The sequence below is a fragment of the Anser anser genome, assembly GCF_964211835.1.
Source record: "Anser anser genome assembly, chromosome: 2".
NCBI lineage: Eukaryota > Metazoa > Chordata > Aves > Anseriformes > Anatidae > Anser > Anser anser.
In genome coordinates, this window is record NC_139721.1 from 162,827,059 (window position 1) to 163,030,992 (window position 203,934).

Consider the following 203,934-nt stretch of genomic DNA (forward strand, 5'->3'; position numbering starts at 1 on the left):
CTCCCCGGCACTGGAAGGAAGCAGGGTGGCGGGCTCGTTGTCACACGGCGGACGATGTGCTTGCTGATGCCGCAGCCTTTGGGGACGGAGGCAGCACCTGCAGGGGAGCGAGCGGCACAGGAGCCGCGGTGGGCAAGCGCCCACCCATGTCCGTGGCTTCCCCAGGTGCAGCCACCTCGCGTGGGACAGCTCCTGCCCTCCCGGGGGCCACGCGGTGCCGGTGGGGGCTGCTGGAGGCTCACAGCGCCCGGGGACAGGGCAGGGAGCAGTCAGACCGAGCCGTGGGATGCCGAGGCTGCTGCCGGCCGTTAATGGCTGCGGCTTCCGAGGAGAGCTGCGGCCGATGCAAGGAGCAGAGCCGAGCAGTTAGCAGCCTCGTCGGTTTACAAGCGTTGCGGGGGGCGTGCAATCGCAGCGGCCGGTGGGGAAGCTGCTGAGGGCGGGAGGAGCGCCTCGGTCTGCGGCACGAGAGGGGCACCCGGGACAGGAGACCCCATGTGCTACACGCGTGGGACGGCGGCGCCGCTCGGTCTAAGGGCGAAACCCGGGGGGGATGTGACTCCCCGGCAGGGCTGGGGGCTCTCGGCCCGGCCCCACCGTGCTGCACCACCGTGGGAACCTCGGCTGCTGCTGGGCCACCTCCCGTGCCCGAGCAGCGCCCCGGGTGCCGCACGGTGGGGCTGGGGACGCGGCCGGTGGTCTGTTCTTCTCCTCTGGTAAAACCTGTTTCCAATTGCTCGTCAAGAATTTAACATTTTGCTTCGCAGGAACAATTTCCTGTGCCTCGCCTGAGAGCTCACCTGGTGGGAGCAGCCTTTTCAAACAACCCCGTCTTCATTTTTGAAGGAAGTGCGGATTTAACACCATTCGCTTCAGTAAGAAAATTGACTCAGTGCCGTGGGACTTTTTGACTTGAAAACTTAGCACTGTACAGTGCTAATAACGAACTACTAATTGACTCCAAAAGCTAACTTATGAATTCAAAATGCGTTTGTCAACAGGTTTTATTTTTTTTTTTCCTGAAAGCCTTCCTGAAAGACCTCTGCAGTGCTGGTGGCATTTAGCAGCTCCCTTGGTGGTCTTAGAGCCAGCACAAAACCACAGGTGCTGAAGATTTGTGGGAGACAGGGTTAAAGTCACAGACTGGGGGCACAGATGGGCAAGGAATCCCCATGCGCATGTGCAAGGCAGTGGTGTGGGGGAGCCCCCCACGGGTGTGCAAGGCGGCGGTTTTGGTGATGGGGCAGCAGCTGTGGGGCTGTGTTGCTGCATTCAGCAGAGGTGAGAGCAGCGCTGGAAAATGGCACCAGAACTGTGCATTTTAAGCGGTTATTAAAATACCTGACAGGATTCAGGAAAGAAACATGAAAGTTATCTGAGGTTTGGAGAAAATGCCGTACTTTGATCCTCCTAAGTCTTACAATCGCGTCAGAGCCGGGGCTGAGCGGTGATTTGTGACGGTGCCCAAATACCCTGCTAGGGAGAAAATGTGGCTCAGGTACACGCAGCGTGAGGGAGGTGCAAAGCCGGCCGATCACCTGCCCAATGTAACCCACCAGCTGCTGCCCGGCGAGGGGCGGCGAGGCTCCCGGTGAGGCTCGGGGGACGTTCCGGCCCCGTGGCATCCCGCTGGCGACGCCTGCGGCACCAACAGGCGAGGGGTGCGCAGGCACAGGGCAAGGAGCGGCGCGGGGTCGGGGGCAGCAGCTGCAGCGAAGGTCCGGATTGGCAGCAGGGGGGCACAGATACACGCAGTTAATTATGCCGTTTGTGCAAACAGAACAAACCTCAATGTAGGGATGTATGCTCAGGAGATTTATTAGCATCAGCTTACATTCACTTGGCCATCCGTGCTCGCTGGCTGGCGTGCCGAGGTCGTTTCCAGGGGGAATGGCTCCGGTCCTGCGGGCACGCAGCAGCAGGCAGGGTGGGCAGGGAGCGCGGGCAGCTGCCGGGCCGGTGGCGGGGCGGTGGGGACGAGGGGACGCTGGCTCGCCCCCGCTGTCCTCAGCACAATAAAGATGCAGCCCGGCCGCGGGGTGCACAAGCAGAGCGCACCTTTTGGCAGCGGGGTGGAGGTCGGTCCTCTGCCCGCGGGTGCCTGTAGGTCTCAGCCAACCTCTGTGCAATTCATCTGAGCCAAACGTTGGGCTGCGGGCAGAAGAACCTCCGTGGTCCCACGAGGGGTCAGTGGGCGAGATCCAGCAGCCGGGGTCCCGGCCGAGCCCCTGCAATGCTCCTCCCGGTGCTCGAGTCCGCGTGTCCTGCGGCTCGGGAAGCTGAGGCTGGTCGTGTGGGGGAAAAGGCACAGCAGGCTGACACGGTGCTTGGAAAGAGCCTGTGGTGTTATCAGTTGGGGAAATGATGGAGCAAATCTGGAAGAAAATAAATACACTTTGACACCGTGTCTCAACAGGAGCCATGCTGCTGACCTCAAGGACCCAGTTACCGCAGAGCAGCCCAAATCTCCCCAGTGATCGGCACAGGGAAACGCTGCCTGAAAGCAGCGCGTCGCTCCAGACAGCCCAAAATTAGACGTGTGACGCCAGCCCTTTCAAGGCGGATTTTCAAATCTGTCCCTTTTTCTTGGTCATCTAAGAAATTCTGCTTGGGGTTTGCATTTAAATTCATGTTTTCCAGTCTAATCTTTCCTTTTCAGTGATTTTTCTTGACCTTCCTCTGTTCAAGGAAACTAAGCCTTCTGAACATAAACATGTTACTGGCCAGGATTATCATTTATTTGTCCAGATTGATGCAGACCCTTTATGAACACTAGTTGTAGGACAACTGCTCACGGATTATACCTCACACCACCATCCATCCCTTACAGAGCACTGAATGGCAGGTCTCACTCAGGACCCAGACCTGGGAGTCAAACACCGACGGAAGGGCAGTGCTGAGATCCACAGCCGCGTATCGATCCGTGCTCTGACCCAGATCCGAAGCCAACAGTTTCAGGCTAAGAGGCTCCCTGCGGGCTTGCCAAGGTGCCTGTTCCTTAAGCAGACCCGTGGGTTTCTGTGGGCTGCGGGATGAGCGTGGGTGCTTAGGTTCATCCTTTAATGCTTTTCATCCAGCTGTGGTAGGGTTCATTGTCAGTGCTCTTCCAGTGCATAAATATAAGGAGAAAAGAAGAAAGTAATGATTTTTTTTCTCTTTTTCTCTTGTCCCTTCTCCAGGAAAGAAAAGGAAAACACTGAAACAGATGCATGTGTGCATACATACCCATATGTATTTATAAACAAAGGCCGAACCTGCTGCCTCGGCCCCACTGGCCTCATGGAAGCACCAAAATCTCCGCATGGACCTCCAGGAGCTCCCCAGGCTGCAATGGCTCTGCCGAAGAGATGGCAAAGTTGCTGCTCGCCCCGGAGCCTCGCAGTGCGGGACCGCGCACGCGGCTCAGCAGCGCCCGGGAGCCGCAGCCTGCTGCTGGCGCTGCCGCGGGAGGTGGGGTGCCTGGGGACGGTCCCCGGAGAGCGGCTTTGGCCATTGTCGTCCCTCTTGTTTGGAGGTGATGAAATGAAGGTTCCTAACTGCGGAGGAACTGGGAGGTGCCCACAGGGCAACCCTGCCTGGTTGGTCTTTTCTTAGGCACACGTACTGTGGAAGCCTCAGCACGTGGTACCAGAGCTTTATGGAGGAACATAAGCCACGATGGTGATACTGGGCAGAAGGCCATTTCATACGGTCAGTGCTCCCAGGGACCTGCAGAAAATCGTGTCGCTGTGTGGGGCTGGTGGGGGCCGTGGCACCCTGCAGCCCTCCGGAGACACTCAGACGTGGGAGGCAGCTGCTCGGTGCCTCTGCAGCCGGGCATTTGCGTTACCTGCTGTGAACAGGAATAGGAAGACACAAATAATAAAAATAAAAATAAAAAAAAATAAAAATAAAAACAAAACCAAAACAAAAATAAAAATAAAAATAATAAAAATATATCTTCAAAAGGGCTCTGGGCACGGCCTGGGAACTGCAAACCACTATGGCTAACTTCTGTACCAAATAATTCAATAGCAAATATAACAAAGAATAGGAGTAGATGTGGTTAAATATGACAAATTAGGGAAGAGTCAGCCTGGCTTTTGTAAAGAGAGCTGGTGACTCAGATCCACGAAGAGGTCTTTGGAAGCGTAAACAAGCGTCCAGGTGAGGCTGATCCAATCAGTACAACGAACGTGGATTTTCTGAAAGCTTTCAACAAGACGCTCATAAAAGGGCTTTGTGTTTTGTTTTTTTTTAAATAACTGCTCATGGTGGTGGTTGTGGGGGTGGAAAGGATGCACTCCTGTCCCGTGTGGGTCCGGAGCCTTGGGCCAGGCTGTGCAGAGAGGAGCCGGGGGCTCCATCCCAGGAGGAGCCTGGACATGGACCTGCTCCGGGTGCTGCTGGAGCAGGGCTGGGACCGGGGGCCCGGAGGTGCCTCCAGCCCCAGCCAGTGCCCGGTTCCGTGGGCGAGCTCCGGAGGAACCCTTACAGGCCAAAAGAGGGAGACAGAGAGGGCAGGGAGGTGGCTGTCCCGCAGACACTCACCCAGCACCCAGCTACTCGCATCCCGCAAGATTTCCTGAGCCCGGGGAAGTTTTTCTAGTCACTGACGCTGCCATGGCCATCGTCCTCCTCCTCCTCTGTGTCCGGGCTTCCTGCAGACCACGACGGCCGGGTGCCCCCGCAGCCCTCCCAGCCACCTCCCACCGTCCACGGGCCCCCCGTTTCTCTGCTCTGAGCGCCCCAGGAGCACCATCCGAGTGCCCGGCTCGTTTGGCTTTGCCATCCCTTCCTCCCCAGCCCACGACTGGGTGCCACCCACCCCACCCTGCCCCTCTGCCCCGTAATGGGCTCAGGGATGCACCAACCTGCCTGGGGCTGCACCGGTGACCCCCCCATGGCTGCGCCCATGCCTGTGCCCAGCCTGCCCCCGGTCCCCAGAGCCCCCCTGAGCCCCCTGCCTGTCCTCTGTGCCCCAGCCCCTGCCCCGATACCCCCGGGTGGGCTCCGGGCGGCCCCTGGGGGCTGCGGCTCCTGATGCGATGGGAGAAGGAACCGCTCTGGGCTGGGTTCTCTCGGACAGTCCTTCCTTGGCGCTTTGCCTCCCGAATCGCACTTCACCAGCCAGGGCTTATGATCCCAGTTTCTTTGTTTCTCAACGTTTTGAGAGGTGCTCTCACTCTGCTGAGCCCCACTCGGCCGGGGTGTGCTGTGCTCCCCCCGCCCCATCTCCAGGCCCTGGGTCGGCACACCCCGTGTGTGCCTTCACTGGGGGGACCCAGTGGTGCCCACCCCCACCTGCCAGTGCCCCCGCCACGGCTTCGCGCTGGTGGCACCTCAGCCCCGGCACGCAACACTCTCACCCTCTACCCAAAAAAAAGGAAGGGGAGAAACTATGATGAAAAAGGGCTCAGGGGCTGAGATAATGAGATAAGGACAGAGAGATCACTCCACAATTGCCATCACAGGCAAAACAGACTCACCCGAGCTGAGCCTGCGGGGGCTGCCCACAGGCAGCAGCTCCTCAAGACCTGCTCCCACACGGCTCCGTCCCACGGGGTCCATCCCCCAGGAGCAAACTGCTCCAGCACGGGTCCCCCACGGGCGGCAGCTCCCCCCAGACCCCCTGCTCCTGCGTGGGCTCCTCTCCACGGGCTGCAGCTCCGGCCCGGGGCCTGCTCCTGCGGGGGCTCTCCGTGGGCCGCAGCCTCCTCCAGGCCACATCCACCTGCTCCACCGGGGGCTCCTCCACGGGCTGCAGCGTGGAGATCTGCTCCGTGTGGGACCCGTGGGCTGCAGGGGGACAGCCTGCTCCACCAGGGGCCTCTCCACAGGCCGCAGGGGAATTGTGCTGCGTGCCTGGAGCACCTCCTGCCCTCCTGCTGCGCTCCCCTGGGGGCTGCAGGGTCTCTCCCGTTTCTCTCTCCTCTCTCCCAGCTGCTGTGGTGCAGCAATTTTTTTTTCCCCCCCTTCCCTAACTCTGCTCCCCCAGCAGCACAGCCGGCAGCACTCGCGGCCCAGCCGTGGCCCTTTGGGGCAGCCGGAGCCGGCTCTGCTCTGACACCGGGCAGCGGCTGGGCCCGGCCCACAGCAGCCCCCAGCCCGGGACCAGGCTCCTGCCCTGTGAGCCCCACACCCCCGTGCCGGTGCCGCGGGGTCGGGAACGGACCGGAGAGTGGCACCGAGTGGCACCGAGCGGCACCCGCGAGGGACCCGCGGCCACCGGGGCACCGCCGGGGACTGCCGGGCACCGACCCCCCGGTACCGCGAGGGGTGACCTTGGCGAGGCGAGGCGTGGCGACGACCCCCCGAACGAAGCGGGGAGGCGAAGCGGGGCTCGGGGAGCGTGCGGAGCGATCCCGGTCCGGGCCCCGGGGGCCGAGACCGGCGCGGGTGGAAGCGGGGGGGGCGCGGGGCGGGGGGGGCGGCACCGAGCGGGGACCGGACACCGCCCGGCGGGGGGCCGCGGGGGCTGCGCGGGGGGGGCCCGGCGGGGGGCGGCGGGGGCGGAGCGGGCCCCGCAGCACCGCACCCCCCCCTCTCCCGGCGCCCCCCCCCCCCCCCCGCCCCGTCCCGCCCCGGGGCCGGCCGGGCGCGCGGTGACGCGGGGCGGGGGCGGGGCGTGACGCGGCCGGCGGCGGCGGGGAGCGGCGGGCGCGGAGCGCAGCGAGCGGCGGGGGCGGCCGAGCCGCAGCGCCGGCACCGCCCGCCCAGCGCGGCCATGCAGCGGCTCCCGGCGGCCCCGCGCCGCTGACCGCCGGCCCCCCCCCGCCGCCGCCGCCGCCGCCGCCGCCATGAACTTCCAGGGCGGGCCCGGGCAGAGCCCGCAGCAGCAGAGCCTGGCGGCGCCGGGCGGGCCGGTGCCGGTGCCGGTGCCCGGCCCCTCGGGCCCGCAGCCCGGCGGGCCGCCGCCGCCGCAGTTCGGGCTGTCCAACTCGGCGGCGATCCGCGCGGAGATCGGGCGCTTCGAGTCGGTGCACCCCAACATCTACGCCATCTACGACCTCATCGAGCGCGTGGAGGACCTGGCGCTGCAGAGCCAGATCCGCGAGCACGTCATCTCCATCGAGGGTGAGCGGCGGCGCCGGGCCGAACCGGGCCGAACCGAACCGGGCCGAACCGAACCGCCCCGCGCCGCCCTTTGTCCCCGCCGCCCGCTGCACCTGCTCCCGGTGCCCGCCGGGGGCGGCGGCCTCGCCCGCTGCCCGCCCCCGTGCCGCTGGAGCCGTGCCCGCCGCCCGCCGGGCCGGGCCGGGCCGCCCCGGGGCCCCGCCGCAGCGGCAGAGGCAGCGGCAGCGGCGGCCGCCCCCGGCACTGCGGGCCCGCGGGGGCGGCGGAGCGGCGGGGCCGCGGCCTGCGGCGGAGGCGGGCGCGGGGCCTGCGGGGCGCGGAGGGGCCTCGCCGCCCGTCCCCGCCCCGGGGCCGCGGCCTCCGCCGGGGGGCGGCGGGGAGCGGGGCGGGGGCGGCCCCGGGGCCCAGCTCCGGGCGGGGGGGAGCCCCCGGCTGCCGGCACCGGGCGGCGATCGCGGCCGGCCGGGCCCGAGCCCGGGGCCGTTAAAAACGCAGGGAGCCGCGGGCCGGGCCCGGGGTCTGCGGCGGCGGGACCGAGGCGGGGCGGGGGGCGAGGGGACGGAGGGGAGCTCGCGGCCGCGTCCTGGGGGCCCGGGGCCGGCCGCAGGCTGGGGGTCGCGGCCCGACCCGAAGGGGCCCTGCGGTGACCCGAAACCTCCCGGCTCTGCAGCAGGGCTTCGCCCCGGGCAGAATCAGGGCAGCGCCGGTGCTGCGTGCGCCGCTGGGTCCCCGCGAGGAGCCGTGGCTGGTTTCCCAGCTGGCACCGCTGGCTCCCCGCTGCGCTTCTCCTTGTCTGTGCTCGGGCCCCCTGCCCCCGGCCCACCCCGAAACGTGGCTGCGGGAGGCACGCGGGGACGGACGGTCCCGGAGAGCCGCGGCCCCCGGGGTCGGTCCGGGCAGGGAGCCGCCGCGGGGCCTGGGCCGCGCTCAGCCAGGCCGCCGCGTCCTGCGTCAGGCCTCGGGCGGCCGCTTCGGGAGGAAGAAAGGCGAGAGGGACTGCGGCAGAGGCCTGAAGGATCGAGCGGTCGGGGGAACGTAAATCTGAGAAATTGCCTCGTCTGTCTTGCGGTGCAAGAACAAAGGGCGTTCCACGAGATCGGAACGGAGGAAATGTAAAACCAATAAAAAGGAGGGGGCTTCTTCACTTCTGAGACTGCTCCGTGAGATTTCCTGCCACAGAAAGTCATTGAATTAATGGAATTCAATGAGATGAAGAGGGATGGGATTAGCTCCGGGGCCCAGGGGGAGGGTGCGGGGCTGCAGCCGCCCCCAGCTGGGGGGGCCGGGATGGCCCTGCCTGGGGGCCGTCGCCCCGGGGCCGTCATGCCACCTTCCTGCTGCCTTCCTGCAGGCTCTCAGCCGCCCCCAGCGCCTGTGGGTGCAGTGGCCGTGATTACGGTGCCTGATGCTGCTTGCGCTCACCATGCCGTGGGACAGCACCGACCCACGCTAAAGGTGGCTCCGTGAAAACCGGCCGCTGCTCGGGCGTTGCGCAGAGGCCCCGGGGGCTCCTCGTGTCCCCCCGCCCGGCCTCTCTGTGCTGCAGCACCTCGCCGCTTCCCTCGCAGCTTTCTGTTCTTACCTGCTGCTGCCTACCTGAGCCGTGTCCTTCAGGATGTAAACAGTTGTAGGCTGGCGATGAGCACACTGCCGTTTAGGTGCGTCTCTAGGCAACTTCACTCATTTTGCATGCGTTCTGCTGCTGCTGGCAGGGAGGTGTGAAAACAGAATCCTTTCACGTGCAGCTGTGAAGGGCCGGTGCTTCCCGAGGCGGATGGTGGTGGGCTCGTTTAACCCCACAGCAAGGGGCAAGGGGCTGCAGGGGGGAGCCGGGCTTCTCCTGGCGCTGTGCCTGCCCCGCGCCTGGAACCACCCCGTGCCTCCTGGTCCCCCCCGGCCCCATCGCTCCTTTCTTTCCAGCTTCTGTTTTGGCAGAGCAGGAATCCCGCAGGCCGTTTCCTTATCCGTGCTGCATCTGTGTTTTCCTGTTAGGCACCGGATTATAGAGCGGTCCCGGTGAAAACACGCTGCGATTGGGCAGTTAAATGCGATACATTACTGAATGTGAGAGACCGAGGTGACGGTGGGGGTAATGAGGCACTGGAAGGGTTTTGCTACAGATAAGTTATCGTTTCTCGAAGCATCTTGGCAGCCTGGGACGAGATATCGTTCTAAACTGTGTGCTCTGGGCTTGACACAGACACGGCTGCAGGAGGGGTCTGTTTGTTTGTTTTTCTTGTTCAGATTCTGTGGTCATTGCTGCTGTTGTCCTTGTGCTATTTAAGTTGCACGTGAAATCTGAAATCCGACTTCCCGTGTCGAGTGCTGGACGCAGCAAAGCTTGTCCGTATTCTCTTAACAGATCCTTTCCCGTAGGCAGTTCCTTCATTTTTAAAAATGAAAGGGACGTAGGCCAGTTCCCGCTCGGCAGCTGCGGCAGCGTGCCCGTGCGTTTCGCCCTGCGCTGCAGCCCGGCTGGCTGGGCAGGCGTCGGTGCAGCTTCTGCTCTTCCGAACAATGCCGGCTGGCAGGAGGGGGAAGCGCGTTAGCAGGAGATGTCGTGCACAACCACTGTGGCTTTGCGGCTCCTTCTGCAGGCAGCGCTGCCGAAGGGAGGTAACAGGAGCGTGTCGGTAGGCGGCCGTGGAGCCGGGAGTGCTGGTAGCCCTGCTGGTCGGGGGGGAGCGAAGCTTTTCCCGGGGAGGAACGAGGGGAGGTTGGAGCTGGTGACAGTGGCGAAAATTGAGCGCGGGAGGAGCTGGTGGCTGCTTGCCGGTGCAGCGTCTCCTGGGACGAAAACTGAGATGTTGTTAAGACTGTCGCTGTGGGAGGAAGGGGGAATCGGGCTTTATTTTGGTCTCCTCTTCGTTGCTCGAGCTTCGGCGCAGAGGCTGCGGTGCGAGCGGAGGCTGGTGGGTGCGCGGGGCTGGGGAGCGCGGCGGGCTCTGGCACGTTCCCAACGCCGGCTGAATCACAGGCGAGACCCGGCGGTGCTCGGTGCTTTCCAACCGCCAAGTTTGGACAGATTTTCAGGGGGCTAGCAAAAAGCATCTCCCTCCCTCATCCCAGGCTTCTTTGCCAAATTCTGGAGACTTCTGCAAGCTGTGGAGCTCTATAAAAGATTTCTGTGTATGCTTAAAGCAAAATGATGTGCAACGTTGGTAGGGAGGTTGGTACAAGCCCTGCTTGCAGTCAATGTGACCTCTAGCTGTGCTGCTCTGAACAGAATACAGCCAGGCCTGTAGCGAGAGAGCTGGCAGCAGGAGGCAGAGGGGTCCGGCCGGGGCAGGACGGTGGGAGGAGGCGGCGAGGATCGGGGAGCAAGGAGGTCGGTGGTGGGGCGCCAGGAGGACGGCTGCGCAGTGGTGGTCGGCGTGCGTGAAGTTACGGAGCTGAGGAGGGAGGAGACAGGAGATAGAGGAGAAGTAGCTGAGGTGCTTGGAGAGAGCTTCTGTCAAACCATGAGGACTTTCTTTCCCAGCGTTAGCTTCCATGTGTATGTCTTGCAGCCCTCTGGAGGCTCAGCTCTTCAGGAAAAGCTTGGGGGAGGTTGTCAGCCGTGGTGAGAGGGCTTGGGGGCCAGGAGGCGGGGGCAAGAAGCTCTCCGTCTCCAGCATCAATTGAGGGAATAATTTGGAAAGCTCTCTGCTACGTTTTCCTGCTGTTACCCCTCTGGAAGAGTTACACGATGAAAAAAGCCCTTGGGCTGGTAGCAGAGTGGCTGGGTTAGCTGTGCTCCGCGTTTGGCTTTGGCTGGGCAGAAGGCACTTTTGGGGTTGGCCTTGCGCTGCTCCAGTTCCCGGCTGGTTCACCGCGCCGAAAGCCAGCACGGACTGCGGGGCGCTTCGTGCCGACCCCCTCGTACCCAGGGCTCAGCTTTTTCCCAGTCAGATAAACGTAGGGCACCTGGTTAAGGTGCGCCTTTGGGATAGGTTACAGCGTAAGGGCCTGTACCTGTAGGGTTTTTTCTGCTTTATTAGCCACCTTGCTGTGAATAATTAGCAGCTACTGTTCAATGGGCATCTCCGAGACCCTGGGTTTCTGTGTGTTTTTCTAAGAGGAAGTAGTCCTTTTGTACTATTTTTGTGTGTGTGTGTGTGCTGAAAGCCACTGGTACCAGCTGACGAAGACGCTTTCCTGTCCCTTTTTTCCTGATGAATTCAACTGTCTGAACTTTGTCGTTTTGGTCAGTCCTGCAGAAGTTTTACAGCCCTGTTCGGAATCCTTCTCCAACGTCTTTCGGAGCGGCTTCCTGATGCGCCGATGTGCAGCGCGCAGGACGGAGGCGGGAGCTGCCTCGTGGAGCTGGCCGGAGCCCTGCCGGGCCACGCACCGGCGTGGCCGCGCGCCGCTGAATCAGCCTGGAGTAAATTACACCCCTGGGGAAGGAGAGCGTTCTGCTGAGCCGGCTCTTTCCTGCCAATTCCATGACCTCTGCAGAATTGTCCTGTTTGTGTGTGCCTGTGAATTCCCAAAGCTTTGGAAACCACGAGGAATGGTGGCGGTGGAAGGACGGGGCTTGCTCAGGTCCTGCTGGGGCAGCGGGTGCAGGGCAGGAGCTGGGAGCTCAGAGCAGGTCCGAGTCCCGGCAGACCGGGCCAGGGCTCTTCGGCCACCCTGGCCTTGTGCTCTGGGGGGCATTTGGAGCAGAGGTAGCCGAAGGAATGCAAGGAGGAGAGACCGGGCAACCGCTGCGATGGCACGTCGTGTTGGGTGCGTGGCCGGGGCGTGTGGGAGCTTCAGAGGGACCGCACGCAGCGCGCGCCCTCGCCCAGCAGAGCTGGTGGTGGCCTGGCCCCGGAGCCGGGGGCAGGAGAGCCCTGGGAGCTGGGGAGGGCACGGGGCACAGCTCTGGCACGCGTGGGCAGAGGCGCCCGCCCGCTGAGTGGGGCTTCGTGCCCTGGCCACAGCCATCCGCGAGGGCGCCTGGCAGGTGCTGTGCGCGGATGGGCAGTGCGACGGCTCCGAAACAGGGACGGGCGGGAGAGGCGGGAGAACAGAAGAACTTGCCTGATGCTGAGGGAGAGGAGGGAGCAGCAGCAGGACGAGCGGGTGGTCTCAGTAGCTGAAGTCTGAGCAGGATGGAGTTGCAGATGTCACAGGGAAGGAAGAGAAGGTCTCTGGTGCCGAGGGGCCGGGAGCTCTGGTGCTGTGGCTGGATGAAATGATGCGGATGTGGAGGTGTGCCGCAGGCAAAGAGCCAGGTTTGGATGTGGGAGCATCAGAGCAGACCTCTGTGGCTGCAGTTTCACAATTCCTTCAATCCAACAGCGTGTGGCGGTTGCTGTAAGGGGCGATGTGGCTCCTCTTACCCGGCCTCGCCTCCCTTCCTTCTGCTGGCACTCGCGTCCACGCTGCGGGGTCAGGGAGCTGCCCTGCTGGAAACCACGCTCTCGTTTTGCTTTGGCTGGGTCAGGTTTCCGTTCCTCCTGGGCTCACGGTGTGCCTGCGGGAGCACCGGCGTGGGCACGGATGAGGAGGTGGCAAAGCGTAGTCGGGGCTGGGTAGGAAAGCAAAATGGACCTGACTTTGCTGAGTTGTGCTGATTTTTGAGCTGGTGAGAGACAGGCGGCTTGCAGCGAAGGTCTGTTGATGAAATGTACTGATCGTGACGGCAGCACAAATCAAATACGCAGTGAAGAGCGTAAGAACCAGTGCCTGCCTGCAGGAGGCTTTGTCTTCGTGTTTTGACAGACCTCACCGGGTCTTCCTGAGCTAGGTAGGGTTTCTGTGCGGTTCTTAGTCCTGGAAGGGTCCCTCTTCCCCTGGCTCATTCAGCTGTCCTTGAACCAATATAAACTCAGCTCTCCTTTCTGCCAGCAAGGGCCGTCTCCATTTGGTTACACCCAGTATTTTCCCTGTTCAGAGGCGGTTCTGCACCCCAGCCGGGGCTGCTCTCGGGGTGCGATGGCTGTGCCGGTCCCATCCCAAGAGCTGCCTTCGTGTCTGTGCCTGAGCAGGGCTCATTTTCTGTCCGTGATTGCTGCTTCTGCGTTTCTCCTGTGCTCGGCTGGGGCGGCCGGGCTCTGCCTGGTGAGGCCCCAGCAGCAGAAATTCAGGTGGGGTTAGCTCTCGCAGAGTGGCTGCGAGCAGCCGCCTCGCAGCCCTTCCCAGGAGGGTGATGGGGCTCCTGGCAGCGCTTGGCCGGAGACCTGCGAGCCTTGGGCAGTGCCCGGGCTCTCAGCGCCTCTGGGGTGAGGAGTGAAGGCGTTGGTGAGCCCCAGCTGCTGGCAGCACCGCCGGCCTCTCTGGGCAGCCAAACCAGATTGCCGTGGTGCCTAACGGGGACTGATCTGCCTAACCGTGGTTAGCGGTGGGCGAAGGAGGCTGTGGGCAGCGGCCGTGAGATCCAAAGGAAGAAGCGTTCCCCTGAAAGGCCGACACGAGCCTAGCTACTGGAAATGGAGCGGTGCAGGAGCTGCACTAGCAGCTTGCCCACGGATGGAGCTTTTAGCCTTGGCTAGCACCATCATGCGTCCTGTCGCACCCCTTGCTGGGAAGAATTCCTTTTCCTTTTCACGATCCCACCCTCCTACTTGGCATCCGATTTTTTTTTAAATCAACCTCCAGGACTTTGTGGGTCAGAGCCTCCCATGTGGCAGCTGCGTGGAGGGGACAAACCACACCTGTCTTACTTCTGCCCACAGTGCCCTGCAAGAAAATGTAAAGTGTCTTTTTCCTTCCTTCTTCTCTTCATCCTCTTGCGATGCTCTGGGTGTTGGCGAGCAGCCTGGGGGTGTGTATCCAGGTGGATTTCTGAGTGTGGTGGAGGAGCACTCAGCAAGGAGCCTTCCAAGGCGGGAAGGCCAAAAAATCACCAGAATTTTAACCTGCTTTCCTGCTAGGAGGAGGTTGGTATGATTAAGCCCGGTTCTGTGTCTGTTTGCTCCTCCTGCCCCAGTGCCTTTCAGACCCGTTGTCCAGTTCTGACCAAAGCTGACCCTGCTGTTTCCAGGCTCCTACCAACAGGCAGACCCCAGGACAGAGCAGGGCGAGCAGCTGATGCCGCACGGAGGGAAGGGCCGTGGCATCACGCAGGCTGAACGCGGGACGCGTTAGTCCCGGAGCTCACCAGATTGCCCGCAGAATGAAAACCTGATGTTTCCAGAAGCCGAGGCTTTGGTTTCCTGCTCACCACAGCAGGCTCCCGTTCTGCTGCGTGACGCTGGGAGGTGGGAGGTGGGCGGCGGGGGCTGCCTGGCTCCCCGTGTTGGACACCCCAGGCAGGGTGTGACGGGCGGGCCAGGAAGGAGAAGAGAATGGGGGTCCGGGGGGGCCTCGCCGGGACGCTCACCCCCATCCTTGGAGGCGTGCTGCCGTGGGGCTGCATCGCAGCGCCGCAGCCTCTGGCGGGCGTGAGCCGCTCTGGAAGCTCTTGCCCGAGGCTCCGTGTGATACCTCGCTCTTCCCGTGTCATCTGCGTGGTGATGAAATCCGCTCGGTCGGCAGGAGCACCGCGGCTCCGTTGCTCGCTAGCTGGATGCAGGCTGCTGTGTCCAGAGCCCTGGCCTAACGCCGGTGCTGTGGCCCTGGAGGGCTGGGAGCCGCCGGCTGCAGGTGTTTCAGCCGGTGTCTCGCCCTGCCGCGGAGGGCACAGGCCGTCAGCTCCTGAAACGTGAGCCCTGCAGCGTGGTTACTGCTCGCCTGCAGCCTGCTGCGGTTTTGCAGACCACTTGGACAGTTAGCCCAGCGGTGCCTCCTGTCCTTAATTAAGGGGTTTTTAACTGCTCAGATGAGCCTCTAGCGCGTGCTTGCCTCTTCCTCGGCCCCCAGGTGCTGCTGGCCGGTTGCGGTGCTGCCCTCGCACGGCGGCGTGCTGCGGGGCTGGGGGCACCGTGCCACTTCTGTTTGGCAGCGATCAGGTGGGATTCTGCTTTTGCTGCTTCGTTTTCCCCCGTTACAATCACACCTTGGAGCCTAATCGAATGGGTTCCTCCTGGGGTAGATGCAGTGAAGACGCAGAACAAAGAGAGCCCTGCGCGGAGCTCCGGAGGTTTCAGAGGTGGGAGACGGGCGCCGCTGAGCGAGGGGGGCCTGCGGACAGCGGGACGGCTGCGGGCCGCGGCGCGGCGGGGCTGGACGAGGCGGGTGGCTAAGCTGGGCTGGTTTTGATGATTCTGGAGGGTACGGAGGCACAGGAGAGCTTTAAGGAGCAATTTGAAAGAGGATAATAAAGCAGATTTCAGCTTGTTTACAGAGAGCTCTTTTCAAACATGAAGTACAAATGGGAGGAAATAGGGAGGTGTTTGCCTGAAGTTTAGCAGCCGGGAAATGGAGATTGCTGGCCTGGTCTGGCGGGCAGCGGAGGCAGCTCTGCAGCAGCGAAGGAAGGAGCTGCAGCGTGCGAGTAGCTGGGGAGTGAAGGCGAGCAGCTCGCGTCTGATGCGACAGAAGAGGAGGGCCCGGAGGAGGGGTTCGGAGCGAGGCTCGGCCTGCTGGCGAGAGGGGTGAGGAGAGCTCAGCAGCAGCTTGCGACTGAGCGCGGCTGAGCGACAAATCTGTTATGAACAGTTCTGGGGGGACGGGTGCCATTGCAGTTGGTGCAGCATGGAAGCCTGGCGTCTTTGGCTGCAAGGCCAGGTCGCAGGGGCTGCGTCTCGAGCCTGCGTAGCCCAGAAGGGTTTTAGGGACAAGGACACGGGAGAGCAGGAGCTGGGTCCACGGCCTCTGCTCCCCGTCACAGTGTCTGAGTTGTGCCCTTCCCTGGCAGGCAGGGTTGGGGCGATGCCCACGCTCATCGAGCCCGAGGGCTTGGGGGAAGAGGGAGCAAAGCTGGGGTTCGTTAGGGCTCTCTTTAATCACGTTGAACTTCACCTTGGGGGTGCACTCTTGAAATGCTGGAGGGGGGAATAAGCTGAGGCTTCATTTTGGACAGGAGATGGTCCAGGAATAGAAAGGCAGAACTATGAATCATCGACACAGAGCTGAGAGATACTAAATGAGCACACAAAGCTGCCCAGAAGTGCAGAGGGAGAAGGGAAGGTGCTAAGGGCAGATCTGTGCGAGGCACCGGAGGAACAGCAAAACTGAGGGTGAGGACCATGTTCTGAGGCTGTTAAGAAGCAGCAGAGAGCTCGCAGCAGCACCAAGAGCGTGAAAGTCTTGGACCGGAGAGGACACGACGTTGAGGCCGGCTGTGCTCCAGGCGGGGCCGGCAGGGTCCGGAGGAGCCCGGCGCCTGCCCGCGGGTGGGGAGCGGCCTCCTTCGGTCACAGGGAAAGGTATGTCCTTCCTGACGAAGGTTTGTCTAACTGGCCGTGAAAAGGTCGTCAGTGGCAGTGTACCTAAAGCCTTCCCTGGGAATCTCTCCCAGTGTTTGTCGGTTTCCGTAGCACGTTCGAAGTGAACCTTTTCCGTTTGCCGAGCACAAGAGGAGCAGGCCGTCCCCGTCCTCTTTGCAGCAGCATCTTCTGTACCTGAAAACCGCAGCGGAGCCTTCTTCTCTGGGCTCGATAACTTCGGGACCTCGCGCGTGGCCGTTCCCGGTCCCCTGTTCGTCTCCGTGCCCCCCGGGCTCTCCCCGCAGGACCCCGTCCCCTCGGGGGCGCCCGGGGCTGGAGGCAGCGCTGGGACAGCGCGAGGCAGGGCGCCCGGCGGCTGCCCTCAGGGACACGTGCGGCTGTGCTGGCTCCTGCTGAGCTGCGACCAAGTGTGGCCCCAGATCCCTTTCGGAAGGCTGCTGCCGGCAGCTCCCTCCTGTTCTTGGTCAATCCTGCGTAAGTGTAGGCCCTTGCAAGCATCCCTTTGGGGTTTAATCCTATATAGACAATTTCTTCAATTTGACAAAGCCAGTTAGGATTCCAGCCCTTGCAGTCCCTCTTAGTTTCATGTCACCTGCAGTTTTAATAGGCATGCTTTCTTCGTGATCCTGTTTGTTAATAAGAGCATTGAAAAGAGCTGAGCTTAGGAGAAACCTCACCAGTCCAGGTTGATGCTCGTTTCAATTTGTATGGTTATCCCTGATAAATATTCTCAGTGTGGTTATCTAATCAGTATTGTTCTCAGCCTACAATAGGTTTATCCTTCCTTAAATTAATTTTGAAAGTACCATGTGAAACAGTCAGAAACATCACAATGTACGGTACCGAACATCTGCTTCTCTGCTGTGCTGGGGGTCTGCTACCCTGCTGCAGAAGGAACTGCCACTGGGTAGACACAATTTGTTCCTAATAAATCCACGTGCACTATTGCTTGCCTTGTCTTCTAGGGACTTACAGATTGTTATTTTTTATTTTTTTGTGAGATCTTGGCTTCTCGATTTGCTCATTTTTATAGGCGGGCGCTGCTACTTACCGTTTTCAGCGTAGCTGCTTTCCCATTAGCTTTGAGCTCTCAGCTTGAGCAGATCTGAGGTTGCTTCAGACAATTAAGCATGTCAGGGTCAAGTTAATCAAAATCTGACATTGCTTTTTTTTTTTTTTTTGAAAGCTTAGTCATTACTTTGGCTGCTCGTTGCTGGACACTGCTTTGCTGTTTATAGTGAAGATTCACACGAAGAGGCATAAAACGCTCTGTTCTCAGTGCCAGTGACATCTCTGTTGTTTTTTCTGTCTACCAAGAAGCCAGTCAATCTTTTTCACACTTCTACGGTTTTTTACTAACGTACCTAAGAATTGAACCTTGTCTTTCCTGTTTGTTTCTGGTTGTCTCTTTGCATAGCTATTTTGAGTTCAGTCCATGGTGCTGATGCCACTCTTTTCTGCTTTATCCTTATTAATCTGACCTAATTTCCACTTTCCCCATGCACGCTTCCCTGTGTCTGAGACCAATAAGGAGCTCGTGTGAGCTAGCCAAATTGGTCTCTTACCACACTTACATTCCTTTGCACTGGGATGATTTCTGTTTGTTCCATTAGCGTCATTGCTTTGAGGACCTGCCAGCTTTCTGTAATCTTTTTTTTTTTTTCCTTGAAGATTTGCTTCCATCAAGATCTTGCCTGTGGAGTTCAGTAACATCTGCGTCGGTGGAGTCCAGTTTGTTTGCTGTCCTCCCTCCAGCACGCCATAAGAACTTGCTGGGCAGTTTTTTCAGTCTTTTTTCTGCGCCGCCTCCTCCTGACAGGTCTCTTTGGAGGATTTGGTGAAGGATGTTTCGGTAGCCTGCAAGACGTGGAAATGAAGTCTAGGGTAAAATTAGAGCACAAAAATGGCACGTGGCCCGGTGCACACCAGAAACGGTGTGGAAGAACTTGTCCAACCCCCTTCTGCTCAGTAGTCCTTGCTTCGAGGTGGGCTCTCGGGGAGAGGATTGTGCAGAGCGGCGTGGCGGTGGGACGGTGGGCGAGCGGGATTGAAGGGCACGAGGAAGTCGTGGTTGTGAGAGGCTAGGGGGGGAGGCCGAAGAGTGTTTTTCTTGTGAGGAGAAAATACCTAAAAGTGGAGCTCAGTCGGGGGTTTGTTTGTTTGTTTTTTGAACACGGACTTTGAGACTGGTGCGTCTGTCCTGTGGAAATTACTGAGCAGTGAGAACTAGGAGCGTTTGCGCTGTTCCCCTGCTGCTTAGCTGCAGTGGTTTGGGTGAAGCGTTCCCCAGGCACGCACGCAGCTCGGCCTCAGAAACACGTAGAGGTGGAGAACCACAGAGCCTCTGGTGCTGGGAGCGACCTTGGGAGGTCTCTGGTGCAACATCTGAGCAAAGCTGGGTCAGCGTTGCCGTCGGAGCAGCCTGATGAGAGCTTTGTCCAGTTGGTCTTGAAAAACCTCCAAGTAGTTCCGCATCCTGGCGCTGCAACGCCACCCAATCCACTGTGTCCGTGGGCTGGTTGTTCCAGCTGTTAGATCCCCTAGCATTAGTTAGCTAGCATTTAATTTCTGATTTGCCTTTGTCTGGTGTAAAGTTCCATTTACTATTTCTTTCTTTAGGTGGGACTAAGTAAAACTTTGTTACCTGAAAATACTTCCCTGAAAAGTTTACTTTTACATCGTAATCAATTCTCTCTGTGTTCTTTTTGGGAAGTTGATCACATAATGCTCTTTAAATGTCTCTTGGTGAGTTCATTTATTGTGGCCTTTGGATAATTTTTATGGCTTTTCCCTTACCCAGTGTCCTTGAAGTACAAAAATGAGACTGTAGGCAATACACAGTTATTTGACTCAACTGCGGTTACACTTACTGTAAATCCAGGTCTTTTCTCTGTTGGCTGTCCTATCCGAGGATCCTTCAGCTCTTTAGCTTTAGCGCTGCGTTGAGGACTAATGGTGAGCTGCTCATCTGCTCTGGCCTTTGAACCTCTCCTCGGATTTAAGCAGCCCTCCCAGAGGGACGGGATGGCTGGTTCTCCCTGGTCACAACACCTTGCGCTGGCTGTACAGAGAGGTGCTTTAGCTGAGTGGGCTCTGCTTGCAGAGCAACTCGGGTCACTCACCCACATCCCAGTCCTCCGCATTTACGGTTCTCTGAGTTACAGCATCCACCAGGTGTGTTTCAACCATGGTCTTACTTGCAGTTACTGCATCGCAGAGGGAAAGGCTTGAGTATTGGGTCTGGTTTCAGTTCGTTCCCAGTATCAGAGACGTGTTGCTGCAACTCCCTCAAAGCCGAGCTATGCCCAGGCTGCCCGTGGCTGCATCTGGAGGACGTTGCAGGAGGGAAATTACCTGCAGCACGTCTCTGGCAGGTGCTGCTCCCGCAGCGGTGAGGTTTTGTTTTCCAATACCTTGTCTCTACGGTCCAAAGCTGTGGCGTGGGGCTCTTGTTCCTTGTCACGCTGTCTGCTCTTGCTGCGAAGGTTTGACTGCATCCTTCCGATGATCCTTCAGGTGGCTGAGGGCAGCTGTTAGGTCGGCCCTTTGCTGGGCTGCGGGAGCCACTCTCCTCGCTGGCCTTGTGGAACCGCTGGTGGCCATCCGTGGGACCCTCGCCAGTATTTCGGCATCCCCCTTGCACTGGGGAGTCCCACGCTGGTGCAGCCTCACTGGTGTTGAGTGGAGAGGTGTTACGCTCCCCCTGCCCAGCGGCCGTGCCCCCAACGCGGCCTCGGGCGCAGCCTGCCTGTTAGCAGCGCGTGCTGCTCGCGTTCGGCCGTCCCGGCCCCCTGAGGGAGGAGGCTCGGGGCCGGCGGCTTCCCGGCCCGCGCGGGGGTCGCTCTGCCCCAAACGCGGACCCGGGAGCGCCTCCGCGTTGAGCTCGATCAGGTTCGGCGTTGCCAGGCCCGGCGTTGCTCCAGGTGCTGGCGTTAGAGCCCCTTGCACCCTCCGGCGTGAGCGCGGCCCGCAGGTCTGGGGGGCTCCCTGTCAGCGCGCGGGTGGCCGGTGGAGGTGTGGGAGGGTGCCCGCCCGGTACTGAGCGCGGGCTGGGTGCTGAGCGCCGAGCGCTCCCCGCAGCTGGCTGTCCCGCCCGCGGCTCCTCAGCGCAGCCCCTGCACGAGGCGGTCGTGCTGACCGTGGGCGGTTCGCCTCTGGCAAACCCCCGCGGGCTGCTCCCGATTTCCCGTTTGGTCCCTGTGTCCTTGGGGGTGGCTTCCGAGAGGATGCGCTCCGGTGTCCCCGCGGGGACCCCTGACGCAGGCTGTCCTGACGCTTCTTCCCTTTGCCAGCTCGTGCACCCTGGAGATGGCCATGGCGTTGGTTTTTCCCAGTTGTCTGGAGCTTCCCCCGGTCGCTGGGGTTCCTCCAGAGCCCCCTGAGATATCCTCTTGCCCGTTAGCGGGAAGGCTCTGGATGGGCGCGTTCTGGGCTTGGTCAGTTAGCCAGTTCTTGCTGCGTTTAACATGAATGACTTTCAGTGTTGATGTATAACAGGAATGTCGTATGGCTGTAAGTCACGCCTTCCTGACAATTTAGACAGAGTTGCCTTATCAGCTACATTCAACACCTTTGAGAATGAAATCATATCTGTAACCTGAATTTTTGTTTAAAAGTGTCAGTTCCGTGTAATCCTCCCCCTTGCTTTATAGGAGGTCGATTTCAAGCCAAATAGCGTATAGTTACTTGGGGAAGTCTGGGCGTTCTTTTCTGTATACTAAGGTAACTTCATTCTGTTTCAGCCAGTCCTGAATATCTTCAGTATTTCCAAATTTATTAAAATTTATTTTATATATTTCCAAATTCATTACATTTTCCAAATTTATTAAAAATCAGCACGAGCAGGAAAGAGTTCTCTTCTGTGAACTCTCTCTTCTAAAACCATTACAAGTTGTTCATGTCTTTTAAAGTTCTGTTGTTTAAACGTTGTTCTTTATATATATACGTGTGTATATTTTGCTAATGGCTTTGAACTTTTGCATTTGTCTTTGTATGTTATGAATATGTCATTCTGCTTTTTAATGATACCAGTGCAAGTACTTGCGGACCAGATCTGCTCTCTGGTATCTGCTGCAGTTATTTTTTGCTGTATCCGTCCTGTAGGATCTGCGCAGTGGTACTATAGCTTGCAAAGCTGCTTCCTGTTGTACTTAGCATTGTCAAAGACTTTTTTTCACCAAAGTTTTCAGCTTCCTATACCAATTTTTATACTTCCTGTACTCAAGATCATATTGACATCTGTTTCCTCCTCTTTTCTCCTTTCTTACCTTTTTTTTTTGTATTTGTGTGTTGCTAGCCTCTAAGCTAGGTTAGGTCTTCAGCCAAATTGTTTTCTTTATTTTTTTCTGTAGACTACTGGTCTTTACCATGATTCATTATCAAGACAATTAAAAACAAGCAAACAAACAAGCACACCACCCCCAAACCCAGAATGAAAAACCCTATTTTCTTCATGTAAGTTGTTTTTTTTTTTTCCCCTCACACAAGCATTTTCATTTTCCAGCGATGAACAGGGAGGCATGTGAGCTTGCATGCTGCAGTAGGTGCACATGTCGCTGCTGAGCTGTTATTGATTGAGGCTGCAGCAGCGTGAGCACGGATCTGTAAGCACCCACTGATTTTCAGTCCAGTGGCCTTTTCGTCTTCACCCATCAGAGTGCCCTCCACACGGGTGTTGCCGTACCTCAGGCTAGCAGGCAGTCGGTTGATGTTTGTTCTGTGTCCGGTCAAGTGTGTTCCCCAGGGCAGGGAGCCTGCGGAGCCGTGCAGCAGCTCCTGCTCCTCCTGTTTGGCCGCATGCTTTGAAGGGAGCCCAGCTGGGTTTGCTGGGACTTGGCAGCGCAGGCAAAGATCCACGTGGGTTCGGAGTTTGCTGCTGTGAATTACCATTCGAGCTGCAGAATCCCAGCCCAGCTGGGGCTGGAGGCCCCTCCGGTCCCTCTGGTCCCAGGCGTGCTCCAGCAGCCCCCGGAGCCGGCGCCCAGCCCCACGGGCAGGCGCTGCTGGAGCTGTGCAGGGAGCAGCCCCCAGCCCCTCTCGGGGCAGCCTGGGCCAGGGCTCCGGCACCCGCCCGGCACGGACGTGCTGCTGGGGGGCAGGGGGAGCCTCCTTCCTGCCAGCTGGAACTCCTGCTTGGGGTCTGGTTTTGGTGTCTGTGTCTGTTCTGAGTTACAACCTGAGAACTGGGAAGCGCCAACCAGGCGTTAGGCAGCTGTCACGCAAGTTGCCTTCTTCTGGTCTCTTGGTGCTGGGTTAAACGGGAGCGGACCCGCTGTGCTGTCTGCAGCCGTGTTGAGGTGAGGAACGGGCTGTGAGCACCCTGCTTTCTCCTTTGTGTTTTGGTGGAGACTGCAGTAACGGGCCGCGTCAATGGCTGAAGTCCTTCCCACCGCTGCCATCTCTTCCCTTACAAAACCACGGGCCCGTTTCGCTCCTCTCCCAGTTGTCCCGGGTGCCCTGTGCCCGGCGCGTCCCAGGGGCCCGGCTGGAGCACCGGCCCCGCAGTGCTCGCCGCAGCCCCGTGTCCCCCTCTTCTCCTTGAGCTCATTCTGCCAGTCCCAAACCCCAGTGGAGGGTGCCGGATTTAGGCGGCACACTAAAATAAACGTGTGGTTAATGAGATTTCGGTTTATTTTAATTCTTAGGTAGGAGGCGCCTGGCGCGGAGGCCGGCCTGGCGCCTGCCGTTGGCCGTCCCCAAAGCGCCGCCGGTGGTGTGGGGACCTCCTGCCACGTCCCCGCTGGGTCAGCTCGGCTGCCCGGGTCCCCGGGGAGCCGCCAGCAGCGGGGCTGCTCTGGCAGCACCGTCCATCCCCGGGGGCTCCGTTGCCTGCTGTGACTCACCGCCGGGCTCGGTGACTCAGCCCGCAGCCTCCCACAGCCTCGCGGCCTGAGCCTGACTCACGGCTGCCGGGAGGAACCACGGCAGCTCCCGCTGCCGGCCCTGCGAGCGGGGCAGCCCCGGCCGGGCTGCGCGACAGCCCCGTGGCGCCGGGAGGGCGTGAGGAGTCCGTGGGGTGGGGGAGGCAGCGTGGGCATGGAGGGAACCCGTGGGGTGGGTCTGGTCCGGGTGAGTGCCCCGGTGGCGTGTCTGCCCCGCATCGGTGTCACAGCTCCGCGAAGCAGGGCCGGCCTGCTGCACAGCACGAGGAGCGCGCCCGGCCGCAGCGTTCGGGGTGCTCGAGGCGCGGTGTGCGGAGCAGCAGGCACAGGCCTGGCGTCTGAAGGGCTCTCCCCTGCCCGTACCCGTCTCCGCGGGTAGCCTCGCGCCGAAGGCGTGCGTGGCTGTGCCCTGGGGAGGTGCCTGCAGAATGCTGAAGGAGGGTCTGGCCGCAGGCACGCCCGGCTTTTGGGGCAGATCAGCTGTAAATGCTGTTTTTTAGCCACGGCGCTTTCTCAGCATGAGGGCAGAGGTGGCTCCACGCGGGCTCTCGCCGGCTGCGCGGCGTCCCACAGGCGCTGCTGTAGAAAACGCCTTCTGTGTTCTCCGGTTCCGTACTCTGTCGCACGGCAGGGTGAGAAGCCGCTCTGCTCGAGGTCGGGGTGTTGCTGTCCTGGCCCAGCAGGAAGGGCTTAAGGAATGTGGTTATAACGGCAGGAGTCTGGCTCCTAGCCAGATTCCCTGTGCCTTCCAGGCATGGGCAGGGCAGCCGATAGCATGCTAAATTTAGTCGTAGTGGCAAATGGTGCTCACCATTAGCATTTGTTACCCACTGTCTGCCTGCTCTTTGTGGTGACATGTAATCAGAGCTCGGCTGACTGCAATTTCGGCCCTGGGGCTAGGGCGTAGCGGCCGAGGGGAGGGAAAGTGCCGCAGTGCAAGCCTTCTGCCACCTCCCTGCGCCTGCGAGCATGTCCCCGTGCTGGCCAGCGCAGTGCCAAGGCATCGGAGCACCAAGGGGGGCTTTCTGTGCAGTGACCCCTCTCCGTGGGCCCCTGGCTGGGCAGGAGGCAGAGGCACAGCTCTTCTGCTCTGTCGTGGGAGATGCCTGAGCCAAGCGCTGTGTTATGAGTGCTTCCAGGGGACAGGCAGCTCTTCTGAGAGCGCCCTAGTCCAGCACAGCACCCTCTGCGATGCTGCCAGCCCCACAGCTTACGTTGCAGGTGTTTTGCAAACCCAAGGTATTTGCCTTAGAAGGCTTGTGTTACTGCCTGGGTTGTTCTCAGCTTTGTTTTCAAGAAGGACATGCGGCTGCAAGATGGAGTGACGACAATAGGGTTGGACAGGGTAACCCCCTGGTAGCGATAGTAATTAGTGCCTTGGCTCCAAACCACTCGTTGTTCTTTCTGTTGACCATAACAATCGCAGCGCTTTGCTGTGTCAGGTGAAAGACATTAGCCTCTTGTGCCGGCTGATATTTATATTAGCGCCTGAAGCCATCCGGTAACTCGCTGAGTGACTCACAAGTACAGGAGGCCTTTTCCTACAGCCGAAGCGGCAGCGAAGCCTTGCTCAGCACAATTTCTATAAATCATCCAAGGTTGGCTACTGGTTTACAAGCAAACACCGGATTCAGCCACCGTCAGTCAGGAACTTCCATCTTCGCGTACGAAGGAGCAGGGTCAGCTCCTGGCGGGCGGACTGGCGTGGCTGAGCGCGGGCTGTCCGCGCTGTCCAGGCCTGCGGCACCGCGGCGCTGCTGCCCTCCGGCCCCGCGCTGCGGGCGGGAGCGCTGTCAGGTTTAGCAGTTACGCGCCCGACGTCGGTAATTGTCATTAAACCGAAGTCTCTAATTCTGCCGTTTCCATGGAAATGGAACGATCTCGTGATTAAGACGTGAGCCTGGGGATGGGAGCGCTTCATTCAGTCCTCTGGAACCGCAGGCCCCCGCCTGCACCTCGTTTCCGCAACTGCTTCTCTGGGGTGCAGCGCGTCCTGCTTGCTTGGGCCGCGAGGGGAGGCACAGGCCGGCCCTTAGGCCGCAGGACGGGTGCCTCGGGTGGGAAGGGCGGTCGGGGAGCCCCGCCGCATCCAGAAGGACTCCGCCAGGCGCCCGGAGCGGTGTGGAGCTCGCGCCCCGTGGGCAGAGCGGGGTCGGGGTGGCGCTGGGGGTGGCACTGCCGAGCTGCTTCCCCAGGCTGCTTCCCCAGGCTGCCTCCGCACTCAGCCTCGGCCTGAAGTAGGAGGGCAGAGTAGGCTGGATGTGTGCTAAAAGCGCTTACTCGTCCCCATCGGCTGCAGCAGAGCAGAGGGTGACTAGATCAGCCATAGATACCTAAACGCAGATGGCTTTGAGTTCAGCTGGAGAGGAGGAGGAGGAGAGGTGTGGTGGGACCCGCTTGGCGCACGACCGCCCGCGAGCAGGGCGCTGCTGCGGGCTGGTGGCTCTGAGCAGCGCCGCTCCCCGCGAGGCTGCCCCCCGAGGCTGGCAGCCCCAGGGCGATGCGCTCTCGGGGGGCTCGCGGGGCTGGCACCTTCGGCCTCGGGCCTCGACGCTTCTCCTCCGGTGTCTCGGGTAATGCCTTGGGCTGGCGTGGAGGAGATCTCGCAGCTGGTTTGCTCTCCCAAAGGTGAAGTTGGATTCGGCCCCGTGAAACGCAGGTCGCAGGGAGGCTGCTGGGCCCTTGGCTCTCTGGAGAGAGCTCCGCTGCCGGGGCTGCAGCCGAAGCCAGAGCGCCCTGCTGACGTTGGAAAACCACGACATGGTGGGAGGTCAGGGCGAGGGGTCCCTTCCCGGGGCTTGCTCCTTTCGGGCACCGAGACATCACGCAGGGATGTAAGAAGTGCAGCTTCTGTGTAAACTCTCAGTGCCCTAAGTAGTTTGTGCATATTTGTACCTTTACTGGCTTTCTTGTAGGCCGCAGCATTTTTAAAGCTGCAGAATGTTATATGCATCACGCGATGTAAGAAAGCTGCTAAAGGAATACTTCTAGCTTCCAGCTCATCCTAGGCATTGCATAAAATGATAGATCGCTTATAGTCAAACGGCAGCTGCATTTGAGTTGGGCCGTGCGTGGATTGTGCAAGATCCCAGTCGTTGGTCCGGGAGAAACCCTGTGGGACCCTGCTAAACAGGCTTTTAAATGAGCTGGAGCTTATCGCACAAGTGGGGAAGGGAGAGTAAACTGCTTTTATGGGTTTGACAAGACCATCACCAGGTACTCTGTGTAGTTTTAATGTCTGTAATTATTTTGACGTTATTTAAAAATGTGAACAATTACAAAAAGAACCACAGAAAAATTTAAAGCCTGGGGAAATCAGTAGTAATACAGCACGAATCTTATCTAAACAAATCCGTTGAATTTAGAAGCTGAAGGCAGAGTGTGACCTTGTGGGCAGAGCTCATAGCTACGTGGATTCCGCTTTAAAATTGTATTTTTCTCAGGGAGAGTATCTAACCATTGGAGCAACTTTGCTAGAGAGGTAGCAAATACTTGCAGGGCCTCAAACCAAAGCCTGGTGTTTCTTTGCAGAAAAAATACCTGCTCTAGCTCTGTTACAAGAGATAATTTTGATACTGAATTTATCGACTGGGTTTTTCTAACCTGTGCTGTGCAGGAAGTGCAATTAAATGGCAGAGAGATGATTTCTGCTGTCTTTGTAATCTGCTGTCAGTGACAATGCACAGCGTTCAATAGAAGTCCTCGATTTCAGCTGAAAAGCTTTACTGCGTACGTGGCAACTGATTGCATTAAAATAAACTTAGGCAGCAGCGATAAAATTATAAATCGGGCACTCAAAAATCGAGAAGTGCTAAGATCAGAAGTGCCTTTGTATTTCTGTTTAATTATTTTTTTAAAGCTGTCAGCGAGGCAGCCATTCGGCAGATGGAGATTGAAGCTGCTCCGTAGCCTGTGTCTCGGCGCCCCCAGCCCGAGGCTGGGCCGGCCGTGCTGCTCCGGCCGGAGCTGTGAGCGCGGGAGGGCTGAGCGCTGCCTCGCCTCCGCAGTGTGACGGGGGAGCAGGGGGCTTCTCTGCATGCCGGCAGCGGGACCGAGAAGTGTGAGCAGCACCCCGCAGAGGGGCCGCGTCCCCTCCAGCTCTGGGTGCGCACGCGGACAGCAGACGTCGTCTCTGAACCGGGGATGACCCCGCGCCAACCGCTGGGTTCCAGCTCTACGCTGCAGAGGTCGATTTGCTCGTCAAATTACTGAGTAAAAGATGGAAAAATGTACAGCTTTGGCAAAGCTACCTGATTCTTTCCTAACCTCATTTTTGGAAACGTCTGAACTGCTTTTGCTGAAACTTCTAAAAATACCGGCCTAGTGCAGAGAGCAAGCATGGAAAAATTCAGCTTGAATAGTTAGTTTGGCGAAGTTCTGAGGCCCTGCTGGTCGGCGGCTGCGAGGAGGCTGACAGCCCAACACGCGGGTCCTGCCAGCGGCTCCGTGCAGGGCGAGGCGCGCCGCGTCCCGCTGCCGCCGCTCTCCGCCGGGCGCTCCAAGAGGCGGACGTGAAGCCCCGGGGCTGTGGGCACCCGGGGGGAGCCGTCGGCTAGGCTCGGCCCTCCTGGCCCGAAGCAGCTCCTCAGGATTTCGGAGGCCTTGAACCGGGCTCCCTGCCTTGTATCGGCCTCCTCGGCTTTGAACGCGTGTCGGCTGCGTGTCGGCTCGTCCCTCGCCAAGCCGTTTCGCAGTTCAGCGATGCCTTATGCAAAGAGATCCCGTTCTGTTTGGAAGCTGCCTGCTGATGGATTTGATGTCCCCTAGATTGTGTTTGGAAGAAACAGTGAACAAATTGTTCCCTTTTGGCCTTCTGCTTTCTTCTCCCGGCATCATAGACTTCGTTCGCCCCCCCCGTCATCTTCTTGTTCAGGCTCCTTGCACAGAAGCTGTGCCATCCTTTTGATCATCTCCTGCCCTTCTCGGTACCTTTTCTAGTTCTCTCATATCTTTTTTTGAGATCTGGGTCAAAACAGACAGGGAAGGTGAGGGCTGACACGAGGCTGGTACACAGTACTCAAGCTGCAGGCACGCCCTGGATCTGTATGAGAGCTTCACGATGTTCCCTGTTTTGTTCTCCATTCTTTTCTTAGTAATTGCTAATACTCTGTTTGCTTTTTGATCGCTGCTGAACAGCAAACTGAGGCTTTCATAGTTATTTAGGATAACCTCAAGATTTCATTCCTAAGTGCTAACAAGAGGTTGGAGCTTGTTCTTGTGTATGTGAAGTGAGAATTATTTTTCTCCAGGTACGCCACTTTGCACTGATCTTTGCCGGATTTCTCCTACTGTTCTGTCACCTGGCTGCTCAGCGTTTTAAGGTCCTTTCACAATGCTCTGTCTTTGTTTTCCCTATCCTGACTAATGCTTTGGAGCCGCTCTGATTTTTTATTTTTTTTTTCCTTCTTTTAGTGCTCGCCTGCCTGCCCGGTGCTTGTTCTAGTGCTTTCCTCTCCCCGAGCTGCGGGTAGCGTGCTCTGGTGCTGCCGCAGAGCCAGGGTGTGCTGCTCTGCCCCCCCAGCCGGGCAGCGGCTGCTCTGTGCGCCGCCGTCCTTTATCTGAGCCCGATTTAATGCACTCTGCATCCGAAGCTTTCAGCCAGCTGGTTGTTCCCTGCGGCTCCGGGGCCGGTGTTTCCTGTTTGCTGCTCTTCGCTGCGCTGCGGCGTGCCGCGGGACGTGCGGCCGCTCCTGCTGCGGGCCGGGGCACAGCCGGGGAGGTGCTGCCGTGGCTCCTTTCCGAGGGCTGGGATTTTCCCCTTGTGAAGAGCTGCGCGGCTGCCTCCTTTTCCCCAGGAGGGCAGCCGGGCCCCGTACAGCTGCCTGAGCTGGCACGCTGTGCCCCGCTGTGCCCCGCTGTGCCCCGCTGTGCCCCGCTGTGCCCGCTGTGCCCCGCTGTGCCCGCTGTGCCCGCTGTGCCCCGCTGTGCCCGCTGTGCCCCGCTGTGCCCTGCTGTGCCCGCTGTGCCCGCTGCGCAGCCGCTGCCCGGCGCCTGGCGGCACGAAGCGCACGGGGGCTGAGCGGGGCTGGCACGCGGCGCCTGCACAAACCGCTCCCTGCTGTAGGCGTTGCCCTGCCAGCACCAGGGCCCGCAGTGCAGCTCGCTGGCTCAGCGAGGATTTGTGGTTTGGCCAGGGAGATCTTGGACGTAAAAGACATCTAAAGATGGAGCAAATGCTGTAATTGCGCGTGCTTGCTCTGACTACTTCGGTACAGGGGAAGGGAGGTTACGAGCCTGAGCATCCAGTCTTACCTTTCCTGAGTGCTTCAGCACCAGTTTAGGTAGCTCCTGAGTTCTGTAGGAAGCTTTCCAGGCAGCACAGGGCCAGTGTGCACGCTTGCGTTGTGTGTAGTGCTGGGAAGCTGCGGGGTGGCCACGGGCAGATGCAGGGAGTGGAGGGGATGCAGCCCTCGAAGCACTGCTCGCTGTGGCCGTCGGGCAGCCCCCTGTGGTTTGGTGTGGTGCCCGTCCAGCTGCCTGCTCAGAGCAGGGCTGGTTGCGAGGCCAGACGTGGTTGCTCGGGGCTCCATCCACCCTGATGACCCACGGCGGGTGCTGGGGGCTGCGTTCAGCTCCCCAGAGCCCAGCTCTCGTGTGGGCTGAGCCCTGTTCCCTCAGCCTCTCCTCCAGGGCGAGCGCCCCTGCCCTGAGCATCCTTGTGCCCTCCGAGACCTGCCCCGTGCCGGTGGAGGTGTTTTGCTCGTGGGGCTGTGGTTGCGCTCGCTCCCCGGTATCTCCATCCTCAGTGACTCAGTGCTGCTCGTTCCCACCTCGTCCCCAGCACAGAAAGGAAACAAGCTGCACCAGAAGACATACGAAGAGATCGGGTGGAAGCGTGAACCATCACTGTATCTGCCCGGTGCTCGTGAGAGATGGCATCCTGATGCTCTGACCGTACTGTGACGTATCCTTGAGCAATGTCAGGCAGCGAACGCCCAAGTTAGGATATCCTCAAAATTGGAGAGACCTGTATTTGATGGATGGGGCACTCGGTGGGTAAGGAATTGGCTGGGTTGTCACACTCAAAGAGTTGTGGTCAGTGCCTCAACGTCCAGGTGGAGATCAGTGACCAGTGGTGTTCTCGGGGGTTGGTACTGGGACTATTTAACATCTTTGTTGGCGACACGGACAGTGAAACTGAGGCACCCTCAGCAAGTTTGCCGACGACACCGACTGGGTGGTGCAGCTGACACCCCGGAGGGACGGGATGCCACCCAGAGGGACCCGGGCAGGCTGAGAGGTGGGCCTGTGCCAGCCTCGTGGGGCTCAGCAAGGCCAAGGGCAAGGTCCTGCAGCTGGGCTGGGGCAATCCCAAGGCCAGATCCCGGCTGGGTGGGGAACGGATGGAGAGCAGCTCTGAGGAGAAGGACCTGGGGTGCTGGTGGACGAGAAGCTGGACACGAGGCAGCGCTGGGTGCTTGCAGCCCAGAAACCAGCCGTGCCCTGGGCTGCACCAAAAAGCAGCACGGCCAGCAGGGCGAGGGAGGGGATCGTCCCCCTGTGCTCCGCTCTCGTGAGACCCCACCTGGGCACCGCCTTCGTGGTGGGGCCCCCAGCACCGGGACGCGGAGCTGCTGGAGCGAGCCCAGGGGAGGCCACGAGGATGCTCGGAGGCTGGAGCAGCTCTGCCGTGAGGAGAGGCCGAGGGAGTTGGGGTTGTTCAGCCCGGAGAAGAGAAGGCTGCGGGGAGACCTCACAGCGGCCGTCAGTGCCTGCAGGGGCTGCAGGAGGGCTGGGGAGGGACTCTCGGGCAGGGGGTGATGGTTTTAAGGTAAATGAGGGCGGGTTTGGGTTAGATACGAGGAAGAAATTCTTTACTATGAGGGCGGTGAGGCCTGGCGCAGGCTGCCCCCAGGAGCTGTGGGTGCCCCATCCCTGGCAGTGCCCAAGGCCAGGCTGGATGGGGCTGGGGGCAGCCTGGGCTGGGGGCAGGGGGCCCTGGGCACGGCAGGGGGGTTGGAACCAGCTGGGCTTTGGGGTCCCTTCCCACCCAAACCATTTTGTGGTTCTATGAGGGCTGGCACCGTGGTGTTGCTGGTGGCACTGGTCCAGCACCCAGCTGTGTGATTGCTGCTCCGGGCTCCCGGGGGACCCTGGGGGCTCCCAGCAGTGCTTCTTGCACCAGAGCGTTCCCTCGGGACCCGTCGCAGCCCCTGCCTCAGTACCAGATTGCCCGAGGGTCGGAGAGGGGCAGGACGCTCCCGTGCCCTGGCAGCCCCCCGCAGCCCCCAGCCTTGTTCTCCCAGAGAGGCTGAGCGATGACGTGCTGCTTTTTCTGGTGACAGTATTTGTGTGATGCTCAGCCCTCGCTGTTTGTTTTAGTGGGGTTGTTGTCACAAAGTTGAATGGGCCAAAGTATTTAGGAGAAAAAATATAAATAGAAAATGGAAGCGATAATTACACGTTTCTAAAGAAAGTCTTGTTTGTGCCCAAGACTCCCAAACCCCACGATTAATGAAGAAGGATGCACTGTTTCAAAATTCAGCCTGGCATACAAAAGAGGGGGCACAACAGAACAAGAAGATTTGTTATATATAATTAATCACTAATGGAGAAAAAGCTGATATTACTGAATGTAAGCCAAGACTAAAAATGAGCTAGCTGAAGGAGGAAGGTACAGAAGTAGCAGTCTGCGTCCAGCTTGGTTAATGGCAACAAGGAGTTATTGGCTCTATTGGGAGCACGGACGTGTTTCAGCTACGGGGCCGCTCCACGGCTGGATAGCAGTGAAAGGGCCATCAGCGGCGATGCGGCAGAAGCATTTCCGCACTGTGCCTGGGGAGACGCAATACTGTCCCTCAAATGGGCGGTCAGGGTCACGCAGCAGCTGCCAAAATCGGGTACCTTAAAATTGCCAGCTTCAGATAACTTGCACCCGCGAGTCTTGGCAGAGTTTCTGGGGAGCAGCGCGACCGCTCGCCTTCTGGTGGCTCCCGAGCGAGAGCTGAGGCTGGGGCAGGCCAGCGCTGTGCCGGCCCCCGAAGGGATACACGGGCTGACCCAGGCGTCGGTAACACAGTTAGCCTGGTATCGATCCCTGGGAGCGGCGGAGGGGCTGACGTGGATCGGAATTAATGAGGAATTAAAGGAGGGAAATGAGTGCCAAGTAACGTGCTTTGATGGGATCTGTTTTCCATAACGCTGATAACAACTCTCGAGCAGAGTGATTAGGTACAGGTGCTAATGTTTAAATAACATGTTTATACTTCTTTACGATGTTTGAGTTAGGACGGAGTGGCCTTCTGATAAAGAGATTAGAACGAGTTAAGGTCAATATGAAATGCGTAAGATGGAGTAAGAATTAGGACCTCAATATATAGTTGTAAATAAAAATTAGAAATACAAAGCAGCTAGGTTTCCACTGGATTTTGCAGGGATCTGTTGTTCACCCTGAGCATTGGTGTCAATTGCTGGGTGAAAAAAAAAAAAGAAGAATCGCGATGGAATTAATAAAGAGTACGTAAAGTGCCAAGGACTGGGGGAACCTGAGCAGCGAGGCAGGCGGGTCGCGGCTGGTGGTGCTCGCGCAGTAGGGCGCTTTGTCCCGAGTGCCAGGCACCGAGAAGACTGGAGGAGCTGAGCTTTTTGTCAGAGGAAAATGAATTTCCAGTGCAATGCCGAGGACAGAAGGGCAGCGCGGGCTCTGTGTGATTTATACAGGGGCCGTGGAGGAGAGAAAAGAGGTTTGGCACCCGGATGATCGCTGCTGGGTACCGTGCCTGGTTCTGGTGTCTGTACCGAAAGGAAACCGGAGGGGCTTCAGAAAGGCTTGTCAGAGAGTCACCAGAGAGCAGAACGCACCCGCAGGGCGGGCCTTGCGTACCCCTGCCTCCCGGGTTACCAACGAGAGCGTTAAGGGGCTGCTTGGTCGGGCTCACTGACTGCTGTCACGGAGCAGAATTTAGTTCGAGGTCCTTCCTTGTGCAGACCGAGGGGTGGATCCGAGGCTGAAGCTGAGAAGCGGCGTCTGTACGTGCAGCCCGGGCCGTGAAAGGCGTTCGGGAGCCGGGGGGACGCGCGGGGACGCTGGAGCAGGGCAGCGGGAGGAGGACGTGGCTCTGGACATGGCTCTGGCCCCTCACGGAACGGGTGCTGGGGGCCCGCGGGGGTCTGGCTGTGCACCGGCAGCTCCCAGCGCGCGAGGGGGGTCCCAGAGGGGGCTTTCTGTACGAGCCAGCAGGATTGGGCTGGGGGCCCCTGGTCTCAGGGCTGGCACCTGTCCGGGGGAGCGGGCTCGGCACCAAGGTGTCTCAGGAGGTGCGGGTGTCGCTGGGAGCCTGAGAGCCTGCGGCTGGGGAAGGCGTAGCTGAGCGCTCCGAGCGTGGTGCGCGGGATGGCAGCCCGTGACTCAGCCGCCCCTGTCACTCCTCCGCTGCGACGTCGCGCGGCTCCGCGCCGTGCTCGGCCCGGCCGAAGGAGAGGGAGCTGCTGGCGGCGGGGAGCGGAGGAGCGGGGAGCGTCTGGCGCAGCCGGGACTGCTCGTGGGGGCCCAGCGCTCCCCGGGCAGCTCAGCGCCGCGCTGCTGGGGGGGAAGCGGCCGCCTGCTGCCTGCTCCCCGCTCCGGGTGCCTGGGGTGCCAGGGGGCTGGCCGTGCCATCCCTGTCCCCGTCCCCCAGCTGCGCTGCAGGCAGGGCCTTCGCCGTGCCCGGGTGCCAGGTTTGCACCAGGCGTTTCTGCGAGCTCTCTCAACTGGAGGCTGGGCGAGGAGGAGGGGAGAAGCCCTCTTCTTGCCCCCCTGCCTGTCCCGACCCCGTTCTGGGCCCGCAGGAAGCAGGCCCTGGACTGTGCATGCAGGAGGGGCGGGCGTCCCTCTGTCCTGAGGCAGCACGTGGCCCGCCAGCCACGAGCTGCAGCGGATGAAGGAAACGTCCCATACATCCCGTCTCTCCTCTGGGGGACAGGCTGGGGTCAGCTGCTTTTATTCGAGGGCAGTTTGGTGTGGCTGTGCTCCCCATCGTCCCTCTGCAGGCCGGCTCTGACAGCATCTGCTTTGTCGTAGCAGGAGAGCAGCAGGTTTCGGAGCAGCGAGGGTTTCTCTGGTGCCGAAGCCGTCACCTCCTGCCCCAACCGCACAGGAAGCTCTCGTCGGTGCTCGCGGTCGCACGCTTCCGCCGCGCTTCCCTGCGGCCGGGCGGCGGGGGCAGGCAGCGGGGGCACCGCCGCCCCCACGGGGACCTCGCTCGGCAGCGGAGGCGCTGAGGCCAGGCAGGGGGCCTGCGGCGGAGCTGTGGGGCACGGCGCGGGGGACGGCAGGGGGCGATGGGGCGAGGTGGGGGGCAGCACCGCGCGCTGCCCTGCGGGAGGGTGAGCGACGCGCGGGCTCTGAGGTGTCTGCGGTTGCAGCAGGAGCCTCTGGGGGACTGTGAGAACGCAGACGGGAAGCCAGCGCTTTTATTTATTTCTTTGTTTTGTTGAAGTCTGCGGTCGATGGTTTTGTCTTCGTGCAGAGGCCTTGGGAAGAAACCTGAAGAGGCTGTGTGGTTGACAGAGCTCTTCTCACCTGGGCGCCTGCGTGCAAAGGGGCGCTGACGGACCGCGCCGTCAGGCTGCTCGAGGAACCTGCCACGTCCTGCGCTGCAGAGCTGCTCTGGTCCGGCAGTGCTTCGTGCCGTGCCGTGCCACGCTGTGCCGTGCCACGCTGTGCCGTGCCATGCTACACCGCACCGCGGCGCCACGCAGCAGGGGTGCAGGCTGTGCAATAGCAGGGTTCAGGCAGGATTCATCCCCAACAGCCTCGCACCCTGAGGTGGTGCAGAGGAGTAAAGCAAGAGCATGCTCAGGTAGGGGTGCATGCAAAACCACGTTCCGGGGTTATCTGCAGTATGGAGATGGGCTGTAGGGTGCTGCGGTGCTGAGCGTTATCAGGGACTGAAGCACCATACTGTCTGCATTTTATTCATCCTCCTGCTGTACTGAGTCTCCTGAGTGACAGCTGCTGCCTGAGCTGGCAAGGAAGCGGCGGAGGAGCTGTGAGCTGGCGCGCTGTGCCCCGTGGAGACATCGCCCCTCTTCTTCCTGGGCTCCTGTGCTGACCGATCGCCCTGTGGGTGTGTGCTGTCCTGGCCTCCTCCCTCTGGAACCAGCAAAAGGCAGAAATCCCGTGTCAAGATGAGGGCAGCAGCAAGTTTCTCTTGACCCAAGTCCTATCGGTGCGTAAGCTCGCACCGAGGTGCAGCAGCCTCGTCGCCAGCAGCAGCTCTGTGAGGCGCTAACTGCAGCCGCGTGCGTGGGCACAGCGCTGTGCGCCTGGTGCGGGAGCGGGGAAGGGAGGAACCCGCGCAGCGGGCGGCAGCGCCGAGCCCAGCGCCAGCAACACGGCCCCGTCCGCTGGGCAGCCCGGGCATGGTGCTGGCCGTGCCGCAGCACCGTGGGTTCGTGGTTCGAGCTCTCTTGATTATGCGGCACGGGTTGGTTCAGTTATACCTAACCTTATTATGTTTTTATTTTTTACGTGAAAAGTCGTGAATTTGCTCACAAGAAAGTAGTGCTAAAAAAACAAACAAACAAACATGATTTTAGTTCCAAAAGCCAACCTCCTGAAAATCAATTTACATTCTCCTTTACATCCTAATGTGAGCTATTTTGCGTACAGTGTTTGATGCAGCCTTTAATTACATGCTCACATATTTTCCACAGAGCTTTGCCTTACTCAGAATGCAAAACACATGCACGCAGGCCCGAAGTAACGTTGTGTGGGCAACTGCAGATCTGGTACTCCTTGCTTTTGAGTGCCTGCCGTTGGATGTGAATCATCTTCCGATGCGCTGGTTTGAAACTTGTAGGGATGAGCTGCTGCAAAGGGATATTCCCTTGGTGGAGTGGAGGGGCCTTCGGCACCCTGGTGGCCTTTGGGGAAGGAGGTGGATCAGGGCACTTCTCCTCACCTCTTTTGACTCTCGCAGGCAGCAGCAGAGGATTTGGTGCTCGGCCTGTTCTCGTAAGCCCCTTCTCCCGAGGGCTGCATTGCAGAGAGCTCCTCATTAGTGTGCTGGCGGTGGCGTTAGGCTCCCGAGCTCCTATGTCAGCATAACGATACCGAGCTCTTCTCTGATGCTGCTGTGTAACAGCCCAGCTGTGCTGAGGGACTGCCGCAGGAATCCTTGCACGGCCCCGCTCGGAGCACCGGGGGTGCTGTCTGCAGGGCCCCCTCCTGCCCGGCCCCGCGGGGCCGGTCCTGGCGCGGGCGGTCAGCGGTGGCTGGTGCTGTGCTGTGCCCGGGGAGGGGCAGGGCTCTGCGCTGCGCCCCTTCCCTCACCCCCCGGCTGCCTGTTCGGGGTTGTCAGACCTCTCCTCTGGGAGCTGGACGCGGCGCGCTTTGGCAGCCCCTCTCCGAGCATCTGGGAAGCGGTGTCAAGGATCCAGAACAGTTTGAGGCGTTACTGGTCATTCCGAAGACTTCGGGAACTGATTTGCAAAGTAATTGTTAGCTCTTGACTGCTGTCAGTGTCTGCTCACAAGCTGACATTACAAACATTTTAATTAAAAACACTGATCATGATTACATAAAAGCGGAATTAAAAATAAAGCACAGTTAAATGCTTGTCCCTGTGCTTATCACCACAGCTAAATGCTTCTCCCTGCGCTTACCGCCTCCTCCCTCTGCCAGCCGCCGGCCAGTGGCGGGGTGCAGGGCGGTCGCTTTGAAGGGCACCGCGGGGTTTGTTCAGAGGCAGGCAGGGCGCTGCTCTTGGGGTCCTGGAGTCTTTTTGGATGGGTGCCGCCGGCCTGGTGTCTGCAGGAGAGCAGCACCTTGCTGCGGGGCCGCGCCGTGGCCTTTCTGCCCTCCCAGCCCCGGCTTTGGGCAGCTCGGCCTCTGCCCCGGGCAGGCGGGGCCCCCGGCAGCCACCCCTCGCCTCGGGGTGCCGCTGGGGTCCGGGTCTCCCTGATTTCCACGTCCCAGGGGTACTGGTGCATGGAGCTGGGATTTGGGGGCAGGTGGAGCGGTGTCAGCGTGGCTCCAGGCCCCGTGCGCTGGGGGTCCTCGTGCTGGGCGGCCGTGCCAGCCGGGCCTGGGGACGCTGGTGTGGCTGGGCGGGGGTGGCATGCGGCCGGCCTGCATCTCCCTGGCACGGTCACCTCTCTGCTCCGTCCCTGCTGGATCCCTGGGGCAGGCTGGTCCCGCAGGTGGCCGATCGGAGCGGCTTGGTATCTGCGAGCCGCTGGGCCTGAGGTTCCCAGCTCGCAGGGAACGCACGCTTACAGCCGCCAGCTAATAAATTGCAGTGGGAGTTCGGGCTGCTCCAGTATTATTTTCCCTTGAAGTCGTGCCGCACTGTGTGCTGTCGGGTCACAGGCCGGCACGGTTTGTGCCATCGTCTGTCGGAGCGATGGACTTTCAGGGCGGTGCATTTCCAGGGACACGTGTGTGCGGGGGCCAGCAGGGCCCTGCGGGGCGCGCTCCCCTGGGGCTGCGCAGTAGCGGAGACGCGCGAGGCATTGCCAGGGCCACGTCCTGGAGGCTTTGCCGCGAGTGCCTCTGAGGGGAGCAGGAGCAGAAATGGATTGGGAGGGTGGGCAAAGGGTCAAGGGGTCTGTTTGAGGAAGGCTGTGGCAATTTGGAGCAGTTCCGTTTAGCTCTTCGGAAAAGATCTGAAAGCAAATGCCTCGGGACTGGGTGAAGCCAGGAGGAGCACGTGTTGGTGCTTCCCGGCTTGCACAGCGCCTGGTGGCGTGCGGCCGAGGGACTCCTGCGCAGCGCTGGCATCTCTGCATGCGGCGGTGCTGGCTAGATTTTACTCTGATCTCGTTTCATTGCTTTTGAACTGGGGTGACCTTGAGGATCGAGAACTTGCTGGGGCGAGGAACCCCCAGCAGGGCAGCGTGTGCTGTCAGGAAGTGCCTCCCTCTGTCCTGAAACGCACCGGTTTCGTGTCTTACTCCGGTTCCTCTGCTGGGACATGAAGAGCATGGTGTTATCGCTCACCTGTGCCGTGCTCCGGAGGTCAGAGCAGACTCTCAGCTCGGCCCCCGTGGCTGCCTCTTTCTCAGAGTGACAATTCCTTCTCTGTCCCTGGCCGTTCCCCGTGCAAAAGCTGTCTGTGCCTCTCGTGAGTCTGGGGCCAGAACACGGTACTGGAGGTACTGGGGGTAAAAACGGGAAGTTCACAGCGTTGGCAGGCCCGTGCCCTGAAAGTGCTTGGGCTATTTAATGCGTCAACTAACCCAACTCACCGTTGTTGCACTGATTTCCACTTTCTCATCTTAGCATTTTTTCTCTTTTCACCGTACAAAACGTGTTGTTGAAGTTCAGGTTCCAAAAACGCGGTCACCAGCCCTCTGAGGCTAGTGGCCTGAGGCTTTGCAGGTGTTTGGATTGCCACTTGAAGTTACCTTGGCTAATAAGCAGCTGGTAAATGAAAGTAAAACCAAACTCAGCAGCTGGCGCAGACGGATCCTGAAAGGCAGCCTGCCCGTGCCTCCCCAGCGCCAGGGGGTGCGGGTGGGCCGGTGACGGCGCGGGGCAGAGCTGCCCGGGCAGGAGCTCCCCCGCTGGCACCGCTCCCTCGGGGCTCGCGCGGTGGGAGAGCCGGCAGTGCCTCGCTGCAGCCCGGCCGGCCCACCTGCACCAGGCGCCTCCGCGTGCGCGGTGCCCCTCGGCCGCTTCCCTGGGCTGTCTGCGGGCACCAAGCTCAGATACCGCGTCCTGGGACCGTTTGGTCTGGGCAGCAGCAAGAGCGGGAGGCGGCGTTTGCCGTGTGCAGCCGGGAGCGGGGGGGCTCTGGCTCAGGGACCGGCCGCGGGACGGCGCCGCGTTACAGGCGGGGGGCTGCTTCGGGCCTCCTGAAGGTCTGTCCGTGTTCGGTGCGATGCCTGTTCTCACCAACGCCATTCTGGTGTGATGTTAGTTTCGTATGCTCTATGGCAGGTAGGTTACTTAGCATCCTCAGAGCTGTATTTCCTTTTCTAAAGCGATTGCTAATGAGAGCTGAAGATAACGTGGGGTCTGCGGTCCGTTTTGCAGGAAGGAAGCAGGTTTGGCACTTCTAGAAAACTGGGTTGCTGGGTGCAGTGCTGTAATTACTCAGCACCAGAGGTGATGCAGAAGGGTTTAGTAATGCTGCTCTCACTCCTAACTGGTGTTGTGTGTGGCAAAACAATCTCTGCCTTTGTGTGCCCGTGGTGTTCGTCACTGAGCTGTTCCTCGGGAGGATGACTAGATGGAGGCATTGAGTTGATATTTGAAGGCAGTTGTTGGGGTGTTTAGTTTAATTTCATCATCCCGTGTTGTTATCTAGTCTCCATGGCTTTTTAGCTTGTGTTTTCTTGAAATACTTCCTTCACCTCCTCTCATTTTCTTTTTCTTAAGCAGGGACCTGGAGGGACCAGGGAAGGCCCCGTGCCTGTAGGGACATGCTTTCTTACAGTGTCGTTGTTTTGCCTGTGTCCTGGGGAAGACTGGTCTCGCACAGCTTGGGAGAGCTCTGTTGGGAAGATCCCGCTTGGGGTTCTGCGCTCCCCTCTGCGCAGCTGAATACCCTTCCAGTCGTACCTTCTGCTGGTGGCTGCTCTTCCTGCGCTTTCTGCGCGTTTCTTCGGTATCTGTGTGACCCCACGTACAGCGGGACAAGAGGGACCTTCAAGGAAGGGGGCTCAGCCGTGGGGATCCGTGCCCCACTCTGCTGGGGCGGGGAGTGCCGTCCGTCACGGTGTCCCTTGCCGTGTCAGCGCGTAGAGGACGCCTCAGCTGGGAGAAGTGTGCGTTACTGCGCAGCGGCCCCGTCTACACGTGGCCTCAGCATCTCAGCCCAGGTCGGCACGTGGTGGGACGGGCACTGCCCTGCACCGTGGGCACGCGACAAGGGTGCTGTGGTGGTGTAAGCGCACACACAGACGTCTTAGGGGCTTCTTTCAGCACCGGTTTTAAGTGCAGCTGTTTTCTCCCGATGGCAGCTCAGAATGGCTTTGGATTTGAGGGTTCTCTATACCTGCTGACAGTTTTGCTTCCTTTCCTCTGTGAATGCTTTTTTCCTCCCTGCTGCACGGAGCGCCTGGTGTCGGCATCCTTGCTCGCCAGCCCAGCCAGCAAGGCTAGGGACAGCGCCGTAGGTGGGCCGCCGCGATGGTGAAGGGGTGAGGGGGGCTGCTCCCCCTTGCAGTGCCCTCCTTGGCAGGCTTCCTGGTGTCGCTCCTCTGAATAAGCTCACTGCCCGCCTGCGAGGAGCAGGAGGTCGTGCCTGGTCTGGGGCCGGAGGAGCTCTGGACCTCCCCTCTGCCCTCCTGATGCTCCGCAGGCCGTCCTTCGTGGGCTGCTGCAGGATCTCCGTGTTTCCCAAGCTATTTTTGAGCCTCCTGGCTCAAAAAATTATATTTTATATATTAAAATATTATTTTTACTTATATAAGTATACTTATATACTTTTACTTTATATTATATTCCTTATATTTTGAGCCTCCTGGATGGAGGCTCAAAATTGTCTCAGTTGTCTCCTTGTGACCACCAGCTTTTTTTTTACCTGTCCTCTGGTTTATTTCTGCACTGTCTCTTAGGTTTGCCCCTTTAATGTTTTCATTTCTCATTTTCTGTTGCTTCTGGATTGATCTAGAGGATTTTTGCTGCTATTAGTGGTGATTATGGGAGGGGTTTTACCGCCGTGGCAAGGACTGGGCTCTAGACCCGGAGAGGTCTCCTTCGGTCCTGTTACAGATCGTCACATCGGCTCCTCTCTTTGGATTTCAAAACGCCGAGGAGATTTCACAACGTCTGGCCTCATCGCATCGCGCCTGCTCTTGCCTGCAGCCATCGCTGGAGCATCTCCTGCGGGGCGGGCGAGGAGCGTGTCGGGCTGTGCACGCCTGGGGAGCTGCCCGGCGTGCGGCCCTCGGCGTGGTGCCGTCTGCCCCCCGCCTGGTGCCGGCCGGCCGCGCACTGCCGCTACCGGCCCGCGCCAGCAGGGCCGGGCAGGGCATCGAGGAGCAGAAGCGATGGCGGCTCGCTCCCCCGCCGTGCCCGGGGGTGCCATCCCCAGGTGAGCTCGGCCAGGCCGCCCCGGGAAGCTCGGCCTCGGCATCCCCCGCGTGGCGGCGGCACCGGGGCTCAGTGCTGCTGAGTGGGCAGGGGCTGCGTGGGGCTGGGGGTTTCTCTCCGAGGGCGGCGGGTGACGCCGGCGCGGCCTCGCGGCATGCGGACGGAGGTGGCTCGCCTCAGCACCGCACGTCCCTGGGGGAGAGAGCGGCAATTTCCTCGTCAGCCGCGGAGGTTTGCAGCAGGACGGCCGCGGGCGTGCGGGCGGGCGCGTGTGGGAGGAGGCAGGGAGCTGCAGTCGGCTCCAGCTCCGTGCTCTGCTTCCTTCCTGGCTGCTGCTAACCGCTCGGTGGCCGGGGTGCAGCGCTTCTCTCCTCCCTCCCGCCCCACGGAGGCTGTGGCCCAGAGGCTGGTCTGAGCGCCGCTCCCTCGGAGGGGCTGTCAGCAGCCAGCCAGCGGGGTCAGACCGGCGGTGTGGGGCTGTGGCGGTGCGGCGCGGGTGGTCGGGGCGAGGGGCGCTCCCCTGCGCTTGTGCCGCAGCCAGCAGCGAGGGCAGCAAGCGGGGGCTTTGTGACACAGAGCGGGAGCTCAGGCTTGGAGGAATGAGCGGTTTCTCCAGGTCTGAGACCCCGGGAGCCTGCAGGGTGGGTGTTCTGCAGATGGAGGAGGGTTGTCTGTGGATAGGCGGCGGTGGCCGGGCAGGGCTGGCCAGGCTGGTGGGATCTGCTGTCTCTGGCTGTGCCGGGTGCACGAGCCGGTCCCCCAGAGCCCCCGCTGCGGCCGGGTCGGAGCTGTGGGTGTCCCCAGGCTTTGGGGAGAAACGTGACAGCCGCTTTCTGCTCCCCACCCCTGGGGCAGAGGACGGATCTGCCCCAGCCCTGCGGGGTGAGCAGGCGGGGCCCGGCCCCCCCAGCCCCGTGTGCCGGCTGCTGTGACGTGCGTGGGGCTGCGTGCGGCCGGGCGGGCTGTGCCGCGGGGCTGCGGGGGCCGTGGTGCCGCACGCCCCAGCAGCCGGCCCACGGGGGCTGCCCGCCCCCGGGCGCTGCGATGCGGGCTCAGCCTCATCAGTATTCCCAATGCGTAGCTGCAGAGCCCGGCAGCTCCTGGCACGGCGCCGGGTGCTCCCGCAGCGCGGGCGGGCTCGGCCGCCGTCCCGCAGCGCTGCCCCCAGCCCTCTGCTCCGCAGCCTTGGCCTGGGACGGGCTGGAGACCGCGTGCTGCAGTTCCTGGGCACCCTGCAGCCTGTCGCGTGCGCGGCTTTGTCACCGTGCCCTGGCTTGGTGCCCGTGTCCCGGCAGCGCTGTGTGGGTGCCTGCCCAGGGTCCCACCGCTGGCGTGGGCTGCCTGGGGGCTGCCGGCCTCAGGCACTTGCTGCAGCCCCGCGGGCACGTCCCCCTGGGCTTGGCGGGGTCTGGCCTGCCCTGATCTGCTGCCAGCATCTGCCGGGGGCCGGCGCCTTACGGCTCTGTCAGTGCTGGGAACCTCGCCCCTCTGTCCCCAGCTGCTGGGGCGTTCTCGCTGCTCTTCCAGCCCCAGGTCTGTGCTTAACGCAGGGCTTGCTGCAAGGGTGCCTCCAGACTCGGGCCCCTCTGCAGAGCAGCAGCACCTTGAATTGAGCGGTGCCAGCAGCTGTCCCAGGTGAATTGTCCGCTTGGAACAAAACCTCTGCATCTGCACGCAGCCGGAGCAGAAATACCGGTGCTGGTTAGTCCTGGGGGGGCGAAGCGGAACAGCTGAGCAGTCACGGTTCAGACTTTTTTCCAGGGGCCCCACCCTGGACTTCATCCTGGGGAGCAGCCAGCAGTGGAAAGTTCCCTCGTTTTCAGACTGACTTCCAGTGCAGCTGTTGTTTAGCCTCTCATGTCTTTTGTTAATTTAAGCCAGATGTTCATTGCCATAATATTTGTAACAAGGGCGCGACTCATAAAAGTCCTGCTAAGAGACTGACTTGCTTCTGTCCCCAGGCACCTGCCCCGGGTCAGGACTACAAAGGCGCGATGTCCCTGCTACATCCCGCGTGCCAGAGCTCCTCTGGAGACTCGCATGGCACAGGGGACTGGAGGAGCAGCCGCCTTCCCGGGAGGGTGCTGATCCCTGCTGGTGAGCTCGGATAGCGTCACCTTCCCCACGCAGCAGGGACGCACACGGTGACAGTCAGAGCGGTGTAATCAGCCGAGCAGGCTGCCTGAGAAGAGACTCGCAGACGAGGAGTGGTGCATCGGGCATGTGTCAGCGATGGCCGTCTCGAAGCACCGGTGGCTTCTTTACTGTCCCGTTCCCTATCGGCCTCTGTTGCAGCCGAGCTAGCCGGAGCTGTGCGCTGCCGTGTGCTGACACCCTCGTGCCAGCCCCTGGGTGCCGGTGCCTGGCTGCAGCCCTCTGCCTCCAGAGGTTGTGTCTCAGGCTCAGTTTTATTCTGGTTTATTTTTAGATGTCTCTTGTTCTTTCTGCAGAAATAGTGTCGAGGGGTTTTGTATCAGTGCTGTAGCATGTAGAACCTTTGCCTCGTAACAGGCTAATTAGGTAAAAATATCTTTATGATGTTACTGTTGTAAAGGCAAATACCTTCTTGGGATATAGCAGCGCAAATGTATGTGAGAAGCACGCTCGTTTTTTATGTCTTCCCAGTGCTGCAGGAGGCCTCAAGTGAATATTGTGCCAAGGTTCTGGCACTGCAGCTAAAAAAAAAAAAAAAAAAGAGGTGGTAGACAAACTAGAGAATCGAAAGGAGGGCATTTAAAACATAAGTAGCTGTAAAAATATGATCTAAGTGGAATAGTGAAGGAGACGGTGTCAGGTTATGGGGAACTTGCCGTTTCTGAGCGCGTTTGTAGCTGTAGAGGAGAACGCAACCTGCTGCTCTTCGTGTCTGGCATGGCTGTGGCAGGAGAAGTCGGCTTTACGTGCGGGAGGGGGGCCTGGGGCAGGCACCGGGAGGAGGAGGAGGGTGCGGGGTGATGAAGGCAGCAGCGGGCTCGGGGAGGCTCTTCGAGGCGGGTCAGGCTCCGTGCCCTGAAGCCCTTCCCAGTGCGCAGTTTTGCGGCTCAGTGATACCTCCGTGCCCAGAACTTACCAGAATTTTTTAAAGCGATCAGAGTTATGCAGAAGGTGCACCATCTGGCGTCGTTAGAGTAAAAGTTAAACAAGCCCAAGATTTGGGGAGGGGATGAATGGAGATGGCCTGCTCGTTCCATGAGCAGCTCCCGACGGCGGGGAGTGGGGCTGTGCAGGCGGCTGTTGGCAAGGGCCTCGAGAGGTTATTAGTCTCGTTTCCTGCCCAAAGGCTGATTACCTGGGTCTGAATTATTCCTGACAGATGTCTGTCCGATCGATTCTGACCTCTCCGTTGACGGAGACGCCGTGATCTCCCCAGACAGCCTCGTCTGGCGCTCAGCTCCTGTCAGAAGACATTCCCGCGTAATTGCTGCCTGCAGGACTCCCTGCTCCCGGCTGCAGCGCGGCCGAGCCCCGTGCTCCTGCAGGCAGGGCACCAGATGATGGGGGCGAGGGTCGGATCCAGCCCGGCAGCCTGTGTGCTCCTGTGACCTTGGCACAGACGGCAGAGCCGTGTCTGGCGGGTCACCAGGCGCCTTCTGCTCAGCTCCAGGCACCGGTGCCCGCTGGCTGGGCAGAAGGGGAGCTGGACGCGTCCCGTCCTGAGCGCTGGCACGCTGCGGGGATGGGCGTCTGCTCGATGATCCTCGATCTAGAGAGCTGCTCCCCCCGGCAGCACGGAGCAGCGGGGAGAATACACCGCAGAAGGGGAGATGTTAGTGTCTGAAAGACGCAGAGAAGTAAGGGGAGAAAAGAAGCAAAGGGAAGAAAAGGCCCTGGGACTAATGGAGGGGGCTGCCGGGTGCAGTTGTGCTTCTGCCCTGCGGTGATGGTGGCCTCGCTCCTGGGGGGCTGGGAGAACCTGTGGAATCACAGAACCGTCTAGGTGGGAAGAGACCTCCAAGACCACCCCCTCCAACCTCTGACCTAACACTAACAAGTCCCCCACTAAACCATGTCACTAAGCTCTACATCTAAACGTCTCTTAAAGACCCCCAGGGATGGTGACTCGACCACTTCCCTGGGCAGCCCATTCCGATGCCCAACAACCCTTTCGGTAAAGAAGTTCTTCCTAACATCCAACCTAAACCTCCCCTGGCGCAACTTTAGCCTGTTCCCCCTCGTCCTGTCACCAGACACGTGGGAGAACAGACCAACCCCCACCTCTTTACAGCCTCCTTTAAGGTACCTGTAGAGAGCGATGAGGTCGCCCCTGAGCCTCCTCTTCTCCAGGCTGAACAAGCCCAGCTCCCTCAGCCGCTCCCCGTAAGACTTGTTCTCCAGACCCCTCACCAGCTTGGTCGCCTTTCCCTGGACTCGCTCGAGCACCTCCGTGTCCTTCTTGTAGCGAGGGGCCCAAAACTGAACACAGCACTCGAGGTGTGGCCTCACCAGAGCTGAGTACAGGGGCACAATCACTTCCCTCGACCTGCTGGCCACGCTGCTTCTTATGCAGGCCAGGATGCTGTTGGCCTTCTTGGCCACCTGAGCACACTGCTGGCTCATATTCAGCCGACTATCAACCAGTACTCCCAGGTCCTTCTTGGCCAGGCAGCTTTCCAGCCACTCACCTCCCAGCCTGGAGCGCTGCTTGGGGTTGTCGTGCCCCAGTGAAGCAGGTTGTTGGCCAACGCGAAGCAGCGGCTGTGCTGTGGGGATGGGGGGGCTGAAGCTGGCAGTGGTCAGGGAATGTTGCCTGTACTGAGAGGGAGGAAAGCCAAGGGGAGGAAAAAAGGAGGAGGAGGTCCTGGGGCCGTGCTAGAGACAGGGTGGGGAGCGTTGGAGAGGTAAAAGAGCCACTTTGCTGGGGGGCTGCGGAGGAGATGGACTGGGGAGAGGGACGGGGCTGAACGGCGCTGCGCTCGATCCAGGAGAAACGCCTTGCCCAGGCAGGAGATGGGAGCGGGGCTCTGGCTGGGGGCTGGCACTTGCTCCTCCGCAGCAGTCACTGCACCGGGCCCCTCCGGCGGGCGCAGCGGGGTCGGGAGGGCTTTAGGGGTAGTGCCGAGGCGCTGTTTGTCTGTTTGGTGCTGCCGGCGGCTAACTGCCCTCAGAAGGAGCCGCGCAGCCCCCCCTGCTCCTGGGTGCTGCTGAGACAGGGGAAGGGGCGCGGGGGGCGGCGGTGCTGCACCCGGGGGAGCGCCGGGGGGGTCGGGGGGCAGCCACGGCCGGCCCGCACAGGGAAGGCGACGGCGGTACGGGAACGGCCGTGGGCCCGAGCCCCCGCACAGGCTCCGGCTCCTCCGCCGCGGGTGGCCGGCACGGAGCTGCCCCGGCACGGAGCTGCCCCGGCACGGAGCTGCCCCGGCACGGAGCTGCCCCGGCCGGCCGCGGCCCGGCCCCGCAGCTCGCCCCCGGGCGCCGCCCGCAGCGGGGGCTCGGCCGCGGTGCCCGGTGTCGGGGCCCGGGTGGCGCCGCCGGGGCCGCGGCGGGGAGGGCGCTGCCGCCCCCTGCCGGCCCCGCGCTGCCACCGGCGGGGGCTCCCGGCGGGGCTCCGGGGGGGGCGGGCAGCGCCGCCGTGCCCGCGGCCCGAGCAGCGGGGGCGGCCGGGCGGGGGGCTCCGGCCCTGCGGCGCTCCGGGGGGCCGCGGGGCTCCCGGGGCCGCACCGCTCTCGGGGCCGGGCGGGCGGCGGGGCCGGCCCGGGAGGGCTCCGCGGGCGCGGGGCCGGGGCCGGGCCGCGGGGCAGCGCCCGCCCGGTGCCCGCTGCCCGCTGCCCGGCGGCCGGGGGAGGGCGCGGCCGCGCGGGGCGGCCCCGGCCCCGTTCCCGGCCCCGTTCCCGGCCCCGGCTGCTGTTCCGGGGCGGGCCCAGCCCCGCCGCCCGCGGCGCTCGGGAGCGCGGCCCGGGCATGCCGGCGCGGCGTGGGAGCCGGCGGGCGGCGGGCGGCGCGGGGGGGGGGCCCGCTGCGCCGCGTCCCCGGGGCCGGGCGGCCGAGAGCGGCGGGCGGCCCGGGGCCATGGGGCAGCCCCGCAGGTGACGATGGCGGAGGGCTGGCGCTGGAGCGAGGCGGGCCGGGGCCCCCCGCGGCCGAGCCCCCGCCGCGCCGTCAGCGTCTGCGAGTCGCTGGACCTGCAGGGCGTCCCCGCCGTCCAGGCCGCCCTCAAGGCCGCCCAGCAGCAGCGGCGCCGGCCCAAGAGCTTCTGCGCGGCGGGGAACGGGCTGGCGGCCGGCGCCCTGCCGCCCCCCGCGCCCCCCGGCGGGGCCCGCGGCAGCTTGCTGGACTTCTTCAGGCTGCGCCCGCCCCGCAGGCGGGAGGCGGACGGCGGCGGGGGCGCGGGGGCGCCGCTCGCCTCGGGGGCCGGCCCCGGGGCCGGGGGGGCGCCGCGCCCGCGGCCCAGCAGCATGACCTTCCTGCCGTCGGCCCGGCCGCAGCACCCCGCGGAGAGCCCCGGCTTCCTCCGGGGCGGCTCCCTGTGGGGCAGCCGCCGCTGGAACCTCTTCGGGGGCGGCGGCCGGAGCAGCCCGAGCCCCAGGAAGAACTTCAGCGCCCTGCGCAAGAGCTTCAGCTTCCGCCTGCGGCGGGGCCACGAGCTGCGGCGCTCGGAGTCGGGGGGCCTCCTGCGCCCCGCGCGCCTCCGCACCAAGAGCGAGGGGGACGCCGGCTCCCTGCACACCTGCCCCAGCAAGCGGGACCTGCTGTACCCGGAGCTGGCCAGGGTCGGGGGCAGGCTGCACGCGGACCCCGGGCAGCCGGGGGGACTCTGGAGACTCCTCACGAGCCGCTTCCGAAGGCGAGAGCGCGGCAGCACCGGCGGCGCCTCCCCCAAGGAGCCCCACGGCGGCGCCGACCCCGTCCTGCTGGGCAGCGGCCCGCTGCGAGCGCTGGGTAAGTGAGCGCAGGAGCGGCGCTGGCCCGGAGAGAGCGGAGCCCCCGGTGCCGGCGGGGCGGGCGGCAGTGGCCCGGCCCTGCTGGGGTCCCTGGGCTGCCACGGGCACCTGGCCGTGTCTCGGTGCTGCGCGGGGTGCGCGCTCGGGAAAGCTCGGCTGCAGCAGGGAAGCGTGGGCGTCTGTGGGGCCGTCTGGTGCCCCAGCGTGCTGGTGCCACCGTCACGAGCGCTGAAGGAGCAGCAGCGTGGCCGGCTTGGAGGAGATGCTGTGAGGGGTTCCTTCCCTTGCCTAGCCTCGTGGGTCCCACGTCCTCCTTGCCGTGTTGGTGTCCCAGCGAGGGCAGGGATAGCTGAGCCTTGTGCAGTGGGGTCAGGGCAGGCGGGGGAACTGAGACTCATGTCCTGCCTGCATGAGGGAGAGAGGGGTCCTGTTCCTGGGCAGGGGCTGAGTGATTTGGGAGGCCACCAGAGCAGAGGCAGGGAGCAGCATGAGGAGCTAGGGAGCACAGAAAGGTGCTGTTCCCGTCCTGTAAGCACTTCCCTGGTGCCGGAGTCTGTCTGGGTGCTGACTGCAGGGGTCTTGCCTTGGGGTGAGCGGGAACAGGGGGCGCTTGCGGGGCGCAGGGCAGCCTGCGAAATGCTGCGGTGGCTCCCGAGCGACATGGCAGGGGGACAGAGAGCAGGACCCCTGCGGGGACTGTGCCTGCGATGGACTGGTAGCTGAAGCTGCCGTTGCTCGCTTGGCTAACCAACCGCTGGGCCGTGCTGCGGTGGGTTGTGCTCCCGGTGCTGGGGCTGCGGGGCTGGCAGAGGCTCCGTGGGGGCTGCGCTGCCTGCGCCTCCCCGCCCGGTCCTGTTCCCCGTTCCCTGGCACGAGCACGCGGGGCGAGCGGAGCTGTGCAGGGGCCGGGAGGTGCGCAGCTCCCGCAGGCTTTTTAAGGCATTGAGCGCAGGGTGAACACAGCGGGGGGGCTGGGCTCGGGCCCTGCCGCTCTCCAGGCAGGCAGGGCAGCGCTTCCTGGCGCCCGCGAGCTGCTCTGGGTTTCCATCGCAGGGTTCCCGAGTCCTGGCCTCGTGGAAGCAACTCCCCGGCTTGGCTTGTGTGCCAGAGGGGTGGATTTGAGCTGGGGGGGCTCCCTGAGGAGCTGCGGGCACCCAGGGCAGCGCCGTGCCCAGGCGCTCCCCAGCAGGGCCGGCCCTGGGGGCTGAGCGCAGGAGCAGCTCTGCTGCAGCCTGAGCTTCGCTGCGGCACGGGTGCTGGCTGGGGAGCTCAAGGAGCTTGTTCCTGCCGGTCCCTTTGTCCTCGGGGCTCACTGTGCCTTCCAGGTGAAGGTCCGGTGTGTAGGCTCCGGCCGAGTGGCCGGGACTGCCTTTGCGTGCCGTAGGGTGCCTGGCTGTGCTCCCCTGCGGAGCCCTCCTCCTGCAGGGCCCCTGCTGGCTGGCAGGGGTGCCCGGGGCCGGGCGCGGTGCTCGGGCTGGGTGGCGGGAGGTTCCCAGGCAAGGGGAGGCTGCGCTCATGGCTGGGGAATGTGGGTGTATCCGGGCAGGGAGGGCCAGGCCCTGCCCGTGCGGCAGGGGGCCTGTTCCTGCTTGCCGGCGGCTTCCAGCAGGAGCTGTGCCAGCACCCGCCAGCCCTTCTGCTGCATTCCCAGGGGAGCAGCTGAGGTTGCTTGCTTGTGCCGGTGTCCTCGCGCCTCACCTGGCTACTGGGCTGGGACAGGTGGGGGCTCCCTTTGGGTCCATCTGCTGGAGAGCCTGGTGGTGCTTTACCAGGGGCACTGGAGAGGGCCTGGAGCCCTTGCTGGCGGCGATCAGCTGGCTGATGAGAGACCACTGCTGGCCAGGGCTGAGCATTTCCCCCTGTGGCCTGTGCTGGAGCCTGGGGATAACCTTTCCAGGCTGGCTGAAGGGCTGCCACTCACTGTGGCAGAGCAAGCACCACTTGCCGGAGCTGCAGAGTTGACGCTTTGGTTTGCTCCTCGCTCAGAACACCAGTTTTGTTGTTAGCTGCCTGGTTTTAACTTGGTCAAGATACGCTGTTCTGTGTCAATGAGATGTGAAGAAGCAGCCATGACGTCTGCAGGCTAAAGCTGCTGTTTGTCCTGTTTTATATGTCCCGTCTCTCCATGAAGCGTGCTGGTCTGTGGGCTCTGGCTCAGGGGGAGCTGTGAGCCTCCGAGCCGGGAAGCTGTAGGTTGGACACGGACAGTCTCAGTACTGCTCCAGCGTGGCCGTACTGGAGATCTCTGCCCTGCTCCTGTTTCAGACTTGTAGGCCAATAGTGTTTGTAACACATGCTCAGCACTTCAAAAACTTAGATGCTTTACGCTAGCGCTGCCTACCTTAGCCCTAGGAAAGTTGCTACCGTAGTCCCAACATGCCCTCCCAGGGGGGTGCAGCTGCAGTTGCGGTTATCAGCTCGTTGGAAAAGTTGGGTATATTAGTCCAGGCAGGGATCCAAGCCAACTTTGCTACCCTGTTCCCAGTACTGGGAGGATTTTGTTTATAGCAAGCTCAGATACCGGCCCAGCGCAGCGCTCTGCTGTGTAGGCATTCCCAAAGGCCCGTCGGACTCCGGAGGACGGTCCCAGTGCTCTTCTGCAAGCCTTGCTGAGACCTCCTCTGGGCTCCGTGCGCAGCGTTGGCTCCCTGCTGATGCAGGGGTCCAGCCTGGACCAAGCACAGGGAGGGACGATCAGGGCAAGGCAGAATTTGTTGCCTGAAAGAGTTGAAGAGCTTTTCTTGGTGTATCAGAATGAAGGCTGGCAGGGGATGTGATTTTCTGTAAATACAGCAAGGAAGGACGAGAGCCCTTGGAGCTGGAACAAAGTCAGCACAAAGTCCAGCCACTTTGGAGTGACCACAAATAACAGCGGTCGGCGGTTCAGAGGAACGTTTCCAGGTCTCAGCTGGCGCGGTTCTGAAGGAGTGCTCTGACACAGGCTTGGGAAGGCTGCGCAGGCTTGGGGTTGAAGTTTTCCCTGCTCATGGAGGGATCGCATAAAGGGTACAGCAGCTCTGGCAGCGGCATCTGGACTCCGCAGCTCAGGAAGTGTTCCTTGCAACCATATTCCCATCTTTCGGAAAGATGGTCTGCTTTTTTAAGGTGCCTTAAGGTTTTGAGGTAACTCCCTCTGCTCCTCTGTTCGGTGTTTGACCATGCAGAGGACTAACGTGTAGGCCGTTGTGTGAGAGAAGATTACCAGGAGAAGGGGAAGGTGTTTTTATATTAATAAGGTGAAGTTTGCATAGCGAGTTGAGTAGATAATGATATGTATCATCTCTTGTTAGTACCTGCCTGAGCTTAGCGGGGAGAGTTTGGTGAGGAGCAAAGATGGCATGATGAGTTTGGAGACTGTGCGTCGGACGCTGAGCCCAGCCTGGTGTCCACGCTTCAGAAAAACTTGGAAATCCGGAAGGTACTGAGGAAGGAGTTGTGGGGACACAGAAACGCCTAATTCTCAGGGCAGGGTCGCAGGAGATGTGTGCAGTAGGTGCAGAGGTGTTTGATTGCAGTCTTCAGATATCCATAGGAAGGGGGAACTTCAAAAAACAGTGCCTTTTTAATCGTAACCTGCCTTGGCTTGTGGGTTTAAACAGCTAGAGCTGAAGTCAGACATATTTGGAGCAGGTTTTTACTGGCGAAGTGAGTCCCCGGCACAGCGCTGGCGTTGGGAAGGCGGTGGGTTGTCTGTGACTGCAGGTCACTGGCGGGGAGGGCCGTCTCCTCCAGCAGGCTCCGGCTGTCAGGGCCCACAGGGTTCGGTGACGTTCCTTGGTCTGCGAGCGTTTGGACGTGGACTGGCAGGTAGTAGGCTCCGGGAGGCCTGGGACAAACCCTCCACAGCACGTGCGCTGCCCAGTACACGTTGGGTGACGGCAGGGCAGGTGCCCGAGCTGCTGCTGCCCGCAGTATCGCTAAGAAACGAGGGTGGAAGTTGATAATGGCACGCTTCTTTTCCAGAGGTACACAAGATTCTCTCCCTTCACTGCTGCTGAATATTTAAAGCTCTGGTGAGATAATCCTTGTGAAGAACGCATCCCACACACGGTCTCTGCACCAGCTGAGCTCCCTGACAGGAACACCAGCCTTGCGTGTGGAGGCCCTTGACCTGGAGAAATCTCTCTCCCTGCCAGCATTGCCAGGTTGAGGCTTTATCAAGCCCGGCCTGGGAGAGGTGGCTCTGCCCAGGCTTGTAGCGCTCTGCTGCCCTTTTATCTGCTTGTGTGGGCGGGTGGGTACTTTGGAACTTGGTTTGTGTGGGCACCTCGGTGTTTGTTCGGCCTCTGACCTGCTTTCGAAGCTGGTTTTAATGTCCAGGGTTTCAGTGTCCGAGTTAGTTCCACAGTGGCTTGGATAATGAGGTGGTTAATTATTAGTTGCTGTGTGCGGAGGCCAGATGTGCCTGGCACTCACTCTCCTGAAGCACAAGGTAGGTGAACCTGCTGCGCTTCATCCTACGAAGAGATCCGTCTGCAAGGGGGCAGGGCCCGTTCTCCTCCCAGCTTTGCAGCAGCAATGGGTGCAAGCAGCAGAGGGCCGGCACTGCCATGGTTGCGTTCGCGCTGGGTGTTCTGTGAAGGCGGGTGGAGCTGTTGGGAGCACCCTCTGTGCTGGAGGGTTCGGCTCTTCCCTTCCTAGCGTGTGACGCGGTTGGGGCCCCCAGCCGTGGTCCGTCTGCCGGCCACTGATGGTGCCCGGCCTAACTGACAGAGAGGCGGCGGCTGCCAGAGTGCCTGCCTCACGTCTGCTCCTGCTCGCGGCGGGGGCCTTGCGTGTACCCGTCCTTCGGTATGCGTGTCGCCTTCTGGCGCGTAGAGCTGTGCCGGGAGACCTCGCCGAGAGGAGGCGGTGGGCCTGAATCTCCTTTTCCAGGGAGAGGTCAGGTCGGTCGCCCCTCTGGCGTGGCTGTGCCTTGTGCCTCAGACCAAGGCCACCATGTGGCTGTGCAACGGCACTCGGCATCCAAGTGGTGCCGTGAGTCCCCTGCTTCTGCTTTGGAGGTCAGATGCGCCTGGGGAAGGTGTTCAGCCACAGGGCTGACAGTCTGGTCTCTTCTGTATTATTAAATAACAAAGAAGAGGGAGGAAGAGTGACTGGGTGTGTTTTAATGTGAAATACTAAACAATACAGGTAGTCCAGCAGTGCAGCTAATGGAGTGAATCACTACTCCCCTGTGTCTACACGAGCCCCAGCGATGAGGGGGAGGATGGTTCACGAGGGTGTTAGCCCAGCTGGAGACAATCTGTGCTGAACCAGCTCGTGCCAAGGCGCTGGCACTGCAGGGAAGGTGCTAACGCGGAACTGCCCGCCTGGGTTTTGGGTAGTGGGTGTTCATGCGTTGGGCAGATCAGCTCACGTTGTCTGCTGGCTTCGTGTGTGCTTCCACGTGGTCGCTGCCTCTCCCCTGGAGAAGGCTGCGGTCGCTTCTTCCAGCAGGGACGGTGCCCGAGTGGCCGGCATCGCACCCTGCCCCGCTCAGTGCGGGACGCGGGCGGGAGGGGAATAGTGTCACCAGCAGGGAGACCCCCACACCCCGAAGGATCTCCTTGCGTTAATTTGAACGCGTAACTGACGGGGACGGAGCATGCGGTGGCACAGAGCTCAGGCAGGTGAGAGGCAGGGAGCCTCCATGGGCTGCGGTTTAGTAGTGAACGAGGAACGCTGGGGGTGGACGGAGCTGACATCAGCGAGCTGTGTCAGCTTCTTTCGACAGTCAGGTTACTTGGCCTATGGCTGTTTTGGGTGGTTGAGAAACCGCTCTTGAGGTGCCTTTCTGACAGCTTCACGGATTTCATCCGCCCCTCCCGCACACGGCGGCTGCTTTCACTTGCTGTGAGGAGGAGCGGGTGGATGGGGAAAGCAGCGCAGGGAAACGGAGCGAGCAGGGCAGCTCCCCACAGCCGGGCACGGGGGCTGCCTGTCCGGGGGGGCCGCGGGGCGCGGGGTGGTGCAGGGCGACGTGGCTGCAGCGCCTGCATGGGGCAGGACTGCAGGGCGGGCCGTGCGGATGTCGGCACGTCGTGCCGGGCTGCGTGTGTCCGTGCACTGGGAGAGGCGACGGGTGCGTGCGGGGAGCAGAACGGTGGGGCGTAAGGGTGGCTGGGCGGCCGGCTGCGGTGGCGGGTTTGTAAGGCTCAGCTGGGGCGCGCACCGCGGCTGGCAGCGTGGAATTGGGTCGTGCTCCAGGTCCTCGGGCTTCTGGGCGAGCGGGTGGTCTTGAGGACCTTGTCTCGGGCGGTAGGTGGGAACGGTGTAGAAAGGGCGATTCTTCAGGTGCTGCAGGAAGTGCCGCATCTTGCTCGGGGCAGGAGGAGGCGTAGTGCTATGGGCTGCTGGTCGATGCAGACAAAGGCATTTTTTTCCTCTTTTTGAGGGCCAGAGCCAAGCTTCTCCCTGTGGTCTGTAAGGAGTACTAGAAGTGTATGTGTGAGAATGTTGCTCTGTTAACTAAGTAATTTGGGGAGCCTGACACTAATGCCTCCTGGTTATGAGAAGTTTCAGCTTTCAGGGCGTGGTTTAAGAAAGCCCCCAAACTCTGCTTGAAGGCCGCGTGAAGCCAAAACTGAAGAACAACCGGTCAGTGGCAGTAGTTCAGAGTGAAGGTGAAACTCGGTTGGAATGCTCTTCCAGCATAGCCTCCTTTCTTCTGCACAAGACCGACTCACTTGGCACTGCTGTGTTGGGCAGAGGTGTGTTGGAGGGCTTGCTGCAGGACACCGTGATGCTGGTTCCGCACTCCCGCCTCTGGCAGGAGCTGGAAAGTTTCCCAGGCATGCCATGAGGTGAAGGCAGAGGACAGTGCCAAAGACATCTGGTCCCAGACGGGCAAACCCAAGTGTGCCAGGACGCCCAGCCTCCTCGCATCACTTCGCTGCTGTGTCCAGGCACTGCCATGCTTCGTCACCAGTCCTGGTGGCAGAAGACCCCTCCGGCACTGCATCCTTCAGCTGATCAGGAAGGTCAGAGGGTGAGTGGGTCAGTGCAGGTGGCCATGAGGGAAGCCCACCGGGGCCACTCCGCGAGGCAGGAGGTGCCCGGCCGGCTCCGGGAGCACCACAGATTCCCACTGAGCAGGAAGAGCTATCTGCTGTGCCCTGGTGGCTCCTCCATTGTAGGCAGTTGGAAATGAGGATAGGACGTCTTCCTGAAGGAAGGGAATTTTAGTGGAAAGGTTCATGTGTACATGTACAGCTTGTGATGGCAGATGGACACAAGGGCCTTCTGTTCCTGACATCTGAGCCTCTGGCTTTGGAGGTGAAGCACAGCTGGAATTGGCCCCTCTAAGATTTGTGTCTCAGAAACATTTCCAGCTGATTTTGAAGTGATGCTGTGCCTGTCTTCAGTTCAAGGCCACTTCCACTCTAGTCTTTGTTCCTTCTGCCATGTAGTCAGTAAGCACTTGCTGTTACCTTTCTGGGCATTGGAATACGAGTGGGGTCAGCTGTACTGTCGTGAGCACATGCCGCGGAGGTATCCAGCCCGCAGTGTGCCGGCAGCGTGCCGTGCTGCTCCAGCCGGCTGATCGGTAGGGGAGCGGCGGGGTGGTGTGGGCAGGGCTGGTCGCACAGTGAGCCTTCCCAGAACAGCCGTCTGTTCTCCTGCTGCGGGTGCGATGCTGAGGTGCTCAGCACGGGCAGTGGGCTCGTCTGCTTCGTCTGAACGAGGTGTGCCGGAGCAGGGGGGAAGCGGAGGACAGCGGAGGGCGGGCAGGCTGGGAGCCTGCCACGCAGAAAAGAGGAGTCAGCGGTGAAACCGGGGGCGGTGGTGATCAGGGTGGCTGGAGAAGCTAGTTTGCTGTCTGGTACAAGGGCAGGGCAGATCGGTGAAGTCAAGCCCAAAACAAACAAGAAATTGGGTTTTCAAGGAATGTGTATTTACACTCCTGAAACTCCTTGTTAAAGAGCAATACGGAAGTGAAATTTGATGTGGTTTTAAAAGGGGACGGAACAAGCGTACTAAACAGCCGCACCAGACGAGGCTCAGGAGATGCCTGAGCCGCAGAGATCAGGGCTGCAGACAGCGGGGGGTGGTACCGTGCGCCCTTACTGCCTGCGACCAGCGGGCCGGCGCGGGAAGGGCCTTGCCCTGCGTGGCTCGGCATCGACCTGCGCTGCGGGGTGCAGGCGGTGAGGTGCCGGCACCCAGGGAGCGGGGCTGGGCAGAGCCGGCGTGCCGGGACCACGGCTGGCATCACCGCGCACACACGTCTGCCCCGGGCTGCGGTGCAGGCGCTGCCCATGCTGGCAGCCGGTGGCAAGCAGGGAGCACGGGTCGAACGTCGGCGCCTTGGGTTAGGCACGCTAATAGTGTTTGTTAATTGAGTGTGTTACATGGCTCGATATAGCTAAATTGGCACTGCGTCACAGTTTATTTGTGTTGGGATTTACTCAGAGGCCTCCACAGCAAGTTAAAAATCTGTTGTCAATGAACTCCTGAACCTTGCTTAAAAAAAGACATGTTAGAATAGTTAGCAAGGAGGCAGCTAGCAAAAATTCACCTGTTTTCTCTCTCCTGAGCATCCAAGAACAGGAAGAGGCAAGAGAACAGCCTGCCCTCTCCGGGTCTCTCTCTCTGCCTCTCTCTGTTTTAAAGCCAAGTCAACAAGTGGGTTTTACTTATGCTCCGTTCAAAATCTCTGGAAAATTATGCCTGATTTTTGCCAGTTTTTCGCAGTTCAAGGAAATATTATGCGTAGTCAAACAGTGCAAGTGTGCTGCCTTTGTCTGGTCTGGAGGGAGGGGATGCCAGTAAAGCAGAAAGTAGTAATGCTGCAATGCTGCTTTAACCACCGTGGTTAACCAACAAAGGAACTAAGCAGAGCAAAAGTTACGGGAGGAGGTGATACCTTTTTTTAGACTACGTAATGTGTTTGGAAACCCAGGTGTGTTGTCTCTCGCCTTTTTGAAAGGGCTCCAGAACTTGTCATTTTCCTCTTTCTCTTTAATAGTTACTTTTATAAAGGTTTTACTCCTGCCTTAAAACTTTTCCTGTAACAGAAAGAAAGAACAGGTGGGCAAGAGAGACCCCAAAGAAACAACTCCTCTTACAAACCGTCACGATGGCGATGAGCACCCTTGTGTTCCTGCATCAGACGTGCGTTTCATTTGTCTGTAGTTTCTGAAACGTTAGTGCTGATAAATGAGTGTACGGATGGTAACTTCTAGGTACGAGCACCGCGTTCTTCCCGTTTTTGACACGATGGGAAAAGTGCTGCGGCCCGCAGTGCCGGTGGCTGCGTGAGCGCTGTGCCGGAGGCGCCGTGGCGCTTGGCGCTTCTCTGCGGCACACGGCGTGCGGGCACTGCGGGCAGGGCCCCGCGGCCATGGAGAAGCTGTGGGCTGCGCGTCCCCGCTGTCCTGGGCTGGCCGGAGCAGGCTGTCTGAGATGGATTAGCCTGGAGAGGAGAAGGGGCTGTGGCTGTCGGAGTCGTGTGCTCAGCTCCCCCCAGGAGCTGTGAGGGCAAGGGATGGCCGTCGGCTGGCTCCTGGCGGGGCTGGAGAGCCCGGCCTGCTCCTCGATCCTGCCAGCGCCACGGCTGGTTTCAGCGTGCGGTGCCCTGCGGTGGCCGGGGGCGAAGCCCAGAAGCCATCGCTCCGACGGCGTGCGGTGCAGGGAGCGGGGGACGGGCAGCGGGGCAGGCCCAGGGCCGCCCCTCGTGGTGGCAGCCCCGGGTGACCCGCAGGGCTGCACCGCGCTGGCACCGCCCTGGCACCGCGCTGGCGTGTTCAACAGCTCGCGGACTCGCCTCTTCCCTTTTGGGCCTGCCTGAGAGTTTCATTTCCGTGACGGTCTGACTACACCACGTTCGTTACGTGTTCCTAGAGAAGCAGTGCACAGGTTTCTGCTCTCTAAAAACCCCTGTCACTTTTATGCTGTTAACAGACAGCAAGTGCTGCTCTTCTGTTTAACCCCCCACCCTGCAGCCGTCCCAGCCTGGGGTGTAGGATGCCTCTCCTAAGGCAAACGCAGTACACCAAGTCTGCTAGGAGTGGCTGCTAGCAACTGCTGATACTTGAGGTGTTCTCCAGTCTCCTGCTCCTCCTCCGGTGTGTCTGGTTTTATTTGGGAAGTCTGTTGTTCGGCCAGCTCCTAGGGATGGTTTAGATGTAAATGAAGGGTTTGTGATTTCTGTGGCAGGAGGAGGGTGCTCCCTGTGCCACTCAGAGCTGTTCCTGGTTGTTACAACCTTCGTAAGCCTATTGCGCTGTTCTGCAAATTACATAACGTGCACGTAATTAATTGTGTTCACTTTCAGTCGAGAACATGTATTATGACATGCCTCAGCTCCTTATCCGCACTGCATACAGCCCGCTGGTACTGCAGCGCGAGCGCAGTGCTCGGGGCACCCCGCTGGGCGCCTTCGGTGCAGGGGCGCGTGTCCCATGTCCCCACAGGGGGCTGCTCCCTGGAGCTCCCCGCACCCCGTGTGCCTCGGGGAGGGGTGCTGTAAGGCTTTCTGCACTGCTGCGGGGGAGGAGGGAGCTGCCCCATGCGCCGTGAGCTCCGCGCTGCCTCCTGCCCTGGGCTGGCCGCTCCTTCTGTCCTGAGCTGCGGCTCCAGGGCCGCCAGGCACAGGCGGTGTCGGGCCTCGCATGGCTCTGCCGGCGCTGGAGCGGCTGGGGGGGCTGAGCCACAGGTCTCCTGGCTCTCGTGAGCAGGGTGGGCATGGCGGAGGGAGGAGGCTCCGGAGGGATCCCGAGGGACACTGGTGACCCGTTGTGATGATTTCTCCTCTCTGTTCTGCAGATTCGTTTGTGAACAGCCAGGAATGGACCCTGAGTCGCTCGGTGCCTGAGCTGAAGGTGGTGAGTACCCACGACTCGTGCCTCAGATACCCCTGGTTCTCTGATGCTTCTCCAAACCCCCAAGGAAAGCCCACGTTTTCCTGTGGCTGAGTGAATTTGCATAGGGGTTTCGGCCTCAGAGGGAGGAGCTGGGGCTTCCGCTGTGCTGGGGGAAGGTGAGGGTTTCTCAGTGGGTCACACTTGTGCAGGAGGGGTTGGTGGTCTGGGAGAGCACTCGGGTGCAGAGGCCCAAAGGCAGTATTTGAGCGCCTCACCCTTCCTGCTGGCCACAACGGAGCCATAATTCCCAGCCGTCCCAGAGCCCCAAGATATCCCTGCCGCAGAGGGATACCGATGGGATGAAGCCATCACCTCTGGTGCTTTGTTCTGCTCGACAGAAGGCACCAAGCTCTGCGGTTTGTCAGCGTGGGGTGGGTTTCCTGCAGCACTCTGTTACCAGGCGTCCTTGCCTGCTTGTCGGGTGAACACCAGAGGGGGGGGACACGGTGTCTGCTGCCTCCGTGCCCATCTCGCCCCCCGCACAGCCCTGATCGCGTGGGCCTCCTGCGACGGGGACCTGGCCTCAGGGCGCAGCGCCTCTGAGACCGGAGGCATTTCCACCACTGGTCGCTGCTGGTGGCGCATGCCTGCTCGCTGGGGCTGTCCGAGCTGGCGTGGGCCAGGGGTGCTGGAGGATGTGGGTGGTGTCTGCTCAAGCCGAGCTGGCTGGTGGGCACGAGAGCCAGCAGCCATGCGTGGGGCCAGGGGGGGAAGCAGGACCTCCCTTCTGGTGGCAGTGAGCTTCAGACTGGTGAGCGGTGCTCTGCCAAGGAGTGAGCCCAGGGGACAGTGGTGCAGGGGATGGCTGGGTGGGCAGGACACCAAGCATTTCCACGTGTGCCTGGCTGTTCTTAGGCACCTCGGCAGTCTGCTCCAGCGCTTCGCTCTTCTTGCGCTCTCTGCAGCAGCCTGTAACTCCTTTTGAAGCCTGTTGGGCATGTCTCCCTTGAGCCCTTTCAAGATTAATTTTTTCAATCTTAATCTCAAGAACAAGAAGCGTTTTTGCAAAACATACAAGCAGCATGCTGCCACAGTTGTTCTCACCTGCAGTTAAGTATAAATTGAAACAAACTTTGAATATTCAGTTGTTAGTTTGGCTTGTGAAGTGAGTGTCTGTTCAAAAATATTCTTGCAGCTATTCTGTGTATTGCTTTCTGACACGTTAACAGTGTGCAGGCCGCAAAGCAGTGCTGCAAGCTAAACAAACCTAAAGCCTTCAGCTCGTTCTGAACCTACAGAAACCTTTTCCTGTGTTTTCCGTGACCTCTGGGAATCTCTGCTTCTCTGGAGTTTCATCCGGCTGATGCGGTTCTTCTAAGAGCTGAAGCCGCTCGGAGGGCTGGTTCCCGGCGGTGCGGGGCTGTGCCCCTCTCTGCTGTGTCCCCGGGGCTCTGCTGCGGCAGCTGGCTGCAGGGGGCCGGTCGTCTCCAGGATTCCTGGGTCTGCCCAAGGGAAGAAGGCGTCTAACGACAGAGCTGCTCCTGCTGCCGTCTGGGCATGGCAGTCGGTGTGGGGCGTCCTTGGACAGCACACAGGGACAAGGAAGGCTTGGCAAGGTCCAGAGCTCCTGGGTGGGTGCCAAAGGGACGAGCTCAGCGCCATGCTGCTGTGGCGTGGCTGCTTCGTGGTATGTCAGCACTGCTGTGCCTCTTCCTCAGCTCTCTGGGCTTTTGCTTCTGTCTCATCCACCCCAGCGGTGCAGCTGTCCTCATCGGTCACAGGTCCAGCTCCTCTCTTCAGGTCTCTCCAGGCAGATGGGTCTTTGAGTGAGCGCACTGAGCTGTTGCAAACTTGCATGACTGTGCTCCACATGTCGCCATCCTGGAGTCCATACAGGCTGCCTCCTTTCTGCCTCCTGGCTCCCGAGCAGCTCTCCCTCCCCTCAGCCCCCCTGGCAGCGGTGCGCTCGGTGCAGGCAGGCGTGCGCGGGGAGTGGGGCCTTGTGGCAGCGCCACGGGGATGGCTCCTGCAGCACAGCACCCGCTCCCCGGTCCTGTGAGCGAGACTGCACCGAGTGCACCGCGAGCCCCATGGAAACGTCTGAAACCAAGACACCCCAGCACAGGGCCAGCGCGGAGCCTTCTGATGAGCAGCAGAGCACACCGCAGGGGGTGGGAGAAGCTTGCACAAAGCACCTGCTCTGTCTCTGATCTGCCAGTCCTTATCCTCAACGGAGACCTGGGCCTGTGAGCCAAGGTTCACAGTTCTGTGAGTGGAAAGCCACAGTCTCGTCGGGGCTTCCCTTTTACAGCACACGATGCATCTGCTGCAGCCTACGTCCCTCTCCATCCACAGGCACAAACCGGCTCCTTCACCTCTCCCACAGGAGTTGTCTTGTCATTGGTCCTGTTCCCGTTTGCACCACAAGTGGTCACTGTACTTTATCCGAAGGTTTTTAAGAGCTCGATGTACTTAAGCTAGGCCCCGCAGTTCTACCTGCAGCTCCCGGCCCGCTGAGCGGCGCGGTGCAGGCGAGAGCCGCGGCCCCGCGGGCAGGGCGCAGACCGACGCCTGCTGGCAGGGCTCCCGAGCGGCGCCGGCCGTTCGCTGGCTGCTGCCGTCCGGGTGCGTTCCCTGATTCCTCCGGCATGCCTTGATACAGAGATCTGCACGGTTCCTGAACACCACGTTTTACTTTGGCTCGCTGCCTCTGACAGCTTGTTCCTCACCTGTAACACCAGGTGGGCCCGAGGAGGAGACAAAGCAGAAGGTCATTTCGGCAAGACAGGTCAGGAGTTCGCATCATACTTTGTTGCCTTAAAACCACTCTCCGTACAAGTTTTAGAGAACTAAATACTGTTTGAGTGTGTAATTTCTGATGGTGTGTGGCACCTGGCTGTCAGGGAGCCTTGGGGGACCCTCTGTTTTCCAAAGGTTTCCCCCAGGGCTGAAGCAGCGGCCGGCCTGGGCCGGGCTGAGCCCCGCGAGCCAGCGGCGCCGCGCTCTTCTCCTGTCTGTGCCCCCTGCCCCCGGCGGCTGCTGCCACCGAAGGGCGTGCGGGTGGGGAGGGCTCCGCTGGAAGAGGGCCGTGGCCTCTGTTGGCAGCAGCGTTCGTGGGCTTCCAGGGGCCGTTTGGCTCCAGGAGCGTGCAGGTTACCTGCGGTTAGTTCCGCACACGCCTCGTCTGTCTGTCTGATCTTCAGCTGCTGTCGCGGGTGACGGCACCGGCAGCACCGTGGTCGGCCCAGGCACGCCCCTGGGAGCGTTCCTCTGCCTGCGGGCCCCGTGTGGCCAGCGGGCCGGGGGCCGGCCCCGAGCACCCCCTGCGCCGGGCGCTCCGCTGGGCCCGGCCGTCACAGCAGGAGCCGCGGTGCGGCGGGCAGCTCCCGCCTGTCGGGCTGCCCGGTGCAAAGCTGGAAAACCTGCCTGGCGGTGACTCACGCCTCCAGCTCGTCTGCTTGCCTGTAAGAGGCACGCCGTGCACCTCTCAGGGTGGCAAGGCAGCTTTCGTGTTCCCAGCCACTCCTCTCTCCTCGCCCTCCCGCTTCTGGTGCTGGCGCGGCTGTGTGTGGTGCTGGACTCAGGCCGCTCCGGGAGCTTTGAGCACAGCGCTGGGCACGGCGTCGGGCTGCACCGCCTGCTCCCGGTCACACCGACAGCTCCCGAGGGGCAGCACCGGGGGAGCGGGTGAGGCTGGGGGCTGTGGAGCCCCATGCCGCCGCGGGCGGCTGGCTGCCTCTGCGGGTGCTGCAGCTGGGCTCCGGCGGGGGCTGTGCCAGGAGGGGAGCTGGGCTTCACCTTGGCAATCCGGGAGCAGGCGCAGCCTGACCGCAGCAGCTCTCCAACCCGAAGCTGTGGGGCTCGGGTCCCCTTGTCCCCTCGTGGCACAACGTGACGTGGTGCCATGTCCTCTGCTGGGCTGGTGTGAGGTTTCCGTGGAAATTTGGGTGTCCTGGGCTGTCAGCGCGCTGTGTGCTGGCAGCACGGAGCCTGCAGCCGGGTCCGTCCTGCTCCAGGAGCCACGGGGCTGCTCCCCAAGGCAGGCGGGCGCACTGCAGCCCTCAGGGCTCTTCGGGGAGGCTCAGGGAGAGCTTTGGCACTGCCGTGCCTTCTGCCCGTTTTTGATACCCAGGCAACACTTGCAGCCAAGTGACAGGATTTAGGATTTTGATTTTGTGTCCCATGCATATGGGTGCTTGCTGCTTTCGTGAAGACTGTTAGCTTTTCAGTGCTGTGTGCCTGCTTAAAATATTCATAGAATGGTGGAATGGTTTGGGTTGGAAGGGACCTACAAGATCACCTAACTCCAACCCCCTGCCATGGGCAGGGACACCTCCCACTAGGTCAGGCTGCTCGAAGCCTCATCCAGCCTGGCACTTCTAGGAATGGGGCGTCCACAGCTTCTCTGGGTAAGCTGTTCCAGTGCCTCAGCACCCTCACAGTAAAGAATTTATTCATCGTAAAGGTTCTGTATGTCCACCTGGGCCTTCCTGCGACCAGAGACCCTTGTATTTCCAGCAAATGTTGATACCTTCCGTGTGCTCAGGGAATCTCATGGTCTGGTCCGATTGCAGGTGTGAGAAGGGCGAAAGGTCAGTTGTGCGCTGCATAGGCCTGGGGGGCAGCATCCCAAATGCTTTAGCATCACTGTGTGTTTGCTGTGAGGCAGCTCTGGATGTGTAGGGGATGTTAGGTTTTCTGGAAACACAGCATCCCTATTGGGGCATCTTCATGGGGACGTCTGTGGTGGCTTCCTCCTGGTACATCCACGACAGATCTTAGTCCTGGTGAAACAGCAAGTCCTCACAATCCCTTGTAACTGATTTTGGGGGTGGGGAAGGAGGATGCCTGCAAAGCATTTGGATGGATAGTGTGGTGAATAACACAAAAAGTCTGTTGGAGTCACATATTCGGCAGAGCCAAGAGGAAGCCTTCAGTAACGGAGGAGCTCCCAGGCTCTCGGTTGTGCTGGGCAGCGCGGGTCGGTGCTCAGATGGCAGAGTTGGTGTTTTGGACACGCACCCCAGGGGTGTCTTTGTGGGAGAACTGGGAGCGTGGCACTGACACAGGGAGGTGCAGTGCCTGCAGCAGGGGCTGTTTGTGCGCGAGCAGCCCCATGGTGAAGTCAGGCTGCCAAAGCCAAAGGTAAGTTGGATGCTTTGGGGACGCTGTGTGGAAGAGGAGCAGGAGCCTCCTTTGCCCAGGTAGGGTGAGCCATGGCCCTGGCTTCCCGGACGGCTGCACAATAAGCGTTTTGCAGGTGCCTGCCTGCCTTCTTCACCTGCAAGGGTTTTGATGCGCAGGCCCACTTAAGGAACGAGCTAGGAGCAGCTTGTCCAGCTCCTGGCCAACAGCCTCTCCACGGGCCTGGGGCGCTGGCAGCAGGCAGAGAGGAGCGTGCTGCGTGTGGCTCTGCATCTCCCCGGCATTCCCGCTCCAGCGGCATCAGAGCAGCGCTGCCGCTGAGGCGAGAGGGGTGCGAGGTGGGATGCTCCGTGCCGCAGGAGCCACTCCACGAGCTGCGCTGTGCCCTTGCCTGCATTGCGCTCTGGGATGTAAACTGAGCAGCCTGAGCTGCATTGCTTGCGGGGGTGGCAGCAGATGCCTCCTTACCCCACGACTGCTGTCCCATCAGCAGGCAAGTCCACTTGCAAACCCTGAAGCGCTGGAAGTTTTTCAAACCACTGGGAAAATGCTGATGTTAGGAAGAAAACCGGGTGTCTGGCTGGCCCATCCTGGGACGGCTGTGTTCCTTTTGAAGCAAATCTGCGGGGTGATCCAGACTTAGACCCTTAGCCTAGTGTGTTTCAACCCAGTAAAAAGTCGGTGCCAGGTATCTTTATTTGCCAGCTCAATGATAAATGAGTGCTGGGTGTCTTTCTTCGCAGGCAGTGCAGCCAGCTCCACTGGGAAACGCACGCTGCTGCAGCACTGTCACTGCCGCAGCGAGGAGCCAGCGCCGCGCCTTGCTGCCGGTATCGGGGGCAGCGGCTGTGCCCAGCCACACGGCCAGGCTCGCCCCTCGTTCTGTGTCGGGCCTCGTCAGGAGCTGGAATGCTTGAAAGCGTGGGATGCGCGGGCTGGGAGGAAAGCTCTGCTCCCTTGTGAGCTGACTGCCGCTCGGGGGACAGAGGAGCAGGGGGCTGCAGGCAGGGGGTCTGGGGCTGTGCCTGCTCCGGGCGGGACCGGCGGCCTTGCCACCCTCGGTCTGCGCAGGCGTGGGTGGCGCTGATGCTGTCACCTCGCGGGGAATGGCCGGGCTGCCCCGGGGTCACGCCTGCCTTTCTTTCAGGGCATCGTGGGGAACCTGTCCAGCGGCAAGTCCGCCCTCGTGCACCGCTACCTGACCGGCACCTACGTGCAGGAGGAGTCTCCAGAGGGTAAGGTCTGGTTTCGGGGGTGGGTGGCTGGGGTCCTCGCTCCCCTCCTGGCTTCAGCAGCGACCCCCATCTCGCACATCTTCTGCCCCTGCCGCTGGGCTCCGCAGCCCCCCCGGCTCCCACCGCGGGTCTCGCTGCGTGCGCTCCCCCTCTCACTCGAGCTGCCGCTTTGCTCTCTTCTCAAGGTGGCCGATTTAAGAAGGAGATCGTAGTGGATGGTCAGAGTTACTTGCTGCTGATTCGAGATGAAGGGGGCCCCCCTGAGCTGCAGGTAGGAGATCTGTGCCTCCCTCTGTCCCTTCCCACTCTGGTGCGCTAGAAGGATTAGCAGGTCTCTGGGGAAGACCCAGCCCGGCTGCCGCCCCGGGGAGCCCATTCGTGGGAGAACGTACGGACTGCGAGGCCCGAGCGGAGGCCGCCTGTATGGTGACTGCCGGCCCCAGGCCTCCCCATGGTGCCGGGGAGCGTGGGGCCTGGGCTGTGTGTGTCCGAGCCCAGGCTCAGCGTCCCGTACCTGCTGGGTGCTGCCAGCCCTGAGCACGGGGCGCGGGGCTGGATGCTAACGGGCGCTGTGTCTCCTGCCCTCAGTTTGCCGCCTGGGTCGATGCCGTGGTGTTCGTCTTCAGCCTGGAGGACGAGATCAGCTTCCAGACGGTGTACAACTACTACCTGCGGCTGTGCAGCTACCGGAACACAGCGGAGGTGCCGATGGTGCTGGTGGGCACGCAGGGTGAGCGCGGGACGGCTGGGCGTCCTCCCCACAGCTCCCTACCCCTGCGGTGTGTAAATGTGCCAAAGGAGCAGGGGTGTGGGCCTTGCGAGGGCCCGGGGAGTCCTGGTCTCACTGCCTGGTGCTGATAAACTGCACTGGGACAGGGTCGCTGAGAGGCCCCTGGTTCAGGGCCCTGGAGGAGCTGGCTCGTGCCTTCTCAGAACATCCCAGCTTTCCTGCAGAGAGCTGCTTCGCTTCACCACTGAGCCCCTTCCTCTTGGAAATGCTTGCACCTCCCGGCTCTGCCCGCCTCCCTTGGCTCCTGTCTGCAGTGGCTGAGCCGAGGGCAGGAGTCGGGGCCTGGCAGTTGAAGGATTTCGTGCTGATGCACTGCTCTTCATCCCTCTGGGGTGAGCTGCAGCAGGAAGGGTTTGGGGGATGACGGCCTGCCTTCAGCTCCCAAAGAGAGGCCTGAGCGGTTGAGCGCCATCTCCCCTGCGGTGCTGCCAGCCCACGTGTGGACGTGGAGAGCAGCAGCAGCCCAGAGCCGCCTTCCTCCTCCTCCCCTGCGCTGGGCGGGGGTCAGGCAGCGCGGGAGCTGCCGTGCCGTGGCGGCGTGGGGCTGGAGGCAGCTTTGGGCAGTAGCGAGGGGGTGGGGAAGGCGCAGGCGCCTGGAGCCCCCGGCACGCAGCAGGCTCCTGGGCAGGGGAGCTGCTGGGAGAGAAGCAGCCCTTGAGCTGGATCCCCGCATCCTGCAGCGTGTGCTGGGGCAGCCCGGCATCTGAAAGCCGAACTGCAGTGCCCAGGAGGCATGGATCATCGCTGCCGGCCTCTGAGCTCCATGCCTACGAACTGGGTGTCTTTCTTGTCTGTAGATGTAAAGCACAGGCAGGAGGGAGCCTGCACAAGTTCTCTGGATGCAATGGTGACAACAGAGAGAGAGGGAGCAGGGGACGGAGGACACAGGAAAAAAGTCTTGGCAGGACCCAGTTCCTGAGCAATGCAACCAGTTCCTTGCAAAGAACCTCTTAGGCTGGGAGCAGGCAGTGCCACCAGGAAAGGAGTCTCAGGGAGCCTACTCTGAACCCCAAATTAAGTGTAGAAAAAACTTGTTAAACTTCAGGTATTCCAAGATTGTGTAATTAGTTTAGGACCAAGGGATCCTGTTTTGGGACCGGGCTGGGGGTGCAGGCACATGCTGGGAGTGGAGGCTCAGGATAAGGCGGAGGGGGCCGTGATGGTGGTTGTCCCAGGTTCAGAGCCAGCCTGAGTTCACAGCCTTGGTGCGGTCGCACAGAGCAGCCCGCTAGGCAGCTCGGAGAGGACTTCTGTATAATGCAAGTCCCAGTATTTCCTCAGCTCCTCTTGAGGGTTCATTTTCAGCTCTGGCTTGTCTTTGGCATGACTCCAAGGAATTCAGATCAGATTCCTCCTGGGAAGGCAGGTTTTCCAAAACGTGTGAGCAAGGAGTAGCTAACTGGGATAGAAATTAAGCTTATGTTTTAGTGTTGTCCACGAAGACCCTACCCGTGAGTGCATCCTAGCAGAGCCATCCTTCCCGATTAGCTGAAGATGATTTCTCCCTTTTGGTTCTTTAATCTGTAGAGTATGGCCATACGAGCTAAAATGATCAAGACTGACAAATTCCTTTTACTCTGCAAATGAGGCAGACTTGCAGATGAGCACACTTGGTGGTTACAGCTGCCTTGGCCAGGGGCACACTGACAGACGCGGTGTTAGTCACTTCTGAGGCATGTCAGCACCATGCAGCCGTGTGCAGACGAGGCCCTGAGGTCACACTGCTTACATCTTTGCCCCAAGCTCTTTGTCTGGTGTCTCTGGGTGTCCTTCAGTTGTCTTCAACAGCCACGCTGTTCCCAATGTGTGAATTCTTGGTCGTGTGTCCTGTTCCCGACATCCAGGCTGCCTTGTCTGGCCAGCCACATCTCCTGCTCGTTTCTGCCATTGTCTTCAAAGGTGTCAGTGACTGGGTGGGTAAAGAGTTGAAAGAGGTTCATTTAAAAAAAACGTTAACCAATCCGTATTTCTACAAATGTGGGACTTTGTTATCTTACGCATTTGTATGGCGTGGGGTGTACTTTGGAGGTGGGCATCAGTGTGAGGAGTGGAGGGAGGCCAGGGGTGTGCCCTGGGACGCGGGTAGGGACGCAGGTGTGTGCTTTCAGCCTCCTCTCCCTTGGTTTCCAGATGCCATCAGCGCCACAAATCCCCGGGTCATCGATGACTCTCGGGCACGGAAGCTTTCCAACGATTTGAAGCGCTGCACGTACTACGAGACCTGTGCCACCTACGGACTGAACGTGGAGAGAGTCTTCCAGGATGGTAACCGCAGCGGGCGGAGGGTGTCTGGGCCAGGCGGGCAGCAGCGCTGCCCCAACACGTAGGCTTACAGTGTCCATACCCAGGCTCCCAGTTAAAGGGGAGTGCTGCAGTGAAGCAGAACAAGTTAGGCACACACTCATACGCAGTGCAGATGCTTTACTCGCACAGACCATGTCCTAGGAGGGCAACTTGCAGCGTGTGTGTAGGACTCCTGTGTGCGTGGCACAAGGGACCGTATAGCAGGGCTGGTGGCCCTTTTCTCCTCCCTTTCTTGCAGGGGTTGTCCCCTGGGGACCTGCTTCTTGCATGAGCAGAGCTGCAGGGGATGCTGCGTCCCCGTGGTGGGCTGTGCCGCTCGGCAGTCTGTACGAGCCAGAGGACTTGTGTGGCTGCAGAAAGGGGGTTGATGGCATTTTGTGGAGGAGAGGGGGAGGCGCTGCTGGACCCCTGAGTGCTGGGGGTAGGGGAGCAGCAAAGAGCATCCAGATAGAGCAACTTTTCCTTGTGGGAACAGTGTGTGGAAAGGCATTTCTGCTTAGACTTGGGTCTACATGACAGGGATGTTGTAGGTGGAACAGGGATCCTATACAACGTCCTAGGATTTTGCAATCTGCTCAGATAAACCTAGACCCTGACCTGTAATGGGACCGCGTATTCTCCTCTTCCCTTTCTCTACGTTGTCTTCTGGAGTGCAGCCGGGAAGCTGTGCTCAATGCCATGAGTAAGAAATCTTGTTGGGAAGGGTCTGTGCAGAGCTGGGTGGCCAGACAGAATCATAGGATCGTAGAATGGTTCGGTTGGAAAGGACCTTAAAGATCATCCAGTTCCAACCCCCTGCCATAGGCAAGGACGCCACCCACCAGAGCAGGTTGCTGGCCTCGTCTAACCTGGTCTTGAACACCTCCTTGCCACTTTCTCGGCTAACAATAAGCAATCACTGACCTGTTTGGACAGCAAGTTAATGTCTGATGGCCTAGCATGACAGCTGTGGGTGTTTGGTTGAAGGCTGAGGCTAGCACTCTTCCTTCACAAGGTGCCCCCCAGTCTGCAAACAGTGCTGCTCAGCGTGGGGAAGCGCTGGGAACTTCAGATCTCCACATTCACTGGTCAGAGGCTCATCGAGAGCTATCTGACACCAGCTATTGTGGTGCCCTCAGTTCTGCCCAGGTGCAGCAGAGACTGTTCCTCTACACCCAGAGCAGTTTCTGGCTATTTGTTCTCAAGCAAATCTTGTTGTTGTGTTGTGCAGGGATCTGGACTGTGCTTGTTAGTGTGTGCCACTGTAATCGTGTTGAATCTTCTGGGGTGACAGAGGCTTTCTGTGAGCAGTCAGGCTACTGACAGTCACTCCAAAAAAGGGTGCGTGTTGTGGAAGTTAACCCTTTTCTGCTTCCAGGGATGATTTCTCTTGTGCAGCCTGGCAGAAGCCCCCCTGGAAATGCTGTTTGTTATTTGCTATGGGAAGTGCGCTTCTCATTCTTTCCACGTTGCTTCCAGCATCAGGTGCTGTCACAGTTATTGCTTCTGTGACAAGATGGGGCGGTCTGCCTGTGTCTTCAGATACAGCTTGTGGGTGATCCTGGCACCAGCAGGAGGAGGGACGTGGGCTGGGCTGTGCGCTGTAGTGCCTGCTGCCCTGTGGACACTAGCTTTAGTTTCAGAACTTCACCAGGGTCAAGGGTGTGAGTTTGCTCTAAGGGGTAGAGCAGTGTGGTCCCCTCACACGTACCAGAGCTCACAGTGAGGTGGGAGAAACTTTGCTTCTGATTTCTTGGCTTTGGAGTTGTAGGGTTGAAGAGTTTTATTGTCGAGATTGCCTTCACAGACTCCTGTACGCAGAAATCTCCTAGAGTTTAGGGGATGCCAGGACAATAGCAAGAAGCCATCGGTGTGAGGGTGCCTCAGCTCTCAGGCTTCATCTTAAGAAAATTTCTATATCAAGCAAAGGTTAGAGAGCAAACTGTCAAGAGCCCGTTGTCAGTGATTACCTTGGTGGTGTTCTTGAAAAACGACCCAGGCTCAATCCTGGACGTGCACGGGGAGGGCAGCAGCTGTGCTGCCCGCTGCTGGGGCTGGCGTCCCGAGCTTCACCTCAGCAGCAAGTCCAGGGAGAGCGAGTCCTGTCCTCGCAGGGCCCCGAGCACCAGAGAGGAGAGCAGAGCTGGCAGAGCACAGCAGAGCTTGGTGGCCTTCCTCATTGCCTACCGTGCTGCTGAAGCACTGGCAGTGTTGCTGCTGTTTGTCTCCCCTCTCAGCAGTAAGGTGCAGATTTGGACTTCAGCTTGAAAGCCCACGGGTGGTTCTGGCTCTCTCCGTGGGGCTGTGTGGGTTTCTGTACCCTGAGTGGGCTCCGTGACGGGGGGCGTCACTCCGTCTGCTCGGCTGTGAACTGGTTTGCTCCGGGACCGCAGAGGGATGGACGGCATCGCACATCTTCCGGGGCAGCGTGTGGCTCTTCTCAGGGACCGTTTGGCAGGAGCATTTCATAGAGAGGCCAAGAGTTTTTGCACAGGGGTTGTGCAAACCCCTTTGATTTCATAGGTGCTGTCGCACCGCTGAGTGGCATCTGTAGGGAGATTTCTCCAGAATGTCAAGGACAGAGTGCAAATGATATGCTTTAAAATACCGTGTGTGATGCTCAAGTGCTAATCCATAGAGCAGCACCGTACATGACATTTGGCAAACAAATATCAAGCAAAGAATCCGGACAGAGGTTCAGTTGCTGGGACAGGGCTCATTGGTTATACACCGAAGAGCTGTGCGTAGCGAGCAAAGAAATATTTACGAGCAAATGATCCCAGACAGAGTCTTATGGGACGACAGAACTTATCCTTGAAAAGGTCCTGATGATGTTCAAGAACCGGAGGAAGCTCTGCCCACCAAACAGAAACTTGAAAGCCGACCTCAAGATGCCTCAGATAAGGTTGGTGGGGTTCTAAGACAGCTGTGCGGTCTGCTGGCCTCACGATTAGTCCCGCTGTTACCACTCGTGGTCCAGGGTTAGTGGCTGTGCCAGGCTGTTGGCCTGAGGCAGCAATTGCTGATGAGTTTTTCTGAATCTTTTCTGCATTCCTAGCTTTCTCCCACTGGTGATGTTCGCAGTCTGCCTGTTCCAAGAGACCACTCTCACCTTGCCTTTTCCTCTAAAATAGGACCTGCTTGTATCTTGGATACTGGGCAAGTTCCTGACTTGAATATGCCTTTTCCATGAAACTCCGGGAAGTTGTCCTGAATTGCAGAAAGTCCTCTGTCCTGGAAGGCAAAAAGGTTTGCTCTGTGGGACCTTATCTTCTCATGTCGTGTCTCATCTAGTTTGGACTCTGCTCTGCTTGAGATGTCTGGAACAGTCTTTGACTTCTGCTGTGGGTGCTCAGATGTCGACTTAGTGTGAAGGGGCTTTCTGGCTGCCACAGCGTTCCTGAGAGGTCTTCTTAGATACAGTCCTACATGTCCTGCCATGGGAATTCTGCTGGGAAGGTTTGATCCTACACCGGTTCAGTGAATTTGTGCACACACAATGGCAATGTATGGCTGAAAAAAGTCTTTGCTCAGCACCCTGCATTTTGGTATCAAGAGGACAAGAAAACTTCCACCAACATGCACGCCTTGTGGCCTCCACCAGCCACAGCCAGTGCTGAATGGGTTCCCCTGCTCCACTGCTGCTGCTCCGTCAGTGCTCCCCGCTTCTCTGGTCCACGAAGTTCTTCACCAAGCAAATGTCACGTCGCCAAGCAAATAAGCGGTAGTGAAGACACACGCAGACTCCACGCAGAGCAAGGAGAGACTGAAAAAAGCAGCACCTGCTAGTGCCAGCTCAGCGAGCCACCCTCGTTCCCCGTCACTGCGCTGAGCGTGAGCAGGACTTTTCTGACAGGCAGCCTGCGTAGGGCACCGCCTGGAAGCGGTGGTGGTGTCACCAGGGAACCTGCTGGCCAGTCTGCATTTCTGACTGCGATTGGGGTCTGCGTCTTGCAGACCTCACTCTGCACTGCATTGAAAGCCTTGGTTTACTTGCAGCAGGTGGAAATTCACTGCTAAATCAGCAGTTTCTGCCGTTTTCCTTTCAGTTTCAGGGAGGCAAGCAGAGGTATTCTCGAGCTTGGTATTTGTTGCCCCAGGTCTGCTGCTGCACCCTGGAGATCAGCTCCTCTTAGAAGGCTTAAAAACTATGGGCTGTGGCCATGAAGTTCCAGTTCTGGGGGCCACATTGTCTTAGCTGGGGTTGTCTCATCCCTGTGGCATCGCCAGTCCTGCATCCTGCCTTTCGCAGGCAGCCATCAGAGAGCCCAGGGGCTTGATGGCAGCAGCAGGCTCTGCACGGTGTGCCTGGTCGGCGTTAGAGAGAAAATGCCCACACAGCAAACAGTGGATGAAGCTGGCAAGAGGAGAGGGTGGAGGGGAGGAGAGTAGGAAGAAAACAGCAGATGAACAGGGTATGTTTGGTGGGTGTAGGAGGGGTTCCTGCTATTTATGGGACTGGTACTTAGCCTGGGAGTCTGGACAGGCTTCCAGCTTTATCAGACAAGCAGGTAGCAGCAGCGGCCCAACAGGCCTTCATACGCCTCTGTGCAGGACATGGCACTGCTGCTAGGAGCTGGCAGGATTTTGCATTTGTTATCAGCATCTGACTTTTCCAAATGGGTTTAGTCCCACCGTGTGTACGGTGCAGCATCCTCCATTCTTCTGGAAAGGAAACTTGACAGTTTTGCTGCCTTTCCTTTGCTGCCAGGGTGCCCGACAGGAGGCACGTTGGGTTGGAGCTGTGGTGCTGGTTAGTGCCTGTGATGTTCCCAGCACCTTGAGTCGTAACCTTCCAGGTGGTTACGGGGGTATGCAGCCAGCATGCAAGAGGAACATACAGCAAGGAAATGCAGCGTGTCTCCTGAATTCCCCAACAGCCTAGCTGGTTGGCTGCCATCCTCTCTGGTCAAGCTGTGTGTTTCCTGAAATGGTAGGAGACTGGGAAGGTTGAAATGGAATTTGGGGCTTTTGACATCAGGCAGTGAGCTTGAAGGACCTGTGAGTTGTTTCTGAAGCTAGTTTTCGGACCATCTGGAGACCACGAGTGTCGCTCAAGCCCAGGTTGATGGGGGTGGCATTGCCTGAACTATTTGGTCTGGCTCCTGTAAGCGCTGTGAGGGGGTGACTGGGAAGTGACTGCCCGGGGATGCTCTGGCAGCAGCCCGGGGCTCTGGGTGGCTCCTTGGTGTCGACATGAAGTCACTGCTCTGTGCAGTACCCGAATAGAGCGGGGTGGCCTTTGGGGGCTCAGCATGGGAGGCCTGCCCTGCTGCCTGCTGGAAGAGCGGCGGGCACACGCCGTCACCTACAGCTGCGTTGTGTGGCAGTGGCAGCAGCGGGATCGTGAGGTTGGGTGTTCTGCAGAAATCCTTCTTGCTGATACAGGGAGGCACAGCCTGAGCCCCAGGTGTTGGCGTTGGTCAGAGGAAGGGTTTGGGTCTCAGTGAAGCAGTCCAGAAATTTGGGGGCGGGTGGGGAAGTTGTATTCTGGACTCTGACCCTGTCCCTTTCTTTCTTCTAGTGGCTCAGAAGGTGGTGGCTCTACGGAAGAAGCAGCAGCTTTCCATCGGTCCCTGCAAGTCCCTGCCCAACTCACCCAGCCATTCGTCTGTCTCTGCGGCCTCCATTCCTTCTGTTCACATCAATCAGGTGGGAAACGGGAACAGGGAAAGCCAGGGTGTCCCCGTGCTTCCCACCCCTGCGGTCACTCAGTACACGGCCCGTTTAGCCTAGCTTTAGACTCACACTACAGCCGTGAAGTAGCTTTTGGAAGAGCAGAGCAGTCACCTGGAGCTTCGCTCCACAGCCCAGCAGCTGGCTGCTTACCCTGTGGTCAGGCTTCCTGTACAAACCTCTGGATCTAGCTCACGGTCTCCAGTGATTGTGGAGTGCTCCTGGAGCGGCTCTGCAGAGCTGTGAGCACCTACAGGGAAGCTCCTGGGCCGAGCAGGAGGTCTGTGAACCAGGCCTTGGGCTGTCTGTCTCGGCCATGCAGGCAAGCCCAGGTGGGCTCATGGTCCTGCTCCCCCTGGAGCCAGAAGCCTGATGGTCTTGCATACACACACGGCTAGTGGGCTTCTTGGGGATGTATCTGTGGAGGGGGTGGTCAGCGGTGAATTCAGAGGGAGGCACAGAGGAGGAGGGAGTGCTCTGGGAGCTCTCTATGCCGGAGAAAGGGCGCTGTGCTGCTCTGCAGGCCAGCAGGGACTGCCAAAGGTGCTGGGGCGATGGTGAAGCTGGAGGTGTTTGTTCTGTGACCCTGGAGAAGCAGAACTGCGGCAGAAGAGGCAAGTCAGAGACCAGGCTGGCATAGTGGGTGGCTGTTGAAGGAGACCCTTGTGGCATTAGGGCTCTGCTGCAGCTTCCAGCACGTGCATACATGCTGAGCTGGCTCCCTGGTGAAGAAGGTGAGAAACTGAGCTCCACTGCTTCTCGGGCAGTCAAGCCGGTAGATTAAATCTCCAAAGTAACTGTCGTGTTGAAATCACAGGATCTGTAGCAAGGACTTCACCAAATCTGTCTGACTGGCCCTGCGCTGTCAGACTGGGGAACAGCAAATACAACAGTTGGGTTTTTTAAAGATGCCAGGCGATGTAGCAAGAGCAGCTGTGAGCCCCATGGACACCTCGTCAGTGAGCAACACATGAAATGGCTTTTGAGGAAGGTAGTAGCTAAGGACTCAGAGGAGCGTGTAAAACTGAAAAAAAATGCAAAGCAAGTTTAGCAAAACAAACTCTGCTAGATTGACGCTTTTTCATGAGGGGATTGTCTTTGACCCCAAGGTTGTATAAACCCGTGAAGCCCCAGGATGGCTTCTGGTACCACCACAGGGGAGGTTGTCCTTATACAAGCCTGAGTAATGTCTGCAGCCACGGTTTTGACCCTTACATAAACAATTTTGAAATACCCACGTAAAGGTTGTGCCTGCCTGTATAGGTTTCTAGTGCTGGACTGTGAGCAGGTCTGTACAGATTTTTGCAGAGACCTGTGCCAGCTTCTGGTGCGCCAGGGCACCTGGGCACAAGCCAGCTCAGATGAAGCGTCTCTGTGTGTAAGTGAATATGCTGAGCTCTGACTGGCAGCCACAACTGCCCGACGTCCTGAGCAGGGCTTGCTCGTGTCCGGTGAGCTCAGGATGGAAGCAGAGGGAGCGCAGCTGCTTTCTAAACACACGCAGCAGTGCTGTGCCCTGCAGTATGCCCAGTTATGGGGCTTCTTGAGAATCTTAATAGGAAGCATCCAAGGTGAAGAGCAAGGTCCAGAAAAATGCAGATTTAAGTGTGTATAGTACTTAGAGGATTTTCTTAGCAGACAGATTGTAAACAGTCAAATACTTTTGGGAATGAGGGGCAGTCTGTATGGGAATTGGAGCAGGCTGGAAGATGGCCACGGGCAGTGTTCTTCAGGGAGTAGCTGAATACTTGTTTAATATTTTCTTCTATGTTGAAAGTATGAAAAAAGAGTCCTAATTAATGTGTGCTAATGGCACTCGCTATGCCTAAAAACATTTGTAGTGAGGACAAAAATGTGTTCCCCATGTATGGGGTGTGGTGATACCTGACTCGGTCTGATTCCAGTCACTCATGTAAGTATATATTAAAGCTGGCATAGGAGCAGAAAAAGCTCGTGGGAGGGAAGAGACCTTAATACAAGAGGATGTCAAACACTTGGCTTGTTTAGTTTGGAAAAGCAAAGGCTGAAAAGGGACCAAACCCAACCTGAGAAATACACAGCTGTGAAAGAAAACAACTTTTTAAGAAAAGATGGTGCTAGTACAAAAGGGGCGGATTTAAGAGTGGCCATGGGAAAGCAAGGTTCGGGCATCAGAAGAGGTTTCAAACAGTGTGGCAGGAGCTCTGTTAGAGATTTTTGCTCAGAAACATCCCCGCTTTCCTTTCCTTCCTGCAGAATGCCTTTCAGCCCGGTTTGCAGACGACCTCTGTGTAGAGGTGAATGCTGGCTCCTTGGCTCTGAGACAGGACCTTTCCTCTCAGTACCTTGCCGTGCTCCTGTGGCTTTGCTGGAGGGACCTAGGTAGTTCTGGTGAGAAACCAGAGCCATTAAAGGGAAGTAATGCAGCGTGCAGCTAAAAGGAAATTGCAGCTAATTGTGAGGCCTTTCTAAACAAGAAATAGTTATTGATTGCCTGGATCGTAGCAGTGTCAGCAATAATGACAGGCCGTGTCCTTCAGGAGCTTATGCTGTCTCTGTCTTCCCTTCCCCATCCGTGCTCTGCACCTGTCTAAAGCTTTGCCTGTCCCTTTGCTCGGCAAACCTGGATGCCACAGTGAGGATCAAAGTTAATTTCGGTTCCTTGGGTCTTCTGTGGCTTCACCGCAAACCCTTTTGGTTCCCAGTGACCTGCTGCGGTAATCTCTGCCTTGGTGTTTACACATTTCTTTTCCATTATAGAAAGTACTTCTCCTAAAAATAGAGTGTGAAGTAGTGGAACTGGTGAGTGATCGTGAAATACTGTGAAGCATTTCTGCGCTCTCACTTGGGCTCAGCAGTCAGATTCTGGAACTGCTTCCCAGTGTCCCCAGAGAAAATCCAACTGTCTTTGAGAAACACAAGCTCACTGATTCCTGATGCTTGTCACGTGCCTGGGCCGAGCAGCCCACGTACTCTGGTGCATATGTCATGCTGCCCATGCAGGAAACACATCCAGTACTGAGCACAGCGAACGGGCAGCTGCCGAAGTCACAGCAGTGACTGCAGCCAGGGTGCAGAAGAGCCTCGAATCGCTGCTGGGGAGCGCACCGTGGTGGTGGTGACATGCGGAGGGCATGGCCTCCAGCATGAGCCAGAGCAGCTGCCCCTAACCAGAGGAGGAGCTCTGGGAGGAGATGGGCAGACGCTGTGCCACCAGCAAGGATGAATGAGAGAGTGACAGGGTCTCTGCAGAGCAGTGCTGTGTTCTGTCTTTTGCTGTTTAAGGGTATGGGGATCTCTCCAGGGTTTACTTGCCTGTGCTAGCCCTGAGAACTAGCACCTGAGGGCAGGTGCCGAGGCAGGGACACGGACCTCAAGGAAGGATTTGGGAGCGCAGGATTTAGCATAGAGATGAGATGGAAAGAAGCCAGACAAAGAATACAAATTAGGAGCTTTGTTTTGTCTTGTACTGCAGCTGGGTGTTGCCTGCCCTTTCCCCTGGGCTGTCCCTCTTCCCCGCTGCCAGCAGCTACGGCCAGGGCCCGTTTCCCTCTGTAGCTGTGTGCCCAGAGATGGTGGTGCCCTCTGAGAGGAGAAGGACGTACTGCTCAGTGCCTGCTGCCGCGAGGCGGGGGCAGCTCTGTCCTCTGGAGCTGTTGGTGCAGACGGCTCCGGTCTTCTGGAGCTGGGAACAAGGGGTCCCTGCAGAGGGTTGCTTACAGGCAGGCGGGGGCTGGGACACAGCCTTGCTTCTTTTCCTACTCCTAGGGACATCTTTTCTGGAAGTAGTTTTATATTCGAGGCCAAACTAATTTTTTAGGAAACGGACACTGCTTGTGTCCTGGCTGTCTGGCCAGCCCATTGCAGTTACTGGGAGCAGAGAGGCCCCGGAGGACCCTGGAGATTTCGTCACCCAGCTGCCAGAGAACTTTCTCCACCTGCTGAGAGGTGATGGCCGGTTTCCACACCTTTGTGGCTGTGCCAGCTGCCCGAATGGGCAGGGCTGTGGCAGCGGTGCTGCAGGAGGTGTGGTGCTGTCCTCGCAGGACGGGTGATCCTATTTACGAAGCAGTTCTTGAACAAGCCAGTTGCCCTGGTTTCATTTGTCTCTGGGAGCTGCAGGTTATTTTGCTTTTATTCCGCAGCAGCGCGTGGTGCCACAGAGGACAGTGCTCCCATCCAGGCGGAGAAGCCCGCTGCAGTAGCAGGTCAGCTCTGACAAGGTTTTCCACCGGCACCTACGAGGGCACAGCTGGTGCACCAGAGCCGTGACCCTGACCGCCGTGCCCAGCATCGCCCCGCGTGGCAGGGGCCGGGACCAGCGCCTGGCTCATGGGAAGCGGGTCCGCTTCTGGCACCCGTCTGAACCCCCTCGGATCCCCCCAGGCCCAGCAGTCCCCAGGGAAAGCTCTCTACCCGCTGGCTCGGGCTCTCCTCCCAGGTGTCCTGCCCACGCTGTGGCTGGGCCGGCAGGTTCGATGGTCTGGGGAGCTGAGTTCCTCTGCTCGAGTTCTCTGCTCGGCCTCTGGCACCCCGCTGCCCTCTGGCAGCCGCCTGTCCCCTGCCTGCAGGGCGTGGGTGGGAGCTCTGCGGGCCAGCAGAGGCTGGCGGTGCTCGCAGAGAGTTATTCCACCTGATTTCCTTACTGTTCCTACCTCTTTCTCCATCTTTCTTCAGGGACTCTGAGATGCCCTTAGGAGTACCCCAGGCTGTGGGATGAGTCACCGTTGCCTGTTTGCTGTGGGATGGAGGTTTGTCTTTCTGCCAGGGAACTCGTTCCCAGAAGCTGGCAGGAGGTAACACAGGCACCCCACACTGAGCTTTGCAGGCTGCTCAGTCCCCTGGGCTTCGTGTCCCTCTGCACCGTCTGTGTGCCCGGCCCCACTGATCTGCCTTCCTGGGTCAGTGCACCCCGGTTTCACAGAGCAGCCTTGGTCTGCAGTCCTGCACAGCCTCTGGACTGAAAAAACAAAGTGTTTATCGAGACTGTAGTTAATAAGGGCAGACAAAAGGACTGGAAACCTAAGCTTTGCAAGTGAAATGAAACACGAACTGCAGTTCACCTGTGCTTGGTAACAAGAACCTCCCTGCCTGTTGCGGCATGTCTCACCAGAGTTCGGTTGGTGCACGTGTTTCAGCAGCTCAAGCAGCAGACGTTTGTGGAAGCCTGCATCCAGCAGCCCGCTCAGCTCGTGATGCCCTCCGCTGTGGTTTCGTGGTCTGTACGCTTCTGGCTCCTTCCCTGTCCCTGTGTAGGTGCTGAGTCAGTGGCTGCTGTTTGTTTGCACTCTTCCGCTCAAAGCCCTTCCCAGATTTCACTCCTTGTCCCACCTCCTGTCTTTGTACACCAAGAGTTACTACGTTTTCACTTCGGCTGAATTCTTCCCTGCTCCAGCACCCTATAGCACTGTCGGTGTTCTTTGAAGTTCCCAGCGTGCACCCATTACACACTAGTAGGAAGGATCTCTCTTACGTGTGTTTTACTACGCCTTCGGCTTCCACTGTGTTTTTAGGTTGCAATAGCGACCACAGGTGGTTGTTTAGGTAGATCAAGCAAAACATCTGCCAGGAGCAAAAATGAGGTGTTTGCCCAGACCTGTCGTCTTGTCATGGTTCTCCCACTTACTCGTGGTTTGTTTCGGGTCCCTGGGTCTCTGCTGAAGCCTTTGGGCAGCCTGCTTCAGCTGAGCAGTCAGGTGGCTCAGGATTGCCTGTGTAACCAGAGGCTGCACTGCTGGGGGATTTCTCCTGTGCACACCGCTCATGGGGCGGTGCCGGCCCACACATCAGCCTCCGAAGCTTGTGCGAGGCATCCTCCAGTCCTGGTGCCTTTCCTGAGGTTTGGGTGTCTATGGGACACCAGCAGGCTCAAGTGCTTGCGTCCATCATCTCTCAAGCAAGACAGTGTCCTTTACTTGTCCCCAGCACTAGACAAACTTATGGGGTAAAGAAAGTTCTTCTGGCTAGGCAGAAAATGAAAACAATGTTACAGGAAGTATGTAAAATATAAAATGCAATTTAGCAAAGTTTCTCGTCAGGAGCTTTAATGTCTGTCACCTAACGGAAACAGGATTTGCCCCAGCTGCTATGGCAGGAGCTCAAACTCTGCAGCCTCTTTTGAACTGAATCCTTCCCTCAGTCATAACTTCATAAACGTGCTGACAAGGCAGCTGAAGTCCTCCGAGCCAGCCAGGAGAGCACCTCAGAGCAGTCACTGGGCTACTGGCAGCCTTGCCTGCCTCCCCTTCTTGGGTAGCAGCTTCTCTGTGTTGCGGCATTGACCATCTCTTCCCTCATACATCTTAATTTTATTTTTTGACATAGTTTGCACGTTATGCATCAGTTAAATACTGATTGTGCAGGTGTTGTTATGCCTGATCGCAAAGTTGGGCTGTCAGCAAATTCTCTTCCACTCGCTAGCCCTCGCTTTCTGCATCTTTTCGGTCATCACCGAGTTTGCAGAATCTGTGGTGTGCAGGGGCTGGGGCTCTCTTCATCAGAAGTCGCTGGCAGGATGGCGTGTTGCTTTGCTTCTCCATGCCCCTTGTGGTCCTGGCTCCTGGGGGACCTGGCAGCAGAAATCCCTTGTTCAGCACAGGGTTTGTCAGCTGGATGGCCTGCAGAGAACCCTCTTGGCGACGTGCACTCCTCTGCACAGAGAGCCTGGCCTCTCCTCTGCCCAGAGAAGTACAAGCAGACCAGGTCCCCTCTCGGTACCACTGCGCTAGAAGCTTTCCTGTCTCTGGACAGACTTGAGACGCCCCGAGCTCCGTACCTGCAGGGACGCCACCTTGCAGCAAGGCTTTCCTGAAAGCCACGGAGCAGCGGCGTGGCCTCCTGCTCCTTGCTTTGAGCTGCCCGTGCTGGCAGGCTGGTGGAGGGAGCGGCTCAGCCCCACGAGTCCCCTTGGCGTGAGGCTCCCTTCCCCGCTGGGAGGTGGGCAGGCTGCAGAGGACCTTTTGCTTGTGCTGCCCTGCCTCCAGCGTGGTGTTTGGGCCCTCAGCGCCCAGCTGGAGGTGGCGGCCTTCACCAGGGACGTGCTGCCAGGGCAGCGTGCCTCCCCGCGGGCTTTACCTCCCTGCTGCGGGCCCGGCCTGGAGCTGCTCCAGCGCCCCGCTGGTCCTGGCAAGGGGGACAGACACCGTAACGCCTTGCAGGGAGCCGTGTGCGGCCGTGAAGGACGTCCATTTCGGAGCCCCTCTGCGCTGGGCTTCCCTGCAGCACGCCTCCCTGCCGCCAGCAGCGGTGGTCCCTGCTCCGCCTCAGGGAGGAAGGAGGGCTGCTTCCTGGGCGGCTCTTTCCTCTCAAGTTCTCTTTTGCGTGCCTTCTGCTCTTCTGCTCGTAAAAGATGAGACAGGCCGTAGCCTGAGTAAAAGCTGCACCCGTTTTTAGGAGACTAGGTTGTGGTTTGCAGCGGCTGCTGTGCCTGTACAGCCTCTTTCACATTTCTGATGTTTCTTAACTGCTTGTCATGGAGCAGGGCTCAGATCCCACCAGGCACGGTGTGCAGGCGGTGTTTTCTCACTGAGCGTCCTTTGTGGATCCGTGTTCCACGCGTGCTGTGCTCCAGCTTTCTGCTCTGTGCACCAGGAGAGACCCCGGCCACCGCTGACTGCAGCAGGCGAGCTGAGGGCTGGCTGCACCCCGCAAGGGCTCCAGAGCTCTCCTAGGCGGCAGGGGCAGTTTCTTCAATATATTTTAAAAATACGGTTCAAAGATCAGAACTGCCAAAAAGAGCCCAGGATGCCACGTGCCTTGCCACAACACAGTGTCCTGGGCAGATCTGAAATGCTTTTTTGCACGTGTTGCTCCTCGGGAGCTCCTGGGAGTTCATTTCTGGGCCTTGTCTGTGGAGCTTGTGCGAGCAGAGCGGGAGCGAGCAGCGCTTGTCTGAAAGGAACACATCCCAGACGGGCACACAGGCGGTGCGGCTGGGCCTGCCCCTCTCCCAGTAGTTAAGCCGGTTAGCGAAGGTGCAGCGCGTTGTCCCACGTGTTCCCAGACATGGCCACTGCAGCAGAGGCCACAGAGGCCCCCAAGCACGAGAGGCCTGTGCCACCCTTGAGGTCTCCTTGGATAAACCTCAAACCCGGCGGCAGAGATGTGCTTCACCTAGAGCGTGAGCTTGACTCGCGGCACCCTACGCTTCAGGGTGTTGGAGGGGCCAGGGCCTGAGTCACAGGGTTGCACGTCCCCCTCGGGATCGCAGCTGAGACTGGAGGGGGACCAGCGGGGCCGGGGAGCCAGGTGGCTCCAGGCTTCCTCGCAGCTTTGTGTTTAGGGGCCTCCGGGGAGAGGCGGCTCCTCGCCAGCAGGCAGCGCGAGGCTTGGCCGTGCTGGCCCTGTGCTCTGGGGAGGGGACACGCCGCAGTGCCGCCAGCCGTGCCGCTCCGAGAACAGGGGCAGCCATGCCGTGAAGGGCTGCGTGGTTCATGCCGCCTCCGTGCCCTCGCACCAGGCTCGGTCAGGACAGGCTTCTCCGGCGTGCTGCACCGCAGCCGGCAGTTGGTGTCCCCGGGACTGTTCGCTGCTTTTCCCTGTCAATTTCAGGATTTTATTGCTTCACCAGTGGAAAAACTAGAGCAGAGAGAAGGGAAGCAGCTTTCCCAAGGTCCCCCGCTGGGCAGGAGCCGCGCACGGAGCAGGGTGTCTCCCACGTCCCAGTCCTGTGCCGCAGCTCCTTGCCCCGGTGCGCGAGGCTGCGCGGGCGGAAGGAGTCCCTGCAGCCGTGCCCCCGGCGGCCCTGCCTCTTGTTGAGTGTCCCCGTCTTGTTTCGCCCTAGGCCACCAACGGCGGAGGAGCCTTCAGTGACTACTCCTCCTCTGTGCCCTCCACCCCTAGCATCAGCCAGCGAGAGCTGCGGATTGAGACCATTGCTGCCTCCAACACGCCCACCCCCATCCGCAAGCAGTCCAAGCGGCGCTCCAACATATTCACGGTAAGCGACGCGGGGCCGCGGAGCTTTGGGGTGCGGTTTCGGAGGCCGGGAGAGGGGAAGGGAGCAGGTCCACAGCAGTCTCGCCCCGCAGGCCTTCGTGCGCTAGGCTGTAGGTGAACCTCTCTCTGCTGGCCAGGGAGGGCCGGAGGCGCAGTGGGTGCAGGAGGGAAGGAGCCTTCTGCATGTGTAGGGACCGCGATAGCGAGCACCGCTTCTGGTGTGTGCATGCGTGCGTGGGTGAGCGCCTGAGAGCGAGCCACTCCTCGCACACATAGGAGTGCACACGGGGCACGCTGGTGTGCGTGCAGCGTGCGCGTGAGCAGAGCTCTGATCGTCGCTGGGCAGAGCTGCGCCCTGCGTGTGCACAGCACCAGCGACCTCTGCGCCTCCTCTCCTTGGGACTGCGTCCCCAGAGCGTGGCACGAAGCCCCCGGTGCTGGGCTGTGCCAGACGGTGCTGTGCAGAGCCCGGCACGTGGCGCTGGGCCCCTCGCTCTGGTACCCGAGCCCCACGTCCTGTGACTTGAGCAGTGCGCCTGGGAACTGCCAGGGGGCAGGCAGGGAGGGCAGCGGGGAGCGGAGGCGTTAGGGAGCCAGCGAGGCCGTGGAGCCCCAGGGCGCAGGGATGTTTGCAGCTGTTGCCTGCTGGTTGAACCGCAGCCTGCCTCTTGGCATGCTCTCACCCTGTGCGCGCACCCGTGCACAGAGTCCTGCCCACAAACTTACCCTTGCTGTTAGCACAGCCCGCGAGTTTCCCCTTGCTGTCAGCACACACGTACTCTCAGCCCCCGTATCTAGGTTAGCTGTCCCCTGCTCCCCACATAAACGTGCTCCTCTCCCCCTGGTACCCGCCTAAATGTGCTGGGCTGAGGCCCTCTCTCCGCCCCATCTCAGTGTGCTTTCCAGCCACCATTGCTCAGTACACCTGTGTCTGCTGTCTGTGGAACTGGCCACCAGAACGTCATTGTACGTGTTGCACCACGCTATCCTGTGTGAACAGCTGCCGTTGCTCCACTCCCAGATCACACCAATTCACACGCCCCATCCCTCTCCCTGCACTATTGGCACCCCAAATTCTCTCAACTCCTTGTGCTGGGAGCATACCCATCTCCCACAGCTTCTGACATCCTGGAAGCTTCTGCTCCGATGTCCTGAATGCTCAGTGCGCTCCCCGTTCGCCTCTCCCCCCGCATCCCGTTCTGTGTGCCCGTGTTCCCAGCCCCCCTCCGCACGTGCTCGCCCAGGTCCCTGCGCTGCCTGCCGGGCGGGCTGCCCCCAGCCTCCTCCCCGCAGCTCCCGCCGCCCTTTGCAGCGGCCCCGTGGCTCCGCACGCACGGTTGTTCCCTCACTACTCCTCCCCTCCTCTGTGTGCTCACGCCTCCCCGGCGGTGCCCTGCCGGTCTCCCGTTGTCGGTGGTCACGCTTACTGTTGCACCTCAGCGCTGATGGATGCTTCTCCTCCCTCCCCGCCGTTTCTCTTGCTCATGCTTGCTGCTGTGCACCAGTGCACACGGGCGCTCATGCACTGCTGCCACCCATCCTGCTCGCCTGCGCGCCGACGGGTTCTGGACTCGCCGTCAGCTCATGTTCACGCTCTCTTGCTCCTCCTGGAGCCTGTCAGTGCCATGCTTAGCTCACGGGTGTGGGCACACGCTCGCGGGGGGAGGAGGGCTTGCTGCGGGGCTTATGCTTATTTGCTGTGGACGTCATCATCCGTCTAGGGCTCTCACTTGCTCACTCATTCTGGGCTCAAGCTTGCTCACTCTCGCTGTGGGGCTCACCTGTGCTCATCCTGGGCTCGTGCTCACCTGCCGTGGTGCTGGGGCTCACGCTCACCCGCTTGCTCTTGTGCTGGTGCACACACATGGCTCCCATTGAAGTCTTCACCCCATTTGGTTGTGGCAGCAGCAGCAGCTCCTGACACCTCCTTCCGCAGTGGGACAGGGCCAGGAAGAGCAGGGAAGGGCAGGGAAGGCCTTTTCTGCCGCTAGCTTTTCCCAGGGGGGCAGCATAGGTGCAGCCTGCAGCCCCCGTCCCTGCGCTCCCGGGGGCTGCCCCGTGGGTCCCCCCTGCTGGGCGCGGGGCTCGGCGCGGGGCAGGGCCGTGCTGCGCTCCAGGAGCAGCCGCAGCCCCTGCGGCCGCGCTCCCAGCCCCGAGCAGTGCCTGTCTCCTTCCTCTCCAGCCCTCCTCCTCCTCCTCCTCCTGTCCTCCTCTCCTCTCCCGCTCTCCGCGCCCCTGCTCCCGGCACGGGGGTCTGCGTGCCGGGGACCGCCAGGTGGAGACAGCCGCCCGCCCGAGCCCCCGCCCCGACTGCTGCTGCCGCCGGCTCCTGCTCCGTGGCCTGTCTGTCTGCCTGTCCGCTGGCGCCCCATCTCTGACAGACTCGTGTCCGTGTTCTGAGTATAACTTGCCAAACTCTTTATTCTTTCGATATTTGCAGATATGTGCCACTGTTTCCAACTTTTCATCAACAAAAAGGCCTTTCCAACTCCTTCCAAATTAGAAGATCCAGGTGGTTACACACGGCACCTCTGTACAAATTCTCTCACTTTTCATTGCCTCTCCAGGGCCGGATAAGGGATGGGCACTGGGATTGATCTAAGATTAGAGGCTCGCCCGCCCTCCAGCCAGCATGGGTCCCCCCCTCGGAGACACGCAGGAGCCTTTTAAATCCCCCCAATGTAAAGTCTAGGAAGCGCTGAGACGGCCTGCGCCTGCACTTTAAGCTGGGACATTTCTGGGCCTGCTGGATGCTGTCTAGGCACTTTCCATGCTCGGGGATGCCAGGCGGACGACCCTCATGGGATGGGAAGACCTGCAGACCCGCCGGGACCGGGCGACAGCAGCGAGTGGAGCTGGATGGGCCAAAAGACGCTTTGCTGCTGCCTGCGGGAGCTGCTGTTAGCGCCTGCGCTAGCACTCGGCTCCTTCCTCCCTACTGCACCTCCTGCAGCCTGCATGGACTCCTGCTCCTCCTCCTCTTCCTCCTCGCAGCAGAGCAGCCATCTATGTCTCTTTAGTTTTCTTCTCTTTCAATCTCTTTGTTTTGTTCTGGGCCCAAAAGCCAGTGAATTGGTGTCCCAGGCACGTGGGGCTCGTGTCCCTTTCTGATCCAAAGCACATGGGGCGCTCCCGGACTGAGGGGGTGTGTAGGACGCTCCAGAGAGACGCTGCCGCTGCCCTTCTGCCATTGTTGTGATTCTGAATGTATTGATTGTGCTCCATGCCGTGTATGACTTGATATTTTCCTCTGTCTTAAGCACTTTGAATGAGTTCTGCTCAACAGACTGTATATTTCATATTGTATTTATTGGAGTTTGCTCTTACCGCAGCCGCCTTCGGGGGCTGGCGGGTTTTGCTCTCAACTCTCTAGACGTGTGATAGATATTTATTGTCCATGCTCTTTTGTAAGGGGCTGGTATCTCTGCCCGGTGACCTGTGCTACTTTGTATGGTGCAAGTGTGTTAACAGAATAAATCTGTTGGATTAGTAGAGGTGTGACTTCCTTTCACTGCCTTAGCCTCTCCTGCTTCCATCCATGCTCCACCTGCATCCCACGCCATCTCTGTCTGTCGCCATGTCCTGTGTGCCCCGCGGGAGGGGGGTCAGAGGTAGCCCCGTTCTGCTAGGACAGCTCTGCCTGCACTTGTGGGGGGACAGGACAGGCTGCGGGGAGGCCGGGGCTGGAGAGTCCCCAGAGGGGACGGGCAAGGTGCTGGCTGCTCCACGTGCGGGGAGCCCTGGCCCGGGGGAGAGAGGTCGGCTCAGGTCTGCGCTGGCAGCCCACGGGGGATGGCGGGGCCGTGCGTTTCCCTCCCGTCTCCCATCTCTAACGGACCTGTGTCTCTTCTCTTCCAGTCTCGAAAGGGCGCGGACCCAGAGCGGGAGAAGAAGGTGCCGGAGTGTAAAGCGGACAGTATCGGCAGCGGGCGGGCCATTCCCATGAAGCAGGTTCGATCCCCCTCCCCTCATCCCCACGTCAGGGCAGGCTCCCTGGGTCGGGGCCGCGAGGCCAGGGGTGCCTTCGCTCAGCACAGGACACGGGGGTGCGTGGGGCAACCCGAGTGGGCGCCCGGGGACCACGCGCCTGCCTGGAGCCGAGAGCACCCGTGCCGGGGCGCAGGCGCTGGGAGCGGGGAGGGGGCTGCTGCGGCCTGCAGAGCAGTTCCAGCAGAGGGCATCCGTGCCCCGCGCCCGCTCCCTGGCCCCCGCGCAGCCCCCACAGCCTCTGTGCTCTGCTCCGCTCCGCTCTGCCCAGGTGCCCTCTGGCAGGAGACAGGGGGCTCTCCTCCTCGTGGGCAACGGCAAAAAGCAGCGAGCACGGTGCCCGCGGTGAGCTCGTGTGTGTCAGAGGGAGGCAGCTGCTCGTCCCAGCAGCAGCGCGTTCGGCTCCTGGCTGTCGGGAAAGCTCAAGCCACCTGGAACAGCCCCAGAGCGTTGCCTGCCCCTGTCTGTCAGCCAGAAAGCGGCAATCGGTAATACCTGGGCGAGCGAGGGAGCCAGGCGGGGCGGGGTGGCTGGATGGTGTTCTTGCACTGCTGGCAAGGCTGATCCGCACACCGCTTGGCAGCACCTGGCCATGCCTCTGCCATGCACTCTGTGCCTGCTCTTGCGGTTCCATTTTTCTTCCCGTGGCCCCAGCTGGCCTCTCTCTGCCCTGCCTGCCCACACGCTGCCCGAGCTGAGCTGCTGTGCGCGTGGGGCCGGTCCCATCTCTGTGTCGCAGGAGCAGGGGGGTGGGAGGATGCAGATTCCACGTCCTGAGTGGGTACCACCTTGCGCTGAACGTACCCTGGGGAAAGAGACCTCGGGAAGCACCCAAGCAGGACTAAGGGTAATGGTTTTAACCTAAGTGGCTAGGTTTAGATTAGAAATTACAAAGAAAGCCTTCCCTCTGCGGGCGGTGAGGCCTGGCGCAGGCGCCCCCAGGAGCTGTGGCTGCCCCATCCCTGGCAGTGCCCAAGGCCAGGCTGGATGGGGCTGGGGGCAGCCTGGGCTGGGGGCATGGGGCCCTGGGCACGGCAGGGGGTGGCCATGGGGGGCTTTGGGGTCCCTTCCCACCCAAAGTGTTCCATGATTCTGTGACCTGGCAAGGTCAGGGTGACTGAGGAATGGGGCAGTGGGTACACAGACGGGACACTTTGCCACCACTGGAGCTCCTTCGTCTTGCTGCCTTTTTCCAGTCCAGCAAAGTGTTGCCACGCAGTGATACTGCAGCAGGTTTGTGCAAGGCAGGATTGGGTCAGAGCCATTGGGACAGCGCTCAAGACAGGGCAACAGCACTGGAAGGGAGCTGTGTTGGAGGGGGAGCATGCTGAAGGGTGGCCAGGGGCAGGAGGGGAGCAGGGGCAGGCAAGCGGTGCCGGGCTCTGGGCAGGGGCTGCAGGGCCTCGCATGGGAGGCTCTGCTTCCAGTGTGCCAAGGGTGCAGACAGCCCGAGCATGGGCATACCGGTGTGTGCTGGGTCATGTCCCTCTGGCCACGCTGCCCTCCTCCGGTCCCAGCAGGGCTGGCTGCCCCTGCTCGCCCTGCAGGAGGGGCCATGCGCTGGAGGCGATGAGCGTGCCTGCTCCGGCACCACCGAGCTGGCGGGTTGCGAGGAGCACAGTCCAAGCCCTGTCTCCGTGCTGGGTGTTGTGCCTTCTGGCTGCGCGTCAGCGTGGCGCAGGCTGGTTCGTGGCGGCAGCGCCTCTGCGCTTTGATTTTGAGTCAGCCCAGCGTGACGGCGGGGGAAGCAGCGGCAGAAGCTGTGCCCCAAGGACGGGGAGGCTGAGTACAGCGGCTGAAGCCTTGAGTGAGACCTGACTCGGCTCCCCCAAATCACGCTGCTGACTGGAAAATTGGATGACTGCAGGAGGTCCAGTCTGATCCTGGAAGTATTTCCATGTCCTTTGGTTTCTGGGCCTTTGGGTTGCCTTTTCCAGGGTTTCCTTTCAATCAGCAGGGCAAGATGCTTTCTTTACCTGCTCCTGTGTCTCTGTGTGTTGCTGACTGGGCCTGGCCTTGTCTGTTCTGCTGGAGTTTGCAGTGTTTCCGAGTCATTGTGGAGTCGTTTCATGCTGTGGGCAGAGCAGTGCTATTACTGTGTTGAACAAGTGGAGACAGGCAAAAGCCTAGGTCTGCGAAAACAAGCGTGGGCTTCACTCCTGTGCTTTGCAAGAAGCAGGTGCCCAACAACCCATCTGGTTCAGGACCTCTGAAGCGGCCGGTCTGTGCAGCAGCACCTCGCTGGCAGAGCCCGGAGCAAAGTGCCGCCTCGTCAGAGCTTGGTCCCTGCCCGGGGTGAGGAGCGGTGCCTCAGGCAGCCAGAGCTGCGGGAGCGGGTTTTGCAGAGGAGATCCTGGCAGTCTTTTTACAGGAGCTTTCACCGATGCTGGGGGAAGCAACGTTTTGGCTGTCAAAAGGTGGGCTCTGGTTTATGTTAATGGTTCTCCCTCCCAGGGCTCTGGCGGATTGTGTTGCACCATGCTGGAGTTGTTGCCCCTGGGGCAGTGCTAAGGCCACAGGGCACGGCTGTGACCCGTCTCTTGAGATACCTTGGCACTCGGAGACTGCTGCCTCCCGCTGCTTGAATTAAATGGTTGTTCCGCAATACCTCTGGAAGGTACGGAACTTTGTTCCTGAAGGAGAAAACAGGCCGATACCCTTACGCAGGCTGTGGGGGGATGAGGTTGGTGTGAACACAAAGCGCAGTAGGTACAGAGTGATGTCGGAGTGCTGCAGGTCTTCACCATCCCTGCTGTGCCATCAGCCCCCTCCCAGTAACCCCCCCAGGAGAGAGAGGTGACTTAGTATCATCCGTGTGAACAGGAGCACAGACCTGGGAGACGCAGCTCCATACCACAAAGATTCAGGGCAGGTGACGATTGCTCTGCTCTCCGATCCGGAGCTGCCCTTTCTGGAAACCTGTGGAGATGTCATTGCTTGCCATCTCTTTGAAGGGCAGTGAAAGATCGGGGACTTTGGTAAGTTTTACATGTTGTGGCAGTCCTGCCATGCCATAAAAGAGCAGAGAGCCAGTTACGCTGCAGAGTGACAAACATGCAGAATCTTCTGCCTGGGTGCTTGGCCACTTTCAGACTGCCTCACATTCCTCAGCACGTGGATGCACTCAGTTTCACTGTCCGTGTCACTGACAGAGATGTTAAACAGTGGGACCGGCACTGTTTAACATCTTTGCCGGTGATATGGACAGTGAAACTGAGTGCACCACCAGCAATGTGTGCTTGCAGCCTAGAAAGCCAACAGTATCCTGGGCTGCATGGCCAGCAGGGCAAGGAAGGGGATTGTTCCCCCTCTATTCTTCTCTCGTGAGACCCCATCTGGATCCCTGCGTTCAGCTGTGGGGCCCCCAGCACCAGAAGGACATGGACATATTAGAATGAGTCCAGAGGAGGGCCACAAAGATGATCAAGGGGATGGAGCACCTCTCCTTCACAGACAGGCTGAGGGAGTTGGGGTTGTTCAGCCTGGAGAGGAGAAAGCTCCAGGGAGATGCTGTAGCGGCCTTCCAGTACCTACAGGGGGCTGCAGGAAAGCTGGGGGGTGACTCTTGGTCAGGGGGTGTAGGGACAGGACGATGAGTAATGGCTTTAAACTAAAAGAGGGTAGTCTAGATTAGATATAAGGAAGCAATTCTTTACTATGTGGATGGTGAGGCACTGGAACAGCTTGCTCAGAGAAGCTGTGGATGCCCCGTTCCTGGAAGTGTTGAAGGCCAGGCTGGATGAGGCTTTGAGCAGCCTGACCTAGTGGGAGGTGTCCCTGCCCATGGCAGGGGGTTGGAATTAGGTGATCTCTAAGGTCCCTTCCAACCTAAACCATTCTATGATTCTATGTGCACTGCATGGCTAATGGCAACAAATGCTGTGCTTGGGGTGCTGCAGCCACCAGTAGATAACCTAGGGAGTGATTTAATTCCTCTGCTTGGAAGAACAAGCCTGGTGCATGCTTAAATTACTGAAAGATGGTTGAGGTCGACGGATGATGTGCAGCAGTAGAAGGGGTAGGTGTCCTGTGGCTTCCCTGAGGCCGTGTCACTGTGACCAGTGATCCCTTCCTGAGCTCTGCGGGAAGAGGACTGCAGTGCGAGGGACTGCGAGCAGCCGTGTTTGGTGCTCAGAGCTTTGGGTTTCTGCCCAGTGCCCAGGCTGATGGCTGGGAAGGCTGACCACAAAGTGAGAGGCCAAGCTAGGTGTTGCAGAACGGAGACTTTGCTTGACTGAGGAAGGGCTCCAGGAGGACGTGTGCTGCCATGGAGGTGTGGTGGCTGGCTGTCGCTTGTCTCCTCCTTCAGCACAGCTGAGAACAGCTCGCTGGGTGGCCTGCTCTGTCTCACATACACCCCACTCACATCTACAAAAGGTGGAAATGCGCGATGGGACGGGTGAGGCATGTCATGTTGAGGCCCCTCTACACCTACGGTAGCACCTCCTTCCCCTGAGGAGGCAGAGTCAGCCAGGGCCTTTGCTGGTGTGCAGCTCTGCACCGTGCTCAGGACCCCTTGGCTGGTGATGTCCTTTTGGTTATACGTTCAGGAGGTCTTGCAGGATTGGAAGAGCTTTTCTGTAGCTGGACGCTTGTCTTTGAGAATTGGGTTAATTAGGCCGGGAGACTAAGCTTCCCCAGCTGTTTGTTACTAGGAATGAGCTCCTAATTGCACATGCACCAGATTCTTTCTGGGAACGCTGTACTGAGTGCACAGGCAGCCCGGGGGGCCCCAGGTCCCTGGCCCGGCTCAGTTTGGGCCACACACTCCAGCAGGGCCCAAGGCGGGTGGCTCCTCCTCCTTGGGAGCTGGGATCATGCTGGGAGCTTAGATTACATTTAAATTGCCATTTGCATTTTCCAATCAATACGCGACTTTACAATTAAGTTTGGTGTTAAAATTCTTAGCAAAAAGTGAGTGGAAGGGAGATTTGTGGAGTAAACGAGTCCTTTGGGGGCCATCGCTGCTCCCTGCTTCATTACGCTGCATATTGCTGCTGCTGCTTTTACTGTGCTCCACCACAATCCAAACACAACAGAGAGACGGTCGTACTGGCCGACAAAATGCAGGGGAAGGAAGGAAAAGTGAGGAGAGGGAGAGAGGTGGGCTCTCTCGCTTTTCATCTCCGGCAGCTTCTTTCCTTCCCATATGACTTCCACGCCTGGGAGGAAACCTGTGGAAGGGTTGCGTCTTGTGCACCTCCCTGTGAGAAGCAGGGGGAGCTTGCGGAGCAGCAGCGTGTGCCATCTGCACGTGGCCACGGTGCGGGGTCCCTGCGGGGGTCCCGGCTGCCTGCAGACATGGCCAGGAAGTGCACCAGGGCACACGGGGCACCTGCGTGGAGGGGATGAGGTGTGCCGCAGGGTTGTGCCCGCCTGCAGCACATCCTCCTGCGTTTCACCAGGCTTTGTCCTCCTCTTCGAGCTGTCATGGGGGTTTTCCTCCACGAAGAAACAGTTCTGCAGATGCTGCTGGGCCAAACCTCCGCATTCTGCCATCAGAAAAGAGAATCATAGAATATCCCGAGTTGGAAGGGACCCATAAGGATCATCGAGTCCAACTCCTGGCACCGCACAGGTCTACCCAAAATTTTAGACTATGTGACTAAGTGCACAGTCCGGACGCTTCTTAAGAAGCATTTGGACTTGAGAAGATGGGTGGCGGAGTGGGTGACCTTGATGCAGCCAGCATGGCAACACCATTAAAAGCTGGAATCCTCCCGGCTGCTGTCCCCTGCCTCTTAATCTCTAATACAGCAGCAAAGAACAAGTCTAACAGCTCTATCCCTTGATTCAGCTGTTTCTTGCAAATGTTTGGCCTTAAGGGCCCCTTCCCCTCCCCCCATTTTATTAGATGTTTACTTAGACTGTGTAGTTGCTCCCAATTTTGGATTCTTGTGCCTTCTGGCTTGAAAAAAATGGGCTGCCAGTGCTTGATTCTCTGTTTCCAGGTCTGGTTTTGCTTGTGTTTTCAATTTGCGAAGTTCCAGATTTGTAGCTGAACTAACTGCCGCTGAACTCTTCTCTGCAGACAACACATTGTGGGGGCTCGATAGCGATTGCAGCAGCCTGAAGACGTTGGAGTAGGTAGTTCTGTGGCACCAAGGTGTATCGAGCTGAAGACACCTGAAGGAGAAGAGAGGCAGCTGGAGTTCTTGGTTTGTAGTACATGTTGGCAGGTCGGACTCTAGAACTGAAGCAATTTTAAAGCCAGAAGGGATCATTGTGCCCATGAGTCAGGGAGTTGCACCCAGTGACTTTGAGCCAAATTTGTGTCTTCAATCTGGTCTAGAGCAGATTTGTATGAAAGATACCAAACAAATGTTCTTAGACACAGAGAATCTACCATTTATCTAGATTAGATGGTATAATATTGAACCGTCTTTATACGTGAGACTTTATAAGCGAGAGGAATAAACATTTAAGCACCCCGTGTGGGAAATGCACAGCCCGGCAGTGGTGCCAGAGAAGATGCTTTGTGTCCGTGGTAGGCCAGAACCAGAGCAGAGCAGCAGCGTCCTGGCGAGGAGCAGTGCAAGTGCCGCACGCTGTGTGAGAACAAGGCCTGCCAGGCACGGGGCCCTTGGTCTCGCCTCCGGGCCCGGTCAGGCCTCACGTAGGCCGCTGCGTCCAGGTCTGGGCGCTGCGCTTCGGGCTCTGGCACAACTGGAGACTCCCTGGGGCGAGCGGGCTAACCTCTCGGAAGGATGTCTGCGGTGCAGGAGGGACAGACTTGTGACTGCGAGGCCAGAGAAGGGAAGAGGGAGGGAGACCTAACGGCAGTCTTCAAATACGTCAAAGGCTGCTGCAGAGAACAAGGGGCTGCTCCTTGTGTTTGCAGCGGCAGGACAGGTGCTGTGCTGCCATTTCGCCGGGGAGGTGCAGGAAAGCTCCGGGCTCAGATCTCCTGCAGGAGCGCAGTCTGCATCCCCGCATCCCCGGCGGCTTTTGTGAAAAGGTTGGAGTAACGTGGGCGCACCTGAGCCTGCCTTGAGGGGTGGTGGGGGCAGGTGACCTCCAAATGCTCTTCAGCTCTGTTTCACTATGACAATACCGCAGCTGGAGGTAATGTCGTCTGCCCCATCTGACCTGATATTCTGCTGCTCCGCCGGTTCAGTTGCTTTGTCACCAGCAGTGTTACACTGGGAGCTCAGGAACTGCTCCGTGATGGCACTTCCAGCCAAGGGAGCCCACCCTGCAGGGGGGTCTGGCAGCCTGTTCCTAGGCGCAGGACCTTGCATGAGTTCTGCTAGAATCCACGCTCTTCTCAGGAGCCCAGTTTGCCGAGTGATACAAAACAATTTGTGTTAATGACCGGTCACCTCCAGTGATTTACTCTGTGCAGTTTCTGTGTTGCCTTCAAGTTTTCTGTTCTTGTGCTTTCCTTGGGCTCATTTAGGGAAGACATTGACTAAATAGCATGAATCAAACACAGATTGGTTGGACCTCTATACAAATACTTATGCTGGACATGGATTTGCCATTTCTGATTATTTGTGTTCTCATTTGTGATTATATTTGGAGACCTTTCACTTGACCAAAATGTTTTTACTCCGTACATTAATGGCTGTATGGATTTTGTACAGTTGGATTTTAATGTATGTGCTGCTCAGTTAATATCCTAAATAATGCTGTGTCAACACAGCTACCATTGCCATCAGATATTGTGGTCTTACCGAAAGTAGTGCCACACTTCTCTGATGACCTATTTCCACGTTGATCGGCATTAGTTACACCGCTGTCCCCTCATTCTTCGCTGATCACTTCTTGTGCTGGCTTTTTGACCGTTTTGCCCAGTGTAAGCGTCTGGCTGGCTGGCCATAATTATAAGGGTCATTGCTTTTCCCCTTGCAGATCTTGGCAAGGCATGAGCTTTTGGACTGCTTCAATGTTTTAAGGCATGTTAAAATCAGCACCTTTTAAACACTGCTGAGCAAGCTCTTCAGCTAATTCTCAGAGCTCTTGAAGGCAAGGGATCAGACCCTGCCACCAAAACAGTTCGGCTCTCACCACTCTGCTTCAGCTTCCCCTTGTACGAGCAGGAGGCTTTTCCTTTTCACACTGTTTGCTTCCCGAGTACTGAGCGTAAGTGGTCATGGAGCACTTCTGCCTTTTCTGCATCATTTATCGCCGATTTCATGGTCATGTCTGTGCAGCATTGTTACCCCAGCGTGTGCCAAACCCTACATTGTTTTTGTCGTGTTTTTCCATTGGGCAGGCGCAGCAGCCTCAGTCTCTAGGCAGTGGGATGAGGCCCCCAAATATGCCGAGGCTGGCAGGACAGAGACAGTCTGTCCAGGTTTTTGAGGAGGTGCTGGCCTGGGGCCCAGATTTTTGCCACGTTAGGAACAGCCAGTCTTGACGTCTGCTCAGACAGTGCTTTCGGAGAGCCCAGGCCCGGCAGTCGGTAGATGCAGTTTTTTTCCCAGACTCTTGTTATTCAACCATTTTGTCCCCATGCTGTCCTTTCCTCCCTGCCAGCAGAATACTTGATGTTCTCCCCTTGATCCGTGCTCCAGCACCCTTGTGCCTGGCTTGTCGCTCTGTCTTCGGTCTCCCTCCCCACCTCCGGTCTTACCTGGTACAGTGTCAGGTCCTGCTAGAGGCAGATGTCCTGGGGAGGCAGAACTGTGATGGGGAGGCGGTTACAGAGTCACGGAATCATAGAATATCCAAGTTGGAAGGGACCCACAAGGGTCACTGAGTCCAACTCCTGGGTCCCCAAAGGACCACCCCAAAAAAACAAACAAAAAAAAACCAGATCGTTCCTGAGAGCATTGTCCAAATGCTTCTTGAACTCCGGCAGGCTCGGTGCCATGACCACTTCCCTGGGGGAAGGTTAAGAGGTTGCACCTTTGAATGATGGCTCAAATCTACAGATACTCGTTTTGGGTTGGGCTGGTAGGAAGAGGGAGCTTTTGTCATTTCAGCATGACTATTTCCAGACTCTAGGAGTGTGCTGTGCCTGAAGACCACAGGCTTGGTCTCGTGTAACCTCCTGGTGGTGAAGTGGGGTGAACAGACACCTCAGCTGCCCAGGACCTGCTCTGGCTCTGAACTGTGTCCCTAGCTCCATTTGTTTGACACCTCTAAGGAAGAATTGCAAGCAGGCAAGGGAATATTTATGCCTTGTGAGACCCATGTATTAGAGTGTTGTTCCCTTGCCTGTCCTAAATTATTCTTTCATTGTCCATCCATCTGTGCTTTTTATGGCAAAAGGTGGTCTGGGAGCACTGTGGTAACAGATCAAGGATTATCAGCTGGTGGTGAGGTTAGCTTCTGCCTTGTTTTGTCACTGTTCGTCAGCATCAGAAGAGGTGCCCGGAGGGAGTGATTTGGGACACCAGGGTGTGTGATAGATCCCCCGGAGGACGTGGGGTTCAGAACTGGCACGTGGAGACCCTCATCTCAGAACGGTGGGGATACATGCTGGGGTTGGCGAGGGAACGGCTGTAGTCCTTTTCCTACCAGTCCCAGGGAAGATGCTGTTGGGAGGCCGACCTAGATGTTTCTGGAGTCCTGATCTTCGTATCTTTTCAAAGATAGTCTCCTACAAGGGGTGATTCTGGAGCTGAGTGGGAGATACCCAGATGAAACAAGGTCTAAGACTCTTGACACTTCTCTTTTAGGGCATTCTCCTCAAACGCAGTGGCAAGTCACTCAACAAAGAGTGGAAGAAGAAGTATGTGACATTGTGTGACAACGGAGTCCTCACCTACCACCCCAGCCTGCACGTAAGTACTGCACTGGAGCTGTTTGAGAAGCGGGGTGGGACAGAGCAGGCTCTCCTTCGTGCTACGGCTGCTGCTGCAGATCCTCTCGCAGATGCCACAGTTGCAGAGTTGCTTAGAAAGGGTTTGGCAGCCGATGAAAGCTGCTGACCCTGAGCAGGGGGTTCAACACGAGCCCGCAATAGGGCAGGCTTATACAGCAGAGTTGTTTTTTATCAGTCTGGAGAAAAAACCCTTCCCTTTCATGAAGGCTGTCTCTGCTGTGCCAGGCTGGGTGGGAAAAGCTGATAGGAACACGCTCTGCACAGAATTATGCTCAGTAAATGCGTCTTTCTTTTCTGCGTTTCCCCTGCTCAGTCCATTAAAGCAGAGGCTGCTGCCTCCCTGCATCCGGGGTGAGGAACAGGCAGACAACTCCTTGCAGCCACATCTGATGGTGCCATTTGGGTGTGGAATAATTTTCCTGGCTGCTAGGTATTGGGTAATGGAGATGAGGTGCCTGTGCAGAGCCTGCCGAGCTGAGCTGTCACTCGATGCATCTCTGATCCTCTTCACTGCTTGGCTCAGGCACACAGCTGCCTCCCCATCCATCTCTGTCGCCTCCCCACTGTGGGGCTAATGACTTCTTCCCCATTCCCTCTTGAGCACAGTTTGCTGCTGAGACAGCGAGCCGCGGACAGGCACACCTGTGACACCGAGACCACAGCACCCTCTGCAGAGGCCGCGCTGCAGCGGGGCAGCCGGGCTGCGCGGGCGGCACGAGGCAGGGCTCGCTCACCGAGCGGCTGAGCAGGGCGTGCAGCGCTCACAGGGGCTCAAGGACAGAGGGCTGGGAGTTGCAGCTCCTGTGCTTCTTCAGTGCCCCGGGCTCCTTGTTCCTCCGCGATCTCCTCAGACACGGAGGTGTTTGAGTGCCCTGAGCCTCACAGGCTTCCTCCTGCATCTCTGGTTCATGGGCTTGTGACACTGAGCCTTCCGAGCCTACTATCCGCATGCTGCAAAAAACAGTCATTGCATGTCCTTTCCTTAATTCAGGAAAGCTTTGAAAACAGTTGTTTGGGTTTTGTTTGTTTGCTTGTTTGTTTTTTTTCCTTTTGGTCTTTGTTCCTTTTACCATACTGTGTGGTTCTGCAGTTCCCTAGCTTTGCAACCCCATTTTTTGGTCTTTATAGACCCAAACTGGGAGGGAATGACTGCTGCTGCTGTCCGCTCTCTGTGTGTGCTCACACACATGTGTGGTTTATCAGGTTTCCATCAGAGACATCGTAGGCCATTGTTTAAATCAGCTGTAGAGGCAGAGTAATTTCTGGGATGTTGTTTTACTGCTCTCAGCTGATGCCGCTGCACACTAGGTTTGTCTGCTCTTTACACCATTTGTTCCCCAGAGGGTAGTCTAGTTTGATGTCACTTGCTTTCCTTAGTTTGCTTCTTCAGTGTTTCATTTCATTACTGCGTTGCCGCAAGCAAAAATCTGTTCTGCTTCTACCTGGTGCAACTGGTGATCCACAGCCCATTGCTAAGAAAGGTACAAGATGGGCCTCTCCTCCCCTAGATTTCACTGAAAGCTTTGAACCTTGCACCGAAGCAAGTAATGCCCTGTATGTTTCCCCATATCAGGGCCTAGTTATTTGTGCTGCTTGCTGCCCAGCTCTGACTCCTGCGAGGACGGGAGATCTGCGTGCTTCCTCCTTGGCATTGCCTCCCGGAGAACTGGGGAGAAGATTGATGACACCCACAGTTGTGTTGCATTTTTTTGGTGATGCGGACGAGCTCAGGCTTTGGTGAGCAGTGTGGGGCTCTGATGAGCAAAGGCTGCTCTGCCTTGCCTTGCCTCGCTTTCCCTCTGGGTGTCCAGAGTGTGACCTGCTTGGAGGGCCCAGATGCAGGAAGGCCGCCTGGAGGGAGAGGTGCTTCAGAAGATGTCCCATTTTCTGGAGTGAGTTAAGAGACGCTGTGGTGCTTTTTTGTCTCCGGCGGCATGAAGCAGGTTTCCATGCCCTTTGACAAGATGTCACAAGCAGAGCGCGTTAAGGTTGAACAGCCTGGGGCAGCAGCAAAACCTCTGCTCCCAAGGCCGGGTGTGTGCTGCTTTGGCACTCCCACTTGTGGCAGCAGCTGTCGGTCCAGCAGGCAGCTGCTAAGGCAAGCTGCTGGCAAGAGCAGGTATACGGGATCCTCAGCGGAGGAGGCACGCAGCGTCCTGAAGGTCCCTGAGCCCTGTCACCCCCCTTTTCCTCCGCCTTGCTCAGGGTGCGCGTGTACCGCCGCGTGCCTGGAGGTGGCAGAATTCAGGGGGCAGCAGAGGGGGCCACGAGGTCATGGCTGAGTACAAGGGGAAGAGGGTCTCTCCCAGCCCCCCTCAGGACGTTCAAGCCCCAGAGCATTTCTGTGCTGCTTTTGCGTTCCCAGTGGCTTTTCCTTAGCAGGATTCAGGCATCTCTCCTCTTCCATCTTGCTTCTGTCCTGTCCCTGCCCCACTTGGGATGGGAGGAAGGCCCACAGGGGTTAGCAACCTTTTTTTTTTGTTTCAGTGGAGATATCTGCCCCGCATGTGACTGTGCCCCGTCGGGTGAAGATTACTGCTTGGCTCTGGCTGGGTCATACTTCTGATTTCACCACCCAAAAGCTTTCTGACAGGGCTATTCATCTGCTTTTGAGTGTTTATCACTGTGCTTGCTTCAGGATCTGTATCTCGGCACCTCCAGTCCCACTCGGACGTGTCCTCACTGGGAGGCAGGCTTAGGCTGTGGGTTTGCAGGGACAGGTTGATGGGGAGTGCTTCGGGAGCTGTGTCCAGCCCTGAACCAAGTGCTCTGCGACTTCGCAATGGAAGCGTGTCAGCCTCAGCTAGAGGCTCAGACCTGTGCTCGGGTCTTAGGGAGTTGTGCATCCGTCCCTGCTCCCTTTCTGGAGCAGGCAGCAGCTTTAGAGACTTTGCAAGCAGGACGTCTGGAGCTGGAGCTGTGGGCAGCAGCTCTGGCTGAAAGCAGAAGTGGCTGGGGGCCTGTTGGCTGGATTCAGCACAGATTTCCTCATTGCATCTCTATTTCTCTTACCTTTCTGCATGTACGTTAAGCGACAGGAAAAGAACAAGTTTTATGAGAAGACTGGTGCAGTTTCGTATCACTTCCCCAAAGCCTTGGAGAGTAAGTGCTTCTGCTCGTGAGGAAGGCGTATGTGGTTCAGCCCAGCTTCACTGGCCAGGCTGTGCTATGCTGCACAGAGCTGGAGAGAAAGCATCTCCCATTTTGCAGCCAGTGGAGCCATTCACACAATCACCTTCTGTTAATTCTATCTGCAACATCAATTAAATTGTTTGTAGAAACTAATTGAATGTGGCTTAATCACACATCTTAATAGCTTTCCACGCTTTGAACTCGTTGTTAATTCCAGTAATAAAATGAAATGAGAGAACTGGCTGGGTAATTAGCGAGGAGGCTTGGGAAGAAATTGCTGTTTTATAGCATGTAATAAAAGCAGTGCGCTGGTGACCGCTCTCTCCGGCAGGCAGCCGGCTAGCGCAGCAATTGTGCTGAGTTAGGGAAAATCCTCCAGCCCCTCCGAGATTCCCTGCCCAGGGGTGACACCGGGCTCCCACCCAGCCAGGAACAGCTTGGAGTAACGTTTGGCTGGGGTGGTTTTCTAGGAACTGCCCGGGGCACCAAAGGACACGTGCGTGTCTTGACTGACTTTTAAGGTCAAGTCACCCAGAAGTGGGAAGCACAGAAGGGTGTGCTGCAGTGCTGCCACGTCTCTTGGACCTGCATTGAGAACTGAGTGCCTTCACAGGGGTCTGCAGGAAGAGAAGAGTTCAAAACAGGACTCCGAGGTGCTGCTGAGCAGCGGCGACCCATGCAGACAGTCACCTGGGACCGCAGAGCATTGCCTGCACAGCCCTCTCTCACCCGCTTCTTGGAGTCCAGGGCTGGGAGAACGGTTGCTCTTAAACCGGTCTTCTTCATGCCTTTATCTCGAGTTTGGAAGCAGACAATTTACACAGGCACCAGCTCCAATTTAATCCTCTTGGTGACCTCCTTGTGAACTGGAGCAAGCCCAATGCTCTCTGCGGCAGCTGTGGCCTCACCCCAGACGGTTGCTGCCTCGCATCTCCCCATCACGGCGTGCGCCCCCGGAGCAGGGAGCCAGGGCGCCCGGACCCCGCGCTGGGGTGCGCCTGCACCGCGTGGCCGGGGAGCTCCCTGCAGAGCCCACGGGGCTGGGCTGCCCCTCCCAGGGGTCTGCCCGAGAGCCAGGCAGGGCCTCTCCGGGGCTCCCTGCAGAGGTCACAGCGCCCTGGTCTTCTTTCCTGTCCAGGCGCGTGGGGGATGCTAGGGGAGGGCTGCAGCATGCTGCGGAGCAGGGGAAGGGGCGGAAGAAATGGGACAGGACATGGCTCTCAGGACTGGCCACGGGTCTGCACCCTGGTTTTGACTAAAAGGTGAGGTGCTTTTAGGAGACGGGGCAGAACACCATTCGCAGTCTGCACGTGGAGTTCTTGGCTGTGCAATAGTCTTCCAGAAGGAGGGGTGAAAGCACCAAGCCTGGGGTAGCTTGAAGCCATGTAGGTGAATGTGTGAGAGAGTCGTGCTGAGTTGTTTTTTCTGGGCTTGAATTTCACTAGCTGGGACCTGAGAGGGAATTTCCGGTTATCACATTACCTGCACTATAGTGTGCTACAGTATTAGCTGCTACATCTGAGTGTTGTGATTAAAAAGGCAGCGAATGACAGGAAGGAAGAACTGCCTGCCACCTATGTGCTCTTTTGCACCATCTAGTCTCTGATCCGCAGCCAGGTTTTCACAAACGGGCTTGTCGTGGCCTCTGAGTGCCCCTGGCAACATCCCAACCTCGTTCGGTGGGAGCTGGCTGGGTCTGGGTGCTGGAGGAGATGGCTGGCACTTCCCTGGGGCCAGTCCCAGCTCCCTAGCTCATCCTGGGAAGAAGGCAGATCAGTGCCCAGGCTTTGCCTCCGTTTTGTCAGAAAACGTCTGGCTGCGGACGCTGGCAAAGAGTCATAGGGTCTGCTGCTTCTGACCCACCTGGCTTGGTGCTTCAGGGGAGTGCCGGGGAAACCAGCACGTGCTGAGCTCCCGGATCACCTCCAGGCTGCTGGCTGTTAACCAGCTGCCACGCTGATAGTTGGATCCAGGTTTTGGGTTTGAGTGAGTGAGAGAGAGGGGAGCTGAGAGCAACTGGCCAGGGCAGGGCTGATCTTGAATCGTTCTGCCTCTCTGCTGTAGGACTACATGCAGAACGTCCACGGGAAGGAAATCGATCTGCTGAGAACTACGGTGAAGGTACCGGGCAAGCGGCTGCCCAGGGCAACAACGGCGGCAGCGCCCAGCGCGAGCCCCAAGGCCAACGGGCTGGCGAAGGAGCGGAGCAGCACGCAGCTCACGGGAGGCACAGGTAAGAGCTGGTGTGGGCGCAGAGCTGGCGTCGCCCCGCGCCACCGGCAGCGCCTGGCTTTGCTGAGCCAGAAGCGAAAGCTGCTCTGGAGTTCCTTGCTGTCACCGCTCTCTGTGAGTGCCCTCCAGGGGTGCTGGCATTTCTGTGCAGACCTCAGGTAAGCTGCCTGCTGGGGCTGTGCTGGGTAGCGTACAGGACAGGAAGGAGTAAAAGGGCTTTAACTACCAGCATGAGCTCCCTGAGAGGAAACAGCCGGTCTCATGAGCTGCTGTGCGCGGAGGGAGCTGTTGTTCCCTAAAACAAAGGAAACCTCTGCCGGGGATGTCTCCTGATCCCTGGAAAGTTCTGTCCTCTTCCTCTTGTGGTCCCTTTTTCCTTCTCGCTTTTCCCTGGGGACGTAGTGGTGCGAGGGGGGTGTTTCGTGAGTTCTGTCTTTCTGGGTGCACATTTAAGAGGCACAACTGCCACCAAGCGTGGGGAGAGGGAGGGGGCAGGCCGGGGGCTCCGTCTTTCTCCTGGAGCTTGTGCCACACTGCCTCTGCCCCTCCTACCCCACAAGGTATCACGCCCTGCCCCGGGGAGATGTCGAGCTTAGAGATGTCCTTCCTGAACTTCCAGGGCATCGACGAGTCTCTACTTTGTCCTTGGGGTACCCTGGCCCAGGACAGATGGTCTCCACGTGCTTTCTTCTTCCCAGAGGACTGCTGGCAGTAGTCTAACAGGGCAGAACATGAGTATCTCTCCACTCTGCAGGATAACGGGGGGGTGCTGATAACGCTGCTGATAATGGAAATTCGTGATAATCTGGTGCTGTGCACTGTGCCACGGAGAGGGAAGTTGGGTGACCCCCTCCTGGTTTCTGCTCAGTCGTGCTCCGCACCCTGGTTGCGTCCTGCGGTTGGGCCTCGCGGGCACGGTGCTCCCAGCTCTGGGGCTCGGGTGCAGCGGGAGGGAGCGCTGGGAGCTGGGGTCCGCAGCATCACGCTCAGCACAGGCAGTGGCACGTGCTGCCATCGCTGCGTTCACGTGGTGCCAGCTGTGAAGCAGTAAACCTCTCTGAGCCCATACTGCTGGTTCTGTAGAGCCAGGCTTGGCCTGCAGACCAGATAAACTGCCAGTGAGTGGCTGCAGTTACTGTATGTTTTGACCAAGGATATGCAGCTGAAAATTCTGCCCGTTTCCTGCCACTGCTCTCCACTGTTCATTGCCGTTCCTTCCCCACCACCACTGTACACCCTCAGCATGCACGAGTTCAGTAACAATTGCACATAGCACTTCTCAGACGTATTTCTAGGGTGCTTTGTCTGATGCTCGTACTTACAGAAGGTTATCAGAACTGTAGGAAGAATTCAAAGACAGAACACAGAGAAGCTTCTGGTGATGGCAAACCCAATGTCCATGTAACCCGGTATCCTGCTTTCAGCACTCATCTCAGCCCCGTTGGGCTCACAAGAGCAGATTGAGATGTGACTTGATTACTGATCCTGCCGCTTGGAAAACCTAGTTGACAAAGTTGGAAAAGCCTAGTTGACAAAGCCTGAGGAGATGCAGTGTCCGGAGGCTGACGTTAGAGCAATTTAAACTTGAGAGGAGATGTAGTTCCCTTTCAGGGAGGGTAATTAAACATGGGAATGGTTTATCTGGAGAGCTGGTGGACTTAGCACTGCTTGAAGCCTTTAAAATGAGATTAGTTATCTTTCTGCAGGATATGCTTTAATCCAACTCGCGTGTATAGCTGCATGCATGCATGCAGGGGCTCACACTGGATAGATACGACGGTCTTCCCTCACGTAACATCTGTGAGTTTGAGATGCCCTGTTCACTGCCTTTTCTCTGGGCCCCTGAGCAGAACATCACTACATGCATCAGCACGGACTCAGCATTAAGACAGCAACCTTAATCAGATTTTTTGTGTCTTGGCTTTGGGTGGTTGTCTGCAGTGGTCAGAAAGGTTTGTGTGTTTTTTTTTTTTCTCCTGGTACACAAATGGTAAGATGTTTTCTGATAATATTTTTCAACTTACTCTCATGCCTCCAAGACTTATTGCAGCTCACAATTCAGCCACCGTGGTATGTGCTCTAACATGATAGAAAACTTCTTTGAGGTGACTTGCTCATACGCCTGTGTAATGCAGAGTGCTGGATTTGGGATCAGTAAAGAATCTGCCCTGCCTCAAACTGGCAGGAACTGTGCCCCTTTGCTGCCTGTGGGACTAGGAGCGGGACTATTACTGGGGTCGACCGAGCATCTCTCTTCTAATACATGTTTTGGTCAGCTGGAGCAGCTCAAAATTTCCAGTTTTCTGCCAGTGCCCTGGAATATTGGTGGATTTGATCAAAGTTTTGGAAGTTGCTTACTGAAAACTCGGGGGACTCCTCTGCTGTCCTGGCAGAATGGCCTCTGGCTTTCTGAGCTTTTTTCCCCGTCCATTTCCAACTAGAATGTCCTCTTAGCCTTAATTCCTGTATGAAATTTTATTGGTAAAGAGACAAACCAGAGGCAGGAGAGTAGCTGAGATCCAGCATAGGACCTGTTAATAGGTTCCTGCCTAACTAAGAGCAGGTAACCAGCAGAAGTACCACATGTAAGGTTGAGCAAGCGAGCCCCTCCACGTCGGGAGGTCCCGCAGCGTGGATGGCTGCCGTCCGACCTCTGCAGCTCGCGCTCCGTGCCCGATGCAGGCGTTGCGGGCGGCACAGCGTGCAGCGTGAGTCTGGCGGGCGCCTGGGCCAGGGAGGGGAAGCCCAGCGCCCGGACCCGCGCTGGGCTCAGGAGGCGTGCTCCTCACGCTCGTCTCAACACAGGATCTGCTGTTTGTGTACTGCGCTCGCTGCCTGGAAGACCAAGAGGACAGCTGGGAAGTGCCAGACAAGGGGACTTCCCCGAGAACGTTTTGGATCTGCCTCCCAGGAGCCGCTCTCCTATGTCCAGTTGTTTCAGCGGCAGCTTTCTGCCACCTCCCGTCCTGTCGGTTTTCTCTGGAGCCTTGTTGCAGACTACACGGACCTGCGTGAGCCTCTGAAGTCAGGGTGTGCCCAAGCCAGCTGCCGAGCTGTTGGGTGCTCCTGGCGTGGTTCTGGCTGTGGCCAGGAGTCTCCCGGAGAGCACCCGGAGTGCGGGGCAGGTCGGGACCTTCCAGCGCGCAGCTTGGGCGCAGCCCCGGGGCAGGGAGAGTCAGCGTGTGGACAACAGCTCCGAAGTGCCACTGGGCCTCAGCACCAGCATTTGGTGCCTGGTGCTGTGCGTGTCACCGGGGACCTGTCTGGGGCTTGCCGTGGCGGGGCAGTGCCCTGGGGAGGGCTGGCACAGGCAGGGTCTGTGCCGGGCAAGCCCGGAGGAGCGATCAACCCGCGCGCGCTGCTGCCACTCAGCACCCAGGCTGGCGCGGGATTTGAAACAAAGGCCTTAGCAGCTCCTGAGTCCCACTGTGAAGGAATCCCCTCAGTGGCACAGATGTGTTGGGGACAGGGACAAAACCATTTGTGCCTTGAGCCACCCCTCCTGTGCTCGGGGTGGGAGGGTGTTGTATGTACGTGCTCCGCCTTCCAGTAGTCATCAGCACAAGACTCATTTGATCAAGTGTCCTACACCATCCTCCCTCCTCCAGGAAGCCCGGTGGCCTTATCCTAGGAGACACGTGGGGAAGAAAGGGCACATGGCACTGGGTTCCTCAAAGCTGCAAGTGCACAGGGAGAGAGAGAGAGTGGGATGGAGGGAGGAAGAGGGGGAGGACTTCCCTTCATGCGTGTCTCTGAGCAAAACATCTCGTCACCGAGATGAGAATGTATTGTGACTGATGTGCATGAAGGCTGAGAATATGCTAACGGTATCAGTGATGAGCAGATAGAGAGAGTAAATGTTTCTTATGATTTGTAAAATGTTGCTCTTAATACAAAAACAGTCCAGTAAGCGCTTTGAGTAGCAAAGGTAGCAGTTCCTCAATACACCATTAGGGTTGCACAGGCATGAAACGGGAGCGTAGTCAGGCCTTGGTAGAAGGAGAATGACACCGTGGGCAGCCTAAGGTTACGTGGAGAAGCACACCACAGGGGAGATGAGGCTGGTTGTCAGCTTCTGTTTGGCGATAGGATTTGGATCAGTTAGCTCCCTGGTGGAGGGAGAGGTTGTGTGGAGCTGGACAGGGGTTCAGACACAAAGTGATCTTGCTCACTGATGCTGACTGCGTTACATGCTTTTACCCTTTGTGGCAGTTTCTTTCTGGACTTGGAGTGAAAAGTCAGATGTTTTAGTATCGCTCAGTGAATCTTCTTACTTTACAGTTAAGCATTCCTTGTTGTTGGGGCAAGATGATCTAGGTTGGAAAACTGGCTGTGTTGCGTGTCTGGAGGTGGCGAGTCAAAACGGAGCGGGGAGCACTGGCACCTGGGGGAGACCTGTGGGCGTGAGACGTGAGGAGGGCCAGGCTGGTGCCTGGTGAGGTCCGATGGATCTGCGTGAAGGTGGCCAGTACCGGCGTCCCTCTGGCGGGCACCACTCGGCACCCTTCCAAACGCACCTAAAGAGGTCGCCCATGCTGTTAGATGCCGATGGGGTTCAGCAGCACGAGCCTTGCCACGGTCCCGTCTTATGTGGCTCTGCCCACGCTGCTCTGTACAGCTCTGCTCTGTCCCTGCTCTGTGTCCGTGCCACAGCCCAGCTAGGGGGGGAGCTGCTGCCCCCCTGCTCTGCCCCCTGCCCACCAGGCAGGCAGCTCTGGGGAGGGGACGCGGGAGCAGGCGCTGCTTTTGCTTTGCCGTGCTGGCTCTGCTCGTCTGCCGGCCGACGAGTGGGGCAGGAACAAGTCCTGTGGAACAAGTCGCTTCCTTAGGGTGCGTTGGAGTGTACATCGCGTGGCCCATGCCAAAACTCCTCCTCTGCATTGTCCAACTTTCCGTGTCTTAACTTCATATTAAAAGATTTTTTTTTTCCTTTCATACGTTTTGTGATACAGTTAAAAGACAAATCTTCTGAAAAGCAGACCTTAGGGGCTTAACGTGTCTCACCAGTGGATTTATGCCACTTGATCCAGTGCAGGTCTGGGTCAGCTGAATGCCGTGACCCTGTCAGAAGGTGGGCGTCACTGCCAGCAAGATGCTGGGCTGTTTCCTGAACAGGTAGGGCATGGGATGTGGGAACGAGGCATTTGTTACAAAGCCGGTGGATATTGCTCCTTTTTTCCTGACTTCTCTTCTGCCTGTGCTGTCCTCCTGTGTGTGCTTTTCCAGCTCCCAGCCATTCCTTCCTGCCTCCCTCTCCTACTGGAGACTCTATCCCCTGCTCATTTTTCCTCTTTCGCAGTGTTGTTTGGCAGCTGGCGATGGGCGCCCCGAGCACAGAAGAGGCATTGCGGTGCTCTCATTCCCCACACCTAGTGCTACAGCACTGGGTGCCAGGAGAAGCAATGGCAGCGGTAGTCCTGCTCATGCTGCAAATCAAGCTGCATGAAAAAAGGCACATATATTTACCCTGGTCGTGTCAAAGCCTCACAGAGACTTTGAAGAATCCACCTACTTATCTCGATTTCTACAAATAGCAATGAGACCGCCAGAAGCACCTAGGGTAGTCAGAGCATCCCTGCGTCTGGGTTTCTGGGTCGGATGTGTCCTAAAAAGACTTTCTTTGAACTGCTCGTAGAAGTTCTTCACAAGCGGTGAGAACTGTGGGGACTCCTGAAGTCTCAAAGCAAAGGCACAAGTGGGTGCTGGTCTTTGGAGAAAGCTGAGAAAGGGTTCTTGGCAATTGCTGCTCAGTGTTGTACACCCTCGGTCGGGTGAAGTAGTGCTGGCTGTGCTCCAGGGATTTAAACTCCTGTTTTATTCTGGGTTGCAGGACTGGGGTAGGCACTGGATGCGCCAGGCAGGGGCAGCTCCCCCTGACCGCAGCCGGTGCTGAGCCGTGCTCCCCCCGTGGGCTCCCGGCACGCAGCCTCGCGGGGACACAGGCGCCTGTGCACGAGCAGCACTTGCAGCGCCGCCCGCACCGTGCAAACCTGGCGGTGTCTGGGTTGGAGAGGGTACGAGCAGAGTGCACAGATCTCACCGACAGCGCCTGGGGATGCTGCTTTCCGGGTATAAATTGGCTGAGAGCGCGGAGCCTGTTTGCAGTACACGTGGCAGTGCAGGTTCGGGTGTCTCCTTCAGAGCCTCGCAGATCCTCTTCACAGCGCAGCATTGCTTCTCTGCCACTCTTCCTCAGGGATCCCCAGATGTATCTTCTCTGTAGTTCAGCAAGCTCACCCTTTCTGCATTTTTACCTTATCTGTATCGTATTCACTACATGTTTCTGGCTTGAAGAATGAAGGCAGCTTTTATTTAGACTAGATGAAAAAGTATTTTCCAGTGGGGAAGGACAGATGGTACCACAAGAAAAGTACGGAGACAACGTCAATCGTCACGAGAGGCTGGTCCCAGCACAGCTGCAGCCCTGAGCTGTTGCTTTGCAGAGGTTTGTAGGGATCTACTCCAAACCCAGTCAACACAGAGGGAAAACGCATGAAGGCTATTGCTTGAAAATGCGGTGTGTGCAGTGCTGGTGCACAGGCTTATGTACACATGTAACATGGGCAGCAGAGCATGTGAGCCCATTCCTTGGCACCTCACTGGAGCTGGGTGATGTAAAAGGATGCCGATCAGCTGGACACTGGAAAACCTGCTTCCAAATTAGCAGTTGAAGTGTAGGGAAAAGCCAGCAGATTGCTGAGGTCACTGTGAGCAGCTACGTGGAGGCAGTTTCTGACAGCAAAAGGCTGCCTGAGCTCGCAGGCAGAAGCAGCGCAGATGCTCTGCCTCAGCCACAAATGCTGAGCTCATGCAGCAGTCCCGAGTGAGGTGTTCTGGCCTAGGTGGCTTGGAGATGAGACCAAAGAAAGCGTGCGCGAGGCAGAGCGGGGTGTTGGGGGAGAGGTGGACGGGGCGGCTCTGCCTGGTCCTGCGCTGCGGTGGCTGTGTGCCGGGCTCCCCGGCAGCCTCCCGCGGGGTTTGCTGCCAGCGTGGCAGAGCAGGGATCGCGCCTGTGCCTCGGGGAGGGCCAGCAGAAAGCTGAACTGTGCCAAGCCTGCCTCAGCGCGGGGGCACGAGTCTTCTGTGGGGGGGGAGAGCTGGAAGGGGCTGGTGCCACTTAGTGCTCTTCGCTCTGAGGAGCAGCCCACGTGGTTTGTCGAGTACCTCAGGGCAGGCTGCGAGAGACCTCCTCCTCCTTTTCCTCCTCCTTTTCGTTTTCCTCCTCCTCCTCCTCCCCCTCCTCCTGTAGGATTGGATCTGTAGCCGAGGGAAAGCGTTTTAAGCTTGTCTGTGGCGGTGGAGGCACTGCTTGGGGTGCACGTTCATGCCCCACGTCCTCGTTTGCCCTGCAGTGACGAGGACCCATCTGTCCTCTGGCTGAGTTACGAGTACCTCCATCAGCTCTCAGCTCCCCGTGCCAGAGCCAGCCGGGCTGCTCAGGCACATGGAGCCGAGCCCCCCGTGAGCCCCCCGTGAGCCCCCCGTGAGCCCCCTGTGAGCACGTGCCTGTCCCCTGGGGGCCGGCCGGGCAAGGGGAGCTTGCGCAGGAGCGTGTGGGAGCTGGGCTGGGGCAAGAGCCAGAGCCGGGCTTCCGCACAGCCGCAGGACTTCTGCTGGGCTTGTGCTGGTGGCCAGCAGCACGTGTCCCTGTCCCTTGCAGAGCCAAGAGCCGGGGACGCGCTGGCACGGGGCGAGCAGGAGGAGAGTGCCTCGCCGGCGCCCGGCTGGCCGCGGGAGCGGGGGAGCATCGCGGCACGGGGCCCCCTGATGCTCTGCCTCTGCAGAGGGAGGGATTGGCTCCCCCAGGCCGGGGTTGCTGAGCCTGCTGTGATCATGTCACGTCGGGCTCCGTCGATGTTAACATCTCATTATCTTTGTTACTGTAATTACATTATCCGCTGCTTTATGCAGAATTATTCTCTGAGGACTAATTGATGGATCCATGTTTAATTCATTAATCATTAGCATCAAATTCGACAATTACAGTGCACACTGATTGTGGAATTTCAAATGTAATGAGGGAAGAATTAACAAAGAAAAGGGAAAACCTGTTTCCCTGGCATACCGCTGCTCGCCGTGGGGGACAATGACATTGAGGGAAGAAGAGGCAGCAGAGAGCAGGGTGGCGCAGGTCATGGCAGGCAGGAGGCTGGTGGGATTGTCTTGTGCCTTTCTCCTGCTTGTGGCTGCTCAGCGCATTCTTCCAGATCAGAGCAGGGTTGATAATCTCATACAAAAGAAAGTGCACTTGGGTATTACCTAGGAGAAGCTCAGCTCTCGCTTCCTGAACAAATTTACCCTGTCCACCCCACAAACAGTCTGTGGGTGTAGGCGCAGCTCATCAGGCCCTGGCGCGGCAGGTTCTGGGGAGCACAGAGAACATCCCCAGTGTATTCACCTGCTCACAGACTGGCAGGGAAAGCCGAGTCAAGGTCTGGTGTCTCCAGAAAGAGCTTACAGCCCAAGATCCTGTAGCTGGTCTGTTCCCCGCATGGTACACAGGAATTTGTTTTGTGGGGCCCTTGAAAACATTCCACAGACTTTTTCTTACAGCGTATGCCTACCTCTCCTTGTCCCTGCACTTCTCTGTGGGACCTTTGTTCCTCCCAGTAATGGGCTAAAGGGTTGTTTGTAGTCTGAGGATGAAGCACAGATCAGAGATTTAGTAGAATTTATCTGTAATTAATACATTTCATTATGAATCATGTATAAAATACTACAAATTCATATTTATATTATAAATATTATAAATTCACTATAGCGTTCAGATGGTAACGCCTTACGAATGTTTATCTGGCTGTCTGAAGTAGGAGGATGCATCCAAAATGTGAAGTTGGAGCCATTGCATTCAATGCTATGCATCGAATAGAAGCTAGAAATTGCCTGGACTTCACAGGGAGAGGAGGACTCCAGCAGGAACTCGAAGGGATTACGTGAGGCAGGACAGGTCCTACGAACCTTGATGCCCGGTTCTTGCAGCTGGTGGAAGACCAGGGGACTGAGATAGGCTGGATCAGCTCGAGGTTGTATTTTCTAAGCGTACGCTAGAGTTAACGATGGATTTCGTGTTTCCAAATGTTGTAACTGTGATCTCTCAGCTGTTGTTATTTTTTCCTGAAGAAAGGGAACTGAGGCAAAGAGAAGACAAATCCAAAATTCTCAAAAGCATCCGCTGTGTGCCCCAAGTTTAGAGCCTAAGAGCTGCTGTTCTATCCCCAGGAACTTAGTCTTTTTTCAGCCCTTCAGAGTGTAGCTTTGAGCACTGAGCTCCTGTTTATCAGAGTCCCCACCTGGGCACTCAGAACAGGAGGAACACATTATTAGTGGCTGTTTTTGACAAGTGTTGGTATAAGTGACTTGAACAGTAGCACTGGGAATTTTGCAGCGGTGTATGGATTAGATCCCAGGTCCCCAAAGGAAACATTCAGCTCCTTAACCTTGGGTTGCCCCCGCTTTCCCTGCTGCCTTCTGCGTTGTTCTTCTGGGCACCTTGATCCTGGAAGATGTTTTTCAGAGGTCCTGCAGACAGGAGGGTGCTTCACTGCACTGTCACCCCGGGTGCGTGCTGGCCCCGGCTCCTCTCCAGACGTGTGGGCACCGCAGTGCCTGTTGCAGTGGGGCCTGGGCAAGGAGGTCCCTGAGCAGAGCAGTTGGTCGCACCGCCGCACGGCGCTGCGGACCAGCGGGACGGCGTCTGTAGAGCGGCGGTGGGTGAAGACGTGCTGGCTGCACTGCACCCGTTGCTGCGGGTGCGGGGCGCTGCTGCCCTCCCACCCGCTGGGGCTGGGGGAATGGGCACCCTGCAGTAGCTGGAGCGGGCGCAGGGCAGCGTGTATCCCACAGCATGTATTCTCGTTTTGTTTCATCTGGAAGGCATCCGTGTCATCTGCTCAGAGGCTGCTCAGCCACCTGCACCACGGGAGCTGCCCTGGCCTGGGCTAGATGCCGACGCGGCTCGGAGACCATCGCTCCCAGAGCAGGACCAGAGCTCCTGGCGGAGCAGGAATGGCAGAGTGGCCCTGATCCAGTGCCCCCTTCCTGCCCTCTGCAAACGCTCACCTGGGCGTGCTGGGAACGCAGGGTACCTCCCAGCGCCTCCCACTGCAGGGTGCCGGCTGCCTGCCGCGGGGTCAGCCTCGCTGCTGCAGGAGCTGAGCTGTGGCCGCGGGTCAGGTGCTGCTGCTGTCTGTCCATGCACAGCCACCAGCGGGAAACCGGTGATTTCTGGACGAGAGGCCCCTTCCTGCTGAAAGGATTCACCGTTACCTGTAACGTCCGTGGTGGCCGACAGTATTCCATACATCACAGAAGTGCTAATTTTCTGTGTGTTTTACAGAGACCACGAACTCCGGTCTGTCCCCAGCTCTCACCCCGCGGCACGTGCCCTGGACGTGCAGGTAGATGCTGGGCAGCGGAGCCAGCTGCTGCCAGCCCTGGCTCTGGAGGCTGGCCGTTTGTCGGCCACCTCGCCGGCTGCCAGGCTCCGCGGCCCCCTTGCAGCAGCGACCCAGGTTTGGTTAGGGACTCCCCAGTGACTGGCAGACCGCTTCTGTCTCTCAGTTCTTCCATCCGCAGAACAGGGATGCTTGCGCAGAGCGTTGCTGCTTCCCGGAGGGGCATTGCAGCACCGGCACCGCAGCGTGCTCCTGTGCCCTGCCCTGCGTCCCAGTGGGGAAGGATGGTGCGTTGCTGTGCTTCTGAAATTGCTGAGCAAGGCCGCTGCCACAGGGTGTTACCAAGATGTGCCACGTCATGGTGGCAGTGGTATTTATGGTACTGCAACATACTGCATCCTTAGGTTTTAGCATGGTTTTGTCTCCCTTTAGACAGTCAGCTGACTCATTCTAGCCTGCATGTAGGCAGCTGGATGATTTTTCCAGACTAACTCTGTCCTGGTGGGAGGAGGGAAATGCTTTCTGCTAGTGATGAAGTCAGATAAGCAAAGGTGTTTGAGGTTTATCTGAAATGGTGAAGGTGTATACCAGCACTGCAGGTCTGAATTGGGGCATGCTGTGGTACATCAGCTGAGACTGCTGATCTGTTGGTTGTAAAGTGGAAAGGCACACTGAGCTTCTCAGCTGAGTTATCCTGGACTCTGCATGAATATGCAAAGTTGTTACCGAGTTGTGCAAATTGGATTGTTCTTGCACCAGCCAGGAGAGGAGAGGTGGGGGTGCATCTGAGGCAGAGCAGCAAGGAGCCGCTCAGATGAAATCCGTTTTGAAAACCCTGTTTGTGAACAGTCCACAGCAGCTCCTTGCCTGCCAACCTGTGTTCTCCAGGGTCCATCCTCACCACATGTGAAGACCATTTTATCTGCACTTGAACTGTTAGGTGAAAATACTGGTAGCCTATTCAGTTGTACAGAAAAATTATTGCTGCTGTACCATTTTCTAGCCTTTCTGGAGTCTGCAGATGTTTGCAAAGATGTTGCTGTTCTCAGAGAGCCGATTACCCAACTGTCTTCGGCGTGTTAAGTAGCTTCAGCTCTCACTCGGTTTCCATAAGGACATCATGCTCCTTTTCTCAGAGCATGGCTTGTCTATGGAGCCAGTGAGCCTGGCATTGTGCCTGGGAGCGGAGCTGCCCACTCCCACCATTTCTCGGAGCCATAAAAGCTGTCGCCGTATCATGAAAATGAGATTTCAGCTCCTGCTTGGTGCATGCCCAGGGTTCTGGACATGCATGGGGAGAAGGGCAGCACCTTCTTGCTTTGGGCTTTATTTTCCAGAAATCTGGCTGCTGTTCTCAATTTTGACCTGCCAGTTGCAGAGGTTTCTGTCCAGAACCCCTTACATCTTTGCCCGTCTTCTAGCAAGCTGCTCCCGTGTCCCTCTGTTCTGTGCACACCCGGAGCCCTGCTGCTCGGGAGGTTACAACGCTCAGCTCACTGCACTCGGGCTGGGCGTCACGGACCCTCCTTGCTGTGAGCGTTCTCAAAAGGCCACTTCTTCGATGTGTGACAGACTCCTCTGGATAGTCCTCTGCCAGTTTTCACTCTCATCCACAGCTGTCTTCTAGCATACCCAGCCGTTCTACTTTTTCCTTCTCCAGTACAACAACCCACCTCTCAGCATCTGTACAGGGATGGCTGGTCAAGCCCATGTGCACGGCCACCTGCCTCGTCGGCCCTAGGTCACTACTCACCCATTTCTCAGACGCTCACACGGGCCCCTCAGCAGCTGCAGGAGGCCCTGCAGCAAGGCCAGTCTTCTCAGTCCCCAGACGGTGTATTGCAGCACCAGCCGGGTCCATCGCTCACCGCAAACGAGCTTTAGACCCTGGCCCTGGTGCGACTCACGCAGTCAGCAGCCATGTCCCCCAGGAGCACGCAGGGCAGGCGTGCTCAGACCGCAGAGCATCGCTCGGTGGGCTGCCATCCGTCGGCCGTGCTCAGAGGAGGTGTAGCACCTTCTAGATCTGTGCTGGGGGGGCAGCCTCTGCAGTGGCAGCACCCCGCGCCGCATCGTGCCAGTGGCACTGGCAGCGCACGAGCTCCACCGTCCCCGCAGCAAGGACCCGCGAGAGCAGCCCTGTGCTGCAGAGGTGGCCGCTGGTGCTGAGAGCATCCAGCCCCGCGACACCACCGCAGCTCTGCAGCACGTCGGGGGGCCGGGGGGGCTGTTCGCCCCTCCTCCCAGCCAGCAGAGGAGCGAGACTGCGCCCGGCTGCCTCCCCCGGGGGGCACGAGCAGGGCCCAGCAGCCGGGGGAATGGGAGCGCGGGGGGAGCTGCCAGTGCCTGCTCCCCCCACCTCGGCTCTGCCCTCCCTGATGGGAAACCAGAGATTGATTTTCTCCAGCCCAACAGTATAATCACTAACCCTAATTAGAGATAATTACTGGGACTTGATACACTTATTACTTGCTAGAACACTAAAGGAGCCGTGCGTTGCAGGGCTGAGCAGGGAAGAAGGCCTCAGAGAAAGTGAGGAGGAGAGGAACAGGGAAGAGAAAAGAAGAGGGCAAACAAAACACTGATGATCAGAGCCCTGCCCAGGGACGGTGGAAGTGCCGAGGGAAGCCAGATGGGCACACGGCTTCGTCGCACAGGGGAAGCGAGCCAGACCCGTCGGCTGCAGTTGTAGCAATGAGCATTCTGCATTTCTGAACATCTGGCTGTGGGTGTCTTGCACAGGGCACCTGGAAAAATGAAGAGAGTATAATTAGTAGCCACCTGTGAAAATCTCAGTATAAATAACTTGCCCAGTGTTGCCAAGGAAGGCTGGGGTAACAGGGTAGCTGGTATTCTTCCAAAGAGGACTGAGGACCTTTTCCTCTTCCAGAGTTCTTTTTCTTCCACACAGGCCCCACTTGTGCTGCAAAGAAGAGGGTCCTTCTTGAGGACAGGTCGCCCTCCTGCTTGAGACCCCCCTCCAGGCCTCTCCTCCTCTGCCCCACACCGCGGGCACACGGCAGCGTCGGTGTCTGGGGTCTTTGCTCTGGTGCTGGGCAGGGAGGTGCCCTGGAGGGCAGCGCAAAAACCCATTGCTAGCAGGAGAGGGGCTGTCATCCTGGGCGTGCTCGAAGTAGAGTTTTTCATATGAATGAATCCTGTTGTTGAGGCCCTGCCTGGAGCCACGAGGTGTATCCATGCTCTTTGCTCTACGCAGTCCAGTGGGGAGAATTCTTCAGCCACAGGTCCTGGAGACCTGTGCAGCTCTTCAAGTGGCTTCATGGTCTCTGATGATGCTGTCTGTGCCAGGTCATGATGTTACTGTGCGCTAGCCTCAGTGGGCAAAACAAGCAGGAGTGTATGAAACATGTTATGAGCAAATACCTTTAGACGTGGAAGTTAAGTAAGAAAATAAAATGCAATTCTAGCTTAAGCTGAAACGGCCTTTTCAGCTGCTAGCATTCGTGAGCTGTGTGCAAATGCTTCGGGACGGTTTTTCATTGTTCACAGCAACACTTGTCCAGGTCCACGCTTCTGCAGCAAACCCAGAGAGTTTGGGGTTTGCTTCCTTCCTTACTTGAGTTTTATTTCAGACTCAGCTTGCTGCTGATGACTGTAGATGCAAATGGTGATTTGTAGCATTGCAACTCGTCATTAATGTCAGCCTCCCACCCCAGCCATGGTGATCTCTTTTGGGCTTTTCAGCTGCACAGTATTTCTTCTGTTTTGTATTTTAAGCAGTGTTACTTGTACATACGTTCTCTGTAGCTTATGATTTCAGGTTTCCACAGAGAATGAGTGACACCTCTGGTCATATTAACAGACCAGAAGAGAGAACCAAAACAAGCAAGATTTTTTCATCATCCACTCCCTGTTTCACATTCCCAGCTCTTTGGTTTGTTTGTCTCAGAAACAGTTTCTGAAGAATTTCCCTAAAACATGTTGGAGAGTAAATTACATTATCATGGTGATACTCACTGGAGGACTTGGGCAAGCAACGTTAGAGGCTCCTCAGCTTTTATGAATCCCGCAGATCAAAGAAACGGTGCAGCCCCTGTGGAAAATGCTGTAGTTACCCTTACCTAAGCAGGCAGGGAGAACAAATCACAAAACTAAAAATCTGTAGTGACTTAGGTACATGTAACCCCTGACTTTGTTGTACTGTGTTCAGGCAAAGTAGGATTCAAATCAGAAATAAAGAGCATAGAACACGCAGACACACACAGAGATACACGCATGCACGCAAAAAATATATATCTGAGCCAATTTCACAACCCTGAAAGCAATTATGAGCCAGATCATCTGGGAGAAAGAACTTAAAGAGAAAAAATGTGGAGCATAATTAGGAATTTTAAAAGAACATTTTACATTTACCAAAAAGTTAAAAGAAAGGCTGCACTGCTTAAAAACATATTAATCTAGGTTAAGAGGAGACGTGAACTGTTCACTCTCCCTCTGTCCAGATAGTGACAGAATGCGCAGGAACAAAAGCAAGTGGAAGGGAACAAACCGTGTTGTGCTAAAATATTTCATACATCTGTGTATCTGTACATGAATGTATATAAAAAGCAATAAAAGTAACAGTAATCAGTAGGCATTGAGCAGAAGTTGGAAGCTGCAGTAGGTAGATAATTGATAACACAAGTGTGGTCCTGCATGGCCAGCTGGAACCACGGGTAGAGGCTTTCCTGCCATTTAGCCCTTTGCCAGAGCTCTGCAGACTAACATCCGCCACAAGTGATTAATTATGAGCAGCCCTCGAAGTGACCCTTTTGGCTTTGTGGGAAGCATTCCAGCTCCTGACGTTCCCAGACTTGCTCTGGTTACAGACACACAAAAGGTTTGTTTCACCATTTTATTTGGGTTCATTGCTTGCAGAGAAGTTGTGCACCTTGTGCCAGCCAGCTTCCCAGACTACGTTTAGTAGCAGTTGGATTTAGGAGGAGGTTAGATACGTTTGGCAGATCGGGCTCTTCATGAAGAACACAGAAACAACGAGATAAGAATACCAGTAAACCCACAGTTGGGTGCAGCTCTCCACCCTGTTCCTCCATGGGGGTATCAGTGCCTCAGCTGATGGGAGAGCTGACACTGCATACCACATCTGAGAGCTTCTTGGAGTGGGGACTTTTGCCTGAGTTTGTTATCTTTGCTGCTTTTCTCCTAGAGGGAAAGCTTGCTTTCCTTCTCTCCCATAGCCATTTTAGTTGCAAAAAGATAAACCTTGCATTTTGGTTCCACCTCCAGCACAGACCCAAATGTTGAGCTGAAAGCAGCTCCTGTGTCCTCCTTGTGCTTTGTCCTGTTCTGATCTCAGAGGTGCAGCGTGGAAATGCAGCAGAGCCTCCTTCTCCCCTGCCAGGTGTGTTTGGACTTGACGCTTCTCTGTGCTTGGTGGGCCTCTGCTGAAGTGGCTGCCCTGCCCTCAATATTGCGATGGCTGCTGTGGTATTTTTTAGCTCACGCATCGTGAGAATAGTTGCTGTTCATGCCTTACCAGATTCTTAATCTTCATCTTTTGCATGTTCCATGGAGACCTTAAATAACGTATGAATTTAAGTGATGGGTTTAGTGTTTGAAACTCTTCTCTCAGCTCACCTTCCCTCGTCTTTGCTGATTACAGGAGCGTACACTATGGTGGTTGCACAAGGGGTTGCAAGAAAAGTAACCAGCAGAGTTAAATCAGTGAAAAGTTTTTTTCAAGTTTATTAGGAACTAATGAATCCTAAAAACAGTGTTGGTTCATTACTATTTGGAGATAATAGAACATGTAATAAAGAAAAAAAAAGCACGTTCAGTAAACACTTCTGTTTGGTATGTGGGAAGAGGCAAGATGATGTATCTTATCACAGAATGATGAATTCTTCATATTCCAACTGTAATTAGGAAGCAAATTAAACAGCAGGTAGGAGATTTAGACATGTTTGAATCAGCAAGTGTGAATTATTTAATTCAGGAATTTTAGAAAATCTGGTCAAGGTCTTTCTCAAATGTTTATTGTGACTATATTTTGGGATTGGGAGGGCTTCTAGAGGGCTAAAGTTCATGGATTTTGGGTGTTCACAGTATGAGGTTGAAACCAATAGGTTGGAAAAGGCTTAGAATATCAGTAAAAACAATGAAATGCTTGGAAAATGCACCTTGCAATGAAAAAAACAAGGAGCTCTATTTGCTTAGTTTATCCATGAAAAGGTTAAGAGATTATTTCAACACTGTTTGTAAGTACCTATATAGAAACAAAAATTTGATAATAGAGCGCTCTTTATTAGATAAAAATATACCAAGATCCAATGACTGATAGCTGAAGCAAGACGATTCAGACTAGAAATAAGGTGCAAATTTTAACAGTGTGAGTAATTAACCATCGGAACAACTTATCAAGAGTTACTGTGATTTCTCTGTCACTGACAATATCATAATCAAGATGAGAAGATTTTCTAAAAGATATGTTGTAGGAGTAAATTAATGGAAGACTCATGATGCAATTTTACGCTATGCAGAAGAGATCAGGCAGCCGAGGTCTGCTCCTGGCTGTTTCTGACCGCGCTGCCCAGTGCTGTGCGCTTGCTGCCCAGGCTGGGTTCACCGGGAGCCCACGTGTACCTGGGTTCACTGGGTGCCCACGTGTACCTGGGTTCACTGGGTGCCCACGTGTACCTGGGTTCACTGGGTGCCCACGTGTACCTGGGTTCATTGGGTGCCCACGTGTACCTGGGTTCATTGGGTGCCCACGTGTACCTGGGTTCACTGGGAGCCCACGTGTACCTGGGTTCATTGGGTGCCCACGTGTACCTGGGTTCATTGGGTGCCCACGTGTACCTGGGTTCACTGGGAGCCCACGTGTACCTGGGTTCACTGGGAGCCCACGTGTACCGGGATTCACTGGGAGCCCATGTGTACCTGGGTTCACTGGGAGCCCACGTGTACCTGGGTTCATTGGGTGCCCACGTGTACCTGGGTTCATTGGGTGCCCACGTGTACCTGGGTTCACTGGGTGCCCACGTGTACCTGGGTTCACTGGGTGCCCACGTGTACCTGGGTTCATTGGGTGCCCACGTGTACCTGGGTTCACTGGGTGCCCACGTGTACCGGGATTCACTGGGAGCCCACGTGTACCTGGGTTCACTGGGTGCCCACGTGTACCTGGGTTCATTGGGTGCCCACGTGTACCTGGGTTCACTGGGTGCCCACGTGTACCTGGGTTCATTGGGTGCCCACGTGTACCTGGGTTCATTGGGTGCCCACGTGTACCTGGGTTCACTGGGAGCCCACGTGTACCGGGATTCACTGGGAGCCCACGTGTACCTGGGTTCATTGGGTGCCCACGTGTACCTGGGTTCACTGGGTGCCCACGTGTACCTGGGTTCATTGGGTGCCCACGTGTACCTGGGTTCACTGGGAGCCCACGTGTACCTGGGTTCATTGGGTGCCCACGTGTACCTGGGTTCACTGGGAGCCCACGTGTACCTGGGTTCACTGGGTGCCCATGTGTACCTGGGTTCACTGGGAGCCCACGTGTACCTGGGTTCATTGGGTGCCCACGTGTACCTGGGTTCACTGGGAGCCCACGTGTACCTGGGTTCACTGGGAGCCCACGTGTACCTGGGTTCACTGGGAGCCCACGTGTACCTGGGTTCACTGGGTGCCCACGTGTACCTGGGTTCACTGGGAGCCCACGTGTACCGGGATTCACTGGGAGCCCATGTGTACCTGGGTTCATTGGGTGCCCACGTGTACCTGGGTTCACTGGGAGCCCACGTGTACCTGGGTTCACTGGGAGCCCACGTGTACCTGGGTTCACTGGGAGCCCACGTGTACCGGGATTCACTGGGAGCCCATGTGTACCTGGGTTCATTGGGTGCCCACGTGTACCTGGGTTCACTGGGAGCCCACGTGTACCTGGGTTCACTGGGTGCCCACGTGTACCTGGGTTCACTGGGAGCCCACGTGTACCTGGGTTCACTGGGAGCCCACGTGTACCTGGGTTCACTGGGTGCCCACGTGTACCTGGGCGTGCTCCAGCAGGCTCTGCGTGCTGCGGCCGGGCACTTGGTGTGGGCAGGGCGCAGGCTGGAGCAGGACTGAGCTGCCGCAGCTGCCCGCCGTTCCCCTGCTGATGGAGTGCTCCCGGGGTCCCAGGGGCTTGGGGAGCAGCCACAACTAATTCCTGCTTGCAGGCTTCTCCAGTTTGCTGGGTTCCTGCTGGCTGCACAGGGAGTCAGCCGCCATCTGAACCGAAGATGAGTTTTGTGTGTCAGCGTGAGGTGCCGTGGCTGATCTCACATGCCTGTGAGGTCCTCACAGAGGCGTCTGGACGGTGCAGAGCTGTTTCTCCTGGCGGCTGGTCCCACCGCAGGACAGCGCTGGTCGGAGCTGGCTGTTACATAACCACTTACCACATGCATATGTCCAAAAATGTGCTCTCCAAAGACTTTGCTAAGAAAGGAGGGAGATTCCGCTTGTGTCAGAGCATCTGCGAGGCCCAGTGAAAGGCAATGGCTCCCACTGTGTGCAAGCTGGCAGATCCTGATGGCCTTGCTAAGAAGCAGGGCTGGGAAACCTCAGTTGCCTGCAGTTTGGATCAGTGATTTCACACAGACGTTCGCTGTTGGCAGAACTGGGAAGGACATCCGTCATCCCAGATCATATCCCACCAGGCTTGTGGGGCTGTCTAGGTGCTTGCTTGGCGTTGTGGCCACCTCCCAAGAAGAACTTGCTGTTGTGTCTTTCAAATGATGTGTCTGTATTTTGGTCTTGTTACTGGCAGGAATAGTTCAAGAGGAAGGAACGGAATATGTCCAGCAGAGCAGCATGTAGTGTGTGGTTCACAAAACCAACCCGATGTGGATGCTTCTGGCTCTGGATGTGCACTGGAGGGGTGGGGGCAGCTTTGAGAAAGGCAGCCGTGGGGTGCTCCCAGGATAGCTGCATTCCTGCGCGCGTGGCAGCTGACCGCCCATTGACGGGAAGTGGTGAATTATGTCCTTACCAGCAGGGATTTCACAGGCAGGCAGCCTAACTAGGCTCATTGGCTTTTGCTTCCCCTCAAGAACCGGTTGGTCTCTAGGAACTGAGGAGTTTCCCACCAGCTGGAGGTGGGTATCCATCCAGCCCGCTGCTTGGGAGCTGGAGTCCAGGGCTTCTGCGGCTGTGCCACGCACGTGGCTTTTGGGGAGGCTCTGGGACGTGCTCTGGCTGCGGACGCCAACAGAATGCTTGAGAGTCGTTACATGTGTGTGACTTTAACCAATTCTAGCTTTTAGGGAGGATAAATGGTGATCACTTGGCAACAAGTACCTTAAAGTTTTGTTTAATGGGAAGTGGTAACGGTTGGGTCTTTCGGACAGGGCTTGGCAGATAGCTCCTAGCACTACGCTGTGGTGTGCTGTGAGTGCTCTTAGCCTGTTGCAGTACAAAAGAGAGTGAGGTTTGCTCAGCGTCAGGGTGACCTCCCTGGGACATCTCCATCACCATCTCATACCTTATGGCCTGCAGCCTCTGCCGCAGAGCAGCCTCTTTGTCGTGTGTGGAGGAGGCATCCCTCTCCCTGCGCCGGAGCGGGGCCAAGGCCTGTGCTGTACTTGGCCGTAGAGCAAGGGGGACTTCCCAAACTGCTGCCCTGCTCGTGCCGCTTTCACTTTGTACCACACCCAGGCCCCCCAAACAAACCCTGTTTCCTGCATGCGGCAGCCAGACGTCATTCATCATGTCAGCCCAGGAGAGCAGTGCTGACGTGGGAGAGCCTGTGGGTCCTCCCACAAACATAACCACAGGCAACTGTCCGACCGTGCCCTTGTCTCTGGGTGGGGGTGTCGGGGGATCAGCGGGTTTGTGTTTCTGGAGACAGAAGAACATACCAGCAGTCTGAGCTAAGATGAGGTGTCCGGCCAGCCTCCTGACTTCGCTACAGAAATGGCCAAAAACAGCTGCCACCATGGCATCAGCCAGTGCTAGTGGTGACTTCACACACAGATAAATAGCACATTGGGATAATCCAGCTGAGACATGATGAACGTGCACAGAACTGAGGCCAAGCTATATCCACAGGATGAGGCCCAGTCTCCTGCTTAGGCAAAAATGATGGCCCCATCCATGACTAATTGTGCAGGGCCAGAACATAGCTCCAGCACAGGAACAGAGTGAAGCTCTCCCCAGACAGCAGTGACCGGGTCAGAGGTCTGCGCCTTCAGATTTCACGGTACATGCTGACATGAGCCAGCGACGGGCCTTTGGGCAAGGAAGGCTGAGGGAGCCGCGGGCTGCCTGGGGCCGAGCGCTGCCAGCAGGTGGACCGAGGGGACCCTGCCCCTCTGCCCGTGTCGGTGAGACGCCCCTGGGGTGCGGGGTCCGGTGCTGGGCCCCCGGTCCAGGAGGGAGCTGGACGCGCTGGGGAGAGCCCGGTGCGGGGCCAGGAAGATGCCGCAGGGCCCGGAGCCCCTCTGCTGTGAGGAGAGGCCGGGAGAGCTGGGGCTGCTCAGCCTGGAGCAGAGGAGGCTCCGGGGGATCCCGGCCGTGGCCGGCAGCACCTGCAGGGAGGCGCCGAGAGGCCGGAGCCGGGCTCTGCCCGGCGGTGCCCAGGGCTGGGCCCGGAGCCCGGGAGGCTCCCCCTGCCCCCCAGCAGCACGTCCGTGCCGGGCGGGTGCCGGAGCCCTGGCCCAGGCTGCCCCGAGAGGGGCTGGGGGCTGCTCCCTGCACAGCTCCAGCAGCGCCTGCCCGTGGGGCTGGGCGCCGGCTCCGGGGGCTGCTGGAGCACGCCTGGGACCAGAGGGACCCGGGGGGGGCCTGACAACCTCAGCAGTTCTGTGATGCTGTGACCTGGCCTCGCTGTGAGCTGGCTCAGAAGTAGGTGTTGGACAGTGGTGGAGGTGGAGCAGGTATGTCACGGCTTGGTTTCTTGAGTGCTGCTCACGTTGTATTTCAAGGAAGATAAGTACGTCGTCCTTTCCTGAATGAGGCTATCAAGATTGTAGGTATTTCAGTGTTACTCCTATTAAAAAATAAGTGACTTAGCGTGTCCGTCCATTTTGTGCTGTTACTGCTGGCGGTCTGTAGCGGTTCAGGACAGCAGGATGCAGGATGTGGGCAGGTAGGCTACAAGAGTTAGAAGGAATGGGAAGTCACATTTGCTGTTTGTACCTGTTGCAGCTTGAATTATTTTTTTCCCAAGGTGGGAGGTTGTGCATGAGGATCTAGGTGAGGTGGAGGTGGTGCTCGCAGAATTCTTCCTGCTCTCGTGGTGTCAGTCAGGAGCCCCAGACCAGCGCAGATGTTCTTGCCACCGAGTTGTGATACAAATCCCATGGAAACCAGTACATATTTCCCTAGGCTTTTATGAATCAGGCCCGTTAGTTCTGGGGTGCATATCTCTGCGCTTTGTACTAATAAATTTTGTAGTGTTTTTGTTAGCTCGCTTTTCAAAATCCTGCATTATATCCTCATCTCCTTGGTCCTGGGAGTGCTTCCAACATAATGTCACCAGCAAATTTCACCAGAACTTGTGTATTATTTTGCCAAATCACTGTTGAACAAATGAAATGAGATTTGTCCAAAGGTCCTCGAGTGACGCTGCAAATATCTCCTTCGCAACTGACAGCACCCATTTGTGCTAACTCACCTTCCCTCAGTTCTCCGTGCATCTGCACCTTAATGAAGAATCTCCAGTTTGTACTGAATTAATGTTTTACTGAGGCTGCCCATCTGCCATGCTCCACACTGTGAAAAATGATGTTCAGTTTTTAGGTCATTTTCCATTTACTGCTATGTCATCAATTAGGCTTTTTCTTTTTTTTTTTTGAATTTTGAGGAAACAGCGATTGGAAGAGCTTTGCTTGAGGGGCTGTAGGCAGGGTCACGGAGAGTTCAGTTCGCGGGATTTGGCTCAGAGACGCGGTTAGTATTTTACATGTAGCCCTTTTATTTACCTTTCACTTTGCTTGACTGATTTAAAAGGAGCTTGTCATGCAACTGCTGGTGGTGTCACTTTGAAAGAGTGTGATTTTGGAGAGCTCTAGGCTTGCTGGGACTGACTTGCAGATCCTTGAGACAAGCTGGAGTTTGGCAGCCGAGAGGTCAGCAAACCGAGCGAGCAGCCGAGCTGCGAGGACAGCCCTCTGCAGCTGGGTGAGTCCAGGCACCTGGTGAAAAGCTCAGGAATCTCCTGCAGAGACTGCAGAGCTTGATGGATGCTGTACCTGGAAGTCATAGCAGCACCGTGTCATCGCAAAATTAAATTTTCAAATTAGCTTTGCGCCTTCGTGACACATGCTGCTGGCAAGGCAGGCAGCGGATCTGGGAGTCTGATGCTGGGTGCCTGCGCGGTGCGGGCTCGGGGCGCGTCGTTGGGTTGCCCACGTGTCTTCATCTGCACGCGCTTTGCGTCCTGCGGGCTTGGCACCGCAGCTGTGGCTGCTTGCCCCAGCAGCGTGGTTTGCTCAGGGGTGGCCACTGGCAAGCTGCGCACTCCGCGCTGTCAGCGCGCTTTTCTCTGCCTGTCCTCACCCACCATGGGATGTGTTTGGAGGGTGGCTTGGCCGTGGCGGTGGGTGACATGTCCCTGGCTGTGGTCAGGACAGGGGCACCGTGAGCCCAGTGCTGCGTGGAAGGGCACGTGCCTGCAGGTGGGGAGCGCTCCCGGTGCTCAGGGAGCAGATCTGGGCACACCAGGGCTCTGCAGGGTTCTTCCCTCTGCTGCACCCCTGATGTTTGCCTCCCTCCCCTCCCTGGTTGTGCAATGCACACGTTGTGCTGCGTGCAGCCTGGCAGAGGGGTGGCCAGCACTGTCTGAAATAGGGGGCAGCCTGTCCCTCCCCTCCCCTCCCTTCTTCCTCTTCCTGTCCCAGCCCAGCAGCCTGGTTCCCAGGACCCAGCTCCTCCTGGTCCCAGGAGAGCAGCCTTGTCCCTGCTCCAGTGGCAGCAGGCTCCCTCCCACGAGGAGGCAAGAGGAGATGGATGCGGCAGTCAGGAGCAGAGCGCCAGCTAATTACCCTTCCGAGTGTGTCTTGTAAATTAAGGGCTAATTAGAGGCAAAGTCAGTGTCATGGTTTTACACGTGTTTCTGTGGCGCTGAACAAGGGAGGGAGGGGGAGCGTGCAGCAGCGGGGCTGGAGGCGGGCAGGCCGGCAGCACCGCGCTTGGGTGGCTCGGGGCTGCGGGCACCCAGCCCCACGGCCTCGCGCCAGCGCCACGGGGCGGTGGGACCCCCGGCGGGGTGGTGGGACCCCCAGCAGGGCTGTGGGACCCCTGGCAGTGTGGTGGGACCCCCAGCAGGGCTGTGGGACCCATGGTGGGGCGGTGGGACCTCTGGCGGGGCGGTGGGACCCCTGGCGGGGCAGTGGGACCCCCGGCGGGCGGGCAGCCCCTGCGCCGTGCAGCGGGGAGTGCTGGAGGGGAGGGCAGGAGCACCCGCCCTGCCCTGCGTGCGGTGACTGAAGGGCAGGGTTAGGGTTAGGGTGACCGAAGGGCGCGCGTGGCAGCAGCGCCGCGGTCCCGGGTCACCCCGCCTTCAGCCTGTGCCCTGGCCACCCGACGCAGCCAGTGCCCGCCGTGAAGGGAGATCTGGGCCTCTCGAGCTGAAGTTCCAGGTGCTCTGCAGCGTCAGGCAGCGCTCTAGCACTGATGGCTGTCACATTTTTTAGGTTTTCGTGGAATTGGCAGAAAACATAACTTCTTGTACAACAGCATAACGTAACAGAAACATAACTTCTTGTACAAAACCTAGGGCAGCGCATGGGGAATTTACAGTGCTCTGCTCTTTCTGGAAGGTCCTGCCATGAGGTGCTGGAGGACAAAACGAAGCTGACTTTACACGACAAAGGCTTGGTAGGATGAGCTACCCTGGCTGTAGCAGGTCCAGCTAGGGATCTGCTCAGGCAAGGACTCATCTGCTGCTCTCCAGCCTGCTCCTGTGACCAGACCCCATTTAAATACCGGTCTGGTGGCAGCAGGCAGGCCGCGGGCTCTCCTCACCCGCTGGGCTCCGCAGCCGAGGCTGCTCAGCACATCCTGCCCTCACCTGTAGCCACAAGGGCTGGGGTGGCAGTCCCAGCTCAGCACCTGCGCCTGCAGGCGTGGGAGGAGGACAGGTAGCGTCGGCACAGGGAGAGGGGCGGCTTGCTCGCCCCAAGCTCCCAGAGCGCTTGTGCTGGCAGTGGCTGGAGCTGAATGTGGAAGGGGGGGAAGGTGTAGGAAAGTGCTTGCAGTTGGCAGGTTTGGGTTAATCCCCCTGGGGCAGAGTCTTCCTCCCAGACAGATTGCCTGCAGCCTCAACAGCAGGAGTAACTGTATAATACCTTGGAAATTGTGGATGTTGTAATCCTGAAACATTTGACCCATTTTGAATCTATGAGTGATCTTGTCTTCTGTGGCTGCCTGTAGTCCCCAAAACATTCCATTCCTGGGGGTTCAAGCTCCTGAGCTGCAGCTCACGGGGTTTCTAGCCAGTGGGAAGAGGTGCTCCCATGTACGATCCCTACAGATGTCGGCTCCCCTGCTTGTCCCTTTGATGTCCTCCATGAGATTTTCCATTCACTCCTGATGCCTCCAGCAAGGCAGTGTTTCTTCTAGGGACATGCAGGCAGTGAAGTTGAGAGAGGATGGGCACACGGGCTGTGGGGTGGGCTTGTGTTTGTCCAGGTGCCTGAGGCTATGGTGGAGATTGCAAGCACACCGTGAACTCCAACTGCAAAACCTGGCTGGAGGGGGAGGCTACGCGCCAGGATGCCTGGCTGCGCGTCCCAGCGTGCTGAGGTGGGATCCGCTGACTTGGTGTCCCTCTGAGGAGTGCTGTGTGCTGGGCAGTGCCCTTGGCGCCTCGGGGGGTGATGCACTGGCACCACTTGGTGGAGATGGGCCAGACAGAGCCCATCGTCACGCAGGACCACCTGGGGTCGTGTCACGTCAGGTACAGGACAGCTATGCCTTCCTCCATCGTGCTTCAGAACAGCAGCTGGTCTGTGCTAACCTCCTGGCTCTCTTGCAGGTGCTCCCCACTCCACCAGCAGCACCTCCCTGCACTCGGAGCGCTCCATCAGCGGCATCAACCTGGTGGGCTTCAGCTCAAAGCCCGACGGCATGCACCAGCGCTCGTACTCCGTCTCCAGCGCGGACCAGTGGAACGAGGCCGTGGCTATCCCCGGCAGCTGCCCCAACCCCTGTAAGTAGCACTTCTGGCCCCGTTCCCCTCAGCTGCGGCAGGTGGGGAGGGTTGTTTTGGTGACAGGGGGCAGTCCTGAGCCCAGGAGTTGTGCAGGGGTGTCAGATGCAGCCTTTGGGTGCTCGCTGGGACTGTCCCACCGTCATGAGGGTCAGCTGGCAGTGTCCAGGCTGGAAGGAGGAGCTCTCCTGCAGGGCATGGTGAAGCAAGGACCTCTCCTTCATGGCAGGACTGCTCTGACTACTTCCCTTTGCCTGCCCCCCTCTTGACTCACTGTGCAAGGAGAAACCATTGCTTTCCCCCATCTCCGCTCCTCGTCAGCATCCCCCTCTACCAGGTTTTGGGGCAGTTGAACGAATAGGAGTAATTCCTGTCTCTTGTGCACACACTGAGCGCGTCCCGCCCCCTCCCCCCACGCTCACTCGCTCTCTGCGATGTTTCAGGACAGTTGAGTGAATTAAAATAATTCATACATTTCCCAACGTAGCCACTTTGCCGAATTGGAAAATAAATGCTTTTGTGCTGCATTCATCACTCCTTCGTTCCTGGCTCTGCCGCCGCACTAAAAAAGCAGTTAAATGCACATCAAGAGTGGAGGAGCCATTTCCATGCCTGCTCGCCCCTTGTAGTTCTCATTAGCGCGGCAGCCGCCCCCCCGCTCGGTCCCAGGGGCTTTCGCAGTTTAAAGAGAGCCTCTTTATGATCATTACCGGAGTCCGACTGTGCGGGCGCCATTTGCAGCTGAGGAGGCTCCTCATTTGTAACTGTGAAAAACTATCAATTTCAGCGCGCCTGATGCAGCGGCTCCATCATTGGCCCCATCAGCTCCCTGCTGGAAGCGAATTAATCAGACTGTTACTGCTGATGGGGCAGCGCAGGCGACGGGAGCGGAAGGGCGCAGCTCTGAGCATTAATGTGCCGGCAGCCCCCCCGCCCCTCGCCTCGGACACAGGGCGCAGCCGGGCAGCCGCCGCTCCTCCCGCGCCAGAGGAGTGGGGCACGGGAGGGGCTGCTCCGTGCACTGCTCTGGGAAGGGGTACGTCCCCCCCGGGCAGCCCCCCCCGGGTGAGGGGCACGGGGCACCCCACGGCCTGAGCCCCACGCCCTGCCGGGGGGGTCCGCGCACACAGGCGGCAGCCGCCTCTCGTGAGGGCTGCCGGGAGCGCCCCTGAGCCGCCGCCGCGGGTCAGCCGTGCTGCACAGGAGCGGACGGGCAGCGCTGCTGTCGGCGCACACGCTGCCTTTGCACGGGTGAATTCTGTGGCACGGCTCTTCCAGACAGCCAGGCCTCCGCCCGGATGGCCCCGGGCCAGGGCCGCAGGGCTGCTCCTCCTGGCAGCCCTTGTGCCCCCCCGCAGCCCCGCGGCAGGGCCCCGGCAGGGCTGCGCTCTGCGTTCTGCTCGCCCTGGCTCTCTCTGGGGTGTCAGGGAACAGCGAGCCAGCCTCTGCTCCCCGTCCCCAGAGCAAGCTGCCTATTTCACGCAAAGCAGCCACTGACGGGCACGCACGGAGCTGAGGTGCTGCCACCTCTTCCCGTGATGCAGAGGGGTGAAATGTCAACCCGTGCTAATTGTGTCGAGCTCTGGTGGCCGCTTGACCGCTCTGCATGGGTCCCGCTGCGCCCCAGAGCCAGTCTCGCCCTGCTCTGTGTTAGCCGTCCGGGGATGTCACTGGGTGAGCTGTGCTGAAGGGGCCACAGGTACGAGGAGCGACGTGCCCAGCTGTCCTGGGAACCTCCTGGGGCGGCGTCGGCATCTCCTCACAGCTCGTGACTCTGTCTCTGGCACACCGGCAGGGAAAGCCTCCATCTCAGCGCCAGCCTCCTGTCTGCAGAACTCGGGGGGCGTCAAGGAGGGGCTGGGGCCCGGCAGAGCCCCGCAGCGAGCCCCGACCCCAGGGCACGGTGAGCAGTGAGCGGGCCCTGGGCTCTTGCCCTGCCCTGGGCTGCGCGCCCAGCAGGCTGCTGGCTCTGCCGGCTGTGAGGGATGGAGCATTTGGGGGCAGGTGGTGCGTCCTGTGTGCGGCGTTGGGCCGAGCTGAGCCACCTCGTGCCCCTTGCACCCATGTGCCGCAGGGTCTGCACAGCCCAAGCCCAACCTCCCCACTGGGTTTCCAGCTCCCGGCAGCAGGGCAGGCTGTGGAACGCTTTTCTGCTCAGAGTCAAAGAGGTTTCTGAGAGCCTTGGGTGCATGCAGAGGGTGTGGGCTGCCTGCTCCTAGAGGTGTGCTGCCTCCTCCTCTCGCAGCTTGGCAAGCCGATGGAAGATGGCTGTGCAGGTCAGCGCAGACGTGCCCTGGCGCAGTCCTTGTTTGTCCTTTATCGGGCAGCCTCTGCAGCCCACCTGGGGGGACCCAGGGCTGCCCATGAGGCCAGCTGGTTCGGAGAGAGGGACCAGAAGGGTGCCGCCTGTGCACACAGAGGGGTTCCCGTGGTGAGATGGGTGCCTGGAAACCCTTGGGTGGGTTGGCAGAGCTCGCTGCTGTCCTGCTGGGGAGAGATCCATTTCTGATCTGGGGGGTGCATGTTTCACCTTCTGCCCCTTCCCCTGCGGCGGGCCCCAGAAGCCCCCAGCCCCCAGCGTTCTGGCTTCAGCTGCTGGGCTGTAAGAAGAGCAGGGACGTGGGAGGTGTCAGGCTCGTTGCAGCCTGCGGGCGCGTTAGTGGAAGCTGCAGAAGGACCTTCATGTGAAGCCCGGAGGGGGGGCAGGGTGCCAGTGGTGTACAATTTGGCCCAGGGGTGTCACGAGCAGGTGGGCAGCAGAGTCAGGCTGGATGCACCACGGGTAGCCTCAGACAAGAAAGTTCAGGTCCCCTTTGACATCCAGGCTGGGAGATGAAGGTGCCTCACACCTGCTCTACACATAGTCCTGCTGAACAGCATCAGTAATACATATTTATAAAATGAAGTCTGATTTTATTAGATTTCTCTCTCTCAATTGTCAAGGGTGAGCTCTTTCCCTGTGGATAAATAACAGAAACACCCTGATAGCGTGTGTCAAATCCAGTAGAAACCAGAGATGGAGAAGCTCTGATACCACATCCTCTCCCAGCCGTGTTAGGGGAACAGCGGCTGCACACCAGACCTCGGCATGGGGCAGCTCCTGGCTGCTGTCTGTAGCCCTCTCTGCCCCGCTGCTGGGCTTTCATCTCACTGTAGCGAGATGAACCAAGTCCCTGGGAACCAGCCTGGCTGAACTGGGCTCAAAACAGAGCGGAGGCAAGGCTGGAGTGGCAAAAGGGCTTGCCAAGTCACAGGCAGTCCCCGCTGCTGGAGGGTGCTGCCCTTGTTAGCCGCCGTGATTGCTTTCTTCCTTTCAGGTGCCGTCAAAAGTGGAGATGGGAGGTTGGGACTTGATGGGAGATGCCGGGTTATCGTAGAGAGCTGCCCAGGACAGAGGCGGGATGGGAGCAGGGTGTCCAGACATGCCCTGGGGGTAGGTGGATGCTGGAGAGACAGGAGTGTATTTCGGAGAGGGTTAACAGTGCAGCAAGGGCTCCTGCGCCTCGTTGCCTTCCCCGGAGTCTGCATTTTTATGCTGATTGGAAGCCTGCGCTGTGTGTGCTGCTGAAATTGAATGTCAGGCTTTTGATTTTGTTGCTGGTCTCTAATGAAATTTGACATTTAATGGTGAGTGCAGCGGCAGCGTGTGTGTGTGTGATCGGAGCTTGATTAGCGCGCTCTAATTGACAGTAATTAGGCAGCTCCCTGATTGTTTCTAATTCTGCTATTAATTGTAAGGAACAGTATGATTGAGGATAAATTTGGTGCGTTGCTGCTGGGGATGCAGCTTCTTCAGCTCCGTATCGGAAGCCTATTGAGACCATCATGCTTAGGTTCCTGAGCGTGGCAACCCCAGTCACCCCGTCTGGCAGAGCGGTGCTGGGGGGACCGGTGCTCCCACAGCGGTGGCGTGAGTCCCGGGACTGCGGTCTGCACCTGGGGGGCCGAGAGCACCTCCCGGGCTGTCCCTCCCCAGAACGCAGGCATCGCCCAGCGAGGATGCTGCCGCTGCGCCCTGCGCACAGGGGGATGCGCTGGCTGGCGTGCCCTGCCAGGCTGCCCCTGTGGGGCCTGCCCCGGCCACATAGGTGCCAGCGCGGTCCCCATCTTGACCATCCCAGATGAGTCCTTGTGCAGAGCGTCTCCAGGCCGACCCTGCACAGGGACCCTGCTGGCCCCGAGCTGGGCCGGCCGCTGGAGCCGCTGCCGCAGTAGGGCTGTGTGTGGCTCCTGCCCTGCCTCGTGGGGCTGTGTGGTTTTGAGCCCGGCAGAGCACTGGCGCTGTCTCCGGGACACTTGATTGCCTCTGGAAGGAGCGGGCTGCCCCTGTCTTGCTGTACATGACTTTCTTTGTCTTTGTCCCCAGCTAACGGCACCGCCGATTCTCTCAGCTCCAGCCCGAACATTTCCAACGCTGCCAGCCCGAAGCTGGAGCCGCCTCCATCACCGCATGCGAACAGGAAGAAGCATCGCAGGAAAAAGAGCACGGGGACAACTCGGCCCGATGGCCCCAGCACAGCAGCAGAAGGTAGGCAGTCTCTGCTCCCCACGGGCAGCTCTGCGGCTCAGTGCGCTGGGCACCGAGACCTCCTGCCGGGCGTGGGGCTCGGGGCACTCCGAGTCCGAGCTGCTCGTGCTTTGGCAGGAAGAAGCAAGCAGCCCTGCTTGATCTGCCTATGGCTGCTCACCTGCAGTGCCTGCAGGACTGCCATCGTGCCTGTGACTGCACAGACTATTAGTGGTAGCAGTAATTACCAACTGTATTAGGAGAGCTGGGAGCACACCACATAGTTCAAGTGTGCTTAACTATGCTGAAGGTGTACAGACAGTTTCTGCCATAAAAGCCTGTTACTGTTTGCCTGTAAATTTGCCACACTTGCGTCATTTAAAAGGCCTATGCTGCCCACCTGCCTCGAGCTGAGGGTTTTTTGGAAAAGTTCATCTGCTTCAGGAAACCAGCTGAAGAAGTCTATGTTGCTTTGCCTATGCTAGAATTACCGATGCTTTTTTTTGGTGAGAAATGTTGGTATCTCTATGGTTTCTGAAGAGGGACTTGAAGCTTGGCAGGGAGCTTTGTGAAAGTCATCCGTATTTGTCCAGGTAGAGAAGAACTTGGCAACCACGTTCTCCAAAGCCTACATCTATGGTTAGCCTCTGTGGAAAATGCAGTCCTCAGGCTTTAAGATATGATTTTACCCTCAGTCACTGTGTCCCACAGCAGTCAATACGATTTTGTAGTAAACCAAAATAAGGATTTAATTGGGATGGCTAAAGACGGGGAGAGGGATTAAGTACAAGCTTCTGAAACAAATGGCCACTGTAAAACAAAACAGAAAGCAGAGCCTAGCCTATATCAAACAAAGCATGCTGCAGCTGTCCTGGCATCTTGCTCCAAATCACAGGTCAGCCTGTAAACAGTGGCCCAGGTTTCCTGTGCTAGAACAACTCTTCATCAGTTCTTCCTCCTAGAAATATCGTGGTGCTGATCTGCAGGGGCGTTCAGCAGTTCTGTTGTTCAGTATTTTCTGTTGTAGTTGAGCTTCACCTGAAAACCGCTGATTTTAGAAAAGACTTTCCCTTCGTGGTGGTTGATTCAGACATCTTGAGCATCTCATGGAGAGCAAGAAGTAGGATTTGTACTTACATGTTGTTAAACATACTTTTTTAAGTGTGGATAGATGTTGACTCTTGAAATGTTTCACTGCCCTTCCCCAAGTCTGTCCTCAGTTAGCAGTTCTCAGTCCAGTACTTTGACCAAAAGAGAGACGTGTATTCTTCATATATCTGAAAAGTGGGATATCAGAGTGTGCAATGATTTTACACCTGCACATGAGACTAAGAAAGTGTGCCAAAGTGCTGCGATTCACCCTGTAATTTGTACCACAAGAGAGCTTGGAAATACTGGAAAGAGTTGTAAAGAAGGTCCCAAGATGGAGTTGGGGGTGATTGATGTGTTTATGATATGGACATTAGAGTATTCAGCTCACTGGGAAGAAGATTGAGAAGTGAAGGACTGGTGTTGCCAGAGAGAAGTCTGGTACTGAGGGTCCATTCGGCGCAGCTGATGGTGGCATAAGAAGGCGCAGAGACTGAGATCTGAAGTTACACAAAATTAAATACGGTTTCTTAGTGGAGAAAGTAATTACAAACGGGTACACTTTTACAAGGCGGTGATGCAGACCCTGTAATCAGGACAGCTGATTGTTGCCCTCTGCCTTGGCTGCCCAGTCCAGCCTTCCCCATTTTTCTGTCATTCCACAGGAAGTTTTATTTCAGACACATGCTCACTTGTGCTTTCCTTCCCTGTTTGGCAGTATCCTTGGGTCGTGGAGTGACTGAGACTGCACGTAGTGACGATGCCATGCCACATCATGTGTCTGAGGGCATCGGAGTATCTTCTGTTACTCCCTGTCCCGGTCCTTGAGCACGGTGCTGTGCTGGGCACTGATACCCAGGCCCTGTCTTGGGTTGATAATTTAGAACCCTGCCATGTGTTGGAGTAATGTATTTTTTTCCTACAATGTGCACTACTTCACATTTATCAACACGGAACGTCATTTGCCAGTGACGTGTCAGCTACCTAGCTGCATTTGTCACTGCGCAGGCCTTGCACACAACCACTGCTCCTGCCAGAAGCCTCTGGCACCAGAACGGGGAGCAGGAAGGAGACCTGCCCAGCGACCTGCAGCGCCTCCGAGCTGGGACACGAGGCAGGGGCTGCTGAGCCTGCCCCAGCACGGCGATGGGAAGGCAGCGGTGAGGACGTGGCTGTGAGGGATCACCAGGCACGGCAGAGGCGTGCCCACATCACGGGCATGACCGATGACTTACGTCATGGGCTGGTGTCCATAAGTACGTCAGATTCTCCACTGAATCTTTTTTAGCTGCTTTTGAACATTTACCAGCAGTTTTTTCACAGCAGGATCATCTGAGCTTTTTGCTTTCACATTGTCAACATGGTGAAGGTGTAAGAAGTGCTGTGCAAAGAGCAGGGCTGCCGTGCTCTCTGGTCAGGCTGGCACAAGCGGGCGTCCCTCCGGTGCTCATCGCGCTGTGGCAGGGACGGTGCTGGTAGGCACGCCGCCCTGGGAGGGACACGGGGAACAGCCCGGGGGACGGCTGCACTCCCCAGGAGCCTGCCCCAGCACCGTGCCCGTGCAGGGATCACTGCCTCCAGGAGCTGACCAAAACTGCCAGGAGACCTCGCGGCCACGCAGGTGCCGGGCTCAGCTCGCCGTCGCAGCCTGGTTGGCGGTGCTGTACCGGGCACAGGAGCCGAGGAGCAGGCGGCTCGGGCTGCAGCCAGGCTGCCTTCAGGTGGGCCCAGCCCAAACCTGCGTGTGCAGGGCACGAGCAACTCAGGTTAGCATCCTGGGAAACTTGGTGAGGTCTGGGGATAAATTGCCATCAGTTTATCTCATTTAGGAGGTAATCAGAGCCAGGGACGTGCGGAGCAATTGAATCTTAGTTGTTCTGAAGTATCATAAATCAAACGAGCTGTTGCTTTTTTACATGGTCGCATGTTAAAGAGAGCGCAGTGTCAGGTTGCTAGGGAGCATCAGCAAACTATGGCAAGCGTGGTATTGGGCTGCCGGGGATGTCACCAAACCCGAGAGTGCGGCTCAGGCTGTCAGGAAGCACCCACAGGCTGGCAAATGTGGTGTCGGGCTGTCAGGAACGCTGCAGCCCCAGGGAAGAGCTCGTCACCGTCACCGGCGGTGGGGCTGCAGCGTCGGGCTGCAGGGACCATTGGGAAGGTCCGCTCGCAGTCACAGCCCAGCCCAGCGCTGCCCCGGCAGAGCCCCATCCCGGCTCAGCCAAGCCCAGGGTCCCTGCTGCAGCCGTGCCCCCTCTGCGCCCCGCACCTTGGGCCCCTTTTTGTGGGCGGGGGGCCCAGGAGCCACCAAGCATGTCTGACGGCAGGAGCACCTTCGCGACGCTCCCTACGCCAGCATCCCCATGGCTGCCAGAGCTCCGGGGATAATGAACTTCTCATGTGCTTAAAGAGTGATGCAGGGTGCATGGCGAGAAGCTGACAGCCCCTTAATGTGCTTCTCAGTGGCGGCCAAACGACGCGGTTTTGTCTTTGTTTTTTAGTTTTAAAACCCACGGGAAATTGATGGCCAGTAAAGAGTTGTGTTGGGGCGATGTGCGTGATTAATACCAACTGTCAGGGGCTGTCGGCGGCCGATCTCGGCGAGCTGGGAGTGCGGGGCTGAGCTGCGCTTAGCAGATTGCTGGGGATTCCAGCTGCTATTGCTCAGCTCCCGCCTGCCCCACACAGCTTGTGTCACCCGCGCGCTCCCTTCCGCCAAGCCTCTTAATTCAGTGCTAACAAGTCACTCCTGCTCGTTACAGCCCCTGCTCCATCCCGGCGGGAGGAAGACAGCCTGTGCCTGGGCACCGCCAGGCCATGGCCGATCCCCTGCCTCCATTGCCCCTCTCCTTCTGGGCACCCTGGAGCCCTGTACGGCTCCGTGTTGCCCCCCAGGAGACCCTTGTACGCACACCCGTAAAGCACCGGTGTCTGTTGCTGTAAGCCTCCGCACGCGCCATGCAGCCGTGCCGCCAGTGCCCTCCCTCCTGGTGTCCCCAGCGCGCACGCATGCTGCGTCGCCCTGCTGGTGCCTCAGCCCCACGGTGCTGCCTGCACACCCTGCAGCATGTACCCAGAAATGACACCGCTGGTCCCTGGGGTGACCCCTCAATGTACCCTGCGTCCCTCAGGAGCATCGTCCCTTCCTGGCTACATTGGCTTGACTGCCTTCGCTGTCCTTCCCCGCTGTGCACACATGCACGCACACGTCTGGTGCCCCAGAAGGCGTTCTGTGTCGCCCGGCTGAGTCGCTGCGTCTGCGCGGGTGTCACTGCACAGAGCCCTCCCAGCCCCGCTGCCCCCAGCGCGCTGAGCCCCGTGGGCAGGGCAGGCAGCCCGGGGGCGGTGGGAGGGCGCCAGCTCAGCTCGGGGCACTGCGGGGGTCTCGGGGCACTGGGACAGCAGCGCTGTGGGGTCTCCATAGCAATGTTCTTGCTGCGGCTCTCCTGGCGGCTTGTCGCTGTGGAGGGGGCCTGTCCCCGTTGCACTAATACAGGTTAGGAATATTGGGTTTAATGATCTGCAAAATGAGGAGGCAGCGAGCTGACATTTACGAATGGTGCTGCATCCTTCTCTTCCCAGACGCCTGCTAATTTGTTGATATCCCAAACACCTCATAATGATGTGGTACAGTGGCAGCTTGCAAACAAGCATCCCGAGGCTGGGGGGCCTCCTGGACACCTCACGGACTTAGCAGCAAGAGAGCAAAGCCGGGCCACTGATGGCAGGAGCAGCCCTTGGTTCCTTGCCACTTGCCCCACGCTCTGAAAGTGTCCCCTGCCTCCTCCCTGGGTGACCACCCCGCTCCCCAGGGCATCTGGAGGCGCCTCTGCTGCACCAAAGGGAGAATGGATGGGGTGAGGAGAGGGCGGCGTGGAGGAGAGACTGCAAGTGGCCGGGAGAGGGGGAGAGCGGAGGAGGAGGAGATTGCTGCCCTGGGAGCAGGGCATGGCTCAGTACGGCCGTGCCTTGTTTCGCTGATGGTGAGGGGGATCCTCCACCTCCTTGCTGGACCTGCTCTGGCTGGGGTGCACGGGGAGGTGTCCTGTGCCATCTCGCCCTGTCCCACACCATCCCGCACCATCTGACATGGACAGGGCTGGGTCTCCTCTGAGGGGGGCAGGAACCAGCAGGGGAGCTGGCTGCCAGGGCAGGCTGTCCGTGCCTGGAGTGGGGGCTGGCAAGAGCTCCCTGCTGCCAGCCTGCTGGCATGGGAAGTGCTGCCTGATGTCGTGTGGGCTGGGGGGGAAGCCCTGACCGGGGCCTTGTGTGGGGAGCGCAGTGCAGCCCCGTGTCTGGAGTGCCTGGGGAAGCATGGTCCTGCTGCGCGGTGTGGGGTACGTCACTGCGTCTCCCACAGCGACTGGAGCAACATCGCTCCATCTCCTCTGTCCTCCCCAGGCAGCTGCTTTGTGTCCTGCTGCTGAGGGAGAGGAAGCAGCATGCTCCAGATTGTTGCTTCTGCGCTGAGGGTGCTGCCCCAGTCCTGGGTGCAGACCTGGGGACCTTGGGTACCTGTAAGGGATGTGGCCAGACGGTCCTGGTGCGGTGGCCGGGGAGGCACACTGGCCTGAGGTGCCATCCAGCACCCCAGGAGAAGCAGCGTGTCCGTGGGGAAGGAGGTGGGAAGCGCTCGACACCATGCCGAGGTCCCTGCAGGGGGATGGCCGGGCTGGGCCGTTCCACATCCCCGCGGCGTGCGGTGCAAGCCCTTCGCAGAGCAGGACAGATCCCTGCACTCAGCTGAGTACCAAAGCTAGAGTGTTTTCAGCCACCCTGAAGTACCATTTCTGCTCAAAGCTGTGCTTCCTCCCACTGAGAGTAGAGCAAGGGATCTTGGCACGAGCTGTAAGCACAACGCTCCTGGATGCCACTGCAGCTCCTTCTCCCCATGCTGCTTCCACTCTCCAGCATCCCCTGCTGCTTCGGCAGATGGCGGTGAGAGGTCCACCAGTCTGCTGGTCAGCTCAGCTCTAAGGCACCTTCGGGCAGCTGAGCTCTGTCCTGAGCTGGCTCCTCGGCGGGGCTTTTCCCTTACCCTCTTCCTTTCACCTTGTGCTGGTGCCTGGCGGCGTGTGCAGGATGTCTCGGTTCTCCTGTTCCTTCCCCAGCCCCACGGTGCTCTTCTGCTGGCCGGGAGGGGATGCTTCCTCCCAAGGCTGGCTTAGTGGCGGTGGGGGCTGCTGGCTTCCCTGCTCTGCCACAGCAGTCCTCAAGGTTGCTGCAGAAGTCCTCCAGCCCTCTCAGCTTGGTGACTCGGTTACTGGTTGTGTCTGGATGCTGCTTGGCCCTGGCCCGTCCCGGCTGCTGTGAAGTGCCCTCGTTAATTTTGCTCTCATTTGGAGCACTCATTGCTGGGCAGCGTTGGAGCTGGGTCAGGGGGTTAACACCCATTAGCAGAGCCGGCTCGCACCATACTCTGCTCAGCAACTCTTCACGGAGCTCAGTCTTTAAAACATCATCAAAAAATCATCAAGAGGGAGAGAGACAAGCTCGTTCATTTCCACTGCCCACTAATTCTAATGGAGCTGGCATAATGGACTCCCACCAGCACGCCTGCAGGCAGCCTCCGGCCAGGGAGAGGGGCTCTGCCTTCGGCCCAGGGCCAGCCCTGCCCCTGCCCCGAGGCAGCGGGGAAGGGCTCCCCGAGCCAGCAGGACCGGCCGCCCCGGGACCTTACCCTGCTGCTGGCGCCGGCAAGTGCTGCGGCGCTGCTGTCCGCCCTGTGCCCTGCACGTGGCGCAGGGCTCGCTGCCACATCTGTACCAACAGGGGTAGCGCAACTCCTCCTGTCTGCCTCATCTGCTTTGTGCTACCCTTTCACCTGGCCAAAAACGCCCCTGCCGCATCAGAGGTCTGTGCCGCTCCCCAGAAGAACCTGAAGAAGCCCCTTGCTTTCCCAAAAGCTGGTGTCTCACCTGATCCAACTTGCGCAGCCCCTCCAGGTTGCTCGGGAGCCTGTCCCAGACCACCTGGGTCTGCACACCACTGGAGCTGCTGAGTCCTCAGTTCACTTTCCAGCCGTGCCGGGCCCTGTCTGTGGCTCTGCCACTGTCATCCCGCAGCTCCCTGCTCTCCTCCTGGAGCCGAGCCGCTCCCAAGCCTCCAGAGAGCTCCGGTCCCGCAGTGCTGTCCTGACTTGCTGCAAGGAAAGAAAAGGAATGTTTTCTCTTGCGAAAAGGACCCTTGGTATGGAAGAAAAGCTGTTGTCCTTTGTTAGTTCTTCCAGGGCTCTGCTGAGAGCAACAGGCCCTTTGTTCAGAGTAAAGCTGGAATCCACGAGGCACAAAGGAGGAGGGCGAACAGAGGTCTTGCAGTTTGTGATGCCAGCACTGGGGCTTTGGGCTTGGACCACTGCCAGGGGCTAGGACCAGGGAACTCCAGGGCTTCGGGATGCCCCCAGCTGCAGCGGTGGGAATGTCTTTCCAAGTGGGGCCAAAGCCCCCAAAATGTCACTGTTATCCCATTGTCAGGCGCGGGCAGCCCAGCAGGAGGGCAGAGCCTGCCCCACCTCGTGAACCTCCCAGGCGTAGGACCACGAGACACGCGGTGCCCCAGCCCGGTGCAGCGTCCCAGCGGAGCGGCCTCTGCCTGGGCAGGCGGGTGCTGCAGAGCGGGCATTCATTTGCCTCAGCTCTAGCAGGGAGCGTGCTGGTGCAGGAAGGCTTGGGCTGAGGTTTGTGCTCAGTGGAGAGGTACTGAGCAAGCGAGAGAGAGGAACAAGGCTGATGGGGTCGCACGAGCCCGTGGCAGGAACCATGAGCATGTCCTGGAGCTGCCAGCCTGCTTGCTGCCATCCCGTTGGTGGCAGAAGCAGCCCAGCAGCACCTGAAGAGCGTCAGACAGCACCTCCTGGGTCCGGGTCCCTGCTGGCCTGGGCTCTGCAACACACTGGCACCGGCCACAGATAGCTCAGACGGTAATGGGAGAGGTGTAATGAGAATAGGGCCCGATAAATCCGGGTGCCCTGCTAGCGGCTTTGCTGATCACTGCTCCATCAGGGTGGCCCAGTCCAAGATTTTGGAACTGCAAATGCTCTCTTAGGCACCTGGGCAACCGCTGCCCCCCAGGGAGAGGTGCCACCCTTTCCTCCTTGGCTATTCATGCGTAGCCCCAGGCAGCAGGTGATTGCAGCAATTGATCCTGCAGCTTTCGGGCCGGGATCTGTGCTCTTGTAGCCGCCCAGGTGGGCACAGGGGCAGAGGGCACTGCCTCTAAGGGAGCTGGAGCGCTCGCGCCCCTGGTCTGCAGGTCCTGGTGACAGGCTGTGACCGTGCAAGAGGTGGGTGCAGCCGCTGGCTTGTGAGTGGGCTGGAGCCAAGCAGGGGCCCGGAGACCCAGCTGAGTGCAGCGGCGGCAGGGTCCTGAGTCGCCGGCCTGCCGCTGCCGTCAGCGGTCGGGCGCTCCCGGCCCTCGCCCGGGGAGTGGCAGTGCTCACAGACAGGACAGCGCCGTCTGGCCAAGGAGGCAGGGGCAGTGACTTGGCTGTCACCGCTTGTTTCTTCTCCCTCTGGTTAGAAGTTACTGGATGTATATTTTCCTAGAATCTTGTTTTTGAGCTGGCATTTGCTGTCCTGGGAGCCTGCACAGCAAACATCCTTAGGGTAGGAGGCGCGTTGCCCGCAGGTAGCTCCCCAGAGCAGTGATTTTGTGGTGTCTGTTCGGTGGTGGGAGCTGGAGGGAGGGGCAGAGTGCTGGGCAAGCTTCATTTCCCAGTTAGGCGACTGCATCGCAGAGGGGGAACAAGTCCGGCCGTGTGACCGCCAGCACCCTCCTGTCTTATCCCCTCCTGCTGACCCAGATCTCTCCCAGCAGGAGAAAGGCAATTGTAGCCACGTTTCCCCAGAAGTCCCAAGCTGAGTCCGGGGTGAAGTGCATGAAACAGCTTCCCCTTCCTGCCTGGTAAAGGCAGGCCGGTTGGCACTTCACCTGGAGTCATTTGGTCCTCCTGAGGGCTTGGGGACCAGGCCTTGCATTCCTGCACCAGTCGATTCCATCAGCACTGACGGTCTCCAAGCCCCCACAGGTGCTGCTGGGCTCCGTGCAGGACACAGCGCGGAGTGCTCTCAGCAGTGGTGTGGGGCAGGCATCTTCCCAGCACGGTTTCGCTCAAGTTTTAAACCCCCAAGAAATGCAAGACTCTGCGCCTGCTGTGAGGAGCGTGGCACTCTCCACCACGGCACAGCAGCAGGAGCAGCGTCCTACCTTCAGGTTGTTCTGGAGCGAGCAGCTATACATGGGTGGGAAGAGAAAGAGAGGTGGGTGCTGTGCCTGCTACTTGCTAATGCCGGTGGTGGTGCCTCCAAAGGAAGCAAGAGCCTAGCGAGGGAGGAAGGGCCGTGCCCTCCTCCCACCGCTGCCAAAGCTGGCCTTCCTCAAGGAGCCTTTCCGGGGCTGCATGCATTTTCCGAGGGGGTGTTTGTGGACACAGCCTGGTGCAGCCCCTGCCAGGCTGCCCAGCGGCGGCTGAGGCGTGCCATGCCCGTGGCGGGGCAGACGGGACCCGGCTGGCAGCCGCCTCCTGCCCGGGCACTGCAGGTTCCTCCTCGCTGCCCTCTTGTTGCTCCCCCTCGCAGCTGGAGCCCCTCCTGGCCACAGGGGGCCGGGGGAGGCCCCTCCGCGCCCCCCGGGTCTGCCCCGCGGGACCCGCACCGCCCTGCCTTGCCGCGGACCGGGCTGCGCCCCTCGGCCTCTGCGCTGCCTCTGGAGCCGTGCAGTTGACTCCCTGCTTTTAATAGAGAGCTGGGAAGGCACATTATGGAGATGAGGGTGTTATTTGCATAACGCTAATTAGGTAATTACAAATCATTTTGCTATGAGCTGAAGCGTGTGCTGTGACATAACGTTTATTAGTCATTCCATTCAGGCCCCGCTTAGTTAAGTCATTTACTGCACTAACTACTGAAGTTGGCAATAAAAGGTAAATGCTGGTGCCTGGGTGTAAGGAGGAGGCAGCGCGCCCCGAGTACGGCGTCGTTACCTGCTCCGCACCGCCTGGGGGGGGGATGGCCAGGGCTGAGCCCAGCTCTGGCAGCCCAGGCTGGGAAGTAGTTACAGCAGTCACAGCAGTAGCCAGAGAAGACCATATTTTAAGCCTGGCGTTTCATCCTTCTTGGTTGTTTTGGGGCTATTTCCTTAGCTCCGGGGGGCCTAAGGTACCTAACCAGGAACTCACTGTCTGCTGCCCGTGCTGCCAGCTCTGCCACCCGGTGCCTGCGCTCTGACCCCACCCTGAGCACCCACCAGGCAGCCTGCATCTATAGGGGTGCTCATACCTGACCTCGGAGTGCCTGGCAGTCCAAGCAACCCGCGGGGCTCAGCAATAATGTTCTCCCCGAAGATGAGAAGTCAGAAGTTTGGTTCCACGTGTTTCACAGCTAGGGAAGGTCTTCGGTAACGAGGCTGCATCTTCTGGGACTGCATCTTCTGGGGCTGCTGGTGGGGCACAGAGCCGGGTGCTGTGCAGAGCAGTGGCTGAGGAGTCACCAGAGCAGGTTGCCCTCGGAGCAACGGGGCTGTTGGGGGCAGCAACTCGGCAGAGGGCTGGTCCCTCTGCCCAGGAGGCCAGCCGCTTTCTCCGGAGGGTGGGACGTGCAGGGCATGGAGAGCAGGGCACAAGCAGCTCCCAGGAGTCCAGACCCACAGCGTTCCCGTGTTTCCCAGTCCAGGATGGTGGGGAATGGGGCCGCGGCTGCTCATGTGCAGAGGAGCGAGCCCGCACTGGCAGAGCTGTGCAAGCAGCAGCTGGGCTGGGCTGGGCAGAACCCTGGGTCCTCCCTGCAGGCTCTGCCTGTCCCACCCCTGGGGACACTGCTGGCCATGACCTGCGTGCCTGTGGTCACTGCTGTGCCCCCAGGGACTGCCCATGTGCTGGCACCCCACAAACGCTGCAGCCCCCTCCTTCCCTGACCTGTGCCACGGCACGCCTTTCTCTTCCAGAACCAGATGAGCCATTTGAGTTCATTATCGTGTCCCTGACGGGCCAGACGTGGCTTTTTGAGGCCTCAACATCTGAGGAGCGAGAGCTTTGGGTCCAGGCCATTGAGAGCCAGATCCTGGCCAGCCTGCAGGGCTGCGAGAGCAGCAAAAACAAGGTAGGAGGCCTCGGCCAAGGTCTTCTTGGGTTCCACATCTCTGTCATCCACTTGCTGCATCCATGCCTGTTCCAGGCTTGCCTGTCCAAGCTGGATCCTGTCCCGATCCCTCTGCTCGCAGTCAGGGTTGGATCCCACCCCTGGGACTGTGCTGCTCCCTCTCTGGGTTTCTGTCACCTCTCCGAGTTCCCTGCCCCCTCCCCATCCTGGCTGCGGCCCCACGGAGCTCCTCGCGTCCTGCATTGCTCCCCCCTCGACAGCTCTGCTGCTCGCTCCCTGTCCTGGCCCGCCAGCCCTTGCCCCGCCGGCTCCCCCCAGCCGCACGTGGGGATCCCTCCGGGCTGTCCGTGAGCACCCGCCCCGGTGACCCCCCCGCAGCCGCGCTGCTGGGTGCCTGTCGGAGCGTGGCGCCGGTGCTTCCTGACGGCCTCCGGGGTGGCGACGGGAGCGCACAGGGCGGGGGCAGCCCGGCCTGAAGGGCTTCCTGCGGGTCTCCTTGCAGGCTCGGCTGGGCAGCCAGGGTGACGCACAGGCCATGCAGGCCGTCCGCACCGCGCGTGGGAACAGCTTCTGTGTGGACTGCGATGCACCCAGTAAGAGAGGCTGCAGGGGAGGTGGGCTGCTGGGGGGAAGGGAAGGGAAGGGAAGGGAAGGGAAGGGAAGGGAAGGGAAGGGAAGGGAAGGGAAGGGAAGGGAAGGGAAGGGAAGGGAAGGGAAGGGAAGGGAAGGGAAGGGAAGGGAAGGGAAGGGAAGGGAAGGGAAGGGAAGGGAAGGGAAGGGAAGGGAAGGGAAGGGAAGGGAAGGGAAGGGAAGGGAAGGGAAGGGAAGGGAGAGTCAACTCCACCACCACCTCCCTTACCCCAGAGGGACCTGAGGGTCCCTTGCTCTGTGGAGCTGTTCTGTCCTCTCTTGCAAGGTCCCCTGTAGCGCTCATCCACCTGCCGTGCTAGTCTGTGGCTCCTTTCTGACCAGCCTGGGGGCCTTGCTCCGTGTGCTGCTGGGGGCACTGTGTCTGGAAGGGAGTCGGTGGGCAGGTCCCAGCACATAAGGGGTCCCCAGGGTCATAGGAGGAGGCAGGCCAGTGAGTCCATGCTGACGCTAACTCTGCCCCACTGATCCCGATCTCGCCACCTGCAGATCCAGACTGGGCGAGTCTGAACCTGGGCTCCCTCATGTGCATCGAGTGCTCTGGGATCCATCGCAACCTGGGCACCCACCTGTCCCGTGTGCGCTCCTTGGACCTGGACGACTGGCCCAGCGAGCTTCTCATGGTCATGACAGCCATCGGCAATGCCCTGGCCAACGCTGTCTGGGAAGGAGCTGTGGAAGGCTACCCCAAACCCACCCCTGAGAGCAGCCGGTAAGGGAGATGGGGGACTGCAGAGATGCCTCTCAGACAACCACACCGGGAGGCTTGAGGGCACCCAGGAGGTTGGGAGCAGCCAGCCAGCCCAGCAGAGGTGGGCAGGAACCCACAAGGTGCTCCAGTGACTAGGGTCCTGCCTGCTCTCGCGACACCAGAAGCCCTCTCCTGCTTCCCCGGTGGGCCAGCAGGGCTCCACGGCCAGCCATTGCCACGCGATGGCTGCTGGAGCCACGGCTGGCTGCAAAGCAGAAGGGGTTAACAGAGACGGCTTGGCAGTGTTGTGTGGGTCTCAAGGGTGCGTCCCTTTCAGGCCCTTGTCTGTCCCTATCGGAGTGACTCTCCTGTCACTCATCCCAACAAGAGCCCATTCTGAGGCTTATCAACGGATAAGAGCGGGTCAGGGGGCGGCGGGAGTGAGCATGCTCCGCGCAGGGCATTGATGGCCGCCCGCCAGATGCAGATGGATAGAATGGCAGCAGATAGCGGCGGCACGGCACACATCGATCCGCCCGGCCCCGCAGCCCCAGGCGGGACGGACGCTGCTGCAGCCTTTGTTTGCACCAGGCGAGACGGCAGCAGCGATAACGCGCCTCCCGTGGCGCTGGGCTGCTGTGCGCGGCAGCTAACCTTTCCTTGCCGCTGGCCAGGGCCCGCACACAGGCACAGGACAGAGTCCCCAGGCTGGCACGTAACGGACAGGCAGGAAAGCGTGCGGGGCACCAGCAGGGAGGTGCGGGTGTCCCTTTGCGGAATGACAGTGGTGGGGTCGGAGTGTGGGATGTGGCCGCTGTGTGTGCAGGGCCCTACGTGCACAAGGAGCCCTAAGAAGGTGCAGTGGGACCTGCGTGTGTCAGGCCTGTGCCTGGAGGAGCGTGACATGCACAGAGCCCCAGGGACAGACGTGGGTATGATGGGACACAGCAGGGACCGTGCAAGGATGCCTGCGTGTGACACATGCACGCTGCTAACGCACGGTGTGTTTGGGGTAGCGGTGCCGGTGCACGTTCCCCTGTGCACGCAGCACCCAGTGGTGACAGTGACGGTGTCCCATCTGGCAGGGAGGAGAAGGAGCGCTGGATCCGGGCCAAGTATGAGCAGAAGCTCTTCCTGGCTCCACTGCCCCAGTCGGACATCCCGCTGGGGCAGCAGCTGCTGCGGGCAGTAGTGGAGGATGACCTGCGCCTCGTGGTGACGCTGCTGGCACATGGCACCAAGGAGGAGGTGAATGAGACCTACGGGGATGGAGATGGGCGCACAGCACTGCATCTCTCCTGCGCCATGGCCAACGTGGTCTTCACACAGCTGCTCATCTGGGTAAGGCAGGGCCCCGCAGCCTCCACCGCAACCCTTCTGGCCCTGCCCCGGTGCTTCCCTGCTGCAGCACCTCCCTGCCCCCAGGTCTTGGGGATACCCCTTGTCCCTCCTCTTCCTGTGTGTTCCTGCAGGGCGCTGCCCTGGCCACCCTTCATCTTTCCCTGTCTGCCCACCCTAGTGCCATGGAGCCCCTCTGCCGGTGCCAGTGCTTGCTGCACCAGCCCGTGCCCACGGGCCACGTGGTCCTGCTGACAGCTGCTTTCTCTCCTGCACAGTACGGGGTGGACGTGAAGAGCCGGGACGCTCGGGGCCTGACCCCGCTGGCCTATGCCCGGCGAGCCGGCAGCCAGGAGTGCATCGACATCCTGCTGCAGCACGGATGTCCCAGCGACAGCGCCGTCACCACGCTGACCCCCAGCCTGCCCCGCCGCAACACCAACGCCAACAACAACGCCTGCACCACGTTGCTGGCTGAGCTCGGCTCCAGCCCCAGCGCCGTCTAGCTCCCCACAGGCCCTCCACTCACCAGGCGGCTCCTTCCAGCCCTGCTGGCGTCCAAGGCCACCAGAGCACGTCTGGGGGGGCCACTCACCGCACCCGCCGTGCTCATCCTACACCAGGCCCCCTGTTCTGGCTAGGGCAGCCAGCAGCACGCGACTCTTTGCCTGGGTCCTGTGTATTCTGCCTGTGCAGCTGGAAAGGGGGAGCTGTGCAGACCCAGAGCTGTATGCCTGCGGAGGCGCCCCCAGAGTCACCAGGATGGGGGTTTCAGTACACCCTGTTCTCATGACCGGTACAGGGGGAGGAGAGGCGGTTTCTGTGTGCCTCCCCACCACCACACTCGCTTGTAGATAGTGCAGGGGCTGCAGGCGGTTCAGGTATGTTGCCATCTCCTGCACAGCCGGTACTGGGGGTGGCGATCGCTGCACCTGCTCTCCTGGGCAGTAGGGCAGCTCGGACATGTCCCTCCTGTGTTGGCCTTGCTGTGCACCCCAGTGCAGTGGGGGGCAGTGGTAGGTGCACGTTCTTCCACCACACCCATTTGTTCCTCTGTGCTTCTGGCCAGTAGAGGAGGGATCCCCTCGCTGGTACCGCTCCCCTCTGTGCAGATGTAAAGGGAGCGTCTCTCTCGTGCAATCCCATGGACATAGACCTTTCCAGCCTCCCTGGTGACCCAGAAGGGCAAGAGGATTGTCACCCTGGGCCCCCCAGCTGTGTCTGTCTGTCTATGAGTCACTGTCCTTCCAGGTTCAAGCCCCAAAGCCATACACAGTGTCTCCAACAGCACATCCCCACTGGCTCCCGCTGCTGCCCAGGCGGGGCTGGACTCCGGCTGAGCAAGAGGAGAGAGGAGATGAGCATCTCCCTTGTTTTTGGGCCAAGCCTGCAGCTGAGCGCTGGAATTTCCGAGGCTTTGGACGCTGCTGTGGAACGTCTCCATCACTTGTGTATAAAATGTACATTGGAAATATTTATATGGACACTCTGTATATACTGTTTCTTTGCCATGAATTGCCCTGTGTGTGTTACCTGCAGCAAAGGAGATAAAGGCCAATAAAGCAACCCACCTCCTGCCAGCCTGCCTTTTCCGCGTGCTACTTTTTGGGCCTACAGTGCAGCCTCCAGCATGTTTCTTTCCTGCTTTGAGGAGGTCTGGTGTTTTTTCAGCCCAGACTGGCAAATGATCAGCCCTTCCTTCTCCAGCTCCAAAGCTGGTAACCACGCCAGGCTGAGCTGGGCCCCCCCGGTGGCCGTGTCACGGCATCCCCTGGTGCTGTGGGATACCACAGGGACGTGTTCCCAGAGGGATGTGCAGTGGGATTGGGGATGGGCACATCAGGGGCGTGCGCTGGGCAGGGGACACTCCAGATCAAAAGCGCTGGGACCAGCTGGTCCCTCAACGCAGTACGGTGAGTTTAAACAGAGGTGGTTTGGGGCTCCACGGGGATCCATTGACTCCCCTTGCCATGCCTGCATCCAGGCTACGCACTGCGCCATGCTACAGGCTGTGGACTGGGCACTGGGCTAGGGCTGGTGGTGCTGGGAGGAAAGGATACATCAGGACACCCCCCCCAGAACCCCCTGCCACAAGTGCTCCACTGCAATCCCTTTCCAGCCCTGCTTCTCCTCCATGGCAGGGGCTGCCCCACTGGTACCTGCTGGTGATGGCCCTGGCCCTTCCACCGGGCCCGTAACTCACCTCCATGTGTGCCAGCGTCCTGGTGCCAGTCCCCATCCCAGTCCTGGCGCAGGTACCGACCTTTCTCAGCAGCGTGCAGAGCCGGGCCGGGTTGACCCCAAGCCCACGTCTGCCCCTCATCCCCGGCCCCCCGCTGCCCGGTGCACACCGGTGCCTCCACACAGGCGCACGCATGCCCTGGCCCCGGCCCCAGCCCGGTGCTGGGTTTGGTTAATTTCCTGGCGACTGCATTAGCGGGAATGGAAGCCGAGGGACGGCAGCTCCTCTGGGGCCCATTAATCATCCCCCTCAGACAAGCTGCCTTGATTACAAGTGGCAAGAAATTCATTAGGGCTGCGGCTCTGACAACTTTTATCTGCGCGGCTGGATCTGACTCATTAGGCAGCCAAATTAAAGCCATGATGGGCCCTGATGAAATTCACTGCTTGTTTATCTTGTGCGATCTGATACATCTGCCCATACATCATCTCCCGCGCGGGATCCCGCCCGGCCCAGCCCCGGCGCCTCCCTTCCCATCCCAGCCCTGCCCCAGCTGCCGGGGTGCCCCCGGCCCGGGCACGTCCTGCACCCAGCTTTGTCCCCGGGCCGAGGTCCTCAGCCCAGCCCCTCGCCTGTCCCCACACTTCGCCGTCAGGGTCCGCCCTGAGGTCAGTCCTGGGCGCTGTGGCTGTGCTGATGGGGGCCGTGCAAAGACAATCCTGGGGCCACATGGACATGAGCAGCCCCCCGCCCCCCGGCCACACAGTTCCCGTGAAGGTGTGCAGCCACCCCCCAGGGGCCCCCGCAGCCCCGTCCAGGTTCTGCTGATGATGGCACCACCAACCCAGAGCCCTGGGGAACCAGGGGCTACCCCTCTGCTTGTGCCAGCAGCTCCCCCCGCATGGCAGCGGCACTGGGCCCCAGCGCAGTATTATCCCACTGCGCGAGCGCATCTCAGCCCCAGTAGGGGTTCATGTGGTCCCGGGCTGGGCTGAGACAGCAGCAGCTCAGGGGGGTGCCGGGCAGGGCACAGGCCACCCTCTGCTCTGCCTGGTACAGCCCCGCACGGCCGAGGGCATTTCTTGCCTGCAGGGCCCACAGCAGCTCCTTGGCAGCCGCATACAGACACTGCCACAGCCGGCCTGCTCCGTGGAGCTGCAGCAGTGGCTGCGGAGGGGTGCAGGTGCTGCAGGGCAGGAGCAGGGGATGCAGTGCGTGCCATCGACATGTCCATGGCGTGCAGCCCCAGGCTGGAGTCCCGCCGTGCCTCTGCGATGGCGCAGCAGGCACTGCCAGGACCGGCCCCGTGGGGCACGGCTGCCCTGCAAAGCCCCACAGGCCCTGTCCCAGCCCCAGCTGAGCTGGGGCACTCCCTGGTGAAGGTGGGCCAGGAGCAGCCGTGGCGTGGGGCAGCGCTGTTCAGCCGCAGGGCAGCTGCGGCCACGCACCACCACAGGACAAGGGGACGGCTTCTACTGAGCCTTGTCCAGGGCTGCCGATGCATCGCCCTCTGTGCCATGAACAAAGGTGGGACCTCGTGTGCTTCTGCAGGGCAGAGCTGAAGAAGCTGCACCGTGAGAGGGTACAGGGTACTTTACTGTGACAGAGCGCTGGGACAGGTTGCCCAGTGAGGTTGTGCAGTCTCCTTCTCTGGAGATATTCAAAACCCGCCTGGATACCATCCTGCACAAGCTGCTCTGGGTGATCCTGCTGGTGATCTTCACCTGACTGGGTGATCTTCAGAGGTCCCTTCCAACCTCGGCCGGTCTGTGATTCTGTGCAGCAGACACCGTTGGACTCAGACATCCACTGGGGCAGCAGTGGTTTGGTGCTGCATGGCACAGCCCCTCCAGGACGCAGCTGTCCCCCAGGCCATCTGCCTGATATCGCCCCGGTAGTGCTGTCCCCACCCTCACCACGGTCCCTGCTGGGCTGTCCCTGTGCACCCAGCACCACAGAGCTCCCCAGCACCCTGTGTGCCCAGCTGCTCAGTATGGCTCCCTACAGCGCAGCAGCGTTATCGAAGCTGCCTACGTGATACCTTGAGAAGTCACGGGAGTAAGGCTGTGCCAGCAGAGGCTCTGCTCCGTGGCTGCAGCAGGCACCCAGCAGGATACAGCCCAGCAGCTTGTGGGTATTTCAGGGTGCGTAGGGGGCTGGAGATGGGAGCAGCACAGAGGCCAGGGCTGAAAGCATGGGAGAAACAGGACAGCAGGGGTGAGGGATCAACGACTGGGCCAGGTGCTTGTTAATTGCAATGGGAACTACAAACCAGGCTTTTTACCCCAGCCTTACGTCCCACGTATTAACACTGGATACCTACGGAGCACCTGCGCTGCACTGACTACCTAGAGGCGCATTTCCAGGCCCACCGCTGGGCATTTCCCAGCCTCCCCAGCATGGCCATGGCTAGCTATGGCAGCAGGGTGCTCCCCGCCAAGGCAGCTCTGCGGCCAGGCAGGCAGACATGGGCAGTCTGGGTTGCAGAGCGCCCCACTGGCCTGTCCTGTGCAAGGCACAGGAACTGTGCAGAAGATGGACATTTGCAGTGCCAGGGCAAACCCATCCCAGCCCTTTTCCAGAAAGATGCTTGTCCCAAAGGGCTCTTCCGCAGAAGATGCTGGTGAGCTGCCTTGTGCAGGTGCAGACTGCAGGGACAGGCCCAGGGTGCAAGAGGTTTGGAAGGGCTGAGCAGCACTCAGCACAGCCCAGCGTGTACCGGTGCTTGCTCAGACGTGGGGCTTGGGGGCCTGAGCAGCTCCTTCAGGGCACTGCACCCTCCTTCTCTCAGCAGCACCTGAATGAACTGGGGAACAGAGGATGTGCAAGCTGGCAGAGGGAAGACAGAGTGGTTGAAGCAAAGTCAGACATCCCAGCATGTGTGAAAGCCCAGCTCAGCCGTGCAGCACAGGGTCTGCACAGAGAGCTGCAGGGGAGCAGCCGTGTGTTTGTGGGCGCAGAGGGACAGCGCTGGGAGCTGGCGGATGGGGGAGCTCTGGGCAGCACCCAGTAGGTGGGTGCGGGGACTGTGGGCAGCACTGGCTGTGCGCAGAGGTGATTTTACAACAGATGGCCAGAGCAGAGATCTTACTGCTGCTCTGCACTTCTGTGTTTCCAGTCAGCCCTGCCTCCGAGAGCTGAGGTATGACACAGTGTCCTAGCTCCCTTGGTCTGTGCTTACCAAGATCTGCCACCAATACGCCCCACTACCACACCTGCACCCCCTGCCATAACCCCCCACCCCCCCCCACACACACACACCCCTCAGGTGGATTTGGCAGTCCTGGCTGTGCAGAGAGCACTGGGCACTGCAATCGCGTGAAGTGCTTCATAACTCACCCAGCGCCTGAATGCGCCACAGCAAAGCAGTGTGGCTATAGTCCCTCTCACCTCCCAAGCCCCAGTTCCAGCATGCCCTTCACAACTTCTTGCAGGTCTTGGGTTATTTCCCTTCGGTGCTGAAGGCACACCCACCAGGAGTTTGCTACTGAATCCCCTCTGCAGCTGCACCCTGAGCTCTGCAGGTGCTGCAGCGCTGGCTGTAGAGGCATTGCAGACGGTCAGAGAGCTCCTGACCCTTCCCTGGTGCCAGGCCAGTGGGAAGGGAGGTTGCTCCTCTCCTGCCCATGTGCAGTCAGAGACAATTTCTCCCCATGGGAGTATAGGTTCTCTGCGTTGCAGGAGTCTTGCAGTGATGACACCCGTATCGCATGGTGTAATTTGCCTCCAAGGGTGTGTCCCAAGCAGCTGGGTGCAGCGACCCTCTCACCTCCCACAGGCTGTGCACCCTTGCTGCAGGGTGGGCACATGTGCAGCGCCAGCCGTTTCCCCAGACCTTGGCCAGGCGCTCCTGAGAGTCCAGGAGCATGGTGAGCAGCTCCCTAGGGGCACTCCCTACCATCCCCATGGCACAGACTCCCTTGCAGGGCAGCAGAAAAGAGCAGAGTGCAGCATTCCTCTGCCCTGCCCCTGCCTGCTTGTTGTGGGGTCACAGGGCCCACAACAGCCACCGCTGCACACCAGCTCTGAAAATAAAAGCATGGCATGACCTCCTGGGAAACCTCTCTGTGAGCCACCGGCAGCTCCACTACGCATCTGAGCAAGTCCTGGACAGGCACATTAACAAACAGCATCACCAGCACTGTGTTGTGGCCTGTCACATCTTCATACAGTCTCACTGTTAGAAAATGCTGTGAACCGTCTTTGTTGTATGGTGAACCTTGTCCTGAGAGGGAACCACCGAGTCGAGATATCTCATGGGACTCAATCGCTACGTCTTTCCTAGTTCTTTAAGAACCATTTTCTAGGCAGATGAGTGAGCAGGTCTGTGTCAAAATTGTTCTCTTGTAAAGGATGAAATTGTCCTCATGAGGGAAAAAAAAAAAAAAGTCTTGTATGTATATGTATATATGTAGAAACATAGGTAGAAATAAATGTATGTCCATATATATACAATCTCTATATAGTTACAGCTGTATCTTCCTTTTAATGTGTGTGCGTGTGTGTGTACTTACATCCACATTTGGGTACCACGTAAGAGATTTTACTCCAGGACACACGCCAGCGGACACAAGCTGATACGTGGGAAATTCCAACTAGGTACAAGGAAAAAAGTACCAGGAAGGTGGTCAGACACCAGAACAGGGGCCCTAAGACGTTGTGGGATTGCCATCCTTGGAGATCCCTGAAGTCAGCTGGACAAGATCCTCAGCATACTTAGCCAAGCAGGCTAGCTTTGAGCAGGTGCTGGAACAGAGACCTCCACAGCTCCCTTCCTGTCTGCACGGCCCTGTCACTCAAGGGTCTGTCTTTACTGCCCAGGTTTTCTTTGTTGCTCTCCTCCAGCCCCCCCCTCACCTCTCACCCCCACTTCCCCCTTGTCTAAATGGTGCAGCACCTGTAGCTCCAGCTTGGGGAACACCCTCTGCCCCAGCAGCTCTTCTGTTGGGGAGGTGCTGCAGCCACCTCATGCAGCACCTTACACTGGAGCGTTACAGTGCTGTGCTCTGCGCTGTGCAAGAGGCAGCAGGCTCACTGCAGTGCACAAGGTTCACGGGGAGCCCCGTTCTGCACAGTGCAAGGAGCCCTGTGCTGTTCTGCAGCTCTCTCCAGCACTCCTGGTGACAGCAGTGAATCTGTCACTTCCAGCAGCACCAGACTGAGCTTCAGCCGTCCGCAGCACTTTCAGTTATATTAACACCAGTGTTTGTAGGGTTGCATTGTGTAGTGGCTCTTGGACTGTCACGAACAAAAAAAAAAATACTTCTAAGCAGCTGAAAGCTCTGTTTTGCCGATCTAGTCTACAGGCAGTCCATGAACGAGTGTGAAGTGTGCACCACAGCAGGGGGCTTTGCACTCAGAGTTCATGATGGTGATGGTGTGGTGCAGAGTGGGGGGAGATGGGAGAAGAACACAACAAACTGACACTGTCATTGGGGCAGGACATATCAAACCACAGCATCAGCTAGAAATACAAAGTGAGAAAAGGGAGTTCTTGGACCCTAAAATAAGCTTTAAGCCCTTTCAGTGACACTGTCCCCAGCCCTGGAGCTGTGGGAAATATTCAGAGCGCTGTATTTAATACTGTACTGCTGTGCCATGCTAGGTTGCAGTGGCACAGACCCCTCATGTGGACCCATTTATAGTAACAGAGCACTGCTTATCGCTGCATAATTTTATTCTTCATTCTCCCCCCTTCTCCAGTCTGGCCCAGTTGTACATGAATCAGTTCATGTGCAGGAGCTGATGCAATTGCTGCAAATGGCATTTCATCCCATTTGGTAGCCATGTAGGGTAGGTAAGTTAACGTTCTCTAGCTCAGCCCAACCCAGACCCGAGAAGGGAGAAGCAAGGAATACCTGACAGTGGTCCTCGCGTGCAGGCAGCTCTGCTGCAGTGTGTTCGGGGGCCACTGCCAGCTCCCTCCGGGGCAGCGCAGCTGGGAGCAGCTTCCAGAGGACATCCACCTCCCCTGACCCAGAGCGAATGCCAACAGATGCTGCTACCCGAGCAGGCCGAGCCCACCGTGGGAACACAGCTTCTCCTCTGCAGCTCAGTGGCACAGGGGACTGAGGCAGAATTTGTCCAGCCGTGGCTGCAAGAAGCCAGCTGTGCTCTGCTGCCCCAGCAGGTGCTGAGAAATCCATGCCATGAAAGGATCCTGCAGAACTGTCTCAGGACCTGCCACAGACATCTCCCTGGAAACAGGCACCCACCTGGGACATCCAGGAGCACAGCTTTGTTGTAGCAGTTGCTCTGCTCTGAGCTGCGGCTGTCCCCACGCAGGCTAGCCAGAGCCAGGAGCCACGGGACAGGCAGAGCCACTCACCAGTTCTCCGCAGCTACAGGAGAACCCAGCTGTGCAGGATGAGCATGGAGCCGTGCCACCAGTTAGGAGAAGACACCTGCCGAAGAGGAAAAGGCTGGGGAAGAGGCAGGCACCAAGGAGGGTGAAGCTAAACATCAGGAAGCACTTCTGTGCTGTGCACGTGACAGAGCACTGGCACAGGTTTCTCACAGAAGCTGGGGAGTCTTCCTCCTTAGAGATGTCCAAAAGCCACCTGGACGTGGTGCTGGGTACCATGCTCTGGGTGGCCCTGCTAGAGCAAGGGTTGGACCAGATGGACCCAGAGGTGTCTCCAACATCAGCCATTCTGTGATTCTGTAATTCTGTGAAGTCAGCTTCTGGCTGCCAGGGGTGTCTCCCACTCTTAAAACTGTGTCTCCAAGGGAGGGGTGCCAATGACCAACTGGACCCCACGTAACCCAAACTCCACATCAAAACTCAGAGAAATTGGCATCCCAGCAGCAACATCCTACACACTTGGAGAGAGCCTTCTCCCTGTCCAGGAACCTCTGACGGGATTGCAATGGGTGTTGCTACTACACAAGCTCCCTGGCTGATGTTCTCCAAACCAGCAACAAAGGCCTTTATGGCCGGACACCCAGCTGGCAGTGGACCCACGTGGCTGTCTGCTCTGCAGCCAGTGTGCAGCTGTACCCTGCGCAAAACTGGCTCTTCATCAGGCATTGGGGTTGGGTTCAGATATGAGACACCTCCTGGCTTCAGAAGCAGTATCTCATGCAGCGGCTCTCATGAACAGAACTACTCTAGTCTAGCTAGCCTAGATATAAGAGCTCAGGCAGTCTGAAACGACTCTCCTGCATCGGCACTGAAACCCAGCGCCTGCTGCAGGTTGGAGCAGAAGACAGTGCTAGTGCCAGCACTCGCTGGTCCACCCTGGCTCTGTGCTTGCTGCTGCATGTCAAGAGAAGCAGCAGCTGGTAGTGGTGAGACAGCCTGAGATTTTCAAGGAAAGGCAAGACCCTTCCCTTCCCCTCCACGCAGCTGTGGGGCAGGCAGCCCTGGCACCCAGCAGTGCCCCGGGGATCAGTGACAATAAGGCATCTGAGCTGCAAGAGGATTTCTCCATTTATTCCCCATGCTGCAGTCGGCTGGGGGGCTGGGGGGGGGGGGGGTGAGGGGCTCCTTGGGGGGGGTTGAGGGAGGAGGAAAGGCTCCAGGGCACATCTCTTGCAGCAGTCAGTGTGGCTCCAAAGAGCAGGAGGGCATTGCACCATTGGGCCTTGGAGGTGCCGGCAGCAGAAACGTGCACAAGAGCTGGTGCAGGGCTCCGCGGCAGTGCTGGGGACAGCAGGCAGGGACAGGGGCTGCAGGGGGATGCAAGCACGGGCCTCTGCTCAGCCCGGGGCCAGGGGCTGGCACCAGGCCTGCAGGAGAGGGCTTTGCCTGCTGGAGGGTGGCGATCGGACTTGGTGCCGCTCTGACCTGGGGGGCTGCTCCTGCGCAGGGGCCCGGGAGACACGAGACCCCGGCTGCCTCGGGAGTCCGGGGGCAGGCTCGGCTCGGGCGGGCTGTAGCCAGCGGGGCCTCCGGGGGGGCGACGGACGGCCCCGGCCCCGGCCCCGGCCCCCTACCGTGTCTCTGCACCGGCGTCGGACCGGGCCCGCCGGCCCCCGCGACCCCACCGCTGCTCCCCGCCGTGCCCACGGGCCCCGGCCCCGGCCGCGCGCCCTCCCCGGCCCCGGCCGCCCCGTCCCCGCAGCGCGGCCGGGAGGGCAGGGCCGCGGAAGACCCTCGCGTGGCTCCATAGAAAATAATTTATTGAAATCACAGCTATACATGGGCGGGCGCTCCTGCACAGCGCGGCCCCGGCCCGGCGCGGCGCGGCCGGAGGCAGGGCCAGGACCCGCGGGGGCCCGCGCTCCCCGCGGCTCGGACAGACGGACTCGCTGCCGTATGTACAGAGTTTACACGGAATAAATAAGGGACATGTACAGAGGAATGCGAGCGGACGGCCGGGCCGCGGCCCCGCTGCCCCGGCCCCCCCCGCTGCCGGCGGCCCGCCCGCCCCAGGGTCCGAGAGCCCCGACGGCGCTCAGGGCCGGGCGCCCTGCTCGATCTGCTGGTGCTGGCTGCGCACGGCGAAGCGGTTGACGTGCACCGGGATGGGCACCACGATCTTGGGGTTGCGGACGGGCTCGCCCGAGCGGTTGCTCACGTTGCCCGCCTTGATGCGTTTCCACTTGGCGCGGCGGTTCTGGAACCAGATCTTCACCTGCACCTCGCTGAGCTTCAGGGCGTGCGCGATCTGGGAGCGCTCCGTCAGGCTCAGGTACTTCTTGCAGTGAAACTCCTTCTCCAGCTCCAGCAGCTGCTCGCTCGTGAAGGCCGTGCGCCGCCGGCGGCTCTTGCCGGCCCCGGAGCCCGGCGGGGTCTGCTCCGCCGCGGGGCCGCCCTTGCCCTTGCCCTTGGTGCCCAGCGCGGCGGCGGCCGACCCGTCCAGGAAGGGCTCCTCCTCGCTGTCGCCCGCCGAGCTCTCCTCCTCCCGCTCGCTGCACGGCGTGGCCGCCGACTTCACCTCCAGCTTCTCCTCGTCCGAGCTGTACGCCTTCCCGTCTGCGGGGCACACAGCGTCAGCGCCCGCCCCCGCGCTCCCCGGAGCCGCGGCCCCGGTGCGGGGGCTCCCGGCCCTCCGCCCCCCCGGCGGCCGCCCCCCGCCAGCCCCGCGCCGTCCCCGCAGCCCCGGGGCCGCCCGCGCTGCCTCCCGCCCGGACGCGGCTTCCCCGGCAGCGGGCGGCGTCGCGGGGCGCCGCTGCCCCGGGGCCCCGCACGGTCAGCCCCGCGCCGCCCGCAGCCCAGGCCCGTCGCAGGGAGCGAGGCACCGCCGGCACCTGCCGCCACCCGCAACCCAGCTGGAGCAGCATCAGGGCCTCATCCCAGCGGAGCACAACACCGTCCTGCCAGAGCTCCGCATCCGGACCAAATCTGTACTTGGCCCCTGAGCTCAGCCCTCCCTCTGCCCCATCCCACTGCATCTATTCCTGTTCATCCAGCGCAGGGCCAGCCAGGAGGAGCCGAACCTTCCTGCAGACAGCAGCCTGAGCCGGTTCCAGGCAGCAAACCTTTCTGCACACGGAGCATCCTGCTGCCATCTCCCCCTTCCTAGCCCTGCACTACAGCGGAGGTGTGCAGCCAGGGAACAGCACGCTTAGGCAGCTGATGATCAAGGCTTAGCTTCCCCTGCCATTCTGTGCAGGGGAGGAGGTTGGGAGGTGCTAGCAGCTCCCAGCAGACAGGACCTCATCCCCGGCCACCCACACAGGAGGAAGAGTTGGGACCACAGGAGACACCTGTGTTATGTTGCCTGCAAAAATACTGGTAGAGTATGGGGGGGATGAGCCACCTTCTTGCTGCTTTCTTGTGATCCAAGCCGGTGTCTCCTGAATGGTTAAACTGCCATGGAGCAAAGGAGAACATTGGTGGGAACAAGGGGGAAGAAAGAAGCCTGGAAGCCAGTCAATTCCTTCATAGAAAGGCTCCAGCAAGGACCTGACAGGAGACAGAGAGAAGATGGTCCTGTCCGTAGCCAGGGGTCATGAAGGGAGAGGATCCATGGTCACCCACAAGGAGATGAAAAAGTTTTGCCGTCATGCTAGGACTAGAAGAGACCAGCAAACTCTCCAAGCCAAACCCAAAGGCAGGAACTGCTGCTGGAAGGAGCTAGTCCTGAAGCACTACCAGTCAATATAATCCTACACACAGAAGGAGCAGCAGCAGCTCTCCAAATCTCTAAGCAGTCTCCAGGGACTGGCACATGCACCCTGGGCCACTGGAGCTCCAGAAAGCTCACTTCATTCTCAGTGGGGAAGGTAGGACGGCCCTCAGATGCCTGAAGGTGCAGGGCTGCGAGCACACCAGCAGCAGCTGTAAGAAACTGCCTGAGCCCAGGAGACCTTCTTGTGAGCCTGGGTGTTGAGGAGCACCTACAGCCCTTGTCAGTCCTGCAGCAAGTCTGTGCCTTCCTGAGAGGGGGTGAGTGACTTTGGAGGTCTAGAATTTTGTCTCTGCTCCTCCTGTATTACACAGAAGGAAAGAAACACCTTCATCTCTATTTTGCTGCAGAAGAATAGACGGACCTTTCTTCATGAGGGCCTGAGGGTAGGGAGACATCTTCCATATGCACGGGGGTGTAGTAAAGACCTAGAAAATTTGTGCTTGGGGGACTGAGGAGCAGCAGCAGGTGGCATGAAGCACTTTGGCTGCTGATGCATGGTCTCATGCAAGCACTAACTTTGCCCAAGAAAAGGAGAGCTTTAATTTCTGTGTACCCCTTCTACCCACTGGAGCACAAGGACTGACAAGATAAGAAAGCTCTTCTGAGGACATCATTGTCTTCACCAAGAGTATTCATAAGTCCTGCCCTGACTCTGCTCTTCCCTGCTGATGGAGGATGGGATCAGCAGCCACACTATCAGACAGTACTGATCTGGGAGTTTGCTCCTGTAGGTCCAGACTGCACCAAGGGACTGGAGAAAGTCTGAGCTACCAACTGTAATGTGTCACCTTGTAAAACACGTACTGTCTCTGGATACACTTGTCTTAGCCAGACCCCAGATTTTAAAGTCTCTGACTGGTTTGTATCTTACAGAAGGGTTGAGTTTGCAGTAAGGAACTAAGAACCACATGATGAAGTCTAAACCAGGACATTTACAAAGAAAATTGGTATGTTGGTCTGCTAATCACCTGGCACGTCCTCATCAGGGAAGTAGTGGAGGCAGCAGAACCCACCCATTAGGTGGGAAGGTGTACTGAGATTCTCAAAGGCCTTTGAGCAGGTTGAGAAGCTGTCATGAAGCAAAGTATTGTGCCTTTGAAAAATCGACAAGAAAGCAGTAGACCAAGAATAAGATTGATCCATCTCTTTGCTCTTCACAAAGTCCCAGCTGTTCATTGATCTTATTATGGACTTGATAAGCACAGTGAAGAGAAACTGGTGAGTATTACAGGTGGCAACGTTATTCAAGCAGGATCAGGAGAACCCAGATCAAGAATGGGTGTTGTGACAGCCAGACGAGCGCTGTGTTGATAAACACTGAAGAGCTCTTTGTCATGCTCATAGGAAAACTTAAAGCTTCTGATCCTAACTGAACATGGATTTACTACATCAACTGAGGAGAGTTTGGATGTTGGTGGAGACCTCTGCAGCTCAGGAACAAATGTGCTCTCAGAGGTGGTGTGGAGGACCGAGGGCATTGAGTACCATTGACTACCTGGGGGTCACACTCTTTGTTGCAGCTGTAGTTACAAAGCAGCCTCTAGGATTTTCTGCTTCTTGCTATCAGTTTCCCCTACATGCCACTCCCCTCCCAAGAAGCGGGACAAGAACTGGTAGCAAGTTTGAAACACAGTAGATGCAAAGAGAGGTCCTAAAATAGAGCATTGACTCCTTTGACTGATCTGGCAAGCAACTGACTTTACCTCTGCAGGCATATGTGTGATGGAGGTGCCAATGGAGTCCAGGGACAGAATTATACCCTAAAGAGGGTATAATTGATGTCAGCAAGACAGACAAAAAGAGCTACTTCACACGGTTCTTCTACAGATGAGAGATCTGTGGAACACCTTGCCCCACGAAGCGGATGATTCCAAGTTTGTCTCTCCTTTCTGGTGTACTCCAAGGGAGACTAGACAAGGTCAAAGAAGAAGAATTGGTCAAAGGTTACTCAATATAGAGAAACAGAAGCTGGCTTAGGAAGCCACTGAAGTGCAGGTGGCTGGATGCTGGGGAAGTGTCATTTTTTGAAAGTATTGCATGGGCTCACGCTCTCTTACTTTTCTCTGGACAATTTTTCTTCATCAGGGTCATGGACAAGATGCTAGAGCAAACTGCATTATCAGGAGATTCCTAAAACCACCTATATGAATCATCTTTCTCTGACTTTCTCGACAGTGAAAAAAAAACATAGCTACTGACCTGGTTTACATCTGACCTGGTTGATAAAACAAACCCTATTGTCCATCTGCAAGGGACAGGTAGAGTCGGCAGAAACATTAGGTGAAGAAAAAGACAGGCACATTTGATCCGACACATCCTCTTGGGCCTGGGCAGAGGAGCCCACACAGCTCCACATGGGCAGAAGGAGAAGCATCCTTCATGGCTCCAGAGCAAGCACAGTGCTGAGAGACAGCCAATATGCAGCAGTGAGCAAACAGCAGTAACAAGACATATTTCCTCCCATCACATGAAGCAGTCACAACAGGGTGAGCCTTAGAGATATAATTTCTCAATTTCAGAAATGTCCAATTTTCAGAACAGCTCATCTGAGTCCCTCAGGAGGAGAGAACATGTTGGGCTTATGTACAGAGGAGTCATGGAGGGAGATCAAGCACAGCACAGTTCATTTCCCTACAGACCAAGAGGTTGTGGTCATATAGACAGCAGGTGGCCTGGGCAGTTCTGCCCCCTGAGGAGGCTTTCCAAACAGATGTGAGTCTGCACTGGGTTTTCAACTCAGCACAGAGGCCTGGGAGCACCAAAGCATCACCAAAGCCTCTGTAACCCATAAAGGCAGCAGGGAGGCAAAATGCTCCAGTTGTCCTAAACTGGGGACTAGGTTCCAGGGGTACCCGAACAGGGTATTCTGACTGAAGAAGAAGGCAGGGCAAGACACCGGCTCACCCAGGAGAGGCTAAAGGGGGGATGAAGAACAAGTAGCCGAGCACTGCAAAAAGCACCAAAGACTGCTCAGCACGCATCTGTACCGGGAAGCCTGTGAGACAAAGGTGGATCTCGGGGCTGACCAGAGGAGGCAGCTCTCAGGACAGACAGGCCATGCCAGAGAAAGCCAGGGGCTGGTTTGTCTCAGTCTTCCCGCAGAAGAGAAGCCTCAATCGCTGTGCCGAAGGAGCGGAGGTGGAAGAGAGCAAGAGTTGGAGCTGGCTGAGAAATACGGAGCAACAAGTCACCGAGGCTGCTGCCCGCACGTTCGGGAGCGGCACAGCTCACAAAGGAGAGAGCCCCGCGGCTACGCCACGGCGGCGGGAGCAGCCCGCGGCCGGCACCGAGCGCGATCCCAGCAGCGAAGCCGCCGCCTGCCCGCGCCGTCGGGCAAAGCCGGTGCCGAGGCTGCGGGCACAGCGGCGCGGGGCGGCAGGCCGGCGGGAAGGGCAGAGGGGCTGCGGGCGGCGCCGCCGCCGGGCCACGGGAGCCGCCCCGCGGTGCCGCCCGCGCCCGGAGATCCTTGCCCCGCGGTCCGCCCGGGACGCGGCGCCGTGCCGGGGACGCTGCGCAGCCCCGCGGCTGACGCTGAGCGGGACCGGGACCCGCCGCGGCCGCCCGGCGGCCCCTCCGCCTCGCTCGCCCCGGGCCGGGTGCCAGCACCTCGGAGAGCTCCGCGCCGCCGGGCCGGGATCGGCTCCGGGAGCCCGCTCCGCCCCGTCCCGCCGGGCCGCCCTGCGCCAGAGCCCCGAGCGGCGGCTCTCGCGTCTCGCCCTCCCTGCGGGCCGGACGCGGCGGGTGGAGTTTGTCTCCGGCCCGCCAAAGTTGCGCTCGCTGCAGAGCGGCGGAGGCGGTCCGGAGCGGAACGGACACGGTCCTCCCGGCTCGGCCCGACGGGACAGACCGGGGGCAGGTCCCTCCTGCCCGCCGCCACGGCCCATCGAACCCGGCCGGCCCGTCCGCCGCACCCCGGTCCCTGCGACCCCGGCTCCGGGGATCCTACCCCGGGGAGCTCGGAGGCCGGCACTGCCGCCCGCCCGCCACCATCGCTGGGGAAGCGGGCAGAGCCCGAAGAGGGGCCGGGCGGGCGGCGCTGCCCCCCGCGGGGGCCCCTCGGGGCTGCGGGACTCCCGGGCGAGACCGGACGGCGACCGCAGCAGGCGACTTGCAACCCCCGGCCGGGGCCGGCCCGCGCCGCTCTTACCTGCCAGGCCGGGGAAGGGGTCCGGGAAGTGCAGCGGCGGCTCGGGCGGCCCCTTGTCGCGCCCCGGGGGCAGCTCCTCCGCCTCCAGGCCCTCGGCGCCCCGCCGGCAGCCGGCGTCGGGGTTGGCGCGCGGCGGGGGCAGCTCCTGCGGCGGGTAGAAGCCGTCGGGGGGCTCAGAGAAGCTGGGTAGGGCCGTGGTGAGCGCCACCATGGAGGGCACGGCCTGGCCCAGACTGGCGCAGAAGGTGTTGGTGAGGCGGCCGGCGAAGGAGGCCAGCGGCGCCAGCGGCGGCAGCCCCGACTGCAGGGGCGCGTGGGACAGCGCCTGCGGCAGCACCAGCGGCCGGTACGGCATGAACATGGGGTAGCCGGTGTAGAGCAGGTGCCCGGAGCGCGGCGGCGGCGTCCCGATGAGCGAGTCGATGGAGAAGGCGGTCCCCTGGCCGCTGGGTCTCTGCATGGCGAGCGGGCGCCGCCGGCTCAGCCGGCACCAACTTTCCGGCGAGCTCGGGCCGCCGCCAACTCGCCGCGCTGCCGCCGCCGCCGCCGGGCCCCGCCGCGGCCCCGGCCCCGGCCCGCGCCCGCCGCCTCCCGTGGGCTCCGGCGCCCGGCGAGAGCTGCCGCCCGCCCGCCCGCTCGCTGGCTCGGCGCGGCGGAGTGGAGGCGCGCTCGGAGCCGCCCGCCCGCCCGCCCCGCCGCGGGGGGGCCGGGCCGGGCCGCGGAGGGGAGGGGTGGGGAGGGGAGGCGGGCGGGGGTGTCGCCCTCTGCTCTCATCCATCTTCCGCACATCACGGTCGAGTTCCTCCTTCAGCGCCCGCTCCGCCGGGGCAGGGCTCCCCGCTCCCCCCGGCGCGGCCGGCCCCTGGGAAGGCGCCTCCCCCTCCCGCCTCATCAGCTGTTATTAATGGTGATTGATGATTAGCAATTACGGGGCCAGCACAAGGGCGCTTTTGTGGGGGACGGGACGGGGCTGCGCTGCGCTGCGCGGCACGGCACGGCACATCTTTCCTCGGGCCGCCCCCGGGCCCGGGACAACGGACGGGGCGAGCCAGCCCTGCTCCGCCCCGCCCCGGCCCGGCCCGGCCGTCCCCCGAAGCCGGCCCGGCCCGACGCTCCCGACGGCTCCCGGCCGCTGGCTCCGGGCGGGCGGGATGGAGAGCCCCGGAGGACCAAGTCCTCGCCAGGCACCGGCCGGGCCCCGCCGATCCGCGGGCTCCCGCCGCGCAGCGCCGGGAGCGGCGCCCGCCTCCGCCCCGGGCGCGGTGGGGCTCGGCCTGCCCGCTGCCGGCCCCCGAGCCCCCGCGGCGGGCTCGGAGCGGGGCTCCGCGGGGCGAGCAGCCGCGGGCGAGGGCGCCGCGGGGCCGGAGGGCGGCCCGAGGACGCGCTCTGCGAGCTCGGCCGCGCTCCGGCCCGGGACGGGGCGTCCTGCGCCGGGGGAGAGCTCCCGGTACCCGGCTCTGTCGGGGCAGAACCGGGCGGGCGGCAGCGAGGCCAGCCGCGGCTGGGGTCTGCCAGCCTGCCCGCGCTGCCCTGTAACTGCACAAAGCCCCTGGGGTCTGCCTCTCCTGGCAGCTCACGGAGTGTGATGCAGGTGCACCCATGGACTGGCTGCCGATGGGCCCTTCTGTGCGCAATCTACAGAGCGAGTGAGACCAGCGCAAGCTCCTGGACTGCTGTGAGAGCTCCACAGCGCTGCCCTGCCTCGCTGTGTGTCGTGGGGAGCATGGCCTGGCTCCTGCAGGGAGTCCTCGTGCTAAAGCGGAGTATTTACGACCCCACTTGGCACTTTCACTGTGCTTTTGTCTACTGGTCAGACGAAGCACCTTCAGACCAGTCACCAGCACTGTCAGAAGAGGTAGTCGCTGGGCATGTAACCCACCAAACATCGAGCAAACCACAGCCCTGCTTCAAAAGAGCGTCAGCATCAGTATTGCCACCTTAAGCACTTAGAAGCCAGGGAATGTCGGAGCTGAAGTCAAGTCTAAGCTCACTCTGACGGTATCTGCAGTGGCACAGGTACGTGCCAGACCTCCAGCAATCACCCAAGGTAGTCCTCCTCTCAGGACTGCTGTGTCTGCTTGCACTTACCCTCTGACTGGGGGTGCAGTACTGGCTGCTTGGCTCCCCAGGATCCCTGGTTACATCTGTGTAAATGCACAGATTTCCATCTTCATATAACCTCTCCTACTCTGTTTCCAAGGGGGTCTGGGGCACCACTTTGCTGCAGCCTTCAATTATGTGTTCTGTGTGGGATATGATGGTCCAGCCATGTAAGTGGACACTTGAATCCTATGTGGAGCACATAAATGAAGGCAAATAGGCCCATCAGGCTGACAGCATGGTCCTCAACTTTCCTCCACTAAACAGGCACAATCTGTATTCCTGCACAGAGCCTTTCCTTTCTGCATGTTTTTATACCTTTCTCTGTGGTACATCCTTCTAGTCTCAAGGAAACAGCCCTCTGTGGCAAGAGCTGCACTGTCCCCAGAGACAGAGGTGTGGAAAAACCAATGCTAAAATAATCATACAGGCTCAAATAATGAGTCATAAAGATGAGGCCTGGCAAGAAGGATCCCTCTTGCCACTCCCATGCAGACACCTCCCACTGACTGATGGCCCTTGGATCACCGAGAAAGAGAAGTAAGTGCTTGTAGGGCACAGGCCACCTAGCCCCTTCTCTAGGACAAGGGCCTAGGTTTCAGGCTGAGAAGGAGGCTGCCAGTGAAGGGCATTTGGATGAATCCCACCTTAGAGAACAGCTGTGGCACCAAAAGGAATACACTCAAAATCTGCAAGTCAGCATCCACGCTTTATCTGTCCTTGGCCCAACTCTCCTGTCTCATCCACCATATATCTCTGTGGGAGAGGAACCTCCACGTTGAAGTCATCTTCATGTGCAGAATTTGGGTTCATTCTACTGCTACCAAGGCACATCAGACCATAGAGGAAATGAAAGCATAGCCATGTGTAAGTCACTGGATCTGAAGACCTGTGCTCAGAAGTGCACAGGCTGTGCATCAAGGCTATGCAAGCAACTTCCTAACTCCTTAGCAACTGCAATTTGACCACTTGGTCAATTAACCTTTTATGTGTGACCTCCAACTCACACCTCACACTATCATGAAAGTTAGCAAGGTATTTGAGAGCAATAGGGAACTGCTATCTTACGTGACCTTGCTGGGGAAACCCGGAGAGCTGGGGAATGAACTACAGCTCTCAGAAGAATGACTGCCTATGCCCAAAAGGGCAGGTCCTTCCTGAAGCCAGTAACACAAGTTGCCACACTGACCTCTGCAAATCAGTAGCTTGCATGCTGCAAGTCCCTAAATATGTCCCCAAGTAGAAGATTCTGCTTACCTGATCACACACTTGTGTTACCTGCAGCACTTGTCCCTCTCCAGACACTGACTCTCAGTTTACCAATGCCAGGAACAGCAAGGAAGGGATGATCTGATAGGGAAGGGAAGCCAGGAAGCAAGAATTGCAGTAAGGCAGGTGGGGCAGTGGTCTCACTGACAAGGATGAAGTCCCACAAAACTCAAAGCAGGTGATCAGAGCAAATCTGCTGACAGTAGCCAGAGTCACCAATATTCAAATGATCCCCCAGCCAGTCCCAGCTTCCAAGTGGCAAGGAAGTCCCAGATCAAGCCAGAAAGTCAAGTCAGTGGGTCAGGATTGATGTCAGCATCAGGGAGGTACAAGGTCGGACACAAGCTGTACCTCCAGCTTGGGCTAGGCAGAGGCTAAAGGTGAGAGCTCGTGCTTAGAAGCAGATCCTTAGCCAAAGAGGGGTAGGCCCTTGCTGAGGTCCCCCAAGGACAGACAGCTGCATTGCCTAAGTTGGCTCTGACTCCAGAGAGCCAAACCACCAGGAGGAGAGAAATGGCAACTTCACATGGCCCTGACGGCTTACTCCACTCAGGTTTACTTTGTCTCACGAGATTTGCAGTAAAGTAAGGTTGAAGTTCATTTACCAAATCATAAAGCAAAGAAACAGAGAAGGCTGAAGGACTGGAAACAAGGTTTGCAAGCAAAATAAAGCAAATATTTTATGCTACTGCACACATTGAACAAGATACAGTTTGAGAGTTCTCACAACTGCCACCCTTGCAGGGTGAGCCAGACTGGAAGGGTGAGGGTCCAAGCTGCATCTGATAACTCTACCGCCCCTTAGACCTCCAGGGGCTTCCCCTCTTTCTGCATCCTATGTATAACCTTCCACAGTTTTTCAGTCTAGTGCAAATGCAGTTTCCATGGCTTCCACTTGAGGCTCAGACCTCCACTGTTCAGTACTCTCCCTGCACGTTTCTCCCTCCCAACATGCTTTCTCTGCAGGGAGCCACTCTATTCCATTTTATCGGGCTCCATCCCCCACTTTGCAGGTATCTGGTATGTTCCTTTAACATCCCTCGAGATACACTGCCCAACACACCAGGTACATGAGAAGTATTAATTGCAAGTGCACTTTGTAAAGCCCCTGGTTTCACTGCACCCTCAGCAATTGACAGCTCTCAGGACCTTGCTGGTTACGTTATCAGGCACTGAAATAGAGTTTCAGGAGGAGGCCTGATCTGTCCCTTATGTCTGGAGATTGTTGGGTCACAGCTCTGTGTTTATCTGCCTCAGCACTTGGCCCTTGGTCTCACTATGCTGGGCCATGAGTACTGAATTCAAGTCCAGCCTCTGCAGGCAATGCCCTTCAGCAATTGCAGACCTGCCTGCCCCATCCCCTTCAGCTTGTCACTGCCTGAGCTGGCCCTCCTTCCTCAGTCTGCCTTTGCTTCCATCCCTCTTCCTGTCTGCTTTCAGCATTAGAGCCTCTGGGGTGCCTTCCTTCTCTTCTCTGTTCCTTGCTGCAGGCACATGAGAATAGACAAGTCAGTATACCTGCATTTCTGGAGTCAGTAAGCAAGACTGACAGTGTCCTGCTGCTGAGCCCTTGACGATTTGGACACAGTGTCCATGCTGAGGATGGTACATGACCTGTCTGGTCAGCACAGAGGATCTGGCAAGGCTTCAACTGCCCAGGCACAGGCTTCCTTGGAGAAAACTATCAGCCTTGAATATGTCCTTGCTGGGCACGTGCAAAATGGGATCCTCAAAGGCTTGCAGTTTAGGAAAAGTTGGTCACATGCTACTGGGCAGAATCATCCAGGCCAGCCCTCCTTCCTGTACTGCTAACTGCTGCGCCGGGGTGTGGTGTCGAGAGTGTCCTCCTGGAACGTAGGCTGTTCGCTAAGTAGGGGCCAAGGGTTCGCTACGTGCCTTAATCTCACCCTGGGGATTATTTGAATTATTTTTTGCTGTAGCTGTGAAGGGAAAAATTCAGTCAGACAGACACACAGCATGGCAAACCACGACTGCAACAGTTAAAGTTTAATAACTGACACTCAAATGAAAACAGGTCTTTCTAATGGAAACTGCTATGCAACCTGAACTTTATGCCTCTACCTGCTCCACTTGCAATCTGTACACAGAATCTAGCACAACAGGACTGAATCTGGTCATGGCCTCTAGGCATTCCTGCAGTATAGCTAGTAAACATATTAAAAGCAAAGGTAATGTTGCAAAATGAGTCACTCAGAGTTTGGAAAAATCTAGAGAATGGGCTAGCTGTGGCTGTGCCGTTGTGTTAACAGAAGCTAGGCTCGTTTTAGGCACGGACTCTGCTGTTCGACTGTATCCATGAAGTGGCCCAATACAAAACAACCCTTGAGCAGGCTCTGTCAGCACTCTCAGTCTGGTGGGTAACCGCCAGCATGACAGTCCTGCCCTAGCGTGCAGTCTGGATGCAAGGAGCACGCAGGTGGCTTCTGCAAGTGCAGTCTTACAGGCTTCCACCTCATTGCCGAGTTGCCCCATGTGATTTTGTCTTCAGCTTCGTACCATAAGACCTGTCTGTAGCAGCTGTGGAGCCAGCCTCTTATGCCTTGGGATCTTGGTCTGGCAGCGCCATAGCTGGAATAAGAACCCAGGATCCTCATTAATAGTAGAAGCATTTCTAGGTGCATAATTTTGTTGCTGAAGAGCCCTTAAGGGCATTAAAAGGCTATTTCTAAGGTCTTGGCCCAAGCCAGGGTTTCTGAAATAGGGAGAGAGTATAACTTAAAGTGAAGAAAACTCAGAGTGGTCCATTTTAGGATTTGGGGCCAGAACTAGCATGCCATCACATACCTTTCTGCACAAGAGGTCCTGATGACATGCATCCCAGGGTCCTGAGGGAACTGGCTGATGTAGATGCCAAGTCTCTCTCCATCATATTTGAAAAGTCCTGGCAGTCAGGTGAAGTCCCCAGTGACAGGAAAAAAGGAAACTTCTCTCCCATTTTTAAAAAGGGTAGAAAGGAAGATCCAGGGAACTACAGACCAGTGAGCCTCGCTTCTGTGCCTGGGAAGATCATGGAACAGATCCTTCTGGAAGCAATGTCAAGGCACATGCAAGACAAAGAGGTGATCTGAGACAGCCAACATGGCTTCACCAAGGGCAAGTCATGCCTGACCAACCTGGTGGCCTTCTACCATAGAGTGACTGCATCAGTTGACAAGGAAAGACCGACCGATGTCATCTACCTGGATTTCTGTAAGGCCTGTGACACAGTCCCACATGACATCCTGAGCTCCAAATTGGAGAAGGATGGATTGGAAAGGTGGACCATTCAGTGCATAAGGAATTGGCTTGGAGGTCGAACCCAGAGAGTGATGGTCAATTGCTCTATGTCCAGGTGGAGGCTGGTGATGAGCTTACACATGAGCAAAAGCATCTCCACACTTCCAAGTGTCATAGTAGGTGGAATGCAAGGTCTGAATTTATTTGGTTGTCCTGGTTACTCCCGTTTTTTATGTTCCCAGCTAGTAGCTTACATGGAAACCACTACTTTTTCACTAATGGTAATACAGTGCAGAATAATAGGATGACTTCTGCCTCGGTTGCTCGTGTTTTACATAGAGTCTTTTTGAGTGAAAACCTCCCAGTATAGACTGATCCAATCCTAGCATACATGTTCTTTTTTTCTTAAAGTGTATAAAAGGCATTTGATGGCATGGAGGTGTTACTTCTCTTTAGATTATGAGATTGGATTGTCTAGTGCATTGCTTCCTGAGCATTCATTTAAGAATATTTTGTCTTGTGCTTTGTTAGCCACCTTAGTTGATGGCAGAGGCCCTCAGCCCAAGAAGGATGTGGATCTATTAGAATGGGTCCAGAGGAGAGCCACAAAGATGATCAAGGGGCTGGAGCTCCTCTCCTATGAAGAAAGGCTGAGAGAGCTGGGGATGTTCAGCCTAGGCTTCAGGGCGACCTCATTGCGGCTTTTCAATACTCAAAGGAAGCTTATAAAAAAAGATGGAGAGTAACTTTTTCCTTGGGCAGATAATGGTAGGACAAGAGGGAATGGTTTTAAACTAAAAAAGGGGAGATTTAGATTAGAGGTTAGGAGGAAATTCTTCACTCAGGGGGTGGTGAGGCCCTGGAACAGGTTGCCCAGAGAGGTTGTGGATGCCCCATCCCTGGAGGTGTTCAAGGCCAGGCTGGATGAGGCCCTGGGCAACCTGATCTAGTGGGTGGCGTCCCTGCCTATGTCAGGGGTTTTGGAACTAGATGATCTTTCTGGTCCCTTCCAACCTGAGCCGTTCTATGATATGATATTCTATGATATAAGGGCAGAAGTGACAGTGGCCAGTCTTGTGCACCAACCTCTGTGACCTCTGTGGATCAGCAGAGTGCCTAGAAGCAGCCCTTAAGGTGGGTTTTCCTGATTTGACTTCTCATTTTCCCAGGCTGACAAGAGAAGTCTTTCTTCCCAGACAGGAAGACCTCTCACCAGGGCCTGCAGTGGCTCAACACATCGCAAAGAAGAACAACTCTTGCGAGGTTTTCACAAAGGAATACTCTCTAAAAGATGGTGAGTGAAGGCTGTTGGGTTTACTAGGGGCACACAGGCCATCTAAGGTGTCAACCACCTGTTTCAGCAGCCAGGGTGACATCAGTCAAGCCAGGCACATCTGCATGACCTCTCCTTGCCCTTCTGCCTCAGAGTCCACAGGTGAAGCAAAAAAACACAGGCAATGTACATGTGAAGCACCCTCATCCTCACTAGGCGTCAGGTCTACCAAGCAAGAATGAAACCATGCCCTATGCCACTGAGTGGAGCACATTCCTGTCTGTGGGACTTCAGTCTTTCTTGGCACCCCTCCTGACTCCTGCACCCAGCACTGGACCCACACTGTGGGCAGATTTCCTGTGCAGAGCGCTTTAAAATGGTCTTAGAGTTCATTAGCGACTGCTCTGACTTGACAGAGCTAACTCAACCTCCGTGGCTTTGTGACTGTGAGTTCCCTGGGATCCTTTGTTTGCCTGCTTCCCCACCTGGCTGCCTGTGCCCTACAGGAATAGGCTGCTCAGTGGACACAGACCTACGAGCATGGGGATATTGGCCAATTGCCACAGTAGTGGGGTCTGCAGGCAAGCAGCTAGCAGAGACTATGGTGATTACAGATCCCAGGAAGCAAGTTGCACTTGTCCTTCTCCGGCCTGACTGAGGGGCAGCAATGCACAAAACAGTAAGAACAGGGGGACAGCCTGCCGGGACTGGCCACTGCAGCAGGAAACTAGGGTTAGCACTTCAACCCACTCACAACACACATGAATTCAAATTGGAAGACAGCACTGTTTCCTGACTTGTCTGCACCTGCAAATGGTCTCTTATTTTGATTTCTTCACTCCTGGATAAGGTAAGAGCCCTCACACATCTCTTTGATGATTGTTCTGTTCGGGAGAGATAACACTTCCCTCATCCTGGGTTTTGACTCCTCCTGCTCTGGGAGAGCAATGCTAGCCAGACACTTCAGATAATTTCTCAGGATCCTAAGGCACAGGGCTGGCTTCTATTGGCACTGCTGTGATACTGCCTTATTGTTATTCTGGCACCAGGTGCAGCTGAAAGTTATTACTTTCAGCTTGTGTTTGTACAGCAGACCAAGACTGGGCATTCCTGGCAACATTCCCAAAGCAATGCCCACACCTGGGCTGCAAAGTTGCCTTCATTTACTACCTGGATAAGCTCTCCTAGGGGCATCAACATACCCACTCCATCTAGGACAGCTCCTCAGTTGCATCATGACTGTTCCCCATGGAGATCGGAGACATTGTTCAGGAAGTATAACTGGCATCAGACAGAAAGGAGAGAAGAGGAAGACAGAAAGAATGAGCAAAGCAAGGATGAGATCTCCAGAGGAAAACCGTCACCTGAAAGTCACCAGGTTCATGAAAAGAAAATTGCTCACGGCAGTCCAGGGTTCTCAACAGGTGAGATGGGGCCCAGTTTTTAAGATGGCATACCTGACACATTGTCCGCTCCTGACTTCAAGGAGGGGAGCAGGGGGCAGGGATATCACTGCATGAGGTGCTTAGAGGTTACCAAGGAGACTTTTGCAAATCATAGAACCATAGAATAGAGTCATAGAATATCCCGTGTGGGAAGGTACCCATAAGGATCATCGAGTCCAAAATGCCAGAGGGCATGCACTCCCAAGTACTAGGGTGGTGCATGTTGCCATAAGGCAACATACGTGTCTAGCTCAAGAACAGATGGTCTCTCCTAGGAGCTAAGCCTGATACCTCTTGTACTTTTAGCCTAAAAGAAGCTAAGTGCATTGCTCTGCTCTAGCAGACATGAGCATGGCTCTGGATGCTCTTATTTTAGCTGGCTGCGTGACATCCATGAACTACAAGTCACTATATGAACATATGTTTCACAGCTATCCCTCAGTAGCAAAGAGACTATAAAAGATCATGTTCTTGGGGTGCAGGATGCAGGATTCAGAGCAAAATTTGTTATGCAACATAATGCAGGCTGCTACCTGAATAACACTGATATCACTCTCTTCAGGTCAGAATATGGCACTGGCTTATCACAATATGAAGTGGTCCTAAATTCTATACCACCAGCATCTTGTGTGGATGCTTAGTGTACAAGAACAGTCCTGCTAGTCACAGGCTCTGCATGATCAAGTGTAGGGCTCTCTTCATTCAGTCACAGGTTGGAAAGGTTGGAAAGGACCTCTGGAGGTCACCTTGTCCAACCCCCCTCCCTCCCCCCCCTCCAGCAGAACCACCCAGCGCAGGTTGCCCAGCATCACACCCAGGTGGCTTCTGAGGATCAACAAGGAGGGAGACTCCACAAGCTCTGTGAGAGACCTGGTCCAGTGTTCTGTCACCCTCACAATAAAGAAGTGCTTCCTGAACTTCAGGGAGAACCTCCTGTGTCCCAGTTTATTCCCGTTGACTCTTGTCCTGGCACTGGGCACTACTGAAAAGGGCTTCATTCTGTCCTCTTTTCGCTCTCCCTACAGGTATTGGTGGACATGAATGGGATCCCCCTGAGCCTCCTCTTCTCCAGGCGGAGCAGTCCCAGCTCTCCCATCCTCTCCTCATAGCAGAGATGCTCACACTATTTTTCCATGTTTAGATATTGTTATTTTGTCACGTGGTTTTTTTCCTTCTTCAGAACATAAAGCTCCTGTCCTTGAGGCTCTTTTTGTTGGCCATTTCCTAGACTTCTCGTCATTCTTGATGTCCTCTGCTCCCTCCACAGCCTGCCCACTACACTGTGGTCACCACACTTCCAGAAGAAAAGAAGAAAAAGCAGTAGTTTGCTACAGACCAGACCCTGATCTGTGCATGCCATGACAGCTGCACCTTTTCTGCACAGCACATGGTACAGTCGTTCCCTCACATCTCAGCCTGCACCACCTCTGGCAGGTCGGGCCTTGCTCTGGCTTTTAGAGCTGGGCTTTGCTGCCTCTAGGGGAGAACTTGTTTTTTGTTCAGCTGGAGCTGCAGCTGGGGCTGCAGCCCCAACCAGCACAGTGTCTTCTGCAGATTAAAAAAGCATGACGGCTATTGCCGTGAGTCTTTAACAACTCTGGAATAGTGCCAGATGCGGGATGGCCCTCCGGGTAAACCCCCTAAGTATCACTGCAGTTTCAGTACAGATATCTGACTCTGAATAGGGTTTTCTGACAAGTTATGCTTTCCCCTAGCAGTACTTCATTCTACACTATTTTTTCTTAATTCTGTTATGAGATCTTTATGTGAAAAAGTGAGGAATTAACGAAATCAAGGCACATGACATTTTCTCTCTCTGTCCCTTTCCCACATGCTCTCTAGCCTGATGCAGAAGGAAACCAGCTTGGTCTGACCAACTCAGCATATTAGCTGATCTCCCTGTTATTTTCCAGGCACTTCCAAATTGTTTAGTTTCTTGTTGTAATATTCTCCAGGAATAAAAGTGAGGCTGACCAGGCATAGGACAAAATTTAGGAAATCACAGGCTACTACCAGAAACATGCTTGCATTTGGTCCAAGCCCATGCATCCAAGGAGCCTGAGCAGCAGCCCTGCAGCCAGGAGCACAGTTCTTGGAGGTAGGTGGGAAGGCACAGATGTGAGCAGCATTGCTGGTGGCTGGTGATGAGCCAGAGGCATGAAGCATGGGCTGCCAGGTCCTGAGGAGCACCTGTGAGGTACCTGTGATACCTCAGGAGCATCAGCAGCTGTGTGGGAGCAGAACTCTGGGAAGCATTCGGAGCCGCACTGCTAACAGTGAAATACTGCAAGCACTCGGCACCAGGAGAGCAGCTGTAGGGCCAAACCAGTCACCAGAGTGAGTCCAGCAAAGAGCTCTGCATGGGCTGCATTGCTGCGTGGGGCTGCAGCTTGGGGCAAATGCTGAGGCTTCTACTGTCATGAGGCAAAGACCCTGGCAGGATATGAATGGCACAGATAACCTCCCCAGGTGGGGTCTCCCTAAGGACCTCACCTCAGCAGTCTGGTGAGAAGACTGACTGTGTGTCACATCCAGTCCTGAGGTCCTTTGGCACTCCACAAGCAGTGCCCAATCCCACAGGGTGACACATGCACGGTGCTTCAAAATGGCTGATGTCTCAAACACAAAGCTTGTGAGTGAAATTGAATAACAGCAAATATTTAAATAAACTTATAAGCTACCATCACGCTTTTTTTTCCAGAATATATTTTTTCAGAAACCAGCATAGGCAGCAAATTCAGAGCAAGGAAGCGGATAAAGCCAGCACAAACAAGAAGTTAGAAAATGCAGGAAACTAAGGGGATTTCAGAGACATCAATGAAGTATCTGTGAACAAAGCTGTTAAGAGAAATGTGAAACTGTTTAATTACCCTGGGGCCAAACACAGTCCCAGCAGTGACAGAGGCCAGTGGTAGACCAGTGTGGGAGAGTGACGAGGCTATGGATTACAGAGCGGTAATTAAGTAGTCTGATCTCCCTGGGATTGGGCTAAGCACCGCGCAGGATGAATTCTGGTCTGGACTAGGGCAGGAGTGAGGATGATTTTTAAAAAAGACAAAGATGAGAAATCTAAATCCAGCACGATAAGCTATCCTAAGAGGCAATTAACTAGTAGATTAATTACCTTTGCTATTAAAAATGTATTTCTAATCTGTGTTTTCCCAGCTTCAATTTCCAGCCACTGGACCTAGTTTTAAATCTGAGTGCCAGTCAGAAGAACTGGCAATGATGAATAAATTCTGCACCTGCTGCACACCTTCCCCCTCTCATCAGAAAGTTTGGTAACGCACAGCTGAGGACCATGAGGCTTTCCTGGCGGAGTGTTGTCAGCCCTCCCTGCCCGGGACCACAGAACAAGCACCTAGAGCTGCATGCCGGCCTCCAAGGATCAGCCGCAGTGTGTCCGCCCACCACACCGCCCAGCTTTCTACTGCCATGCATCACTGACAATCCATCACTCTCTCACTCATGGCTCTTCCTTGAACCCTGCCCAGTTGGTTTTTGTTGTTGTTGTTGTTTGTTTGTTTGTTTAAGTGTGGACCCCAGAGCAGGATTCACCTGCGGCAGAGATTCCAAAGAATCGCAGTGTCTGGGCACCTGCCCCAGGTTCCTGTGTATAAAAACAAGAATCCAATATATATTTCTGTTCTGTATTTGAAATAAAAACGATAGCTAATATTCATATTTTACAGTGGTAATGATACACTGTCTATTCCATCAGTAATTAAGGAAGATGAAACTAAGTAACAATTTTTATAATCTGCAGGAGGATAACCTGCATCCAAGAGTTTTAATTGGCTAATCAGTTCACTGATCCATTGTTGTTTTTTTTTTCTTTATGACAAATCATGGCACACTGAGGAACTTAAGATAACTGTGAAAAAGAAAACCCAATGTCTTACCGGTATTAAATGTTATCACATGGATATCCAAGAAACTGTAGAGCAGTTCGTTCAACATAGATTCCAAGCCATCATGCATAAACAGCCAAGGGATGTTCTGGTTAAAATAGTAAAAGCTAGAGCCCCCATGAATATTATATATCATTTTTAAGTAAAAGAGGTATTTACAAATGTTTCTTGTTGTTGATGTTTTGTTGTTGTTGTTTTGGTGGTGGTAGTTTTTTGGTACTGTTTTTTGTTTGTTTGTTTGTTTGTTTTTGATAAATCTACAAGTTTGATAGAGCTAACTACATACATATGACGTGCTTGGACTCCTGCAAGTCGTTTGACTTATCTCTGCATGATATTCTACTAAGAAAAATTATGTCTGCTACAGTCCATGTGATCAGTATTAATGGACTTGAAAGAACTGAGTAACTGAGAAGAGTTATTCTATATAATTCTTTGACAGGTATATTCCTAGTTGCATTCTATTCACATCAATGCTATACATTATTAGCAATCAGGGAGAAAATAAAAAACAGTTTCAGGTAGAATTATTGAAGTGGTAAAAATGAAATGTTGGGATGGCAAAAGTATTAGGTGGCACTTGCCCAAGACAACCTAACTGCATTACTTGAAACATCAGGGTCACAAAAAAACTGCTTCATTGTATCTAAGTAATAGGTGTACCATATAAGCAAGAAGAATGTAGGCTTCATTTAAAACAGAGACTGCATCCTGGACAGCAATAAGTCTGAGAAACATTTAGAGGTTGTGACATATGTCATCTGAACACGTGAGGTGCTGAATGGGAGAGCATCACTGCCAAAGCACCCCCTCCTGTACTACGTATCATAGAATCATAGAATGGACTGGGTTGGAAGGGACCAGAAAGATCATCTAGTTCCAAAACCCCTGACATAGGCAGGGACGCCACCCACTAGATCAGGTTGCACAGGGCCTCATCCAACCTGGCCTTGAACACCTCCAGGGATGGGGCATCCACAAACTCTCTGGGCAACCTGTTCCAGGGCCTCACCACCCCCTGAGTGAAGAATTTCCTCCTAACCTCTAATCTAAATCTCCCCAGTTTTAGTTTAAAACCATTCCCTCTTGTCCTATCATTATCTGCCCAAGGAAAAAGCTACTCTCCATCTTTTTTATAAGCTTCCTTTGAGTATTGAAAAGCCACAATGAGGTCACCCTGAAGCCTTCTCTTCTTTAGGCTGAACATCCCCAGCTCTCTCAGCCTTTCTTCATAGGAGAGGTGCTCCAGCCCCTTGATCATCTTTGTGGCCCTTATAAATCAAGAAATGTCAAATACGAATCTAAGGTTCCTGAGGCTATTGTGTAGATATTGTATCCGCGCTGCTAAGAATAACTCTCACAAAACCATAGTGCAATCCCATTTTGAATGTTGGGCACAGTTCTAGTCCCCTCATCTCAAAGTGATGATGCACTAAGATCAGTGAAGGGACAGGGAAGTTCTGTGCTTGTGGTTAAGGGATGGGTGACAGCTTCTACAGTCAAATAGAATTCCAGCCTGAGTAAGGAGAGACATGACAGTGATCTGTAAAGTCTTGACTAGTACAAAGAAGGTCATAGACTATTGTGACTTTGTTATATTTAACTTACATTCTTTGAATGTAAGTTAAAAAGCATCCAATGAAACAAAGTGACAGCATGAAGACAAATTAAAGGAGGGGATCAACACAATGTGCAAATAAGATATGAACTTTTTGCTACAAGGATATCATAATTCTCAAACTTACATCAGTCCAAAAAGCTACTGGTTAAATTTATGGAAGGGGAAAAAAATTTTTAAAAAAAATCTAGGGCTACTAAATATGTCCTTCCTGACTCAAAAGTACCTGGAATGCAAATTATGGAGCTTGGGACTTGAGGGTCAGCATCCTAAGAAAGGGCTTTTCCATGCTTGCTTTGTCCTCGTACCCTTATATAAATAGCAGAACGGGTTATGTAGTCCATCCAGTGTGTCGTGTCATGCTTTTTACTGAGGAACAGGAAAAATGAGGTAAGAGTCAAACAGATATTTGAGGCCAGGAAGCCTATAGGGAGATATTTGGTGGAGACTGATCTTTCAGATCTGGGGTGCTGACTGATGCTCACCTGATCATGAGCCAGCAGTATGCCCAGGTGGCCAAGAAGGCCAACGGCATCCTGGCTTGTGTCAGGAGTAGTGCAGCCAGCAGGGCCAGGGAGGTGATCGTCCCCCTGGGCTCTATTCTGGTGAGGCTGCACCTAGGGTGCTGTGTTCAGCTTTGGGCCCTCACTACAAAAAGGACATCGAGGCCCTGGAACATGTTCAGAGAAGGGCTACGAAGCTGGTGAAGGGCCTGGGACACAAGTCCTGTGAGGAGTGGCTGAGGGAGCCGGGGTTGTTTGGTCTGGAGAAGAGGAGGCTCAGGGGAGACCTCATTGCTCTCTACAACTGCCTGAAAGGAAGGTGTGGGGAGCTGGGGGTCGGCCTCTTCTCACGGATAACTAGTGATAGGACTGGAAGGAATGGCCTCAAGTTGCACCAGGAGAGGTTCAGGTTGGAAATGAGGAGACATTTCTGCTCAGAAAGAGCAGTCAGGCATTGGGACGGGTTGCCCAGGGAGGTGGTGGTGTCATCGTTCCTGGGGTGTTTAAGGAAAGGTTGGACATGGTGCTTAGGGACATGGTTTAGTGGTGACATTGGTGGTAGGGGGATGGTTGGACCAGATGATCTTGGAGGTCTTTTCCGACCTTAATGATTCTGTGATTGTATGAAGGGAATAGTAGGAATGTGCAATGCTTTGACTGCAACAGAGAGGGGCAGCATGAGACCCAGTGGCTTCAGCTGGGATGGAAACTTCTGTCTAGAAATTGGATGCTTCTTTTTCTTTTTTTTTTTTTTTTCTCCTGGGCATAGCTGGCACAGAGGACATGGCTCATGGCTGTGGGCTCATGTTACTTCAGCCAGTCACGAGGGTGTCTCTTGCTGACTGCTCTGCCCAAAACCCCAGGTGAATGCTGAAGCAGAAACAACAGCACATACCCAAGAGACGTTCCCAGTGACCCTTACATTCGGTCCTATCCCATCCTTACGAAGATGATACTATCTTAGTGGCTGAGTACACATTATTGAACAAACACTGCTGCAGAACAGTGCTGGAAAGAAGGACAGTAAACCAGCCCCCCCAAGCACTGGTCTGCAGGCTGCTTTCATACCAAGGCTATGGGCCCTGCTCCCATAAACAGATCACCCTGAGCAGCCATGTGATTATGGACAGCTGGGAGGTGGTGACTTCAGGCTGGATTCCTGCTCTGGTTCAAGGCAAATGCGTTCCTGATGCATTGTATGAGTAATGGTTGTTATCCAGGGTATTCAAAAGCTTTCACTCCCTGCTCCCCTCATCCCTGTTTTGCAGACAGTCTTAGTACATCACTTCAAGCCAATATCTCACATCCCTGCCCATAGATGTCATAAAGCAGGTTGTTAATCCTTTCTGAGTTATACCATCTTTACAGTGTGAGTGTATTACCAGGACACACAGACTGTCAACACCAGCTTCTTGACACTTTGTGAGCATAGGACCACACATCCCTATTGTATCCCATTAGCATTCATGCTGTGGTGCGTCGCTGGTGTGCATGCACTAGGAATGGCACAAGGAAACTCACATAGTTATTTCAAGCTTGCTGGTTCAGAGCAGCATGGACTAGCTGCGTAAGGTGGTGATAATTAGGGGAGTAGAACTATGCCCTGTATCCACACAGAAGCAGAAAAAGACAGAAGCTCTGGGTATGTCAAACTGCTTAGCCTTCAGATATGTGTGTTCCAGTGCCCTGGTGTTGATGTAGACATTAAGAGGCCTCAGAAGACCAGTGCACAAAGAGGAGCACATTGTAGTGCTGTCCTAGTGCATCTTCTGCCAGCCAGCAGCAGTTCAAGCATTCCCTGAGGCAGAAGCAGAAACAGGATTAGCTTCCAGGAAATTGTTAAAGGCTGGTTAGTGCTCTGATCTCTTTATAAACTCGAATTTAAATTGCAGAAGCAAATGTTACCCTTTACCTTGTTCACAGTGCAGCACAGCCCAGGCACCAGCATGTGGCCTTGCATCAGGCTCTGGCAGATGCTGGCTGGGCTGTCACAGGGGCCATCTGCTCTGTACCCAGGGGACTGGTGCTCTCAAGGTGCACGTCCTCCTCGCCCCACACCCACGTCCCCAGTACTGTCATGAGCACTGTTGTCCTGCCCTAAGCAGGACAACCTCAGACATTGCAAGGGCATGGGAAGTGTTTGTTTCGGAGGCCTCGGTCCTACACCCACCATACTTTGTTTCTGGTCCTTTGAGGAGCAGGTGAATGCATAGGTCTGAGTGCACCTGCTGCTACGCATGGCTAGTCACGCGGATAAGCCCTATCAGGCAGCCTTCAAGGCAAGGCAGAAGTTGTACTCTGGTAGGCATAAAGACTAGGGTTTATTCCAAACTCCCTTATGTACAAACTGTAAACTACTTGACAAAAGACAAGATCCCAACAAACGCCCAGGGCAGCAGAGCCTCCTGGTTCAGTTAGAATTTGGAGATCTGAGAAAAACTGAGATCAATCCAGCACATTTGCTCCTGGTCCCACAAAATGCCCTAATCCTCATCTCTTGCTTTTCTCAGTGAGTCCGGAGCTTGTCTTCGTTAGGCTGGGTGAATAGAATGCCCCAAAATGGGTGCAGGAGGCAGAGCACAAGGCTGGCAGGGACAGCAGCAGGTTTGGCAGAGCGGGGCTGACATGGTATGGCAGGAGGGAAGGGGTTATCTGGAAAGGCACAGGCTGTGCTGGTAGGGGTGGAACATCTGCACAGAAAGACAGTGGGACTCAAGACCCAGCCCTTAGTAGAGAACATCCTCAAAGCTGAGCAGCAGGAACCGGTGCAAGGTGCTTGGCAGGTGCAGCTGGGACAGGACTGGAAGCAAACGGCCCTCCAGGAAGGTCCTGAGTGCACAGCGAGCCAGGTGCTGCAAGGAGCGAGGTCTTTGCTCCAGCGAGAAAAGCGACTGGTAGAAACTTGGGTATTTCTACAGGGAGAGAAGAGAGGATGAGATGCAGACAAAGCTGAAGATCCTACTCCGGGAGCAGAGGCAGAGCCGGGCAGCCCATTGCCTCAGCTACCCAGCTGCACCCTTCCTACCCCCAACAGCGCTGCCCTCTGCCCTGCAAGGCACTCGGCCTAGCCTGGCCCTGTCCTAATTCCCCCAGCACATCCCACATGTCCCACATCCCAGCCAGCAGCGTGCCTTCTCTCACCTGCACGACCTCCACTGGAACCGCCTCCACCCAGTCTGCGGAGACGCGCACATGGTCATAGCTGTTCATCAGGACCTCGATGACACGCGGGCAGGCGTGGCAGTACCGCAGCACCTGCGCCAGGGAGACAGCGGATGAACCCAGTCCTGCAGGACACACTTTTGCCTTCAAAAAAGCTGCACATACTCAAAAACAACCTTGGTAAATCTGGAGAATGAACATCCTTCCTTTACGCTGCCCTGGGAGATCAAAGCCACTGATGGTGGGAAGCACCAGAGCACTGCTCCTGCAGACGGGGCGACCACCCAACTGCCCGCACACGCAGCACGGCTGGGCCCTGCGGCCTCTGCTCAGCTGCAGGGGCTGAGGCATGGGGCTGGGATGCAGAGCCCTTCACCTGCCCTACCGCTAAAAGCAGCTCACAAGCAACCGCCCCTCTGCTCTATGCCAAGCTCCTTTCCTCGCATTTGGTCAGAACAAGAGCTGTTTGGGGCAAGGACAGACCCCCCATTTTGTGTGCAGCTCCTGCTACAACACACCACGCCTCTCATGAGGGCTACGCAAGGGTCTCAGGGCTGCGTTGTGCCTGTTCTGCGTGAGGCCGCAGACAGCCTGTGCCTGTGCTGTGCACAATGGTGGTCCCAGTACTGTGCTCGTCAGCTACTACACTGAGCCCCAGAAAGAAACCATAAATATTTCATGCAATACAAATCTCTGTTGTGTACCATGCCCACATTTTCACGACAGACATAGGTGCAAGGAACACACTGTGTTGGTGTCTCTTATGCCACCAGCACAGTCTTGGGAGCACGCCCCACCCATGCATAGCTGCACCCAGCAGAGTCCCCGTGGGTCTTGGTTCCCACTCCCTACGGCCCAGGCCAGCAGTAGCTGTCAGAGTCTATTCCGGCTGTACGAGTGATCCTCATTATCTGGCGTTAATAGGAGATTAATTAGTGTTAATTGTTGATTTTCCTGTATTTTCCCAAAGGGGAGAGCAATCTGCTGATCTCCGGGCTGGGTAATTATTGCACTGCTCAGGAATTAAGACAAGAAATTAACCCTTTGTTTGCTATGTCTTGCAGAGGCAGCATGAGCTGGAGGGTATGCCCCAGAGAGGAGAAACACCACCTGAGAGTAAGGGGGCTAGCACTTTCTGGGGCAAGTGATTATGGAAACTGTATAGGGACTGCCCATAGAGCTTGGCAGACAGGTGCAGGAGTGCCCTACGGGAGAACACGCTCTTGGAGAAAACTTCAGGGAATCCTTTACCAGTAACACCCCTTCCCTCTCCCCCAGTCCTTGGAAGAGTCAGGAAGGACAGCAAGCAAGCTGGTGCAGAACAAGCACTGCTGTGACAGGCACATCCTTCTTCTCACTGAGGCCCCAACGTTCATAGCTTTCCCTTCCCACCACATGCCCAGTACAGCTGTGAGCCCTGCACCTTGAGGAGGGAGCCAGGCCAGATGCGGATGGCACCATAGTTGAGCAGGGCTTGCACCACAAGCTCTGGATGGTGATCTAGCTTGTAGGCAGTTGCTTGCAGGATATTGTGCAGTGCCGTGTTCCCACTGTAGTTCATGATGTTGACGTTTGCGCCCCGGGCCAGCAGTAACTCCGCTACTTGAGCATTGGCATTCTTGCAGGCCAAGTGAAGTGGGTGCTGACGGTCCCTGTCTGCAGCGTTGATGCTAGCACCACTTTCCACCAGCAGCTGGCAGACCTTGTAGTAGCGCTCCATGTCCTGGGGCTGATGGGGCTGAGCACAGGCAGCATTCAGTGGCGTCTGCCCCTCCTCATTCTTTGCCTCCAGCTCTGCCCCATGGCACAGCAGCAGACGGACGTGGTCTATTAGGCCATGCCGTGCTGCCACATGCAGTGCTGTATCACATTCCTCTTCTGTCCGACTGTTCACACTGGCACCATGCTGCAGCAGCTGCTGGACGCACCTGTGTGGGCCAAGAGGACTCAGTGACAGACTCCTATCCTACCTCTCCTATCCTACCTGCCACCTCCCCATGTCCCCTTCTCTGTACCATCCCATGGCTTTCACATTTCCCAAGAGTCCCCAGATCCCTGCTCCTCATGCCCTGGAGCAGTGGTTTTAAGCCAGTATGACTGGTTAGCAGAGACACTGTCACCCTAATTCTACCTAACTTTCCACAGGTGTTTAGTAAGTGCCAGCACACCCAGAGTCTGCAGCACCCACATCCATCTGCACATGCATTCCCAAAGTTTTGCAGTGTGAACCATCAGCTCTGCACTGCTGATGGGTAGCAAGGAGGCAGCACCAAGTTCAGCTGCGTCAGCTCTGAGGATTGGAGCTTGAAGTCATCTGTCGGACATCGGAGGTGGTCCTGGTCCAGGAGCATGCAGTGAGGCCACCCCATGCAGCAGCCATCGCTGCAACCACCAGCACACCTGCAGGGATGAGTACTGACCCCTTCTACACAGGATGAGGCTCAAGGAGGGGAGGCCCCCTGCACCCCCTGAGCAGAACTCACTCGATGGATTCTGGGCTCTTGCAGAGATGCATGGGCTTGTAGCCATCCTCAGAGACAGCCTCAGGGTCAGCACCAAAGCTGAGCAGCAGGCTCACGCAGTCAGTACTGGCTGCTGCGCAAGCCTCATGCAGGGCAGTCTTACCCCCTGGTGCGAAGTTGACGGCAGCGCCCCTGAGCAGGAGGAGCCGCAGGCAATCTGCGTAGCCCCGGCTGGCTGTGATGTGCAGTGGCGTGGTGAGCTCCTGCTCATAGCTCAGAGACCACAGTCCTGCAGAGAAAGAGAGGTCAGGGAGTCACATCCAGCACTAGGCCCAGAGCTGTCCTTTTGCCCAGGGTACCCAATGTACATCCTCTCTGGAGAATCTGGGGTTTCCCCTCAAGGGACTGCCTGCCTCTTCCTGCTAGTCACCAAGGTCCCTGCCTTGGGACCGGCATGTCAAAGGCACAGGACTGCTGCTCTCTGGCCCCGAGGCTGCGTAGCCTTTCAGAAGCAAGAGCCTCAGAGCCAAGGCCCTTCCCAGGGGTTGGACTTTTCACCTGCAGCTCATTTAGGCAGCAAAGGGCTTCTGTTGGCAGGAGAGCAGTGGATGAAGGGCCCAGGGGCGCAAGCAGGGCTGAAAGCAGCAAGGCAGGGCTGAAAGCAGCATGCACGAAGCACCACAAATAGAAGAAACAAGCAGTAAAACAAAAGGATTCCAGAGCAGGCTGCCACATACCCAGGAGACAGAGACGAGCCCTGAGTATGGCACAGGCATGCAAGCCTCAGCAGAGATGGTCATCTAGGGCCTACAGCAGAACAAGGGTCTGAAACCTGCTAACTCTCAAAGACGCTGACCCAGCTGGAACCACTGCTGCGCTGGTGCAGTCTGCTGGCAATGGTCTGCAGCTGCTACAGAAAAAGGGCTCCTTAAATCGTGCTTCTTGCTGCCTCTCCAGGCTGGGCTGGAGGCCCTAGACTGCAGGATCATTTGACACTGCTTTGCTCTCATCTCTTTTTTGCAGAAGCAGTATGCACCCAGTGTTTTTTGTAGAGCTAGGTTCAGACTGAACCATCTCAAGGACGCAACACAAAGCTTTGACAATTCCTTGCTCAGCACAACCCACAGTGAGAATCAGAAGCCCCAGTAGCCAGCACAGGCTGCACACAGACCAGGCGCTTACTCAGTGCCAGGCTACAGGTCTGGTCACAGAAGGAGCACAACCTGGAGCCTGAATTTCCTGCATTTGCTGAGGAAACCCTGAGTTTCTCCAAAACTTGCATAAGCCCCTGCTAGAAGGGGCGGGTATGCAGGGCACACTTCGCACTCCCAAACACATGCACGCAGGAGGACCCAGCTACATCCCAGTACTCCAGCTCCCATTCCCACTCCTTCACAGCCAAAACAACACCCATAACACACAATCCCAGCAGCAGTAATGCCCTGTAGCATAAGCAAATGGCTCTGAGCCCCTGCTCAGCAGGCCCCGCTGCCCCTGCATACTCAGCCGGCGGAAGTTGAAGCGATAGTTCTTCCACTCTTCCAGGTTGCTGGTGTCAAACACCACACTGGGACTCAGCTGGTGCTGAGGGCTGCTGAGGACCTCAGCCACGGTCCCCCGGTCCCCAGCCAGCAGGGCGTGCCAATAGGCCTGTGCAGGACCCGTTGCTTTCCGCGTGCAGATGGGCTCCTGATGCTCATCCCTTCTGCCTGTGAGGCTACCCATGCTGCAGCACGCAGCCCCTCAGCAGAAGCCAGGGCTGGCCTTGTTGCTACCTCCACTGCCAGGCTCTGAGCCTGTGGGCACAGCCACACCAGTGCCCTGTGCTCCGTGCCGAAGGGCTGCCTGCCTGGGAGTGAGGACCTGTCACATCGCTGCTTGGCCCAGGCTGGAAAGTAGCTCGGGTCTCAGCCGCTCTATTCTGGGAAAACTTGTGACCAAGTGGCTGGGCCAAGAAGCAGGGCAGGACACTCCTAACAGGCAGCAGTGCCTCTGCAGCCGCTGGCTGCGCAGGAGAAGCCCCCATACAGGGCAGGGCAGGGCAGCAGTGTAGCTGGTAGGGTAGAGGATGATACAGAACACCACTAAAAGGAGAGAAAGGGAGCAGCCTGCATCGTCACCCAGTTGCTGCACAGACCACAACAGCACAACTCAGCTGCCTCCACGCACCTGCAGCATCCATCCACCCAGCCCTCATCTCCCTCCAGCACTGCGCCCTCATTTGCTAGTTCCACCCAAGCCCATGGCACTAGACAGGTTTTTAAACAAGTCCCAGGAGAGTTCTTTTTGATCAAAGCTTAAAGCCAAATGACTGTTAGAAATAATACAAGGGTGGGAAGGTCATTACGAGAGAAGTGAAAACATAGAAGGTAATTACCCTTTAGACTTCTACCTACTTTTCCTTGAAATTCAGCCTTGCAGAGAGCTCCTGCTCAGTTCTAGTACTGTTTTTTTTTTCCATCCTCTGACACTTCCTTCACTGTTTTCCTTTCAGCCTAAGCAGCATTGTTCCTGTCCCCACTTAGTGGCAGAAACCCATCCTGCCCCTACTTTGGTTACAGAATAGCACACTTTGCTCACAGTTCTTGTCACCATATTTTTTTCAGACCACATGTTCTAACAAACACACCAAACTGCTTAGAAGACCAGTTGTGTTTAAATTTTTGTCATAGAATTATTCAGATTTTGCAGCTAAAACACGTTAACTGACCCCAGCAAACCACCAAGCAACAATTACATTGGAGACCAGAGAAGAGTATAAAATTGGGAACTTTACCCCTCCCAGTAATGAGAATCACAGAATGGCGGAGGTTGGAAGGGACCTCTGAAGATCATCTAGTCCAGCCCTCCTGCCGGGCAGAATCACCTAGAGCACCTTGCACAGGATGGCGTCCAGGTGGGTTTTGAATATCTCCAGAGAAGGAGACTGCACAGCCTCACTCGGCAACCTGTCCCAGTGCTCCGTCACCCTCACAGTAAAGAAGTGCCCCCTCATATTGAGCTGGAACCTCCTGTGCGTCAGTTTGTGCCCGTTGCCTCTCGTCCTTTTGCTGGGCACAACTGAAAAGAGACTGGCTCCGTCCCCTCAACACCCTCCCCTCAGATATTTGTACACATTGATGAGGTCTCCCCTCAGTCTTGTCTTTTCCAGGCTAACCAGGCCCAGCTCTCTCTGCCTGTCCTTTTACGACAGGTGCTCCAGTCCCCTAATCATCTCCACAGCCCTGCTCTGGACCCACTCTGGTAGCTCTGTGTCCCTCTTGTACTGGGGAGCCCAGAACTGGACATGACACTCCAGGTAGGGCCTCACCAGGGCTGAGTAGAGAGGGACTGGACTGTATTTGCCTGGGTCCTCCTTCTTGCCTTTTTGAAGACTGGCGTGACATCGGCTTTATTCCAGTCCTCAAGCACCTCTCCTGTTCTCCACAACATTTCAAAGATGATGGAGAGTGGCCTAGCAATAACACTGGCCAGCTCATTCAGCACCCGTGGGTACATTCCATCGGGGCCCATGGATTTGTGGATGTCAAGTTTGCTTCGATGATCTCTGACCCAATCCTCTTTGACCAAGGGGAAGTCCACCTTTCTCTGGACTTCCTCTCTTGTCTCCAGGGTCTGAGATTCCTGAGGGCTGATCTTAGCAGTAAAGACTGAAGCAAAATAGGCATTCAGCAACTCTGCCTTCTCCATATCCTTTGTCACCAGGGCATCCACCCCATTCAGCAGTGGGCCAACATTTTTGCCAGTCTTCCTTTTTCTACTGATGTATATGAAGAAACCCTTCTTGTTGTCCTTGACATTCCTTGCCAGATCTAATTCCAAATGGGCCCCTGCCTTCCTTGTCACATCCCCGCATACTCTGACAGTGTCCCTATATTCCTCCAAAGTGGCCTGTCCCTTTTTCCACATGCAGTAAACTTCCTTAAAAATAAATGACCACACTCTATACTGACATTCTCCAGCATCCTTTGTCTGTGCAGACTTCAGTACTAGTAGTCTAGGTATAATGTAGTGCATGAGAGAGTAAAAAGAGGGAAGCCCTTGGCAGATTTCCTCACCTCATGGGCTCCTCAATTTCCCTGAAGATATAAACAGGTATACAACAAGAGACTGGGTTTCCCAATCATAAAAGCATAGCCAGGGAGTCAAAAGACTGTATGAGTTAATGTCAGTAACACTGTACATTTTACAGCTCCTCTGGGCTCCTTAAAATATCATTAGGGATGACTCAAGAAATACCAGGTCACTAGAATCCATTTTTAAGGTCACTGTCTTGGTATGTTTTAGGAAATTGTCCCTACAGGTCACAGTAAAGTGTAACCAAAGTCTTAGGTATCTTGTCTGATACATTTTGCAGTACATTTTTGGTCTGTGCTTGCCGAACAAACTTGCTTGCTTGGGTTTTTCACACCTTGAATATTTGGTGATAAAAGCAATTTCTGGGTGAAGTTGTTTTACATAAACTGTCCAGTTTTCTGTGGGGCACAAATTTTTACAAGCAGATTGACTTGCTGTTAAAGTGTTTGTCAGCCCAACACCAGGTATGTGTTAAAAATGTGTAATTAATAGTTTTCTGACAAGTGGTCTCAGTTACACCAAGGGTAATAACTTCTGTATTTTCTTCCTAAGTAGACTGTAACAATTCAAAAGACACATAAAAATCTTGGAACTCAGCAAATAATCTTCACCACCTAAGAAGTATCAGCATTTGCATCTGCAAGCCCACCCTATCTCTTTGTCTCTTGCTAGGATGAATTCCCACAAAACTTAGTCATGATCAAGCTTTATCAATGTGCTCAATCGCCTTGTGTCGGGACACTTGAAAAGAGCCCACACCTCTGGCAAGTGACCTTCATCAACAGCTCTTTCATTCTGGCACACTGGGGCTTTCACCATCAGCCCTCTGTAGAAAACAGCGATGCAATTATGGCCCCTCAACACTTGACACTGTCTTAAATTCTGTGTGTCTGCCTGCAACACACTACTATCACGCAGCAGCAAGGACATGCACGCTTTCAAACTGCTAACTTTGACAGAGCCTACAACAGTTATGTTGCTTATTGAAAAGTTCACAGATGACACCGATGAGCATGTAAGCAAAAGGTACCAAAGAGCGTAGAAGCATGTGTGGTAGCTGCAAGATGCATATGGGCAAGGTACAATGAGGTGCATGGATAGGAGGAAACACCAAGGATGACCAGCTTCTACCTCCTGTCACTCAGGACAGACTTGCTTCTACCATCTCTGAGATAGATGTGATTTCTGCTCACCTTCTCCAGTCCATCTCACAGAATAGAACAGCTTGACAGCTTGAGGGGGTGCAAATTCTACATGTGAAAGAAAGCAAAACTAAGCTTGGTGTGAATGCTTCTGTTCTGGAGCAAAGGTGGTGTTAACCCTCCTACATCAACCCCCCCTGCAGCTTCCTAAAGTCAGTGTTTGAAGTAGGAATCGCAATGGCTCTGCTTCACACCTTGAAGTCACCACAGCAGAATTGTGACGTGGTGCCCAAGCAGATGCCCAACAAGGCTAAAGCGCAGCTATACTTATTAGTCAGGATACAGGCTGAGCTGTGCATGAAGGACACTGCTACAACCTGTTCCCAAAGCATGTCACAGGCTCCAGTTCCTAATGAACAAGAGTAACAGACCCAACTTAAGACACAAGACAGAGAAAGAATCCTTATGCCACCTGATGTGTTCTCACCCAAGCACACTCATCACATAACACACATTTCACTTCTATCCCAGCAACCTCTAGCAGGACAGTCCTGATGTTTTTCTGCTCCTGAAGCCTTTTCAAGCACCATATTCTCATCACTTCCCAGCAGACATACCTCTGACCTCCTTTAGAAAGCTAGCTACACATTGTTGCATAGCTCTAGAATCCCCCTTCCTCATCCAGAAGCTTTTTTTTTCCCCAAGTCCCTCTTCCACGACCATTTCCACCACTGTGTATTCCCCTCAACAGTTTTCTCGGGTGTCTGTGCTCTTTCTCTGGTCCCCGTTCACAGCATTTCCCACCTCTGCTGACACATCCCAGTTCCACACACCCACCAAATTTCCTACTAGTCCAGCGCAGCTCATCACCCTTGGTCTCGATGATGAGATTAACAGCTGCGTTCCTGCTGAAGTACTTCTGCACCCTCTCCAGGTCCCCAGTGAAGAGCGCGTTCTGGATGAGGAGGTCCCGGCACTCCAGAGGCTCCGTGCGGCTTCTCAGATAACCCTGGCCAGCTGGGCTCCGGCTGCACTCACGGTGGTGGTACCGGGGTCTTACTTGTCGAGAGTACTTCCACTGATCCAACTGCTCCTCATCCATTTGCACTGAGCGTTGTGCGGCAGAGGTGAAGGGAAAGGTGCAGTCCACCACATGGAATGCACAGGACAAGCCCAAACCCTACAATAAATAAGCTGCAGCCAAGAGCTCCTTGTCCAAGGCTGTGTCCTTTATGGGTTGCTCCCAGGTTCCAGATCCCCAGCGCCTGGCTGGATTCAGGCACAGGCCTGACTCACCCAGTATAAATAGTCTTGCTTGGCAGCTCCCCTACAGCACCTCTCTGCCTTCCAGGAGTTTATTTTCAGCTGCTGGATGCAACCACCAGCACAGACGAGGCACAGGTCAGAGGCAGCAGACATACAGTTCCAAAACCCCTGCCAAGGGCAAGGACACCTCCCACTAGATCAGGTTGCACAGGGCCTCATCCAACCTGGCCTTGAACACCTCCAGGGATGGGACATCCGCAACCTCTCTGGGCAACCTGTGCCAGTGCCTCACCACCCCGAGTGAACAATTTCCTTCTAACCTCTAATCTAAATCTCCCCTTTTTTAGTTTAAAGCCATTCCCTCTTGTCCTACCATTATCTGCCCAAGGAAAAAGCTACTCTCCATCTTTTTTATAAGCCTGCTTTAAGTATTGAAAAGCCACAATGAGGTCACCCCACAGTCTTCTCTTCTTTAGGCTGAACATCCCCAGCTCTCTCAGCTTTTCTTCATAGGAGAGGTGCTCCAGCCCTCCGATCTTCGTGGCCCTCCTCTGGACCCTTTCTAACAGATCCACATTCTTTGGCTGGGTGCCCCAGACGAGAACACAGCACTCCAAGTGGGACCTCACAAGGGCAGAGCAGAGGGGGACAATCACCTCCCCCCCACTCCTGCCCACCCCTCTGTTGATGCAGCTCAAGATGCAGTTGGCCTTGTGGGCTGCAGGCACGCACTGCTGGCTCATGTCAAGCTTTTTGTCCACCAGAACCGCCCGAGTCCTTCTCTGCAGGGCTGCTCTCAATGAGTTCTTCTCCCAGTCTGTACTCATGTCTGGGATTGCCCCAAACCAGATGCAGCACCCTGCACTTGGACTTGTTGAACCTCATTAGGTTCACATGGGCCCATTCTCAAGCTTGTGCAGGTCCCTTCGGATGGCATCCCTTCCTTCTGTTGTGCCGACTGCACCACTCAGCTTGGTGTCATCTGCAAACTTGCTGAGGGTGCACTCCATCCCACTGTCCATGTGGTTGATAAAGATATTAAAAAGTACTGTTCCCAAGACAGCCCACTGAGGGACACCACTCACCACCACCCTCCACCTGGACATAGAGCCATTGACCACCACTCTCTGAGTTCAGCCTTCAAGCCAATTCCTTATGCACTGAATGGGTTTGACCTTCCAATCCATCTCTTGCATTTGGATCAGCCACTGCCAGGTCTCTGAACAAAGGAGGCAGCCTGTGAGAGGACAGCATGGCAAGAATGGGTGGAGAAAGCATGACAGAGAACAGAGAGGCTCCTCTGTCAAGATGAGGGACTCAGTGCAACAGCCCTAACTCACAGGAGCCCCTGAGGAGATGTACTCCAGCCTCAGGGCACTTAGATTGCAGAAGAGGCTGAATTCCTATAGAGATGAGGAAAATGACAAACTAAGAAGTCTTAGCTCCTTTCCAGCCTGTCTTTCCAACTCCTGCTGCTCCTGCAACTGGAAGCAATGGGGTCATGCTTAGCATGGCCCGGGGCACACAATCCAAACCTAGTCTTTCACCCATTCATGCTGTCTGCAGCCATCCAGGAAAGGGGTCCTGAGGAACACTGGCTGCTGGGTTGAGGCCAGGTCCCTAACCATCACATTGAGCACGCTGGGAGAAGGCAGGCAGTGCTTTTCTACTCAGGAAGTTTCACAGACCTTGAGATGAGAAGGTGCATGTTTCTTTGCAACAGCTACTGCTACGGAATTTCTTCTCACCCCCATGACCAACAACAACAACAAAAAATAGTCCCACAAAACACAACCACACACACCCCCTCCCCAAAAAACTCACTGACTTCCTCCCAGCAGAGCATGTTCTTCTTGTTTAGCAGGACTCTGACGCCTGCCCTGGTCCCACAGCAGAAGAGGCCCCTTGCTCACTCTGCCTGACACGCGACAGGAGGGAAGTCAGGACCATATGTCCCCTCAGCACTGTCATCTGGCAGGAGTTGTCCAGCTACTGGCACCAGGCTTTAGCTTCAAAGCCAGTTCACTGAGCCCACTGCATGCATCATAGCGGGTTGCATAGCCTGTGTGGGGAAAAAAAGTAATCTCCTCCTCACTGGTTTTGTGTATTACATTCGTATCAGCTCCACAGGGGCTGTCTGATGTAGAGATCAGCAGCACCCAGTCCTCCATTTCCAGTTAATTCAGGGCCTTTAGCAAGTTCTTCCTCAGATGCTTTGTATCTGTCTGTGAGGAAGAAAAGGGTCCTCAAAGGATCAGAGTAAATGGGATCACGTGCAATCCGATGACCCACGGATGATCACAGACATGTACAAGGATGTTTCCTCATACACCCAAGGAAAGAGGATGTACATGCTTGAAAACTACATATTGCAGTTGTGTTCAGTTATCTTCTAAACATTGTTGCTGTTACCGCAAGAGATTTGTTTTAGCTCTTACTAAATCATTTGTTTGTTTCATCATTAAGCATGCCTTGTGCTTGGGCCAAGATGAACAGATTGAAATCAGAAACTTTACAGCATATTTCTTGTATGGTATAACAGAGCATGTGAGACATTTTGGAATATCAGGTGCTCAGACACTGTAGGAGTTCAGAGGATCAAGTTCTGGCTGCAGGTTTGCAGGGGGTCAGCAGCCAACCATCACTGGGAAGGCACTCCCTAGAGAGTGCACGAGAACCCAGCCCCTGCCAGAAGCAGGGACCACTCGCTGCTGGTACATCTCCAGCTGTCACAACTTCCCCACAAGAGGCAGTAATTAAGGACAAAGCAAGGAGAATAAAGTTGAGTTGAGCTCCCTTACTTGGATACTTTGTGTACGGGAGGAGGACGAAGTGGTACCAGGAACCTTGTAGTCCAACGCAGGATTTCTGTTTTGCACAGGTCAGGATAGCTGGAGGGCGCCCATCCAGCAGAGAGGAACAGCAACAGAAGGACAGTGGTGATGCCACCCTCCCATTCAGCCACTCACCAGCACTCAGGGAACCACTGCTGGAGCTGCTGCTCCACCTGCTCCCTCATGCCTGGTGTGTCCAACTCATGCAGCTTCCCATGGACATTCAATAGCACAAGCCAGTACTCAGCTTCATAGTCAGCCCAGTGCAGGTGCTGCAACTCTTTCCCCAGCTGCACCCACAGCAGAGCAGCTGAAAGCCTTGGGGTTGCAGGGTCTGAAGCCTGCAAAAACACGAGTGCAAGAGCTTGCTGGAGAGTAGGCACAGCTCTGTATTGATCATGGAGCGCAGGTGAAGGACACCTGGGAGACAGTCCCATCACCAGGCAGGCCGCACACATCCCCATTCCAAAGGCCAGTACTCCGCTGTGCTGGCCACGTCCCTTGCTACTCTTGCTGCAGATGACACCAGGCCTGCCTTATCAAGTAAATTTCTCCCTAGTGCCAAGCAGAAGCAGCCATGGTGGGGAAGAAACATTAGGAGCATCAGAAAGAGGTTGTGTGGGGAGCGAGCAGCGTGCGTGTAAACGAGCCTGTAACGAGTTTGTAATATGCATGTGTGGCACGGCCTGCGCAGCGTCATCACAATGGCATAGGCACTTTCCCGCCTCATTGCCTCCCAAATGGATTTTAAATATCATTCCGAGGACACAATTATTTAAAACGCTGAACTAAACACTCGCTAATGGGAAAACGGCGTGTGGCCTGCAGCAGCCATTCCTCATGGGGCCACTCTGCCCGTGTCATCCTCTTCTCCAGCCCCACACCCTTCATGGGGCCACATGGAAGCATCCTCTTCCTCCCACCCAGAGACCATATAGGATACCACTAGGTAACTCTCCGAAGCCTATTGAGTACATGGGAATATCTTTTTCACTCTCCTTCCATTCCTGCCCCTCAGGTCACAGAGAAGCACTCTGCCCTGCCCCAAGCTTCTCAGCACCAGGGGCACGGTGAGCCAGCTACTGGGGCTCAGAACAGTCCCTGGCTGCAGCTCCATATGCAAGTATCAGGACCTTAGCAGGCAGCAGGTCTTTCGGTCTTCCTCCATGTTTGGCAGGAGGCAATGCAGGGCAAGAACAGGCCGTTAGAACAGGCATGCTTTCTGACCCACATTGTCATCTGGCCCTAGAAATTACAGATATCAAAGAAGACTGACTCACAAAATTGACTTGTGAATAACTCTCCCATCCCCACTCTGCAGTCCTTGGCAGAGGGGATGAAGGAAGCAACATTATTGTTGGCTACATCCAAGACTCCAGAGTGAACAGAGTATGAAGAGAGACAACAAACAAGGAAACAAACTATTTGCAACAATCCTTGCTGGGGAGAGCATAGATGTCGAACAGCCCCAAGAATGCCATGGATCCTTAGTCCCCTTACAGTGCTGGCAGTATCAGGAATAACAAAGCCTCAGACAGCAATGTGTGTGTTCATGGGGGAGTGTCTGTCTAGCCTTTGATCATCATTCATTTTCCATTCTCCAGGCAGGGATTCTGGGCTGCCATGAGTTAGGGACTTGACATTATTCAGAGAAAACACCCTGTGTCAGACCAAACCAGAATAGGGAAGGGACGTGGACCAGCACTGACCCCACTCTCCATCTCTAGCAGCTGAGCATAGAGAGGAAGAAAGTCACTGTCCCTTGCTGTGCTGGTACCCTGGCTGCACTTCAGAGGTTCATACTTTAATAGCTTTGGCATCACCAGAGCTATCCATCACCAGCTTGTTTTCCTCTGAGTGCTGAACCATTCCTGCCCATGCTATTTGGAACAACATCTAATGATGCACCAGAGCAGCCACCTGGCAGCACTGCTGCCAAGAGACACAACAGCATGGGAATAGAAATGCACACAGGTCTGCACGCTGGTGCTAGCCTCCATTGCCCAAAAAGCTCCCCGTCTCCAGACCTGCCTCACTCATCACAGACCAGTAAGATGTGCCCCATGGTCCTCCACACTATGAGGAAAGAGCACAGACTCCTAAGTCATTGCTCTTATGCAAAAGGAAAGCAGACCACACAGGAATTACTGATATTTTTCTGAACACTTTGCTTGATTCAGTTTATCAAGCTATAGTGTTCTTCTGGAGGATTTGAAAAGTGCACCAAGGCAAAAAAGAGGTTGCTTTTGGCCCATGGGCATGTTCAGTTTAGTAAGATCAAAGCAGATGGACATAGGGCCGGGGATGTGCAATGTGACAGTGCTGCACTGCAGTAATAAGGCCTCACTGGGAGACTTGGAAAAAGACAGACTTGCACAGACTGAGGCAGTCCCATGACACTTTGGAAGAGTACCTGCATGGGTTCCAAGCTGACGTTTGCTCTTTTACTGGCTTCTGGATCATTCTTACAGCGACCAATTTCCCTGCTGTTTGGTACAGCCTACTCCCTCCTCCCAAAGCAACTTCATTCAGACCTCTCATGATCCAACAGAGCACCAGGGCACAAACAGCCACGGAGCCACAAGTCCAGTCTGGAAGAAGCTGAGCTGTGAAGCTGTCCTCACAAAAGCATCAGAAAAGCATAAAGAGTGGCCCCTCCAGAGAGGGAGACCATGTACAACATCTTATGCAGGTTTATCAGAGCAGCTCCATGTGGACATACTGTGGGGAAACAAGCAGCGTGACCCCTGCACAGTGAGAGTCGAACCTGCCCCTACAGGGGAAATGCAGAAGAGACAATCTGGATAAGTTCAGTGCAGAACTTGCCATTCCAAGACCAACCATCTCCTTCTGCCACCCAAGCTTGATGCATCTGTGCTGTAGGCCCTTCCAGATCTGTGAGGAAACAGTGATGTAGAAGGGACGTGGGGCCAATCACCAACTCCATCCTTCTCGGCCCCTAGAAAAAAAAAAGTGTTGGAGGCATGAAGCAGGAGTGGGATACACAGATTGCAGTATTGGACAATCAAGCACCTGCACCACTAAAGCCTTACCCGTTTTGGGCTCACCCAGTGCTAGATGCTCTACTGGACCTGCCAGGACACAGCCACTCTTGTCTCCCAGTATAACAGCACCTTACCCGCACAGTGTGCCAGCTATCTGCTGAGGTAGCCAGGCTTCCACAGAAGGAATGTTATATGGTCCAAAGGCAGTCCAGTCTGCTTGGAGCTAGGCAGCACCAGGCTCCTGCTCATGCTGAAGAAATGTTTTGAGATCAGGCAGTCGGAGAGAACCACCTTCAGGGCAGAAGCAGAACTGCAGTTCCAAGCTCTTTATGAGCACTCTTCCACCCCACAAAAAGCATGACTGCACATCTGGGGCTGGGGAAACCAAAGTGCCGCTGGGGAGATGCAGAAGCGGTGGCATAGGGAGCAACAGAACAGCCCAGGCGAGGAGAGGGACTGCTGACCTTTCAGATGCAAAATGGCAGCATGCCCACAACCCAGCGCTTTGCCTGGACTCTCCCAGGCCTGTTTCCAGCGCTCCACATCCCATCGAATCTCCCCCATGAACCTGTCTCACAGGCACCCCAGGCACACCTGCTCTACCACCTGCACAGCCATCCCACAGCACGACTGGCTGCAACTGCTGGAGGGAATAAAAAGACTACAGCCCTGTCAGCTGAGATACTGCTCTGACACTTGTGCTCCAGACCAGTTCCAGCTTATGTGGCAGGGCACTACAGGCAAAGAGCACTATTCAATGCTGTCCTGCAGTCAGGAGAAAACAGAGCACCCAGTACAACCTCATCACACACACACACCCAATCTCCACACTGGACCAATAGGGCTGGGACCAGAGGTGATGTGCTCAGTCCCAGTTCTGCCACCTCCTGTACTCTGGGAGCATCCTGTCCATGACCCACGCTGCTGAGACACACTGACCCTGATCACACAAAGACAAGCACCTGTCATGGCTCCATAGCTCATGAGACTCATCACCACCTCACAAGCCTTGTGAAGTCCAAGACTGCCCCACATACAGTAACCTGGACTCCACCACAGCTCTGGTTCCTCCTGATACTCCTACCCCCATTTTTGCTGCCACTGGGAGACCTTGGAATGGGGACATCCAGTCCCACCATTAAGGTGGCAAAGGACCTCCACTACGTCTCAGCTCGGAGCATAGTTCATATCTTTCCTCTACTCTACAATAGACCCAGAAGTAACAGCTCCATGTAGAAACCTGGGGGCAGCTTTGTAAATCATCTCACCACCGTTAGTCTGGACACAGCACTCACTCTCAGCCCTTCGTGCTGCACAAGCCCCATCTAGGCCACTGTAGCAAACAGAATCCACTAATGCTCCCTTCAGGGCCTTGGCTCACTCAGGTAGGGTACCTGGGAATACAAACTTCCTTGTCAGCTTGAGACATGGCCAGGACCAGTCATTAACATAACTGTCTGAGGCAGAGCACAGGACCCTCAGTCCCAGCCCAGTTTATAACCCCGCTGAACAAAGTTCCCTCTAAAGCCATTGGAAGCAAGAAGAGAGATGACATTTAGAAGTTCTATAAAGAAAATCCCCTTTGTGTCTCCTGCCAGTCCAGCTCCTTTTTGCACTATTTCTTTTTCCCATACCTGGAAGGGAGAATTTTTCACTAGGACAAAATAGACTTTTGAAAATTGCTTATAAGAAAAACTCTACCCACTGTAAACTGTCCCACTGACACAGAGGGAATTTTGTCTCTACTCTGGTACAAACAGATAAACTGAATGCTGATAACTTGGACTGGTGCAAAGAGGCCCAGCACAGTCAGGAAGAACAATAGGAACCTCAAAGGCAACATAAAATTTTTGCAGTCAGTAGCCCAAAAACTAAAAAAAGGAGTTTGGAGAACTGTGGCAGAACCCACCCTCTTCACAGAATGACCCTACCTTTCTGCAAGAAAGCCCTGAAGCCTCTACTTGGTTTTGGTCACTTTCAAAGAACAGCTGTCCATCCCATCCAACCAAACAATCCTGATGCCCAGAGGTCAAACTAACCTTTGCATTATAAATTATGAGGCAAAGACATTATCTGTGTTCTTAAAGTGTATTTGCAGATTTTGCTTTTACTGTTGCATCAGACTGAATACCAAATCCCACAGGACTCCACAAGAAGCAGAGTCACCATCCATGATCTGTGTTAACAACTTGCTGAGAACTAGATAGCTCAGAAACAACTATGTGCTACTTGGATGCTCTAGATAACATATAGAGCTAATTAAAGCCAAAGCAATTCTTTCTAAAAATTAGAAGTGACAAGTCTGTGACATTATCTATTAAGCTGATGATTTAATACAATCTTCTCTCTATAAACCACTTCAATTACTTATGTTCCAAACCCTTAAACTTAAGCTGCACAGGCCCCACCAGCACCCACCCGGCCACCAGCAGCGCCCGCCCCCAGCAGTGGCACCCCCTTCCCCAACACAACCCCACAGAGCCATGACAGATAGGGTGCAGCCAAGGCAGAAAGCTTTTATTGTGGCCCAGCAGTCACTTGCTGCTGGTGTACTTGGTGACGGCCTTGGTGCCCTCGGAGACGGCGTGCTTGGCCAGCTCGCCAGGCAGCAGGAGCCGCACAGCCGTCTGCACCTCGCGGCTGGTGATGGTGGAACGGTGGTTGTACTGGGCCAGGCGTGAGGCCTCTGAAGCCAGCCGCTCAAAGATGTCATTGACAAAGGAGTTCATGATGCTCATGGCCTTGGAGGAGATGCCGGTGTCAGGGTGCACCTGCGAAATGGCAATCAAGCACTGCGTCATATCACCATCACCAGGCAGTGCGGACCCAGCACTCCCAGGAAAAGGGCCCTCCTTCCCCTTCCCACCCCCCCGGTTCTCATGTTGCATGCCAGTTCCATTGGACTGAAGAGGTCCCTGTGGTACTGCATTGGCTGTGACATTGCACTGCCAGGAGCCTCTGCAAAGTCCACGGGGGAAACAAGCCTACAAGGAGTGTAAGTGCCCCGCTGCTCCAAGCTATGGCCACCTCTCCAAAGTCTTTCTCCTCTCTCCAACATAGGCTGGCAAGTCTCAAAATCTCCAGAAATTATGAAGTTTTTAATACTTACTCATAGGGACGATGACAGGTATAACTGATTTCTCCTCATTTACTTCCTTATACAGAGCCATACAGTAGAGTTCATTCTGCCTATGAAACCCTTTCTGATCTAGATCCACCTCAACTCCTACTGAGAGATTTGTTGCCACACCCCATTTTAGACTCAGCTGGAGTTGTATACTGTCTCACTCATTTTTTTCATCTCACTAAAAAGTACATTTTCCTCTTTTCCTTTTTACAGAGTTAACATGCAGTGAGCAGAACTAACTTTACATGTGAAACAGTTCTTAACACTAGAGAAGCATTTACTCACTTGTTTCAGTACTTTGTAGATATAGACTGAATAGGTTTCCTTTCTCTTGGGCTTCCTCTTGGACTTCCTGTCTCCAGAAGCAGATCCAGAAGTGGAAGCATGACCACGCTTCTTCCCAGCCTCTGCACTCATCTCAGCCCCTTCCCCCAAGCAAGCTCTAACAGAGCAACCATGAGCTACCATGGGGCTGGTTATATAGCAAAGGCAGCAGCCCTTCACCTGCCCCAGCTGCAGTCCCCAGGGAGCGGGAGGGATGCACATCTGTGGCTGATGATTCCACTTGGCACTAAGCACAGGGCAGCTGGCCTGAAAGGCACTTGGAATTAACTGATTGAATTAAACTTTCAGACCTGAGAAGTTTGAGGGTAACATTGGCAAAGACATGCATAAGAACAGTAGTGTCCCATTCACGTGGGGCAGAAGTGCCAGAGAAGAGCTAATTCTGGGTCCATCCAGGGGTCTGGTGACAGGAGGGTTCCTGCTTTGGTGGAAGGGTGTAAACTGGAGTACTCAAGGTACTGCCTCCAGAATCAAATGTGTTGGGCCACCTCTGTGCTGTGGAACAGGTGGTACAGTCAGTTGAGGCTCAGTAAATGAAGGTAACATTGGTCTAGTGACTGAATGATAGCACTACGAACAACCTCCCAACAGCCGGTATTCCTCCCACAGTGGATTCTGACTCTGTGTGCTTATCGGTGGCGCGCACTGAGCACGAACCTGCAGATAACGTCTCAGCCAGCCTGGCCTGGGTAGTCCTGCCTGCTTCACACAACAGAGGTTCTTTCAGGGGAAGAACGGAAAGGAAGCAGCGGGAGGAGAGGGCCGACATCCTGAGTGTGTGTTTGATCTGTCTTGGAAACCAATGATCACACTAGTGGTGATAATTATGACACAGAAATTAGGCTGCGCCAGGGAAAAAAGAAAAACAGAAAGCACAGCAACATAGTAGAGCTCTGTTACTTTAGTCTGAAGAGAAGAGAAAATGAAGCCTTTCTCTCAGCAGGCACCAAAACATATATTTTGCAAAACTGCAATACTAATATAGCTAATACTAATATAGCTCCAGCTGAGGGGACGTCCATATCTCTGCAGTGCCCTGCACACTGTCTCCTATGCAAGGGCTTACATTATATTGCTCACATGGCAAATCTTTAGCAAATCACATCTTCCAGGGGCTGAGTTTGGGAGACATACTGCATCAGTGACTCTGTCAGTAGGGCCAATAGCATTTCACTGAATTCAGTTTTGTTCTAGGCCTGTCCTCATGGGGAGGCACCTGATGGCCCATCCCTAGTGCAAATAGAAGTCACAGTGACAGAGGGGTTTCTTGCTCTCATCAACTGCAATGTGAATGAACGTGTGGGACATGCATGCCAGCACATCTGCGGAGGGGAATGGGAGGAGAGAAATGGGAACGCGGAGGCTTGGGCACAGAAGGTAAGAGGTAGCAGGATCCTTCTGGGAATAGAAGTAGCATGTACACTGATGTCTGTCAACATCAAGAGGTATTGGATGATTCATACTGGGAGTAAGGAGCAAGCAACATCACCGCTTTTCTTTTGCAAGAGGCCATGCACTGGTTAGGTACAGCACAGGGCTTCCCCCTCTGACGTATGTTCTACCCACCAAATGATTTACCAAGCTGTAAATGGCAGAGATGCTTTAGCTGGGTGCGGAGTGTTCACTGTGACTGGAACTATTTACCTTTTCCATCAGTCAGAGAACACAGAAGATCTCCAATGCTAATGAAGTTTTTGTCTGTTATAAGTGATACCTGTCCCCAGCTGCAGCTGTGTCTGGCATTGGCAGTTATACACACGGATTTTTTTTCTGTATTGTTTTTATTGTATTGTTGGGTTTTTTTTGAGAAAATTTTAAGTTAGAAGGAAACCCTTTGGTGGACGTGGATCAGTGACAGCATTGAACACTGGGATCCAACGTATAGCAAGGATGGAAGCTCATCCACTGAGTAGTATAGTCAAATTTGTGTTTCCATATTTATGGAATTAACACGTTCTTACTACTTTTACACAAATCTATTTCCCTATATTGCATGTGCTAGTGGCTGTCCATTCTGGAAGCTGTGTGTTTGGCTTGACTTATCCTTGTGCTATTTTTGTGGTGTATGTATTGACCACAGTGATGAGGGAATCACACAACTGTACTCGAAGTTATATCTGCCGCTTCTAGTTGTAGCTGTGTTATAGGCAACTTCTCTTTTAGACTACAGGCAAGAGCAATTGTGCAGAGGCTCTAGGACAGTTCTTTTGTAGGAGTTACCATTCAAACAGATAAGGAGCAATTTTCTTAATTTGTCTAGATACAGTTTTGCTTTTGTGCATGATTAGACAAGCCCTAGCTGAAACACTGCAAAATGCCATTGCCCCGGCTGGTGTCTGCCTCTCACACAGCAATCAGTACTCCAGGACATACGTCTGCCAGAGCTGCTTCAGTGCAGTCTAACAAACTGTCAGCACTGAACAGGTTTAAATCAAGGCTGAAAAACTAGACTGCTAAAACATGCATAGATATTCAATTTTACAAATTTTACAAATTTTTACAAATTTTACTGTGACCTCTAGTGCATTTAGAGCTACTTTTGCTTTGAACATGTAGCTATGGACTTGTTTGCTAAATCAGAAATCTGTCTGCAACTCAGAATTTATTCTCTTGCTTTGTAGCAGCAGACAGCTAACATAACTCTCCTATTTGCTTGTGGTGCTTTTACTCAGGTGGGCAGCTGAGCTCCACCACAACCACTCTCTCACTCCTGCTCCTCAAAGGGAAGAGGAGAAAAGAGAGGCGGAGAAAATACGATGAAAAGGGCTCAAGCCTTGAGATAAGGACAGGGAGATCACTCAACAATTATCATCACAGGCAAAACAGATGCAGCATAAGGAGATTAATAAAATTTATTACCTATTACTAACGAACTAGAGCAGCAAGAAACTAAAAAAAAAAAAAACCCCACAACTAAAAAAACATCTCCCCTCCACCCAACCTCTTCTATGTCCTCCCCCTGAGCGGCACAGGGTAACTGAGTGGGGGCTGTGGTCGGTCCCTGGCTCATTGTCTCTGCAGCTCCTTCGTGGTCCCTCTCTGCCCCTGCTCCCCGTGGGGTCCCTCCCACGCGATGCCGTCCTTCCCGAACTGATCCTGCAGGGGCTGCCCACAGGCAGCAGCTCCTCAAGACCTGCTCCCACACGGCTCCGTACTACAGGGTCCATCCCCCAGGAGCAAACTGCTCCAGCACGGGTCCCCCACGGGCGGCAGCTCCCCCCAGACCCCCTGCTCCTGCGTGGGCTCCTCTCCATGGCTGCAGCTCCGGCCCGGGGCCTGCTCCTGCGGGGGCTCTCCGTGGGCCGCAGCCTCCTCCAGGCCACATCCACCTGCTCCAGCGGGGGCTCCTCCACGGGCTGCAGCGTGGAGATCTGCTCCGTGTGGGACCCGTGGGTGCAGGGGGACAGCCTGCTCCACCAGGGGCCTCTCCACAGGCCGCAGGGGAACTGCTGCTGTGTGCCTGGAGCACGTCCTCCCCCTCCTTCACTGACCTCGGTGTCTGCAAGGCTGTTTCTCACTCCTCGCTCTCCCAGCTGCTGTTGTGCAGCAGTTTTTTCCCTTTCTTAACTCTGCTTTCCCAGGGGTGCAAACAACATTGCTTGTGGGCCCAGCTCTGGGCAGCAGCGGGTCCCTTTGGAGCTGTCTGGATCTGTCCCTTACCTAACATGGAGCAGCTTCTGCTTTCTTCTCACAGAGGCCATGCCTTCAGCCCCCCACTACGAAAACCTTGCCATGTAAACCCAATACATTGCTCCATCGCCTACAAGAGTTCTCCAACTACTGTCCATCATGCTTGCTCTCTCATCCCAATATTCCTATGCCCTCCTCAGAATTTACCACTCCCAGAGAATTCAGTCTAAGATTATAACCTGCATTTATTATTGCCACCATGGCCCTTGACTACAGAGATGTGAAATGTAGTAATAGAGTCACTGCCAAGCCTTTACTAAGAATAAGCAACAGCAAAAGGAACAGCTGTAGCCTCAGGCAAGACTTCCAGACATCATCGTTCTCATAGCTACTTTGCAACCCTTTTCAACTCACCAACATCTTTTTAAAACCTAGAGAGCAGAACTAACGAAAACTTGCATTCATCAATTCTCGTTTTAAATTCTGTGCTACCAGTCAGTCTTTACCTCACTTACTTGTGTGCAGTTTGCTTTTTCTCCATCACTACCTCTGTTAGCTTCCAGGTACCACACTATGACATATTCATTCAAGTGACCTTTCAGTGCAATCTAGACTTTTCTGCAAAGCTAACTTAAACAGCATTTATATTAATCTGCATTATTTTCTTAGAAAGCACTTTTTTTCCCCCCCTCAAACTCCAATCATTGCTAGAAACACTGAAAAAAAACTAAATGTTCTGCACTATCTACTGGAAGCAGCTCCCCCTAGGACATTTGTCCTGTGGATGATACACAGTGCTTCTACACTAGCAGTCTACAACTTGGATGGTCCCTTTGGAAAAAAGCAAGGGAATACTTTCATAGAATAGCTCGGGTTGGAAGGGACACCTTAAAGATCGTCTGGCTCCAAAACCCCTGTTCACGGGCAGGGAAGATTTTTTTGAGCAAAATTACTTTGCTCAAAAGGCCAGAGCCACAGACAGTTGGCATCTGAGAAAGTACAACTACATTTTTGTCTTGTTCTTCAAATTCTCTGTCAACATGTCCTGTTGGAATAGGTTATTGGATTACGTGAACCTTTCACATGACCAGTGCTGCCACACTCATGCGTCATAAGTAATGAAAATGATAACTCATGATCGTAAGAAGGTATTTAGTTTGATTTGCTACTTTTTTTCTTAAGTGTCTTCTCATTGTTTTAAAAACACATGAAGAAGTATTTTATTCAA

General features: G+C 57.1%; 4 protein-coding genes and 1 long non-coding RNA gene across 7 annotated transcripts; 1 reads left to right on the forward strand and 4 right to left on the reverse strand.

Annotated features, from left to right (window-relative positions):
• The first annotated feature begins 6,671 nt into the window (after positions 1 to 6,671).
• On the forward strand, positions 6,672 to 147,472 carry AGAP3 (ArfGAP with GTPase domain, ankyrin repeat and PH domain 3). Of its 3 annotated transcripts, none has more exons than XM_083826070.1 (18): positions 6,681 to 7,056; positions 58,772 to 58,830; positions 65,102 to 65,189; positions 65,375 to 65,460; positions 65,778 to 65,919; positions 68,110 to 68,244; positions 73,787 to 73,914; positions 82,700 to 82,855; positions 86,713 to 86,805; positions 96,471 to 96,575; positions 101,813 to 101,981; positions 127,352 to 127,525; positions 131,892 to 132,053; positions 143,061 to 143,215; positions 143,718 to 143,808; positions 144,353 to 144,575; positions 145,640 to 145,895; positions 146,171 to 147,472. In XM_083826070.1, the coding sequence occupies exons 1-18, from the start codon at positions 6,780 to 6,782 to the stop codon at positions 146,396 to 146,398; spliced, it is 2,727 nt and encodes a 908-aa protein (XP_083682196.1). In that variant the 5' UTR covers positions 6,681 to 6,779; the 3' UTR covers positions 146,399 to 147,472. The 3 variants fall into 3 exon arrangements, with proteins under 3 accessions (XP_083682197.1, XP_083682196.1, XP_083682195.1); XM_083826069.1 differs by lacking the exon at positions 6,681 to 7,056 and adding an exon at positions 47,090 to 48,020; XM_083826071.1 differs by lacking the exons at positions 86,713 to 86,805; positions 96,471 to 96,575; positions 101,813 to 101,981; ... (5 more) ...; positions 145,640 to 145,895; positions 146,171 to 147,472 and adding an exon at positions 85,295 to 86,346 and having other exon boundaries at positions 6,672 to 7,056.
• On the reverse strand, positions 34,632 to 45,476 carry LOC310895163. Its single transcript, XR_014580498.1, has 3 exons — positions 43,955 to 45,476; positions 43,707 to 43,819; positions 34,632 to 43,588 (listed from the first exon to the last, which is right to left on the reverse strand). It is a non-coding gene; the product is annotated as an uncharacterized lncRNA (long non-coding RNA).
• Positions 147,473 to 156,283: 8,811 nt separating the features above from the next.
• Positions 156,284 to 162,878, reverse strand: GBX1 (gastrulation brain homeobox 1). Its single transcript, XM_083825540.1, has 2 exons — positions 162,301 to 162,878; positions 156,284 to 156,994 (listed from the first exon to the last, which is right to left on the reverse strand). The coding sequence occupies exons 1-2, from the start codon at positions 162,758 to 162,760 to the stop codon at positions 156,474 to 156,476; spliced, it is 981 nt and encodes a 326-aa protein (XP_083681666.1). The 5' UTR covers positions 162,761 to 162,878; the 3' UTR covers positions 156,284 to 156,473.
• Positions 162,879 to 179,955: 17,077 nt separating this feature from the next.
• On the reverse strand, positions 179,956 to 189,776 carry ASB10 (ankyrin repeat and SOCS box containing 10). The gene is made up of 5 exons (XM_083822075.1): positions 189,337 to 189,776; positions 183,302 to 183,569; positions 182,242 to 182,746; positions 180,798 to 180,911; positions 179,956 to 180,568 (listed from the first exon to the last, which is right to left on the reverse strand). The coding sequence occupies exons 1-5, from the start codon at positions 189,599 to 189,601 to the stop codon at positions 180,383 to 180,385; spliced, it is 1,338 nt and encodes a 445-aa protein (XP_083678201.1). The 5' UTR covers positions 189,602 to 189,776; the 3' UTR covers positions 179,956 to 180,382.
• An 8,321-nt stretch (positions 189,777 to 198,097) lies between these two features.
• On the reverse strand, positions 198,098 to 199,191 carry H2BK1 (H2B.K variant histone 1). Its single transcript, XM_083822974.1, has 2 exons — positions 199,017 to 199,191; positions 198,098 to 198,375 (listed from the first exon to the last, which is right to left on the reverse strand). Exons 1-2 carry the CDS (start codon positions 199,146 to 199,148, stop codon positions 198,139 to 198,141), a joined length of 369 nt encoding a protein of 122 aa, XP_083679100.1. The 5' UTR covers positions 199,149 to 199,191; the 3' UTR covers positions 198,098 to 198,138.
• Positions 199,192 to 203,934: the final 4,743 nt, after the last annotated feature.

What these genes read in the sequence shown, in the direction of transcription:
- GBX1 (XM_083825540.1), bottom strand. Translation starts at nt 162,760, where the DNA reads ATGCAGAGACCCAGCGGCCAGGGGACCGCCTTCTCCATCGACTCGCTC. An exon ending in CCCCTTCCCCGGCCTGGCAG is followed by an intron (nt 156,995 to 162,300) that starts GTAAGAGCGGCG and finishes TGTGCCCCGCAG; the next exon opens with ACGGGAAGGCGTACAGCTCG.
- ASB10 (XM_083822075.1), bottom strand. Translation starts at nt 189,601, where the DNA reads ATGGATGAGGAGCAGTTGGATCAGTGGAAGTACTCTCGACAAGTAAGA. An exon ending in CTGGACTAGTAGGAAATTTG is followed by an intron (nt 183,570 to 189,336) that starts GTGGGTGTGTGG and finishes CTTTCTCTGCAG; the next exon opens with GACTGTGGTCTCTGAGCTAT. An exon ending in GGCCTGGCTCCCTCCTCAAG is followed by an intron (nt 180,912 to 182,241) that starts GTGCAGGGCTCA and finishes TCCCTGGCGCAG; the next exon opens with GTGCTGCGGTACTGCCACGC.
- H2BK1 (XM_083822974.1), bottom strand. Translation starts at nt 199,148, where the DNA reads ATGAGTGCAGAGGCTGGGAAGAAGCGTGGTCATGCTTCCACTTCTGGA. An exon ending in TCTACAAAGTACTGAAACAA is followed by an intron (nt 198,376 to 199,016) that starts GTGAGTAAATGC and finishes GCCATTTCGCAG; the next exon opens with GTGCACCCTGACACCGGCAT.
- AGAP3 (XM_083826069.1), top strand. Translation starts at nt 47,174, where the DNA reads ATGGCGGAGGGCTGGCGCTGGAGCGAGGCGGGCCGGGGCCCCCCGCGG. An exon ending in CCCACCCCTGAGAGCAGCCG is followed by an intron (nt 144,576 to 145,639) that starts GTAAGGGAGATG and finishes CCCATCTGGCAG; the next exon opens with GGAGGAGAAGGAGCGCTGGA. An exon ending in TCACACAGCTGCTCATCTGG is followed by an intron (nt 145,896 to 146,170) that starts GTAAGGCAGGGC and finishes TCTCCTGCACAG; the next exon opens with TACGGGGTGGACGTGAAGAG.